Here is a 277,928-nt window from a genome sequence, read left to right on the forward strand (position 1 = left end):
CCCCACAATGGGTCTCCCTAGCCTAAGGCACCCCAAGGCCCACCAGGGTGCCACAGATAGACTCCCCTACAGCATGGGGCCTTCGGGGCCCCCATAGTCCAAGGTGCAGAGCTCCAGCCCTGGCCAGGGCATCCTGGCCTGGCCTTGGCCTGCCATCCTGTGGGGTCTCATCAAGCCACCCAGCAGGTCCCCATAGTCCCCCTCTTGAGGCACCCCTGCCCATGGGCTTGGTGCTGGGCATGGCATGGCCTCCCTGCTGTACACCCCAGTGCCAGGGCCTGTCAGGGCTCCCCAAAACCCCTGCCAGCCATACAGGGCCATGGCACTGGGGCCAAGGGGCTCCACATGGCTCAGGTACACACAGGGATGTGTGCCCCAGCCCTGCCAGCCCTAACTGGAGATGGGGAGCAGCACCCCTGTGCTGCAGGGCCCTGCTCTGCTCTGGAGCTCACACACCACACCATGCCTGCTGCCTCGTCAGCTCTCCACTCACAAGAGTACAGGGAAGATGCAAGCCAGCCCTTTAGCCAGGGACAGACTTCCCAGGGATGAGCCCCACTGCCAGGTCATACTGCTCCAGGCGATGGTAGAACATTTTTGGGGCCTGCTCAGATCCTGAGAGCTGCAAGGGCTGCAGCCTGCCCCAGAGCTGCGGGGAGGTTCAGCCATCCTGCTGGGAACACTGCCCATGGTGTGGCTGGCACATGGCCAAAGCCACAGTAAGTATCACCCACAGGGAGAGGCTAAGGGGTGAGCCCTGGATGTGCCCACCACAGCTGTGGGTGCCTCTGGAGAAGGTTCCACATGCATAGAACTCTGGAGCCATGCGAGAGCACTGGGAGAGCCAGGCACACGGGCTGTCCCTGGGGCTGGCTGAATGGTCTCATCCCAGCCACCCTCACGTTACACACATGGACAGCCATAGGAGCCTGGTGTGCCACACAGAGCCTGCAGCCCTGGGGCATGACCTGTGGTAGGAGCGCCCATCCCTGCTGGGGAGGCATAGGAAAGTGCTGGCAGAGGTTCTCATGAGACATGATGCTTCAGTCCCAGGGGCAGCAGAGCCACTCCATCAGTGGAAGCTTACTAACAAAAGGACTAACACAGGGTTAATATGGGCATGCAACAGCACGGGGACTTCCCAGACTTATCCACTTTGCTCCACAGGGGGAATGGAGTTGCTGGAAATTACTAGGAAGGGAGCAGAGAACAGAATACCATCTCCTGAGATGTTCATTGTCCCATCTCATTGTCCCATCTTGTGAGGACTCAGAGAAGCATAAGAATGATGAACCATAGGGAAGGAAAGAGGAAGGACTGAGTAGACTCCACAGATGGAGAGATGACCGAGGTGGATGACATAGTAGTTGGCAGTGGGGAGATGTGTTCACCATCTTTTCCAACTCAAGGATTGAGGGTTATTGCAGAATCCAGCATACCAGTTCAGGTTGAAGGAAGTAATTCTGCATACTCTGGGTAGCTGAGCTGAGGAACTCCCTGCTGCAGGACATTCTGGGTGCTAAAAGTGTCTATGGATTCAAAAAGCATTTGGAGTAACCCATGGAGGAAAATCCATCAAGGGCTACTAAATAACAAGAGAGATCGTTGTTTCAGTAGCTCCCAGAGACACAAACCCCTGGGGCCTGTGAGGACATACCAGAGAAGTGCTGGTATACGCTCGCCTTGTTCTCACACTGCTTCCTACACCCTTGCTGTTGGCTCGTGCCAGGTTACAGAGCTGGACAGGCCATGCAGATAGACCCCCCCTCTGTGTTCTTGCATCTTGCAGGGAATTGGCAGCAGCTTGTGTCACTGGCTCTGGGGTGGACTGAAGGGCCTGGATTGTGTAAGCAAGCAGAGGATGGTGGGCAGGAGGACTCAAGCAGCCAGGGTGGTGCGGCTTCTGAAAGGACTCGGTGCCAGCTCCAGCCTGCCTGGGGATCCGAGGCTGGGAGGGTTCCAGATGGCTCCTCAGGACTCAGATTGCACTCCCACAGGAAGTGCTGAATTTCCAAAAAAGCAGCTGAAAGAAAACAGGACATTGTGTAAGGGAAAGGCTGCATACATTTGCATAGTTATAAGCTGGTTGCATAACTGAATGCATCTGAATAGTATCTGAATACTCTTTGGAGGCATGGGGGCAACAGGGGAAAAGAAAGGGTCAGGCAGTCCGAGTGTCTGCTGCCCAGTCCCCGCGGGAACATCGCACCGCAGTGGATGCGCTGTGTAACTTCTCAGTTTCATGGGAGAAGATGGGTTGAGAGCAAAAGCCCCGGGACCTGACCTGCTGGAAAAGGAATGGGAAACCAGCAAACCCATTGCTGTGCCCACAGGCCAGGCGAAGCCACAGCCATGAGTGGGAAAGCAGGTAGAGTGCCCGCAGCACAGCAGCTTTCCCTGCTGAGTGATCGTGTTCCCCACCCATGGGGGCCATAGACCTCCATGACAGTGCCCTCAAGTGTGGGACACAGAACCAGCCGGGCCCATTACCCCAGCTGGACCACATCAACCCACCCGAACAAAGCAAACGTGGCTGGCAGGGCGCTCCTGGGTCAGCATGCCTGCTCCCTGCTGGGCAGCAGCTTCCCATAGAAATCTTTCTGCAAAATGGGCAGGCTCCCTATACCTCTGCTCTGGGAGCTCGTTCCAGTCTGCCACCTCCAGCAGCTAGAAATGTTCTCCTAGTTTTCAGTCAGCTCAGACCAATTTCCTCTTATGCAAAACCCATCCATCAGTTCAAGCAGATCTCCTCCTGCTCTAGTGTTTTTCACTGATAAAGCTACCCTGGGCAATCTTATCTCCCCATAACGTCTGTTTTGACAAGCTATCAAGCTGGGCTGCTCTCATGTCCTTTCTGCATTCCCTCAGCCATCTCAGTTGCTCTTCTCTGCACCTTTTCTACAATGAATTCATGTTTCTTAGCATGGCTGGTGCATGGTCTGTAAATAATGCTCTGTACAACAGCACTGGCACTATCTGCCTCTTCTGGAAATACATCCCAACAGAGTTAAGAATGCACCAAGTCTTTGTGGTTGCATTACATGACAGCCTACATTCATCCTGAAGTTGCTGAACGCATGCAGGCCTTTTCCTCTTTAATCACTTCCAAATCAGGGGCCTAATTTATGGCATAAATGTTTGTTCAGTGACTCCAGGGCATGACTTTGCATTTTGTACCATTTAATTTCCTCCCATGACTATTAGTTCAGCCTTCAATGTCACCCATTGTCCCTGAACGCTACTCCAGCCCTCTGCTCTACCATTTCACTACTTCACCTGTTAGCTAAGCTCACTGACCTGCACCTGATATTTTATGACAAAGTCATTGATAAAAATATTAATTTGGCTCTTAGAGCCCATATTCTCACTTATAATTCCCCTTTCAGCACAATCCAATCTCCTAGTGGCAGATAGGATATGGGATGTGTCTACATCTATGCAGCCGCAAGGCTGCTGCAGGAGACAGAAGTTACTTTTTTGTCTTCACTACAGTTGTGATCTGCTGTTGTGTGCAATTGTCTTGGTTTTGTCTTAACAGCACAAAGAGGGGGGTTTAGCAACAGACCTCCAGGGTGTCTCCACTAACTTTTTTCCCCAAACCCCAAAGATGACAGCTAACATCATCTTTATGCTCAGCTGAAAGTCTGTTAGTTTCTCCTAATGCAAGTTTTTAACTCAAAGAGGAAAAGGAACAAAAGATACTGTTATGATGGAAGCCTTGCTTAATTTTCCACTTAACTGGTTCTACTTCTTTCTCTTAATAAAAGATCAAAAAAGTGTTTAAAGGCTGTTGGAACAGGAAACTCCTCAGCTATAATGTGAGACCCCAAGCTACACTTAACTCCTTACTGCTATAACAGCAAAGATAGGGTTATTTACCTCAAAGCCCCCTGGGCTGGAGCCACCCAGGCAGCAGCAGGCACCCTTCCTCCTCGCCCCGCGCAGGCTGCAGGGCTGCATGTGGGCAGGGTGGGGATTCAAACTGGCTGCAGGGCCCCAGCAGCTGAAGCATTTCATTGCACTGTTCACATTGCCTACACACCACACTGCTGCGCAGCCACTGAAACTGCCTGTCCCTGCTCACCTGCATCTGCCAGCATCCTCCAGGGCCAGCATCTGAGAACAGGGGCAGGGGAAGGGCCTGGAGCTGGCCAGCTCTGCCCAGGGAGAAGGGGCTCCTTCATGAGGTTCTGGGGAGGCCATGTGTCCTGGGGAGCAGCGGGGCTGCAGATGGAGGCAAAGCAGGAAGGGACCTAAAGGAACTGGCTGAGATTTACAAAAGGAAACCATGGCCTGAAGAGCAGGAAATACCCTGGCAGCTGAACACAGGAGGCCGGGACATGGAAACACTGGGGTCGGGGCCACCTCAGCTGTGCACAGCACAGGGTGTGCTGCTGCGCTGAGCATGCTGTCCTCCGCTGAGAGCACTACCTGCAGCCAGGCTTCCCTCTTTGCAGAAAAGGCCAGGAGTCAGGAAACTCTGATCAAGTCACCTGCCAGGGCTGCGGAGCAGCACCGAGCCCTTCCAGCTGCCTGCAGGAGCCTGCCAAGAAAGGGAGAGCAGGCAATGAGGACTGACATAAACCAGGAGCCCTTTGTGCATGACCAACTACAAGCAATGAACAAAATAAAATCAGTCTTCTCTGGTGGGAGTACCAGTCAGAGCAGCAGCCTCACCTGCTCTGACAGCTGGCTCTTGCAGGGCAATTACTTATAGTGCTCCCAGGGCTTTGACCCCCACCTCCCTCTGTCATCCCTGCCCTTCACCCTGCTCCCCTTCACCCCTTGCTGCCCCTCTGTGCCACAGCGCCGGGGTCCCTCCTTCCACCCCTCTGGTCAGACAGGGACGCCTTCCTCCCTCCCAGCGATGCCCCTCTGCCTCTGACCACCAGGTCCAGCTCCTCCATCACCCAGAGCCTGTCCTGCAGCCCAAGGCCGTGCTCTCACATCTGCAGATGGTCACACAGCCACTGCCTCCATCCACTGCAAGCACCCTCTCCCTCTGCTTTGCCCCGCACATCAGCCTGGCTGCTGTCCCCTGCATCCCCCTGCTCCCTCGCAGACGGATGAGCCTTCCCAAGCAGATTCAAACCATCCCATTTTTAGCATTGAGCTGTGACCAGTTACAGCAAATGCCCTCATCCCAACACACACCCACACACTGTGCCCTGTTCTGTGGTCGGCTTCACCTCTGTTTATGCGGTGCACTGTTACACACGCTGGCTTTCTTTCCACTTAAGGAAGCACTTACGGAAGAGCTGGATACATGTTTCCTGCACTGTGTGGGAGCTGCCAGTGGGAACATAGGCAGAGCTTGAATGAGCAGGGCTTAGACAGTATAAAAGTCTGCAGCCCCTCACCAAGCTCTCTGGCCTGACCTTTGCCCTGAGATGTTTGCAGAAGTATGCACCATCCCAGGGGTGACAGTGAAGATGCTTTCAGCAGCAATAGCTGTAAGTAGTTTCAGGAAACTGCCTTATTCCCAGGAAAGCTCTGATTCTGCAGCATTAAATGCATGCTGGCCTGCCCTCCTGTGAATTCACACATCTGAATTACATGCTGACACCAACAGGTTACACACTTGTGTAGGTTATGTGTTTGTGAAGGACATATGTGGGGAGCTGCAGAACAGGAGAGGTTAGAGCTGGATGTATTAACTCAGTAAACACAAACAGATTCCTGAGAAGCTATGTGCTGGCCACATGTTTACCCTGCAGAAACCTCTAACAAATGTGCTGAAAGAAGACAAATCAGCAGGGAAGATGTTTGTAGGTTTCACAGAGTCAGTTTGGCACCTAGACTGAACCTTAAACCATAACAAAGTGCAAGTTGCGCAAAAACATGTGACGTCATTACATCCCAGCCCTATCCATCAAATGTGGATAAAAATAGACGGCAAGTCAAGAGGGGCCTCCTAGCAGGGAAGGGAGGAAGGGAGACATGGAGCTTCAGCCCAGACCTTGGTGCCATAAACACCAGCGCCCTGCAGGAGCCAATGCTCCCCTGGCCCTGGAGCAGGCTTGCTGGGCAGCACAATGTGGGTGCCCTGCTCCTGCAGGGAGGGATGGTCCCAGCTGCACGGCATCACCTGGGCTTTCCTGCAAAACCTAGATCCTGCAGAGCATTCTGGAAAGGAATAAAGGCAAACTAACTCTGAAAGGAGTTCAAAAATCCCCTCGGACTCCGGCAATTTAAAGTCAGAGCACACTCAAAATGATACATACCTGGGACCCACATTAACTAAAACAAGGAGCTCCTGGCTAGCTGCATGTCACTGCAAGACAAACCCCTCAGGACTGCCACGCTGTAAAGCAGCTTTCAGATCCTCTGCGCTCTTCCAGTCATACTGTGGCTAAAAGCATAGCAGTGCAGTTCAAGCCACAGTCCTTGAGGTAGCAGTGCCCAGGTCACCTGGTGAAACTGGATAAGACCAGAAAGGACCCCCAGTTCCACATCTCTGAGTGCCTCCTTGCTCAGGGACTGCTGAGCAGAACTGGTCCGTTTGCCCTTCCAGACAGTGGAAAAGGAGAACTCATCCCAAGCAGCAAATCCTTCCTGCCTCACCTCCCACATGCAGAAATCCTGAGTGGAAACCAAAGCCTGTACCTTTAGACCCATTATCTCACTGCCTGAGATCCCTAACCTCCTCAGCCAAGAGCCCCAGCCCAAATGGAGGCACTCCAGAGGTGTGCCTTTGCTCAGGACAATCAAAGAGGAGTTCAAGGAAAGAGGGGTTAAAGGCAGCAGCAAGCCACATGAGCCGTCCTGCCAGCAGCACTCCCTCCATGGCACTGTGCTGCAGGATGCATGCAGACCTTCCCCAGGGTCCATGACTGCAAACTGGTGGTAGGATGAGGTGAGACAAAGCAGAGGACCAACCTGAGAGAGGCCTGGCAGATGGACAGGACAAAGACTGTGACAAAAGGTCTCTGCAGCATGCCATACACCAGGGGATCTCCAATGGAAACTGCCTCTAAGGGGCTGGTGAAGGAAATGGGAGCCAGCTCTTAGGGCAGGAGAAGGGCAGGGTTATGCTGCAGAGCACCAAGCTCCAGGCAGGCAGAGACCTGGGCTCCAAATGCATGCATAGAGCAGAGCCCTGCCTGGTCTGGTGGAGACGAGGGCCTCTGTGTTACACTTCAACAGCATCCCATGGGCAGTGTTCGGCAGCAGGTCTGGGCCCCTGCTTTACCACAGCCTGCTTGGCTGAGCCTGAGTGGGACAGAAAAGCTCTGTTCTCACTGCAGAAAAGAAGAATTAGAGGCACAAGCCTGCTGTTTCCTGGGCACAGGCAGGCTGGGAGCTGCAGCAGCGTGTCATGTTGAATCTCCCCAGGACAGCTGCCTCGGGGAAGGGGTCCGAGCGCGATGCAGGGTGTCTGCACTGCCCTGCCCACTGGTGAGTGTTGGACTTCACAGCTAAATGGCTAACAGCTTGAACCCTGGAGCATAGCTGAGGGCAGACAGCTGCTTCAGGAGGTCACGTTCAGTACAAAAGCATGGAGGCCACCAGGATGGACCAGGTTTCTCCTGCTCGTTGGTTGTGTGACAGTTGGGACAACCAGCAAATGAAAAACCATATGACTTATGCCTGCAAATGAACAGGCAAGACAAATATGCTCTATTATGTATTATCCAGTAAAGAAAAATTAAGTCATAGAAGGAAGATAAAGAAGTTTACTCTGATAGGACAAGAGGAAATGGCCTCAAGTTGTGCCAGGGGAGGTTTAGATTGGATATTAGGAAAAATTTCTTCACCGAAAAGGTTGTCGAGCACTGGAAGAGGCTGCCCAGGGAAGTGGTTGAGTCACCATCCCTGGAGGTATTTAAAAAACGTGTGGACATGGCACTTAGAGACATGGTTTAGTGGTGGACTTGGCAGTGTTAGGTTTACGGTTGGACTCGATGATTTTAAAGGTTTTTTCCAACCTAAATGATTCTATGATTCTATGTGGATGAGGCATTGAGGATGAGGGGGTGAGGGAAGAGGTAGTGGGATATAGGGGCATTGTCCAGATGGGGATGAGGGGGCAGTGATGATACAGAGGACGATCGCTGCTGTGGGAACATCCACTGATCCTGCATCACCTCTGCCTCCTGTCATTCCTGTAATGTGTCCAAAGAAGTCAAGGGTATCACATGCTGAGAACACTGCGCTCAGAGTGACTGAGTTTGAACAGAGATCTAGGACCTAGCCAATTCATGCTGCTGGATGCAATTTATATGCCTCAAAGGACCTTAAGGATTTGTGTATGAGCTGCCTATGCACAGAGCATGGCCAGTCCAGGGACACAACAACATCCAGCTAAGGACACATCCAGTGTGAAATGAAAACAGCAGAGGTCCACAAAGAACATGTGAAGACCAAGTGTTTCCTCCGCAGAAAGCATGGAGCCGCAGAGAGCGTGAGAGCAACTCCTCTAGGTCAGATCTAAGCCCTGCATATCCCTGCATCCTATTTTTGCAAGTTGGTATAATAGTGGATCCCAAGAGGAAAAGCACAGGAACCAGAGCTGGGACCGAGCAGTATTTCATCTGTTGCAGACTCACAGCTTCTGACAATCCGCAGCTTAGAGCCCTCTTGAGCCAGAGGCTGCATCTGCATCTCTGTGTTTAATAGCCCTCAATCAATTTTTCTCCCACAAATTTGCCTAATGGCTTTTAAAATCCTTTTCTACTTTGGCCGCTGTAAGCACCCGATGGCAATGAATTCCACAACATGTCACCCATGAACATTTTACCCCAAGAAACACTCAAGTAAAAAATTACTCCCATTCACATGTTTTACAGCTCTTGCCTAGCCTTTTCATCGGGCATCCCAACTACCATTTTGTGTGAAATGGTGAGTAACCATTCCTACGTGCTCTCTCCATGCCATTCATGGTGCTCTTAGTCTGCGTATCCCCAGCTCAGCTGTTGCTTTCCAAGCTGAGTAGTTAGTTTCATGTGAAAGCTTGTCCACACTTTTGATACCCCTTCCTGTGTCGCAAGAGTCTCTGCAGCTCTTCACAGCCAGCTTTAGAGCTGACTGTCCTGAATAGCTTGGTGTCATCAGCAAACTCTGCCAACTCATTGTTCATCCCTTTTCTGGATTGTTTATGAACGTGTTGAAAAGCAGTGCCTGGTACTGAGCCTGCCTTAGGTACCACAGTACATTCTCTGGCCATTTAACATTTGCATTCCTCCAAACCTCTCAGGCAAATATCTCAGCCTGGCAATTTGTCACCATTCATATTATTGATTTGTTATATAATCTGATCTTTTGTCACCTCATTTTGAGACAATTCCTCTGACTGTCCTGTAAAGAAAGGCTTCCTACAGAGTAAATGCTACAGCAGAGAACGAACTTTGCTTTTTTACTATAGCCCTGTCTCTCCAGTGACCCCATTTACACCCTCATCATCCTTGAGCTCTACGTATCTTCTGCTCAGGTTCTTGCCTTCAGTGTTTTTGAGCACTGCTTTTTACCTTTTGGCCAGTTATTTGTCAAAATCTCTTTTGGTGTACATTTGGCCTACCTTCCTTGTTTGGACAGAGCTTTTACTTGCAGAGGATGTCTGTTAAAACTGGCAGATCACTCCCAGTGCAGGCTGTCCCCGCATCAGGTACAGCTAAACTGGCAGACAATTGGCAGAGCTGCAACAGGGAATCAAAGTCCACAGAAGATGGGAGGCTGTCACAAGAGTGCCACGGGGGCTTGTGGAGGCACAGGCAGACAGGAAGGGCACCTGGGGTGTGCTGTGTATTTTATGTTTGGTTCCAACCTTTTTATTCCCTGTCCTTGTTCTTATTCCCAGCTGAACTTTTGCCTTCCACTTTGATAAGAACCAGTGGTTTACTTTCCTACAAGTCCTGTCTGGTAGGCACAGGACAAGGTCACCATGGGAGCTTGTGGTGCTTGGCTTACAGACTGGTAGCAGGGTGGTGTAACAGGTGTGTGTGCCTGGAGGTGGCCCGGGACATGCTTTCGCAGTCCAGGAGGTGGTGACAGGGTCTGCCAGGGTCAGCACAGGGCTCACACTGACAACCAACAGCCTTCCAGCAGGGATTTACCCAGGTGGGCTCAGACAAGGGTATGCCACAGGGAGCTGGCAGCAGCAGCTCAGGCCCTGTCAGAGTGTCCACGGCAGTGCCACAGGGCTGTAGCTGGTGGCATCAGGGTAACTGGTAACTGTCAGAGCAGGACCTGGTGGTGGCCCACACAAGGCAACGCCTCCTGTTCGTTTATACGGTGGTTCAGGGAACGGGATTTTGTGCACGATACCTGGTGTGCACCATCAGTGCCTTCTTGTCCAATAGCTGCCCTCGCTGTCGTTCGTCCCTTTTGGTTAACCACACTGGATAAAAGGAGTAACGGTCTGGAGGAAGAGAATGTCTCCCAAAACAGCAAGCAGGCACCCGTGCTTATACAGAAGCAGGGTGGAACAAATAATGAACATGCTAAAAGAAACCAGAGATGGCCACAAAGAGAAGAAAAACATCAACGAGCCAGAAACTTTCCAGAGGAATGAAAACATCTGTAAGACTTCTTGCTGGGAGCTGGTGAAGTGGTTTCTGGGTGCACAGTGCCTGGGCGGGCACGGGAGCCCAGCCAGCTGCTCCCGCCTGGGGTGCAGCCCCCAGCATCCAGCACGGAGCAGCGGCTGTTCAGGGAAGATGGCGAGGTGGCAGTGTTCAGGCACTACGGGAAGAAAGGGAAGGGCTGCTGCGAGGAACACGGGAACACGGAGGCCCCACCGAGAGAGGACTGGAAGGGTGGCAGATGCCTGGACGGAGGCCGGGACGAGGAGACGGCCAGCCGGCGGGTGGCCGGCATAGGCCAGGCACTGAGACGGATGGGTCAGGCCTGGGAACCGGGGCTCTGAGGCGGGTGGGACAAGCCCCGGGGCCTCCCCGGGCAGGGGTACCTGCGGGGAGCAGCTGGCGGGTGCGGGGTGGCGGCGCCGGGTCCTGCGGGAAGCGGGGCTGCGAGGGCGCCGGCCGGCCCCGACGGCGGTGCGGGACGGCCGGGAGCAGCGGGGCGGCCGCGGGGCGGGGCGCGGTGTCCCGGCGGCGCATCCCCGGGCCGGGGTTGCGCGGGGCCCCTCCCGGCGGGGCGGGCCGTGCGCGGCCGCACGTCCGGAGCGGGGCGGGCTGAGCCCGGGGCGGCCCCGCGCGGCGCTGTCAGCCCGCGGCTCGGCTCGGCTCGGCGCGGCGCGGCGCGGCTCGGCTCGGCTCGGCTCGGCTCGGCTCGGCTCGGCGCGGCTCGGCGCGGCGCGGCTCGGCTCGGCTCGGCGCGGCTCGGCTCGGCGCGGCTCGGCGCGGCGCGGCTCGGCTCGGCTCGGCGCGGCTCGGCGCGGCGCGGCTCAGGTCGGCGCGGCTCGGCTCGGCGCGGCTCGGCTCGGCGCGGGGATGGCGGTGCCGGAGCCGGACGCGCGGCTGGCGCAGGAGAAGGAGGAGGAGAGCGAGGAGGAGAGCGAGATCCTGGAGGAGAGCCCCTGCGGGCGCTGGCAGAAGCGCCGCGAGCAGGTGGGCGCAGGGCGCTGCGGGACGGATGCTGCCGCCACCGCCGCGGCCGGGCCCTGCGGGGCCCCGGGCTGTGCGGGGCACCGAGCGCTGCCCCTCGCCCGCGGCCGCCCCGCGGGCGCCCGCTCGGGGGCAGACGGCGCCTCCAGACCGTGTCCCGCCGGCCGGGGCCGGGACCGTGGCGGCCGCATCACCCGGACACGGGCAACCCTGCCGAGACCCGGTCGGCTCCCGCAGGTGCCCAGGGCAAGGGTGATGGCCGCGGCCGGAGGCCGATGCGGAGAGCTGTCCCGGAGGCGCGGGGTGTCCCGGTGCGAGGAGCTGGGCTCATCGTGCCCCGGTGCGGAGAGCCGGGCTCGCCGTGTTCCGGTGCGGTGTGTCTCGGTGCGGGGAGCCGGGCTCATTGTGCCCCGGTGCGGGGTGTCCCGGTGCGGGGAGCCGGGCCGTGCCCCGAGGGAGCAGGGCAGTCCCGGGTGTGCAGCCCGCAGCGGAGGACACCGGTGCCGTGCTGGGCCGCCCGCTCACAGCCAGCTCGTGGGCCCTGTCGGAAGGAGACCGAGCGCTGTGGGAGCCAGCGCTGAGCCCGGTCCTGGAGGTTGGGCTCGGTCTTTGAGGTGTGCCTGGTGGCAGCGGTGCGGGTGGCAGGTCGGTAACCACGGGTCGCTGGCCGGGCAGCTCCTGCGGGAATGAGGACTTGCATGTCCTCATTCGTGGACAATCGTGCCCCCAATCATGGGGCATGGCGGTGACGGGTGCTGGCCCCTGCACCACTGCCTCCAGGGCTGGAGAACACAGTTCCTCCTCTCCAGATGAGGGATTTGGACCATTTCAGCTTATCTTCCCGGCCCAGGGGCTCAGCACAGCCATCCTGCAGCGTGTCCACCAGGGTTTTGCAGTGCTCCCATCATCACCCCCTGCCCTCTCTTTTCCAGATGTGTAATGATCATCTCCCCTGAAAGTGGAGCCTGAGCCTCCCTGCCTCCGTCAGGGCACCCAGGAACAGGGACCAAAGTCAGTGGGCGAATCCTGACCCCAGGCAGGGGTGGGACAGCACTGAGAGGCAGACATCACAGGCACTGTCAGCTTCTGAAAGGCAAAAGGGCCCATCCAAGACCAATCCTGTTCTTTATCTTCCCACCATCACCTGTTAACGACCTGTCAGTAGTCCATAGTGCTCTAGTCTGGATGCAGGCTGCCCGTGTTTTAGGCTGTTTTCCCAGTCTGGGCTTTGCTGAGGTCTTGATAACCTGCTAATGTCGATGCCATCAGCACCTGCCCTTCTCGTGTCCCTCTGTGCTTTCAGGTGCTTCTACACCCACACGTCACCCTTCCATCTGTTCCTACTACCTTACCACCTCTGCCCACATCTCCTCTACATCAGGGCCTTGCATCAGGGCTGGTGCCTGAGCCTTGTCCCACAGTTTGCATGCCACGTGGTGAGTGCCAGGACCTGACACCACATTCAAAATCCCATGGCTCCTCCCCCTGCTTGTCCTTGGTGCTCCCGGAGTATCAGAACGCACCCATGTGGCACATCTGAGGTGTCGGAACCATCTTTGTCTTGTGTTGTTTCATTTATCTTTTTTGGGACGGGCTTTGCTGGCGCCCATCATCAGCCGTCCCTCTATCCGTGCCCTGCATCTGAATGAGCTTCAACTGCTGGTGCAGGCGTTGCAGTGTGCCCTCCGTGCCACAGATGAGGTGTGGGGTAATGGTACAGGCACAGCTGACAGAAAGACCCCTGCCTCTCCTGTGGTATTTCTGCCAGGATGGCTCTGCGGGACAGCTGAAGAGGTGAGGAAAGCTGTGCAGAAACTAGTTTTTTACCCTGATGCTCCTGTAATTAGATCTACAGACTTAAAATGACCTCCACTGTATGTTGGAAACAAGCATTAGGGTGGAAACATTTGGTGTAGGTACTGGATAAGGTCCTGTAATTTAATCACATCTAACCTGTAGTTGCATTATGTTTTTTCACACAGTTCTTGAATGACGTGTGTTAATCTGTGACCCACCAAAACAGCCTGAAACCCCTAGTTGTCCTTCATGAAGAAATGACTTGGAGGTCATTTCTCATTTGAACAATCTCCATCTATTTTGACCTATTGGTGACACTTAATGATATGTATTTTAACACTTAATTTTGACAAGGGAGCTTTCTGGAGTGGTGTTGCAGTGGCTGGAACTGGCCCCTGGGGGGTTGTGCAGCGCGTGGGAGAAGTGGAATCAAATCTGAAGCGCAATCCCATCAGTGACATTTCCACACAGATGTTTTGGTAATTGGTCATTGTGCCGTGCTATCCATCTGCAGGGTTTTTTTCTTGCTGGAGAGGTGGGACGGGTGGATTGGCCTTTCCTGGGTGTTGCAGGACAGCAGACAGTGGCAGGAAGGCTTGTGAGTCTCGGTGGTTTGTGATACGGTCACACATCACAGTGATGAGTTGCAGTGCTACAATCACTTCTGTGGCAACACAAGAGGCCTGCTGGCTGCTCACCAGGTCCATGTTGCTGTGCCGTGGCAGGGTTGCGTGCCCTTGGGGAAGCAAGCGTTCAGGTGACGGACCCAAAGGAGAGCGGCCTGTTTAGCAAGTGGATGTTTCAGGGTCTGGGATCTGGAAAGCTGCCGTGACAAAACGCACATGAACTTGAATGGGGAAGTGGTAGCACTGCCTAAATTGCAAATGTAAGTGAAGGAAGTTTTGTGTAAGAGACTAGTTTGTTGCAAATCCATAGATGCTTAGTTACGTACCAGGAAGAAAAAAACATCGTTGGCTGTCTGTAAGCTGTCGATATGGTATCTTCTAACATCGATGAACAGCCATTCTCTTTAACATACGTTCTGATTGCCATAAGCACTTCAAGTATTTTTACCACTAGGGATTTTCCCTCACTATCCTGATGTTTCATTATAATTATTTATTCTCCTTAATTTGCTTTTACCAGAACAGTCGAGTCCTTTGTGGAATCCACAGTGCTGTGCTTGATCTAAGGTCTTGCTGTTTCGAGAATGGGTCCAGAGAGGTGGGAGAGCTGCCTGTGACCTCCCGTCTCTGCAGCAGGCAGAGAGAGCCCGGGCACGTGGCTTGGAGCAGTGTCTGGAGCCTGGAGAGTTGAAGTGAGCAGAGGCAAGCACCCCATACAGTATTTTAATGCTTTAACCGTGATGCTCAGTAGTATGGGCTGAGAAGCAGCTTATGATAAATTGCTAGTGTGTATGTATTAATTACAGGTACACAAGGACTACACCTTTGGTTTTACGCATGGCCATTGTAGCCGTACTCCACTGGGAGAATGCAGAGCAGCAGCTCACAACCCTACTGTGCATCATTACACCACATTTCAGGTACAGACGCAACAGCTAAAATGTGTCGTGGCCCCGGTGCCAGATCTTATTGCTGTGCTGTGTCTGGCCAGACCCACCAAAGAAGAAAACATTTCTCTTCACAGCTTCCCTTGCCTATTTATGATGCATATATTCATGATGGATGTGAAGTCACAGATTTCCATGAGCAGTTCAGGAAATAAAAGCACTTACAGTATCTCTGCAACTTAAGTGGAGAAACAGTCATGTGAATCCTTCGGTGACTTCATGTTCAGTGTCAGCACAACCCGTGTTCTGCCTCTTTCATTTCTCTCCCTGCTATTAGTGTGAAAGTGCAGCAAAGGAATGCTGCTGTTGTAGACTTTTCCATTTAGGAAGATATGTTCTTTTCAGCGTTGGTTTGATGACTTCATTTACTTTTTCCATCCACCCTGTGGAGTAAGAGTAGCAAGGAAGAAGAAACTTGGTTTACTGCTTACGTTAAACGTTTTGCAACTTTCCTTGTCTGAATAGTTTCCTGAATGAGCCCTAGCACCTTGTTACTAAGAACAAACTGGTTTTATCCATGCTGCTTTGCTCTTGCAAAACCTTTATCCATTTGGAAAAGGGACTATTACAACCAGTAGATATTTGTTGACTCTGCTGTTCACGAGCACTGGTACCACTGCATTAATCTGTAACATAGACCAGGTTCAGGCTATTATTTAAACAACCTCTCCAGCATCATTCCCATCCGTCTCTGGGTGTCCCCGCCTGTCAGTTCTGCCCGTTGTGCTCCCTGCAGGAATGTCCTGGACTGAGCATGCTCTGGGTTGCCTTTGGTATTCCTCAGGGCCCTTCCCCTTTGGATGAGAGCATGTGCTTGCTGTGGCAAAGCTCAGCTGTGGTTCACGGGACCGAATCTTAGAGTTGCTTCTCTGCTTGTAACTCTGCCATTGCTTCTGACACGGCGTTCTGCTTCACGGTGCTGGCAGCTCCGGCACAGCTGCTGATGGCTAAAACAGGGCTGGTCGCATTTTCGCTTGAAATAGTCCATTGCTCCCTCCCCTTTTGGTCACCTTGTTTAGTAAAAGGGTTAATGACTGAAAGTATAGTGATACAAAGCCCTTGAACTATGACCTTTAACTTCTAAAACCAGCAGGATGAAAGAAAGGAAAAAGGGAAACAATAATAGAAAGAAAGAGAAAAAATGCTGAAGCAGAGTTTAAAGAAAATAAAGTGGTTTTAAAAAATCTGCAAGAGGGGGAGATTTTGAAGTGTTGCTATAGGTTCCCACAGATCAGAAAATGAAAACAAAATATGGAAAAATAATCTAAGCATTTGAATACTGAGGTGCAAGGGGGTTGCCTTTTTTTAGGTATTAATTATGTTTGCAGTTTGCAGTGAGGATAACCAGTTCTGTGATAGATTATTTGGAAAGCATCCAACTATTTAATATTTGCCACCAGAGTTATTTTTAAAAGCTGCTTTGTTGCCAGCCCTCCCAGGAGACTAGGACTTGAAGTGTGTTCTTGTGAAGTGCTTTTCCAGAGCAGAGGGGATCAGCTGAAGGACTTAGCTCTTTCTTTTCATGCCATCTATTTTTTTCTACCCCTTACTGGTTTTACGGCTTTTGTTTGCTGTTGTTTAACTTTCCAGGATGAGTTTACTTGTGAACCTGCTGGTCTCAGCTGATCAGACAGGTTAATATCGGAAGGCTTTGCTCTGTGCTCCAAATAGGAGGTGGGGCACCCCAGATGGTTTTAATTGAGGATATTTGTGAAAGCAAGATGCAATTGTTTGAACTAAGGTGGCATAACTCACTGATAGATAAACTTTGCTGGAAGCAGATAGTGAAGTCCTCTTCTCAGCATGTATTCTGTGGGTCTGGCAACAAACAAGACTTTGCATGCTAGATTTAGTGTCCTTCTCATTACCCTTCTAGTTTGTGTGGGTGATGTGCGGGAACTGTTTTGCCTTTTGCTTCAGGTCTGCTTTCCCTGTGCTGCTTTCTCCATTTCAAGGATCCTTTAATCCTTTATGATCTTACCCAGTCATAACAATCCTCTGCCTTGTTCTCACTGCTGGGGAGGGAGGTGACGTTAGCCGAGTGGTAAAGGTTAGTGCAGAAACTTGTCCTTTTTCATGCAATAACATGCTCTTTTATTCCCATTCATATTCTCCCCAAGAATGCCTTTCTGTTTGTAGCTTGTTGCTCCTGAGCTACTTGGTGTGCTCCTAAGGCACTACCTGTCTGCTCTAGCTTCTCCACCATGTCCCGAATGCACGCAGCTCAGCAGTTCCCAGGCTGCTCCTTCTGTGCTCCCTCCAAACTAGACACGAAAGAGAAGTATTACAATTACCAGCGTTCTCTATGTTTTGTTCCCTTTCCTGTTTTTAACCAAGCTTTTTTTGCCCTTTCATTGGTTTTCCCATGCAGGTATTTTTGTTTACAGTGGCCAGACATTGTATATGAGTCTTGCAGGCTTGTACACCTTTTGTGTCCCTTGTCTTCTTTCTCCTTTTTCTCTGATGTAACCAGAGAACACACACAGTCCCAGAGGCTTTTATATTTTACTTCTGGGACAAGGGAGGTGTCCCATGGTCATGTTACAAAATGGATTAAAAGATGATCAAATGCTTATTGGTTGGCTCTTCCAAGTTAGCATTTGACAGTAAACACACGAAAGGCAGTGTTTTAGCATTTCCCCGTAGCAATCAGATACTGGTCAACAAGGTGTTTTTGTTAGCTTTCATTGAAACTGCACTGCTGACAGCTTAGCTGTTCAGCTTGGGTTTGCTCTGTGCCAACGCAGCAGGAGGGCAAATCCCCCTCCCGGTGCAGTCAACGGGATAAATCACACCAAATTCCTGTTAACTGGGCTAATTCATACTGGTCACTGGTCTCCTGCCTGACTCATAAAGGGTTGCTGTTTGTTGTTTTCCAATTGGGCTTGGATGACCAGCCAACACAGTCCATTGCTTTCTGGACAAGCACTGCAAAGCCCATCCCTGGGAGTTTGTCCCCAGTTCAGACTGGCGGGCACTGGGGACCTGCAGCAGCGGGATGGGGTACTGCACGCCCAGCCTGTCCTTGGGCACCTCCTGCTCCCACCTCCCACCCCAACCCGTCCAGGCTCTGCTTGCCTGCCTGGTGCCCAGGTGCAGGCTGGTGGTGGGGATCCTTTCCCTTTCCTACTGTATTCTGCAGAGCCTTCTCTAACGCCCGCTGCAAACCTCCTAGGCTGCTGGCCATATGTCCTGGGTTTCAGCAACACTGCCAGTGAATTTCCGAGATGCAGTTTAGCCAGGGAGCAAAGCTGCCTGGGCTGGGCAGTGCTCAGCTTCTGCTGACCACAGGCTTGCGTCTCCTTCCCAGGGGTGTGCAGTGCCCTGGGGGTAAAGCAAACAGCTCCCTGGGGTCTGGCTTCCTGCCAGGCCATTTCCTGAGCAGCCCCCATCTGCAGGCCAGGTGTGTGTGCAATGGTACGTCTTCTGCCCAGGAAATAACACCACTTGTATTCCCTTCAGAGTGCAGGATCTCTCCCGGCTTTTATCTGGGCAGTGGAAAAATACTCTTCTGCCCCTTTTTCTCAGCAGTGGAAGGGGAACAGGGATCACAGTGTTTGCTCCGGCAGCTGCTGGGCAAGAGGGAAGGGCAACCATGGGTATGGAGAGAAAGGAAAGACTTCTAGCCCTCCCTCCTACAGGCAGAGGGGACAGGCTGGCAGGTGGCTGCGTTTCTGAGGAGGCCTGCTCCAGATCCTGCTGGGAGGGGCTTCCTCTCCCTGTCTACAGGTATTAAACAACGACCTCCCTGCTGTTGCTGACAGTCAGGGGATCTCCTGGGGATGGATAGGGAGAGTTAATGGAAAAGGGCTGGATGAAGTGGGTGCCCCTCATGCCCTGGGATGGGAGAGCTCTGCCACTACACATCCTGCTGTGTTGGCCGCGAATCTGTTTCCCTCCCTCGGTCTCCCCTGCCTGCAGCTGGGCACCTGGTTATTTTTCCTGGTTGATTGGCTGAATGCCACTTCTGCTTTCTGCCCATAGTGCTGCTCCTTCTCTCTGAGGTTCACCGCTCCTCCAGCGTTGTCCAGGACAAGTGCCGTTCACCTGTACCTCCCTCACTTCTGTCCGATTGCACTGATGTTAAACCGCAGCAGAGCTCGCCCTGACCCATGCCGCTGCCTCCCAGCTCTGTAAGCAGCATGCCACCATCTCTGTTCAGCTAGGTCTCTGCAGTTGGTAGTGTATTAGCCCTGTATCCACGCTGGTCTGAATTAGTGCTGAGACTATGTTTTTGTGAGAGGTAGGATCAAATGCTTCACTGGAATCAAAATATTTTCCGTCTCATGTGTTCCCTTCACCTACTAATTGTGTAACACGATCACACAGAGAGAACAGGTTTATCTGGCACCACAGATCTCTCATCCTGCTCCTGCAGAGTCACAGGACATTGTAGGCTTGATCTGTTGTTTTGCTGTGGACTGCAGATAGCAGTATGGGTGGATGTCACCCAGCTAGCTCTTCTGTCACAGCCTTTGACATACCTGCCACAAGGTGAAATCTAGCCAGCAGCCCAGCCAGGCTCAGAAGCAGATTGCTCCGTAATTGCTTGGGGCTGTTGCTGGTCCCAGCCTCCTCCCTGGGGACAAAGGGGCTGTTAGTGGCAGGTCTGGTGTTTGAAATGGGGCCCTGGAAGCAGAGACCTCGGAGCCATGCCGCTGAGTCTCAGACCCTGGGCAGAGTGCTCCCAGCTCAGGAGAGTGGGATGTATCGGCTCTTCACCCAGAGAATCACACGTGCACAGCGGGACCATGGATAAGCCCCCCTCGCCCCCTGGGTGCCCACTGCCCGCACACTGCTGCTCCTGCGGGACCTGCTCCAGCTTCTGCTCCTCAGCACAGCGGTGATCAGGCAGGCTCTGCCTGCCACTGCTGTTTGTTGTCCCTGTCCCTTGGTAAGTTGAAGGAAGCAGCACAGGTGTCAGAGTGGGGCCTCAGCCCTCTTAGCTAATTTTTTTTCCTTTTACATGTTTTAAAAAATTATTTCCATGTTGCAACAGTCACCCCTGCCCTGCATGTTGCATAGCATGGGGTGGTAGAGAGAGGAGTGCAGCCTCTGTCTGGGTCAGGGAACACGTGGTTTGGAGAAGGCAGGGGGAGGCCAGCTTCAGGCAGTGGGCTGGAAAGGGAGTCCCTGCAGAGACACAGTCCTCTGTCTCTGCTGCTTGCACACATTGCCCTGAGAGGATGGTCTCTGCTGCCTAAGGTGTATCCCCATGCCTTAGCAGCACCTCCTTGCTAACTGTAACCCGAACAGAAGTCCCTTGAGAAGCCCAGACACAGCCTTTACTGTCGCCCAGGCTTATGTGATACTGGAGCGGAGTGCCAGGCTGGGATTTACTCCGCAAAAGTGCTCTCCCAGGCACATTGTGTTTCCTGCTCAGCCTTGTGGCCCCAGTGAATCCTGCCAGTTCCCAGCGCCAAAAGGGGTAATGTTGCGGTGTCACGAGGAGTCAGGTAAACTGTGCATGCAGTGAGCATCACCATCGTCATGTCCTGCTAGCCCTCCTCTTGTTACCAGCAACCAGGGGTTTCTGCTCTGTGGCAGATCAGTGCTGGCACTGTTCCCCTGACAGAGGCGCACGGGGGTTGTGACCTGTAGCATCAACACATGTCTGCTGTCACCGTATGACCAGGTGGGTCCTGGTGCTCTTGCCAGCATGGCACTGCTGATCTCAGTGAGCCTGGAGAGCCTGGGGCCCTGTAATCTGGGTAACTACTCCTCCTTCTTGCTTGGCTCTCCCTTTGGGTGTCTCTTTGGCTTTGCCCTGTGTCCTCCAGACGGTGCCGTTTCTTACGTCCTGGCCTTCTGTCCCCAGGGCCATCTGCAGCACCCAGAGTGGTGGCTGCTGCACCAGGGACAACTCCACAGCTGACAGGCAGGTGGTGGGGCCATAGGTGCTTGCAGGGCTGCTGCCAGCCTGCAGAGGATGGGGAAGGGCTCCATCCCGCATGGGCTGCATGCCCTTCTGTGCCGCAGGCAGGCGGGACCTGGGCAGCAGCTCAGGAAGCAAACTCATCTCGGCTCCGGTATGGACAGGGCAAGTGTACAGAATGCTGGCAGCTGCCTTGCTCTCGTGCCCATTCATGGGCCTTTGATTCCCAACACTTCATCTTTCCCTTGGTGTCTGGCTCAGCACCAGTCCAGAAAATCCCTGAAGAGGTTTGGTCCTCTTCCTTCCAGCCTCAGGATGCACGGAGGCTGTGGGTCAGACTCCTGGTGTATCTTCCAGCCTGGTCGGGTGTCTCCTGGTGGCCTCTTTAATGGCCACTCTGTGTTTCTGTTGGTACAGTTTTTTTCAGGATGGTTATGCGATGGCGATGCCTGGGCTCCGGGTGTGAGAAGGAAACATGCTGTTTCCCTCCCCTTCCTCACTGCTGCTTTGCATCTCACCGTCCGCCCTGGCACCGACAGCACTGTGGGTGCAAAGGGACTCTGCAGGAATGGGGGGTAAGGGTCACTGTCCTACCGCTCACCCCAGCAACCTCCTGCCTGGCACACCCTTCCCAGCCTGCCTGCCCTGCCTGCACCTTTGCTCTGGCCCTTCCTGCAGTGCCTCAGGCAGCTGCCCTCCCTCACGGTGTTCACTCTGGCCGATGGCACAGCCTGCACTTATGTTTCCCCAGCAGCCCCTTCCAAGCCAGGGAGAGGGAGCTTTTTCAGTGCCTTTGCTTCATTTCTGAGCAACCTTCAGATTATCCTTCCTCTGCACAGTAAGGCACCCAATCCAAACCCAGGTTTCCATGTAGGGTCTGCTGTGTGCTCTTCAGTGGCGCTAATGGTCCCGGGGAGCCAGGGCTGGTAACGTGACCCTGCCGCTGCTCAGCTTTAATCGGGGCTGAGGGCTGAGGCTTTGCCTGCTCGACTGCCTTGGAGACAGAGCAGTAAACTTATGCAAAACTTTGGAAATTATTTGGGTAAAGTACCTGCAGACAGGAACTGGCCTGCCTCGCAGAGGGGCTGCCTGTTGGGTTGAAGCTGCGCTGGGTGCTTCTCCTGCCTCTGACAGGCAGGAGGGCAGAGGGGAGATTGGGTGTGGGAGAAACACATCTGTGCTAGGGGCTGAGGATGCGAGATGGCTGCTTGGGCACAGGATAGTGCCCGGGTCCAGTGGTCAGTCCCCACGGCTGTGCTGGGGGCTTGACCGCTTCCTGTGCCCAGAAGCTGTCTGCCCTGGTCCTGCTCCTGTGCTGAGGTCCTGGGAGCAGGGCCACCAGCAGAGGAGGCCTCTGGGACTGCTCTGTCTTCAGTGTCCCACGGGTGGCTGGGGTGTGCTGGTCCAGATGGCATGGAGGCATGCTCTGGGGGGCACAGGAGGGCAGTGGGATGTCCCTGCTAAGAGATGGGGCCAGCACGTGCTTGTCCTGAGGACGCAAGTGCGGGTGTCTGGGGAGAAGCAGAGGACCGGCAGAGTGCCCTCTCCTCCAGGCGCCATGGCCATGCCTTTTCCCCAGTCGCTCCCCAGAGCGACCCAAGAAAGGTAACAACTGACCTTGTCCTTATTTTCTTCTCCAAATCGGGTCTAAATGCCAGTGGCAGCAGAAATGCCTGTCCATTGCTCTCCAGCCCCATGCCTTCCTTGTTTAACAGCTGCTCTCCCAAGGCCCCAGAACTGTATCACTAAGCCTTTTTCTGTGGACTGTTTCAGTCCTTGCTGACGTGAAAAGCTCAAAAGGGAGTGATTTATTGTAAGATGCAATCTGATCTTTTGTAAACCTTCGCTTACTTGTCCCCAGTGATCTCTCCAGGCTGGCCTCAGCTCCTGCCCAGGGCTTTCTGGAAGCAGCCTGAGCAGGGAGTTTGCCCAGTCCAGCTCTGGAGTTTTGCCTGTTCCACGTGGTGTCCACCATTAGCAGCACACGGAGCTGCCAGGAACCCCTGAAAGGCATGGTGTGAGATAATCAAGGTGACCTGTGGCTGCTTCCTTTTGTTCCCAGTCACCTCTGTGATTATAATGCAGCATTTATTTATTTATGCAATCTTGGAGCTCGGTGCGCAAGACAGCTGTTCAGTATCAGTTTTATTGTTATTCAGCACAAGACTGAGCACATTTGCGTCTGCACGGAACAGGGAACATTTCCTCCCCTGTAGGCCTGTCTGATGCTGCTCACCGTGTACCAGAGCCTCCCAGATACCAACAGATCTACTGTCTGGAGCCTTAAGCACCAGGATACCACTTCAGGCTCAGAGAGCAGATTGTTCAAAGCTGGGAGGCTGCGGTGGAGGGACGACCCCGGACTTCTACTGTGGGTCACTCTCAGACAGGCGGCCAGTCTGATTCAGCCCAGCTGTTCTTACGTCAAGCTCAGAGCAAGCAGGAGGCAGCATTGCCTGCCCAGGGATGGGAGGGGGCTGGCAGGCACCTGGTTCATCCAGGTGTGGGGACAGGAGGCATGGGGTGCTGTGGCCCTGCAGGTTGGGTCCCACTGTAGGCTCGGTATCTGCACACAGGAACATTGTGGCCCTGCGACGAGGCAGATGAGGAGGAGGCACCTGAGGTTTTCAGACCCGGCTGTGCCTTTGAGACGGGCATCAGCAACCTCTGTGCAGACCTCTGTTGCTCCCGTGTGTCCTTGTGGCAACCGAAAGACTGTTTGGGTCTGTGCTCTGCATCTGACTCCTTGTTCCTGGCCTTGTGGCCACTTACTGGTTTCAGGACAGGATTTTTCTCAAGACCGTGAGCTGATTTTCCAGTGGCATTTTTGGGGAGAGGCGGAAGAGCAGCTTCACGGAGTGCTCTGTGACCAGCGGACCCTCATGGTGCATGGGCAGTTGCCCCCAGCTGCCCTCCCTCCAGGCACAGCCTCCACTGAGACCTGCCTCAGCCTGGCACTGGCTGCCGAGAGCTCCTGCAGAGGCTGTTTGATCCCCCTTGGCCAGGCAGTCCCTCCTGTCGCAGCCCACCCTTGCTTTCCACCAGCAGCATCAGCCTCTCCAGAAGGACCACGGCTCGGGGTTCACAGCAGCTGGTGTGACGGCCCCGCTGTGGGGGCATCCGGGTGAGGGCTGAGCCATCTCCCCACTTCCCCCTGGCAGTGGCTCCCCCAGCAATGCCCTTGCTGGGCGCACCTGTGCTGGCTGTGTTTGCACTGGGAGCCCCAGCAGGCTGCTGGGACTTGCTGGGAAGGCTGTGGTCAGTGAGGCCAGCTGGCCGCATCGCTGGCTGTCCGTGCTGGGCTTTGTGCAAAGCACGTGAAGCCTGTGAGCAGAGAGAACAAGTAACAGAGGTGCTTTGTGTGGCCGCAGCAGGAACTGGGCCATGAGCTGCCTGTCTGTCCCCTGCTAATGAGCTGGGGGTGCTGCGTGCCCGCGCCTGCGCCCACAGCTGCCCCGTGCCATGGCAGGCCAAGCCCCGGTGGTGGGACGCTGCGTACCGGCCCCTGGAAGCAGCAGAACAATCCCCCTTTTCATCTGGCTGCCAGCAGCTCCGCGCTGCCCCTGCTGCATGGCAGACAGGAGCGGGCAGCACTGCCTCTGCTCAAGCTGCTGGGGCTGAAGCGGGGGATGGCCCTGGCCCCGGCCCCAGCCCTGGGCTGCCCCCAGGCCCTCTGGAGGAGGGAAGGGGCAGGTTGGGGGCTGCAGGCCTGCTCCTATGCAGTGATGCTTTTGCAAGGGGAGAGCAAGGGCAGCGACTGCACAGAGTCCAGTGCAGACGGCGGTTCGGAATGCAAGCAGGCGCCGCTCCTGGGAGGCAGGACCCCCTGGTCCTGGGGCAGGGGTGTCTCTGTGCTGTTGAGCCCCTGTCAGAACCAGGTGCCTTTTGAGCAGGTTTTGCCTGGGCTGGAGCTGGGACCTGGTGGTCCTGGCTGGCCTGGGGACCGGCGATCTGGTGCTGCCCTCAAGGCAGGATCGGCAGAGACCCAGCACAGGGACAGGGCTGCCACGGCTGGGTCCATGCTGGACGTGGCCTGCAGAGGTGATGTCTGCAGAGCTGCTCTCCGTGGGGTCCTGGAAAGCAGCTCTGTGACCTCTGGGGCTGGGAACTCATCAGACAGACCTCGGGGCATGGGAGATTGCCCCCAGTCTCCTCGGGATGTTAAAAGAGGTGATGTTATGGCTTTGGTTTGTCTGGACCTTCTAATTTGCCCTGCCCAACATGAGTATGACCATCAGCCATGGGTGTGGGTTGCTCCCCCACGGCTGCTGGGAAGTGGGGTCCACGTGGGGGTCCCCGTCCCTGTGCAGGAGTGGGGCCAGCAGGTGACTGCCAGCTTCTCACTGGGCTAGAAGAGTCGAGAGGGGCTGGCATGGGAACTGCTCCAAATCGCTGGCTCTCTCCTGTGCCCTCGCGTTCTAGAGAAACGGTGCCGGCTGCTGCAATGCCTGAGCTCCCAAGCAGGCAGGTCCTGAGGGCAGGGCAGAACAGGCAGCGGGCTGGGGGTTTGCTCTACTCACTGTGTCCTGGCCAGAGACTCCTGCGGGCTGGAGTCCTCCGCAGGAGCAGTAGCAGAGACTGTCCACGCAGCATGTTTGTCCGCGTGGGCTGCCAGTGGGGCTGGGAGCCATGGGCAGGGCTGCAGCCGGGCTGTTTCACACCTTCCTGTGCCTCGCAGGTGAATCAGGGGAATATGCCGGGCATCCAGAGCACCTTCCTTGCCATGGACACAGAGGAGGGCGTGGAGGTGGTGTGGAATGAGCTGCTCTTCACTGACAAGAAGGCCTTTAAAGCACACGAGGTGAGCCATCCCTCCCTGGCAGGACCGTGCCCACCTCCCCTGAGACTGCTCACTGCACCTTCCTGGCCAGCAGCGCCGGTCCCTGCTGTTTGTGGGTAGCAGCACACCTTGGTCAGCAGTGCTAATCACAGCCTGTCGTGCTGTGCTCCTGTCTGTGTGGCATTGTGCTTTCCCTTGGCTTCTCTCTCAAAGATAGCTCCATGTGTCCTCTGTACCCTGAAAACAGCTTTTCCTGTAACCGGGGGCACAGCCTGCTCCCCAGCCCCAGGCTCCCTTGCTCTCAGAGGTGTCCTGCCACATCCCAGGACATGCCACCTCACCTGTCCTCTCTCTGCCCGCAGGAGAAGATCAAGACCATGTTTGAGCAGCTGGTGCTTGTGGATCACCCCAACATCGTAAAGCTTCACAAATACTGGCTGGATGTGAAAGACTCGAAGGCGCGGGTAGGGAGGACTCAGAGACACAAAGTGTCTGGGGGGTCCCCAGGCTGGGGGAGGGATGCCAGTGGGAGCCAGGTGGGGATCCCAGCTCTGCTCCTCACTCCTTTCCCTGGGACTCCCTTTCCTTCCCCAGGACACTGCTGCCAGCAGCCCGCTCTCAGCCATGTGTGGGACTGGCACTGGCTGCGTGCTGCTGGCTGGTGCAGCTCACAGGCTGTGCACGGTGCTGGCTGGGCAGGGAGGCTGGGATGCTGACACCTTTCTTCTCTCCCAGGTCATCTTCATCACAGAATATGTGTCCTCAGGGAGCCTGAAACAGTTCCTGAAGAAAACCAAGAAAAACCACAAGGCCATGAATGCCAGGGTAGGTTCCCTAGGAGCAGCACAGGGTATCCCAGATGAAGTGGGTAGCTCTGTGCCTGCTGACACAGGGGGGGGTCTCTGGTCTCTTATAAGGCACAGCAAGTATGTACGGTTGCTCCTTGAGTTACCTAGGGACTCTCCGCTGTAGGGAGATGGCATCTTGGTGAGGGCCGGAGCAAGAGCAGAACTTCCCCAGGATGGCCCAGAAATGGATCCTGCTGTCAGGATCTGACCCCGAGGGTGGGGAACCTGCTGGAAGCTGCTGCAGTGAGGTTCAGCTGCATGATGCTGACTGCTCTCATCTGCATCATGCTTTGGGAGGCCTGCGTCTCCACCACCCTCAACGAGGGATGGTGGGCTTGTGACTAGGTTACTACTTGGGTTGAAGGCACCAGTTTCACCTGCAAACCCACTCAGTATGGATCTGACTAATGGTTTTTCAGGCAGGTCTCAGCTGTCTGTGACTAAGGAGCTGGGTGACCGTTCTGGGGGCCCTGTGCTTAACCTTGCAAGCCCTCCCATGAAGTTTGAGTTCAGTATCACACCAGTGCATTTAGGCACTCCTAGAATTGAGACTCACTGTTGGTGTGTACAGAGAAAACCATATGCATGGACCCCACAACCATAGCTAGCTTTGGCCCCCTCTGTGATGTGCCTCTCCATGCTTCCAGCAGGGTTTTGGGGCTCAGGAGAGCTCTGTCGGCCAGTAAGGATGAGTTCTCAGCTTTGATGATGTTCTTTGAACAGCGGTTGGAAAGGACACTGTTGTGGCTGGGACAGCATGTGGCTCATCCTTGAGTAACAGTCTCTGCAGGGCTAGTGGAGGGCTGATTTCCCCAGTCACTGGGTAATAGGTAGGAATGACCTGATCCAGCTCCTGGGCTCTGATGCATGTCTCATCTGACGGAGAGCTCTGGTCTCTGCTCTAGGCCTGGAAGCGCTGGTGCACTCAGATCCTGTCTGCTCTCAGGTAAGCTTGCCATTGCTTGCACTGTCAGCCGTCCTGCTTCTCACTGGGCTGGGCACAGGTAATGTGCTCAGGGCAGCTTTGTGCTTCCCCAGCTTCCTGCACTCCTGTGAGCCTCCCATCATCCACGGCAACCTCACCAGTGACACCATCTTCATCCAGCACAACGGGCTCATAAAGATTGGTTCAGGTAGGAAGCTGCCACTCTCGCATGCCCGTGGCTCCAAGTGCTGATGAGAAGAGTCAGCAGGAGGAAGCTGCCCGCCGAGGAACGTGGCAGGGTTGTACGGGGTGGTGTGCCAAGGGGGTTCCGGCTGGGCAGAAGAGGCGAGAGCTGCAGGGTCCCTCAGGGGATCACCTGTGCAAGGCTTGGAGTTACCTTCTCTTCTCTTTGTGTCCTCTGCTCCATGCCTTCTTACTCATCTGCTTCCGGATTGGCGCTGACTGGCAGTCTGGCACAGGGTGTTTGCAAATGGTGAGTGTCCTTCTGCCACCTCTCCCAGCACATCAGTCCTGTCCCTGGGTCGACCTTCTTCCCCTGTGGGCCCTGGGCGCCTCTCACCAGTGAGGCACTGCAGCATGGAGGAGCAGTCCTGGGCTCTGCAGGCAGGGCGGACCTTTGTCCCTCAGGGAATTGCTGCTCCTGTCGTGGGAGCAGAGGTGTCTCCCGGGGGAGCGAGTGCCCCACGGGTGGTCTGCATGGGCAGGAGCGCACACAGAAATCCCTGCTACCTCGGAGCACCCATCTGTGCTCACAGCCCTGGGGAAACAGCTTAGAAGAGCTGTGATGCAGAACATTTCTCGTTCCCTGACGCAGCCCTCCCAGACGACCTGCGAAGCCCCATCAGGATTGAGAGGGAAGAGCTACGCAACTTGCATTTCTTTCCCCCGGAGTATGGCCGTGAGTGCAGGGTCTGTCTGCCAGGGGGTGCAGGCAGCATGGGTGCCCAGAGGGATGTGGCGGGGGTTCCTGTGCGAGGCGTGGGCACAGTGTGTTTGCGGCAATACAGAATTATTCAGTGCATTCATAACTAAAGCTGTTGGCCATGAGTCACAGAAGATCTTGTGATAATGAATGACTGTGTGATAACATTGTAGCTAAAATTTAGTGTTGATTAGTGCAGAGCTATGCACGTGGGAAAAACAGCTGTGCCTACATGGGAATGGACTGTGCATTAGCAGTTACTGGTTAGGAACAAGATCTCAGCATGACCATGGATAGCTCTGAAAAGGTCAGCTTATGGCTCAGGAACACTCAAAAGCATGTAAAATGTTATGACGATTAGGAAAAAAGGAGTAAAGAATCTTTGCGCCATGTGAAAACTCATTATGTGATCCCCATTTTGAATATTTTGGCACAAATTTGAGGGGAATAAAGGGGAAATGCAGGGAACTGTGAGAAAATGTGTGCCAGGGTGGAGGAAGCAGGCATGAGCAGAGGCATGGGCAGAGGGAGGTCAGGCATGGGCAGGGGTGAGGGCAGGGTGTGTGGGGGCAGAGGCATCTGTAGGGATGAGGCAGGGTGCAGGGGACTGTTCCCAGAGTGAGCGGGTGGTGGCCTGTGCCTCTGGCCTGATATCGTTCTGGCTTGGTTTTGCAGAAAAGGCTGATGGGACTGCTGTGGACATCTTCTCCTTCGGGATGTGTGCGCTGGAGGTATGGAGCAGGACGGCTGCAGCACCTGGGAACCTGCAGTGACCCCTGGCTACAGGGCAGGATTGTTCTTGCTGAGCCTGCTGGGGATTGCAGTGACCTGGAGAGCTTCCCAAGGAGTCTCCTTGCCCTTTTCCAGACCTCACTGTGAGCTGTGGGGATCCCTTGCAGTGATGGAGACATCTCTGCTGGGTTCAGCAGAACATTTTCTGCTGCCATGGCCCACCCTGCCCTGGGTGCAGCAACAGGCTTAGCTCACCTCTTCTATGCTCGGCTGGTGCCTCTCGGCTGTCTCTGCCGATGCCTCCTCTTCCTCCTCGGGCTGTGACAGCCCTGGGAAGGAAGGGCACAGAGGGCAAGGACAGACTGTGCTGCTCCAAGAGGATGTGCACTGCCAAGCACAGCTTGCCCGGGCAGACTGTGGGGCTGTTGGTGCTGTCTGCATTGTCTCCCAGTCTGCACGGTGCTCAGGGAGCAGCCTCCTGTGTCTGCCCTGCGGGAAGCCCTCAAGGACTGACCCAAGGCTTGGCCACATGCAGACATGGCTGCACTCCTTCTTCCCCAGATGGCAGTGCTGGAGATCCAGACTAACGGGGACACGAGGGTCTCAGAGGAGGCAATAGTGCGGGCACGACATTCTCTGGACGATCCCAACATGCGGGTGAGTGCAGCTAGCCGAGCCTCGGGGACAGAGCCACTGGGCTGTAGCCTGCCCCACAGATGGGTCAGGCATCCCTCCTGGGGTGTAAATCTCCCCATAAGCATCCTTCCCCTTGGCTGGTATCTGGAACGTCAGAGCCAGCCTGGCATTCCTGCATGCTCCAGGTTACACCAGTGCTGGGAAAGGGGAACAGACAACAACCTACTGCAAACCTAAAGGCAGCCGAATCTGGTGGGCTGAAGGACATGGGGATTCCCCCCGTCCTGGGCTGGTCAAGATGAGAGGCTGGTCCTCACCCCTGTTTGCCAGTCCTACCAGTAGTAAGGCTGAGTGCGGATTCCCAATAGGTGCATGTGCGCACGCATGTGCACATGCTCTGTATAGACATGGCCAACCGCAAACAGTTCAGCGCAGACAGGGGAGTGCCATGTTCATGGGCACAGACAGCATGAACAGTCGGATCCTGCTTCTAAGTATTGATGCTCAGGGCAATCCCTTTGACAGGTCACTGTGGCATCTGGCCCTGTCCCACGGGCCTCCCTGTTATCGATCAGACCCATGGTCTGTCTGGTATCTACACCCCCTCCCCAAGCTTTCATCTCACTTACCAGCTAGTCCAGCTTGACATTTGCTAGAGGACCACACGTGCTCTAAGAGCAAACTTACACTGTAAATACTTAGGAATAGAGTTTAATAAGAAGATGGGATAGACTGAGGTGATCAGATGCAGGGCTCAGCCAGATAAGTGTACTGATCAGCAGTGTGCTTACAGGCAGCTGGCACCTTTTATCCCCCTCCCTTTTCCTCCCTGACCCGCCTCAACCCGTCCCTTGCTCTTCCTTTGGCCTATCTCCAAAACATCCCATAATAAGTTCGTACACTCCCCAAATTCTCTTGTTTGATCTCAGAATTTCCCCCAGGCATCCCATAGTAAATCCTACCCCCTTTGATGCAATAGTCCCCTTGTCTGCATGGCGTCCCAGAGAGTGTTTCTTCGGTTGAGCTTTTAGTACCCAGGGCAAACGGTGTCACTGTTCACCTCTGATGGTCTTTGGGGCAGCTGATTTGAAGGGGTTAGGTTGTGTGGGTGCCCACCCTGTCATCTTCCTTCTGATAATTTTTTGGTCTTTGCATCTATTCTGAATAGCCCTAGCCAGAGACCTGTACAGAAACTGCACAGAGCAGTTAAAGAGGACAGGCCCCAGACTGCAGCATGCAGAAGAGGCAGAGGATCTTGCTTTTCTGCCATCAATGAGCAGAAACAGGCAGATGCGTCCCTCCCATCCTGCTGCTGTCAGGAATCCCTTCCGCTGGCTCAGTCTGCCCTTTCTCCAGTCCTACCACCATCTATCCTGGTGGGTTGCTGCTCTCAGAGCTCACCCTGGCTGGCTGCCGGGATACACCCCTGCCTGTTCTTACAGCCTTTTGCTGGGTTTGCATTGCAGCCTCCTCCCTGGATGAGAGCAAGCAGGGAGCAGAGCTCCTGTGGCCAGGCTCTTGGTGGGTACCGAGCAGCATGCTGCCCGCCCAGAGCACTGCTGCCTCCCTCAGCTTGGGTGCTCTGTATACTGCCTGCCCTGCCCTGGGGCTGCCCGCTGGCGGAAACAGCCATTCAAATCTGCTTCCCTGGAAGTGCAAGTGCGAGAGGGATCCAGGGCTGGCAGCGGTGGGGATGAAGCAGGGGAATGTCCTGCTTTGCCTCCAGTTTATGCCTTTTCTTTGACCCTCAGGAGTTCATTCTGTCGTGCTTGACCCTCAACCCAGACAAGCGACCAACAGCTAATAACCTGCTCTTCCACCGGGTGCTCTTTGAGGTCCATTCCCTTAAGCTGCTGGCAGCACACTGCTTCATCAACAACCAGTGTGAGTAACCATGAGACCACCCTGCCCCATTTGAGCTTGTATTGCTGCCCCAGCAGAGCTGGGAATGTGGAAGAGCCTGGGGAGAAAGGCAGTGACTCATAGACCTTCCCTGGGGTCTGTGCTGCAGAATCCACATTACAGGACCTCCCAGCTGACAGCCCCTTTCTGCCTTTGCCTTAGATCTGATGCCTGAGAATGTGGTGGAGGAGAAGATAAAGGAACTGGACCTGAACATGGTGATGGCAGAGATCCGGAGAGAGGGTCAGCCTGGAGTACAGTGGAGGTGAGGATTAGTGGGGGAGATTTCAGAGCAGCCATAGCCAAAAAGCCCAGGACTTGTATCCAGCCCGGTGATCCTGGTGTCATGCCATAGCAGTCCTTCACACCGCTCTTCTCTCCTGTCTCCTCCAGTAATCTTCCTGTCCTGTTTCTCTCCCAGGTACTCAGAGGTCTCCTTCCTTGAACTTGACAAATTCTTAGAAGACGTCAGGTGGGTTGTGGGCATGTCCCCAGGATCCCTTCACTCACCTCATTCTTTGGGCTTGTGCTCCTGCTGAGAAGTTCACCTCTCCAGAACAGCACCTACATCTGAATTGCCTATTCCCTGCCCCCTACTAACTCCTGGGTGCTGTTTGGAAGGGTGGCAGCTGATCTGAGCCAGCCATGCCAGGGACCACACTAAGCCTTTGAAAGCACAGACAATTCAGTTGCAGCACTCCTGGCACTGCTTCAGCTCCAGGAAGAGAAATAGCCCTGACGGCATACATGAAGGTGGTGCTGGCTGACCTGTAATGTGTCCACCCAGCTCTGGTCCCCAGCATCGCACTGCCCTCAGCTCCCTGGAGCCAGGGTCAGGGGACTGTGCTGCAGCACACGTAGGGCATCCCATTTGTACAGCAGTACTCAGTCGTGTGTGATCCCCTCTCAGTCCTCCCCCCCGGGGAGAGCAGACCTGGGCTGCAGTGCCAGGGCAAGGGGAGCTCTGTGGCCTGCCACCTCCTCACTGTGCTGCCTGCCTGCCAGCACTGCCCCTCCATGGGTGCAGATTCCTGTTCTGGGCCATGGCCCTCCATAGCTGACCTTTGCCAGGGGTGTAAGAGGACAGGGCTCAGCTGTTTGTCCTCCCTCTGTGTCTGTACCAGGAATGGGATTTATCCCCTGATGAACTTCGCTGTTTCCAGACCCCACGCCCTCCCACGTGCACTCTCCCAGCCCCAAGAGGACCCTCAGAAAGCCAAGACTCCCACCCCAGAGCCCTTTGATGTGGAGACCAGGAAGGTAAGGTCAGATCCAGGTAGGGACAGATTCTCCATTGGGAGTAGGTGCATGGTCTCCATTCCTGACACCTTACTGCAGGAACGCCTCTCCCTTTAGCCATGCACTGAACTCCAGCCCAGGTGAGAGCTGTTCTCCTTGCTGCATTGGCTGCCCCAGGACTGTCACAGTCCCTTTGGCTGAGCTAGTGAGGTCCGTTTCACCTGAGACCTTCTGGAGCAGCCCCATTGCCTCTGCTTCTTTGGCTCTGCCTTCCCTCCTCACACGTCCACAGGCAGCTCGGTGGCACGGTGTATTCTGTGCCTTGTTGCTGGGGTGTAGGTTTGAAATCCCATCATTGTTTGATATTGACACTACAGTGGCATGCTGAGACGCCAGCTGAGATCAGGCCCTGTTCTGCCTGGCACTGTACAGGCAAGACTGCACGCCCCGACACTGAAGTCACGGGCAGGAAGGTCATTGCAAGTGGGTTTATGGACCCCTGAGGGGAGTGGAAGGGGTGCCAGGCAGGGAGGGCAGGGAAGTACCGACACAATGCAAGGGTATTTGAGCAGAAGTGAAGCCTTCCAAAACCATGGTATAATCCCTCACTGAACAGAGCAGTTCAACGCTGCAGCATAACCTCCTCATGGGTATAGGCAGGCTGCCATTGCATCCCCCAAAGCCTTCTCTTCTCCAGGCTGAACAAGCGCTGTTCCCTCAGCCTCTTCTCAGAGGGCAAGCACTCCAGCCCAGGATAATTTTGATGGCTCTCTATTGCTCCAGTTTATCAATGTCTTTCTTGTTTTGGGGGCCCAAAATTAGATGCAGTACCTGGATGTAGTTTAACAAGTGCTGAGGAGAATAATTATTTCCCTCAATATCCTGGCTGTGCCCCAGGATGCTGTTGGCCTTCCTTGCTGCCAAGGCACATTGCAGCTCATGTCCGGCCTGCTGCCCACCATGACCCCAGAGTCTTTCCAGCAGAGCCAGTAAAGCTTTTCTGCCAGCTAGGCAGTCCCAGCCTGTGTTCTTGCCAGGGATTATTCCTTCCCAGGGGCAAGAGTTGGCATTTGTCCTTTGCTGACATGCATATGGGGAGACAAGGTTGTTGGCCACCATCATCAGGGCATAGCTTAGGCATGGCACTTCTTACAGCGGTTTCTGTCTCCTGAACTGCTGGCCATCATTGAGAGCAGTCAGAGGAACTCATTGGTCTGTGTGCATCTCTCTTTCTTAAAAACCCATTTTGTACCGGGTATTTCCCTGTAATGACACTTCTAGTCATTCATCATTAATCACCTATGGCACTGTCATTGTGTTACTGTGGATGATATGAATGCAATTTCATACTTGCATTGAATTAATGTTAAAAATGCTCTGTAGGGCTAAACCTAATTCTTATTCTTGCAAGATCCTGTGTAATGCCTCCCTTTGAAAAGTACATCCGCAGTGGTTTCTTCATACCTGTCTGAGAATCAGCTTTCAGTGCACTTAACTTATGCTTTATTCATACTGCTCAGTGCTTATTTTTAGTGAGAGTGCTGTGGTGATCAATCGGATACGTTAGAGAAATGTAAACGTAAACCTACGCAGTTATGTCTTTTCCCCTCTTTGCATTTGTTATATGCTGCTTTTTCACCTAGTGCCCCAAGGTAAGTTCTGCAAGTGCGTTGTCTGTCTGACCAATGTGTTCAACCAATTAGTTTTTACCCAATTTGACAAAGGACTAGTAATCTCAGAGGCACTGAGTTTCTACAGATTTTGCGAAAACTTGCAGCTGGACAAACCTGCAAGTCCCAAATGAGCCTAGCTACAATGCAGACTCTCTGTCTATTCTGGGAGGCACCAGAACATGGATGCTGAATGGATCCAAGGAAATTTTTTTTCATGGTGAGGATGGTTAAACAGTGGACCAGGGGCCAAGAGAGGTTATGTGATCTCCTTGGAGGTTTTCAAAACCCAGTTGGGTAGAGCTCTAAACAGCCTGGTCTGAATTCACTGTTTGTCTTGTTTTGAGCAGGGGCTTGGACTAGAGACCTCCTGATGTCCCTTCCCACCTAAATGATACCTTGATCACGGGCATCAGGTAGAGAGGTGGGGAGCAGGTGGCAATGATGCACTCAGACATCATCAGCCTTCTCTTTGATGTTTGCAAGATGCTGCGCAGTTCAGTGTAATTCAGTATGTAAAGGAGCACATGGCCAGACAGTGTGTAAGGAAAGAGCACCCACCTTGGGCATACAGTCACACTGGTCAGCTCTTCTTAGAGAAATGGATGGCCTGGAGATGATAAAGGTCAGAAGACAGCAAGTTTCCTGACTGAGAGAGCTAAATGCCCAGGGATGTTTGTCATAGGGAGGAGCTGTAGTAGAGGGGTGCTGGGTCAGAGGAAGGAACATGCACATAACTCACCTCTGAGCATAAGCTTGAAATCGAGGAATATAAATGAAACCCTGTTAAACTCTGCGTGGAACAGGGATGTTGATTACTCGCTGGGTTTCCTGTCTTTTGGGTTGACCAATTGCACGCTCTCTCTGGCTTTCCTTTTCCCAGACAACACGACTTCTGGTGTGAACCATTTTCATGGGAACTTGAAGCTGACATATTGAAGCTTGAAGCTGACCCAGCTTGAAGCTGACCCAGTTCCTTCATAGGAACTTGAAGCTGACATATTAATAAAATGCCATTATTAATGGCATAATTAATAATATTTGAATGTTCTATGATGCAATGCAGGGTTTCCAGAAGAAAATCCATGTCATTTTAATAATATTCAAGATTTCAGTTTTGCTCTTTTGTCTGATTTAAGGATTGGTCATCCCATAAGGACATGAACGAGTACAATATTAAAACATAACCCAAGAGTTTGGGCAGAGCTTTAGGGGGAAGCCTACCCCTGGCAAATGGAGCAGAAGAATTCATCCTGGTTGTAAAGTTTTCCCAGAACTGCACCTTGCGCAGGGCTCCCTTACCCACCTCTCAATCAGCTGACGATGGCCATGGTTCGTAGCTGGATACTGGCTTAAATTAACCCTCAGCTGCTCCATCCAGACAATTCCTAGAAATGTGGGAAGAAGTGGAAGGTCAGGCTGGCAGCTGGAATTAAGGAGTTTAAGTAGGAATTTGAGTCATGCTTAGAGAGCAGAAGTAAAGCAGGCCTGGGGAGCCAGAGGGACTGTGTCCAAGCTGATGTTGATTTTGGCCTCTTCTAGGTGGTGCAAATGCAATGTAACATGGAGCTGAATGAAGACAAGACCCAGTGGCACGTAAGTATTCAGCTCCTATTCTACATGAGGCACTGGGGCAAGACCTGCTCTCTGTACCCATCTCTGGCATCTGACTGGGACAAAGTTTGGTCTCAGCCAGTTTGCTGCAGTACCCAAAGGACTTACTCTTGTCCCTTTATAATAAAAGAAGCCCGAAGAAGAATGAAGCCACCAGCCCCCTCTCACTGCAGGAAGACCTTGGTATCTTTGTCTGGACATCTTTTAACTCTACTTATGCCTAGTTTAACAGTTGCAAGTTAGTTGTAACTGTTGAGAGCAGATTCCTCTAAGACACTCAAACTACTCTGCCAAAGACATCCAGCATCTCGGCAGTTACCAACATCCTCCCTGTTCACCACTGCCAGCAGTTTCTAGTGCTGATGGAAGAGTCAGCATCTTTCTCTCTTATGGAGAAACTGGCATTTGTAAAGAGCACTCTCTTCTTTCTGCAGCTTACTCTTCTGCTGATCCTGGAGGACAAATTGCATCGACAGTTGAGCTACGACTTGCTGCCCAGTAGGTTTACTTGCAAGTAAATTTTTGTGCATGAATGCAGAAGTATTGCCTGGTGGCCCTGGTCAGGTTTAGGCTCAGATTGTGTTAGACACAGATTGTGTTTACAGCCAGCTTTTCTTTCCTTCTTGTACTGGGCGAGCAGACTAAACCCTAATATCCGTGTGGTACCAGTTCTTGTCCACTCAGACCCTAAGCTTATAGCCTCTGGCATGTGGTAGTAACCTGCACTCTAAAGTGAACTTTGGGAGTCCAGTGAGTGACCATCAAGAACATGCATTTCACCCTGGGACATGTGTGCAATTCTTGGGGTAACACTAGTGAATTTTTCCCTCATTCCCAACACTGGTGCAGTCTCTGCAATACCTTTCAAAGGGGAAGGTGGACTCTCCTCTGAGGAAGCCCCATGGCTCTGGGGAAGGGTGCTTCTCCTCAGAGTGGGTCCAGCACAGCAGGCTCCTTCCTAAAACATGCAGGAGCCTTCTGGAGGCCATGCAGCTGGCGTCCCTTGACTGACTTACAGCCAAAACTAAAGCATAAAGCTTGGAAATCAATGCTTGAGAGTTGCTGCTTCACGAGCTCCTTGTGTTTTTCTGCCTACAGGTAGTGGCCTGCCTGCTTTTCATGCTGAGCCAAAACAAGCAAAAAAATCTCGAAGTGACACATTGCCAAGACTATTGTGCTTTGTGTGATTTGGGACTGGAGCTCATTCCTGCCCAGTACCGTGTTCAACTCCCATTTACTGCCCACCTCTGTGCTCTGTTTGCCCCAGGATTACTTAGCAATTACTTAGCCAACAAAAAGTATACAGCATGTGCCCTTAGATCATAATGAAGCATAATGCAGGCGTGCTGCAGGTTGGGGTAGAGGCACTGGTAGAGGAAGAACTGAGATGTATGAACTTTAATGTTCTCACCATTCCTTGTCTCTGCAGCTGATAACTCCAAGGACTTGGCCACAGAGCTGGTGCATTATGGATTCATCCACGAGGTAAGCCTCCTGCCACTCCTCATCTCAGTCGTGCATGCACCGTGCTACCAAGTGCAGTCCCCAAATCCGTGTGACACCTCATGCCTCAGAGGAGTAAGAGCTCCTCCATTCCCCATCTAGCAGCCAGAAAGCAGCCACAGAGGCCAGCCTGCAGCGCTGTGTTCACTCCCCTTGCAGTGAGTGACAACACATCCTTTTTTTTTTGTTGTTTTTTTTTTTTTTTCTCCATACTTTGTTCATGCCTAACTCCAGGTTGCTGTTTTGAGGGGACAGCCGTATTGTGATGGCAGGGTTAATTACGTCAATCTCGCAGTGATTCTGAATGTGAGAACCAGAAGAGTGCCAAGGGAAGGAAGTTGATGCCACCTCCCATCTCCCAGAGGAATTGCCCCGATAGCCGGTGTTGCCTGGACAGCTGCTTTTAACTCACTTTGCAGATTTCTGTCTGCCAGAAGAGATGGCCTACCCCAGCATTGAACTTCTGGGCTCTTCCTTAGGTGTTTGCAGACAGTCCCAAGAAATAATTCAGAGCAGCCCCATCATTCAGATTACTCAGCAGCATAGCCTCCAGGAAAGGCAGCATGGAGAGAATTAAAAGTGTATTTATTTTTATTTTGTACAAGTTAGGAATTCTGGGGCTGTAGGCAAAATTTTGGAGAATTCCTCATTGTGGATGCTGACATTAGACAAGGAAGGGGTCAGCTTCACTGAGTGAAAAATTTATGCAAGTACACCTGGAAAAAAGTACACTTAGACTCTCTTCCTTTCTTCATCTGAGCATGGTGGCTGTGCAGTTTGGCACTGACACACTGGGGTGCTTTCTCCTGTGCTCTGGAAAATACGTGGCATTTGGGGCAACCTAGTACTGCAGAATATACCTCACACAGGTCCATGTTCCATGGACTGTAAATTACCTTTCTCTTTCTTTCTTCTAGGAGATAACCTCCTTTTAACACATCTTCCCCTCTCTAACATCTTTTCTGCTCCATGGGTACCGACTACCTTTTCTCTCAGATGGTATAACTGATTCATACCATGTTAAACTGAGCAAATGTCCTGAGCCTGTATTTAGCTTGGAAGTATGCTGCTTGTTTCTGACCTGAAGGACTTGTGTACCCAAATGCTCATCTGGTTTTTCAACTATAGTGGTTGCTCTAACAAAAGGTACCACCTATGCCGTACAAATCTTGTCTTAGCAGCAGTAGTGACAAAGGGGTGCATCTAAGCAACAAGAAAACAACTGGTTCTGCATTTTTCACTTGAGTGAGAATTTTGAGTTTGTTTCTGGCAATTCCAAAACCTCGCTATGGTACAAGGTGTGGGTGTTTTGCATCCTTTACATATCATTGTGTATTTCATTAATTTCTTTCTTAAGGAATAAACATTCTAATTATGTTAGAAACCACCTACTCCTGAATGTGTCAGAAAAGAGATTTCTGTACAAAATAGTTGCCAGACCAACAAAAAGTGACATTAATTTTTATTTTTGTTAGCAGTGAGGATATTGTAAAACAGATGGCCATAGAAAATAACTTTAGATCCAGTGGTCAGCTAATTAAGTTGAAATTAAACTAAACAAAAGAAGCTGGACCTGTTTTGTTCCTTCAGATTGGAAGCTCTAAAGAACTGTCTGCTCTTTTGCCTTTGTATTGCACCTGACACAAAAAGGTTCCATTCTTGATTGGTCATTTGGCATTATTCAGTAAATATGATAACTCTTAGTAGTATGTTCCAGATGTGTGTGTGAGTTGTTCTCTTCCCATATCAAAACTCAGGTGTGAAATCGGTGGCTTGGAATGGAATCATGTAAGGAAGGAGATGCCCGAGGTAGCCAAGCCAAACCGACCTGTTGGCATGTTTTTTTTTATTTTAGGACGACTGTGAAAAGCTGGCTAACTTCCTGGAAAATGCCTTCCACAAATACCGGTCTCCTCCCTTGTGAGCCACCTCACTGCAGTCTGGGACAGAGTGGTCCCCCTGTACCACAGGGGACGGGAAGTGTACCAGACTAGAAGAAACTGCAGGGCTCCTGATCAAACTTCCTCCAGCAGGACTGACCGGGCACTCACTCCTGACTGAACCTTTGCAGTCCATGAGAGGTGTATGCCTGGGCTGTGGTGTGAAAAGACAACAGCAAGTGGAGGAGTAATCGGCAAACACGCGAAATTACATGTGCATCAAGAGAAGTCAGGACCAAGCAGGAGTACATGTTCTGGTCCCCACTCCTGAAGCAGCAAGCCAAAGGGAGTTGTGAGGTGTGGGGGAGTGGAGTAGCACCCCCTTCCTGATGGTGATTGTGAAGATGCAAAGCTGCTGCAAGAATCCCCCAGACTGACAAATTTCCTTCTGGGAATGATAAGCTTTTTTCACTGCAGGTCCCAAAGCTTTTTTTTTTTCCTCTTTGCCAGCTGATAATACTTGCAGAAGGGAGGAAAGGAGCAGGCTTGAAAAGCTCTGGCGCAGTTTCCAATATCTGCCACACTCCATTCTTTACACCCTGTTTTGTTAAGGTTTCCCCAGCACAGATGAACCACTTTGATGCCTTGTAATTAGAATTGCACATCTTGGTGTAAGCTGAAGAGAGGACTTTGTGAGTTGGACTTGATATGGCATGAGACAAAATTCCGGAAATCCAAACCCACCAGCTGGATCCAAACATGTGGACCAGCAGAAACCTCACTGGTGCTGAACAGAACCTTTGTCATTCCCCAGTTTGTCTTACGGCCTTCCAAAATCTCATGGCATCTTAAGGGGAAAAACCCTGATGTCTCTTCCTTCCCTGTTTCTCCTATGGTGTTTAGAACTTCAATCATTAGCCTGGAGAAAGGGGCAATCATCTTAGCTGCTGCGCACGTCAGGTTCAGTTGGTGAAAAGTGCAAATAGGAATTATTTGTGTTGCAAAAGCCATGCAGTGCTGCTCCATGCTGTTCACGTTGTGCCGTGTGGAACCAGCTGTATCATGCTGCGCTGTGCTGGTGTTCTGCGCTGTGCCAGGTCCTCCATGTGGTCCTGCCTGCATTACGCTGCCTGCGCTTTGTGGTGTTGCACCAATTGTATCACGCCGGGCTGGGTTTGCCATGCTAGGATGCTATGCTGAGCTGCCAACTTGTGCTGTATTTCCCAGTTGTGCTATGCTGTGCCGACTTTACAAACTGACAAATCAATAAAGCCACTGAAAGCAGCTTATCTCATCAGAGCACTCCACTCAGCAAACCGCTCAATAATTTCTTAGTCACTCTTACAGTTAAACTAAGAAGATGTGAAATAGCTTCCCTGAGTTCAACAGACTTATCCACAAAGTCAGGCAAATTGGGTGGAGAAGGAATTCAGTGGAGAAACATCATACAGCTGCTTGACTCAGAAATCACTTTCTCCAGAACAAGCTTGCACTCGCCTCTGCAAACTGAGAAATTCCTTCATTATACCAACTGCTTCATTTCCCTGATGAGCTAGTTAGCTCTTCTTTAACACATTTCACCTGACTGATTTCTTTGTTTTATTTGACATTGTCACAGCTCAGTTTGACCAATGGATTTCCCTGCTACTGGCTGTGCTGCACTCAGCAATGATGAATTCATTAACCAGCTACTGCAGGGTGTTTCCAATACACGACAGGCTGTTCTCACAGAATCACAGAAGAGTTGAAGTTGGACGGGACCACTCTAGATCTCAAGAGGGGTCCCTTCCAGCCTCTGTGATCATCTAGTCCAACCCCCCTGCATAAGTAGGGTCAGCTAAAGCAGGTTGTCCAGGACCATGTCCAGTCAGGTTTGAGTATCTCCACAGATGGGGTCTCTCTGGGCACAACCTGTTCCCATGTTGAACCACTCTCACAGAAAAAAAAAAAACATTTTCTTACGTTCAAATGGAATTTCCCATTTTTCAATTTGTGCCAATTGCCTCTTGTCCTGTCACTGGGTACCACTGAGGACAGCCTGGCTCCATCTTCTTTACGCTCTCATCAGATATTTGTACACATTGATGAGATCCCCCCGAGCCTTCTCTTCTCCAGGCTGAACAACCCCAGCTCACTCAGCCTCTCCTACGACAGATGCTCCAATCCCTTCAGCATCTTGGTGGCCCTTCACTGTACTCACTCCAGTGAGTCCATGTCTTTCTTGTCCTGGGGAGCCCAGCTCTGGATCCAGCACTCCAGATGTGGCCTCACCAGTGCTGAGCAGAGGAAGGATCAGTCCCCTCAACCAGCTGGCAAGGTTTTGTCTGGTGCAGCCCAGGATGCCGTTGACCTTCTTTGCCGCGAGGGCGCATTGCTGGCTCACAGTCAGCTTGGTGTCCAGCAGGACACTTATCCTTTTTTGCATAACTGGCACCAGCACAAGAATGGAAATCCTGCACTCACGCTTGGAAGTCGTACAGGAAAGGGGATGTGTCCTCAGACACTGATAGTCAAGTCTGATCAGCTAATTATAGAATCATAGAATCATTGAGGTTGGAAAAGACCTCCAAGATCATCGAGTCCAACCATCGACCCAACACCACCATGCCCACTAAACCATGTCCCTAACTGCTGCATCTACATGTCTTTTAAATACTTCCAGGGATGGGGACTCAACCGCTTCCCTGGGCAGCCTGTTCCAATGTTTAACCACTCTTTCAGTAAAGAAATTTTTCCTCACGTCCAATCTAAACCTCCCCTGGCGCAACTTGAGGCCATTTCCTCTCATCCTATCGCTAGTTACTTGGGAGAAGAATTATAGAATCATAGACTAGCTTGGGTCGGAAGGGACCTCTAAAGGTCATCTAGTCCAACCCCCCTGCCGTGGGCAGGGACATCTTCAACTAGATCAGCCCTATCCAACCTGACCTTGAACGTTTCCAGGGATGGGGCATCCACCACCTCTCTGGGCAACCTGGTCCAGTGTTTCACCACCCTCAGCGTAAAAACTGTCTTCCTTATATCTAGTCTAAATCCAGCCCCCTTTAGTTAACAGCCATTCCCCCTTGTCCTGTCGCAACAGGCCCTGCCAAAAAGTTTGCCGCCATCTTTTTTAGAAGCCCCCTTTAAGTACTGACAGGCTGCAAGAAGGTCTCCCCGAAGCCTTCTCTTCTCCAGGCTGAACAACCCCAACTCTCTCAGCCTTTCTTCATAGGAGGGGTGTTCCATCCCCCTGATCACTTTTGTGGCCCTCTTCTGGACCCGCTCCAACAGGTCCGTGTCTTTCTTATGCTGAGGGCTCCAGAGCTGGACACAGTACTCCAGGTGGGGTCTCACCAGGGCAGAGTAGAGGGGCAGAATCACCTCCCTCGACCTGCTGGCCACGCTTCTTTTGATGCAGCCCAGGATACGCTTGGCCTTCTGGGCTGCAAGCGCACATTGCTGGCTCAGGCCCAGCTTTTCATCCACCAGTACCCCCAAGTCCTCCTCGGCAGGGCTGCTCTCAATCCCTTCATCCCCCAGCCTGTATTGATACCGGGGGTTGCCCCGACACAGGTGCAGGGCCTTGCACTTGGCCTTGGTAAACCTCATAAGGTTCACACGGGCCCACTTCTGGAGCTTGTCCAGGTCCCTCTGGATGGCATCCCGTCCCTCTGGCGTGTCAACCGCACCGCTCAGCTTGGTGTCATCTGCAAACTTGCTGAGGGTGCACTCAATCCCACTGTCTATGGCATTGATGAAGATATTAAACAGTACCGGTCCCAATACGGACCCCTGCGGGACACCACTTGTCACCAACCTCCATCTGGACATTGAGCCGTTGACGGTCACACCCCTGGATGTGACCATCTAACCAATTCCTCACCCACCGGACAGTCCACCCATCAAATCCATACCTCTCCAGTTTAGAGAGAAGGATGTTTGATCACGGGGAGGTTTACACGGCACCGGGCCTGCTGGCAGCAGATGGAGTCCAGCTGTCTCACAGGGGGAAAAGGATCATGGCTCATGAATTGGCAGGGCTCATTGAGAGGGCTTTAAACTAGGTTCGAAGGGGGAAGGGGATAAAACCAGGCTCACTAGAGATGAGCCTAGGGGTGGCATGCCGATGCTGGGGGCGAAATCGATAGCCCAGCTCAAGTGCATCTACACCAATGCACGCAGCATGGGCAGCAAACAGCAGGAGCTGGAAGCCATTGTGCAGCGGGAGAGATATGACTTAGTCACCATCACAGAAACATGGTGGGGTGACTCTCATGATTGGAGTGCTGCAATGGATGGCTATAGACTCTTCAGAAGGGACAGGCGAGGAAGGAGAGGCGGTGGGGTGGCCCTGTACGTTAGGGAGTGTTTCGATTGTCTAGAGTTCAACGATTGTGATGATGATACGGTTGACTGTTTATGGGTAAGGATGAGGGGGAAGGCCAACGAGGCAGATATCCTGCTGGGAGTCTGTTATAGACCACCCAACCAGGATGAAGAGGCGGATGAAGCGTTCTACAAGCGGCTGGCAGAAGTCTCTCAATCGCTAGCCCTTGTTCTCGTGGGGGACTTCAACTTACCAGACGTCTGCTGGAAATACAACACAGCAGAGAGGAAACAGTCTAGGAGGTTCCTGGAGTGTGTGGAAGACAACTTCCTGACACAGCTGGTAAGTGAGCCTACCAGAGGAGGTGCCTCGCTCAACCTGCTGTTTACAAACAGAGAAGGACTGGTGGGAGATGTGGTGGTCGGAGGCCGTCTTGGGCTTAGCGACCATGAAATGGTAGAATTCTCGATTCTTGGTGAAGTAAGGAGGGGGGGCAGCAAAACCACAACCATGGACTTCCGGAGGGCGGACTTTGGCCTGTTCAGGACGCTGGTTGAGAAAGTCCCTTGGGAGACAGTCCTGAAGGGCAAAGGGGCCCAGGAAGGCTGGACGTTCTTCAAGAAGGAAGTCTTAAAGGCGCAGGAGCAGGCTGTCCCCATACACCGTAAGAAGAATGGGTGGGGAAGACGACCGGCCTGGCTGAACAGGGAGCTTTTGCTGGGACTCAGGAAAAAAAGAAGAGTTTACCGCTTGTGGAGGAAGGGGCAGGCGACTCAAGAAGAGTACAGGGATCTTGTTGGGTCGTGCAGAGAGGAAATGAGAAAGGCAAAAGCCCAGCTAGAACGCAATCTGGTCGCTGTCATTAAAGACAACAAAAGAAGTTTTTACAAATATATTAATGACAAAAAGAGAGCCAGGGAGAATCTCCATCCTTTATTGGATGCGGGGGGGAACATTGTCACCGAGGATGAGGAAAAGGCTGAGATACTCAATGCCTTCTTTGCCTCAGTCTTTAACAGTCAGACCAGTTATCCTCAGGGTACTCGGCCCCCTGAGCTGGAAGACAGGGACGGCGAGCAGGATGAACCCCCCATAATCCAAGAGGAAGCAGTCAATGACCTGCTACGCCACCTGGATGCTCACAAGTCTATGGGGGCGGATGGGATCCACCCGAGGGTGCTGAGAGAGCTGGCAGAGGTGCTCGCCAAGCCACTCTCCATCATTTATCAGCAGTCCTGGTTAACGGGGGAGGTCCCGGACGACTGGAGGCTTGCCAATGTGACACCCATCTACAAGAAGGGCCGGAAGGAGGATCCGGGGAACTACAGGCCTGTCAGCCTGACCTCGGTGCCAGGGAAGGTTATGGAGCGGTTCATCTTGAGGGCACTCACAAGGCATGAGTGGGACAACCAGGGGATCAGGCCCAGCCAGCATGGGTTCATGAAAGGCAGGTCCTGCTTGACCAACCTGATCTCCTTCTATGACCAGGTGACCCGCCTAGTGGATGAGGGAAAGGCTGTGGATGTGGTCTACCTGGACTTCAGTAAGGCCTTTGACACCATCTCCCACAGCATTCTCCTAGAGAAGCTGGCGGCTCACGGCTTAGACAGGTGGACTCTTTGCTGGGTAAAAAACTGGCTGGACAGCCGGGCCCAGAGAGTTGTGGTGAAAGGAGTTAAATCCAGTTGGTGGCCGGTCACGAGCGGTGTTCCCCAGGGCTCAGTTTTGGGGCCGGTCTTGTTCAATATCTTTATCAATGATCTGGATGAGGGGATCGAGTGCTCCCTCAGTAAGTTTGCAGACGACACCAAGTTGGGCGGGAGTGCTGATCTGCTCGAGGGAAGGAAGGCTCTGCAGAGGGACCTGGACAGGCTGGATCGATGGATGGGCTGAGGCCAACTGGATGAGATTCAACAAGGCCAAGTGCCGGGTCCTGCACTTCGGCCACAACAACCCCATGCAGCGCTACAGGCTTGGGGAAGAGTGGCTGGAAAGCTGCCTGTCAGAAAAGGACCCGGGGGTGTTGGTCGACAGCCGGCTGAACATGAGCCGGCAGTGTGCCCAGGCGGCCAAGAAGGCCAATGGCATCCTGGCCTGTATCAGAAACAGTGTGGCCAGCAGGAGTAGGGAAGTGATCGTGCCCCTGTACTCGGCCCTGGTGAGGCCGCACCTCGACTACTGTGTTCAGTTTTGGGCCCCTCACTACAAGAAGGATGTTGAGGTGCTGGAGCATGTCCAGAGAAGGGCAACAAGGCTGGTGAGGGGTCTGGAGAACAAGTCTTATGAGGAGCGGCTGAGGGAACTGGGACTGTTTAGCCTGGAGAAAAGGAGGCTGAGGGGAGACCTTATCACTCTCTACAACTACCTGAAAGGAGGTTGTAGCGAGGTGGGCAAGTAACTAGTGATAGGACAAGAGGAAATGGCCTCAAGTTGCGCCAGGGGAAGTTTAGATTGGATGTGAGGAAAAATTTCTTTACTGAAAGAGTGGTGAAACATTGGAACAGGCTGCCCAGGGAAGTGGTTGAGTCACCATCCCTGGACATATTTAAAAGATGTGTAGATAAGGCGCTTAGGGACATGGTTTAGTGGGCATGGTGGTGTTGGGTTGACGGTTGGACTCGATCTTAGAGGTCTCTTCCAACCTTAATGATTCTATGATTCTATGATGTTGTGGGGGACCATGTCAAAGGCCTTACAGAGGTCCAGATAGACGACATCTGTAGCCCTTCCCGTGTCCACTGATGTAGTCACTCCATCATAGGCGGCCACTAGGTTAGTCAGGCAGGACTTGCCCTTGCTGAAGCCATGCTGGCTGTCTCGAATCACCTCCCTGTCCTCCACGTGCCTTAGCATAGCTTCCAGGAGGATCTGTTCCATGATCTTCCCAGGCACTGAGGTGACACCGACTGGCCTGTAGTTCCCTGGGTCTTCCTTTTTTCCCTTTTTTAAAAATGGGGGTTATGTTGCCCCTTTTCCAGTCAGTGGGAACTTCACCGGACTGCCACGACTTCTCAAATACGATGGATAGTGGCTTAGCAACCTCATCTGCCAGTTCCTTCAGGACCCGCGGATGGATCTCATCAGGTCCCATGGACTTGTGCACCTTCAGGTGCCTTAGATGGTCTCGAACCTGGTGTTCTCCCACAGCGGGCAGCTCTTCATTCTCCCAGTCCCCGCCTTTGCCTTCTGCGGCTTGGGCGGTGAGGCTTGAGCACTTGCCGGTGAAGACCGAGGCAAAAAAGTCATTGAGTACCTCCACCTTCTCCGTGTCCCGGGTAACCAAGTCTCCTGTTTTGTTCCGGAGAGGGCCCACATTTTCCCTAGTCTTCCTTTTATCCCCAACATACCTATAGAACCTTTTCTTGTTGCCCTTGACATCCCTGGACAGATTTAATTCCATCAGGGCTTTAGCTTTCCTAACCTGATCCCCGGCTGCTCAGACAATTTCTCTGTATTCCTCCCAGGCTACCTGTCCTTGCTTCCACCCTCTGTAGGCTTCCTTTCTGTGTTTGAGTTTGTCCAGGAGCTCCTTGTTCATCCATGCAGGCCTCCTGGTGTTTTTGCCTGACTTCTTCAATTAGGATTGTAATTTCTGCCCATATATTATAGTTGTGGTGTGCACACCTTTTAGTAGAGTATCTAGTCTTACTTGAAAGATTGCATAATGTAGGAATCCACTATGTCTCAATAATAATGTTTTCCAGGGGTTAACTGCTGTCACTTAAATTTAGGCTAGAAATAAGGCACACTGTTTTATGTTCCAATAAATAATTATGTTCAGATATTGTACCTTTATCTCCTAGATGAAGAGAACTTTTGCAATGCAAGACTTTCTCATCATAATGGTAATTAGATGTTAAGTCATCTTTTAACTGCTTTTGATAAGCTTTATTGGCCTGAACTTTCTAAATCTTTTATAAGATAGGCTTTCAGAATCTCTAAACTTATCATAGATTTTCCTTAGTCTTGCATCTCTTCTGTAGCGGGGGCCAAGAGGCCACAAGAGTCTCATGCCAGTTTAACTAATTAAGTGCAAGGTGTAACAGCACATCTCTCTGTCACTTGCCAACAGCATTTTCACTTTAAAGCGGAACCACCACCTTGGGAAGTGATGTCTTTTGGGGGCCCTTCCTATTTCAGAGTAGCACTTCCATCCCCTGTGACAGAGATCACTTGTGCCAAGCTGTTTGACCTTGCCTTTGCATTTAAGGGACCCACCTGAAAAGAATAAAGAGCAAAAGGGACAGGCTGGGGACAAATTCAGATACCAGGGTGACGTTTCACTACAGCAGTTCTCAGCAGATGGGTCCTGGATCTGCTCTCAAATTGCATATTCAGCAGCTACTGATCTCCCACAACAGGTAACTGGGGCTCTTAACTGTGGATGCCCACGTAGCGACCAAGGACCACCCTGTGACAGTCAGGGCCCTCTGTTTTTAGCGCCTCTAGCACGTTACAGCACAGTCTTTGCCCGCAGGACGGGCCACTCTGGCAGCTAGCAACAGCTTCTGGACCGCCGCCCCCCGAGGACCCCGGTGCCCGGAAGGATTCTGGCCGCGGCAGCAGCAGCGCTGCAGGCTCCGACTCCCCAGTCCCGCGCTTGCTGCCGACGGGGTGGATGACCGCGCCGTACAGGCCTGTACAACCACGGCCCGGCCCCGCCCGGCCTGGTACGGCCGGAAACCCCCGGGGCTCACGCCGCGTCCCGGCGCTAGGGCAGACTGAAGGCCGCAGCTAGCGAGCCGGGCTGGGCTGGGCTGGGCTGGGCTGGGCTGAAGTCCTCCGCCTTCCCGTAGGCTCCTGGGCCCCGCCCGCGGCCGCCCGGCCCCATACCCGGCACGGCGCCGGTGCCAGCGGGGCGAGGCTGGCGCCAGCCTGGCCGCCCCGCCCCAGTCACGTGACTCCCCATAGTTCTCGCGAGACGGTCTCCCCGCTGCCGCGGGAGCGCTCGCGAGAGTTTCCCGTTTCGCGCGCACCGCAGAGCTCTCACGAGAGTCCCACGCCGACTGCTGACTGGGTGGACAAGATGGCGGCTACAACGACCATTTCCCTGGTGAGCAGGGCGGCCGCCGACCCCCGCGGGCGAGCCGGGGCGGCCGGCTCAGGCCGACCCGCTCTGCGCAGCGTCGGTCAGGCCGGAGGTGGGGGGACGGCTCGCCTCGGCCGCGAGGTGTCGTGTGCGTTTGGCCCCGCTGGGCCCGCCTGCGGCCCCGCTGGGGACCGGTGGGGCGGGCTGGTGGCGCGGGGGGGTGCGGCAGGCTGGGGTCCCGTCGCGCCTGGCCGCTGGTCGGGGCCTCTGCTCCGCTGGGCGTGGGTGGGGTGACTGCGGGCCCTCCGTCGTCCGCGGGCGGCCTTTCCGCCTGTGCCGGCCTGTTTCCGGGGCCCGCGAGTAAGTGGCATCGCGGCTTTCCGCCCCCGGCGGCCGAGGCGCTGAAGGTCCCGCTGCTGCAGCGAATGGGGCTTCTGCCTCGCCTTAGCGGTGGCTTCCCGGCCGGGAAGGCGCCCCGTTTCCCCTCCGCGCCGCCGGCTGGGCTGTCCTGGGCGGCCACCCCGGCGGAGCTCGCCGGGGACTGGCTGAAGTGGGCTGGAGCCGGGGAGCCCCGGCGGCGGGTCCGGCTTATCCGTCGTAGGTCATGTGCTTTCCAGGTACCGTCGGTACCTACCATGTGCTTTATACCAGCACTGGTGCTGAGGAAATAGCTTTTCACTGTGCTAGGATACACACACGTTACTTTCTTTGAGCTTGTTTGCTGGTTTCAAAAACTCACTTGTTTAAAAAGATCTAGTTAGGTGCTAGGGCTTTTTTAAAAAGTATTTAGCAGAGACTTTTCTCTCCCAGAGCCTTGTAGCCTGAGGTTAAAATGTGAGCTGCTGGTCATCTTTCCTGACAAAATGGGTTAGGTGCCCAATGGGTGGTGGTTATTTTTATATTTCCTATTGTTTCTTTTATGCATTCATGAAAGGATCCCAACAGTATTGATTTTTATAAGAGTTCTTTGTGTTTTCGGGAACATTCTTTAGAGCTTTCCTGAATGGACTGCTAATGTTGTAAGAAAGCAGAACGCTCTCATTTCAGAGGCTTGTTTGTTTGCTTTGTGAGTTAGCCTTAAATAGAAGAAATTAAAGTACTTCACTGGGGCACTCTTCAGCCTTCCTTGGACCAGTCCTTTTATTTTTGGCTAACTATGGAACTGTGTAAAATGGAAATACAAAACCTCTTAGGTGTCAAGCCTCCAGGGAAGGTAGTCTGTAATATAACTGTGGATGCTGGGGAACTACAAAAGGGGGTGGGCCAGGCTCATGAACACCTGGTGATATTTGGAGGGAGCACATGGAGTACTGGGTTGGATAGACCATTGGTGTGACACAGCAGGATATTTCTTAGTGTGTTTGTGTTTTCTGCCTTTCCCCCCCATCATTGTTTTAGTAGAAAATACTGGATTTCTCTCATTAATAGATCTAATTCTAAAGCGGCTCTATTTTTCTTTAAGGGTCTACCTTTGAACCCTGAAGGAGCTGTCTTTTACCGTATTCCTTTTTTGAATTCACAAATATTGGTGCTCATAATTGGGAACAAATGCGAATAACTGTCACTTTGTTTCCCATCTCATCTTTGCTTAATTAGGACTTCATTAGGTTAGGAGGTTTGCCAGGTTAACGCTGGGAATGAGTGTTCAAGTCTCGAGCATGTGAGGTTAAATACAATTCCAAAGATGATCGAAACCAAAGGAATGTTATATTGCTTAGTATGTGTGAGGACATCAGATTCTGTTTTTCCTCAAAGCTAAGGTAGTGTCTGTCCTTTATTTCACAGCACACTGCTTCAGCCAGTTCATTTGCTGTCACTGTTCAGTATACACATATTTTAAAATGATAATGCATACATTTCAAAACCAAAATAATTAGCTAACTTTATAACAACCAGCCACTGCACAGTTTTGCTGCATGGGAATGAAATGATGCGGTGGCTAGTCAAATAGAAGACTGTCAGAGTTGCAAGTCTGTTCACAGGAAATTATCAGGGCCTTACAACATAAACAGAAAAATAAAGACCTTGCTTCAGAGTTTCTGTTTATCTATGTAGATCTATGTATCTAAAATATATCTATTTTATTATAAACAAATTCAATCAACATTGTAAAAGAAACTATTGTGTTACTTTTCTACAAATCTGCCATTCAGATTGAGTATTAAGAGCTAAGCAGAGTACGGTAAGCATAAAGAGTTTGATTATTTTTGGTTGATTGACTTCAAACACCACGCATTCAAGCTTAAACCTGTTAGCTTACACTATCATGTTAAAATGGACATTCGCATTAGAGAGTTATACTCCTGTTCGAGATCAAGCATTGCATCGAGTCCAAGCGAGTCTTGATCATAGAATGGTTTGGGTTGGAAGGGACCTTAAAGATCATCTAGTTCCAACCCCCCTGCCACAGGCAGGGACACCTTCCACTAGACCAGGTTGCTCAAAGCCCCATCCAACCTGGCCTTGAACACTTCCAGGGGTGGGGCATCCACAACTTCTCTGGGCAACCTGTGCCAGTGCCTCACTGCCCTCATAGTGAAGAAGTTCTTCCTTATATCTAATCTAAATCTACCCTCTTTCAGTTTAAAGCCGTTACCCCTTGTCCTATCACTACATGCCTTTGTAAAAAGTCCCTCTCCAGCTTTCTTGTAGGCCCCTTCAGGTACTGGAAGGCTGCTATAAGGTCTCCCCGGAGCCTTCTCTTCTCCAGGCTGAACAACCCCAACTCTCTCAGCCTGCCTTCACAGCAGAGGTGCTCCAGCCCTTTGATCATCTTTGTGGCCCTCCTCTGGACTGCTGGAACAGGCCCATGTCCTTCTTATGTTGGGGGCCTCAAAGCTGAACGCAGTACTCCAGGTGGGGTCTCACAAGAGCAGAGTAGTGGGGGAGAATCACCTCTGTTGACCTCCTGGTCATGCTTCTTTTGATGCAGCCCAGGATACGGTTGGCTTTGTGGGCTGCGAGCGTACATTGCCAGCTCATGTTGAGCTTCTCATTGACCAACACCCCCAAGTCCTTCTCCTTGGGGTTGCTCGCAATCCATTCTCCACCCAGCCTGTATTTGTGCTTGGGATTGCCCCGACCCAGGTGCAGGACGTTGCACTTGGCCTTGTTGAACTTCGTGAGGTTTGCATGGGCCCACCTCTCAAGCCTGTCAAGGTTCCTCTGGATGGCATCCCTTCCCTCCAGCATGTCAACCACACCACACAGCTTGATGTCATTGGCAAACTTGCTGAGGGTGCTTTCAGTCCCACTGTCCATGTTGCCAACAAAGATCTTAACAGTGCTGGTCCCAATACCACCCCCTGAGGAATGCCACTCGTCACTGGTCTCCACTTGGACATTGAGCTGTTGACTGCAACTCCTTGAGTGTCACCATTCAGCCAATTCCTTATCCACCGAGTGGTCCATCCATCAAATCTGTGTCTCTCCAATTTAGAGACAGTGGCGGGACAATGTCAAATGCTTTGCACAAGTCCAGGTAGATGATGTCAGCTGCTCTTCCCTTATCCAGCAACGCTGTAACCCCATCGTAGAAGGCAACCAGATTTGTCAGGCAGGACTTGCCCTTGCTGAAGCCATGCTGGCTGTCACCAATCACCTCCTTATATTCCACGTGCCTTAGCATAGCTTCCAGGAGAATCTGCTCCATGATCAGAGAGGTGACACCGACTGGCCTGTAGTTCCCTGGGTCTTCCTTTTTTCCCTTTTTAAAAATGGGGGTTATGTTGCCCCTTTTCCAGTCAGTGGGAACTTCACTGGACTGCCACGACTTCTCAAATACGATGGATAGTGGCTTAGCAACCTCATCCGCCAGTTCCCTTAGGACCCGTGGATGGATCTCATCAGGTCCCATGGACTTGTGCACCTTCAGGTGCCTTAGATGGTCTCAAACCTGGTGTTCTCCCACAGCGGGCAGTTCTTCATTCTCCCAGTCTCTGCCTTTGTCTTCTGCAACTTGGGCAGTGTGGCTTGAGCACTTGCCGGTGAAGACTGAGGCAAAAAAGTTGTTGAGTATCTCAGCCTTCTCCATATATCCTGGGTAACCAGGTCTCTCCTTTCCTTTGGGAGAGGGCCCACATTTTCTCTTGTCTTCCTTTTTATCACCGACGTACCTATAGAAGCTTCCTTTGAAGGAAGGGATGTGCCCTTGACGTCCCTGGCCAGATTTAATTGTTCTCCAGGTACCCAGCCCCCTGAGCTGGAAGGCAGGATGGGGAGCAGAATGAAGCCTCCATAATCCAAGGGGAAATGGTTAGTGACCTGCTACACCACTGAGACACACACAAGTCTGTGGGGCCGGATGGGATCCACCCAAGGGTACTGAGGGACTGGTGGAAGTGCTCACCAAGCCACTTTCCATCATTTATCAGCAGTCCTGCCTAACTGGAGAGGTTTCAGTTGACTGGAAGTTACCAAATGTGATGCCCATCTACAAGAAGGGCCAGAAGGAGGATCTGGGGAACTATAGGCCTGTCAGTCTGAGCATGGTGCTGGGGAAGGTTATGGAGCAGATCGTCTTGAGTGCCATCATGCGGCACGTACAGGACAACCAGGTGATCAGGCCCAGTCAGCATGGGTTTATGAAAGGCAGGTCCTGCTTAACTAACCTGATCTCCTTCTGTGACAAGGTGACCTGCTTAGTGGATGAGGGAAAGGCTGTGGATGTTGTCTACCTAGACTTTAGGAAAGCCTTTGACACCATTTCCCACAGCATTCTCCTGGAGAAGCTGGCTGCCCATGGCTTGGACAGGTGTACTCTTCGCTGGGTAAAAAAACTGGCTGGATGGCTGGGCCCAAAGTGTTGTGGTGAAAGGAGTTAAATCCAGTTGGCGGCTGGTCACAAGTGGTGATCCCCAGGGCTCAGTATTTCGGCCAGTTCTGTTTTAATATCTTTATCAATGATCTGGATGAGGGGATCGAGTGCACCCTCAGTAAGTTTGCAGATGACACCAAGTTGGGCGGGAGTGTTGATCTGCTTGAGGGTAGGAAGGCTCTACAGAGGGATCTGGACAGGCTGGATCGATGAGCCGAGGCCAATTGTATGAGGTTCAGCAAGGCTCAGTGCCAGGTCCTGCATTTGGGTCACAACAACCCCATGCAGCGCTACAGGCTTGGGGAAGAGTGGCTGGAAAGCTGCCTGTCAGAAAAGGACCTGGGGGTGTTGGTTGACAGCCGGCTGAACGTGAGCCAGCAGTGTGCCCAGGCGGCCAAGAAGGCCAATGGCATCCTGGCCTGTATCAGAAACAGTGTGGCCAGCAGGAGTAGGGAAGTGATCGTGCCCCTGTACTCGGCCCTGGTGAGGCCGCACCTTGAATACTGTGTTCAGTTTTGGGCCCCTCACTACAAGAAGGATGTTGAGGTGCTGGAGCGTGTCCAGAGAAGGGCAACGAGGCTGGTGAGGGGTCTGGAGAACAAGTCTTCTGAGGAGCGGCTGAGGGAACTGGGACTGTTCAGCCTGGAGAAAAGGAGGCTGAGGGGAGACCTCATTGCTCTCTACAACTACCTGAAAGGAGGTTGTAGCGAGGTGGGGGTCAGTCTCTTCTCCCTAGTAACAGGTGATAGGATGAGGGGAAATGGCCTCCAGTTGCGCGAGGGGAGGTTTAGATGGGATATTAGGAAAAATTTCTTCACCGAAAGGGTTGTCAAGCATTGGAACAGGCTGCCCAGGGAAGTGGTTGACTTGTCATCCCTGGAGGTATTTAAAAGACATGTGGATGTGGTGCTTAGGGACACGGTTTAGTGGTGGACTTGGCAGTGCTAGGTTAATGGTTGGACTTGATGATCTTAAAGGTCTTTTCCAACCTAAATGATTCTATGATTAATTCCATCAGGGCTTTAGCTTTCCTAACCTGATCCCCGGCTGCTCAGACAATTTCTCTGTATTCCTCCCAGGCTACCTGTCCTTGCTTCCACCCTCTGTAGGCTTCCTTTTTGTGTTTGAGTTTGTCCAGGAGCTCCTTGTTCATCCATGCAGGCCTCCTGGTGTTTTTGCCTGACTTCCTCTTTGTTGGGATGCATCGCTCCTGAGCTTGGAGGAGGTGATCCTTGAATATTACCCAGCTTTCTTGGGCCCCTCTTCCCTCCAGGGCTTTGTCCCATGGCACTCTACCAAGCAGATCCCTCAAGAGGCCAAAGTCTGCTCTCCTGAAGTCCAGGGTAGTGAGCTTGCTGTGTGCCCTCCACGGTGCCCTCAGGATCTTGAACTCCACCATTTCATGGTCACTGCAGCCCAGGCTGCCTTTGAGCTTCACATTCCCCACCAGCCCCTCCTTGTTGGTGAGAACAAGGTCCAGCATAGCACCTCTCCTTGTTGACCTCTCTACCACTTGGAGAAAGAGTTATCATCGGCGCATTCCAGGAACCTCCCAGATTGCTTATGTCCTGCCATGTTGTCCCTCCAACAGATGTTGGGGTGGTTGAAGTCCCCCATGAGGACCAGGGCTTGTGAGCGTGAGGCTGCTCCTATCTGTCTATAGAGGGCCTCATCCGCTCGGTCTTCCTGATCAGGTGGCCTGTAGCAGACCCCCACCGTAATGTCACCTGTCCCTGCCTTCCCTTTAATCCTGACCCATAAGCTCTTGGTTGGCTCCTCATCCATCCCCAGGCAGAGCTCCATGCACTCCAGCTGGTCACTGGCATAGAGGGTGACACCCCCTCCTCGTCTCCCCTGCCTGTCCTTCCTAAAGCACCTGTATCCCTCCATCCCAACACTCCAATCATAGGAGCCATCCCACCATGGCCCCGTGATGCCAATAAGGTCATAGCCCTCCAGGCGTGCGCATGTCTCTAGCTCCTCTTGTTTATTCCCCATGCTATGTGCATTTGCATAGAGGCATTGAAGTTGGGCCCCCGATGAAACTGTCTTACTGGCTGGAGTTCTTTTGTGCTGCTCTTCAGGTGCTCTCCTGCTGACCTGTGTTCCTCCTCCAGGCTCTGGGCATCTATTGCTGGCCCTGGCATCAAACTGGTAGGAGTGGGATGGATTGAGGTTCCCCTCCCCTGGCATGTCTAGTTTAAAGCCCTCTTCACCAGCTTGGCAAGCCTATGACTGAAGATGCTCTTCCCCTTCTCTGACAGATGGACCCCGTCAGTCCCCGGTATACCAGGTTTCTCAAAGCAAGTCCCATGGTCTAAGTAGCCGATCCCCTGTCTGTGGCACCAGTCCTGTAACCATTTGTTGACTCGCCAGATTCGACTGGCACTTTCAAACCCCTTCCCTTTGACCGGCAGGATTGATGAAAAAACTGCCTGCGCTCCCGAGTCCCTTACCGCTGCTTCCAGGGCTGTGTAATCCTTCTTGATAGTCCTCAGACTGCTCCTGGCTGTGTCACTGGTGCCTACGTGAAACAACAGCAGTGGATAATAGTGGACTGTACGAGGCTTGGTAGCCTCTCGGTGACATCCCTGGTATGAGCCCCCAGTAAGCAGCACATCTCTCTAGAGAGTGCGTCAGGTCGGCAAATGGGTGCCTCCGTACCTCTCAGAAGAGAGTTGCCTACTACTACCACCCATTGCCTTTTCTTAGTTGCGCTGGTTGTTACACAGAGGGCAGATCGGGCTGCATTACTCAGCTCCAGCATCTCTCCTGGTGTGACAGGGCTTTCCTCTTCAGTCTGCAGAGTGGCGAAGCAGTTCTGCAAGGGCACCTCAGGCTTTGGGGGAAGTCTCTTCCTCCTGCTGGTCCTTGCCGTTGCAACCGTCCATTCTTCTGCATTATTGGCCCCCCTCCCTTCTGTGTGTGCCGGTGGGGGAGTTTTTGGCTGTTTGGCCATGGACTGTGGGTTCACTGCACACTGTGCTTGGAACCAGCTGTCTGACTCCTTCTCTGCCTCCCTGATGTTACACAGCCTTCTCACTGCCTCCTGCAGCTCAGCTACCCGCTGCAGGAGGTCTTCCACCTGGGCACATCTTTTGCAGGCAGGTCTGCCGCCTGTCCCTACCCCGGGAGAAAGGTCTAGGCACATCCTGCAGCCTGAGGTCTGTACTGCAGCCTCTCCCTTCAGCAGTTCTGTCTGTGTGGAGGCATTGGCCACTGCTGGGGTAGATGGTGCAGATCCCCCAGCCAGAGCCGTGGCCTTTGCTCTCAGATGAGTACCCACCATTCTACCTTGAGGGTCAGGTAGGATGAGTGCCGTGGACCTGTGCAGATGGTCACAAAACGGTGTCCAGTTGCTGGGTTATGTGTACTTCAAGTCTCCCACTCAGCTAGTGGAATGCCCATCCTTCGAAGAGGCGCCCTGCCACACAAACTGCCGTGCCCACGCCTTGTTTGCCCATCCTGTTCGTGGTGCTCCTGGTCGCTGGTGCTCCCTGGGGCTGCCTTCTGTGGAACTGGGGGGTGGCTGCCGTGACTCCTGTCCCCGCCCACGCCTCATTAGCCGCTCTCAAGCTGCTGGCTCCTGGTGGGTCTCTGCGCTCCCCTGGGGTTTCCCTGGCTCAGGAAACCCCCCTGTACACCGTGATCCCCTGCTCCGCTGCGGAATGCACCTGCACTGGAGCTGATTGCCTCTGCGAGTGGCCTGTGATTATTCTTGGGGCTAGGAGCAAGAGTCATACAGGCCCCAGGAACTTAAAATTTAGTTTCAGAGCTGGTGCTGCTGTAGTGGGTGGCTGTATCAGCAGCAGCAAGGAGGTAGCGATGGCCTCTAGATGAGTGCAAGAAATTGGCAGCAGCAGTCCCATGACTGAAAGAAGTGTGCAAGTACTGTGACAGGTACAGGAAGTGAGGAACAAGATGCATATTTTGAATATGCTGATGTTATTCAGCAGTGTTTGGCTACAGAAGAATTCAGAATAGTCAATGTAAACTGTGCCTCTGTTGGTACATCTGTCACTTCCAGCATGTTTTGACAAGAGGTAGTAGGTATCATGAGTGAAGAAGAAAATTCATGAGTGAATGAAGAAAATTAAAAGGATTAGTTAGACAAAAGATTGTGTTAGAATGCAAGCCATGAGATGGAAGGAAGTAGCTTTTTTTATTTCACTTGCTCCCAGACTAGGTGGTAAATGACATAGTGTAAGAGACAGCCTTCCAGGAACAAGAATTCCAGCTTGACTGAGTATTGCATGCTTTTATTCTGTATGGGCTTTTGTAGTATGACTGGAAGATGTTTATTTTAAACTTCAGGGCTGTTAAACATCTTAAATAGAGCATTCATTTTTGCCAGCTTCACACAATGAGTTAAAACACTTGTTTTTCAAGTAGGATCTTTCATAAACTGTATGTTCTTTATGTGAGTTTAGTTCTCATCTTGCTGGAAATAAGGTGAATCTCACCATCCAATATCATGTGTTAATTCATCAGCATTTTTGCCACTATGTGTTTTACCTTGCTGTGCTTGAAAACTGACACATGGTCGTAGTGTTAATGGCCCTTAAAATGAAGACCCAATTCAAGTGTCCCCACAAGCACCTTTTGCGTGATCCCTGGGTTCTTTCTTTCAAGTTCATGTTGTGGTTTAACTGCAGTCGGCAACTGAGTACCACACAGCCGCTCACTCACTCCTTCCCCCCCCTCAACCCCGATGGGATGGGGGAGAGAATTGGAAGAGCATAAGTGAGAAAAACTTGTGGGTTGAGATAAAAGCAGTTTAATAATTGAAATACAATGATAATAATAATACACAAAGCAAGTGATGCACGGTGCAATTGCTCACCACCCGCTGACCAATGCCCAGCCAGTCCCCGAGCAGCGGCCCCCCCAGCCAGCTTTCCCCAGTTTATGTACTGAGCATGATGTCCATGGTATGGAATGTCCCTTTGGCCAGTTTGGCTGTGCCCCCCTCCCAGCTTCTTGTGCACGTCCAGCCTTCTCAGTTGGTAGAGCGGTGTGTTATCAACATTGTTCTCCTCCTGAATCCAAAACACAGCACTGTACCAGCTACTAGGAAGGAAATTATCCCTGGATAGGAAACTATCCCTGCTGAAACCAGGACAATTCAACACAGGTGCCTCTATCTGTTTTAAATGTCCTTTCCATGCTGGAAAGGAAATTGGCTGCTCTATGATGTGACCAGGAAATTGGCCTAGAGAAAGTCCAGTACTTCTGCAGTCTTATCAGAACAGCTGCAACATTTACTTTGTTCTGGGACAATTTAAATCATGAAGGCTGGCTAGAAAAGCTTGAGAATTAAGGACAAAGTAACCTCAATTAAGAGGAACCCAGTTCTGGAATTTGGTAGACTTAGATTTTGCTTTCAGCTAACTTTCTGAAAATAGATTCGCAGTACAGGCTCTGCTGTTGTGATGGAAACAGTTAAATGGGAAAAACAATTAAAATAGAAAGCAGAGGGCTTTTGTTTGTCAAAAGGAGTGCATCTTGTAAGGAGACTGAGTTGGGTCTTATGAATTATAAGTCAGAGTTCCAAAATGTTTGATGCTTTTCAAGTGTAGTGTATGCTTATCAGATGTCATAAATCTACCTTACATTGAGCCCATCAGTAAACATTTATTGAATGCATCTTATAGGAAGGCCATGCAGTTTGATTAGAATATAAGATGGGAATCATCACTTCTTTACCTAGCCTGTTCTTTTTCTAGTCCTCCTGCTACTGAGAAAAAGCATCCCTATTTCTTGTTTGAATTTTAGGTAGAATTAGACTTTATACTGAAGTAATTTTGCAACTATAATTTTAGTTGGTGTCAAATGCTATTGATTACAGTAACAGGTCTGTACTACTGTGTTTTGTTACCCAGAATACTACTGTTGTGGCACGCTGCATTGCTGTCCTGGATTATCTCTATTGGCTATATCTGTTCTTTCACCGGCATATTTTTTGTCAACACTTGTTTTTGAATCCGTTATCCCCACACTGTTGCCATAGGCCGTGCCCCTCAGCTTGCAATACAGGCAGATTTCCCATATGGCAAGCTCTCTTCCTCCTGATATCAGAGCTGTAACAATTTTTTTCCTCTCTGCATGTGTGCCCAGTCAGTCAGCCTGAGCAGTATATGTGCATGTAAGATGAAGGTGTGCAATGCACAATACCTCCCATCCCTGTCCCACGTATTCCTTAAAACCTGGACAAGCTCAGATGCATCTGATGCAGCATTCAGTGGTTTGGTTTACTTAAGGATAGGAGGAAGAGAAACAAGTTGCTGAGCTATTTCATGATACTAGCTCCCTACTGGGCCTACAGCTACCTCTCATGAAAAATCTATGGGATGTGCTGCTTTGTGTTGGTATCTCGTGTCCCCAGCATCCAAGTAATCATCAGCCATGTGTGTATTTGTGGAAGGTGCCAGGCCATACAGAGGTAGGGCCAAGAACCTGGAGTGGCACTCTCAGCAGCCTTCTTTTTTTCCCAGCAGGATCCTAAGTGGCACTTAAACTGTGATCATGATGATAAAGTTTACCTTTTGGGGACCCATTCAGTAATTCCAAGGGGTCTTTTTCTTTATTTCATTTCATGGGGTATTTTTTTGTTTCTAATTTACAGCCACTCACTCATGACTGCCCAGTTGTCAGTGGGAGTATGTAGATTAATTCACGGAGCAAAGGAAGTACTCTCCCGTATCCCTGTGAGGGATGTAGTTAAGGAAAGGACTGCCATATGCTACTCCTGGTGCAAACTTTATCTTCCCAACAAATAAGAATTTCATCTGCTTCTCATCAGTAACTGTGGGAATCAGTTAAAATGGTATTGTACTTCTAGGACAAACCTAGCAGCACAAAGGAACTCCAACCAGTAAGACAGCTTCATCGGAGGCCCAACTTCAATGCCTCTATGCAAATGCACATAGCATGGGGAATAAACAGGAGAAGTTAGAGATGTGCACACGCCTGCAGGGCTACGATCTTATTGGCATCACGGAGATGTGGTGGGATGGCTCCTATGATTGGAGTGTTGGGATGGAGGGATACAGGTGCTTTAGGAAGGACAGGCAGGGGAGACGAGGAGGGGGTGTCGCCCTCTATGCCAGTGACCAGCTGGAGTGCATGGAGCTCTGCCTGGGGATGGATGAGGAGCCAACCAAGAGCTTATGGGTCAGGATTAAAGGGAAGGCAGGGACAGGTGACATTACGGTGGGGGTCTGCTACAGGCCACCTGATCAGGAAGACCGAGCGGATGAGGCCCTCTATAGACAGATAGGAGCAGCCTCACGCTCACAAGCCCTGGTCCTCATGGGGGACTTCAACCACCCCAACATCTGTTGGAGGGACAACATGGCAGGACATAAGCAATCTGGGAGGTTCCTGGAATGCGTCGATGATAACTCTTTCTCCAAGTGGTAGAGAGGTCAACGAGGAGAGGTGCTATGCTGGACCTTGTTCTCACCAACAAGGAGGGGCTGGTGGGGAATGTGAAGCTCAAGGGCAGCCTGGGCTGCAGTGACCATGAAATGGTGGAGTTCAAGATCCTGAGGGCACCGTGGAGGGCACACAGCAAGCTCACTACCCTGGACTTCAGGAGAGCAGACTTTGGCCTCTTGAGGGATCTGCTTGGTAGAGTGCCATGGGACAAAGCCCTGGAGGGAAGAGGGGCCCAAGAAAGCTGGGTAATATTCAAGGATCACCTCCTCCAAGCTCAGGAGCGATGCATCCCAACAAAGAGGAAGTCAGGCAAAAACACCAGGAGGCCTGCATGGATGAACAAGGAGCTCCTGGACAAACTCAAACACAAAAAGGAAGCCTACAGAGGGTGGAAGCAAGGACAGGTAGCCTGGGAGGAATACAGAGAAATTGTCTGAGCAGCCGGGGATCAGGTTAGGAAAGCTAAAGCCCTGATGGAATTAAATCTGTCCAGGGACGTCAAGGGCAACAAGAAAAGATTCTATAGGTACGCTGGGGATAAAAGGAAGACGAGGGGAAATGTGGGCCGTCTCCGGAACAAAACAGAAGACCTGGTTACCCGGGACACGGAGAAGGTGGAGGTACTCAATGACTTTTTTGCCTCGGTTTTCACCAGCAAGTGCTCAAGCCTCACCGCCCAAGCCGCAGAAGGCAAAGGCGGGGACTGGGAGAATGAAGAGCCACCCGCTGTGGGAGAACACCAGGTTCGAGACCATCTAAGGCACCTGAAGGTGCACAAGTCCATGGGACCTGATGAGATCCATCCGCGGGTCCTGAAGGAACTGGCAGATGAGGTTGCTAAGCCACTATCCATCGTATTTGAGAAGTGGTGGCAGTCCAGTGGAGTTCCCACTGACTGGAAAAGGGGCAACATAACCCCCATTTTTAAAAAGGGAAAAAAGGAAGACCCGGGGAACTACAGGCCAGTCGGTGTCACCTCAGTGCCTGGGAAGATCATGGAACAGATCCTCCTGGAAGCTATGCTAAGGCACGTGGAGGACAGGGAGGTGATTCGAGACAGCCAGCATGGCTTCAGCAAGGGCAAGTCCTGCCTGACTAACCTAGTGGCCGCCTATGATGGAGTGACTACATCAGTGGACACGGGAAGGGCTACAGATGTCGTCTATCTGGACCTCTGTAAGGCCTTTGACGCGGCCCCCCACAACATCCTTCTCTCTAAACTGGAGAGGTATGGACTTGATGGGTGGACTGTCCGGTGGGTGAGGAATTGGTTAGATGGTCGCATCCAGAGGGTAGCGGTCAACGGCTCAATGTCCAGATGGAGGTTGGTGACGAGTGGCGTCCCGCAGGGGTCTGTATTGGGACCGGTACTGTTTAATATCTTCATCAATGCCATAGACAGTGGGATCGAGTGCACCCTCAGCAAGTTTGCAGATGACACCAAGCTGAGCGGTGTGGTTGACACGCCAGAGGGACGGGATGCCATCCAGAGGGACCTGGACAAGCTCCAGAAGTGGGCCCGTGTGAACCTCATGAGGTTTACCAAGGCCAAGTGCAAGGCCCTGCACCTGTGTCGGGGCAACCCCCGGTATCAATACAGGCTGGGGGATGAAGGGATTGAGAGCAGCCCTGCCGAGGAGGACTTGGGGGTACTGGTGGATGAAAAGCTGGGCCTGAGCCAGCAATGTGCGCTCGCAGCCCAGAAGGCCAAGCGTATCCTGGGCTGCATCAAAAGAAGCGTGGCCAGCAGGTCGAGGGAGGTGATTCTGCCCCTCTACTCTGCCCTGGTGAGACCCCACCTGGAGTACTGTGTCCAGCTCTGGAGCCCTCAGCATAAGAAAGACACGGACCTGTTGGAGCGGGTCCAGAAGAGGGCCACAAAAGTGATCAGGGGGATGGAACACCCCTCCTATGAAGAAAGGCTGAGAGAGTTGGGGTTGTTCAGCCTAGAGAAGAGAAGGCTTCGGGGAGACCTTATTGCAGCCTGTCAGTACTTAAAGGGGGCTTCTAAAAAAGATGGCGGCAAACTTTTTGGCAGGGCCTGTTGCGACAGGACAAGAGGGAATGGCTTTAAACTAAAGGGGGGTGGATTTAGACTAGATATAAGGAAGACAGTTTTTACGCTGAGGGTGGTGAAACACTGGACCAGGTTGCCCAGAGAGGTGGTGGATGCCCCATCCCTGGAAACATTCCAGGTCAGGTTGGACGGGGCTCTGAGCAACCTGATCTAGTTGAAGATGTCCCTGCCCACGGCAGGGGGGTTGGACTAGATGACCTTTAGAGGTCCCTTCCAACCCAAACTATTCTATGATTCTAGCAGACATTTAATTTAGTTGCTGAGGGACTCTTTAAGAAAAGGTAGAGCATGTCTGGGAAAAGATTTGACTGGGGGAGAGTTAAACTTCAGCTTTTTTTCCTTCTCCTAACATTACTGAAATTACTTCACCTTTGCACTGTTAGATTGCTCATGCAATATGCCTTTGGTATAAGGAACATGCAGTCTGCAGGCAACGGAAGTAATTTATTGAAACATCTGCAGGATTGTTTTCTGTAGTAAGTCCACCGTATTGAGAGTGATCAGAATCACTGCTGGGCAGTCCTGCACAGATATTTCCAGTACTTAACATTTTGCAGATTAACAGATTTGCAGCTTACTAATTGCATGTGAATTTGGAGGGTTTTTTTGAAGAACATCAACAATGCACATGTTCAGCAGGAAGGCAATTAGCAGCAGCAAGCAGCTACAACAAAGATGTTAGTAGCAATAGGTCCTCCTCAAATACTTTTAACTGTAAAAGTTAAACTAACCATTCTTAATTTTGACTGTAAAGTCATGTGTTATTGGAAGTAGTTGTGTATCACATTTGAGATCTAAAATTCAACTATGGTATTTATGGGATAAATTTTTTTAGCCTGGAACAGGTAATTAAGTTCCCTGTGAAGCTTATGAGGACCAGTACAAATTACTTCAAGACTGCATATATTTGTTCTTTTCTTTTGACCTGAAGTAGTTCTTAAATCTTTTTTGCATGTTTGAAATAGTTCATAGTTTCTGTACTACTGCCACAAACAAGATATGCTTGTGATGTGCAGTGGACTATTTATGTATGCTGCTTGTGGTGACAAGAGTGGACAACAATACAAATTTCTTATAAAAGTATAGTTAATTACTAATATAATTCCAATGAAATTTCTCAATAACTTGATTGGTATCTTTTAGTGTTAGAAATGGGATCATGTGTTATAACTGATTAAATTGTTAATGCCTTGCTAAAGAAACTTATATTTTCAAACAAATTAAATAGTCTGAGACATTTGGTGCCACTGCTTTTGATATCAGTACTGTGAAAGTAGTTGTATATCACAGCTTGAGGCACTGGTCCTTGATATACTTCCATTGTAAATGCTCCTATAGTGCATGGTAGCCCCCTCACCCTCAGTGATGGTACTTCAGAATGATGTGCAACGCTTCTCATTTTGGTATTTACCGGATTTCTTGGTCTTGTGAACTTTTTTGCATCACTTCTGTGTTTTTCCTACGCTCTTTCCTGACTTTTGAGATTCTTTAAAATATATATACACACACACACCAAAAATGGATACAGTATGTCTCTATTTGTCTCATCAGTTCCATTTATAAGGATAAAAACACTACAGTGTTATTTCTGTGCATTCAGTAATATTAATAGCCCTTTTTGCCATCACGTAATATTACTCATGTGCGATTGCCTGTCTGTCTTTTTGCATTCTTAAAATCCCAGCTGAGTTAGATAATTTGTCCTTTCTCGCAGGAGGGATGCATGTTCTCTGTTGGTGACTTCAGTGACAGTAAGTTTTATCAGCAAAAATTAAGTTCACTTAGATGTTTTGTGCAGTTCCGGAATACTAATGTAACTGCAAGATTCTCTTTTAACTGATTTGGGAAAAGAGATCTGTCTACTGAATGTGTTTGTATTTTGATGAGGCTAAGATGAAATTACTGTGAATAGTCCTTATCAGGATGGTTAATTTTTAAACAGAGCTGAGAAGTAATTATGGGGGGAAATTGTGTATGTATGAAGTGCCTGCTGGCTCAGTTTGGTGCTACAGACGGCTGGAGCTTTCACTTGGAGGGCGAGCAGGAGAGAGGAGCAGCCTGCAGTCTGCCTGAGGAGTTTCTTGCTTTGCATGTTCAGGCCTCCACCTTGCCCTCACCTCCCGGGGGGTTCTGCCATTGCTTGTGGCGCGTTCTGGACCAGCTGTTTGTGAGGCTTTAACTTAGCACCATTTACAAGGTTCTCGCCCTAAAAGGATTAATTGTGGAAATGGTTACTGGATACTGCTTAACAGGCTTTTTGCATACAGCATCACAGGTACTGTGGCAGTCCTGAGCGTTATTTAAACAATCCAGTTCCCTCAGCCTCTCCTTACAAGGCAAGTGCTTCAGCCCCTCCACAGTCTTGGTGGCCCTTTGCTGGACTTGCTCCAATTGATCAGTATTTTGTCTTGGGGACTCCAAAAGTGATGCGGTATCTATGTGTGGTCTAAGGAGTGCTGAGTGGAAGGGGGGATCACTACTGCCTCTATCTGTGGGCTCCCTTCCTGTTGATGCAGCCCAGGGTGCTGTTGTTAGTGCACTCTGGCAGCAAGGAGTTGGCTTGTGTTTAGCCGACTGACCACTGGGACCCTAGTTCCTTCTCCACAGAGCTACTCCTTGGCCTGGACTATTGCAGGGGGTTAGTCTGTCCCAGGTGCAGGATGTAGCATTTGTCCTCCTTGGATTTCATTAGCTTTTTATTGGCAGTAGACTTTTTATATGTATGACATAAGCTGTGTTGGGAATCTCAAGAGTTTCAATCATGTTTCACATTGGCAAAAGTAATTTTGGAGTCTGACAGTGTCAAATAAGAACATGAGAGCTATCTTCTGCTAAGAGCAAGTAGTGGAGAGAACTTGTGGTTTAGAGGAACCCAGCATGGACATTGAAATTATATGCAAGCTCTCTCGCTGTGCTTACTGTGTTGTCTACAGCTGCATTAAATGGAGAAGGGTTAGCTGAAGGATTTGTCAGTAAGAAGGTGAGATGATGGTCAGGGAAAGTGGTGATTTTGGGAGGGATGAATATGTTTCCTTGTGTTCTACTTTCCTGTTTGTAATCAAGAGAAGGAGCATCATGTGCATCTTGATTTATTTTAGCACTGTATTGTAGTTTGTCAGGAACAGTATTTTTCTTCCTTTGAGAGTTGAAAATTGAGGTGCAGGTGATTTCTGGGTTCCATGACAGATAAGTGATAATGCAGAGCGTACTGCATATAAAAGTAACATCTAGAAGATTTTTTTTTTTTAATTTATTTCTCAGTGCTGATCCAGCAGGGAGGAATTCTATCAAATGTGGTGAAAAGGCATCACAAGGAATTGTTTCAAGGGTACATAGATCACTTGTGTGCATGTATTTAAGACTTTTCATGTTTTCAGATGTTGGGTTTGCATAGAATTTGGTGCTCTGAAAGAACTACGTTATGGTACTGGACAACATTAGTGAATTTTGTCATAGAATCTCCTTGTTCATTTAAATAGAAGAGATGCTACTGGCCAAATATGCAGTCATGAGTTTGGTCATGAGATGCTAGAAAAACAACACATTTTGAAAGGTTTTAATCCCTGCCCGTTCTCTATAGAACACATCTGGTAGGATGGTGGAAAAAACTTGGACATGCCCCATGCTCTAGGTTTTGGCAGTACGTTAGTTGCACACGCTAATAGTAACAGAAGAAATAACTCACTAGCACTGCTGTTCCTATTTGAAAAAAAAAAAAGTATTCTATAGGGGGTGGAAAGGAGTAGTTGCTAAAGAAATTCATGAATAGTAAAAGGTCATTGTGCACAGAAAGGCTTGCAAAGTTACAGAGTTTACAGCTGAATCCACGAAGATTTAGATAGTAAATAGGGGCAAAATAGTTCAATATATTTATATACGTGAAGAAGGAGCTTTTCTGAAAAATAACCTATTGTGCAAGTAAAAACATTGCCTTTGACCAGGCACTCAGGTGATGCTTCTTCCAGCTTCACTACTGGTGTGGGGTGTTGTAGCATGAAAATATTCAGATGAATACAGGTTCCCAAGCACTGATGCAAGTGGTAGAGCAAGGATTAAACCGAGTATACTGGCCAGGTACTTCATCAGTCCTTTTTCCACCTCCGTTTATTTAATATTCGTGTTGTTTGCTTGTTACGGTTGCTAAAATAAACAAGATTCTGTGTTTTTCTTTCTCTTGTGTGTGTTTATACTTCAGAGAAATTCTCAGCCATGTAATAAATTTCCAACGAATGTGCCTGAACTCTTGGAGTTCAAACCACCCTAAAGGGCCAAGCAGCGCTCAGAAGCAATGTTCATAGCAACAGGTATACAGTTTCTATTTATTTCTCTTTTAAAAGAAACTCCTATTCTCCTGCTTCTGTTGTCAACTTCTCTCCCATTTTTCTTGTTCCCTCCTGTTACAGTGCATTTAAATAAGGCAGTTTTCATGGTGGCCAGCCAATTAGTATAGTATAAAGCACTGCTTTTCAGCAGTTACTGTTACATTACTGCCTAGCAGACTCAAATTAATTGCACTGAGCCTTTTCTTGGTAGTGGTATTACCCTGAGGTGCCAGGAAAGAGAGAAGCAATAGTCTCGGTTCTCTGTGAATGGTGATAGAGATTGGGATTATTTTACACAATCTGTTGCTTTTCAAATAGACTGGAGTAACAGAGGGTGGTAGTCTTCCTTGAAGAAACTCTCAGTGTTAAAGGGTACATGATGATAAATTTTTGTTACAGCTGTATCATTGATCAGCAAAGGCATGTATCTTTGGTTTCTTTCCAGACGGATGTGTGGTGGCAAAGAGCTTGGAACCAGTAGTGCCTGAGTCTGGCTTCTTGGATACTCTTTGTCACTTGTAGATCACTCCATCATCCTTAGTTTCGATTTTACCCTCCATGCTGGAGCAATCTGGATGTTATCAACCAGTTTTCAGAAGCTATGCCATTTAATGAGCTCAAATGTCTAAATTACATTAAATGTAGATATGTAGTAGTCTTTATTTTTAAAGAATCATAACAAATTATAATCGAGTAGCTTTTTTTTTATTGTGGATGGTTAAATTTGATAGCCCTTCCACTATGTTTTTCTTCTCCCAAGTCTCATAGCTCCTAAATTGCAATAATTCAATTTTTAAAAGCTGAGAGGAAATGGAAGTAGCAATAGAAAAAGGTGTGGGCTTTTTAAATTGTCTGCAGAAAACTAAGGAAGTCTCTGGAATTAACTGTATGATAGCATATATGTAAGATGTAAACAAATGGGAAGGGTAGCCAGGAGAGCTGGGTATAAAACATTTTTTTCAGCCAGTTGGTTAAAAACAAGAATGACTTTTTTTTTTTTTATTATTATTTTTCGAATGTTCCACAATCAAAATGAATCTTGGAGATGATGTAGCCTTCCTGGACTGTCGTGGTTTAACCTCAGTCGCCTGAGGTTACTGTACCACTGTACCAAACAGATTGCCATTACTATATTGCTTTGCTGATACTTGTTTTCAGTTTGCATGTGGACTATGCAGTAGTATCTTTTGATCGGTAGTGTGCACTGAGTGTCCCAATTTGTAGCCATTAAATGGTTCCAACTATCTCTGTTCTTATCCACGTGTCAGCTTTCTTTTGTTGCACTTCTATTCCACTTAGGTCCTTGTGTGTTATTCAGCGTAGCTATGAACTTCCATCTGAAGGGACCAGTGAAGTAACTGCAGCTCTAGAACATTGTATTCGGATACTTGTAGAATACGTTTTTATGTTAGGAGAGTTTATTTTGCATCTGCTCTGTGTTAAGTGATCCTAGAAAATGCTCACAAACCCCTTATGGTGAACTTGAGACTGAATGCACAAAACCAGAAGTCTCAACTGTTGCTATAAAATAGAGTAAGAATGATCTAGGACATACCTCTCTGAACATCAGCAAACTCATCCTGTGGCTTTCTTTACTTTCAAGGTAGGTGAGCTCCTAGCACTTAATAGTCTGGCTAAAGAACAAAGGAAGTGGTGTAGCCTGGTAGGAGGCAGCATGCAGGTTGCAGCCGCTGGTAGACTGAGACAAGTAGGCTAATCTGGGAGAAACTTTGCAGTTGGTAAAGGAATTGCTTAAAAAAAATCTTGTTTTCTGCTATTAACTTAGGTTTTTTCCCACGATAATTTTTATACTGAAACCAGTAGTGTTCACAGACACAAGTCTAATCAGCCTAATCTGTGTCTACTACTGAACAGATTAGGATATTTGTCCATTCTGGTATTTTAAGGGGCTGATGGTGAACATTGAGTTGAGAGAAGAAATTAGTCCTGCTTTTGATGGATGATACAGACAGAACTTAATGTGAACAGCAAAGGCAGGTCCAGATCCTGCTGCTTGAAGCTGAGAAGGCGGTGAGGTTGTGAAATGGATGGTTCCAACAATGGGACCATCGTGCTATAGTCACACTCTCACTTCTTCGTCTGTTGCACTGATTCAGTAGGAAAATAAGAGCTCCCCCATGGTGCAGTGTGTGAATTGGTCAGACCCAGCCCTGCTCTGCATCCTCACAAGAAATGGACAAGATTCTGTTGGGAAAATGAACACAGTTTACCTCCTGAGAAGAAGTTTCTAGTCCAATAGTCACTGCCACCTAGGTAAATGAATTGCCAGAGGATCTCGAGATAAAGAAAGATTGGGCAATGTGATGGCAAATGTTGCATTTAATATGTTAGAACATATAAAGTAATGTGTGTATGGTGGGGAAAATAAACTGATTATGTGTGCATTGTGACAGATTGTACAATAGCCTTTTTTTTCCTGCATACACTAATTAGGGTTTATCTGCTTAAAAGGAATGTGACCCTACTTTATACCCAGTGAGTAAAATAAAAAAAATTGGTTAATGAGCTGACTAAGCAGCATTTAGCATCAATCCCCCCCGATCAGTTGGGGGAAAGGATTCGTGGAAGCCCTGCCTCGAGGGAAAAGTAGGTGCAGAGTCCCTCTGTAACAGCTTGGAGGGGTGTCATCTGGGGAGGTTTATTGTGCAAAACTCCATAATGTCACAGTCCTGTGTCCAGTGTATGGGCAACAAGAGCAAATGGGCCAGCAGATACAGCTGGGGATTGCAGCCTACATGGTAGATACTTAACGGTCTTGGTGTTGAAGGGATGTCACATTGAAGCTTCTGTTCTTACAGCTAGAACTTGCAATTACTATAGATAAAGCAGACACTTAGGAGGCCTTGAGTTTTGGGACTCTTGTGCTCTGCGTTTCATTCCTTTTTAGTGGTAGGACATGAGCGATTGTTACCTTGGGCCTGTGCCTGTGCCAAGGTGCCTTCTGAGAAGCTGCTGCTTTTCTCCTCTGCTGCTGTTTACTTCTTGAACTTGGCAATTTCTGTTACTTCCATAGTAATTTTTAAAATCTAAATTATTACCCTAATTTGAGAATACCATGTGAATGTGCTTGAGCTTCATTTATACTTAGGTGGTGTCTGTCCTTTACTGTGAAAAGAATTCATGTGGTTAAAGTATCTTAATTATTTTGCACTTTTCCTCCCCGTCACAAACGGAACATTCTACATATCAATATATAGAAAAAATATGAAAATACTGTAAGTGAAAAATTGGACAGTCAGGGAACTTGTGATTCTGGAAGAAATGGGTGACTGATCTGTTGTCTACTGAGTATTATCGCAGTAAGACACAGTGCAGGAACTGGGCTGGTGTTCTCTTGAGCAGTCAGATGTACAGTGTATGGCTCTCCTCATGGAAATGTGTGTGTACTTTTTGCCTGAATCACTCTGCTATCACTAAGTGTATCTGATAGTTCTGTTACGTCTTGTTGAGAGTTGTAGCAGCAGCCCGTCTCTTTATCAGTGTGTGTTCCCCTTTGCCTTGTGGTAGGATAAAGAGGATGCAATGAAACATGCAGTTTGTGTGCAGCCATGATGCAGGATCTTTTGCTTCTGAAAGACATGTTTTTCTCTCTGAGGCTTCAGATGTAGCCAAAAAATAGCTTTTTGCTGTTCTGCATTTCGGTATTACGTTCGTAAGATCATGATGTACCTGTAAGATTATTATTTTTTCTGGAGGAGGAGATCAATAGTCTTTCAGAGACATTTGTGCCCACAGGAAACGTCTAAGTTGTTAGCCAATACCACCGGTGCCATGAGCAAGTGACTGTTCTGAATGAATGGGAACCAAATTAGCGGGAATACTCACTGTTCCTTCTGCTAAAATGCCAATTACTTTGATATTATATCTTTTCCAAGTGACAGCTTTGTTCCTATGCCGGGAGAGCTGGTTTTGTTTTGCCATCTGAATGGGTCTGTTCCTTTTTTCTCTACTGTGCTTGTTACAGAGTGCTTACTTTTTTTTTTTTTTTTTTTTTAAACTGGAGAACTGAGACATCTGTTAATAGGCTTTTAGTGATGAACCTTATTTTGATTGGAAATAATGTGATGGCACTTTTTGGATGCCAAAGAATAATACCCTGAGGATACAAGTTGGTGGATGCTTACCAGAGAGACGTAAGCTGCTGAGTCACTTTAACCAAAACCAGGTTGATAGGTATATGTTAGAGAAACCTACTGTTACTTAACATGGTAGGAATAATTGACCAGTTGTTTCACAGGAATGGACTTCAGTGTAAAACATGAGCATGAGGTAGAGAACTCGGTAGAATACCTAAAACACAAAGAGGGCTAACATTTGTTAGCTACACGTATATCTGAAATAATGAAAAGTCAGTTCAGTGGCCCGGAAGCTTCTTTCTAGACCTATTCTGATGTTGGGTTTGGGAATCTGCATGAGCAGGTAGTACGCATCTCATACTAAGTATGAGAATAGTGCTTCTTTGTTACTCGGTACCTGGAACAGTATGCAAGATTTGGAAAAGTTTCAGAGAAGATTTTAAAAAGAGAATTGAGAAACAAAGGGTGACAAACCAGTATAGGAAGAGATGGAAGGAGAAAATAGATGGGTACATTTGACAGAGTTTAACTGTTGAGAGGTAGGATAGAGATGATGTGAGTGAAGACTGGGGATTATTTCATTGTCTTTTAACTGAAAATCTGGTGGTTAGGGAACTCTCTAAGTATCCAACATGTTCATCAGTTTGCACAATTGATGGGATAGCTCTCCCATAGAGAGTGGCTAGAATATTAACAGATTTTCATGAATTGCTAATAAGTTTGGGAAGACTTTTTAGCCAACTATGACATTCTGACATTAAGTGCTTTGGGTTTCTGAGAATGAAGAAATTGGTCACTTTTGTGAGAACAGTTTTTTTCATGAGTATTTTCTGTTTTCTCAGGGTACAGAGTCCATTAAGATGGAAAATGGACAAAGCACGGCAGCTAAGCTGGGGCTTCCTCCCCTCACACCAGAACAGCAGGAAGCTCTCCAGAAAGTGAGTAAACTTGATGTGAATTTGCTTCTTAGCACTCTTGTTTGTTTGTTTGGGGTTTTTTTGGTTTGGTGTTTGTTTTTTTTTCCCCCCCCCAAATGAGCATCCGTTACTGATGTTATAAAAGGGAACTTGCCTACCAAGAATATGTATGATATAATGGCCATGCTGTGTGTGGATTCACACTTTCAAATTTGTGCCCAAGAATTATTTGTTTTGGTTTAGAGTTTATAGATGCTTTTTGGGGAGCATGATGTGGAATTTTCTGTTGGGATGGGGAGAGTGTTTTTAATTAAAAAAAAAAAAAATCAAAATCATAAGTAAATAACATCTTAAGATCACATTGTAATTCTAAGACAATATGCAATTGCCACAAAGTTACTGCGAGGAGCAGCCTGTACTCCACAAGGAATAGCTTTCTGATATGCTCCAGCTGGTCTTTTATTCTATACTCACAAGAACACATCACAAAATATTTCTATTTTTCCCTTATGCTCTTTCCCATGTTGTTGTAAAGAGACCCAGTAGCAAGTATTTTCAACCCATTTGAGCCAACCTGTTTTAATCTAGATAAAATTTCAGTCCAGCTCTGACTTCTGGTTGTTGGTCCTGTTTTATACAGCTGGTGGGGAGGTTACTGCTGACTTCTGGCCCACTTTCCTGATGGGAGTGAGTGATGCCTGGCTTACTGAGAGGAGAGCAGAGTTGGGAAAAGAGGGGAAAGAAAACAAAACCAGGGAATGTGGGAACTGTGGGCTAGGTGTCTTCTGTACTCTGGTGAGGCAAGTATAGTATTGTTCTAGGTAGGCTTCGTGTGAATGTTCCCGTAATGTTGAAGTTGCTTGTGTGTGTGTTGTTTGGCTCACAGTGTGAAACGGCCTCGTTTCCTCTGGCTTCTCCGTAGCTGACAGATGTAAATCCCCTTGTCCGTTTCCAGGTTTCCGAAGCACACGTCTCAAATCCACGGTTTAGAGCCTACCGTTCCCTGGCACCTCCCAAACACGTACAGCCATGGAAAGCAGGTGCCTGAGGGGTTGGCTGAATGTGTTTGTACCGTCCCCTGGGAATAGGCACATATGTGGGTATTAGGTTTCCCTTGACAAAGAGCCTCCATGTCAACACCACTGGGTGTAAAGCTCAGGCTTTGTCAAATTTGTAGAAGACTGAAAGAAAAAGACAAATCAGTCTTGTGTCTGCAGGCTAGGAACCAGAGAAGGAGAGCTGGAGCATTTTAGTGAGCAAAAGCAGTGAGTGGGTTCTCCAAACTAGAATAGGCCAAATGTGATAAGAAAAGAGAGGGGGAGTGCCCAGTCAAGAGACTGGACATGGGGATTTGGAGCCCCCTTCCCTTTTGTAGAACCTCTTTGTCCAGATGTTCTCTGAGTGGAAAGGACTTGAAGGAGGCTATCTGTCCTGCCCTCATCCCAGCAGGTAAGGTGCTATGGTGGGATCTAAGGGGCAGAGGGCGGAAGAGGGGAAATGCTAAGTGTGTAGTGCATGCTGCTTTCCTAACATTGCGCCTGCTGCAGATTGAGTCCATCCAATTCTCTGCTCAAGCATTATGCTGTATTTCAGGGCTCATGACTCTGAGATGCAGACCAAGATGTTAGTAAGCTGTTGGCCGCTGGCTAATGTACAGTGCCTTAGTGCTTAGGGCTGGAGCGCCGAAAAGTTCCATTGGCAGCCAGTTGTGTGGTTCTGGGGAACTGTGGTGTAAAATCAAACATCGTTCCCCACTCTGTGGTATTGTCCTGTGACTACAGAGTCTGTATTTCTTTCTAGGCAAAGAAGTATGCGATGGAGCAGAGTATCAAGAGTGTGCTGGTGAAGCAAACCATCGCCCACCAGCAACAGCAGCTCACCAACCTTCAGGTGAGAGACCCTCTGAGATGTTCCTTCTGTGTCTTACTCTCCCCAACAAGGTGGAGTTCTTTTTGCACTTAGAACCAGAGCACAGCCCTGAGGCCTGCCCGGAGCCAGGTACATGCGCTTGTGTTGCCACAGTGAAATTGAAGTATACTGTCTTCAGCCCACTAAAGAAATCCCCTTTACGCACCTGCACAAATTGCCCCCAAATTTCACTCATTCGAAGAGTAAATTTTTAAGAGTTTCTCTCCTGCTGGCTGGGCAAGTGCTTCTTGAAATGTCAGAAGTCAAAGAATTTGCTGTGGGTTTCACTTTCAACTTACATTTAAGGTGGTGTCTAGGGTTACTGGGAACAGTATCCTTTCACCATCTCTTCTGCTTGAGGGGAGGGTACCTGTCTCTCCTGTGTTATTGACAGTGCTTCCCCATTTCCCTCCCCTTCACCCAGGTGCTCTGTCAATTTCAGAGAAGTTCCATTGGTTATTCCTGCTAATGCTGGAATGCCTATGTACTGGGGGAACCCTTAACTGGTATTTAAATCTCCTGTCCTTCGGAGGTTTCTTGAACACATCTCACTGCCTTCTACTCAAAGTTAGGAAGCCCAAAATAATGGCTTTGGGATGTTGGATTTTTTTAATGAAGAATCACTGTGGATGTGCTTGCCACATTAGGCAGCTCTGGCCTTTCAGGGCTGTGCATGTTTCTGAGTGTCTGATCTAGTTGAGGGGCTCCTTTTTAAATGCTGGGGGTGAATCAACGACAGTGGTTGCAGAGGTTACTATTGCCTTGAGTCCCCCCTGGGAGAAGACCCTGCTTCCTGAGGCAGTGGCAGCAGCACAACTCCACCCTGACCTGGTGGGACTGGAATCTGCAGGGTCCCAGCGCTGGACAGTCCTTGGGACCAGGCAGTGAGGGGCAAGGAAGGAGAGGCCTCTCTCGCAGGTTCCCTGTGCCGCCGCTCTGCTTGAGTTTTTACAAACAGCCGTAGTATGCTCAGCTCCAACAGACTGAACTCTGTCTTTACTGTCTTTCAGATGGCAGCAGTGACAATGGGCTTTGGAGATCCTCTCTCACCTTTACAATCGGTCAATAGACATATTCACTTCTTCTTGGGCACTTTGTCTTAGTCAGGGCCTAGAGTGGGGAAGTATGTAGTGGTAATACAATGCTCTTAATTCAACCCAGCACAACCCTCCCACATACCCACCTGTTATGGACAAGCACAACAAGCAGAGGCAAAGTATAAACTCCCCAGAGGAAGACCCTAGGCTGGGTGCAGTCTGCTGTGACACTGGCAGTCGGGGTCCTGGAGTCAGTTGGCAAAGAAAGCTTTAGATTTCGAACAGTTCTGAACACACCTGTGAAATTGTGGGAGCTGCATTTCTAGGGATGCTACAGTTCTGAGGTCCTGACCTAAAACTAACTGCCAAGGTAACTCACACATGGGCAATTTCTTATGAAGCAAACTCAGCACCGGAGACCTGGCAGCTAAGGTGCTGGGGAGGACTGGGGCACTATAGGTTTGCAGAACATATTTGTAGCCCAGATGTAAGACTGTTCTTACTGTGCATGTTTCCAGACTAGGTGAATATGGCATGTTTCAAGTAAAGTAAAAGCAGGATGGAAGTAACAGAACTGCAGGACTATTCAGAGAACCTGTGCAGTCCTTTAGTGCTGGAATTTCTAATCAGATACCACAAAGAGCTTAATTACCTGGGATTATCCATCCCCTCCTTTTTCCTAGACATGTTGGACAATGGCCACTGCAGAAACTGTCCTATAAGCTCCACTCTGCATGCAAACGTTCATTTTGTAAATTCATTTGTAAATTTGTAAATATTTTTCCATCATGCTGGAATATAATATTTCTGCTTGGTGTAAAATGCAACCAGAGGCTTGTACTCCAAAATGAAAGAGGCACTAAAACTAAAATCACCTGTTTTCCCTCCTTTAACACTGCCACAGTACGTAGTGTGTCAGCAGGGGAGCAAAAATAAATTTTATGAGGGTGTGTAAGTTTGGAATGGAATAGAAGCATACATGTCCCTGTGAATTTGACATAGCTGGTTTCTGAACCCTCATGCCCAAGAAACTTCTACCAATTAATGTAGATGCTTACTTGATAGCATAACTCCATCAATTTTGCTTAAAAAAATTTTTTTGGCTCGTTATTCACAGCTGGGCAACAGATGAAAAGCATATACTGATAATGTAACAGGAACTGTTTAATTTCTCATTAGCCTCAAGGGCATAGTCAGTATTGTGAATCCTTTTCCTAAGACATTCCTCCCTCTCTAGGGAGTCCGAGACTACTGCTGATGGGACAGAACCTAGAAGCAGGAATTTGCTCTGAATCATTCGGCTGTGGTACAGTTCAGTGTAGTTAGGATACCCTGTCCTCAGCAAATGCTTTATCCCAAAGCCCATCAGGAATGTAGAAAATGCAAACAGACCTCTCTCCAACACTTTTTCCTGTTGACAAGATTCATCAATTCCTACATGAAGGAAGTGCAGTCTGAACTTCCTATTGCATTATCTTAGTGCCTGAGATTAAAGCTTCCAGTCTACTTAATCCTCCAAGTATTACAGCTCAAAATTTCCATGTTACTTCAGCAAGTGAAGCACAACTTCCTGGTGGTGGTGTATTAAAATTGAAGCTAGTGATTATGTTTTTGCAACACCTCCTTTGTTTAAAGAAGTACTCCAAGATGATGTTTTGGCCTGTCCTTAAAATAACCTTCATAAGCACTTAACAGCAACATTACATAGGTACAACTATCAGCTGCTGCCTTTATGAAGGTTGCGGATACTTTAAACTCCATTTTATACGTGGAGAAAGAGGACCAGTGGCCAGTAAAATCTACTTAGTGTAGCTAGTGAAAACAATGAGATTTCTAGTCACAAGTTTCTGACACTGTCATGTGCTTAGTTCACAGGTGTACATTGCATCATTCCCCTAACTTGATGCTACCGATTCCTGTTAGTGATCCACATATGCCTGTAGGCATCATGGTCCACCTCGGTTCTGCATTTTGTAGGTCCAAATTTCTAATATGTTGCTGATGTAACAGAGTCCTCCTAACTCCACCCCACCTATTTTGTTAGGAACTCTTCAGCAGGGTAAGATGTGGATTTCTTCCTGTAAAGGTTGCTGCCATGGGAGAGAACAAATGCCATTTTTCTTGCACCTGTTGCATTGATAACTGAAAAGAAGGGAATGTCCTCTTTGTATATACAGACCCTTCAGAAGGTGAAAAAAAACCTCCACCTGGTGCAAGCCTGCAGTGTCTTGTCAAGAAGCACTCCTAGTAAAACACTAGATTTTTATCACAGTCTGTGGCACCATGGGTGAGGCAGTTCACTCAGACACTTGGGGTTAGAATGGTGATGGCTCTGAACCCATAAATGGACACACTACACAGACTGAGGGGCTACTGATCACTGGCTTTCCTGCACCAAAGCTGGGAATGTGTTGGAGAACCTGGGAGACAACACGTCAGCTGTCCTGCGTGTACACGTGCCATAGTCCTCCTAGTCACAGCATTGCAGAGTAAATTGAAAAACAGCTTATTTTTAACTGTGTGAAATACTTAAACCCAGTCAAGAGACAAGCTTAATATCACTTCAGGAGCAGCAGTATGGGGTGAGAACCATTCCTGTTTATAGTATCCCTGCTGTATTGAATAATAGGAGTTGAACCTTTACAGTTTGTTTCCTCCTATGGTCAATGTCACTCACATATGGGTACTATGAGGGAGAAGGATTTCTTCAGGTACAGTTTATGTCCACGCTTCTGTGACTATCACAGATAAAATGCTGTCCTTTCTATTTTGCCATTTGAGTTGCAGCATCCCCAGACACGTCAGAGCTCATTGTGCTCATGCTTGTTAAGCATTCTGAAAGTAGGCCTCTCGTAAAGGCCTTGATTAAAGACCCTCTTAAACAGTGTTGGTGGGGAAGAGGTGGTTGTTCAGAGCTCCCTGCTTTGGTGCCTAGCACTGTGGTGCTGGGAAGGGAGAGAGGCATCAAGCTTAATGCTGCATTTGCCTACTCTGCAACAGTCCGTAGCCCTTACTGCTTTACATTTGTTCCATCTGTTCCACGCAGAACAGGAATGAAGCCCTGTGCATATCTCCAACGCACTGTAATTCAGTCTTGCTGATCATAGGGAGCTGCCTCTACAGACACCTAATTTCTGCCTTGGTCCCAAGACGTGCTGCTAGGATATGCTGGCCTGGCCAAACCTGTGATTTTTTCATAGGCAGCATCTTCCTAGAATAATGTTCATTAGTAGTAGCAATTCTAGAATTGCAATAAGGGTGAAAAATAATTGAAGGATACTGCTTTTTTGGATACCTGCTGTAAGAAATTTCTGGATTTGTCTTGCAAACAGGTTTTCAGGCATACTTAGGAGAAAATAGCACAGAGACCTTCTCTGCACCGAAACTGATAAGGGCGGAGTCTTTGGGGGCTGCACCACTATCTGAGCCAGTAACAACAGGCAGTGATAAGTACTAGCACCACACACTTAACTAAGAAGTTTCATTTAACCATTTAATTTCTTTTGCTTTGCTTTTGAACTGCGGTGGAAGTGGTGCCTAGTACTGGATCTCATACTGCCTGGGGTGGGGGGGGAGGAGGTGGTGTGTGATGCTTGAGGGAGTGGGGAGGAGGTACCCAATTCCAGATCCTTTGCTGCCTGGGAGGATGGGGTGGGGGGAGGGAGTGACTAGGTGGTGCCCAGTATTGGATCTCTTGCTGCCCCTTGCGGGAGGGAATGGGAGGGATTGCTAATAGTGTCTAGAATTGAGACCTTTGCTGCCTAGAGGGGGAAGCTGTCCTAGAATGAAGTTATTTCCTCCTCCTGCAAGTGTTGCTGGAGATGTGATCAGGCTGGGGAGGGTTAGACCTTATCAGTGGGGTTGGAGTTAAGGCTCCTGAGGTGGCAGACCCCATCAAAGATTTGACTGCCCCTGGGAGTGAGCTGTACTGCTTATCCGCTCCAGCAGTCTGTGCATTGAGCAGGAAAATACTTCTTTATTACTACGTGTGCCAGGCTGTGCTGCAGCCCAGTGAGGAGCTACCTGCTGTTGGGCCATAGCTCCTGGGAGGGAAGGAGGAAGGGAAAGAGGTCCTGACATCCATGACCACCCCCTGATCTAACCAGCCAGTTCTTCTTTCCAATACAGATGGCAGCTCAGAGGCAGCGCGCCCTGGCCATCATGTGTCGTGTGTATGTGGGCTCCATATACTATGAACTGGGAGAAGATACCATTCGCCAGGCCTTTGCCCCATTTGGACCTATAAAAAGCATTGATATGTCCTGGGACTCTGTTACGATGAAACACAAGGTTGGTTAACAGCCCTTGAGTGATGTGTTTTTCTTCTCTTCAAGGCCTTCCTGAATATATCCAGAAGAAGAAGGAGCCTTTATCCTCATAGAGAGCAGGCTGCTTTTAGCACTTTGAGATAAACGTTTGTAGCTGCGTGCTCTACTTAGCTTTGCGGGATTCTGTGGTGGGAACCAGATGTGCATGGGGGGCAGTGTACACAAAAGATGCCGAAAAGCTAGCAGTCCTGTATGCAGTGGCCTTTTGCTATCAGGCCTCCAAGTATGAGAGGCTCTGGAAGCAGGTAGCCTTGTGTCAGTGCTTCTGCATGCAATTTTCTGCTTTAATAAAAAGCTTCTTTAAGGAAACATCTTCTCAGGCCACGGTAGTAAGAATCTGGTATGTGGGAAGTCTTGGCTGCATTAGCTTGGCACTAGATTCGAGACAAGATATGGCTGGTATGATTCAACAAGCGTATCCTTCTGTCCTAGGGTTTTGCTTTTGTGGAATATGAGGTACCAGAAGCCGCTCAGCTGGCCTTGGAGCAGATGAATTCTGTCATGCTGGGGGGAAGAAATATAAAGGTGAGTAGCAGGCATGCTCTGAAAATTCTTAGTTCTCTTTACTGTGAATAATGATTTTATGCCTAGAAATGCTTCCCACAGCACTGTAATGTGAAAGATAACCTAAAGTCTGTTCCCTGATAGACCTTGATATTCAACCCATTGAGTACATAGTGGCTCGGGGTCCCTTTCTGCCTGAGGAGAAACCCCCAGCATGCTAACCTAGAAACTTGTTCTGGTAAGCTAGCTCAGTTTTTTCCACCCACACAGAATGTAAGTCTCTTGAGGACAAAACAAGGGTGATTCCTGATGTTTTAACGCTTTCTTCTTGTATTGTACCTGTGTGGATGGTAGATTAGTAGCATCGGACTCTTGTGCCTGTAGGTAGTGCAAGGGACTTCAAATAGAGGTCCACCCTTGCCATACAAAAAGGAGGCACTCAGCACAAACAGAAAGGAACAAAGGACTGTAGCTGTGTTTCTTCAAGCAGTAGGAGGGGATGTTGCAAAGGTCAAACTTTGGGGAATGAAATTGGGGGGGGAAACTAGCATTTTCATAGAATCATAGAATAGTTTGGGTCGGAAGGGACCTCTAAAGGTCACCTCGTCCAACCCCCTTGCCGTGGGCAGGGACATCTTCAACTAGATCAGGTTGCTCAGAGCCCCGTCCAACCTGACCTTGAACGTTTCCAGGGACGGGGCATCCACCACCTCTCTGGGCAGCCTGGTCCAGTGTTTCACCACCCTCAGCGTAAAAACTGTCTTCTTTATATCTAGTCTAAATCCACCCCCCTTTAGTTTAAAGCCATTCCCCCTTGTCCTGTCACAACAGGCCCTGCTAAAAAGTTTGCCACCATCTTTTTTAGAAGCCCCCTTTAAGTACTGATAGGCTGCAATAAGGTCTCCCCGAGAGACCTTATTTTCTGCGAAGTGTTTTATATCTTACATTTATATCTCTGATACACTCTGAAAATCTGCAGTGTCTGATTTCTAAGGGGGTTCTAGGAGCCTTCGAAAGAAGGATATAGAAGCATTGTGTTTTGCTTTCAGAATTGTTTTCAATTCCTGGAAGTTGATCTTTGGCAGGTCGGGGAACGTAAATAGGGGAAATACAGTGGAGGAGAGAGCGGAGTCTGTCCAGGCTCTCAGTACTTCTAGAATCCCCTGTAGTTGTATCCCAGAGCCAAGCCAACTGTTGCCCTTTGCTAATTATGGCCTTATGAGGTGTTATTTGGTTTGAAAAGGCACTCAGGTGGCTGAATGCTTGTCTGCTGTAACTCTTGGTGAGTCATGCTGCTGCTCTTCAGTATGCTTAATGGACATTTGCTGTGTTCTCTGCAGGTTGGGAGACCTAGTAATATAGGTCAGGCGCAACCAATTATAGACCAGCTAGCAGAAGAGGCACGGGCTTTCAATCGCATCTATGTGGCATCTGTTCATCAGGACCTTTCAGATGATGACATCAAGAGTGTGTTTGAGGCCTTTGGGAAGATTAAATCCTGCACACTAGCCAGGGATCCCACGACAGGAAAACACAAAGGCTATGGTTTCATTGGTAAAATGGCTGTCTGGTATTTGATGTGGGGTAGGGAGAGTGGTTAGGAGCATCCTCATCTTTCCTCCCCTGCCCTAGTGAAAGAATTGCATTAAGCAATGGGATAGAAATAAATTTGGAGCAGATCTGTACCTGAACTTAGAAATATAATTAATAGCCAGATATTTTTACTCACTTTTATGTAGGTTGAGAGATCTTGCTATGCTGACTGTTCTCAGGAATGCTTGTGTGATTAGAGGGGTGAGATGAGTGAGCAAAGCACTGAGGGTCTTCTCACTGGAACTCTAAGCAGCCGTTTTTTGCAAATACAAATCACAATTGTGTGATGAGAGTGTGGCTGAGTTTAGGAGTAAAAAGGATCATTTGAAAATATTCCTCTTTCTCACTGCAGAATATGAGAAAGCACAGTCTTCTCAAGATGCTGTTTCCTCCATGAACCTCTTTGACCTTGGGGGTCAGTATCTCCGAGTTGGTAAAGCTGTGACTCCTCCAATGCCTCTCCTGACACCTGCTACGCCAGGAGGACTACCTCCAGCAGCAGCTGTCGCTGCAGCAGCTGCTACAGCAAAGATCACAGCACAGGTAAGGCATAGGGTGGTATGACTCAAGCAAGTGGATGGTTGTTGTGACCCTGCTAGAAACAAGTATGCAAACTGTTCCAGCCAGCTGTATTCACTAGTTTGAATGAAAGCGCTTGGCCTAGATCATACTTTGTTCCCAGGACTTCACATGTAGAAGCTTGCCTCTGACATTTGTGAGGATCTGATACACCAGCATTTTGGAATGGAGTCTGGCATAGCTGATCAGAACTTTATTTAAAGAAATGGTGGGGGAAGATTGGAGGGAATTCCTTGTCTGGATAGGCAAACCAATGATTAGGGAAATGGTTATAGTAGAGGCTAAAAGAATGCGTGAAAGTACATGAAAGGGGGCAGACTAATGAGGGCAGTAATAGTCGCATGAGCAACACTGTTGTTGAAAAGACTGCCTGTGTAGTAAAGTGGAAGACAACTGTAATGGCTTTAGGCTGTTCAGAAACAAGGAAATGCAGTGACGGAGCAGAATTGGATGTTGATGCAGGAGTCTAGGGGTTCTCAAATTTAGTTTGCCTGAAGTAGCTGAAGCTCCTGGCTATAACCAATAGGCACTGATGGAGGAGGATTGCCTTTCAAAGCAAACCCCCATATCTGTGTCCATCGTCCTTGCCTTGGGCAGCAGAATCTCCCCCTGCGTCGCCATAGCCCGTGAAAGAAGCAAGTTCCAGCACTGTTGGGTTCTTGGATTCTCTCAAGCAAAAAAATTGCTGAGGTGTGCAGCCTATATGTGCTGCTAATCAGCTGACTGGACTTAATTTTGTAAACAGCTCTTTTTTTGAAAATATTTTTCTGAATCACACAGTAAAGGCAGAAGTGGGAGGAGCTGCCTCTGATGTGAAACTCTCAGGTGGTTTGCATGTCCCCAGTAAAAAGTCCACAAGTCTGGGAACCTCTGCAGTCAACTGAGGAAGGAAGTTGAGGCATGGCTAGAAGAATTATTTGGATCAAAATCACTTTGGGAAAGAACTGTTAACTCTTCTCTTAAGTGATATGGTAGAGTTCTGTTACAGATATGGATAAATCCTACTGTTTCTTTCTGCAAAATAATGTGGGATTTGTTACTGTGAGGAAAATTTAAAATTCCATATATAGAAAAAAGGTTCTGAAAGACCTCAGAGATACTTGGCAGTCTTGTTGCCTTTACTTAGACATGGTACAGATCTAGGTAACCTGTCTGATTTGCCATGTGGGTAATTGTAGATGACTAGGGAAAAGAGTAAGAACAGTTACAGAAGGCAATATCTCTTACTTATACTCCTAGCATAGTTCTTGTATGGAACAGCTTATTTTAAATAAGAACATACGCAGTCATGGTCTGTAAGGGCTTTAATATCACAATTTTTTTTAAACACAAGCTGATCAGCAAACTCAGCAGAGCTAAAGAAATCATGGACATGAGAGAGAAACTTAAGTCAGAGATAAAATTTTGGATCTGCAATCAGAACTGCAACTTTAGTCTGGAATTAGCATGCCAGCCAAGGAAGGAGGAAGTGTCTCCGCACTTAAATGAAACTATGAAGAGAGGGGTATTGAGTAGCAAAGATAGTTAATGTCTTGACAATGACAGTAAAAAAGTCAGTCTTGCAAAAGAAGTTAAAGAATTAAAGCTATTAGGAAAAGTTTCTTTAGCCATTTAAGTAAAAAGTGGGGGCAGCTAGTGACCAGTGTAGTCAAAAATTATGATGGTCTTGTTACAGCACTGAATGCTTACATAAGTATTTTTCCCCTTCATTAGAAGCATAAGGCAGACTGGCTAACGATGCACCTGGGATTATTGCATCCTAGGTGGGTGTAAAGCTTGGAATTTGTCATGTGCAGATGTACACTTAATAGTTTGTTGGGGTTTTTTTTGTAGTAAGTCTGTCATGTCAGGGCTATTGCCATATAGCTGAAGAATAGCAAACATGATACTTGCATTTAAGGTAGCATGGAAGTCTGGTATCTGCAGACATTGTTCTCACCCCAATGGTAGAGAAAAATTGAAAACAAGCTTTAAAGGAAGGATAAAATTTTCAAAAGAAACAGATATGCAAAATGTTTCGGTGTTTTAGGGAAATGCCCCTGCTAGATGAACGTAACTTTCTTTAAGTCTACTGTTACACTTCGTTAGGAAAAAAAAAATAAAGCATATACTATCAACAATTCAAGAGTTGGTGGAGACCCCTATGAGAAACTGTTAGACAAGACCAACACTATTACAATGAATTTTGAGATGCGTAGGCAAGTGAGAAGAAGAGACGGAAAATGACCTGTGCTGGAAATTGCTGACCTTACACTCTGCTGGTGAAATTACTTACAGATAGGTCTTGCTTCATCTCCAATAAAAATATTAGTGGCCTTATTCTAGGCATTAGGAGAAGAGTACTAACAGAATTAGTTGGCAACACAGAGATAAGATGCATTATTAATGTAGAGGAGAATTGGAATATCGCAGCAGATTGGAGTAAGAAATATATGCAGCATTTAGTAGTAGAGTACAAGATACTGCATTTAAGGAACAAAACCTTTAAGAATTTTTTGTTCCATGGTGTCAGGGCTTATAGGAGCCCCATGAAAACAAGGAGGAGAAGGATCTGGGTAAATAAATCATAATAGCCTGGAAAGCAACAGCAACAACAAAAAAAATTGAGATCCTAGGGTATATTTTAGGCACGTTATTTTCAGTAGTTTTATGGAAGTGTTCTATCACTTAACTAGGTGTTCATCTCGAATCTTGTTTGAATTCTAGTCATCTAGAGTCAGGATGTTTATTTGGATTATAGAAGGTATAGAGGAGTACTGCAGTTATTGGGAGAATTGGAAAACCTGATATGCAGGTGAAGAAACTAGAAAAGTTTGGCTTGGTATAACTGTAGAAAAATGTTGAAAGGTGCATCAGACTTTTGCTCAAGTATGGTCTGTATGGAGGCAAGTAGGTGACGGGATGGGAGAAGAGGTGCAGACAACATGGACAAAAGGAAGTGGTTATAAAATGTTTAAATTATCAAGGCTGGAAGTTTGAAGAAAGTTTCCAGTCATCGAAAGCGGTAAAGTTCAGTAGGGTCTTACCAGTAAAAACGGTGGTGGCAAAAGTTAGTTCTATGATTGTCTCATTGAGAAATTTACTAATGTGATAATTGTTTGCAGTTGCTATGATCATGAAGGCCAATCTCAGTGCTGTGTTGCTGTCTGCACCTAAAGGATGAAGACTAGAGAGATGAGATTTTTGGTTTAAACTGATCTAAAAGTGTGTGGCTTTTGAAAATAGCAGCATTGTGCTCCCCCTTGCCCTGTCCCTTGTGCTTGCAATAGTGTTTTTGACTACAGTGTTCCTTGAATCAGACAAGGATTAACCTTCCACCAGATCACTTAGGAAAAACTTAAGCTGTAAGAGTTCCCTCACCTGGTTTGTCACATGGCTCCAGAGCCCTGGTGCTGTCATCAGAGGGGGTGGGATGGGAGGTCCCATCCATCTTTTTAAATGGATCACATTCCTCAGCATCAGTAAAAAGCTTTATTTGTGTAGAAGGTGGAAACAAGTAGATTCCTCTTGCTCTGGAATTGCCTGCATCTTTCAAACCATGTATTGAATTCCTTGGTGTCTCTCATTCAGTAACGGACCTAGCAGCTTGAGAGGATGGGTGAAATTTGAGTTGCAAGAGAACGTTTTCCAAGGCTTGGTGTCTTGTAGTTTTTACATTTCTCTGGTGGGCTGGGTGGCATACTTTTTTTCTTTTACAGTAGCAGTGGAGAGCTGTCATCCTCAGAATCTATATATCTGGTATTTCTTAGGTGTGAAAAAAGCTGAGCTTCAGCTGCATGCACCCACAGTATGACTTCTTGATGCAGAATTAACACTTGGGGGGTTTTCTGTTGGTTTTTTTGTCTTGCAGGAAGCAGTGGCAGGAGCTGCGGTTCTTGGCACTTTGGCAACCCCTGGGCTGGTATCTCCAGCACTGACTCTGGCCCAGCCGTTAGGGGCATTGCCACAGGCTGTAATGGCAGCACAAGCACCGGGAGTCATTACAGGTATGCTTACTCTTCATTTTGTCACTTGTGTACCTGTTACAAAGCATGGTTCTCTATAGCTAGGATCACAACTAAGGAGAATTCGAAGCTGAAATCCTCCTGCCTGCCCTGCTTTGTCAAGAACTTTTATTTTTTTATTTATGCAGCATAGCAGGAATTGATTTTGGTATATAATAGATACGACAGGGACATGAACTTCACAGCAGGAATGCATGGCACTCTGAGTGAAAATCTGGATAATTGTTAGTCCATGCAAAATCCTGCACTCTCTCCCTTCTGGGCAAGTATATGATGCATGTATTGAGTGCCTATGTCCTTTGCGCTAAGTTGGTGCTTATGTCTCCCTGGTCGTTGTTGGTGCAGGGCAAATAAAACCATCTAGATTCTGTGATCCTCTTTTATCACTGGCTGGTGTGTACCCAAATGTTGCAGAACATCAGTTCTTTTCTTCATACTACAGAGTTTGTACTCTTACAGGTGTAACCCCTGCCCGGCCTCCTATTCCTGTCACTATTCCACAAGTGGGAGTTGTGAATCCTATCCTGGCTAGTCCCCCAGCATTGGGCCTGATGGAGGTGAAAAAGGAGAAGGAAGAAGAGGAGGTATTCCAGGAGTCAGAGAGGCCAGAGATGCTGAGTGAACAGGAACACATGAGCATTTCTGGCAGCAGCGCCCGTCATATGGTGATGCAAAAATTGCTTCGTAAACAGGAGGTGAGTGCAATGTAACTGCCCTGAGCTGGTTCCAGTTGTCAGCAAATGAGACTACTAGGTTTATATCTGTCTTAATGTGGTATAGCAGTGCAGTTTTGTATGTGGTACAGGCTTCCTGCAGCACACATTGTAGGTACCCCACAGAGTTCATGTGGGACTACAAAGGCTACCTGCTTTGTGTGCTGCTTGTGTGTGCTGCTTGTGATGGTTCTTATTCTGCCTTTAGGATCTTCTCAGAGTTTCTCTGAGGGTTAAGACCAGTCACTAGGGCAGAAGAGGCTTGGCTAGAAGGTGTCTCTGATTAAACTGTGTGTTTACTTAGCATCATTAAAGCAAACCGTGATGGCCTTTTAGCTTATAATTAAAGAAGTGAGACTGGCACGCGGTCAGGGGCAATCTGTTCCAAACTATTGAGTCCACCTTTTCCCCACAACCTTTTACTGTAGGATGAAACTCTGTGAAATTTTGTTTTATAAACACCTCAGAAGTTACAATGAGAAAGAGGACAAGAATGAATGATAGAAAAAGTCAGAACATTAAACAGAACAATAGATCCATAGATTTTGGGGGGGGGGTCTTGGAAGGGTCTGTACTGATAATCTCATCAGGCTTCTTGTTTGGGCATGACCAGAGGTTTGTTCCCATGCATGATTGAGTTTTCTATCTGACATGCAGATTTCCTGAGCTTTGATACTGAATCGACAATGTTTCTTCTCTGTTTGCTAAATAGGGATAATGCTGATATGCATTTCATAATGGAGGACACATGAGTTAGCTAGTGAGTGTTCTCCTTTACTTTCAAAGGGTACATAATTTTAAATACATCTCTGAGCTTCTGACTTAGCAGCCAATTTTCCCATTGCAAGTACCTTTCCCAAAGAATCCAATTCATTTGGCGTACTTGCTTGAAAAACGTTTAGCAGTGTCGAGAAAGTCTTAAACTACACCATTCTCAAAGCTGCTTAGCATTTTCAACCTATGCGTACCCTTCTGTTTTTGCTGTTCTTTTAATAGACCCTTAAAGGCAGTTACACAGATGTGAATAAGAACTGGAACAAGTATTTTAAAATTATACTGAGCCTGAAATGCCATGTCTGCTAGCCTATGATGTTGGGCAGGGCCAGAGCTGGGAGGAAGGGATGTGGTAGAGCTGGGTGTAATGCACAAAACCAGCGGCTGCCCAGAGAGGTTGTGGAGTCTCTATCCTTGGAGATGTTTAGAAGTCATCTGGACATGGTCCTGGGCAACTCTAGGTGGCCCTGCCTGAGCAGGGGAGCTTGGGCCAGGTGACCTCCAGAGGTGCCTTCCAACCTCAACCATTCTGTGAAACAGAGAGGTGCTCAGTCACAAAAGGGCTTGATGGGGGGGATGCATATGAGAGGTATGTTGCAGGCACTCTGACGGACTCATAATGTCGTTATCCCCTGTAATGAAAGTACCTGGTCAACGGTCAGTTGTCAGAGGTATAAAAGACCTGGTTAATCCTTCTACTTTATTTAGAGATGAGGAAAATTTTTCAAAAAAAAATACACGATGGTGGTGTTGAAGATAAGAAAGCAAAACATAACTGGATAGGAACAGCACGAGAAAAATTATAGAGGTCTGCAGGTCACTTGCGCTTCAAAGATGTGTCTAAGAAAAGCCCAAGAAATGACACACAGCTTTCCTGACTGAGGCCAGCCACAACACAGCTGTCAGTGAATGAGATTTGTTCGTGCTTCTGATGCCTGGGAAGAAAATTTACAAATTTATCCTTGAGAACTTGGGACATTATTGGTTTCATGGAATATGCTTGTAATGACATAGCACTGGAATATCTGGTGGTGCTCAGGCAATGCTGCATAGTCTGATGTGGCTTTGCAAATTTAATCTCAGTATCTCTCAGGTGTATTAATTCATTTGTCTTGGCCTTCTCTCTGCAGTCCACTGTGATGGTGCTTCGCAACATGGTCGATCCAAAGGACATTGATGATGACCTAGAAGGAGAAGTGACAGAAGAATGTGGCAAATTTGGGGCTGTAAACAGGGTCATCATCTACCAGGAGAAGCAAGGAGAAGAGGAGGATGCTGAGATCATTGTCAAGATCTTTGTGGAGTTCTCCATGGCGTCAGAGACTCACAAAGCCATTCAGGCTCTGAATGGGCGCTGGTTTGCAGGAAGAAAGGTGGTAGCAGAGGTGTATGACCAGGAGAGATTTGATAACAGTGACCTGTCAGCATGAACTCTACTTGAAAGACTTCGCCCCTGCCCCCTCTGCCTGTCTGGTTGTTTTTTTTTAGCCATGTGTAAAGAACGCTCCAGGGTGGGCACAGATCTCTGTGATGTACTTGTAGTTTGGATAAAAGCGCAAAGAAAGCTAGCGTGCATCTGTGTGTGTGTTAAAGGGGCTGACATCTCGTCAGCTGAGCCTGGCATGGGTCTGGCCTCAACCACCTAGAAGAGTGGGGCCAGAGCCTGAAGAGGGGTTGCTGCTTGTGCTCCTGCCTTACACTGTGGTCACTTCAGAAACACTCAGGTCAAGATCCTACTGCACCTTTTAGGGGCTGGAATAGCGGTTTTCTTCAGAGATGGGCCATAAATGGTTGGAATGGAGGAGGGAGTCTCTTCATGTAGTATTTCAGCAGCAACCTTGAGTGCTGCTGTATTAACAACAAGGAGGGTAGCTTGGGTGGTGCTGGGAGGGAGCTTTCCTGCTGAGGACCTGCATGTTGAGCTTGGACTCAGGAGCCCAAACATGGGTCAGAGCCCAGAATGGAACCAGCTGGCCCTTTTTGGAGTGTTCACATCATGTTTGTTCCGATACCGTAGTTTGGACCTCACAGTTTTATTGATGGGTCAGAGTTACCCTTACTGATCCTTCCTTAATGTGCCAAAATATGAATAGCAAGTCAGGCTGCAGGCATCACAGCTGGGTTGAGAGTGAGAGTAGTGTTGATTTGCAGCACCTAAAGTGCATTTATGAAATAAACATCTAGCCCTTGTGCTATGGACAGTGATATGGAACACATGCCTTGCCTGAAAGGAAAGTTTGGGGTTTTTTTTTTGTTGAGGACTCAGAGCTTTAGCAATATTTACAAAGCTTAAATGCACTTATTTTGGTAATCTTTCTTTTGGTAATGAGTAGGAACAGAATTAGCTCATGTTAATTATCTTAAATATTTTAAGTATCTAAGGGGCTACTATATTGCTTGTTATGCATAACTGGTACACAGCACAGATCTGAAGAAAATAATTTTAGTTTAGAAATTCAAATAAAGGAAGAATGATCTCAAAGGAACTTCAGTAGGGAATTCTGAGTTGAGCCTGCAGCTGTGGGTTGCTTCTAAGCTTGGAGATGTTTTTAAAATTAAATTTTTGTATTTTGTTTCAAACACTCAAAAGAACCCTTCTTCTATTGTAAGTTAGAAATTTGTGTTTGCAGTTTAACTTTATTTATGATTAATCTATGTTTACTACTTTTTGTACAAATATTGCCTGTTAGCTTAAATAACCTTTCTTCTTCCCTGATTTTGTACCCATTCCAAGTTAATAGCAAGCCTGTCATTTTCAACTTGTGTTTTGGTAGCTGAATTCTCTTGGGATCGGCTTGCTCTTTCCCTGGTCATCTGCCTTAGCAGCCCTTTTTTGCATCAGGAGTGGGCTGATGCAAAGCTTGAATTTCCTTTTCTTGAAAGTAGTTGATGAGACCTGCTGAATATATTGTATAGTGGCATTCGTCCTTTCTTATCTGTGCTGCAAATGCATCATCCCATGCCATCTGTGATCCTATTGACCTCTCTCACAGCCACAGCATACTGGTAGCTCACAGTTGCCCCAGTTTTGCAGTGCAGCACAGGTTCTTTGCTGCTTTTGTTTATGATGCAGGAAAAAATTCACTATTTTTAATTGTTCCAGAGTTTTAGTATTCCTACTAAAGAAAACCAAAACACCTCTCCCATGACTTAGTTGGTCTGTCTAGCTTCCATTTTCTGCTATTTGCTCCTGTTCTGTTGGCTGGATTTAGGAGTATAAAGACTGCACTAGACGTTTCCTTGTGGTGTTGATGGTTTAAAAAAACAAAGTGGATAAAAGTTGATGTAAGGGGAGAGCATAGATTAAGGAATGACAGTCTAAGTGTTAATCAACAAGTTTTTGTGCACAATCAATCTTACTTGGCTGACAAGATATTTTACAAAAGTAACTTCATAAATATCTTGACAAGTCAAATGTCTGACAAAAGATCATCTGTCTTGACTTCTATGTGGCCTTTGACACAGTCCTCCACAACATCCTTGTAACTAAATTGGAGAGATACAGGTTTGGTGGATGAACTGTTAGATGGATAAGGAATTGACTGGATGGCCGCATCCAAAGAGTTGCAGTCAACAGCTCCATGTCAAAATGGAGACCAGTAACGAGTAGTGTCCCTCAGGGGTCCATACTGGGACTGATACTGTACAATATTTTTATTAATGACATAGAGAGTGGGATTGAGCACACCAGCAGCAAGTTTGCAGATCACACGAAGCTGAGTGGTGCAGTTGATATACTAGAGGGGCGGGATGCCATCCAGAGGGACCCTGACAGGCTTGAGGTGGGCCCATGCAAACCTCACGAAGTTCAACAAGGCCAAGTGCAACGTCCTGCACCTGGGTCAGGGCAATCCCTACTATCAGTACAGACTGGGGAGATTAAGGGATTGAGAGCAGCCCTGTGGAGGAGGACTTGGGGGTACTGGTGGATGAAAAACTAGACATGAGCTGGCAATGTGCACTTGCAGCCCAGAAAGCCAAGCGCATCCTGGGCTGCATCCAAAGCAGTGTGGCCATCTGGTTGAGGAAGGTGATTCTCCCCCTCTACTCTGCTCTCATGAGACCCCACCTGGAGCACTGCATCCAGCTCTGGGGTCCTCAGTACAAGAAAGACCTGGACCAGTTAGAGCAGGTCCAGAGGAGGGACACGAAAATGGTCAGGGGGATGGAACACCTCTGCTGTGAAGAAAGGCTGAGAGACTTGGGGTGGTTCAGCCTGGAGAAGAGAAGGCTCTGGGGAGACCTTATTGTGGCCTTCCAATACATAAAGGGAGCTTACAAGAAAGACAGGGAAAGACTTTTTACCAAGGCCTGTAGTGACAGGACAAGGGGCAATGGGTTTTAAACTGAAAGAGGGTAGGTTTAGACTGGACATAAGGAAGAAATTTTTTACGATGAGGGTGGTGATACACTGGAACAGGTTGCACAGAGAAGTTTTGGATGCCCCATCATTGGAAGTGTTCAAGGTCAGGTTGGATGGGGCTCTGAGCAACCTGATCTAGTGGAAGATGTCCCTGCCCAAGGCAGGAGGGTTGGACTGGATGATCTCTAAAGGTCCCTTCCAATCCAAACCATTCTGTGATTCTATGAATCTAAGATCAGGTGTTGTACAACATTGTAATTAAAATGCTATAGTGTGAGCTAAGCACAAATTGATTAGGAATAACTGACAAACAAAATATAATCCTAAATTAAAAAAAAAAAACATTGAATGAGGAAGGGCTTTTTTTTCCCTGGGATCATAGAATCATAGAATAGTTCAGGTTCGAAGGGACCTTTAAAGGTCATCTAGTCCAACCCCTAAATATCTTAATAGATCTTAATAGAAATCTGCTTTAGGCCAAATGTAGATGTTTCTAATGATTTAGGATTTTGAAGCAGGTATAGAAATATGCACTTAACAAGCTAGCATAGCAGGTCAGTAGCATGTTAGGCTTGGCATAAGTGGATATAGTCTGCTTTGTTTTGTTTAAATTTAAAATGGTTTATGCATCAGTGGGGGATTCTGACTTGGAAAGCTGCAACTTGGAAAAGGATGAGAAGGTTATGGGGATAATCGGTGGGTGTGCTATGTGGTGTTGGATGTTGTGGTGTTCCTCTCGGGGCAAGTTCTGGGGGGTTCACCATCCATATAGTTAGCCTTCTAGGTGACTGTACAAGCCTGACACTGTCAGTCACTAAAAGGATGACACATGTGACCAGAGGAGCACAAAGTTGCACCATGAGAGCCTCCCTTTGGAGAAACTGGCCAGCTGCTGCCATAGGCTGGTGAGCCAGTCTGTTGGTCCCCGGGAACACTGGTTATGTTGGACCCTTCCCTGAATTTATTGATGGCCTCTCACCATTCCCTCCCCATTCCCTCATATACGATGCTTCAGAGATGTCTGTGCAATCACCAATTCTCATTTAATCATGTATTCTTCCAATTACTGTATTTTGTGTCGTGCTTTCTCAGCAAACTGGAAAAAGTTGTAGATGTCTTCAGGTGCAGCATGGATCTAGTAGGAGTACAGACAAAAGAATGGGTTCCTCTACATTAGCCTATTAGTCAGGCTTCAGTCTTTCTTGATACTCCTTAAATGGTTGTAGTCTGAACAGTATTCTGATAGGGTGAAAAAATAACAAGGTGTCTTCAAGTTACTTCACCTTCAGGCTTTTTCAGACTTTTCCTGTTGACAGAATACACCACTCTGCAGAGTAACAGTTTTCAGCTAGTTTTATCTGTGTAGGGCTTTCTCAGTTGATCCTTTGACAGCATTGGTCTTCAGGGTGAATTGTTTGAAAAATGTGGGCAATTCAGAATGGCCTTTTGCAGAAGCAACCTCAACATCTGGAAACCTTGCCACATGACTCCACACCAATGGACTTTCCTAGATTTGCAACCTAAATTAGGACAGAACTGTGCCGATTTCTTTAAGATTCAGGCACAGGTCTGCAGTAATTGCCTGAAAGACAAAAGGCGGCTAAACCTGTCCAAATTTGTCTTCCTGTAGTTCCTGGAGTGCGTATGTTTAGGTATGCCAATACTGAATGATAATCATACTGGCAGCTGTGGTGTGTCACAGAGGCCCATATATATCTTGAAGCAGAGTGTATGTAACTTGGGTAGTACCAGAATTGATCGAACAGAAGCAGAACTGAGCAGCTGGGATGCTTTGTTGCCTTATTTATGGCAGCAAGCTGTTTGGGTGCAGCTGCACAAACTATTGAATAGCTCTCTCTGGTGGCAACTGTCAGAGGAGGATCTGGGTTTTAATGAAAACATCCCAAAAATGTTTGGGGTAAGGATGAAACCTTTTTGCCTGAGTGCTGTAGCTTACAGACTGGGCCTGACCAGTAGAGAGTTCAACTTTTCTAATCCCTAAAGGAAACAGCATTGGTGGAAAGTAGAGGCCAATAGGCTGCTCTAGATGGGCCTTCATGTCTTGACTCTGCATCACTGGTTCCTTACCAGCAGAGGGGTCAGAAACTTTAGCTCTCGTAAGACTGTGGGCCTTCCCTGTAGGCCCAAAGGCACTGTTTTAAAGAGGATACAGCTTAAGTGGAGGTGAGAAAAATACTGCACCACAGAAGCCTGGTACCAGCCGTGCAGGATTGGTTCTCAAGTTTAATTGGATCATTTCAGTGTAACAGGGAGAAGGGAGCTTGTGAGCTCCCACACCTATGCTCTGCTGAGAGTCCTCTCCTACCCTACAGGATTGCTTCCCTGAAAAACAAGGCTTGAGGTCTCACCCCAATGGATACGGGTGCTTCAGTAAGCTCAATCAGGTATTTCATGATTCCAGGAGACTTTCATCTGAATTCATCTTAAACTGGTTCCAGCCATTCCTGTATCTGTCGCTCCTGTTTCTCCCCACCCTGCCTACCCCAGCTTTAAAACACTTTTTCCTGAGTCCCTTGCCTTAGATTTGAATGCTTGGGCAAAAGGGATAACTAATCCCCAGCTTAAATCCTGCATATATATACCTAATTATAGACCTGCATACCACTGATGTTTTCTTTGGCCCAGGACCTCAAGTTTCAGAGCCTTAACCCGTGCAACACTGTTCTTTGTCTAGTTCCTGCTGTTGACTTGTGTACAAGTTTAAAGTCTGTAAATCCTGTGGATTACTGTTGTATTCCTGCATAGCAGATGAGCAGGAAGAGACAAAATAATTTGGGAAGTAGCAGTCTGAAGCAAAATAGGTACACAAGAAGGCTTTTTGGTATCTCATTGGTACTTGGACAGATTACCTGTCCACACCATCTTCATTCCAGGTAAATGGTTCAACTTTTAGTATGAATAAGGTAAAATCCTGGTTTGTCAACATTTTCCTGTATGTGCTGCCTTTTGTGTAGATCTTAATTTTTATGGCTATTGGGCTCCCAGAGAGACAGCCAGAATGACAGGACTGTATATTGCTAACACAGGCATGAGTGTCCCGTCCTTCTAAAAGAGCATACCTAACAAGAGGACTTAGTAGTACTGTAGAAGGCTAGTTAGTTAGTATGCATGCTTCTAAGACAATAGTCCTTTATCTCTAGCTAAACACAAAGGTAGTTGAAATAACCTGAATTTACAGCCAAGGATTGATTGTTTGTTTGTTCGTTTGTTTGTTTGTTGTTTTGTTTTTTGTATGAGCTAATTACCAGACTTCACTGGCAAGCCTGTGGAGAGTTACTACCAAAGCAGTCTGTCAGTCTTTCCTGATCTCTCTCACACAGATCCTGAAGCAGAGCTTCAGCTTCATCCCTTCTGTTCCCATTGACATTAGACCTCTCAGTGATGATACTTCTTTCCTGCAAAGACCTGGTGCAGCTGCTGCTGGCAACGATACCTCTCTCGCACATGTATATTGCAATGGGGGTACCCATACTTCCTCTTAGATCTAACCTATAATTCCTGGGGACTGGTGCAGAAGAGCTTGAGCCTTGAAGCTGTGGGTTTTCCTATTCTCTTTGACCCAGCTTCTTTCACCTTGACAGTCTTTTCCCCATAGTTCATAAAACTGCCTTGGCAATTGGTTAGTTTTCTGTAAGTGGGACTGTATCACATGAGGTTTTCATCTGTTCTTTCAATGCCCAGTCCTTGCTTTCTACAGAATAAACTAAGTGGACTTGCAATAAGTGACAGCTCTGCTGTTCAGACAAAGGGCCCATCCTGCCCAAGGCAGCGGCCTGTGCAGGTTCCTACACGAAAGTGTAGAACAGGGCAAGCATGGAATGAATATGCTTCAGATGCCAACAACTTACAGGTAAGGGTTTTCCTAAATTAGAGGCTGTGTCAATCCATGCACCACTAGCTAAATCCTCAGTTTCTGGGGCATCATGCAGCACTGGACTTGGTGAATTTCTCATCCCTTCTGGGATGCAAGTTCCACTGAAGCAGTCAAGAGTGGCTGTCATCAGAGCCCTCTGTACACAGCTTGGCTTCTCCCACTTTCTTTGACTCTCCTCCAGTTGGCTAGGAAGCTGAAGTACTCGGGGCTTCTTAGAAAAGAGTTTTTTCCTCTGGGCTTGTTGCAGTGAACTTCCTGCTGAAGCTGTTCCAGGTGCCTCCATGGGTGATAGATCTAGCAACATTCTACGGGGGTTCTGAGGCTGAAGAAAGAGAGTACCAGTAAAACCAGCTGATACAGGGCAGCAGTCTGCAACAGAAAGAGCTGTTTGGCTATTTTTCAGGATGTGCTCTAGGTCCAAGCTTCCCAATTAACCTGTCATTTAATGAAACTGCGTAGCAAATAGGGTGCAGTTTTCCAGTGAAAACAGAAAACCAAGTGGCTTGAATTTTCAAGCACTGCAGGGCAGAGGAACAGTGTTCTTATACACAGTGTCTGCTCTGCAGCAGCCAAGCATTCAAGTATAATGAAGTATGGTCATAGAAAACTGGTTGTCTCAGAAACTTAGTCCTGCAAATTAAGACAGCACCACACAGAGATGGGGATGAGGCTGTGATGGGACTTTTCTAGTAATCTTTGATAAACTTTATCCTCAGTTTGGTTTGCAAGTTGGTGTGTGTGTTAGCACTGATTCAGCATCAGATCCTTCCTGTGGTGGGATGATAAAACCCTGACAGCAGTTCAGCATGTGGGAGGCAGAGCTGGCTTAGTGCTGTACCTGTAACAGCTGGATAGAGCAAGAGAAGCTTAAACAGGAAATATAGTTTCCTTCTTGACCAATTAGGGAAGATAGGCTTCCCGAGAAAAGCACATCAAATCCCTGATTTGTTGAGAATCAATCAGGTTCAGCAGCATCTCCTCTCTCAATGGTTTGGAAGATGAACAATGTTCAGAGCTTCTGTAACTGGGTTTACAAATGCTATCCTCTTGGGGTAGCTGCTATTAAATGGCTTCCATTGCTCAAAGGCGTTACAGAATTTTTGTTCTACCTTGAAGATTTTAAGTCTTTAGTAAAACCATTTTCTTCCCACTTACAGAGCCCTCCAGAATAGTATCAAAATGAAGTTAGCACTGGGAAGATGTGCAGAGTTCATTATCTTAAATGCTGAGGTTTACAGATAGATTTTTCCCAACTTGCTGAAGTTGGAAACCTAACATTAGCAACGAGTTTCATACCTGCTCTTGTATTAACATCTTCATTTAGCTTAGATGGGTCTTTTTTTGTTTTTACCCTTATTTGTGTACTTTCATAGAGTATGATTTCTTGCTATTATTAGTGTTTTAGTAGGCTAAATTTATAAAATCTCCTTCCTTAAGAGTTTTCAATTATTCTGATGGTTCTAGAAGCTAGTCTGAACAGGGATACAATTTGTAAGCTCATTTTTTCTTGAACTACAAGTGACCAGAACCTAGTCAGATGTCTACAAGTACCTGTGTGATCTGTTGCTTACCTGTCTACTATCATTGGATACGTCCAAACAGTCCTTGTAGTTTCAGCTCCCTCACAGGCACCCTTTTTGGGTTGCTTTCTATTCTGGGTGAATTGTTTCTGTTTCTCCTACATCATGTCTAACCTGTGAGCTTATGCATAATGGAAATTCTTGTTCTTTGTCTCTGACATAACCTTGCACTTGTGCTGAAATCTAGGCAGACCTATTAATGAAACCATCTTCAAAATATCACAGTTTTTGCTTTGTTGTGCTGCCCCTCCGTTTTCTACATAGCTGGGACATTCCTACATTTGGTACAAATGCTAAGAGCTGGTCCTAAAATTTAAATCTCTTCTATTTCCTGATGGCTGATTCATCATAGAATCATAGAATCATTAAGGTTGGAAAAGACCTCTAAGATCATCGAGTCCAACCATCGACCCAACACCACCATGTCCACTAAACCATGTCCCTAAGCGCCTCATCTACACGTCTTTTAAATACCTCCAGGGATGGGGACTCAACCACTTCCCCGGGCAGCCTGTTCCAATGTTTAACCACTCTTTCAGTAAAGAAATTTTTCCTCATGTCCAATCTAAACCTCCCCTGGCGCAACTTGAGGCCATTTCCTCTCGTCCTATCGCCTGTTACTTGGGAGAAGAGACCAACACCCACCTCGCTACAACCTCCTTTCAGGGAGTTGTAGAGAGCGATGAGGTCTCCCCTCAGCCTCCTTTTCTCCAGGCTAAACAAGTCATCTATCTTACAGTTCCTGTAGTCCCCCACATTTTTTTCCTAGCTACCTTTGTGATTTCTTATGGGGTACTACACTAACTGATGCGTTACACTAGTTAGTACTTTTGCCCAGAAAAAAAAAAAAAAAAGTGTTAAGTTATACGTTAATGTGGCATGATTTCTCTATTACAGAATACACTGCAATTGAGGCAAACGAAAGATTAATAAACCCAAATGTTTTAAAATTCCTTCCTTCAGAATTTCACAGCCGTTGCCCATGACTAATGGTGAGGCTGAAAGGCCCTGCAGTTGCTTGGGTAACTCTCGCTTCCTTCTGCTTTTCACAAGTGCCAGTGCCTCACTCTTCCATTTGTTGCAGAAATATTTCTGACCCTTTGCAGTATGAGGAAAGCAGAGTATATAGAAGGAGCCTGTGTACTGCCTTGGGTTGGTTGGTGTTCGAGGCTGTTCTTGGGGTGCTGGGCTCTGCCCAGTGTCGCACAAGTACATGTGTGAAGAGATGCTACATTCAAACAGTGAGGAATGAACAATTTATCTTTAAAGGTTTTACTGTGAGATAAATGTCCACTCTAAGAACTGGTGTGGAAGTGGAGACCTGTGCGCAAAGCAAAAATAGCTGGGGCAAAGAATCTTGTTTGGAGAGGAGATGAGTGTAATGACCGGATGACACAGCTGGGCTGGAGGTGGGAAATTAAAAGGTGATAAACTTAAATGAGAAGAAATAACTGGGCAAGAAAGATAAAGAGACCAGGAAACTGTGAAAGCAATACAGGATGAGAACAAGGAGGACCGCATTGTTCTGTGGACAACTTAGAGGTAACAACCTGTTAGAGGTAACAACTTTGGACTTTACGCTTTTGTCGCAAAGCAACATCTTGGGCAACGTGTCCCAGAAGTGAATGCACATGTAGATTTTAAACCTACTCTGTCGTGATTGTGCCTTGCTGTGCGTGTGTGGAGGTGGAGATGGAAATTGCTGTTCTTTATTTCTCCTTTCATGGTACTTGTTTTACAAGCCTCTGTTGTGTCCCCCTTGACTCATGTCCTTCTGTGTGTAGGCATTGTTCAAGCTCTCGTCATAGAGAACCTATTTCATACTTATGATTGCCTTCGTATACTATCTTTAAAAGACTAGTTAGACTAAAAGAGAAATGTTGATGCCTCACAGAATTTACATAGTGGCATTGGCTTTTTTCGAAGTATTTTCCTAATAATGTCTCACATGATAAACTTGATATCCAGCAGGTGCAACTTAAGAGTGTGTCTATACATAAATTTAGGAAACCATCACAGCTCTCACTTTCCCTTTGGATGTTATTTCTCATGGATGAAGACTAAGAGCTTTTGGGGCAGAGGTTGACTGCACCGATCCTCGGTGTCGCTGGGCTGGCTTTCAGCGTAAGGTGCGGCACCACGGAGGTAAGACACTGCCATCAGCAAAGCTGGCTACTGCTTTCAAAGCCGGCTCCGGTTTATTCCCCAGGCACCCAGGGGTGCCGGCGCGGCCCCTGCCCCCCGGTCCAGGCCCTGCCGCCCTGCAGCCGCCGCCCTGCAGCCACCGCCCCTCCCTGGGCCGGGCCTGCCCCGGCCTCTCGCCCCGCTCGGGCCTGGCGGGCCCGGCCTGCGGCGGCGCCGGCTCCCCTCCGCCCTAGCGGCGGGCGGGTCCCTGAGCTCTGGCCCGTGCTCTCCGGCGCTGCCCGGCCCGAGGGCGGCGGGGGTGGCAGGGCGGGCGCGGGGCAGGGCGGGAGCGGACTCCGTTTCCCAGGGACGCTCGCGAGGGGCGGTGCGGCCCCAGGAGCCGACCGGGCCCGGGCGGGAGCGGCGGGTCCCGAGCGCGGCGGCCAGGCCCGAGGGGCGGCGCGGAGCCGGGGCTCAGCCGGAGAGCGGAACCGTGGCCGCCGCTCGGCCCGGCGCGGCACTGCCGGAGCGCCCGCCCCCCCGACATCTGGGCCCTCCCTCGGGCAGGCCCCTTACCGGCGCGGCGGCTCCTACCCGGGCCCGCCCCTGCGCGCCCGGAGCCGATCGCGGCCGAGCCCCGGCGCGATGCTGCGGTGCATGCCGCCGCTCTGGCGCTGCAACCGGCACGTGGAGGCGCTGGACCGGCGGCACTGCTCGCTGCAGGCCGTGCCCGAGGAGATCTACCGCTACAGCCGTTCGTTGGAGGAGCTGCTGCTGGACGCCAACCAGCTCCGGGAGCTGCCCAAGGTGAGGCCGCGGCCCGCCGCGGGCCTCCCGCGCCCCGACGCTGGCCCGGCCCGGCCCGGCTGGAGCGTGCGGCCGCGGGCCGTCGGTGGAGGCCTCGGGCCGCTGCGGCCCGGGGAGCGCGGCCGCCGCCCGGCCCCGCGGTCCCGGCCCTGCCTGGCGGGGCTGGAGGCCGGCGGAGCCCGGTCGGGCCTCGCGGGAGGCCGCCTCTTTCCGCCGTTCTGCCGGGGCTGCCCGAGGCTGCCGGCGCCTTCTCCCGTCAGCCGCCTTTCGGTGGCCCGTGAGCGGAGCAGGCGGGCGCTGCCCCGGCCTACCCGGCCCCGCTCCCGGGAGCGGCCTCCTCCCGGCTGCGCCGCTTTCCTTCCCCCGTGCCCTCGGTGGGGAGCGAGACTTCGGTCTGTCCGAGCCCCGGCCGACTTCCCCGTGCTTCTCGCCCAGCCCGGGGCCGGGCAGCGGAGCAGAGAGGCTGCCGAAACCGGCGGGGCCAAGTGCCTCCGCTGTGGGAGCGGGAGTCCCGGGTGGGTTTTGCCCTCCCCACGGGGACCGGCGGCCGTAGATGCTCGGCTGGCTTGTTGCGCCTTGCCACGGGAAGGAGCCCCTCGCTTCGGGAGCGCCCACTGCCTTGCGGGTTGGTGGGTGCTGTGAAGGTGAGCTCGTCTGCCTGATAAAGGGGTCTCCTGCCCACAAAGGAGAAGCGCTTTACCTAAATCAGCAGTCCTGTGAGTTACGCTTACCACTAAGCAAAGCACAACGTGAATTTAAAAACTCCGGTTTAATCCATAAACCACAAAAGGTATCAAATAAGTTTATTAAAAGTGATAGAGGTGCTTTATACTTATTATCTGGGTCTTCAGCCTGCCCTTGCAAATTTTTCCACAATTCTCTTTAGCTGCAGAGCTCTCTGCACAGGTAACACTGATGATAAATCCCCAGTGTGCTGCCACGCACCATGCTGACATGATTTCTCTGTAGAAGCAGAGGACTGGAGATCTGCTCAGCAGAGAGCTGCCGGCTCAGCCCAGACATCTCTGACCCCCAAAGGGTTTGCTTTCACAAGGCCGAGCTCTTGTGTTGGAGCCCTAAAGTATCATTCAGCAGGAACCGAAATGATGATGTTCCTATTCTGCTGGGTAATCTGGAGCATAGGACACTGCAAACAAGAACTGGAATTTGAACCTGCCTCAGGAAGGAGAAGGCCTTAAGACATTACTGGGCTATAGGATATTCTAGAGGAATTTTTACCGCTTATCCCCTGTGGAAATTGTACCATTTTTAAAAAGTTAGTTAAGTATTACTTGTGCCAGAGAGAGAAAGTATTTGACTGTAGCTTGTTTGAATAGATGCTCGTCAGTGAATATAGACTATGTCACCTTTTTATTAAAAAAATTGAGAAATAGGTCATTATTTTTTGTTTTGAAGTTTCTTCTGAATTACTGACATATTATGAAATTTGCCATGAAATCTGGAAAAAAACCCCATGCAAACCAAAAACTTGTTTTTGATTCAGGCCAAAATAATTTGGTTCAGTTTTGTTAAACTGTGCAGTTTATGCATCCCTACCTAAACAGCTTCTCTTGTATAGAAATGGCAGATTCTTGTTCTCCTGATGTCTCTAATATTTTTGCGTTCTGTCTGTCTTTCCTGCTTGTCTTCCTTTGAATTACTGTGAGCCAGGCTGCTTGTGGGATTCAGTTGTGAGGGCGTTCAGGTATGGAGACACTAGTATGATACTTTATCAGCTCTTTTCCATCATGTAGCTTGGGATCTTGTATACTTTAGGCAGGGATGTTTCTCAAACTACTGGAAAATGTATGTTATAGGCAGGTTAGGACTTATGAATGAGTCTAAGTCTTTTCTGCAGAGGAGGCTAATTGCGACATATCTGCAGTGAACTTGCCGATCCTTGTGCTGCTCAATTCCTTCATATCCTGCTGAATAGTCATAGTCCTATCTTGTGTTTACATTGAACCCATTTGGACTGAGATATTACTGGGTTTTGGTTAGCTTTTGAAGAGCATCTTTTTGGATTATAAATGCAAATTTTACACTGACGTTTTATTTAGTCTGTGATCAGATAGATGTAATCCTGCCTGCGAAAGCAGGTGCTGTGTATCTGTCCTAGGCACCGTGTCTCCTCCCTGTTGTCACCCAAAGAGCTTGTATTTGTGAACACTGTTGTTTAACTCCAGCTGTTATGTCTGTTTGGCTTTGGAGCATCAGAACTCTTGCCATGACCTGTCTGGGGATCATGGGTTCCTCTCTGGTGTTTGACTTCCCCCAAATTTTTAGACTTTTCTGGCAAAGAATTATTAGAAAAACAATAGAGAACAGACAGATAAGATTCTGGTCCTCTAGTCTCAAAAGAGATGTAGTAAAGTCAGAAGAGGTACAGAGAATGGGGAGCAGAAAATGGTGTGATCAGACCCAATACACAACAGCTTTTGCACAAGGAAAATAAACATTTACATGATTTCTTCAGTCTGTCTGAAAAAGATAGTGCCATTCCTCCATCAGATGACAGAGGTCTGGAGTATCACAAATGGCCTGGAGAGAATGAACAGGGAGCAAATGACCGCTGTTTCTTCCTGCATGAGGACTGGAGGGCATTAAATGAAACCAAAAAGGGCTCAGCATATGGAAGCATAAACAAAATAATTTTTCATGCAAAATATAGTTAAGCTGAAGTGTGTTACTACTTGCTGTATGATGTAATGGATACTCAAAGTTTGCATGAGCTCAGGAAAGAAGCGGACCAGTTCATGGAAGAGAAAACGACCAAAAGTGAGTATATACGAAGACACCATCTTGCTTGTGCTGCATATCCCAGGAGAGACTTAGAGGAAGTATTGTTCTGGACTTGCTGTACTCACACTCTTCCGTATCAAGTACTGTCTGCAGATGTTATGGGCTTTCTCCAGTCATGATGGGTATCAGCCCATCCCTAGCAAAACCTAAATGCTCTCTCCCTCACAAGCAAGGTGAGTGTCAAATACTTGCAGCTGGGGAACAGGAGGGGAAACAAGCAGAGCACCCCTGAGTGCTAACTGCTCCTGAAAAAAGCCAAGGAGCTGGTGGATGCTGTGCCCTGGAGACACGTCAGGAAGAGTGAGCAGAAGTAGGGCCCACAGTCTTTCCCCTTTCCAGCCCCCCACCAGGTTTCCTCCAGCTGGTGCCACAGGTGGTCCAGAGGCAGTTGATAAAGAAGTCCTGCAGTTTGGTGGAACAAGGATGCAAGGTTAGATCCACCTGAGGTTTGACCTAATATGTGTCCTAATGGTTTGTGCTAATACAACTTACTTGAGCAGTGAAGAGGTGCACTTTTTAGTCCCAGGCACACAAATCACATCCAGGAAGGGCATTATTTAAGGATATTACTGTTGGGGGCCATGTGGGTAGGACGGATACCTAACGTATGAGTAAGAATCTGCATGTTATACAAGGTGGATATGGGATGAAAATTGAAAATAAATTGCCCTTCCACCAGGGAAAGAGGACAGCAATACTCGATTTGGGCACATATTTTCCTTGAGGGAGGGCAATGGGAGAGGTCTTTGACTGGGGTAGGGAGGATGCTTTCCAGTTGAGGAGCACTTCATGGAAACATGCCTTTTGTGTGACAGAGAGACTGGGAGGAGGATTTGTGCGTACCACAAGAAGATGGGGGGGAAAGGGAAGTGTGCTTGTTTCCAGAATAGGGCTGCGTGTACCCATTCCTTGGGAGAAGAGTTTAAAGGACTACTGAGATGTGTGTGTAGGGGTGGGAGAGGAGAGCTGCAAATGGAGATCACTTAGAAAAACATGAATGAGGGAGTATATACAGTCTTCGGTAGCAAGTTTGACCAGAGCAAGTTTGTTTTTAAGGGCTCAAGCAGGATTTTTGGGGAAGGCTTCCATGTGGAGGTGATTTTTGAAGCAAAAGAATGGAGGGGTGGCTGGCTTTTGGAAAGGTCATCTTGTTTTACAGTTAGCAAAGAACTTCTTTTGAAAATGTTTGAATTTATCCGACTCTTCTTCTGTGGGTTTTCTTACCTAGCGCCCACTACCAGGCCAACTCTGTCTGACATGCTTTTATTTGTCTTTATTCTGCTTGTTCCAGAGTCCAGAAACACTGGCAATCTTTTGCTCTTTCTGTGGCACCATTTTCTTCTGTACCAGAGCTTCCCATGTCCCCTTCCTGCTGCTGCTTTGCTGTTGATCTGATTAGATGGTCTGCCTGCCTCCTGGCATTTCTGAATGACACCACCACACTTTCCTGAACTCTCTCTTCCAAGCTGTAGAAGTGAATGCTTGTTTCTCTCTGTCCTGCAGTGCTGAATACTCTTCTGGCTGCTCTTGCTTCTTTTTTATTTGTCCCATGTGGAATCTTGCCTGTTGTGAGTCCAGATTTTTCATTATGGTGGCTATACTCTGGTTGTTTGAAGCGATAGATTAAATCCACGTTGGGAGCATCTGCTGCCTTGTTGCAGGGATTTGCTGCCAGGGTGATACAGCATGATTTAATGGAAAATGATAAATTCCACTTGATAAGTTCCCCGTGCTTTTCACGAGGGTGTCTGAATTCTGGAGGAGGAAATGCCTTGCTCTGTGCTGACTTCTGCTCTACCTAGCTTGCATAAAGTGATTTGTGCAGGACTGTGAGCATGTAGCACACTACAGCAGTAGGATAAATAGCAGGTCCTTCAGCTAGGGGTATAGGTTTCAAGGATACAGCCTGCTAAATCATTACATTAGAGCTACAAAAACCACCTGACTCATTTAGTCCACTCTCTGTGAGCACTTCAGAGGTGCAGGTCTCACCAGAAAGGAATGAACGCAGTCTGGTATTCAGAGGAAGAATTTGGAGGTGGCGGATGGAGCTGGTCACAGCCCAGGAGCAGAGTGTGATCAACAGGGATTCAGAGGCTCTTGGTGTGTTTTCAGAGGAGTGCTCAGGTTTGGAGTATGGGAAGGCAAAAACCTGGGTGGAGCTGAGCTCATAGGACCTGGTGTAGGAGGAAGGGAGGGTGGAGCTGAGTAGGGACTGAAAATTATGAACAAGTCAATACAGAGGAGGGAGGAGACCTCTCTTCTGTGTCAGCAGGAGTATGCAGAGGGATGGGCTGCTGGAGAGCTTCTGCTGGAAGAATACCTGTGCAGGAAGTGTTGTGAGGTTGGGGAGGCAGGCTTGAGGGATCATGCAGAGAGGAGAAAAAGGAGGAAATTAAAGAGCTAGCTTTGATACCAAGTTTTTGAATAGTGGTGGTGCTGAAGAAGCAAGCCCTAGGGATGTCTAATGGAGGGGTTGCAGTTTCTCTGTTTTGCTTTTTCCTTACTAAAGCTCCCATGACAAATTGGGCCCAGTGCAGAAAATTTTTTTTTCTACTGCCCGGTGAGGTGTTACTAGCTTGCACTGAAAATTATGAGAGCTGGACACCTGGCTAGAGCACCAGGGAGAGCAGGCCTTTTGGGTCCAGTGCAGATTCCTTCCTGTTCTGCCTTGTTGCTATTTGCATCTTGGCAAGGCCATTTCTAGGCTGGTAGAAACAGTCCTGGTTTCAGCAGTTCCTCCTGTTTGGTTGCCATTGGCCTGGGGCAAGAGCATCGATGTCCTTTGTCCAGAGCCTGGGATCCTGCTGCACTGAGCAGGGTGAAACCCGAGAGCGGTGTTTGTCACTTTCCCAAGACAAGGTGGGGCCTTGCAAAGCTAATTAAGAGCAGCTTTTAATTTCCTGGCATCTGGGGCCTGCAAGGAGGATCTTGGGTTTTATTTACTTCCACGGAGGAGTAAAGCTGCTCCTTTTAATCTCTCCATGCTAATAGCCCTTCCCTGAGAAAGTCAGGGAACCACGAATCATCAGTGACTGGACTCCTCAGCGGTTCACCATGCTGAGACTGAGCTCTTTGGTGCCCATTAAGGCTTGAGTGTGCTGTGGGCACCTTCTCTTGTTCCGCATGTGAATTCTTTGCATCATAGGCTTTGTCAAAACTGCAAGCTGCATTTGTTTAACAAAACCAGTCAAGAAACTGGTTTCACTTGATCGTTATGAAACCTGTGCACAGAGTTGGCATGCCTCTCTATTCCAGGAGTCCAGGAACCATATGAGTTAATGTGTACAAATGGATGTGGTTTTGTTTCTCCAAAAGCCAGGTATTCTAGATGTGCTGCTGCCCAGAAATCGAAATAAGTGCAGGCCATTTCACCCTCATCCTTTTCTCTCTGTGCAGTAACTGTCTGTCTTATAAATCCTGGGTGGTGACTAGGGGGATTTAGGATTTGTGCTGGAGTGGTGATAGCTGAGTATAGGCTCAGTTGTGGAAAAAAGAGCTAATAAAACTCTTGGACATAAAATTCTTGGACATACAAACAAGGGAACAGGAAAGAGGATCACGGAAGTGATTTTATGCTTTAAGGTCTACAAATAAGAATTGACTATTAATATTCACTTCTCTGTGAGCTCCAAGGTGTGTAGTCAGCTTCGTTGTTGGACAGCGTGTGGGTGTGCTGCCCTATGTGTATCTCAGAAGGAGCTCAGTTCTCGGAGAAAGTTCAAATGAGTGTAACAGTGAGGTAAAAAGGCATACAGGGCGGCAAAAAGGTTCAGTGAAGCAAATAGTTCATGAAGATTTAGGTGATTATGGCCTAAATGGTGCTGCCTCTCACCAAATCTTCCTTTGCACTGGTTTTATACAATGTAGGGAGGTCATCAATGAAAGCACCTACTCAGTCTTTCCCCTGGGTTCAGCTGACCCAGTTATTGTAAACCTCTAGATATGTCTCTGTCATGTGGTTAATAACATCTTCCATATCTTTGGGTGCATCGGCTGTTAAGTTGGCTGCTTGGAATGAGCTTGCACCTTTGGGATTCCTCCTGTTCCTTGGTGACACCTTCCCTTGCTCGTGTTCCAGGACGCTGTCTCTAGAGTGTAAACACAATATCACAGTGGCCCTACAGAGCATTTGCTCATTACCCGATCCGCTTGCACCTCTAAGATCTCTCCTTATTCCCTTTGGCTATTGTCTGAATATCTGCCAGGAATGATTTAGGTGGTGTTTCATTGATGGTTAGAGGTAGAGGCAGGACTAGGTTAACCTTTATAGGTCTCTTCTGACCTGTTATGTATGTTCCCCTGAATATTCCTGGATTTCATAACCTTGTTTCACCATCTCCCTGATAGAAACTCGGATGAGGCAGGGAACAGTGGTGAAAGAGTGTGGTGGATGCTAAGACACACTGCGTGCTGAGGCAGAGGGATGTGACGGCCCGCAGAGCTCTTGCATTGCAAGGTTCTCTGTGGTTTCTGACTCCTCCTTTTTCCATTTCTAGTTCAGGGTATTTAATGGTGTATGTCTGAGCTGTTCCCCTGAGAGCTGCTTTGGCACCTTCCTATTCTTTGTACTCTTCCTGTTCAGAGGAGTTGTTTGTGCCTTTTGTGTCTGACAATGTCCTGCTGTCTCCTTCCACACAGGGACACTTAACTCTTCTTTAAGACTTTTCCACTCCCCCAAGTGTGCTTCCATGAACCCTGAGTGTACAGTCTGCTGTAGCCTGAATACCCTGCTCTGTACCAATTAATAAACTTGATCTCGTCTGCCTTGTTTCAGTTTCCCAGTTTCAGGGTTAGAGCTTATTTGTTGGGGTTTTTTTGTTTGTTTGTTTTATGGTGCCTCTCAGTGCTGGAGATGCATCTGTTGTATAAACTTACAGGGTGATATGATTTCTGCCTCAAGAAAATACAATCCTATTTGAAACAATTGGAACAGGTTATTGTATAATTCTTGGCATTTTTCCCTGTTGCTAATATTTTTGGCATTACAGATAAGTAAATTACTTTTTTGTAATTGCTAGTTGACCATTCTTTGGTCAGAAGATGGTTTAGAAGACGACTAGATTGGTAGATCAGGTCCCTTTGTTATACTCCAGAAGGCCATTCCTGAGGTGCTGGTATGCCAGGGAGGGGGCTGGGTGGGAAGAGATAAATGGTAGAATAGATAAGAAAGGGGAGAGGTCTTTGGATAGTACTTGGGCTATATTAGGTTTTGCTTCTTCACCAGTAGCCAGAACGCTGTCCCATGAAATGATCTCAACAGGTCTCTCCAGATTAATGCTTTTGCAGTATTTTAATGGAAAATGCCACTGGATGTTTTGTGTCTGCTGCAGGGAGTGCTGATGTGTTGGTGGCACTCATCCTTTGGATTCCTCCTAGCCCACTGTACAGGACTGAGGTGGAGGTCGCTTGTGCTCTGGTTTCAGTAGGGGGGCCCTCTGTTTATGCAGTTGTACGCTGCTGCTTTCATGTTTAAGATGCAGTCTGAGACCATGAATTGCTCCTGTCAGTAACACCCCCCCCCCCCCCCCCCCCCCCACCCCCCCCCCCCCCCCCGGCCCAGCTCTTCGCAAGAGCAAGGTGTTAATTGTGGTGTCATGATCTAATTCTGGCTTGGGGATTTCCTTTCTGTGGCCCTGAATTGATTTGTCACTTAATTTGGACCAGAGATTCCACTCTGCTCCTGTGTGCGGTCCTCACGCAGCATGCTGTCTGCAGGGGAACAGTTGCTGCCTCCGGCCCCAGAGGGGACTGCATTCCTCAGTCCCCACTTAAATGCCTGGGAAGAAGCAGCTGGTGAGCCTTTGGCTTGGAGACAATTTGCTTTGTCTTAGCTGGAATGTATTCCTGACGCTTAAGTACTTTTATATATTTGAAATACGTTCCTCAGGGCCTGCTACGTGGGGTTAAATAGTCGGAAATCCGGCCAGCCTGTGTTAGGGAGGGCTCTGTCCCGGCAGCCAGGGAGCAGCCTGCGTGTGTGTAAGGTCGGTTTCCTCCCCAGCCCTGAGCTCCGGTGTGTGTGGGGGCATGCGGAGCCGCTCATGTTCAGTGCGCTCAGCGCTCCTGCCTTGCCCTGCCCTGCCCTGCCCTGCCAGGAGGTGCTCTGCCTCGCCAGGCCTGTCCGTGCATCTCCTTCTTGTCGTGGGTCTGCCTGGGGTGGGCAGGCGAGGAGCGTCCCCTGCTGTGCTGTGTCAGGGCTGATGGGGAGGAGAGCCCCCCTTTGCTGTCCCTGCTGAAGCACAGGGAACATGGCCTGCCATGGTGGTCTGGCTGCAAACCCAAGCTTGGCCAAAGGCTGCTGTGCCTGGTGTTTGGCTGCTGCAGAGTATCAGCTGTTTGTCTTTGGGACTCTGCTGAGTTACTGCCTTTCAGGTGTTTGTGTTTATGTGCTTGTGGACAGAAAAGGCTTGAAGCCAGTTTAGTATCTGTGGCAAATGCTGTGAGGAGTGGAGAATGAAACACTGCTATAGTTGGAGTCAGTTATTTGGGAAGATCCCTTTTTTGGGACGGCAAGTGGTCTGTATCCACTGCCTGTGGTCTTGTCCCACACCTGCTCAGATGGGTCAGACTGAGTCTCTGGGTAACTGGCACAAGGATCTCTGAGGAATGTCCAGGTGCGAGGGTCTACCTGGATAGTGGTAGTGGTGCTCTCCCCGTGGCACCAGGGCTGCCCCGTGGGGGCTGAGGTGCGGCCTCTCCGCTGGAACTCCAAACTGATGTTCTCATCTCTCAGCAGGGGTGATCACTTTTTTGACCTCTGCTACCATTAACTCTGTTACCCTCACTAGATTTCAGGTGGAGTGATTATTCTTCTTGAATCTAGCTATTCTGGGAATATATATTGCTTGCGTCATTTCTCCCAATATAGGGGAAGATATATCTTGGGTTCACTGCTCTGGTGATGCAACCTAGTGCTAACTGGAGGCGCTTGGCTCTGCTGGAAGTGGACTGACTCCTGCTCTGCTAAGGGCACTGTACAGCCTCTGGGACTGGCGTCCTGCCCGAGCTATCCAGCTGTGGGATAGAAGTCTTTCTGGTTCTGTGGCCTCACCTGTAAGGTGTTGGCTTTGAGTACAGTGACTTGGAAGGACTGAGTTGAACCTTAGAGCTGATCAACTCCCAAGTGTTTTGCTTTGCAGTTTTTGCTTCCAGCTCCGCTTGAATGTCTGTCATGCATCTGGCTTTCCCCAAAGGCAATACCACTGGCACAGTCGTCAAAGATCAGCTCTTGCTTTCATTGCAGATGTAGAAGGAGGGACCCCCAGTTCTGTTCACACTTCTCCTACCTGTAGGTCTCTGAGACTGGAAAGGCAGACATGCGTGCTCCTGCGTCCTGACACCTTGGCTGCGGAGCATGCAGCAGAGTCTTTGCTTCCTCCGTGGGCAATTCTTAAGATGTCAAGCCTGCGTTTAACCAGGAAAATGTGAATGAAACACAAGGCTCAAATACGTGATCTGGTTTTGCTGTGAGCATTTCAAGGAGCTGCCTGAGCTGCTGCATTTCACTGCTGACGGACACCTCCTGCCCATGGTGGCAGAGTCCTGTGCATTTGTTCTGGTTGGGGACAAACATGGAGCTCTGCTGCATGCTGCTGTGAGCCCAGCCTGTGGTGGCATGGGAAACCAGGCCCTCTTCTTGCTCGTGAATCACCAGGAGAATTGTAATTATTTTCCTGCTACACAGTCTGATCCTGCCTTTAATTAAATATGTGCTGTCCTGCTGAAGGCAGTGGGACTGTACCAGCAGGGTTTGACAGTTGGACTTGAAATTCTCTTAAGAGTAATGAGATGTAAGGAGGACCTGTCCTTATCACTGGCACTTCCAGGATCAGAAAGGTTAGCAAAACCTCTGCCTTGGATCCCCTTAGCCTGTGTTTCCCTGCAGCAAAATCACCTGGTCCAAACACCTCTGGCTCTGGGCCTTTGTCTCAGAGGCAGCCTGGGTTGTCACAGGTTGTTTTTGAGGAAAAGGAGGCATCTGAGACCTGCTGTTTGGCTAGCAGAGCTTGGGAACACCTTGATAGTTCTGGCTGCAGAAGCAAGAAGGTTTTGTGCAATTCCAGTGTGAAGACCATGTTTACAGTGTAGACCCAGTTCCTGGTCTCCAGATGTATAAATTGTCACTGCCTTATTTCAAAGACGTTGGCCTATGTGTAAGATCATTGTGGCTCTATGGTTGTGTAAGTTGGGTGTCTGACTCCTCTTCCTCTGGCACACGTCCTGCTCCCCTTCAGCAGTGCTTCAGCCGTCTCACCTTGAGAAATGCCCCATCTTTATGAGGCGTTTCATTGAGGCCTGCTTAAAGCGTGCTTGGTTGAGGGGAGAAATGTCCCTACAGCCTGATGGCGCTTGACAGCCACCCCCCTCCTGTCTGCTGTTTGCAGCAGGGGTCCTGGCACCAAGGCAGCCCCCGTGAGCTGTCTGTGCTGCAGAACAGCGTGGCTCCTTCTCTGGAGAAACTGGTAGAGGAGCCCAGGCGTCCATTTGCTCTCCTCCCTCCCTCTTGGCCACCATGGAGATGGCTCTCCTCCAGGTACAGGCGGAAGCGTGGGGACTGTCTGTCAGAGGAGAGCAGCAAGCTGATGCTGGGGAACAAAGACCCCCGTGTCCTAGTCACCTTCCCTGGGATTAGGCATGGTGCCTTTGGCGGGACAGGTGTTTGGGGTGTGAAGCGGGACAAATGCCTCTGCCCAGACACGTGGGACTGCTTCACACGTATCTCAGTGTTGTGCATTAGCGTGGGGAGTGTGGAGGGGATCTCCTTGCCTAAGCAGCGGCAGGTGAGGGGAGAGCGCTGGAGTTCAGTCTCAGGTAGGCCAGAAGCCCTTTTGCTATAGCCTCAAGAAAACAAAGATTCAGAAGAGAGTCATGAAACTAACCTGGGCCTGGGGCTGACCTGGAAGTGGGGAGCAGTCTGCATGCAGAAGCAGTCAGTGTTTTCCAAGTCCCAGGCTTCAGCACCCAAATGGCTTTTTCTGCTTACTTGGCTGTGAAGATGCGTCTTTCTGCAGGTGGGATGGGAGCTGAAGGACATACGGGCTTGTGTTGCCATCATGTGAATTGTGGATGGGCACAGGGCTCCGGCCTTGTTGCAGGACCTCTGTGGCCGTGATTGCCGCAGGCTGGATGCCAGCATCACGGGCACTGGCAGTGTGCACGGGAAGCTCGGTGGGCCTGGTAGATCTGTGTCCCTGACCCTGCCATGCATCATGAGACTGCTTGGGTTGTTCCAAGACTGAAGCCCTTTCCCTCCCTCCTGCCAGAGCAGCGGGGCCAGCTCCACCGTGCCTCTTCCGAACAGCCAGCAGTGGCAGTTGTCGTGGTTTAATTTCAGTCGGCAACTAAGCACCACGCAGCCGCTCGCTCACTCCCCCCCACCCGGTGGGATGGGGGAGAGAATTGGAAGAGCACAAGTTAGAAAAACTCGTGGGTTGAGATAAAAGCAGTTTAATAATTGAAATAAAATGATAATAATAATAATATGATAATAATAATAATAATACACAAAACAAGTGATGCACAGTACAATTGCTCACCACCCGCCGACCGATGCCCAGCCAGTCCCCGAGCAGCGGCCCCCCCGGCCAGCTTTCCCAGTTTATGTACTGAGCATGACGTCACATGGTATGGAATGTCCCTTTGGCCAGTTTGGCTGTGCCCCCTCCCAGCTTCTTGTGCACCTCCAGCCTTCTCAGTCAGTAGAGCATGGGAAGCTGAAAAGTCCTTGGCTAGTGTAAGCATTACCTAGCAACAAATAAAACATCGGTGCGTTATCAACTTTGTTCTCATCCTAAATCCAAAACACTGTACCAGCTACTAGGAAGGAAATTAACTCTATCCCTGCCGAAACCAGGACAATATCCACCCCTTATTCTATACCATCTGCGTCATGCTCAAGTCTCACATTTTCCAGTACATTTTCATTAATCACCACCCCCTTTTATATATATATATATACACACATACACAGATATCATTCCCTTAGTCTGTGGGCCATCCCTCTAGATGTTTGGTGAGTTCATTTAGTCCATGACTTCGGGCTCCATCTGTCATAATAATCTTTCAGGGCAGGAAAAATGGAGATGGTATGTGGTGTTGGATTGTTTCATGTTGAAGTCAGTTCTGGTACTATCATCACTGTGCTTTGCTTGGTTTCACTGAAGTTATTCTTCATTAGTCTGGGTGATTCTTATTATAATAGCATTAGTATGGCATATAATATTATTAGTATTATTAGTATATCTGTGTATTATTAGTATAACTATTATAACTATAATTAGTACTTAACATCACATAATTCAGATCATTGGCTATTCTCACCCAAAATCAAACCCCCTTGAGGTACACATCGGACTTCCCCATCCTTCTGCATTATCCACCAAGTGCACCCAGGTCCCTGAGCAAAAGCAATCCCACGGATGGGTCTGCCTCTGCCTGAGGCAGGAATAACCCAGACTGTCTTCCCCAGCATATTTTTTATGTGCACTACAGGGACTTTATTCCCATCTACAGTACGTAAAAGTTCTGACTGGGCAGGGCCTGCTCGATTGGCAGATCCCCGAGTGTTGACTAACCAGGTGGCCTTTGCTAAATGCGTATCCCAATGTTTAAACGTCCCACCACCCATTGCTCTCAGCGTAGTCTTTAACAGTCCATTGTATCGTTCAATTTTCCCAGAAGCTGGTGCATGATAGGGGATGTGATACACCCACTCAATGCCGTGCTCTTTGGCCCAGGTGTCTATGAGGTTGTTTCGGAAATGAGTCCCATTGTCTGACTCAATTCTTTCTGGGGTGCCATGTCGCCATAGGACTTGCTTTTCAAGGCCCAGGATAGTGTTGCGGGCAGTGGCATGGGGCACGGGATATGTTTCCAGCCATCTGGTGGTTGCCTCCACCATTGTAAGCACGTGGCGCTTGCCTTGGCGGGTTTGTGGGAGTGTGATATAATCGATCTGCCAGGCCTCCCCATATTTATATTTCAACCATCGTCCTCCATACCAAAGAGGCTTTAACCGCTTGGCTTGCTTGATTGCAGCACATGTTTCGCATTCATGGATAACCTGCGCAATAGTGTCCATGGTCAAGTCCACCCCTCGATCACGAGCCCATCTGTATGTTGCATCTCTTCCTTGGTGGCCTGAGGTGTCATGGGCCCACCGAGCTAGAAATAATTCACCCTTATGTTGCCAGTCCAGATCCACCTGAGCCACTTCAATCTTAGCAGCCTGATCCACCTGCTGGTTGTTTTGATGTTCTTCAGTGGCCCGACTCTTGGGTACGTGAGCATCTACGTGACGGACTTTTACAACCAGGTTCTCCACCCGGGCAGCAATATCTTGCCACAATGCGGCAGCCCAGATGGGTTTGCCTCTGCGCTGCCAGTTGCTCTGCTTCCATTGCTGCAACCACCCCCACAGGGCATTTGCCACCATCCATGAGTCAGTATAGAGATAGAGCACTGGCCACTTTTCTCGGTCAGCAATGTCTAAAGCCAGCTGGATGGCCTTTACTTCTGCAAATTGGCTCGATTCACCTTCTCCTTCAGCCGTTTCTACAACTTGTCGCATAGGACTCCATACAGCAGCTTTCCACCTCCGATGCTTTCCCACAAGACGACAGGACCCATCAGTGAACAGGGCATATTGCTTCTCATTTTCTGGTAGTTCATTATACATTGGGGCCTCCTCAGCACGCATTACCTCCTCCTCTGGCAATATTCCAAAATCTTTGCCCTCTGGCCAATCCATGATCACTTCCAGAATTCCTGGGCGACTGGGGTTTCCTATTCGAGCCCGTTGTGTGATCAGTGCGACCCACTTACTCCATGTAGCATCAGTTGCATGATGTGTACAGGGGACCCTCCCTCTGAACATCCAGCCTAGCACCAGCAGTCGGGGTGCCAGGAGGAGCTGTGCTTCAGTGCCGATCACTTCTGAAGCAGCTCGAACCCCTTCATATGCTGCCAATATCTCTTTTTCAGTTGGAGTATAGCGGGCCTCGGATCCTCTGTATCCCCGACTCCAAAACCCTAGGGGTCGACCTCGAGTCTCCCCTGGTGCTTTCTGCCAGAGGCTCCAGATAGGGCCATTCTCCCCGGCTGCGGTATAGAGCACATTTTTTACCTCTTGCCCTGCCCGGACTGGCCCCAGGGCTACTGCATGAACTATCTCCCGTTTAATTTGTTCAAAAGCTTGTTGTTGCTCAGGGCCCCATTTGAAATCGTTCTTCTTTCGGGTCACTTGATAGAGAGGGTTTACAATCAGACTGTAATTTGGAATATGCATTCTCCAAAAACCCACGACGCCTAAGAAAGCTTGTGTTTCCTTTTTGCTAGTTGGTGGAGACATGGCTGTTATTCTGTTGATCACATCCATTGGGATCTGACGACGTCCATCTTGCCATTTTATTCCTAAAAAGTGGATCTCCTGTGCAGGTCCCTTGACCTTACTTTGTTTTATGGCAAAACCGGCCTTCAGCAGGATTTGGACTATTTCCTTCCCTTTTTCAAAAACTTCTCCTGCTGTGTTGCCCCACACGATGATATCATCAATGTATTGCAGGTGTTCTGGAGCTTCACCCTGTTCCAGTGCAGTCTGGATCAGTCCATGGCAAATGGTGGGGCTGTGTTTCCACCCCTGGGGCAGTCAGTTCCAGGTGTACTGAACGCCCCTCCAAGTGAAAGCAAATTGTGGCCTGCACTCTGCTGCCAAAGGGATTGAGAAAAACGCATTAGCAATATCTACTGTGGCATACCACTTGGCTGCCTTTGATTCCAATTCGTATTGAAGTTCTAGCATGTCTGGCATGGCAGCACATGGCGTGTGGCGTGACTTCATTTAGGCCACGACAGTCTACTGTTAGTCTCCACTCTCCATTAGACTTCCGTACTGGCCATATGGGACTGTTAAAGGGTGAGCGGGTCTTGCTGATCACTCCTTGGCTCTCCAGTCGACGAATCAGCTCATGAATGGGAATCAGGGAGTCTCGGTTGGTGCGATATTGCCGCCGGTGCACTGTGGTGGTAGCGATTGGCACTTGTTGGTCTTCGACCTTCAGCAACCCCACAACAGAAGGGTCCTCCGAGAGACCAGGCAAGGTGGACAGCTGTTTAATTCCCTCCATCTCCAAGGCAGCTATACCAAAAGCCCACCGGTACCCTTTTGGGTCCTTGAACTACCCTCTCCTGAGGTAGTCTATGCCAAGGATGCACGGAGCATCTGGGCCAGTCACAATGGGGTGCTTCTGCCACCCATTCCCAGTTAGACTCACTTCGGCTTCCAATACAGATAGCTGTTGGGATCCCCCCGTCACCCCAGAAATATAGATGGGTTCTGTTCCTGTATATCTTGATGGCATTAGGGTACACTGTGCACCGGTGTCTACCAGAGCCTTATACTTCTGTGGGTCTGATGTGCCAGGCCACCGAATCCACACAGTCCAGTAAACCCGGTTGTCCCTTTCCTCCCCCTGGCTGGAGGCAGGGCCCCTCTAATCCTCATCACAGTACTCATTTCTCATTTCTTGTACGTACGAGTCAGAAGTTTCTTCATTAAGATCAAGAGTAAGATCAGCCCTTCTACTCTGTCTGGGGAACTGCCCGCTGGAAACTGGAGCAGCAATTTTCCTGGAAGAACCTCTTTCTGTGATTGTTTTCCCTTGCAATTCGCGTACCCGTGCCCCTAGGGCTGCGGTAGGTTTCCCATCCCACTTCCTCATGTCCTCTCCGTGGTCACGCAGGTAAAACCATAGGGTGCCCCGTGGTGTGTACCCTTTATATTCTCTGTCTTGGGCAAAAGAACGCTTACTTCTAATAGCCGAGATACTGGTCCATACAGGTGAGGAGTAGGACCTATCCTCTCTGAGTTGCTGAATCTCCCAGGACAGTTTTTCGGACAGTTTCTTCACAGCCGAGACGAGGGAGGAAGAAAGACTTTCCTCGTATTGCCGGAGTTGGCCGGCCAATTCATCCACTGTTTGTTCCTCTCCATCTTTCCAGGTCATCACTGCCAATGAATTGGCGTATGACGATGGTGAGCTCCTTATAAACTTCCGCCACATGGGTTGTGTGCACTTGACTTCGTCTGGATCTTTAGATAGTTGTTCATTGTTCAGGTCATCATAAATCACCTCCAGCACAGCTAATTCTCTCAGAAACTGGATACCCTTCTCCATGGTGGCCCATTTGCTTGGGCGACATATGACATCTTCCTTAAAGGGATACCTTTCCTTCACGCTTGACAAGAGTCGCCTCCAAAGGCTGAGGATACGTGTCCCTTTTCCAATTGCTTTGTCAATGCCCCCTTCCCTAGAAAGGGATCCCAGCTGCTTGGCTTCCCTACCCTCTAATTCCAGGCTACTGGCCCCATTATCCCAGCATCGGAGCAGCCAGGTGACAATATGCTCACCTGGACGACGGCTGAAATCTTTTCGTATATCTCGCAGCTCACTCAGGGATAGAGATCGGGTGGTCACTGCCTCGTTTATGAGTTCTTCCTCTTCCTCCTCCCCGATCAGCGGCCGGCTTTCCTCCTCCCGTTCTCGTGATGGTCCTTCTCTAGGGTCATCTGTCTCGTATACTTCTTCCTCCGGTTCCCTTTTAGAAGAAGCTTCTTCTTCCCTTACTAAACGAGCTGACTTCCGCTTCCAAAATTTCTTCTTGTGTACAGGGGCGACTGATACCGGCACAGGCTCGTTCTTTGGTTCAGCCACAGGGCGTGTTGCTGGGGTTGGAGTGGCCGCAGTGCAAGTGCATGTCACCGGAGTCCGAGTAGCCGCAGGGCCTGTTGCCGGGGTTGGAGTGGCCGCAGTGCATGTCGCCGGGGTTGGAGTGGCCGCAGTGCAAGTGCATGTCACCGGAGTCTGAGTGGCCGCAGTGCATGTCGCCGGGGTTGGAGTGGCCGCAGTGCATGTCACCGGGGTTGGAGTGGCCGCAGTACATGTCGCCGGGGTTGGAGCGGCCGCAGTACATGTCACCGGGGTCGGAGTGGCTGCAGGGCCTGTCGCCGGGGTTGGAGTGGCCGTAGTGCGTGTTGCCCGGGTTTGAGTGGCCGCAGGGCCTGTTGCCCGGGTCTGAGTGGCCGCAGTGCGTGTCGTTTTACTGTCAGAGCCAGAGACCTTCTCTTCCCTTTGAGGGCACTGAATGGTGTTGAACAGGGCTCGGTAGGCATGGGCCAGGCCCCAGCACGTTGCAATGATCTGCATCTCTCTGGAGTTGCCAGGGTGACAGCATACTTTTTCCAAATATTCTACTAACTTTTCAGGATTCTGCATTTGCTCAGGGGTGAAGTTCCAAAACACTGGGGGTGCCCATTGGCCTAGGTACTTGCCCATCTTGTCCCACGCACCCTGCCACTCATAATTATTCAGCCTTGGGGCAGATCTCTGGATGATATTCTTAAATTGCTTACCAACTTTAGACAAAACCGAAACAGTATTCCCAAGAAGTACCAATAGAAGTATCTTAACTGCCCAAGGATGTTCAAAATACTGAAAAGTTACTGTAATGAAGGAGGAAACATCATAGAAGAAGGTAGTGACACTGCCATTCTGTATTTCCTCTGTAAAAAAACTCTCAGAAAAGTTACTGCAATTGCTAGTTGTCTCCACGAAATGGTCTCCGTGGTACAGTAACGGCTTCATTACGAAGTTTACATACCACAGAAACGTCAAGGTCAATGTTCTAAAAACAAACCTCACAAGTGAGACATTACTATTCACTGCAGACCACAGGAAACTGCAAAACCCAACACCAATCTTTAACATGTACAGCAGGAAAAAGAGCGTGATGCAGATTATACAAATTAAAATCGAGAACAGAGAAACCAACATTGTGACCCACAACTACTAACAGATATAAGTTCCTTAATACACTCCGGTTAATCTGTTATTATCTCAAACCCTTCGAGCCCCACGTTGGGCGCCAAAAAGGACTGTCATGGTTTAATTTCAGTCGGCAACTAAGCACCACGCAGCCGCTTGCTCACTCCCCCCCACCCGGTGGGATGGGGGAGAGAATTGGAAGAGCACAAGTTAGAAAAACTCGTGGGTTGAGATAAAAACAGTTTAATAATTGAAATAAAATGATAATAATAATAATATGATAATAATAATGCTAATACACAAAGCAAGTGATGCACAGTACAATTGCTCACCACCCGCCGACCGATGCCCAGCCAGTCCCCGAGCAGCGGCCCCCCCGGCCAGCTTTCCCCAGTTTATGTACTGAGCATGACGTCACATGGTATGGAATGTCCCTTTGGCCAGTTTGGCTGTGCCCCCTCCCAGCTTCTTGTGCACCTCCAGCCTTCTCAGTCAGTAGAGCATGGGAAGCTGAAAAGTCCTTGGCTAGTGTAAGCATTAGCTAGCAACAACTAAAACATCGGTGCGTTATCAACTTTGTTCTCATCCTAAATCCAAAACACTGTACCAGCTACTAGAAAGGAAATTAACTCTATCCCTGCCGAAACCAGGACAGCAGTGCAGGGCTGGCTGGAGTTACCCGGTGCTGTCTGCTCCACTGAGCTGGGCTGGCTCTTTGGCCGTTAATCCCATTTGGGGAATGGTTGGCTTTCCAGGCCTGCCCTCAGGATTTTGTTATTTCTGGGAAACGGCGTAGTTGAGTGGTAGCTCAGAGGGTTTGTTCTGATCCTTTTATCCATTGTCCTTTCTTCTTTTTTCATTTTCCACCTCTTGATCTGACTGAATAAGTGAGCAGGGGGAGGAGGCAAGGCTCTGCTAAGCATTACTCTGCAGCAGAAAGGAAGCCCTTGGGGGTGGTGTCCAAATTCCTGGCATCACTATCTGAATACTGTGGTTCTCTAGGCTAACCTAATAGCTCCATTAACCTTGTTTTCATGTCCTGGGGCTTTGCTGCAGCCTCAGAACTAATGGTGGGAGCTTCACAGATATGAACATCGACAGTCAAAGAGGCAGGATTGAGGTTTGGAGAAAGTACGTCACGTCAGCAAGCTGAAGAAATACAACTTAGTTGGAGGCATGCTAATTGCAGAGAGGAGGCTGGAACCTCCTTCAGATGTTTTCTAGGGCCTCTTACAGACAAGAGACTGGGCTTACAAGGGCCCTTTATGACTTTGCTGTGTATATACATTCTGTGTGTGACTTCGGATGTACCAGCTTGTTGTGCTGCTGTTCAGAGGGGCCTTGACAGGCTGGAAAAATGGGCCAATAGGAGTCTCATGGAGTTCAACAATGGGAAATGCCAATTTCTGCACCTGGGGAGGAGTAACCTCATGCAGCAGTACAAGCAGGGGACTGACCACCCGAAAAGCAGCTTTGCAGAAACACTGGGGGTACTGGTGGACCACAAGTTGACCAGCAATTAGGAAAAGCATTGCCAGCAGGTCAAGGAAGGTGATCCTTCCCCTCTGTTCTGCTCTGGTGAAACCACATCTGGAGGACTGTGTCCCGTGCTGGGCTCCCCAGTGCAGGGAAGACATGGACATACAGGAGGGTGTCCAGTGAAGGGCCACAAAAATGATGAAGAGACTGGGGCATCTGTGATATGCGGGGAGGCTGAAAGAGTTGGGACCATTCAGCCTGGAGAAGAGAAGGCTTAGGGGGATTTTACCAATGTGTATATGATGTCAGGGAGCAAAGGAGATGGAGCCAGACTCTTCTCAGTAGTGTCCAATGGCAGGACAAGAGGTAATGGGCACAGAGTGAAATAGAGGAAATGCTGTTTAAACATAAGGAAACACTTTTTTTTTTTTCCACTGGAGAGGTGGTTGAACGCTGGAACGTGTTGCCCAGTGAGGTTGCAGAATGTCCATCCTTGGAGATATTCAAAACCCAAGTGGACACAGCCCTGGGTAACCTGCTATAGCTGACCCTGCTTTGAGCAGAGGTTGGATTAGCTGATCTTGAGAGGTCCTTTCCAACCTCTGTCCCTTCCATAGAATGCTGTGGTTCTGCTGGACCTGCCTTCATGATGCAAGTTGCCTTTCTGAGTGAACTGCTGTATTTGGAAATCTGCATCCTTCACTCACTGTCCTGCTACATACTCCCTTGCAGTTTTGCAGGCATTGGCTTTCTAGAAACTTACCCTGCTTTCTTAATTTAGCTGGAAGCTCTGTGCTAGTGTCCATAGGCAGTGAGATGCCTGCCTCATGCTGATCGAGGCTGTGTATGAAGGCTGTGGTGGCTGGCTCCATTCTCTCTTGCAGAACAGGAGGTGGCTGATGCAGCCAGTTTTGGAGTTGGACAGTCAGAGTTCCTCATGTAATGAATGAGGAAGGGATACAGGGGACTGTCAGACTTCTGTCTCTACTCAGGAGTTAGGCATCTCTCTTAATTTTGGCCAGCACTACCTCTAGTGCCACCCATCTGCATCGCTGAGGAGCAGTCATGACATGTTGAGGATATGAGGCCAGAAGCTCATTTCTAAATCGGGTGGATGTTTCCTCCTTCCTGAGTTCACTCTGCTTTCCCATGTAAGAGTTCACCATTGACCAAAGCTGGAGCCGTGGGCTAACCTGTCTTATAAATTAAGTACAGGCAAAACACTTCATGTATACTGAACTCCATGGGATCGGGGACTTTTGTGCTTTGGCGTCTCACTGGGTGAGAAGCTCTATAAAGTGGGGTGTCAGGCATCCTTGCATTATCAGTAAGAAATGTGTCCTAGATCAGTGGGCCCCGACATCAGTACCTGAGGCTTAGGACTTTCTCAATACACAGGTATTTCAGTTCTTCAGCAGAAGCCAAAGGTGAATCTGCCAAATGGAGCCTGTATTTGCTGCTACCAGTGTTTCTTGTTTTCATAAACTGGCTGAGCCTGTTATTGTTTCTCTGGATAACCTCAAATAAAACCACAGTGTGCTGTTTGGAAATGTTCCTTGAGTAGGACTGACCTAACCATTGAAGATGAGTGCTATATGGTCAAGACGGCTCTCTGCTTGGCTGGTTGTAATATTTCAATTTGAAGCTGACGTTTCTTTCCCTTTGCAATGACGATAGTTTTTGACTGTCATAGCAGTGATTCTGCTTTATTAGCCTGATATTTTTCTTTTATAAAATTACTCCAAAGGCAGTGGTCTTGAATCAAGAGGTTCATTAATAATTGCACTGGGGTTTCATCCTTTCTCACTTCTGCATATATCATCATATTTCAGTGTTGAAGTGGGTCTTCCGTAGTTTCTGAGGCATCAGTCGTTAAGACAGAAGTAAAGTCTTTTCAGTTTAATTGTGGTTAGCTGGACCTAGCTGACAAGCGAGTGTCGTGTACTCTAACAGGAGTAGCTCAGGGTGATCCATTAGCTTACCTGGAGTTTCTTGGAAACCCAACCCATTTATAGCAGGTAGCTGTGTAACTCGCGTAAGCGTAGCTTCCAAGTGACTGGTGTGGTTTGATTGTGAAAGGTTTGTCACAGTCAGGGGTCTCCTAAAGTTTTGATAGTTCTCTTCCATTGTTTATATTGGTTGCACATGTCAATATTTGCTTGGCAACAGCAAAAAGGGACATTTGAGGCTTTTTATTTGGTTATGCAAACGGCCCTGTGGGTTTGACTTCATGTTGCATGTTACTATTGTTGGCAACATTCTCTGTGTATTGTACATGGCCACCTCCTCTCCACTCTTCCTGTTGGACGTTGTGCTAAAGGTGCTCGGCTTTCACCCTTGTTCTGTGTATTCAGGATTCAGCTCCTCGTAGGGTCTAGCGGGGTGCCCTGGCATCACAGAAGGCCAACAGCATACTGGATGTACAGATAGGAGCATACCCAGAGAGTGGGGGAGTGATTATTCCCCTCTACTCAGCACTCCGTAGACCACACCTCGATACTGCATCCATTGTGGGGCCCACAATATAGGAATGGCATTGCCGAACTGGTGTGAGTTGAGGAGAGAGTCCATAGGGTGGATGGGGGCTGAAGCACTTGCCCTGACAGGACAGGCCACAGGAACGGGAATTCTTCGGCCTGGAGAAGACACTGCTTCAGAGGGATTTCGCAGCAGCCTGCTAGTGTGTACAGGGAGGTTATCAAGGAGACAGAGCCCGGTGGTGCGTGGGGGAGGATGAGAGGCACAGGGGCGTCATTGAACTAGGTGGTTCCGTCTGGGCACAAGGAAGCTTTTTTCACTGTGAGGATAATTAAGGTGGGGAAGGGCCAGGGGCCCAGAGGATTTTTGGATCTTCCATCGTTGGAGGTTTTGAAAGACTTGACTAGACAAAGGCCTGAGCAATCTGGTCCGACTTCATAGCTGACCCTGCTTTGAGCAAGAGGTTGGACTAGAGATCTCTCAAGGATCCTTCCTACCTTAATTATTTCATGATTCTGTGATAAAGGTCTGTGATATACAAAGGATTAGAAGGATATTACTTCATTGTCCCTTTTGACTGAAAAATCCATGGATCTAGGTTGCCTTTTTTTTTTTAAAGAGATTGAAGTAATTGAATTTTATTTCAGAAATCATAGATAACTCTTGAATGACTTCTCATAGGTTTTCCTGCTTTTGTCTTTAGAGGGGCTGCTGAATGAGGATGTTGCATTTGAAAACATGCTGCAGAGCCTGTATTTCACATTTTTTTGTCTTTTTTGCAATGTTATAATTTTGTGGAGTATTTCTTACCTTTTGGCTTATAGTGCTTGACAGGCTTTTTATACCTTTCACTAATTTTCATCTAGTCAGTACATTAATGAGAGCAATGGCCTATGTATTTCCAATCTGTTATATTGCAGTTGCTCTGCTCTGGATATTGTAAGAATTTATGCCCCCTGAATCTTATTTGCAAGACAACTTTGTGGTTGTTTTCCATCTTAGCCATCCTGTAACCATTCACATACTGCAACAGTAGAATATCTTTCTAATATATTCTAATTTACAAAGGCTTTTTCCCCCTAGTTACCCAACTATTCTGTTAATAATTAGTACACCCCCCGATCTTTGTCTTGAGCCTTTTTTATTTTTTTTTGTGATAACTTCCATCATACCCTGAGCGGGCTGAATTCCTGTGCACTGGAGTCCTTTTGTACTAATCCATGTTCACTCTGTGTGGTCTTTAGGCTTCTGGTATGCCAGGAAACAGTGAAAGATTGCTGCTTATTTTTTTTCTTCAAACTTCTATTTTTTATCTTATATCAGCCTAGTTTGGACACTGGAAGATCTAGGTCATGCAGATTTGGTGATTTTTTTTTTTTTAACATTCAGAAAGTCTTGAAGTTGTGTATGTTTCATCTTAATAGAGACATTCAGTATAGTGCTAAATTCGTGACTTTTTTTTTGCCAGCTGTATGAAACAGGGTTAACATTGATTAGAAAAAGGGATAATTGTCAGTCTCCAAAGAGACATTTGCTTAAGTTTTCACTCTTAGTTCCAGTAGCAATTTTAAAATTAATTTGTTCTCCATTTCCAGTGTCACAAATGAATCTCTTGTGCAGTCTTGCTTTGTAAATTTGGCTGTTGGACTTACAAGTGGAAGTACCCACTCCACAAAATACTGAACTGAAAATTATATGCATCGTGTTAGATACAGTGTTTTCAGTCTTACCAGTTCTTGATTACATCATGTTGCCATATTTTACATCATACTAACTGTAGTCCTAGCAGAGATAAGAGCAAACTTGGACTGCTCACTAGTTTTCTAAAAGCTTTGCTAGCATAAGTGGGAAGTGCATCTGTTCTGCGCTTTTAGGTGCTTGTTCCTGAAGACAGCCTCATCTCTGAACAGCAGCTGAACAACCAGTGTCTGTCTATTTGCTTCAGCAATGCGGGTCTACCTTTGCATTTCAGTGATGTAATGGCAGTTAAGTCTACTAGACTGGTTATGGAAACACCGGTATTCTCTGCTGGCAAAACTGTTTGTGCTACTATAGTAAAGACATTCATGAGCAATGCAGTCTGTCAAGGGAAAATACAGACTTGTTGGTGTATCTGTCCTTCAGCTAGCAGTATTTCATTGACACAATGAAATGTGTCAATGGTAAGGGGTTAATGATGAGGAGTAAGTGGCTGTTACCTAACAATTAACAAGGTGTTGCTAGTCAGAGTAGACATGGTGGCTTACTTGGATTCTGCTTGTTTCTTTTTTTTTGCAAATATAAAACCTTAATTCTTGCATGGGAATACTGTAATTCTGCATCTGTTTTTTGTGACCTCCACTGATGACTTTTGACTAGTTTGAATTTCACATCAAAATATTTTATTCAAGTCCAGCTTAACTGAATCTTAAGAAGTAGGATGTACTACTCTTGTTGTCTTGCTATTTGCTGAATGGAAATTTGTGCACAGATCTGATAATAGTCTGTCAGCACTGTGAGGCTTTGGAGTTTTTTGGTTACCTTTTTTTTTAAAAAAAGAAAAAGCTGGGGGACAAAAAATGCTGTTTAACTGATATAAAAAAGTAGCATACAAAGCAAGGTATTTTGGAACATTATATTTAGTAGATGTCTCCCTGAAGCAAAGTTAATTGGATGGGAAGAATTGTGAGATTGTCACGACAGCCTAATTCTGAGACTTGGTCTGCACTTGGCTTCACTGGCATGCCTGTGTGCGTGTAGGTTCTGATTATTTTCAGTAAGGTAGTTACGCTAGTAAAAGGCCTGTTATGCAGTTTGTTCTGTTAAATTGCGATAAACTGCATGGATACAACTACTGTGCCAAAGAAGTGTTATGTTGTTTTGATTTTGATGGCCTAGCTAAGAAAGTAAAACTTAACTGTAGGTGAAACTGAAGTCAATGTTCACAGCTACCAGTTTGCCCCACAGATAGTTATCTTTTAAATCTCCGTTGTGTCAATAAACACTTCCCATATAGATTGCAGTGCAACATATAGCATGATTTTATTCTAGTTTATTTATTCTAAAAACTTAATTTTTTTTTTTAAAGTGTGCACATCTATTTTGAGACTGCCTGAAATATGTAGGCAGAAGTGCTAAAAGTTTGGACTATAGATGTTCTGTTCCCTTTGTTATTTTCCAACTTGTAGACTCTAGTAGGTCAACACAATGTCTTGCCTGGAATTTCCTTGCATTCTAAAATTAGGAGAAGGATCTAGGAAACAATAGCAAATGAAGTCTCTAAACCTCCTGCTCTGGCTTGAACCTTTGTTGTCATTTAGACTTTCACCTACTTCCTTTCTTATTAAACTGATTTGCATTAGAAAGAAATTAAAAAGAACTTATGCTGTTCAGTGTCAAGAGGACTTTTTTTTTTCCCTTCTTTTTTTACTTATTACGGTCTCCTGTACTACTTTAGACATCAAGAGTATGAATTTCATATCACTGCTGTTCATCCCAGAGCACTTCTCCTTTTCAGTATGGCGAGTGATGTGGAAGTACGACAACCTCAGTGTAGCAAAGGCCGTGCCGTGTTTTGCAGTCCCTCAAACATGCATTTGCACCCAGCAGCGCTTCCTGACTGAGACATCTCTATGGGAAATTGCAGAAGTTTTGATCTACAGCAGAGAAACTTCTCAAGTTATATTATTAGACCTCATCATCATCCCTTCTAGTGGGGCGAGCAGCTCTCTTTATGGTCTGCGTATTTTTTCATGGTTATGTTGTGCATCACCTTTTCCTTACCCCTCCCTTGTCTAGTCTGTATTACTGTTCTTTGCAATGTTATGAGTGACAGTTGTGGGTGTCCCACCACCCCAAACCTGAACAAATCTCAATACCCCACAACTACTCCTGGGGAGGTCTGTTTCAGCAACCTTTTATGCAGATGGATTACTGGAAAGGCAACTGAGAAAGAAGGTTCAGACCTCAAATTCTTGTTTGATCCTTCTCAGTGTGGTCTGTGTAAGCAGCCCTGACTCTCTGGACGTGTTTTCTGATCTGTAAGTAATCCTGCGATTACATCTTCTGTTGCTTACTGTAACTCTCTCTCTGCCTCTGGAGTAGGACAGACAGGATGGATTAGAAGTGGCTTCTGCGTGTTACTTCATAGACCTGAGTTTGTTCCTAGCTTCATTGCTACTTTCTTTTGCATCATGGATTGAGTTATTAGCTTCTTAAGGTTTGGCCATCTAAAACTCATAAATTGTTAGAGGTGACTTAGAGCACTTGTCTGTACTGTGGCAGAACCCAAACACATAATCAGAGACACAGTGTTACTATGTGTGTGTGCAACAGTCTCTGCCTTTATCTATTTGTGGGTTATGGGTAAACTTCTTTTCTTTACTGAAAAATTTCTTTACTGAAAGAGTGGTTAAACATTGGAAGAGGCTGCCCAGGGAAGGGGTTGAGTCCCCATCCCTGGAGGTATTTAGAAGACGAGTAGATGAGGCGCTTAGCGACATGGTTTAGTGGGCATGGTGGTGTTGGGTCGATGGTTGGACTCGATGATCTTAGAGGTCTTTTCCAACCTCAATGATTCTATGATTCTTAAAACTGTCTGTTTTCTGCCGTGGCCCAATATTGTTTGATTGTTATTCCCAGGCACTCTGAAATGATCCAGGAAATGCAGCAACCACCACAGTCCAGTATCCTATGTCCGACAATAGTTAGAAGCAGCTGCAAGATTTGTTCCGTTCATAATTATAGTATGCTGTGCTTAGTAAACTTACTGAGAGGCTGTTGATGTCTAGGAAGAGTATGATTGATGAATCTTGTAATTTACCATTTATAGCTAATTGACTTCTGAGAACAAGAGTAGGTGTGAAGAAGTTGGATGTTGTTAGACTAGGAGAACTCTAGAGGTCCCTTCCAGTCAACATTTCTATGACTGTGGTGTTTCTAGAAAGGAATTCTTTCCTTCTCTAATTCTTTGTTACTTGGGCCCTACAGATAGTTTGCCTGCTCCTTTTCTTTTCTGGTACAAGTGGCACAAACGCTTTCCCTGTTGGTGTAGGGACCTGTCACTGATGTCCTGACAAAATGTACTGTACAGCAGATGTGTATGACAGCAGGGACAGAACTTTGGTCTGGAAGTCCCCTTATGTTTCTCCTTTGTTGGCTTCTCTGGACCAGATTCATAAACACTGTCGTGTCTGCTGGCAAGCTGCTTTATAGTGACTTCCTCATCACGCTAGTATTTGAATGCCTAAGATGAACTGTTATCTTAGGAAACAAGGAACAGCCATTTTGTATCCTACAAGGGAGGGAGAAGAGCAGTGGGATGATAGAGATGTTAAATGAATCATGAAGCTAAACTCATTAAATGCCTTTCTTCTTTCACCCTCGCCTCTTGTAGACCTTAATCGGTGTTCTTATTTGTGTAGCGACTGCACTTTGAGGACCTCACCAGGACAGAGGTTATGAGAAAAGGCAGTTGTCTTCAGAGATGGATGCTCAGGTTTGCCCTGAGGTGAGAAGACAGGTTTCCCACAGAACTGCTGCTGACCCAGTTTTGTTCTCTCCTGTCATAGCCTTTCTTTAGGCTTCTGAATCTGCGCAAGCTGGGTCTGAGTGACAATGAAATCCAGAGACTTCCCCCTGAGGTTGCCAACTTCATGCAACTGGTGGAACTGGACATCTCCCGTAACGGTAAGGTCAAAGCTAAATGGGGAGTGGGTGCCCCACAGCCCTGCTTCTCTCAGTGTAGTAGTACTACCCTGTGCACTCATGTTCTGGAAGAGGCAGTACCCTTTCACAGTCCTGCAGAGTGATCTCTTGTGGGTCCTGAGCTATGAAAATATGGTTGTCTTACTGTGTCTTAGGCTGTTACCAGTACCTGGTGTCCCATTTTCCATGATAGGCTCTTCTCAAGCCTCTTTTTTTTCTTTCACATATTTTTTCCAGACATTCCAGAAATTCCTGAAAGCATCAAATTCTGCAAATCCTTGGAAATCGCAGACTTCAGTGGGAATCCTCTCTCCAGGTAGGAAGGCATATGCAACCCTTTTGTCCAGCTGAGAATGAGAGTTGAAGTTCCTCATTCTCCCTAGCTTTCTCTGGTCTTCATCTTGTAATTGTCTTCCCTTGAAGTCAAGGCATAGGATCACCCTGCCTTTGCCAAGACCTGCAGATGTCTGCTCTCCTAGCAGGTGGAACACTCAGCATAGGGAGGAGCTGGTGTGTGCTCCCTCTTCTGTGGGGCCTATGGCTTGGATTGATGAGCCTTTAGTCATACTGTTGCCACTGGTGTGAATGGTGAGGCCTTTTGTCCTTTTGGAATAAGTTTGTTACTCTCTCCCCATCCCTTCACCCTGGTGCAGAAACCGGAATGGGTGTGGACTCGTTGTAGTAGAGGGGTAGAGAAAGGCCTGCATGCTATCTTCTGCTCTCTGTCAGTCCTTTTTGCTCTCTGTCAGTCCTTTTTGCTCTCTGTCTTCTTATTTATAACTTAGGATGGCTGTCCTTTGAACTCTGTGTTCCGTCGGTTTCCCCGATATCTCAGTGCCCAGAGCTATGTCCAAGAACAGGGCTCTCTGCCTTGTCTCTTCAGTCTTCTGTCTCTACAGCTCTTAATCCATGATGTTTTGGCAATTTAAGTATGGGTCCTCTGCCTTGGTGAACCATGCTTTGAGGCAGTGGTGTCTTGATGCATTGTCTGCCAGGGTCCCTGTAGATGCCAGTTTGACTCCAGATGCCTGCTGCCCTTTGTGCTCCTGGGCAAGTGCTGCCCAAGTCGCCCTTTAAATAGATTTAACTCTCTGGTTCCCTCTTGTGGTGCCAGACACTGCCAGAGTGGGACAAGCTTTTCAGTCGGTGAGAATCCCTGTACCACAGGAATGACCAGGACTTCTACACTAGAAGTTATTTGTCAGTGTCTTTTTGTGGCCCAGAGTTGTAAATGTGTGTCGTGAGCAGTGGGGCACAGAAGCTCCAGGAACTGCCTGTGAACAGCAAAGGATTTCTCCTTTTCACGGGTCTTTCCCTGTTCTGTTGCACCTTAGAGCTGTTATGATGATACTACTTGGTCCTGGGGAATGCTGCAGTGTCATCTGCAGAAATATCCTTAGGTGGGCATTTGGATTACGTGGTAACCCTCCCTACTTCCAAATTTAAATGATCGCATGGCATATGCTTGAGTACTGCAGAGCCAAGTTTGCACACTTGGACACATAGTGACTTTGGTGCAAGGGGGTATTGTTGTCTTGAAAATGGGGCATATTCTGGATCAGGAGCCAGGGTCAGAGTTGGTTCCTGCTCTTCTCCTTTCTACATGTTGATACCAATTGGGATAAGACTGGCTTTTTGGAGATTTAAGTGAGGAATTTAGGGCTTGTTTTGTGCACAGAATTAATGGTGTTTTGTTCTGTCGTGCTTTCACAGGCTTCCAGAGGGCTTCACACAGCTTCGGAGCCTGGGCCATTTGGCTTTGAATGATGTGTCCCTGCAGAGCCTCCCCAGTGACATTGGGAAGTGAGTATGCCCCCGTTCCTCATAACGGGGAGGAGGGTTGGGGTGGGGACACCATGCTATTGGGGTGGCGACACTAGCAGGACTTGGAGGGGAAGAGCGTGCCATCCCAGTTACAGCTTGCCACTGTACTGAACATACTGTGTGAGCACGTCTAAGTATTCTTGTTAAAAGACAACCTTTTTAAAAAGGTTCCTTTCCTGGTCTCAGCTGCTTGTCCTCCTGTGTGGTCTGTGGCACAGGCAAGGAGTGCATCCAGGCTTCTCAAATCCTCTATCTTTCCTTACTTTATGAGTGCCCGTTTGCCCCTCTCCAAACAGGTGTGGTCTGTCTGATGATGTTGAAATGATTTATGCTGCTAGCAAATGGCCAAGGCAAAGCCCATGGGGCTTTGCCTGTGGGGTGCAGTGCCCCTCCCATGGGATTTGGCTTTCTACACGTGAGGGATTTTATTTTTTTGGGCAGACAGTCCTGTATGTGATACCATGTTTTCTTGTCCTGAGTTTGGGTGCAGTGTTGTTCCCCCATGATTTTGCAATAAGCAGTCACCTTCATCAGTAGTCATTTAAGATCCTCTTTGTTTTTTGTTTTCCCCTGTCATCTCCATGCATGGGTACACACTCATGTGCATGCATTTGTGCAGGTCATGAGGGGTGGTCCCAAGGGAAGGGATATGAGCATCTCCTTTTATCCCTGAAGCTCTATTCAGTGAATCTGGCTTTCTTGCTCCCTTTTCTCTTGCAGTTTGGCAAACCTGGTGACTTTGGAGCTACGTGAGAACCTGCTAAAGACTCTCCCCACGTGAGTGTCTGTCTGGTGGCTTCAGGAGTTTCCTGCCCGATTGTTCTTACTGATTCCTCAGGGACTTGCTGTTTCTGTAGTACAGGTTCTAGCACTTTGCTTGGGAGGGCTCAAGGCTTTGCATAAATTAGCTGCATCTTGCTGGATTTCTGTAAATTGGGGTGAGGAGGGAGAGAGATGGTACAGGTCTTAAGAGCAGGGAAGGATGTTCAGAATCTGTACTCAGCCTCTGTGTCAGGATTGATTTGTAATAGACGGGGTTCCACAAGAAAGCTGTTGGAAATGGTGAGAACCATTTTTCCTGAAGAGGTGGAGCAGATGACAGATTCTTTTGGAAAAAGAGAGAAAAATGTACTGATGTGGGTATAGGAAGAACTCTGTATACAGTGAAGTTCATCATTTGAAGAGCAGCAGAATACAGCTGAAGACACATTTTGCTTCTGACATCTCTGTTTTCTTGGGTATCCCTTCTGATTGTTCTGGTTGAGCAGTTTGTGGGAATGGGTGGGATAACTGGCTTTCCTGCAGCAGACAAAAAATAAGCCAGCAAGGGAGAAGAGGTAAGTCTTGTTAAATGTTTCAGAGAGTTAGGGACAGAGATGAATTCCTGGTAGAGGATCTGGTTGGTACAGCTGATGCTATCAGGTAGATAGGATGTGGAGTACTAATGAGTCTCTACGTTAATCTCTGGTTTGGAGCCCATGAGAGTTGTTTGTTGAGTTTTCTAACCTACGTTAGCTCTGTCAGCTTGTTTTCTGCCTGCTTATCCATCCAACTGATGATTCCCTCAGTCTTCCTTGAACATACGTTGGAAGGGATTCTACTTGACTTCTTTTTGAATAGCAGTGTGTTTTGGCACCACACAAACTCCGCAGTGAATGTGTGAAGCATGCAACTATTGTCACTTTTCCTCAGTGCCCTCTTACTATTCATGGCAAGTATTCAATTTGACTACCCGTACTTTCCCTCTTGCTCCTCTGCTTTATTTAAAAAAGAGGGCAAAGGAGGCATCTCATGATACAATGTTCAGGCAAGGCTTTGAGTCTCTAAGCAGTTAGGGCTTTAGTCTTGCTTCTTCTGTGATGGCCATGCCTCCCTCACTGTGAGACGTTGCTTTGACTCAGGCGCATGCTCTTCCTGATGGTTATTTTCCTCTGGGACCTGCAAGTACAGGCTTTGTATGACATCAGTTATATCTGCTTGTAGAATTCATGTGTCAGCTTTGACCCAGAGGACAAGACACTTCTAAAAAGGAGCTGAAAGAGTCTGCACTGGTCAGCTCCCAGGCTTCATGTCTGGTGATTACACAATGTAGAAGCATAATTCAAATTAACACTGTCATCTTGTCTCTGATGCCAAAGTCACTGGATCTTTTCTGCACAGAAGTTGTCAGCATTAACACCCTGTCACAGAAAGGCCCCACATGGAATATAGCCACAAGGGAGAACATGAGAGCCAAAGCTCCTTGTGCCAGGCTGAGAACAGGCAAGCAGGAGAAATTTGGGTCCTGGTGCTGGGACCCAAATGTCTGTTCCATGTGTTCTTTGTGTTCATACAGACAGGTACCACCACTGTGATACATCATATAAACGAAGAGGTGCAATAGCTACATCCAAAGCTGGGCTTTCAAACTGCAGTGAAGAATGGTCCCAATGACTTTTCACCATCTAGGAACCAGCAAGTATCTGGAGTTTGAGAATTCAGTCTGTGACCAAACCCATATGGTTTCTGGGGAGATCTCTCATGCCCAGTGCTCCCTTGTTTCCCTATGTTAGATTTGTATGCTATCCAGCAAGATACTTGTAGCATGCTATGAGTTTTTGGGGTTTTTCTCTGAAAGATAAGTCCAGGCTTGATATTCATTCTGCAGTGCAATTCCAGCTTCCTTTGATCTTTCCTCAATTTCCCAAATTCTACTTTTGGATGACTTCCAAAAGTAGAAGGAGGATCTTGAAGGCCAAGGCAATTTTCGTCAGATCTGTCAATCAAATATGAGATCGAAATCAATGGCCAAAGAAATTTCAGTGGTACTGTCAGGTACTCTACCCAGGTCCGAAGCTCTCTTGTACTTAGTCTGGTTGCAAATTGTGCCCAAGAATGGCTCTAAACAAGTCCAAGTGATCTTGCCAAAGAGTAGAATGACTTATTGAAATGATTGATGCTTTTAGTTTTCAAGGTTACTGAGCCCAGTAGGTAGATGGGCTTCAATACTGTGAATTTGTGACTGCATAATGCATCAGTGTCCTTTTGATTTTTGTTGTTGTTGTTGAGCTCCTTAAAAGATCCAGTTTGCAATGACCTTTACTTGTCAAAATTTAATTTCATTGGTTAGTCTTCTGCTGTCGACTGAGTTCTGAAACAGTTCGTCTTGTACAGTTGATTATCACTCCTCATGTCTCCCACACAGATGGGACACAGCTTGCCAATAATTTGGAAAGGGTAGCTCTTGTTGATGTATTCTCATGGAATAGTGGAGGGTGATCTATACTGAGGCATTTTGCAAGACCTTGTATATCAACATGGATTCCACAGCTCACTTGTCCCTATTTTGGGAATTCAAACTGTGAAGGTGCGAAGGGACAGTCAAGGCTGCTTCACCCTTCAGAGAAGTCAAAGAGCAAATGTACAGTCATAATGAGAGACTGCTATACAGCAGAATCCTTTTGATGATCCTGTTGATAAACCTTTGCTTGAGTTAATATCTCAAAATCCACCACTGCATAAGGTAAGAACTTGCTTTTCCTGTGTAGCCCAAATATTTTTTATAGCCTGGCCCAGGCAAGACATATCTCTTTTATCACTTTCTCACAGATTTGCAGCCCCCAACTTCCTTAGCTTGGATGGCATTGAGATGTATAGCTCTATTTCCAGAGAAATGTAGTGATTTCTGTATTAGGACAATTCCTTATGAAAAGAATAAAAAGAACTGAAGACCCTCCCTACTGGGGAAGCGGGCAGTGCTGAGATGGCGGTTCTGCCCTAGTGTAAAGTGAGAGGCAGCAACCCCTGTTTGGGGAAGTGGGAGTTGGAGTTGATGGGGTAGGACTGAGAGCCGAGGACACATGAACACCTGGGCCATGTCAGAAGAACTGAATCCTGGTTTTGTGGGGTTGCAGACTGCAGCCTTTTATATCACCAGGTCGTAATGTGTTTGGATACTCAGGGCACATCCTTGGACTACCAGTGTTGACAGGCTTTGGTTCCCGTGCAGGCTTCTCGTAGTATCTTGCCTAGTGCACTTCTTGTCTGTATGTCTTGACCTCTTCTGAGACATCGTGCCAGTGTTGTCCTTCCCTTTCTCTTAAGCAGCATGGGCATCCCATTTGGGGAAACTGAGACTGTTGAATTTGTCATTCCTGCCTCTCCCTGCAGCTATGGTCCCCTTGCCCCCCAAATATGTATTGTCCTCTGCTGACTCTCTCCCGTTACCTGTTAGTCTGTGCCCAGGTCCCTATCCTTGCTGCAGAAATGGGCAGCAATATTAAGGCGTGGCTTGTCATCTGTCATGTTTTTGGTCACAGAGTATTTTATGGTGGGAGGGGGAGACGGCAAATTGGTGACAGAGTGGAAACTGGCTGCTTTGGGACTGCTGGTGCTACTGAACCCAATTCCCTGGTGCAGATGGTCTGGCTTGGGGAAGGGTACCAACTCCCCTAAACTGCTTGGCTTAGAGGGACTATGAAAAAGGTCAGGATTGCCCCACCTGTTTTAGGAGTTATTAAAAATTATGTAATTTGTGAGATGTGTGTCCCAGATGCTAACCTTCTGTTCGTTCTTTCTTTCTTTCTTTTTTTTTTTTTCTTCTCTCTTCCCCTCTCTACTCCCTGTATCTTGCAGTTCACTCTCCTTCCTTGTCAAGTTAGAACAGTTGGATCTTGGTGGCAATGATCTGGAAGTACTGGTAGGTGAGGGATGGTGGGGAGGGAATATGGGTGGTTGGTAGGGGCAGAACCCTGTACCTCTGTGGAAGCAAGTGGTTTTTCATCTGAAATGCAAAGAAATAGACCCGCAGGTTGTTTGGGAAGATTCTCATCTGCCCACCATGACCTAGTCATTGTTCCCAGCATAATGTTCTCTTCATGTGTTGGCCCTTGTGTCTTGCTTCCTACTGTCCTCATGCACAACTTGCTCTGCTCTTTCGAATCACTTTTGCTCTGGGATGTTAATTCTTGCTATCTAGCTGCCTAAGGATCTTTTCTTTCCAATGAGACTCTCTAGTACTTCCTTTCTCTTCTGTGTTGCACTGCCCCCAGTTGTTGCTTTTCTCTTCTGCTAGGCCAACTTTCTGCCTTTCTCTTTTCGGATTTGATTTCTCTACTGCAAAGTGCAGGACTATTCCGTGTTGTTCCTGGCAGTGAAGTCAGCCAAGCATGGGGTGTGTGCCCTCTGGATTGGGGTGCCTCCATGGAGGGCTCTGAGCGTAAGCGTGCTGAGAGCCAGTGCAGAGTCTTGAAATTCAGCTTGTCTTGACATTCAGGGACATCCAATGATATTCTTTAATTTTGCAGCTATGGATTAAGCTGTTACTGAATCCTGCTCTTAATGTTCTGGAATGCTTTTTGGCAGAAACCTATCTAAATTGGGAGGCAAAGGAGTTCGTGCAGCTTGCTATGCACAAGGCTGCAGCTTACTTGTGAGAACAGTTGTCTGACACTTGAACCGCACTCCAGTGGTGCATTAACTCCAAACCCAAATGCTAATCAGTGTGTATGGTGTTTGTGGAGTGATGCTGTAAACGTATGTCTACCATTGCTGATGGTGCTGCTCTATCATGTTGAGTTGGCCAGTGTTACCCAAATGTTTGTTTTCATGCCTGAGAGGAGGAAGAGGAGAAAGACTCATTTCTTCCATTAAGCCAGAATTTCCAAAACCCTGTTTAGTTCTTGTCTTGCCTGCTACCAGACAGTCCTTGCTGTTGTCTTCTGTGTTTCCTGTTGGGACCTTCTGCAGCCAGTATGCCATCCCAGACATTTCCAAACATATGTGGTGCTATATTGTGGCACACCAACATGTTAGCTTCATAAACAATTTGGTGAATAGTTCTAGGAGGTGTAAAAGCAGTAACAATGTCTAGCTTTGCAGAGGTGTGGTGTGATTTGTAGCATCCTCGAGCAGCTTCTCCCCTGTGGAAGGGACTGATGCTATTACTGTCCTGCTCTGTTACAGCCAGATACTCTGGGAGCGCTACCCAACCTGCGTGAGCTTTGGTTAGACCGGAACCAGCTCTCAGCCCTGCCTCCGGTGAGTACCTGTTCAGGGCCATTGATTCACCACTTTGCTCCCTTCCTCAGCTGCTCCCTCGAGCTGTAGTGTCTCCTTTCTGATCCTAGGAGCTGGGCAATCTCCGCCGCTTGGTCTGTCTGGATGTGTCAGAGAACAAGCTGGAGCAGTTGCCCAACGAGGTCAGTGGGCTAGTAGCACTGACGGACTTGCTCCTGTCACAGAACCTGTTGGAATGCATTCCAGATGGGATTGGTGAGTATTGCGGGGTGGGGAGCAGTGCAGGATTTCACTGCCTTGGGCAGTGCTCCTGGCGGGGGGGCTTCAGGCAAGAGTGTATGTAACAAGGTATTAGGGCTTGATGGACATAGTCACAATCGTTGAGTGCAGAAGCAGTAGGTGATACTGGTGAGCAGAACTCTACAGGACAAGTTCAGGTTCTTGATCTGCAGACCTTATGGCAGCCTATCAGTACTTAAAGGGGGCTTATAAAAAAGATGGTGGCAAACTTTTTAGCAGGGCCTGTTGCGACAGGACAAGGGGGAATGGCTTTAAACTAAAGCCATTTAAATGTTTAAATGACTTTAAATGACTTTAAACTAATGTGTTGGTCGACAGCCGGCTGAATATGAGCCGGCAGTGTGCCCAGGCGGCCAAGAAGGCCTATGACATCCTGGCCTGTATCAGAAATAGTGTGGCCAGCAGGAGTAGGGATGTGATTGTGCCTCTGTACTCGGCACTGGTAAGGCCACACCTTGAATACTGTGTTCAGTTTTGGGCCCCTCACTACAAGAAGGATGTTGAGGTGCTGGAGCGTGTCCAGAGAAGGGCAACGAGGCTGGTGAGGGGTCTGGAGAACAAGTGTGATGAGGAGCGGCTGAGGGAACTGGGGTTGTTTAGCCTGGAGAAGAGGAGGCTCAGGGGAGACCTCATTGCTCTCTACAACCACCTGAAAGGAGGTTGTAGCGAGGTGGGTGTTGGTCTCTTCTCCCAAGTAACAGGCGATAGGATGAGAGGAAATGGCCTCAAGTTGCGCCAGGGGAGGTTTAGATTGGACGTGAGGAAAAATTTCTTTACTGAAAGAGTGGTTAAACATTGGAACAGGCTGCCCAGGGAAGTGGTTGAGTCCCCATCCCTGGAGGTATTTAAAAGATGAGTAGATGAGGCACTTAGGGACATGGTTTAGTGGGTGGTGGTGTTGGGTCGATGGTTGGACTCGATGATCTTAGAGGTCTTTTCCAACCTCAATGATTCTATGATTCTATATGATTCTAAAGGGGGGTGGATTTAGACTAGATATAAGGAAGACAGTTTTTACGCTGAGGGTGGTGAAACACTGGCACAGGTTGCCCAGAGAGGTGGTGGATGCCCCATCCCTGGAAACATTCCAGGTCAGGTTGGACGGGGCTCTGAGCAACCTGATCTAGTTGAAGATGTCCCTGCCCACGGCAGGGGGGTTGGACTAGATGACCTTTAAGAGGTCCCTTCCGACCCAAACTATTCTATGATTCTATGATCTGCATCATGCATGGGTGAAACCTGTGAACAAGCCTGGTGGGGAAGAAAGGTAGCGCCTGTATTGTTAGGTTACATAATCCCTGATGGGAGGCATTTCGGCCAGATGAACATAGAACAGTGTCATTATCTCTGGCATAGTTCACACCTAGCTTGTTGCCCTGGCCAGGTCAGCTGAAGCAGCTCTCCATCCTCAAGGTGGACCAGAATCGGCTGACAGAGGTGACAGAGTCAATTGGGGACTGCGAAAATCTGTCAGAACTCATCTTGACAGAGAACATGCTGACAGTAAGTACACCAGCAGCCATCCCGCCTCTCCTGCGCTGTTCAGTTTAGCCACATGCCAGGGATCTTTTCCCATCTTTTGGCCTCTGAGCCGGATTCCTGGGCATGCTCCATCTGCTCTCCCTTCAGCTGCTTTGATGCACGGAGTTTCACCTAGCTCACAGGCTCTTGAGAAGATCCTGGTGGAAGCTGCTTTTTCTCACTGTTTTTTTTTCTCTGAAAAATTCTCAAGGATAGGTAGGATGCTGGCTTTAGGATAGCCAATCCTGAAGCCCTTCCAATCTGATGAGAGCAGCACTACATCAAAAGCTGCATGTGGCGAGGGGCCATGGAGTAGTGTAATTTAAAATGGCCCTGCTCCAAACTGCTCGTGATTTGATTGTTAAAACTCCAGTATTGGGAATGGATAGATGAACAGGAGAAAGTTCTTGACCAGTAGTGTTCTGAGTGTGCTGTGCTGAGGTGAAGAGTTGGCATGTAACAGTCTGTGAACCTGGGGGAAAATCTGTCCCAAAGTTATAGTGAGAACTTTATAAAAAATGTGTCTGTTAGGGCAGAAGACAGCTTTTTTCCCCCAGATAAGAGGGCTTTATGCCTTTATACCTTTATTCTATTGCTCTTATCTTTTCCAACTACTGAATCATCTCCTTCCTAGGCCTTACCAAAGTCCCTCGGCAAGCTGGCCAAGCTGACGAACCTGAATGTGGATCGGAACCGGCTAACATCCCTTCCAGCTGAGATTGGAGGCTGTGCCAATCTGAATGTGCTGTCCTTGCGAGACAATCGCCTGGCCCTCCTGCCACCAGAGCTTGCCAACACCACTGAGCTTCATGTCCTGGATGTGGCCGGAAACAGGTCAGCAGCAGGAAGGGTAAACAGGCTTGTAAGCATATTCCTAAGGAGGCTGCTGTGAAGGAGCAGTATGGTCTGGGCCATGGTGTGTTTTGGAGACACTGGATCTGTGCTGATCCCAGGATCCGCGGTTTGGAGAAGCCCAGACTGGCTGCTTAGGGCTCGGGAAAGAGGGGGTGTGTGTGTCTCAAGCTTTGCCTGTTAAGCCCTTCTCCGTGTTACTTGAGTACAGGGTAGAACTAATGCAGAAGTGTGGGGGCATTTTGCCATGTGTGAAATAAAGATCAGGGGAAATCCTTGGTCCGCTGTCATCCTGCAGAATTTGTAGTTGTGTGTCATCAGTCCTCAGGTGATTGGTGCCAAAGCCTTGTTTATGATGTGCACAACTTCACAGTGTGCAAATATCTGTGATCTGTTCTGAAAGAGACTGCAGATTTTAGCTGTAGTTCCGTTAGTTGAGGCTGGTATTTTTTGTAGCAGTTGGAAGCTGACCAGAGCTTCAGTTTGGAACACTGTCTGTATACTGGTTCGTGAAAGCATAATTTTTCTGTCTTCAAACCCCTCTTCAAAGTTCACCATTTTCACATTGTTGATGGGAGTTGTCCTCTGCTAAAAACTGAGGAGGGTGGGTTACTGGAGTCCAGTCTGTGGTTGTGGCAGAGCCATATGCAGCACAAGCCAGCTGCTTCAGTGTGTATAAGAGTGAGGGATGCTGCAGTGGCTTGACTCTGTCCTTCTCCAGAGGTGAGAGCTGGAGGTGAGGCAGTCGAGCTGAGTTGAAGTTCCTTCATTACCAACTAAGTTTAACCAGCAGCTCTTCTTTTCTTTTGCAGACTGCAGAACTTGCCATTTGCTTTGACAAATCTTAACCTGAAAGCCCTGTGGCTGGCAGAAAATCAGTCCCAGCCCATGCTGAAATTCCAAACAGAGGATGATGAGAAGACAGGAGAAAAAGTTCTCACTTGTTACCTGCTTCCCCAGCAGCCCTCTCCTAGCCTAGGTAAGAGACTGCATTATGAACGCTGTCTGCAGCGCTGTGTACTTTGGAGAGTGCTGTAGGGGAGAGGCCTTGAACCTTCCTCTCTGCTTGGTTGGACTGTTCTTCGTTACAGTTGGGCCCCTCACTACAAGAAGGATGTTGAGGTGCTGGAGCGTGTCCAGAGAAGGGCAACGAGGCTGGTGAGGGGTCTGGAGAACAAGTCTGATGAGGAGCGGCTGAGGGAACTGGGGTTGTTTAGCCTGGAGAAGAGGAGGCTCAGGGGAGACCTCATTGCTCTCTACAACTCCCTGAAAGGAGGTTGTAGCGAGGTGGGGGTCGGTCTCTTCTCCCAAGTAACAGGCGATAGGATGAGAGGAAATGGCCTCAAGTTGCGCCAGGGGAGGTTTAGATTGGACGTGAGGAAAAATTTCTTTACTGAAAGAGTGGTTAAACATTGGACCAGGCTGCCCAGGGAAGCGGTTGAGTCCCCATCCCTGGAGGTATTTAAAAGACGTGTAGATGAGGCGCTTAGGGACATGGTTTAGTGGGCATGGTGGTGTTGGGTTGACAGTTGGACTTGATGATCTTAGAGGTCTCTTCCAACCTTAATGATTCTATGATTCTACTGTGATACCTGTAGCAGACCTAGGCTCCTGAATGGCTGGTGGCAACTTTCCAAGGCAGAGATTGTTAAAACTGAGAAATTGCTTCTTTGCTAGGTGGTAAAGAAGCTGCAGCCTAGTCTTCAAGTCTTCTGCTTTGATCTATTGACCAAGTAGTTCATTGTCTGTAAGGTTTGCTTCTGTCATGATATTCTTGTGTCAATACTTCTGATTCGTGCCTTAATCCTACCTTTTTCCTTAGTTCTTGGGTAAGGAGTGCTAGAGCTGAACCATTCAGGTCCTTTTGTAGAGGCTGCTGTAGATCTGGTGGGGGATGTACAAGAGGTGACAAGATCTGGAGGCTACATCCTTTGTCCTCAAGACCTCTGTGGTTTGATGCCATGGACAGATACAACGGAAGTGCCCTAATGCGTTGAGAACTGTCTTTCATCCAAGCCTACAACCCTGCTCGTTCAGTAGCTCCCACTGTGTTATCTTTCTCCCCAGAGAATCTTTTGCAGAACAGTGTGGATGAGAGCTGGACGGACACCAATTTAAACAGAGTCAGTGTGATTCAGTTCCTGGATGAACCCAAAGTAGATGATGAAGAGGAGTCTGGAGCTGAGAGACGGGTAAGAAGAAGAGTTTCTGAAGGCTTGTTAGCTCCCTATGGAAACATAGGCACAAGCTAAACTTTTTTCCTAAGATGGGGAGCCATTATGGTGTTCATGTTTCACCCTGTAATACTGCTGCAGACATGTACCATGTTTTTGCAGTCCGAAGGGCATTTGGTGCCCTGAGGAGACAAGCAGGTATAAAAGAATTCCCTGAGAGCCTTTGTGCAGATTTACATTTTGATGGCTGTCCCATGGGAGTTGAGCTGTGACTGCTGACCTGCCCATGCAGCATTTGGGTAGTCTGGAGGTCGTAATAGTCAGAGCACTGTCAGGACTGGATTTTAGTTGACCCCTCATGGGAAAGAGCTGCACAGCCAAACTTGAGCCAGGCAATCTCACCCCTCCAAGCATGGAGCCAGATGCAAGCCCATGCTGTGGAGTATCCTGTTACTAAAGTAGCTAAACACTGTAGACAGCCAGCCTCAAAAACTATGGAAGATCATTCTGCTTTAATTGCAGATGCAAAGGGCAGGTTAAAAGTCTCAGTTTTCAGCAAGTACTCTGGTTTAAATCTCCTGCAGGATTTTTTTTCCCTTTTTATCTTGTGGAGAGAGAGTCTCTTGAGATCTGAATCCTTCTAATAAATTGTATTTGCATCTGTTCTTGCAGCATGTATATGCTGCTGGTGTTTGGAGGTTTTGTTGGGGTTTTTTGATTGTTTTTAACATTGTTACTAATTTTAGAATACTGTGTTTCTTGACTCTTAGCTGGGATGGAACTAGCTAAGCATCACAAATTCTGGTAGCATATGGGCTTGTCAGACATGTTACAAAACACCAGAGGCATTAAGAAGATATTCCACCTGTGTGTTTCTTTAGGGGTTTCTGTGTTGACAGTTTCACATTTATTAACCATGAAGCACAATTTAAAACTTCCTGTCTCTATAATTCCTCCCAATCCCTCTATCAGGTGGAGAGCAGGATAATGTCTGAGAGCGAGCTCTGAAAAGTGTTATCTGCCTCCATTTCTTTCCTCTTCACAGCTGCAGGCTATCGTAGTGGAGAGGCCCAGATCAGATCCTGCAATATGACATTTAGGTCATGTCCAGCTGGGGCTCTAGCACTCTGATAAAACATGTTACTTGGAGTGGTTCAGTCTTGAGGCATGGCACATGCTGCTCTGACTGTTGAATCTCCTGTTCTGAGTGTTTTCCTTTGGTAGGGCTTACAGCGCAGAGCAACCCCTCATCCCAGTGAACTGAAGGTTATGAAGAAAGTGATTGAAGTTCGGCGCAATGAGGTATATGCTGCAAAGCCTGACACGGACCTGAATTCTCCTAACTCAGAAGTGAGTGCTGTTCACTAAGAAATGGATAACCATAGAGAACATGGAGCAGACTTCGGGAATGGGGAGGCAGTTTATGTAAGCTGGGTAGAAAGAACTTACTTTTGGGAAAGATTGGAAGGGACTGAGCATGGATTGCCTGGATTCCAAAGACTGGAATCTGCCTTGTGGTGTCAGCTGGGGCCACTCAGATAGAGCAAGAGATGCAACCAGGAGACAGAGAATGGGGTAAGGGGAATTGTGTACATTGGTACCACTTTTGTTATAACATAGGGAGAGGAAGAGAAGGCTCTGATATTCCCAGTAAAGAGTGATGGGAACGGAGTGCTTGGAGGAGGCATCTTGCTGCCCAGGTGTGATACTAAGAATAAATGCCTACACAGATGGTGGAACAGGGGTGGACCTAGCTGAGATGCAGCAGGCTTGGCAGGGAAAGCAGCGGGCAGCCTGAAGAAAAAGCTGGTTCTGTTGGTACTGGGTCATACCCCACCTTGCACCAGTCACACTATGTTGCTCCATCTGCTGCTTTGGTTTCCATCTTGTCTTTTACAATCATCTTCTCAGGAGAAGAGGCTGAGCGCCACGTCAAATCGCAGTGAGGACTCCCACCTTTCCAACAGCACTGGCTCTGCTGACTTTAGGGGAGAGGAGGAGGAGGGAGAGAGGAGCTGGCCAAATGGGAAAGTGCCCGAGATGCAGGAGCTGGAGAAGGAGGCAAAGCCCAGAGCTGAAGAGGAGCATAAGGAAGCTGTTGACCAAGAGGAGGAGGATGTGGAAGTGGAATACAATGAGGTAGGAGCCTAGGAACTGCAGCAGGGTCATGATAAAAAGTGGAAGGACTTGAAAGTTTCAGAGAAAATGGTAAATGGATGTACAGAGTGTGATTTGGGCATCACTGGAGGCAAATACAGGCCATGGAAGCCGAGTGAAAGTAGAGATTCAGGCAGCCTGTGGGAGCTGGGTCCATGGGAAACTAGGAAGGACAGTGTGGGTGCCAGACAGGGACTATGGGAAAATCAGGGTTACAGGTTTGAGTGCCCTCAATCTCTGGAGCTGACAGAAGATGGTTCTGGGTGAAGCAGTTGATATGGAAAAAGGCAAGTATGGTGAAATTTTAACATATATTCCTGCATCTTCTTTAGCACAAAAGCAGCAACACTGGCTTTGCCTGTGTTGGTAGTGGGGGGACAGCAGGTTTCTGCACTGCCTCCAGATATGGCTGTTACCTGAGGTTCACAACCTTTCTGGGGCTTTGCCATTGTAGCCCACTGTACACTTTGCTGAGGACACACTAATACGGAGCGAGGATGAAGATGAAGATGAAGAGCGACCATTCCCAGTGGAAAAACAGAGGCTTATCCGCAAGGACACACCCCATTATAAGAAACACTTTAAGATAACTAAACTGCCCAAGCCAGAGGCAGTGGTGGCACTCCTGCAGGGGCTGAACAGTGATGGAGTCCCCAAAGAGGAAGAGGAGTTAGGAGGCTGCAATAACAACACAGAGCCTGAGGATCAGGAGGAAGCGTGGGATGAGGATGACAGAAAGAATGGAGCATTATCTGCTCAGCCATCAGTGAAGGTAAGGTCTTGTGGGGAGGGGGGAAGGTCAGAGGGGTGCCAGACCTCCCTTCTGCTACTTTGAACTACCAACCAGGTTGATGTGGTACCAATGAAAATGTTGGGAAGAGGCTCCAGCACTTCAGGAGAGACATGCTGAGGGTGGGAGAGCTGAAGTTCATTCTGGGGCTCATATGATTGTCCAAGAGCTGTGCCATGTTGCTTATGTCTGACTCCTTGCGCTGTATCCAGATTCTTGCACCCTCCCCATTATGTGTGATGTTGTGTTCTGTGCTGTAAGAACAGGTCTTTTGTCCCATCACTGACAGGTTCTTCCTTTCAGTCGCCTCCTCACTTTCTTCTTGTTGCACCTCATTTGCAACAGGATAAGCTTTATCCCTGGATGGATCTAGGCTTGTGTTCAGGCTGCTTACACTTGTCTGTCTGCCACAGTGCTTCCTGGAGAGGAGTGGGTAGTGAGAGCAGACAGGAGCATGCCCTTCCCGTTGGTTCCACCCTGTGCTTGCCCCAGCACAGGTACAGTCTGATGAAGTGTGCACTGGGATTTAGCGGAACTTGTGCTCTGGAGTTTTGCCATTACCATGGGCCATGGGGCTGCGACGGGCCTTTCTGTTTATGCTGGGGGCTGATGAGATAGGAGGTCCTTGGCTATACTCAGCTGAATCACCATGTTTGGTTAGGGGGACACAGAGATTCTTGCTTGAGGAAGATCCTCACAGTGGAATAGAAATATGCTGATGAGGGACGCTGCATGAGGTTAGACCAGTTCTAACTGAAGTTGGTGTGATGATTTTGTGAGGTGTATTTGACAGGCAGGTATTAGGATGTGGCTGAATTTCCATCATAGTCTGACACCAACAAATCTCATGCGTGAGATGTGGGTCTCTGAGCTGGTGGAAGATGCTGGAGTAAAATCTGTTCTTGCTGTTACCACACACACTCCAGACTGTTGGGATCATTTCCACCCCACACTGGAGTTCAGATTGCTCAGGGATGGGTTCTTGCACTCAAGTTTGCTTTGGAGCCTTTCTCTCAGTGGATGCTTGCCTTGCTGTATCTGAGCTGATACAGCTTGTCCCTTTCTCCCTAGGGATGAGGCATGTAATTTCCTTACTGTTTGTGAAGTTCTTCAGAATGAAAAGGAGTTGCTGCTGCTTGTAAGAATGTGTGAAGCCATCCTGAGTCCCCTTCATCCAAGACCTGCCATACTTGGGAAAAGCCCTCACCCAAAAAGCTTATTTTAGTCAGGGACTCAAAGCTGAGGATGCACTGACCCATTGGCAAAACCTGTGAAGTCTACATAGGCATTGAGACCACAGCTTTGGTGTATCTATCAGAAAGTTATCTTTGTTATCGGCTAAGCCTTCTGCCTGGAAATCACAGTTTTCCTTTTTGTGGGGCTGGGTTGGCTGCCTGCTCCATGAAGGCAGATTTATTAGCTTGCCTCCTGAGCTGTCTTCCAGAAGTGGGAATGTGGGGAGCAGTGTCGCTGTGCAGTGGAGTTTCAGGTAAGAGGTGCCGCATACATGCATTGAAGAAGGAAGTAGAACAGGGTGTGCAGGAGTCCTTAAACCAGAGGGTTTTTTGCAAAGACAGTTGGTTTTCAAGAGAAATTCTAAGGTTTCCTGCATTTGGGAGCAGGATCCCTGGGTGTCTGGCAGGATGCACTGTTCCACTGGAGGCTCTTCCCTGTGCAGGAGGGACCAATGCAGTTTGATTTGGGATCGCTTCATTCCTGTGTAGCAGCTGGGTGGCACCAGAGGTCCCTTTGTGCTTTTCTCCTGTGTTGTTTAATTGTTCCTTCTTCACTGAATGACTTGGTACGGAGGGGGTAAAATCAGCTAATAGCGTTCAGCTTGTGAGCTTGCTGGTCACGGCCTCAGAGTGCCAACACAGACAAAATATGGCCTTAAAGATGCATCTTCCAGTTAGCTGGGTCAAAGAGCGCTGACACTCTGCATGTTGTGAGCCCCAGGAGCAGCCCTGTCGCTGGTACTCGCTGGTAGGTGGTAATCAGGAGTGGTGTGAGTGGGGTCTGCTCTGGTGCTGTGTGGCCAGACCTATCAGAGTGGTGTGCATTTGTGTGTTGGGTGGTGGTGGTAGTGGTGGCGGGTTTGGTTTATGCTCCACTAATCCGCATGCCTCTTTGCTGGTTCCTGTCCTAACAGGGGGTGTCGTTTGATCAAGCCAATAATCTGCTGATTGAACCTGCTCGCATTGAGGAGGAAGAGGTCTGTACCACTCCTACTGTTCTCTCTCTGCCAGAAATCATTCAGTCTGCTTGATTTGCTTCCCAGGCTCATCCATTGTTGTAGGGGAAACTCTGAGCTCTCTGGGTCAAGTGGCTTCTGGACCTGACTGATCACAAACACACAATGATTGTTTCCTCCCCTGCTTTCACCTCCTTTCCCTACTTTTCCATACCTGAGGTGAGAATGGCTGCTGCAGATCAGGAGTGAGATGGAAGAAATGTAAAAAAACCAAAGTGGGCTGAGGTGGAAAGTTCAGTTCCTATTTGCTGTGCACTGAGGAGAAAGAAAAGGTGGAAGAAAATAAATGCATACTTCTGGGAGTGCTTCTGGGTAACCCTGAAGGAGTAGAGGCCTCAGGAATCTGCTGAGTGCTGTGTATGACCCTTTGGGAGAGGGAGGAGGATCTAACTCAGGACACTGCCACTCCATGAGAAAGGTGGACTGGAGCTAATGATTCATGCATCTCATGCAGCCCCCCCTATAGAATCCCCTCAAGTCTTCATATGCAGCACTTTATGATGTCAGAAAGGGGCAGGTGGCACTAGAGGGTCCATAAAGCCCCTGGCACATGTAGGTTGTTCTGTGCCAAAGTCCTGTGTCTTGCTGCCTTAGCTCATCCTCTGACTATGATTAACTTCCTGAATTTGTTTCCAAGTTTTTAGTAGGCTTGCCTGATCCTTTGGGTCAGTGGGCTTTCTGCAGGCAGTGTTTCCAAGGAACTGTTGGAAGCAGAGTGCTACTGCCACTGGCAAGAGGCAGAAACTGTCGTCAGTACTAGCGGCTTGCATGAAGGTTTCTTCCCTTAGGACACTACAATGGTACCAGACCCATGTATTACATGAGAGTGCTGGCCTGGTTGTCTCTCTGAACTTGGCTCTTTGCTACTCCCTCAGGTGTAAAATGGAGGCTTTTCTTTCTTGGTTTTGGAGTAAGACTTTCTGGGAGGGAGATGACAAATCCAGGTGAAACATGAGCTGGCTCAGATGTGCTCCACTGTTAGTGTGTCCTGAAGATTTGTGCATCTTATCTCTAGATCACTGAAAAATGTATTGATATTTCTTGTGTTTCTCTTTTGCGTAGCTCTTCTGTTACTCAGAGGCAAAACTGAGTATAGCCAGGTGCTTCCTGATCCCTCGTTCGGGAAATCTCTGCTCTTGCTCCTTCTTTCCAGCTGTTAGGCATCATGTTCCATTTGCAGAGTTTTCTTGCTCCTCAAGGTGCAGTGGCCCAGGAAACCTCAGTCTTGTATCAGGAAACAATGCCACTTCCTTGGCTCCTGCCGGTGCTCCATCTGCATCTGATGGAAGTGCCTAGAACTTCTCTGTGGTGGCTGGAGAGGGTAGCTAGTTAGAGGCCCCAGGTTTGCTCTGGTGTCCCTGCAGTGCAGTCTCCTTTGTGCAGATATGTTCCCTCACTGTAAAGAGCAACATGGTAGTGCAGCTCCCAAGGACAAGCATACTAGAGATTCACCAGATGGGTGGTGGTAGCTGAAGTCGCCCCAGAGCAGACCAGCGTTGGGAAGCAGCTGATTGTCCTACAGCTCTGGGGGAGTGCATAGCTCAGTGGATAGTTGCTGACCTCTCCAGTCAGTGATACTCTGTCATTTTAGTGGAATCATGCTGGGCACCTACCAGGACTGCAGCTCATGTGGAAGATTCAGTCTCCAGAAACATCAGTGAAAGCAAACTGTGACTCAGGCTGAGAGTGCTGTGAGAGCTGAACTTGGGCACTGTGCTGTTGGGACACCTCATTCATGCCATCTTTCCTAGCACATCGGCTGTGAAAAACATGTGCCTCTTGGTGAATAGGTGGAGGACAACAGGAGAAATATTCAGGGCCTTAAAGACTACTTAGCATCTGAGTAGAGAATTAGCTTGGAAATTGACCGATCCCAGAAATAGCATCTACCTGCTGTTTCCAGGGATGATTTCATGTCCTTGAGAAGAGCCTGTTATAGCTATACCAATGGGCTGATGAAACTGAGCAAGACCATTGCAAAGTGGAGAGCCTGGTGCCCCTTGAGCAGCACAGTTTAAGTTCATAATGCTGCTATCACATTCCTTGTATAATTTTACACAGCTCTTAGAGAGAAGAAACTACTGATTGTGTGTTCTTTAAGCCTAAACCATAATCCTGAGCTGAAGACTAACCTTGCCAGAGTAGAGCTGGAGGCATCTGCCTGACTTCTGTCAGCACCCCAGCATCAGGGTGTAAGGAGCCTGGTGCTATGTATGCAGCTGGTACTTCCAGAGCTCCTTTAGCTGTTAGTTGCAATGGGACTCTACTGCAGTGAAAGAAATAATTTTGTTAAAGCACATGATATCTGATGGTGGATATCTGGATTCCCCTGCTGAGATTGTTTCTAATGTTTTGTCTCAGTCTCCATCTGCACTGCAGAAATGGCTGTATCTGGGTTGTAGGGAGGCTTTTGGAGGAGAAAAGAAGTGTATTGAGCTGCTATTTGAAGGCACGAGGTTGCGCCTGAAGTCTGTTTTCAGATATTTTTTTAAGAAATAGTCCAGAAAGAGCTGCTGTCCAGATTGAAGATAATAGTGGAAGGAGGGTCCCAAATTCTGTTTAAGTGACTGATGCTTCTTTGCCTGCAATAATGGCTGATGTCATCCTTCTGTGTTTGCCCAGGCTTAACCCATCTTCTGCAGAGCACCTGAAAATATAGGAATCATGAAGGGCTCTGCACTGGCAAAACTTGTGCTGACTGAGGAGCTTTGTAGGTTTTTGCTTCTCCCATGATGCTTTCTCCCAGCTGCACAAGGCTATCTAGAAAGGATGTGCAGCTAATTTCCCTCCGTAGGAAAAAGCTAGGCTGATAGATGTTCAAAGCACCTTGACTTCCTTGCTGGAGGATGGAAAAGATCCTGTCAGCTGCTTCTGCTCAGATGTCATATCCTGTCGCTCTGGAGTCAGAAGCGAGTCAAGTCTTCTCCTTAAAGGAGTCTTGTCCTGTGGAAATTGCTCAGAAATACTACCGTTTGTGTTTGAATGCAGGCCTCATGCTTGGCACCACAATTACTGTTTGCCAGAGGCAGACCGTGACAGCACAGCTTGGTCCTGAAGCATCCAGTGTTAAGGAGGTTCAACTTTGTAAAGGTTGGCCCACTTAGTGCATAGCATTCGGGTGCCCTGCCATCATGAGCAGTCCTGTTCATCTCAGTGATGCTGCTGCAATGCTGCCTTTACACTTGGACCTCTGCACCTTGGTCTGTTTTTATTGTTTACTGGGTGAGACCGCATACTCAACAGGACATTGTCAGGCTTAGAATTCTTCTGTAGCAAATTTGATTTTCCCGCAATGTGACCTGTAAATTTTAAACCCTGAAAAGATTAATAAACCTCTCTTGTATAGTGCAAGAAAGATCATGTCGCCTGTATTTGGTCATCTGGCTTGACTAGAACATACTTTCTGACAGAGCAGCGTCCTCTCAAAGTTATGAAAAGATACAACACTCTGCTTTCTCTCATTTAATTTTTTAAATGACTGAAGTTCCCATTGAGCAAGGAAAAATATGCCATATTTTCTGTTTGAATTTGTCTGGCTTTTAATTTATTGCCATAGGAATGTTTTTATGACCTTTTCCTGCTGGGTTGAAGGGCCCTTAGTATTCTTTCTTATGCTGCGACCCTCCAACAGTTTGGAGGTAGGGATTGTAATCTCTTCTTGCAGATGCACAACTTCGCATTCAGGTCTATTAAGGAACAGTTTGAATATGATTCACCTACAAAGAAGCAGCAATTACTTGTGTGATTGCTGCTTATTCATCATAATATATCACTCTGTGTCAACTGCAAATTGTAGCTGATCTGGAGCTTTCTTAAGGACCAAGTAGCAAACTGTGGAATGATTTCTCACACAAATGCAGAACTATCTGTAGAGTTTCCTTTTCCTGCTCTAAGTGTGGCGCAATCATCTGGTTTGCTTTCTCAAATAGAAAGAACAGAAAGCAATAGAGGAATGTTTTTAACAGAGAGAGAGAGAAGATACCGTGTTTAAACAAAACACTCCACTGTGAATCTGATTTTCACTTTTGAAATAGGAAAACACAGTGTATATAGCAGATATGGGTCTGGCTGCTTAGGACGAGGATTATACAAAAAAATTAGGCATTAAAATAACTCCTGTAGAAATTAATGGGGCTTAAGCATTTGCATGCCTTTAAAAACTGGTCCCTATTTGCAAGCTCAATAGTATTTTCTGACTGTGTCAATAGAGGAGAAAGATAACTCCTAGAATAGTTTTGAGACTTTGTGGTGGAAGACAATCACCAGCTTGGATCTGGGAACTGAAACGAGGCAAGACTGGGATAGGTTGCCGTTTCTGGAAGGTATGCTTTAGCTAAAAAAGCACTATGCTCAGTTCAGGAGCAACAAGCTAAATTTACGACGAAGATAACATGGATTATTTGGAATAAATCCTGAAGTCAAGTCTCCTACCACCACTAGCAACCAGATACTATACTCTATTCCGTAAGTCAGTCAAAATTCTTATTAAATATAGATTGTTTCCTCCTGTTACTTGACAAGTGTGCACACACTCAGGTTTCTCCTACTGGGAGAGACCAAAAACTTCTCCATATTTCTACTTCTTGAATGATTAGAAAATTTACTTTCAAGCTGAACTTGCATTTGTTAATTCATTGTTTTCATTATATTTTATCTTGAAAAATCTCTTCCCTGCTGTCTGACCCTTTGTCTGCTTGTCCTTGGTATATTTGTATGGACATCAGTCACAACTCCTAGCCTTCATTTGGCTAGATTAAAGAAACCAAATTCTTCTAGTGTTCTCTCGTAAGATAGATTTCCATTCCCAGTCTTTCTCACTGCCTTTTCATTCACCTGTTTTACTTGAATTCAGGTTTGTTGACTGTGGATAACATGACAGAGTTTATTAAGACTTTAGTTCACTAAATTCCATAGTTTTTCTTCCACTTCAAATGTGGTAGTTTCTGTTCGTGGATGGGAATTCTCTTTAGCTACCTAGCTTTTGTTCCTGCATTCAACATCAAGGCCCTCAGTGAGTTTTGTCCTCCAGACTGTTGGTGTACTTAAAGATGTCTCTGCTTGTATGTTTTAAAATGAGTGATGCCAGGTTTAGTGCAAGAATTTTCCATTTATCTCACTGTCACCGTGGACAAACGCTCTCCTACTGTGCTGTCTGCCCTTAGCAGAACAAAGTTGAAACAGATTTTAGAAGAGAGTTGTAAATTCTCCAGTCCTTTCAGTCTTTTAATTGTATATTAAATGATGGGCTAAAATGGACCTTTAGAACAGTAAGAAATTATTGGGCTGAGAGGAGCTTCTAAGTGAAATTTTGTAGTCAGAATGATGCAAAATAGATGACTGTACCAACGATTTTACCACACAAAAAGAATCAATAAGAATAGGAATAAAAATTCTTTACTGCTGAAGAGAGGAAGAAATATAATGTGTTTCAGTGTCACTCATTCCAGCCGAATCCACAGGACTTCCATGTCTAGGTTTTTGTCGTATTTCCATTTCTGGGAATGGTTCAAGGCTCGGTAGCTTTGTCCAATACTCATTTTGTTTCTCTTTATCTAAGAAGTTGAATGTTTTCATTTCCACAGGGACTCTGTCCTTTTGCATTTCATAGTTTAGCCAGCCCAGTTCCTTTCAGGATCCCGTCTTTTGCTGTTGGTGTTTCCATGTCTGTGGCAAACCTGGGTGCCCATCGTGATGAGGAGGAAGTACTAGCTTCTTAAATCCCTATTGCTGGAATTCATTAATGAAAGAACTAATCATAGAATCATAAAACAGCCCAGGTTGGAAGGGACCTTGAAAGGTCCAACCTTTTGTGGGAAAGGGAGCCTAGATGAGATTATCTAGCACTCTGGCCAATCGCATCTTGAAAACCTCCACTGATGGGGACTCTACCATGTCCCTGGGGAGTTTGTTCCAGTGAATGATTGTTCTCACTGTAAACATTTTTTCTTATATCAAGGTGAAATCATAGCTCTATATAGACACACATATATAGGTATGAATATTCATATATATATATATCATGATATAGGTTTAATATCTATATGATAGCTATGTATTCATATCTATATTCACATCAAGATTAATCATCTATATGAACCTAGTTTTTTATTTATGGTTCAAAAGTCATCATATTTAATATTTTAAAAAATGCATCCTTTCTTCATCCTCACTTAATGAAATGTTGTTCACTGTCTTGGAATCTCTTTGGGGAAGGGGATCTGCAGGAGTACACCAGAGCATTTAGCATTGCAGGTTGCCTGTCCTGTCTGCTCTTAATGCTGCTGTCAGTCACTGGGGCTTGCAAACTTCTCTTATTTGGCGCGCTCTCTGGTGAGTACTAAACTGGGTCGAGAGGTGTTTAGTAAGAAGGCAGTAAAGTGCTTGACTCCTCTGATCTGTACCCTACCATCTCTGTCTTGCAAGTATCCATTCCCTTGGTAACTAAAAAACCATCTGAACGGAGGAAAAAATAACATCAGAGCCAGAAAATCTTCAGCTCATACCCAGCAGGCTGCTCCTCTGCCAGGGCAGGATCTTTCCTTCATGTTCCTTTTTCCGTTGCTTGGTTTTAATTTAGTTCTCAACAGCTCACGCAGTAATCTCCCACCTTCCATTTGGTCACTGATATTTGGTCACTCATCCTCACGAGTTATTGCTTACTGAAGCCAGACAGATTTAGCTCTTCTAATCTTTCCTGGTGAGTCAGTGCTGCTGGCTCCTGAACTCCTATGTGTCTCTTACATTTATGTGCTATGTAAGTACCCTCTCTTTTGTTGAGGTGTTCCTGGACACACACAGTTGAATGTGATGTCTGCGTAAAGATGTCTAATGGTGGGTGCGAGGGGGATTAGGAAGCACAGACCTTAGCGAGACATTGTGATCCTTTAATGGTATTTCCCCCGGTCCTTGCAATCTGTAGTTTAGGATTTCTGGACTGTTCATATCGTTGTACTAGACATAGTGGAGCTGCTGTCTATGAAATTGTCTGATCTCTCCAGTGCCTTTTATACATTTTAGTTCCACAGGATTTAGTGGTAATAAATTATGTAATTTACTTGTGCTTTATATTAAAAAGCATTTTTTTAAGCCTGCTGCTGAAATTTCATTGGCTATCCCTAATTCCTTTGTTGTTACAAACATGGAATAATCATTTCCTATAAAGTTATTAATGGCATGAAAAGATAAAAAGATGGCTATCCATCCCCCTCCCGTATTTGAAGGCTCCTAGCCTCCCCTCATATGGAACTATTAACGTTTCTACTCTCAGTGATTTGGAATACGATCAGGCCTGATGCAGTTCTCGGCAGAACCCTACTTCTTGGTTCTTCACTGCTGACTAGTACTTGACCTCTGCTACTTCTTAGCTTGTATAATATACACCTAAAACCAGCATCATATGATGTCAGTAAGAATGCCTTGTGATAACAAGTTTCATATTTTACGAAAGTCTGCTTATTAAATCTTTACTATTACTTTATCAGCCAAGTTTGGAGTCTTGTCAAAGAATGAAATAGAGGTGTGTTTGTTTTTTGAGAGACCTAATTTTCATAAAATTCAGCTGTTTGGCATGAGTGCTATTTCTGTGTGCCTGGTAAGAGGCAGGCATGTTCTTCAGTTACTTTTCTGGAATTGGTGCTAGGATGATGAGCTGATAGTTAACAGGCATCACCCTGTGTAATCTCTTAGTCTAACAGCACAATGTAAATGCTATTTCAGGGTATCAAGATTCCAGAATTTTATAAATGCTCTATAAGCATATCAGAGATCTCAGTCGGTTGTTAGGACTCTTGGGTACAAGTTACCCAGTCCTTTTGACTTTTAAAATGGTTATTCCTTATTGATGATATTAAGTGGATTCTTCAGCTGCTGTTGGAGTGAAGTGTGATTCATCAACTTCATGTGATGCGTGTACATCATCATGCTTCTGTCCAAATACAAATCAGAAGTATTTATCGCATGTTTGCTTTTGCTGTGTCATTGTTGACAATCCAGTCTCATTTAACGTTTCAAGTGATGTAAATGCAGGGATTAGACACTTACATACCTCCAGATGTATAGCAAGTTATAAAAAGATGCCTGTGCATGCAGAAACTCCCTGCCTTCTGGAAATAAAGCCCTTAAAGCCCCACTCCCTTGGGTATATCTGGAGGAACAACTTGGTCTTTCAGCAGGTTCTGAAGTACAACAGCTCCATGCTTTGGCAGTTGAATCCTGTGAATGTCTAGTTTGCTGCCTCTGTGTCTGCTGTGCTCCTGCCAAGAGCAAGTTGCAAAAATCCTTAGCTGGCAGTTGCAAGGCACAGCGTTGAACACTGTTTCAAGTCTGTTGGGCAATACTCAGATATCTCTGACTGCTTCTGAGAAGTAAGCCTGTTCATGTGTGCAACATTTCTAGTTTCTCCAGAATAGTATACATTTACTCACTGCAAGTTGGAAAATCTTGCAGGATCAAGTGAATCTGTTAAAAGATAGCTATATTAAAAATGTATGAAAAATAGGTTGAGATGGAATCAGTCCTTGTTTGAGTGTGTTCCCCAGAGATGTACCGGCAGAAACACAGGTGGGACTGAGGGGGATAGAGGAGGGGGGGGAAGATATAACTGCTTCCTTGGCTTTGGTGCTTTGGTGCCATTGATGATAAATAGGTTTTCCCCCCATCTCCAGTGGGAGTTCAGGGACATGACAACTCTAGGCTGAAGTGGCAGCTTTTTCAATTTTCCCACTTTTCTCCTTCCCCAGTAGCATTTTTTTGTGGAGGGCATGGATGCTTGTCTGTCTGGGAGGAACTAGGAAGAAACTCTGGATATGTTGCCAACTTAATGCAGGTTTGCCCTTTCTGCAAAGGAAGGAGCCAGAATCAGTTGAGCAGCACGTTTTTAGGTGGGGAGTATCACAGATCAGTTGTTACATCTGAGATGAGCTATTGCTGGGCTGGATCCCTGGTTCTAGGGGAAAAAAATGCAAGAAGAGAAAAGTACCCAGGAAAGTCACTGGTAAGAGTGATAGCAGGTGGTGGAAGCTGTGCTGTCCCTGCTGTTAGCGCAGCTGTTTGCTGTGTTTCCAGAGTATCAGTCTAGACATCATGGAAGTCAAGGCAGCTTTGAAGTAGCCTTAGGACAGGTGCGCTTTTGGGAAGAAATAACTTACTGGTTTAGTGCGAAAAGCAGTGTCAGTGTCTGGGCTGTAATGTGAAATATTGAATATAAAACTGAAAGGCCGTTATAGGCTACTGGATCCAGTTTCTTCTTTCTCAGGTTCATATTCATTTCTGTTATTCTTTTCATAGACTTCAAACAAACATTCACCAGTTCAGTTTCCTACCACACTGTTTTTATGGGAGAACTAATTTGTTTTAGGGGTTTGAAATCTTCTTTCCAGCCTAAATATACTTATGTCCAATTCAAGCCCATTTGCTGTTGTTCTAGCAGTGTCTTTAAGTTTAACTAGGTCTGGTTCCTTCTTGGTGTTTTGCTTTTTCAATATATGTTGATAGACATAAGGTTCTTAACCTTCAGTCCAGTTGACTTTTCTGGCAAATTTCCCCATATTTTCAGTCTGGTTTCTATGAATTTGTGAAGTGCATGGGTTTTGTTGTTTATCTTTCAGTTAGTTTACACAATCAACTTACTGTGCAACTGAAAGTGACTTTCTGTAACCAGTGACATTTGCATATTCCTCGTTTATTGTCAAAAATAGCAATCCTGTCCTATTGATTCAGGCACTGAGCAAAACCATCAGCTATCTTACTTGGAAATACCTGGATCCTGTTATTAAAATACTCTCTAGTCCTTGTCTGGAGACCTAGTTTTCCATCGTCTTTAGGAGTTTTTGTGTTGAATATAGATATAAGTCTTTAGAGCATTACTAAAATCCAGTGAGACTGGAAGAAAAAAAGTGGTATTTGTCATTAGGTCCTAATAGACTTCTTCACACAAGAAGCGTTAGTCTAATCTATAACTGGTTTTAAAGTGTGCTATCAATGACATGCAATGCTATCTCATGACAACCACATTTCTCTGTCTTACCTGAATAATCCTTGTCTTTCAGTACTTGAATTTACTCAATCTCTAGGTCTTGCACCGGAGACGATGTACTTGTGGTCTGTCTAGAATCAGGGATTTCCTTGTGAAGATCCCAGCAGCTTTGTGCTACGCTGTTGTCTGGGCACCAAAGGAAATGACAAGGAACCTCATTTTAGTTCTGCATTTCCTGTGGTGTTTTTTCGGTTTTGTTTTTGTTTGAAACTTAACAGAATGTGAAGCCCCACAGGCTGTTGCTTCTGTCATTGTAGAAAGTGAAGAAGGATTTGAAGGGAGGGGTTAAGGAAAGCAAGTCTCCTGCTTCTTTTGCTGCCCACACTGTGGCCTGACCTAGGCCAGGTGGGCCTGATGTTGAAGCTAGACACCTCTGCAGCAGCCGCTCTCCGTTCTGGACTTTGTTTCCAGAGAAGTGACATCTGGAGGACAGCAAATTTGGTTCTCTCCAGGAGTCTATGTTCATTTCTGTCACTTAACCTCACCAGCTCCTTGGCCCTGACAGATCCCTGAGAGAGTCCTATCCATTCCTTTCCCTGTATCCTACCACATGCTCCCTGTCTTCCTTCTCATGACTGGGGCAATGTGAAGAGTTTATGCTGGTGTCCTGAATATAAGCAATTTCAGTTCAAGTTTGACCAAAAGTTTTGCTATTGGAAGTGGGCATAATTTGGTATGTAGAGGTGGGAGATAGGAAGGAGAAGAGACTTCTGGATTGCACAGCTACAATCCTGAGCCTGCCTGTGCAGAGGAGAGAAGAGGAAGGAGCCAGCTGGACAAAGCAGATGGCTTTTCTGGAATCACGCATTGATTTCCATCAATAGAGCAAAGCCAAGTATCTGTCCAGGGTATTCTGGAAGAGGTGCCATTCTTGTAATTGCACACTATGTTGGGGTGACCCTTAATCTCCCAGTAGTTGTATGGAATTACACCCCAAAGGGAGCCATGTGGTAGAGCTGGGCTGTGATGTGAACACTATCCCTGTTTCTTTATCCAGTCCCATCCCAGTGCTGCTCAGTTTACTTTGTGGTGGACATCTCATTCTGATGTGTTCATTACAGGCAAACTGACACTTGCTCTTGAGATATGGTTCAGGACTCAACTGCGAAAAAAGATTTGTTTGTTTAAATGTATTGTGACTTTGGTGCATTTGAGGCATGGATATCACAGCTTACACAAATATGTGAGCAGATGCATGCAGATGAAGTTTATGCTCTTGTGCTTATTCTTTAAATAGTCATCCCTTGCTCTTCAAGATGTTTTGGGCATTCTCCTGGTCTGCACTGACCTGTAACCTGTGTCCATTCTGCTTCCAGTTGACACTGACTATCGTGCGGCAGACAGGGGGGCTGGGCATCAGCATCGCAGGGGGCAAGGGCTCCACCCCCTATAAGGGTGATGATGAGGTAAGACCCTGGTCTGTATAATTATTGAAGCACCTGCTTTCAGGGACTAGTTCTCTGTAGCTGGAGGTTGGATGTCTGTATGTATCAGCTTTGTGGCTGGGCCGGGCTTTCAGAGCAAGGTGGCAGGGCTGAGCAGGCTCTTGCCTCTGGAGCACAACTTGTTGTACCTTCCTGCTACTGACCGCAGAGAGCAGCAATGAGAACAGCTGTTTCTTTCCTATCTGTGCCCTGATGTATAGGACTCACAAGGCAAAGAGTGTGGGTTTGTCTTCCATACATGTGGTGGCATCAGCTGTGTCACGTTCTTGTCCCACTGGAAAAGGATTAAAGTGTCATTCCCTTTTCCCCTTTGTCACCTGTGGGGTAGCCCTGCAATGGGATTTCTTTCCCCTTTCTACTAACTCCTGAATGGGGTGATGCAGCTGTCCTGTCCCCATATCCAGGGTACGGGATTGGTGAGGGATTTCCCCTTTCCCTTAAGTTGAACGGGGTGGAGTGGTCTCTCTACACTTCAGAGGGTTGAGGAATGGGCTCCACCTCTTCTAACAAGTAGTTTTGTTTCCAGGGCATCTTTATTTCCCGCGTGTCAGAAGAGGGTCCTGCAGCTCGTGCAGGGGTTCGTGTTGGGGACAAGCTTCTGGAGGTAAGAACCTAGCTACTGTGAAGAAATAAATGCTTCTAATGACTTGAAAGTGGAGGGAGAAGTATGGTTTGGTATTTGTTTGCATCGCGCTAGTTTGTAGGCCAAATTAAGCATCAGGAGCTGTGCAAGAGCAAAACAAAATTCCCCTGGCTCAAAGAGTTAGCTGTTTAATTAACATTACTGTTAATCTTTTGCTGCTTTATAAGGACAGAAATTGCTCCTGCGTTCATTCTCCCCCAACTCTGAACTGTTGTGTAACTCAGGTGGGAAGAAATACTCAGCAGTGTGTGCCCACGTCCCCAACAGGCTGACCAGCTGGCCTCTACACATCTGCTTTCCTGTATGGGGCAAAAGTGGACCTTGTAAGATAACTTCTTAACCAGGGAGCCAGCCATATACTGTACTTGCCTGTCTTCAAATTATTTAAAAACATGATTAATCATACAGGATTGAGATGCACTTGAGGAAGGATTGATTGCATTATAGAGGGAATAGTTGTCACTACAGTGCTGGACAGAGATCAGAGGAATAAGTGGCCTGTGTTTGTGCGATCTGGTGTGGTGTCTCTAGGTATCTCATGTACTCCTACTCACTGCAGCCTGCATATTAGCAGTGGAGACCTGGACATTTGCCTGAGTAGATGTTCCAGTCTTTCTCACCACTTACCTGGCTTTGACCATGGTAGAAGTCAAATAAAGTGCTATATGGTTCTGTAAGTAGAAGTTTTTGTATTGCTTCATGAGAAAAATTTGATTCTGGAGTTTCAGAAGTTACCTTGTTCACTTCTGTATTTATCGTAGGATTGTCTTGATAATTCCATGAAGTTGTCCAAAAAGGGACATGCACTTGATCTAGCCTCGTCTTTTGTATGTTTTAGGGCCTTAAGTGTCACCGAGCATCCTTGTGCTGCATGCATCATACTGCATTTTGCTGCAGAATTTCTTCCAAAAGGGAGTCAGATCTTGAAGATTTTGAGAGATGAATGATTATTCCCTTTCCCAACAGTTAAATTCATGGCACCCTACTATTTCATATAAAGTAGATCCCTCTTCAGTTACAGCTTTGGGAAAAGACTATTTTTTTTCACTTCTGATTCACTTCCTTGATGCCCATTCATCTATGCCTTCTGTAAAAGTGGATGTACCCTTACAACATAACTCAGAGATCTGTCGTATTCCTTCTAAAAGACTGTGTTATGTCCACAAGTAAGATGTGGGTGAGGCACATCAGACTTGGGTTCTGTTCTCATTGGTTATGAATTGTAAGGAATACCTCTTTACCCCTGGAGTAGGGATACAGAGCGTTGCTCAGTAATGAAGGCCATGATGGGAAGAAACCCTAAATGCCATGAAGTGGAGGAAATAGATTTGAACACCTAGTTTTCAGGCTGAGTGCCAGATAATCTTTCCTGTAAGTGTGTGTTAATATGAAATGAGGTAGCTGCTATGAAAAGAAGATTCTTCAGCTTCATGGGCCCCCACTTTGCATTTCCTCAGTCTTCTGATGTGGTAGGACTTTTTTTCTGAAATCAAGGAAGTAAGGGTGGAAGGAATGAGGTTCCTTCCCTGAGAGCTGCAGAACGTGGTGTCCTCCCTGCAAGTACTTTACTAGTTTTGCATGGGGGGGGAACAAAATGGGTGTTTCAGGGTATGAGGAGGTAGATGTCCTTCCTGAAGGTGAACAAGAAGTTGTGTCGACCTGAGTTGTACTGGGATTTGTTAGGGGAGGTAGTTCTGGGTGAGCGGTCATCTGTCTGGGAGTTTGTTGCTTGCAGGGGTGATACAGGTGATAGGGAAGTTGGAGCTCCCTGTGGGGAGAGAATTCCTCTGAAAGGGCCTTTACTGTGCTTGGCAGGGGCTGCCCTGGCCTGGGACAGGCAGCACATGTTGTGGGAGCCTCCTGTGCTGTGTGAGTGCAGGGAAGCTCCCTTGCAGGCAGCAGGTGAGGTCTGAGTACCCCTGTGGGAACAAGGTGTTGACCCAGCTCTGCAGGGGATGAGCTGTGCTTCCATTGGGCAGCAGTTGCTAAGGCTGGAGCTGTCTGTGCAGCTGTTGTAAGAACTCACCACGGAGGTAAGGGTTGTGCCTGGCTCTGTCTGTCCCCAGGTGAATGGCGTGTCCCTGCACTGCGCTGAGCATCACGTGGCAGTGGAAGCTCTGCGTGGATCAGGAAGCTCCGTCTCCATGACAGTTCTGCGGGAGCGGATGGTGGAGCCAGAGAATGCCATCACTGTCACACCGCTGCGCCCTGAGGATGACTACAGCCCTCGTGAGAGGCGAGGTGGTCTACGCTTCCCAGAGCGACCTGAGGGAGCACCTCCCACAGAGAGATATTCCACCTGCCTTATGCGCAATGAGAAGGGCCTGGGCTTCAGCATTGCTGGTGGCAAAGGCTCCACACCCTACCGGGCTGGTGACACGGTCAGTAATGATTCCCTGGGAAGGAAGGTGCTTGATCCCCAAGTCTCGGCGCGACTTGTGGGAGCAGCACAAGGTCTTCCTCACTCATGGGTATGCAGCAGTGCAGCATCGCCCTGGGCTGGTGGGCCAGGCGGGCTCTGAGAGCCAGAATCTACTCTTAAGCTGGGGAAGGAGAGAAGTTCAGAAGGAGGTGGGGCTGGGGCTCACAATCCCTGCCAGTGACATTTAATCTTGCTGCTGTCCTCTTGACATATGTTCTGGGCTCTCGGCCACATGAAGGCTTTGCTGCAGCTGGAGGTTTTGCAGGTGGCTCTAGAAGCAGAAGAGGGTTTGTGTGGAGTGAGGTACAAATGGGAAGTGCCAGGGCAGGGGAGGGGTCTGCAAAGGAGAAAGGGCTGAGACCTGCCTGGTGTCCAGGAACAATTCTGGAAAGCCAAGCCCTGGTGAGGGGAAGCACAGGCTGCTCTGACCCTTCTGACTGTGTTTCAGGGGATCTTTATCTCACGGATTGCAGAGGGTGGTGCAGCCCATCGGGACGGGATCCTGCACGTAGGAGATCGGGTCATCTCGGTAAGTATGGGTGTGCAGGGAAGGGGTCTGACTCAGCTCCCTGCCTTTCCTCATACAGGGGCTGTTTTTCTGTCATTGAAGCTGGATTTTGGGGGTCCTTTTTTCAGCTCCTGAGCCTTCTGGGAGAGCATTTAATCTTGGTGGTTCTACCCCTGCCCGTGGCTGGTGGTGGGTGCAGTTAATGCCTCCCCTTTCCCCAAGCGCTGCATGTGAGCACTTCCCCACAGGAATGGCGTGTGGCAGTCTGGGCTGTACTGGAGAGAGATGATACGACAGCACTTCCCTAGCCTGGTATCCCTCCAGAGCCTTGTAGGACAGCCTTGGAGGGCTCTGCCGCAGCACAGTGTGTGGGGAGGGAAGCCCTTTGGGGCACAGCTGACCGGCTCCCTGTGGAGAGCAGGGTGGCAGGAGTCAGCATAGGCTGAAGTGGAGGGAGGCTGCCTGAGGGTGGTGTGGAGCTGGGCAGGGCATACTGCAGTGCTTCCCCCTGCTTTAATTTGAAACTCCGGCCCCAGTTTCCCTTCCTGTTTGTGCCAGTAGTATGGATCTCACTGCTGCCTCTAACCTCAAGTCTCTCTGCCTAATGTGTCACTTGCTCCCCCTCCTGCGGGGAGAGTCTGCTGAGTCTCCTGACCCTCTTCCCAAGCTCGCATGCTGCCTCTGAGTGAAAGCTCCTGCATCCTGGTGCTGGTGGTGGGTTTCTGATCCAGCTGTTGTGGTAAGAGCACGTGTTACCACATAGCTGGCGTGAGTAAACACTGATACAGCCTTGTCAGTGCTGGCTTCTGTCTGCTCTATCCCTAGGCTGGGGGCTGTGTTGTATTTGCACAAAATTTTAGTGGAGCTCTGGCCCAGGTCTGACATTTGTATCTTGGCAGGAGACTTGAACTGGTACAGCATCTCTCCCTCCTTGCTAGTGCTCCCCCCTCCTCCCAAAATCAAGCCCTGACCCTGATTGTTGCCAGATAGCCTAAATTATTTTGGTTTTGCTCATCTTTTGATGCTCCACTGGTACAGAGGCATGACTGAGAGGCGTAATTGCAGGTACACAGCCTATCATGTGATGTTGATTTCCTCTACCTGTGGCAAGAAGGAAACACAAGATCTCAGAATAGAGTCAGAACTCAAACCTGTCTCCACCCCATATTAGCAGCTCTATTTATATCTCTGGGCAGCTTCGTAGGAAAAGCAGATCTAATTTCCTAGTAATAGCTTGCAGTGTCTTCAGACTGCAATAAGCTCAGGGCTTGCAGAACTCAGGGCTTTTGTTAGATTTTAATGTGGATGAAGGCCTTGCTGTCATTAGTCCTCTGACACACCCCACTGCAATGGTGAGTGTGGTGTTATTGCATAGGTAGGAAATACGTCCATGCTTGAGAGCATGGTCCTCTGCTTTCAAGGACGTTACCTGTGCTGAAGTGTGTGTAGTCATAAAAGGTTTGGTGCTGAGCATCAGCTGCAGCTCAAATCTTGTGCTCAGTTATGATGAAAGCGGGAACAAATTATTATCTTCTAGGAGAACACTTACCTAGTCTGGACTATTCGCATAACTTCTGTGCCTTCCAGCAAGTGTCTGACTGTCGCTTCTCCAGCAGCCATGCCTCCAGGCAGCAGTTGCCATTCTGCCTTTCCTGCTTGTGGGGTTCACTGCGAAGTATGATATCCATGTAGTGGTAGTGTTACATCCTGAGGCCTCTCATATCTTCTTGGTGATATTTGTCCTCGAGAATATCTGCTTGCTGTAAGAGATGCATAAGCAGCTGTGTGAGTTTTGCTCGGTCTCTTCCGAAATCTGGTGCTAGGTTAGAGCTGTGGGGCTGCCCTGGCTCAGTGATACTGGATGTTGAGAGAGTGTCTGTTCACTTCAAAGCAGTGCCCACATAGCATTGTGTAAATTTCTTGTTTACCACAACTCTTTTGAAGCAGTGGTTGCCCATTTTTATTGGAAGGCTTTTCAGGATGTGATGATTCCTGGGATGTGCAGTGCAGGTTGCATGTATTCCCCTGTATCTGCACGGGGAAAGCAGGAAGGCCCTCGTTAGGATACAGGCGGTTTCACAGGTCCAATAGGCAGAGGCCCATTTCCAAAGCCATAGTCTCCTAGTCATGCCTCAGTTCTCACTTTGCCAAAGAATTTTTGTTTTCTTAGGAAAAGAAATACAGCACAGCTTCATACTCTTCACCTGTGCTCTAAATCATCCTGGACTTCTCTGCAGGGGAAGGACTGGGATAGCTCCTTTTACTTTCTTAAGGGAGCTTTGAGTACATGGATTGAAGAACCCAGCCTAGATCTCTCTTCAAAGTTAACGCCCCACAAAACTCACCAGTGATTGACTACTAACTCTCCAGCTTTCCCCATATTCTAGTGTGTCTTGAAAGTCATCACAGGTATCTTGAGAGTCATTTTGGTAGTGGAAGACATGGGGCAGGGACCTGCAAGGGGGGAATGTTGGAGAGTTTGAATCGTGGGATGGGAATCTAGCAGGGAGGGTGCAGGATTGGGAGCAGTGGCTAAGGTCAGCTAGTTTTTTGGGATAGGACCGGCAGTAGACTGAAGAAAACTGATTCTGGGGGAGATTTAGGACAGTAGTAGCACCAGGTGACACATGGGGGTCCTAATGAGAGCAGTCTGATCGCTAAGAAATTTGCCAGAATAATATAACTCCCTGGCACACAGAAAAACGTGTGGAGCTGGAAAAGGACAGATGACACTCTTTTCCTTCCTCTGGGCACTTAGATAGCCGAACTGCACTGGTTGGCCTTGTTCTCTTGCTAAGCAGAGACGGCAATAAAGGCCACTGAAAACTAGCTGTCCAAAAGCTGGGAAGGCATCATGATTGCCAGGTAATGGAGAGGTTAATGAGTAAAATGCTATCAAGGGCTGTTATATATGATATACCTCCGGCTCAGGGAGTTCCTGTGTTCCTGTTCAGTAGTCTGGGGGAGTACCACTGTGTACTTTTGGTCTGACCAAGTCTGACCATTCTCATCTTCTTGTCAGTAGCAGAAAAATAACAGAGGGGAATGTGTGAAGTCAAGAGTGCATGCTGCTACAGCAGGTCTGTCTGTGGAGTATGTTGGGCCTTGATCTGGTGATAAGAACCTAAGGGCCAAGTCTCTTCTGCATGTCATCTTTGTTAAAAATTGGTGTATCTGGCAGACGGGAGGACCCAAGGGGATCCTCCCTTCCCAGTCCACTGGACACAAGGCTGCCGCTTTACCCCATTCCCAGGTCCAGCCATCAGGAAGGCTAAGTGCAGATTCCAAAGATGAAATACACTGCAGGCATGGCTGGCCACAGATTTACACAGACAAAAAGGGGGGGCAGTATCTTTGCAGGCGCACACATAAACACAAACAGTCCTCATAGGGCATGAACATCACAGACAACTTAACCCTGTTCCTACCCTCTGGCTAATCAGGTTTAAGGTTTGCTCGTGGAACATGCATATGTACTCCCTCACTCAGCTCACATAAATATTTATGTTTGCAGGTCTCTTCAGTCTCTGGCCCAAGCGCCAAGTTCTTCAGGGCTCTTTGGTCAGACCCTGAGCCTTTTATCCAGTTTCTGGGCCAGCTGTTCGGTCTTTCCACATTTTGGATTCCTACTTGCTGGCTAGTCCAACCTGAATTTTACTAGTAGATCTTACGCGCAGACCCAGAGTAGAGAGCAAACTCGCACAGTAAATACAAACAGAGTTTGATAAAAACATAGAGCAGACTATGGTGATCAGGGACAGGGCTTGGCCAGGCAAGCATACTGACCAGCAGCCTGCTTGCGTGTGATCAGCCTCTTTTATTCTCCACCCTCTCCATTTTCCCATGCTTGTTCCTCCCCTCTCCTCCTTGGCCACTCCCCTTTCCCACCTGTGATCCTTCTGCTAAACATCCCATAATAAGTTTTGCACATTCCCACAGTCCCCCTTAAAACTTCCTATAGCAAGTTTACTCTTTCCTGTGAGAGTTGTTCTGATAACCCATGATAATCTTGATTTCCTCTGCATATTGATTACCAAGCTTTTGGTCGCACTTTTTTAATGTTACCATTTGAGTGATTCCTTTAATGATCCATCCATGAGTGTCTTGAGTCTTGTCTCTGTTATCTGCATTTCATTAAGGTTTGTGCACCTGTGTGTTTAATTCATTATCTTTCCTGCTTATTGCCTTGTCTCTTATGCTCAGCAGCCATTACCCAGGTACCTTTACATTCTTCCTCTTCCTGAATGCATGTGCAGGCTGGCATGCCTTCACATCCTTCTGTTTGTCCTCTATGGTTGGTGCCAAAGGTATCCCTTTGGGGATGATCCTCTGAGTAGAGGAGATGCTGTGGGGCTGAGAGTTGCCTGTTTTTGTCCAACACAGCACAGGGCTGTCTTGCCTGTCTTCTTCCATGTCGTAAGGGGAGTAGCATGCTTGACTGTGGATGGGATGGGGCAGGTCGGGTGAGGGGGGTGGTGGTGGTGTTTATGGAGGTTCTGGACAAAGCCTTGTCAGACTGTGTGCAGTCAGCTTTGTCCAGAAACTGCTTTCTTGGAAGGAGCTGGGGAGTAACTATAATATTTCTAGGAATCAGACAATGAGGTATCGGGCTACAACATCCAGTTGCTGTGGCTGTTACAAAGTCACGTTATTATTTCATAAGCTGATCAGACTCCATCTTAACAGCTGTTATTTTTGTGTCCTCATTGTTCATTCTGGAAAGCTTTTCCAGAACCTAAGGACTAGAAACCTTTTAATTCAACTTTTTCATGACGAGTTTCATCCTTTTGGCAGCGTTTTTCTAGCTTAGCTCTCCTCTCAGTATTCTGTCCCTCATATATTTATGGAGAACAGTTGCATCCTTTCTGGTCCTTTGAGTTTCTAGGCAAGCTGTTTTAAATCTTAGTTTTGTAGGTAAGGCTCTCTGTTCCCCTGCCTTTCGTAGCAATTTTTCTCTGCATGTCTTGTTAACTTATGTTAGATAATTTTTTTCTGTGTGAAGGATGAGAATAGTATATAGTTTTTCAGATGAGTTTTCTTCAATGCTTTGTATGAATGACATTGCTGCTTCCTTGTACGTACTGGAAGTACCTCTTTGTCTGAAGCATTATATCTTTCACTGATATCACAAGACGACTGTAGTTGTATTCTTGAAATTATTTGGCATAGCATATTGGATAATATTTTCTTGTCCAAAAGAATTCTAGTTTTCCTTTTGTGTCAGCCAGTCAGTCACTGTGGACTAGCAGAGTCTCTTTCTCAGTGCTTCCAAGTCTTTTTATACCTGGGGTACACTTTTTGTGGCTTAAAACTGACATCTTCCCCAGACTGCCATGACCTTGCCCAGCACGGGCAGACAGCAGGCCAGTGGCCAGTGACAAGTCCTGTCACACATCAGATCGTGCTCTTCAGTGCCTGTGTCTGGGCTTTGAGAGTGATTGATAAAGGCAAATGGCCTAGTGCAAAGGCAGCTGATGCTGTGGCACACTAGTGTGCTGTGGCATCACTTCTGGGAATCACTGTTTTGTCTTCTTCCCATATTGAGATCTTTGGGTCCATTCCTTTAAAGCAACCTCTTGGGCTTCTTTTGTCATGACCCAGTAGGAAAGCTGGAATGTAAAGCCAAGGAGGAGTGATGGGTATTCTCCTGGTTATGAGTGAGCCACAGCATAGTCCAGGCAATAGCTAGGTTTGTAGTGCTCCAGGAGGTAGAGCATCGTACTTGGTCTTCATGGTCCCCTGGAGCATCACTGATGCTGGAGTGTGTACAGGGAAGATAGGAAAGGGGCTGGTAAGCTATCTAGAAAGAGGATTGTGGTCAGGTGGGAATGAGCAGGTGTCTGTGTCCCTTTGCCAGATAGGAAGGAGTGGGGTAAGTTACAAAGTGCTTTGGGGAACAGGCTTTTCAGAAGGGGCAATGTTCCAGCAGAATGGGGTCCTGTAGGGTGCTTGGCTAAGTGCTTAAAATGACAGGGTGTACTCAGGTGATGGTCTGACACTGAGTTTGCGGGTTGTTCTAGATCAATGGGGTAGACATGACAGAAGCCAGGCATGATCAGGCAGTAGCGCTGCTTACTGCATCCTCCCCCACCATCGTGCTGCTGGTAGAGAGAGAGGGTGCAGAGCAGCTCAGCGAGGGAGACTCACCAGGCGTGCCACGAGTGCGCATGCACTCCCCACCACCGCCTCCCAGCCATGGGGAGAGCCCACCGGAGGAGGCGCCTTCGCTGCAAAGGAACCATCTGTCTAAAGGCCTGGAGGATCAATATCCCATTGAGGTGAGTCTGTCTGTTGGAATATGGGATAGTGTAATCTTGGGTATTTTTCATTTGGAAAATTGGTAGTCTGATGAGGGCTGGCCCACTCTGTTATTAGGGCGTTGAGAAGTAATGGGGAACCCCGTTGTCCTGTGGGTGCTTACCTTGTGCTCACTCATGCAAAACATCCCTGACTCCATGTTTTTCAGTGTCTGTGGTCCTTATGTGGTATCCCTTATTCCCTTTGACTCTGCTTCTTGTTCCCTCAAGGAAATTCACCTTGTAAAAGCAGGTGGTCCCCTGGGACTCAGCATTGTAGGAGGCAGTGACCATTCAAGCCATCCATTTGGGATTCATGAACCAGGTGTCTTCATTTCAAAGGTAGAGTCCTGTGTGAGCAGCCTAGCAGCGGACATTCCTGAGCTGTTTAATTATTGGGGTTAAGATGAAGGATTTTGATGCAAGAGTCTTGAGAAGTACAGTATAGATTTAAAAAAAAAAAAAGGGATGGGGGAGGGATGTGTGCATATGTAAAGAGTTAGCTTATGCTAGACATACTGCTGCTGTTGTAGAAATCTAAATGGCATGTAAAAGCCTGCAAAGCTGTATAATTCATGCTGAACTGTTTGGGGAGACTTAGCTTTTGAAATTGCTGGGCTTATGTTAGCTTTTAATGAATCCTGGAAAGATGCAGGCATTTCAGAAAACCAGTCATTACTCAGAAAGTGTTAGTGGGATAAATGTGTAACTGCAAGGAAAAATAGAAGTGCTCTTTCGCATTCAGGCCAGTGTCCTTCAACCCGACATTCTCTTTCTAGTGGTGGCATTAGCTGATGCTATTTAGAGACAGCACACAAGCCAGCCACTTGCTGCAGCTCATTCCCTTCGCTGTCCCGCACATCCACACTCGTTGGATTAGGGATGTTAGCGAGGACATCCCTGCCCAGCCCTTTCTGCATCCATACGTCTCTTGTCCCTTGGACATGCTGAATCTGTCTCCTCTAACACCCATGGCTACAAGTCCCAGAACATCATTACCTGAGACTGAAAAAGCACTCTGATCTGCTCTAAACCAATGTCCCACTGGTTACATTGAGTGCTCCTCCATTCTTGTATTGCCAGTTTGGTAAACAGAAGTCCTGTATTCAGCTTATTCAGCACCTTCAGTGATGTAAACTTCATTCATTCTTCTTCCTCAGCTTTCTCTCCAAACCCAACTTGTGGTCTTCATTTCTCCTTGCAAGGTGCTGCTCCATCCCCTCATTATTTTAGTTGCCTTTCTATGGACCTCTAACCCCACTATGTCCTTCTCAAGATGTGGCATCATAGGATCATTCAAGTTGGAAGGGACCTGCAGAGGTGATTTGATCTCACTGAAAGCACAGGGTCAGCCTAGACCAGCTTGCTGAGGGCCTTGTCTAGTCAAGTTCTGAGTATCGCCAAAGATGGAGATCTCACAGCCTCTCTGGGCTCCTCTTCCAATGTTTAACTACTATTATGGTGAACCTTTTCTTCCTAATATCTAGTCAGAATTTTCCTTGTTCCAACTTGGATCCCTTGCCTCTCTCCCTATACCACTGTGTACCTTTGAGAAGAGCCTGGCCTCTGTTTTCTCCGTACCATTGTGTTAGGTAGTTGAAGACAGCAGCAACATCCCCTTCAGCTTTCTGTTCTCAAGAATGAAAAAACCCAGGTCTCTCTGCCTCTCTTTGTAGAATGTATTCTCTACACCCCTGTTCATCTTCTTGGCCCTCTGCTGCACTCATTCCAGTTTATCAGTGTCTGTCTTGTACTCCAGATGCAATGTCACAAGCACTCATTAGTGGGGAGTGATCACTTCCCTCAACTCGCTGGTTAACACCCTCCACTATTGCAAGGGCACACTGCTGATTTAGCTGCCTTTCACAGTATACTGGATCCAAGCCTCTGGCTAGAATAGAATCATTAAGGTTGGAAAAGACCTCTAAGATCATCGAGACCAACCGTCGACCCAACACCACCATGCCCACTAAACCATGTCCCTAACTGCTGCATCTACATGTCTTTTAAATACTTCCAGGGATGGGGACTCAACCGCTTCCCTGGGCAGCCTGTTCCAATGTTTAACCACTCTTTCAGTAAAGAAATTTTTCCTCACGTCCAATCTAAACCTCCCCTGGCGCAACTTGAGGCCATTTCCCCTCATCCTATCGCTTGTTACTTGGGAGAAGAGACCAACACCCACCTCGCTACAACCTCCTTTCAGGTGGTTGTAGAGAGCGATGAGGTCTCCCCTCAGCCTCCTCTTCTCCAGGCTAAACAACCCCAGTTCCCTCAGCCGCTCCTCATCAGACTTGTTCTCCAGACCCCTCACCAGCCTCGTTGCCCTTCTCTGGACACGCTCCAGCACCTCAACGTCCTTCTTGTAGTGAGGGGCCCAAAACTGAACACAGTAGTCGAGGTGTGACCTTACCAGTGCCGAGTACAGGGGCACGATCACTTCCCTGCTCCTGCTGGCCACACTATTTCTGATACAGGCCAGGATGCCATTGGCCTTCTTGGCCGCCTGGGCACACTGCCGGCTCACGTTCAGCCGGCTGTCGACCAACACCCCCGGGTCCTTTTCTGACAGGCAGCTTTCCAGCCCCTCTTCCCCAAGCCTGTAGCGCTGCATGGGGTTGTTGTGGCCGAAGTGCAGGACCCGGCACTTGGCCTTGTTGAATCTCATCCAGTTGGTCTCAGCCCATCCATCGATCCAGCCTGTCCAGGTCCCTCTGTAGAGCCTTCCTACCCTCGAGCAGATCAGCACTCCCGCCCAACTTGGTGTCGTCTGCAAACTGACTGAGGGTGCACTCGATCCCCTCATCCAGATCATTGATAAAGATATTGAACAAGACCGGCCCCAAAACTGAGCCCTGGGGAACACCGCTCGTGACCGGCCACCAACTGGATGTAACTCCATTCACCACAACTCTCTGGGCCCGGCTGTCCAGCCAGTTTTTTACCCAGCGCAGAGTCCACCTGTCTAAGCCGTGAGCCGCCAGCTTCTCTAGGAGAATGCTGTAGGAGACGGTGTCAAAGGCCTTACTGAAGTCCAGGTAGACCACATCCACAGCCTTTCCCTCATCCACTAGGCGGGTCACCTGGTCATAGAAGGAGATCAGGTTGGTCAAGCAGGACCTGCCTTTCATGAACCCATGCTGGCTGGGCCTGATCCCCTGGTTGTCCCACTCATGCCTTGTGAGTGCCCTCAAGATGAACCGCTCCATAACCTTCCCTGGCACCGAGGTCAGGCTGACAGGCCTGTAGTTCCCCGGATCCTCCTTCCGGCCCTTCAGGAGGCTAGCAACAGGCCTCCTGAAACAGCAAGTCTGTTTGACAGATGTGTGCCTCTGTCCTTTGCAGAAGGTTTCACCTGAAGCTCCCTATTGGTGCTGACACGTGGTTCATTCTGGGATGGCTCCAGTGCCTCCTTTTGTGTAGTTTGTTTCTCCTCATCTGCTACAACACACTATATCTATTTTTTAGATGCGTGTCAGTAGAGAGAAGGACTCTTCCCTCTGTTGCCAGCAATCTCGAGCTCCCAGCCTTCTCCAGCTTGGGAACCTCTGCTGTTTGTTTAAGCATAGCCCCTAGCTGACCCTTCTTCCATACAACATGGGATTTGGAGTCTTCTCTCTGCAGGGTTTCTGCAAAGAGCCTGTTGCGCTCCTGTTCATTTTGACTGACACTATGCAGTATGCTCATCTCATCCTGTAGCTTCTTCACCTGCCAGCTTGGCACCTTGATCAGAGCAAACCTTCCACTGATGTGGAAGGGGAGAGGTCCCAGGCACTCCCTGTAGCCCAAGACCCTGAAAGCTGTATCCTTCCTCTAAAGCACCAAGGATACTCCAGCTGGTACTGGGGACCTTACCCTGTGGCATATCACCATCATCCTTGCACAGTCCTCGGCGCAGTTTCTGGGTCCCCTTCTGCTCTGCCTTTTTGGGAGCAGAGAACTGAACAGTCATGGAGATGTAAGTGTTTCTTGGTCTCAGTACCCTTTCTGACGATGCCCAAAATTTTGTTGGCTTTTCTTTTGTCTCTTCCTGCATGTGGAGCCCATGATTTCAGAAAACATGCGACAATGGCTCTAGGAACTTTCCTGTTTTACAGTTTCCGAGTTCAGTATTCTGTGTGCATGGTTTAAGGTGTTTTTGCATAGACTCATTGTCTGTGCTGAAGCTCATGCCATGTCTTTTTGTCCAGTTTTCTTGACCCCTTTTGAAGTTCCCCACCACCAGAGTGGTTTTCAGCTGCTCAAAACAGCACAGTATCATCTGCAGACCTGGAGATTTCACTGTTCGCTACTTTTTTCAGGTCACAGATGGACATGCTGAATAACACCAGTTCCACACCAATCTCTCGGGCATCCCACCAGTGAATCTTTTGTGTCCTGAGCAGCAGCTGTCCAGCCCTGACCTTTGTTTCCTCTCCTTTAACCAGCTTTCAGACCATTAAGATGGCCTTTCCTCCCATCCAGTGGACACAGATTCTCTAATAGCCTTTAGGTTCAGACCTTGTCAAGAGCCATTTGGAAATCCAGAAGTTATGTCTACCAGATTGCTTCCTTCATGTGTTCGTTCTTTCTCTCACAGTGCTTCAGCAGGTCAATGAGGCAGGATTTGCTTTTACCAAAGCCAAATGAACTCTTTTTCCAACAAACCCTACTTATCTACATGCTCACAGATCTTAATCTTTCTTTTTTGATTCCGTTGTTTTACCAGGAATAGAAGTTAGGTTTCTTGGTTAGTAACTCTGTAGCTCTCAAGATCCCCTCTAGAGCACTTCTTGAGGACTGAAGTTGTACTGACACTGTCAGTCCTGGTACAGTGGCCATTTGTAATGGTAGATGATGTACTTCCGACAACAGCCCTGCAGTTTAACATTTGAGTTCCTTCAGAGTTCTTGTGAGAAATCTGTCTTCTGGTTACAGTCACAGACAAAATAATGGAAAAGCTGAAACAGGATTGGTTCAGATGAAAATGATAATATGAGAATATAAGAACATATTGAATGACACTTCAAAGCAAATCTTACTTCATTCTTTGCCAGTGTTCACAGATATGTTACCTCTTGGGGAGCTTTGGTTGCAGAGGGAGAAGTCAAAACAGGCCTCAGAGAACGTTGGAGGATGGCCTAGGGACACAATCAGTCTCTCTACAAGGGGAGATGGAATTTCCTTCTCTAGTTGTAATATTAATGATTCTCTGTAGGTCATTCCCCGTGGACTGGCATCTCGCAGTGGGCTCCGTGTAGGGGACAGGATCCTGGAGGTAAATACTATTGACCTGCGCCATGCTACCCACCAGGAAGCAGTGAATGCCCTGCTCTCCAACACCCAGGAGCTGACTATGTTAGTAAGGCGAGATCCGCCACCACCTGGTATGCAGGTAGGTACTGAGTAAGAGAACTGGGGGGAATCGCACTCTTCTTTATAGAACGATCACTTTTGAAGGCAACTTCTTACCTAGCTGGAAGTCTGGGACTAGGATACAACCAAACTTCTGGTTGAAATTTCCTTCTCTTGTGGCAGAATCCAGTCTCTTCTAAGTATATATCCAGTTGAGGACTGTGGAGGGTCTCTTGCCGTGTCCGTGGTGATACTGTGATCAGAGAATGATCAGATTTCATGAAGGCAAGACCTGAACAGGAGACAGAAATACAGAAAAGGGCAGAGCCTCATCAAAAGGAATAAACTGTGCCAAATGAGTGAAAGGTCTAATTCAGGTTCTTTTCAGGGTATTTAGAATATGGCCAGCTGCTAGGAGTGTTTCCTCAACAATTCCAGTCTGAATTTGACCCAGAAACAAGGAGACCTTTTCTGTGTTTACAGGAAATATGCATTGAAAAGGCTCCAGGAGAAAAGCTGGGCATCAGCATCCGGGGTGGAGCAAAAGGTCATGCTGGAAATCCATTTGATCCCACTGATGAAGGCATCTTCATTTCTAAGGTACCAGACCACTAACTCTGCAACTTGGTTGCATGCAAGGACTGCTAGGGAAAAGGGTGATCCCTGTGGAATTCATTCATGTCGTGGTTTAACCTCAGTTGGCAACTGAGCACCACGCAGCTGCTCACTCACTCCCCCACCTCCCCGGTGGGATGGGGGAGAGAATTGGAAGAGTAAAAGTGAGAAAACTCATGGGCTGAGATAAGAACAGTTTAATAGTTGAAATAAAATAAAGTAAAATAGTAATAGTAGTAGTAGTAATAATAGAATATACAAAGCAAGTGATGCATGATGCATTTGCTCACCACCTGCCAACCAATGCCCAGCCAGTCCCTGAGCAGCGGCCCCCCCGGCCAGCTTTCCCCCAGTTTATGTACTGAGCATGACGTCACATGGTATGGAATGTCCCTTTGGCCAGTTGGGGTCAGCTGTCCTGGCTGTGCCCCCTCCCAGCTTCTTGTGCACCTCCAGCCTTCTCAGTTGGTGGAGCATGGGAAGCTGTAAAGTCCTTGGCTAGCCTAAGCACTACTTAGCAACAACTAAAACATCGGTGTGTTATCACATTATTCTCCTCCTAAATCCAAAACACAGCACTGTACCAGCTACTAGGAAGGAAAATAACTCTATCCCTGCCAAAACGAGGACAGTCTGATATGCTGTCTCCACTTTTCACTGGGTACATCAATTCTCCTGGAGTATTGTCCATCCACTGAAGGAGGTGCATCTGTTTCCTTTCATATTTACTCCTCTACAACAGCTACAAAATTTCTTCTTTCATTTCCTATGTTTGCTTTTATTTTGTCTTGCATTTCTTCTCTTGCTTTTTTTTCTGTAACATGAACCCATACATATTTCCTTTTCCCCTCCATTTGTATTGCTTCCCCCAAGTGCTTGTGGCCTTCCTGCCCACTCAAACATGCATGCTCTTTCCTCCTTTCATCGAAAGCATTATGAATTGCTCACCTTTCCTCTTGTGCCACGCACCGTGTGTGTAATTTTGTTGCCTTTCCTTTGTAAATGACTGCTTGTGTGCGTATTTATTTGTCACGTCACTTTTCCCCAAGAAGTAACGCATATTTTCTTTTCAACAATATACTGTGTGTAAGCTTATGCTCCTCCCAACCCTTACCAAAAAGTATTGCCTCTTCTTTCTTGTTAGCAACAGGGCATAGTGATAAGTGGTGTAATTTTTGGTCTTGCTGCTGAGCAGAGGGGGACTCTGGATGTTCACGTATCTGTCACTGGTTCCCTCTTTAGGTGGTATGCTAGGGTAGAAACTCTGCTCTAGCTCTAGAGTTCTTAATAGTCCTTGCTGGATGGTGGACATTCCATAATTGCCAGTTAATCCTTTCTAATAATTGGCTACTTTCAAAGAAAGGGAATACTCAGCATTTGTTATTTCTTGGATATAACTTCTTTATCTGAGTTTTAAAGTTAAAAGAGTAAATTCACTCTATCAAAGTAATAGTTGCACATTCAACTGCAATGTTTGTAATAGCAGTAAAAGAAAACCTAAGATGATAATAAAAATAATTGTAACCTACAATTATTTTTAATGATTAGGTTAGTTTTTATCTCCTTCAGTGTTACAGCATTTAGGGGTTTGGAAGGCTTACAGTTTAGCCCTGTTGCAGGGTTAGTTTACACCACACCGCCCCCCCCCCCCCCCCCCTTTTTTTTTAAATAGTACTTGTTTTAGCCTGTGGAGAACCAAAGCACTGAACTTTTCTGCTCTCCCTTCAACTGTTACTTCAGCTTGATCTCTCTTATTTGTCGTAACCAGAGTGTTTTTCCTGCTTCTCTTATTTTGTCTGTATATTTCCAGTAACCGAGAGACAAAGTAGTGCCTTTTTTTCTTCCTCCTCTTCAGATATCTGATTACTACCTTCTTTCTCCTTCGTTTTTCTTAATTTGCATTTCCATTGAGTCCCTTAACTGTAATTTTTATTAAAAGTTGTAATCTGGTTCTTCCTTTTTAAAACCTTCTTGATGAAGTGTTACAAGTTGAATACCATGAGAAGTATAAATTATATCTACAGTTTGAAATTCATGATCTGTCTCAATGGGGATAGCTCAGTGTCCCTCAGTGACAATAATACAGATGACAGTTGGCATTAAGGACATTTTTCTACATTAACTTCACCTCCTCCCGTTATTTCTGGGTGTTCTACTGTCACACTTATGCACTTGCTCTCCCTGGAAAAGAAATTGTGAGTACTTGGTCTTTTTCCATTCAGCTGCATGTGACCATTTTTGTGCATGCACACGCACTCACACACACTTAAATATTTTCCTTTACAGCCCTGAAGAAATCATGTGTAGGCATGCATGACTGCTTTCCTTTCCCCCAAACCTAAAAAAAAAAAAAAAAAAAAAAAATGCATGCAGCATTTTTTCTCCTCATTTTACAGGTACTTTATTAAACATATCTGTTGTTTTTTCTCCAAAACAGCTCTCATTAAATCCAGTAAACACCCATGCCTTTGGTTTATTTTGGGATTTTTTTGCCTCTCTGATCCCAGTAATATTTGGTGTGCAGTAGTCCTTTCTTTCCTTCCTCTGATGCTACCTGTGCCTCCATCCTACCTTGACAACCAGTCATGCATGTCCTTGCATTTCCCCCACCCAGCAACCAACTTTGTGTGCCCTTGTGCTCTCCTTATTCTCTTGTCATAGATCTACAGGCTTTGCTTGAGATCCCTGACATTGACATACTCTTTCTGTGAAGCCCTTGTGTAGCACTGGTCATAATTCTCTTTGCAAAGCTTAGTCATGTTGGTTCTTTGGCTTTGAGACTGGGCCTTTGAATTGAAGCCGTTCGTTTGTCTCTGGTGTTCCCAGTGAGGTCTGTCTGTAGACCAAATGTTCCAAGGTCTTCATTTGATCTAGCTTGACTGTGTGTACATCCCATTTTGATCCAGGCTTTTTGTTTTCCCATTAGAAAAAGTAATGCCCATTTGGTGATTCTGTTCGTCTCCCTAAGGCACTTTAAGTTGTATCCTGTATTTCTGTCTAGTTCCTGATAGTAGCTTCTCCTATCGCCATTGTTCAATTTTTTCTCGTTTCCTCAGCTTGCGTATTTCTCTTGAGCCTCGTGTTTGCATGTGTTTGGGTTTTGGGGTTTTTTTTGCTTTCACTGTGTACCCACAGCAAGTCCTGCAGTCTCTTTTCCCTGTTCCGAAGGGGAAAAAAATGAATAAAACTCCTTGCCTTTACTGCCTTTGTTCTGGTGGCAAAGCATGCACTTTCATTCTCTCCTCAAACATACGTGGATGCTTGCACTCTTTAAGACAAACTCTGGCTTTCGTGTGCCTTATCAATATGCTGCATGTAGTTGCTTCCCCTGGTGACAGCTTGTGTACATGAAGCGAGTATGAGTTCTTGTGACTTGCTGAGGAAAGAAAATAGGAGTTACACGTTATTTTTCTGAAAGAGAGGATGGAAAATGACAGACATGCATAATCTGTTATACCTGTCTCTACCATGAAGACAGTGAAAAGTCCTTATGCCTCATTTATCTTTATCCACAAAAATTATCCCTATGCTTGCATTTTCTGTCTCTCTCCCAACAAAAAATTATTACACTTTCCTTTCTGTGAAGATAAATCATAGATGCGAGAGCTTTCTTTCTCACCTGCTTCATTGACAAACCAAAAGCAGTTTCTTTCCTTGGGACAACACATTTCAAATACAGATTCTTTTTATCTCCCTAAGAAATTTCTTCCACACCTGTTTCCTCTACCAAACTGTACACGTTCTTCCTTTTCTACCCTCTCCGTAAGTATATATACATACTTCCAGATGCTTTCCCTGACATGTAGCCACAGCCTTTTCTCCCTGTTTCCTTTGTATGCTGTCCTCTCTCATTCCTTCTTCCTGATGGTCCCCATGCTCTCTAATCTTCTCTTACCTTCTTAGGTGATATCTTGATTCCCCCCATTTGTTATAGGTGAGCTCCTCTGGGGCTGCGGCCCGGGATGGCCGTCTGAAGGTGGGAATGCGGATCCTGGAGGTGAATCATCAGAGTTTGCTGGGAATGACGCATACAGAAGCAGTACAGATACTCCGAAGTGTGGGTGATGCGCTGCTTGTGCTAGTGTGTGATGGCTTTGATCCCAAGGCTGCAGCTGCCATTGAGGTGAGAACTGAAGTGCAGGGTGCCCTCATAGTGACTAGTACCACAAGGATCCCACCTCTTTCTTCACAGAAGATTGCTGGATTTTTCCAGCCTTTTGCTGTAGACTTTTTTTTTTTTTTTTTTTTTTTTGAGGTCCCAGATTTCAAAGTCTGGTCTCCTGCTATATGAACTGGAGGTGGTTGTCAGTTCATAAAAGCAATAGTCTCTAAAGACTGTCTCTCTTCTGTTGATTACAGAAGTGTTTCACAATATCACTGCAGTGGTTAGAAATGTAGTTTTCAAGCTAATTTTCTCCAGGCTATTTATGCCTGTTTTTTTCTTGGCTGATGTTATAGTCTGTCTGTTTATTGGTGTTTGCCTTTCCCCACAAGAAAACACTTACCCATAGCAATCCTGTGCCTTCTCAGCTTTCTTTTTTTCAGGGCTTAGCAAGTAAGCTTTTTTATTCTCCACTAGAATATATACCCAATCCCTGGTCACCTTATCCCCTTTCTGTACCTGTTTCAATTTAAATTCATCTTTCTTAGACCTCAAGTTCCTTGAGTAGTTGACAGCTGAAATAAGGTTTCAAGTTGTGAAAGAGTTCTGACTTGCCTAGGATCATCTTGGTACTCTGTATGTGGGAGCCCAGGATACGGAATTTTTTGTATGGCACAGTGTGGGCTTCCACCATGTTTTATTGCCTTTTTGCTTTGTAGATGTCCCCAGGAATTATTGCAAACCCTTTTGCTGCTGGTATTGGGCGCAAGAATAGCCTGGAAAGTATCTCTTCTATTGATCGGGATTTAAGCCCTGAAGAACTGGAGATCCTACAGAAGGTGGGTATTCTGGCTGCAACTGGGAGAATGTTATGGAGGGGAAAAAGTTTCTGAAAATCTCTAGTGTCTCCCTTGGTGTATGGAATCTGCAGCATAATGGGTAGTGGACTTCCCTTTTACGGGATCAGCAGGTCCCAGCACTTCCATCAGAAACGCGCTAGGATGGGACTCTGAAATCTTCATGAGGTTACAGGTGCTCCGAGTGGGGAGAGAGCACTGGGTGAAGTGGCTCTAACTTTGGTCTCTCCTAGGAGATGGAAATGGTGAGAGAAGCAACTCAATGGGAGAGAGAAGAAATGGAGAAAGTGGTGAGAGATTTTTCATGTAGCAGAATCTGTTCTTGACAGTGGTTCTGCCAAGCCTGTGAGCCCTAAGGAAAATGCTACAGATTATCTCTACCCAATTGTTAATGCTATGGGGGGGCTTTGGGCCTTCTCTCTTCGTAGTGTACCGCTCAGTTACTCTAGCTGCTTTTTGGCTTTGCCATACCTTCCTATGTACCTCTTTGGTGGTACTCCTCTGTTATTTACACAGTTCATCTTTGTTACCTACTGGTACTTTCTGGCCAAGCTGCAACTTTGAGAAAAATGGCCTATTAGCATGGAAATCCCACATTTAATCAGTTCTTTCGATACAGTACTCCATGAGCTGACAAGAGCTTTTATGAGCAAAGATGAGAATGCACAGCTCAAAGTTGCCCTGAATTGAAGAAGTGGCACTGTTAATCAATCACAAGTTTGTGCTCCTTAGTTTGCATGATCGTTTTTCTGATTTGTTATGAGAATTTTGTATTTCTGCCCACTATTTCAGCCTTTCACAGAAGTAGATTAGCAGAGTCAAGCTGCTCGAGGACTTGGGTTTTCTAGTTATATCCCTCTTAAAACTGATTTATTCAGTCAGATTCTTTTGGAAGATGAGGGAAAATTGAATTCTTCAGTATTGTCAATTTGGAATCTGCTCTTCTGGCAGATAAGTATGTGCACTTATGCAGGTGTTTCTTCAGGTTTCCAATTTAGATATACCTAATATTTCTCTAGGTTCTTTCTGTAGTTGTAGTAACTCAGCTTTTTTTTACATTTGCTACCCCACAAGAGTGTAGTTATGTTGGCAATTCTGGATGGAGGTGATCTTTATAATTTAGTTAACACTTGAGATTTTACTTGTTTTGGAAAAAACGGTCAAGGTTTTGAATAGACAATGGCACAGACTGTAAGAGGACAGAGCAATGAACAAGAAAATGGCCGTATGACCTTTCAGGCATTAATCATTAAATATACATATATATTTCATATTTATATAATCCTACTCTGCCTTCTGTCACTGACTGCAGTGGGCTTTTATGAAAGACTGGGGTAGAGAGACAAAAGAGGTTCAGTGTGTTTCAGACTCCTTTTGGAAACTTTGCTTTATATTTGCTGGCCTACAGCTTAGATTGATGTCAGCATGTGCAGGAATAAGACAAGGGATTTCTGTCCTAAGTATCTGCAAGGTGTTCTGACGGTGTTTGAGATCTATACTTAGATGGGAATTCTTCCAGTGGAATGACCTTATAGAATAATCTTCAACCTGATCTAGTTGAAGATGTCCCTACTCATTGCAGGGAGGATGGACTAGATGACCTTTAAAGGTCCCTTCCAACCCAAACTATTCTATGAATAATTTGGGTAGGAAGGGACCTCTACAGGTCACTTGGTTCAGCTCAGAGCAGAGCCAATTTAGATCAGATTTAGGTTTTTCCTATAAAATGTCTTGTTCCTTGCCTAGGAAGGAACTGAGTGTGGTTTGTTGTGGTTTCAGAAAACCTGATTTTGTAGTGTTACTGTTACAGCAAAGGGTATTCCTACCAGTTTTATGTTGGTAGCATATGGATCTGAATACTCTCTCAGAGACTTCAGGTGCTATGAGTCATTATCAGCATTTCTAACACCTCTGGATAAACCAAGAGCAAGTCTGGCCCCAAAACCATGCTGCTGTGCCTGAGCAGGTTGCATTAGTTCAGTCTTAGGTAGATAAAGGCTTTTCCAAAATTTATGCTGAGATTACTTAAAAATACTCCAGAGACTTTGTAAAAAAACCAGAAAAACCTTTATGATTGGTGATGTAGCCTTGGCCATATCTCATTTTAAAAAGTGCTGATGGTATTATGATAGCTTTTTATGGAAAACTTGAACTTGAAATTTTATTAAAATGGTTAATTTAAAAGAAAAAAACTTAGCAATAACTAGTCGCTCAGCCATCAGCAATATTTCAAAACAATTGTGGGCATCTTAAAGCAAATACCATTATTCCTTCTGGAGGCTGAACAATACACAGTAATTGTGGTCCATCTTTCTTGGATGTTTTACTTTTGACAGATTTTTAAAGCAATATTCTGAGGTTGCAGTGACGTGTATTTAAGGACTTCTAAGGTCTATATTCCCATATACTGCCTTTTCTCTCACTATAGTGTGGCTTAGTATAATTACAATGTTGTCTGTCCCAACCTCTGAAGAGCTGAGAAGTATGCCTGTAGCCTGGTGATCAGCAGAGACCAAGACTTCCCTCCAGAACTGCCTGTGTCTTTAAAAGATTTCATATGTTTTGGTGCCACTTCCATTAGGGTACTAGGAGGAGGTAGCAATGGATGCTACAGACTCCTCTGACGTCTCGGGATCCATGGCCTGAGACCCAAGAGCAAAGACATGTTTTTCTGCTATTGCCTTTTAGCGTGACCTTGAAACTGGGGTTCTGTCTCTAATACCGGTTTCGATGATTAAATTTATGCCAGTGATGGAGCCAGCACTGTATGGTAGCCATTGTAATGCCGTAGGAAGTTCCCACCTCAGTGCCAGATCCTCAGTAGTACTATTCATGTCACCATTTTTGGACCTTTCCTCTAATACTTCAGTGTTTCATGTTCAGTTTTGCACAAGAGTGATAGAGATCAAATGTGTCTCCTTACAGTAAGGTTGTGAACTGAAGAAATGGGAAGAATTTTGGCTTTGCTATACTCACCGTTAGTCCTGTAGAGGTTTTCAAATACCACTGTTGCACTTGCTGCATACATATCTCAAGTTCAGTTCTTTGATAATTCAGTTTCTAATAGCAATATTAGTAACTCCAAATCTCCATGGACTGATTCATGGTGCATTTCTCTATCCCAACTCTGTAGCCGTAGTTATTTTTCTAGTCTTAATCCAGAGCTTCCCCAGGCTCCCCAGATGTTGTCAGAGATGAACTTTGAACATTCCACAGCTCCGTCTGGGCTGGCTGGCAACTCTTGTCTCTCTTCAGCTTAAGACCTCAGAGAAGGATCACATACAAGATTACTGTCAGCTTCAACACTCACCTTACAGATAACACTTGTCCAAAATAAGCGTAACCAGATTCAGAATAGACTCTGGCTTAAATATCCCTAAATATCCCTTTGGGTCCTGTGATCCTCCAGAGCGTTAGTGTCTTCTCGTGTTGCTCATTATTGTCTGGAGATCGGGGGTGTGATAGGGGACACTGATTATTTGCTAGTGGTAGTGCATAGAAGCTTTTGAAGAGAAAGGCCTAGGTGCTTATCAGAATTTTCAGTTAGCTCCCTCTGTATTTCTCAGATGCCTTCCACCTCCCATCCTTCCAGCCTTGGGACTTCTGGACCATCTGGTTGCTGCTGTTTGGGAGGAGCAGTCAGGAGGGTTGCAATACGCAATAGAACGGAAGAATGATGCTGCTTTTGTCCACAGCCCTCACTCTGCAGCATAGATGCTGGGCAAAAAGTCACAAAAGTATAAATGCACAGAAATCATTCTTTAAGACAAGTAACCCATTATTACCTTCCTCTTGCAGCTTGGAAGCAAGCCCGTAGCTGGGGCTTGTGAGATTAGTCACTGGTCACTGTTACAATATTCCTGTGCTGCACTGAATGACTGAGAGCTGACCAGCTGATTTTAAGCCCTGCCTTATGCTTATACAATTTCTGTCTCTATATATAGCCTTTTGGCTGTGATGCTATTAACAAGCATGTGATTTTTTTAGGTCTTTTTCCTTAGTGACAACTAGGCCTGTGCTCTGTAGATTTGTTTTTCCATTCCCTTCCAGCCTCTCCAGTCCGTGCTCTGTCAAGATGTCTCTTCTAGCAATAAGCAATCTTCTCTTTTCCCTTGGTGATGGCATAGCTTGTGCTTGGGGGGGTGGGGCGCTTTAGCTCCCTTCACTTTTCCCCAGGATTGACTCTGCTGAGGATCTTGGAGATATCTGTTCTCTTCCCTTCATCTGGTGACACCCTGGCTTGTGTTGTATGGGGTGTCTGTTCCTGTCCATTTTACTGGCGATAACTGAGCTCATGCAGAATTCCAGCTCCTCTTTCCCCGGGTCCAACATATGTGCTGGGTTTCTGCTCGCCCTCTCCTGGCACCAGTGCTGTTCGTGCTCCTCTGTCCCCCCTCTGGAGTTACTGCCCAGCATGGTGCTGACTTCTTTTCCTCTCTCTTTGCCTGTGCTGCTTGGATGCTGCTCTGACTCTGTCCTGTCTCATGGAAGGAGTGGATGCGTAGGGAGCGGGAGGCAGCCACACAGCAACTTGAGGAGGAGGCAGAGGTGAGGAGCACGGTGGGAGGATTGGAGAGTCGCAGAAAAGGGCCGCAAGTGGACTTGAAGGCCGGAGAAATCTCTAAAAGTGCTCATTCCCTCTAACTTCTGTTCTCCGCTCCCCCCTGCAAAAAGACTTGACTTTTGGGTATAAGAGAAGATATCAGAAATTAAGAAATCTGTAATGTGATTGAGGAAGGAATGGTGAAAAACAATGGCTAGAATTAGAAAGGCAGACAAATACAAATGGGAAGCGAAATCAAATGAAATGATACAATGAGTGTGAGTTAAGGTTAAGAAAAGATACTGCAGAGGAATTGTAGATTTGCACTATCACGTCTCCAAATCCAGACTGGAAGCCTTTCTGGATGCTATTTGGAGAAAACTGGTATGTATGTCACGTTCTCCTCTCCCCCTATAAGGGAGTGGACATGTGCATGTTGGGGGCAGGAGGAACGGTGGGGGTCTGTGCACCAGTGGGTGACCAAGGGCCCAGAGCGACATGTTCTCTGCAGTATTTCTCAAGCCCGGCCTCTGTCATGGGTCCCCATGATTGTATTTGGAACAATTCCAGGTTCATTTCCAGGTAGTGGGAAATTTCTGCAGAGTTTGGAGATAAGGCCTTGGTTATTACTAGGGGTGGTTTCCTTTTAATTGCTCTTTCTAGTTGATTTAGTTGACTTCTGGCCTGATCTCTTCCTGGTGTTTGTGTTTTTTTGCTCCCCTCCTTGCCTCTCTCCAGAATATCACCAGTGAACCTTTGAGACTGGACTATCGGACCCTGGCTGCTTTGCCCAGCAGTGGCTTACAGAGAGTCAATCGCACTGTAAGTGAGGGGCTGTTGAGATGTGGGGTCCCTGCGTGGGGGAAGCCGTGGTCGTTCTGTTACCTGCCCTCTCATTGTGCCCTGGTGTGAGAGATGACAGTACTCTCTGTAGAGGAAAACTGGGAAGCAGAACTGTGGTAGACTTTGACACTGAAACAGGAGGTAGCAACAAAAGAAAGATTAGAATAAGAAAATGAGGAGAGCAGAGAGCCAGGTCACTTTCCATTTTGGAAAGGGAAGTGGCCTGTGTAATTGCTGAGACGCAAAAGGAAGTGTCTCAAACAAGGCAGAAGGAACAGCCCAGCAGGAGAGAAGGATACATGTGAATGGGAGAGTGCAGGGGATTTATCATGGAAGGAAGCAACTACTGAAAGCTACAGAGGAGGGAGGGGAAGATTCTTCCTGACACAGAAGACGATAATGTTGGGTGCACAGCTTAGCTGTAAATTCATTATGAGATGGTGTTTAGAAAGGAGGAGGGATGCAGGGTGCTGATACCAAAAGTATTAAAAGAAAGGCAAGATCCATCTAGGACTGCAGAAGGCAAAGTGGCAGTGACTGCATATCATGACTTAGCCCTGATACAGCCTTTGGATACTCCTGCCCCTGTGACCTGCATTTCAGTCCCCATATGTAGTGGCAGAGAATATCCAGATTTCACAAACTTCATAGATTACTAAGTCATCTGTCTCGCCTGTGTTGTTTAAAATCTCACCTCACCTCTGCATCTTTGCTTCCTTTGGTCATGTTTTATCTTCCCTGCATCACACCTATTCCACTGGGTATCTGCCTGCTCCTTCACATACATCCTCAGTCTTCACCTCCATTCCTTTCCTCCTATTGCAGCAAGACCACCCTTTGCTGTCATCATCAGATTCTGCATTCCCATTCCATTGTTTCAGGATCATATCTTTTACCTTTACTGTCTCCATCTCATTCCATCCAGACAGGTCTCCTCTCCTATTCGTCTATCCTCTCGTTGACTTCAGGCCCTCTTGCTTTTCTGCTTTCACACTGATTAGAGCCCTGTTTTGTCTCCAGCTTTGTCTCATTTTGTTCCTCCCCATACTCCCCAGCTTTTGGGTCTTCTCTCCTGGCTGTTCACACAGAAAAGTATTATCAGGAAAAGGTTTAACGTATTTTTAGCACCTCTTAGTGTAACTTAGTAGCTGGAAACAAGGGGAGAGCCAGCCCCATGCAAGCATCTGCCTCTTTGCTGGACAGCCCTAGTGTCATCCAAAGCAGAGCAGCATTTGGGAACTTGTGCCTTAGCAGTTCATGTCAGCCCAGGAACGCCTGGCACTGGAATGTGGGGCCAAACACACTGGAATGCCGGGTTGTATGGGCGGCATCTATAAATGTCCCATTTCAGGGGAAGGGCCGATTGGTGCCCATGTTTATCTTTTTCCAGCTGTCATTTGCCCAGCCCTGTCTTTGCTCTGATGAAAAAATATGTCTGCCTAGATTGTGACTACAGGGAGATATGGGCTTCAAGGACAGCAAGGTTCTGGCATTCCTTCAGGAGCTGCACCTAGCCTATTTGACGACTGCCTGGAAGACTCAGACACGGATCAGTCTGGCCAGCAGAAAAGCATGCGGTTCAATTAACAGGTTGTCTATCTCCAGGCAGTATGACTGGATTAAGATGACTAATGCTATTGCCCAGTTCCCATAGTATTTTTCTCTTTCTTCCTGTCTCTAGGCCAACTTTCTCACCACGTACATTCTCCTCTAAACAGCATCTACGTATCTTTTGTTGCCATATAGTTCCCTGCAAGGGAGTTGCAGGGCCTGCTGTTCTTCACACTGTTGAACAGGAGGAGGTGCAGACCTCTGTCGTGACTGCTATAGATTGCAGGTGGAATTTGTCATGAGGATTCCCCAAGAACTGCCCCTAAAGAAGGGGGAAGATGGTTGTCTATCTTGGATTAATCTGTATTGCTGTGTGTTGGTCCTTTTGTGAGCAAGATTTAACAAAGGCTTACTGAGATGCAAGCCTGTTTTGTTTGTATACTTTTAAAACCCCAGCTGAAAAATTCCAGTTGAAAGCTGTATGAGAATGCTCATCTCAGTGATGCCCTCCGGCTGTGCCAGCTTCTCAGTAACTTGATGTCTGCAGAGTACCCAGTGCACTACAATGTCTGGATACTGCCATCACAGTAATAAAAGAGCTATTACAGTCTCTGTCTTCTGCATAGTACAGGCTTGAAAACCATACCCATGAATGACTACATCTAGCCACAGCAAAACGTTTAAAATCTCCTTTTGCTTTCTGGACTCTAAGAAATGGAGATGACTTTACATCTCTCAGTAGTGTGTCACCATGGTTAGTTGATTAACAATCTGTACTTTCTAGTCTGAGTCTATTTCTGTTCAATTTCTAGCCATTGTTTCTTTCTCTGTACTTGTTCATTAAATTTAAAATTAGATTTGTTTCAGTGTCTGGGGCAAAGTGATGAATCAGAACTGCAAATGCATTTCTTCTGTATTTGCCTTAGAGGATTCAGGGTAAAACATGATTGTCCTGTCTGCTAGACTGGGGAGTGACAGAGGCAAGGCTGGGAAAAGCACGCTGCATTACCAAAATCTTTGCCTACCCAAAATAGAAATTGTTGCTTGTCTGATAAAAATAGCCCACTGTGAAGTAGAGGGAGCGAGGCATCTTGCACTGGAATACACTGCTCCAGGAGAAGCATTGGAGATTAAAGGGAGGGGTAGATGAAACTCGGTTCCAGTCATGTCCATGAACAAAACAGGGATTGAGGCTCCCCATGGACTATCAGACTTCATGCAGTCTTGGTGAGATGCCCATCTCCACAGTGCCCTAAAAGTGTTGTTTACTTTTTCACTTTGTGCAAAGCAAAGTAGGCTTTGGTGGTGGGATTCACCTGGAACCCAGGTTGGTCAGTGTTTGTGCTCTTCTGCTTGGCAAGGGAAAGCAGCAGTGGTGTCAGAGGGGCCAGGCTGTAGGACCAACAAACCCACTTTGCGGTGGTGGATTGCTGGCAGTGTTTTCATTACAGCATCCCCAATGAACAAATAATGTTCCTGAAAGTACTTTTTGCCTGGCATAACTTTATGTGCACTAGAGCTCTTGCTAGTGTAGTTTATGGCACTCTGGGAAAAGAAGGTTGGAATTTGGGGGGGGTTTGTTTGGGTTTTTTTGGTAGGGTTTTTTTACATTGGAAAGTCACATAGCTACAATAGCAAAATTTCTAAGGGTAGCACAGGCTTCAACTGTCTGCAGAAATATTATATGAGCCAGGGCTCTGCCAACCACTGCTTTAGGTTGGGTTGGGGTTGAGAAGGGTTAGGGGAGGGCCTCAGAAATTCCTGAGCCTCTCAGCTGCCATTGTAGTCACCAGCCCACCCAGCCCTTGAGAGCTATTTTTGTGAATGCTGCCATGACACAGGAGTTGGAGAATGTGTTCTGAGCAGAAGAGGTCTTTCTGCTCCCCAGCAGGCACTTGGATAGAAGGAGATTTGATCATTGCTCTCTGATTATCTCTGCTTCCCTGAAGAAGGCTTTGGCTGGGGTAACAAACTCTCTTTTATAGTATTAAAAGAGGAAAGGTCAGTGTTTCATCTTGGATGGGTACAGCTGAGCCTAGGCAGAACTGGAGCTCTGTTTCAGTCCTGCCTTCAGTAAGGGTGCTCAAAGAGATCTGTACTCTGTTAGCTGTTGTTTAGCTCTCTGTTACTTGTTGGTGTGTATTTTGATGAAGTGGGGCCATAAAAGCATGTTTGCCCATGCAGGTGTGATGGAAATGCACAGGGTAGACAATATGGTGATAACTGTGTAACTGTATGGAAATGCATTGGAGTGAGGTGAGAGCTGTTATTCTGTGTGACAGTGCTGGAACTACTTGAAAGTATGCTGGGGTGAGACAGTTGATGTTTGGCCAAGTGATGGTGGAGTTGAATTGAGGATGTGCTGAAGTGAGATGGGAGAGGATGTGTGCTTGTGCAGGTTTTGGCAATCAATTTTGCTAGAGAGCAGCAGTGTTACTGGTGAGCTGCTGAAGTGCAGGCTGGAATGTGTACGAGAGCTGGAAAAGTGGAGGGAGTGTGCTTGTGCCTGTCAACTACTTGGTGTATGTATTGCATGCTGACAGCAAGGTCCTCTCTTGGAAGTAGCATTCGGGATCACAAGATTGGTGGTAGAGTAGAAGAGAGGGAAGGGATGGTCGTGTGGGCATCAGTACTGGAATTCTTCTCTCCCCTGTCCTTCAACATCAGTAGCTGCTCTGTATTTTCTCCCTCCTCTCCTTTACTCTGTTCTCCTTATTTCTTTCTGATCCTTTTGTTTTCCTCTCAGCTTGTTCAGTATAATAAGGCCAGCTCCAGAATGGAGGGTGACTGCACTATGCTGTCTCTGCCAGTGGCACAGGACAGCCGGGATTCATACCCAGAAACAGCTGCAGGCCCGATCATCAGAAGCATGGCTGGCCTTCCTCAGGACCCTGCATCACCTGACAAGTGCACGAGCGGGGCAGAAAAGCCCCAACTAGACAAGCAGGATCTCACGGGTTGCCCCTTGTCCCAGGACCAGATGCCAAAGACACCAGAGCAAGAGTGTATGATCGACTCTCAGCCGATCCTCTTCAGTGAGAACCCCTTTGTGGTGGCTAACCGCAAGGGGAAGGCAGCAGGCAAGGCTTGCCTGGGGGGCCCGCCCCTGGGCTATGGCAGGGGGGGAGTGCTGAAGACCAACCTTTACTCCAAGGCAAGCAGTCCCACGGCATGCTGTGTGTGGCATGCAATCACGCAGTTAAGGCCATCTGCATTCTACTAAACCCCTGCGCATGCACTGGACCCCAGATGCCAGGCAGCACGAAGCCTGTGCGGGGGCTGGTCCCACCTAACACATGTGCTTCTCCAGTGTTGTGTGCAGAGGCTGTCAGTTGCTGACAGTCAGTGAATTGTCTTCCAGCCACTAATGTACCCCAGTTATTGCCAAGTGTGCATGCTGCTGAGCCCCTCTTTGAGGGGAGGCAGTGATGTCAGGTGACTTCCCCAATGTCTCTATGGGTGGGCAAGAGTCAGGCTAGGAGCAGCGGTGTTCCCTGTCTGCTGTGGTTGTGAGGAGGGAGTTGGCAGGGCTTGTAGAAGAATGGTGGTGGCGTCACGCTTATGTATCTGGGCTTGAACAAACGCAGCTGTTTTTAGACTTCTGAAAACTAAGAGGCAGTGCAGCTGACATAGTTAATCTACAGCCCAGGAGCATGCTGTTCCTTGAAGTGACACATTTCAGTATATCTAGGCTTTCAGATTTCAAGGGAGAACTTTGCTTTCTGCTCTGGGAAATCTGTGTTTAACTTTCTCACTGTTGCACAGGAAACCTGTGGCAGAGCAAGGACTAGACGCAAAGATACTATGTTCCAGATTAGCACCACACCACTCTCACCTTCTTCCTTTCTCAGCCTTTTGGGAGGTCTGAAAAGCAAGAGAAGCAAAACAACTGCAAACAAACAGCCCCCCCACTCAGAAGAAAAAAACAAACAAACAAAACAACACCCAGCTGTAGTTCTCTTAGATGTTTTTAGCCTAGTTCCTTGGTGAGAATTTGTTTTTCACAGATGTGTAGGCAGATAAGCATAGAGCAAAGCATGTAGTTGAATCTCTGTAACCTCTTTGTGACCTGTAAAAGTCAAAGGCTGTGGTTTGGACATTACAGACATCCAGCTTTAGAGTTCAAAAGATCAAAAAAGCAGTGGTCACAAAGCACTGACCCTTTTTCAAAGTAGACTTTATGCCAGATCAGCTATCATCAGTCTAGAGGTGCATGTCACAGTTAGCTGGAGCTAATCTAATTCCATATTGCTGTCAAGAGGGATCAGTCCCCCCTGTCTGCATGTTCTCCTCCTGAACTGAAGCAGTCATATGTCAGCTGGGTTAGGCAGCTGAAGTCCCTGAAAAACAGTATTGTAGAACAGCTCCTTCCTTGGGGATTGGTAAGCTGCATGTGCTGGCACACAGGAAGACTTGGATAGCAGTAGCCGGAAGCAGGGTGAGCAAGACCACTCTTTGCAGTGGAGGCATGGAAGTAGATCAGTTGATACTGCCACATTCTCTGACATTACAGTGCTAAGAAGGCTCAGATGATTTCTGTGCTCCAATATAAACTTCAGATCATGTCTCCTGGCTTGGTCAGTAGAAATACTATTGCCCAAGGCTGACTTGAATCGAATTAACATGATTCACTAGTGCATGGGTATGGTATTAATTATTGCAGAACCCTAGATTTGCTTAAACAGTTCTCTAAATCCCAAATGACCTGTTTCCATCTTTAGGTATCTAAAATACTTTTTAAATCGTGCTCCTTAATCCTGTGGACAGACTGCAGGTAATTATTGGGACTCTGCTCTCTTGTGGTAGCTGTTGGGGCTGGCTGTAGGCTGGCTCAGCCTGAGCATTGGGCTGATGGGGTCCATCTGTCAGAGAAGGGGAAGAGCATCTTCAGTCATAGGCTTGCCAAGCTGGTGAAGAGGGCTTTAAACTAGACATGCCAGGGGAGGGGAACCTCAATCCATCCCACTCCTACCAGTTTGATGCCAGGGCCAGCAATAGATGCCCAGAGCCTGGAGAAGGATCACAGGTCAGCAGGAGAGCACCTGAAGAGCACCACAAAGGAATTCCGGCCACTCCAGCCAGTAAGTCAGCTTCATCGGGGGCCCAACTTCAATGCCTCTATGCAAATGCACGTAGCATGGGGAATAAACAAGAGGAGCTAGAGACGTGCGCACGCCTGGAGGGCTACGACCTTATTGGCATCACGGAGACATGGTGGGATGGCTCCTATGATTGGAGTGTTGGGATGGAGGGATACAGGCTCTTTAGGAAGGACAGGCAGGGGAGACGAGGAGGGGGTGTCACCCTCTATGCCAGTGACCAGCTGGAGTGCATGGAGCTCTGCCTGGGGATGGATGAGGAGCCAACCAAGAGCTTATGGGTCAGGATTAAAGGGAAGGCAGGGACAGGTGACATTACGGTGGGGGTCTGCTACAGGCCACCTGATCAGGAAGACCGAGTGGATGAGGCCCTCTATAGACAGATAGGAGCAGCCTCACGCTCACAAGCCCTGGTCCTCATGGGGGACTTCAACCACCCCAACATCTGTTGGAGGGACAACATGGCAGGACATAAGCAATCCGGGAGGTTCCTGGAATGCATTGATGATGTGTTCTCCAAGTGGTAGAGAGGTCAACGAGGAGAGGTGCTATGCTGGACCTTGTTCTCACCAACAAGGAGGGGCTGGTGGGGAATGTGAAGCTCAAAGGCAGCCTGGGCTGCAGTGACCATGAAATGGTGGAGTTCAAGATCCTGAGGGCACCGAGGAGGGCGCACAGCAAGCTCACTACCCGGGACTTCAGGAGAGCAGACTTTGGCCTCTTGAGGGATCTGCTTGGTAGAGTGCCATGGGACAAAGCCCTGGAGGGAAGAGGGGCCCAAGAAAGCTGGGTAATATTCAAGGATCACCTCCTCCAAGCTCAGGAGCGATGCATCCCAACAAAGAGGAAGTCAGGCAAAAACACCAGGAGGCCTGCATGGATGAACAAGGAGCTCCTGGACAAACTCAAACACAGAAAGGAAGCCTACAGAGGGTGGAAGCACGGATAGGTAGCCTGGGAGGAATACAGAGAAATTGTCCGAGCAGCCAGGGATGAGGTTAGGAAAGCTTTGGCTTTGTTTTTAATAGAATTAAATCTGTCCAGGGACATCAAGGGCAACAGGAAAAGATTCTATAGGTACGCTGGGGATAAAAGGAAGACGAGGGAAAATGTGAGCCCTCTCCCAAAGGAAACAGGAGACCTGGTTACCCAGGAAATATGGAGAAGGCTGAAGTACTCAACAACTTTTTTGCCTCAGTCTTCACCGGCAAGTGCTCAAGCCACACTGCCCAAGCCGCAGAAGGCAAAGGCAGAGACTGGGAGAATGAAGAACTGCCCACTGTAGGAGAACATCAGGTTCGAGACCATCTAAGGCACCTGAAGGTGCACAGGTCCATGGGACCTGATGAGATTCATCCGCGGGTCCTGAAGGAACTGGCGGATGAGGTTGCTAAGCCACTATCCATCGTATTTGAGAAGTGGTGGCAGTCCAGTGAAGTTCCCACTGACTGGAAAAGGGGCAACATAACCCCCATTTTTAAAAAGGGAAAAAAGGAAGACCCGGGGAACTACAGGCCAGTCGGTGTCACCTCTGTGCCTGGGGAAGATCATGGAGCAGATTCTCCTGGAAGCTATGCTAAGGCACGTGGAATATAAGGAGGTGACTGGTGACAGCCAGCATGGCTTCAGCAAGGGCAAGTCCTGCCTGACAAATTTGGTTGCCTTCTACGACGGGGTTACAGCGTTGCTGGATAAGGGAAGAGCAGCTGACGTCATCTACCTGGACTTGTGCAAAGCATTTGACACTGTCCCGCACGACATCCTTGTCTCTAAATTGGAGAGATATAGATTTGATGGATGGACCACTCGGTGCATAAGGAATTGGCTGGATGGTCACACTCAAAGAGTTGCAGTGAACGGCTCGATGTCCAAGTGGAGACCAGCGATGAGTAGCGTTCCTCAGGGGGTGGTATTGGGACCAGCACTGTTTCACATCTTTGTCAGTGACATGGACAGTGGGATTGAGAGCACTCTTGGCAATTTTGCCGATGAGACAAAGTTGTGTGGTGCGGTTGACATGCTGGAGGGAAGGGATGCCATCCAGAGGAACCTTGACAGGCTTGAGAGGTGGGCCCATGCAAACCTCACGAAGTTCAACAAGGCCAAGTGCAACGTCCTGCACCTGGGTCGGGGCAATCCCAAGCACAAATACAGGCTGGGTGGAGAATGGATTGCGAGCAGCCCCAAGGAGAAGGACTTGGGGGTGTTGGTCAATGAGAAGCTCAACATGAGCTGGCAATGTACGCTCGCAGCCCACAAAGCCAACCGTATCCTGGGCTGCATCAAAAGAAGCATGACCAGGAGGTCAACAGAGGTGATTCTCCCCCACTACTCTGCTCTTGTGAGACCCCACCTGGAGTACTGCGTTCAGCTTTGAGGCCCCCAACATAAGAAGGACATGGGCCTGTTCCAGCAGTCCAGAGGAGGGCCACAAAGATGATCAAAGGGCTGGAGCACCTCTGCTGTGAAGGCAGGCTAAGAGAGTTGGGGTTGTTCAGCCTGGAGAAGAGAAGGCTCCGGGGAGACCTTATAGCAGCCTTCCAGTACCTGAAGGGGCCTACAAGAAAGCTGGAGAGGGACTTTTTACAAAGGCATGTAGTGATAGGACAAGGGGTAACGGCTTTAAACTGAAAGAGGGTAGATTTAGATTAGATATAAGGAAGAACTTCTTCACTATGAGGGCAGTGAGGCACTGGCACAGGTTGCCCAGAGAAGTTGTGGATGCCCCACCCCTGGAAGTGTTCAAGGCCAGGTTGGATGGGGCTTTGAGCAACCTGGTCTAGTGGAAGGTGTCCCTGCCTGTGGCAGGGGGGTTGGAACTAGATGATCTTTAAGGTCCCTTCCAACCCAAACCATTCTATGATTCTGTAGGTCCCTTTGGAAGGCTCTGTCTTTCCTATGCTCTGGGCTATTTATAAAGGTCTTACCAGTAGGTCAACAGCAATGGATGTGGCTGGGCATGAATCTTGTCTCCTTTCACTTGGGAGTGGCTTTTTTTGCTCAGTGTCTATACAACAGGAGGTTTGCTTAGACTGTGGCCCAGTCTGTTGAGGGCTAAAGAGAAGTTAGGGGGAAAGGATTCCTGGGGATGTCTTACAAGGCAGAAGGCTTTAACCTGATTCAGTTGGCCTTGCAGGGCGTTTGGATATGATCTCAGTTCCAATGTTTAATGTCATTCCCTTGCTGTTTCTAGCACTTTTTGCAAGTTTCTGCCATGTGACAGCTGCTGTTGGGCCCAATGCTAACTCTGCTCTCTCATGGTGAAGTGGCCCATAGTTGGCCTCGGGCTGGATGTCAGTGGTCTCCCTTGCCTCCTGGTCTCACTGCTAAGGGAGAGGCATGGAAGTTGCTGCTGTATGGTAACTATCTAGCTTTGTCTTCTTTCTTTCAGGCTCCTGCAGGCGAGTCTGGGACAGGAAATTCGAGACGTGAAACCCCCTATTCTCCTAATAATCAACAGGTGAGACTGTCCCCAGGACAGGCAATACGGGGAAAGGCAGGGAGGCATGCTTCCAGGGCAAGATGGCACCAGGGCAGAAGGACAGAGGAAGCTGAGTATGATTTCCATCCTTGAGAGTGATACCTTTGAGGTGGAGGGGTAACCATCACAGGAGGCAACTAGAGAACTAGGGGAATAACTCTGCTCTTTCAAAATGTCTCAGACACCCAGGAGTATAACTAGTTAGTCATAAACTCAGTGGAAAGTTATTACTCTGAGGGGTAACTTAATTCACAGGGTCATGAGCAGGGGAGTACTTAGAATGACTACAAAATGGTAGTTGTCTCTCTTTTTTGAGAATGGCCTCACCAATGCCTTATGCAGAGACTATTTAATTCTGGCAATTGGTATGTCAGAAGAAATGGAAAAGTCAGGATTTGGAGAATCATCTTAGGTCTGTAAACCAGTGCTACTCTGTCTCCCAGAGAGATCCCTAGTTCTGTTTGTGATGCTGCCAGCAACCCACATCAGCTGTTCGGAAGAAAATTGAAGGATCCTGCAGCAGACAATTATAGGTTAGCCTACCCTTAGGGAATGATTTTCTAAAACTCTGGTTAGAGGCCAACTTTCACTCTGAAATAGGAAGTTTCTTTCTTTCTTGTAACTTTTGATTTTTTTTTTTTTTGGTAAGCATTACCTATTCTCACTAGCTGTTCTTATTTCTCATATCAACTCTGATCTTTTCTTTTAAATCTTGCTAAGTCTTTGATTTCACTTTTCATCCCGTGGCAGTAGGTTTCACAAGTTAGTTGAGCCTTTTGAAGTTAAATACTCTTAAATGGATTTTTTTAAATTTTCCCTTCACAGTCATTACATGTTACTGTTTTTTATATTGGGGGGCTGGAATGAACTGAAAATTATACTTTGTACTCTATCCTTAGTCATTTTGTGTCTGTTGTGTTCCTTTTGGAGTGCAACTGTGCTCCAACTATTTGGTCCTACTAGCTCTGGTACTTACCTGATCTCTAGCTGAGTCATTTCAGTTCTCTAAGCTGGACAAAAGCTGTCTGCTTTTTTGCTAGGTTAGTTCAGCTCAGTGAGATAAATTGCATCATCTTGGGGTGAGGTGACAATTAACACTGGCTCAGGAGAAGGGTCAGGACCATGTGGCTGGGAGCAGTGAATAGGACAGTGGAGCTGTAGTGAGCAACAGTTCATTCCATCTTCTATTGCCTATCTTGCATCTCCCTCAGTTCTTAGATCCTTTGAAATTGAGTGACCAGCAGGGACACAGTAAGATTAGAAGAAGATACTATTCATTTTAGTAATACTGTTTCAATGCTTTCTGTTCCAGCTGCGTATGTTTACTTACTTGCTTTTCTGACAGCAGTTGCATACTGATTGGAGGTTTATTTTGGGCTGTTTGTAAGTTTTCCTTTTACCACAAGTGCAAATTTTCTTTTAAGATTGGGTTCTTTCTATCTAGAAGGAATGAGGTGGGGGTGATGCTCCTCATTCTACAATAGAAAGAGATCTATATATTAATTTGCTCTGTCTTTAAAGATCCTCAGCTCTCAGTTGAAAAAGAAGCCCAAATCCCAAAGGGTGGCCATGTAGCTGCTCATAGAATGATTTAGGATGGAAGATCTGGTCTAAGATCACACTCTGAGCGCGTCCAATTAGATCAGGTTACTCAAGGCCATGTCCAGTTAAATTTTGAACACCTCTAGAGATGGAAAGTCTGCATCTTTCTAGATGCCAGCTCCAGTATTTGACTACTGTCGTTGTGATTTTTTTTTTTTTTTTAAAAACTTGTATTTGGATGGAATGTCCCTTTTCCAATTTGTCATAGACAATTTTCATAGTACCCCTGATGTTTTTGTTTATCAGTGTTTTGGCATTGGAGGCTCAGTGCCAATGTCCTTGCCACTAGCAACCCTCTGGCTATAATGCCATCTGCTCTTCTAACTCAGGATGAGCTTGCTCAATGATAAATTGTTTGTCTTTAGAGTCCAGTGGTTTGTCATTGTCTAATTCCTGTGGCAACAATGACCGCTTCGTCTTCTCATAGCAGTCACTGCTCTGACAGTGGAAACTTTCCAGGTGAAACTGTTCACTCTCTCCTCTGTGGGCTCTGAGAAGAATAAACAAGGTCTCGCTAATGCATTCTATGGAGTTAAGAGCACCCCAGATGCAGGCATCTGCCTTTCCAATTTTAAGTTGGATGTCTCAAATTCCCTGTTATGTAGCACTTGCTGTAATTTGTAGTCTAGTCTATCACTTCAGGTTTTTTTATCATGAATTCTGTGTAGCTTGAGCAACATATTGAATAATCTATGCAGCTTTTTTCTTGTTTTTCTCTTTTATCTCTCTGTTCAGAGATGGGTATGCCATGAGAGATTCTATTAATTTCTTAAAGCATTTATAGCCAATTTCATGACTTTGTCCTTTATTTTAGCCTTTTAAGGTCTTCAGCAGGTTTGCTCACTGCTTTCATTTCTGAGATCTAGTCTGTGTATCATTTTGGTAGCCTTTTTTCCTTACTTGGTCTATGGCTGTTATGAATTAGTGACTCTGGCAGTTGTTCTTGAAGATGTCTTGGTGTCGCAATGCTGAGCCATTAGTCTTACTAGTGGCGTTCTCAACCTTGCATTCTGTACATGAGCTTTCTGTCATATTTACATGATTTAATACTTTTTGGATCAGAGCCTTCCGCAGCAGTCTCCTGCATGTCAGGTAAGGCTGTATCTGGTAGATTTAGTTCTCTCTGGATAATGAATGTTATACAAAATGGAACAGGTCCAACAGGTAATACTGAAGGACACAGGGCAATCACTAGCCTTGTGGCTTGTACATTTTCTGGGGATTCAGAAGACTTGACCTTCAGGTTGTTGCTCTGGAGTAGGAGTTTCAAGGAATTGCATCTCTAATTCTCTGCCACCATGTATTTTTAATGTAAATTCTTTGGTTTTGAAATCTTTTAGTCCAGCCAGAATTTATAGGCTTATTTCAGAGCTCTCGGAGAATTACTGAGGGGAGTTGAATCCTTTGTCCTGAGGCTGGCATCATGATGGTCTTGCCTGGCCTTGAGTTCTGCAAGCTTCTGGTGGGGGAGGAAGGAGGTGTTTGTGGTGGGTCTGTGTGTGCGTGCCAAGGAGGGCAGAGGGGCTTTCTCCATGGCAGGCAGCAAGGAGCTGCATGGGGACACTGACAGTTCTGGGTAACTGCAGTCTGTGCTGGGAAAGGTGCTTGTCTCAGTCTCTCATGCGGAAAACCCGGTCTCTTCATTTTCTCTCCCATTCTCTCCCCTGATGATCCTCCCTGGCGTTGCCCCTCTCCAGATGCCTGCAGCCCCTCGGCCTGCTCACCTCTCAGGCAGGGAGACCCGCTTTGTAAGTGCCTGTTGGTGTGCAGTGTGCGCTGCTGCTCCGTGCTGCTCTCACCTGGCACCGCTGCTCTTCGCCCCTTCCTCCGGCTCTGCGTTCCCCAGCTCTTGGGCTTGGTGCACACTGAGGGCTTGCTGCAGAGAGCAGTGCCCAGGGCAGCAGGCCAAGTCACAAGAGGCTGTTCCCTGCTAGCCACTGCTGAAATGGCATCTGTGAACGCTTCCTGGCAGTGAAGCTGTGGTGCTGATGGCTTTGCTCAAGCTCAGTAGCAAGTGCAGAGGGCAGGGGATGTAAACAAGGGCCAGGACCAGCTGAGCTGGAGTGGAGAGGGGGAGGGTGGGGATCAGTGCCTGGAGATGTGCAGAGAGTGTTGTGAGTGCCTTCTCACATAGCAGAGGAACTGGGAGAAGCTCTTGTGGGTGGGCTGTGGACTGCTCCCCACATGAAGAAGAAGGTATGGTGGGGGTTAGTATGGGATCTGGGGGCTTTTCCCTGTACAGAGCAGGTAGCTGGGCAGGGCAAGGGTTGAGGTTGGGAGTTTTGTATTTCTTTTTGTATGGAGCCGGGTAAACTAAAGGTTTCCTGTATGGCCTCCAAATTTACACCTGTATTTCTGTTTTCAGGCTTCCATTAACTTCATTACATCACAGGATGACAGTAAATCAGTAAGTACATCTGCCATGAGGCCTTATTGTAATGTCCCTATGCATTCTCCAGCACGTAGAGCTTGCCTCTTCCCTTCATGTGTGCTCACTTCCAGCCCTGCAAGTCTCACTGTTGGCTCTTATTCTGTCTTCTTCAGTCCTCCACTATACCTCAAGTTTGTACAAATGCACTAAGTCTTAAATATTGTCAATTTGAAAACTTGATGCAAGTGTTTTTGCAGCTTTTATTCCTGTTTACCCTTGCAACTTTCACTCATATAGTTTTTGCTGGTTTACTCAATCCCTGCTTCTACTCTATTTAGTGTTAGATGTTTTGTTCACTTCCACACAGCATCCAATGGTGATGACATCTAGATCAAATCTCAGACTCTTGTCTCTGCTCTTATGTCTGCATGCCTAATTGGAGCCCTAGCTGGGTCTCAGTTCATTTTCAATTCCCAGCTTTTGCCAATGCCCATTCCTGGCTGATGTTTCCCTACTGCATCTTCCATTCGTGATGCTTCCATTCTCCAAGCTTTAAGATACTCATGCCATACCCTTCTGACCCTTGCAGCTGCTACTTGTATGGCAGATTCTTCCTTGTGTCCTGGCCTTCTCTGTAACCCACTGGTCCTGTCATGACCCTGACTTGTCTGAATCTCTTTGCCTGTCCAAAATACTCGCACCAGAGGCATTGTCTGTTGTTTGCTTCGGTAGCTCTCCCTCCCAGTCTGGCAGCTGGAGTCAGCAGCACAGCTGAGGAATTGAGCTCAGGGGCATGGATTTGTCTTATTCACTTGCATGGCAGAGATGTCTTGCTGCCCTAACTGCTCATTTCTCTTCTCTCTCTCTCTCTCTCTCTCTCTGTCTCCCCCCCGCCCCTTCCTCTGCCTCTCCCCCTGTTGTGTGGTATTGATGTAAGCAGACCAAGCCAGGCGTCATTCAGCCTCTTTCCCGAGTGCGACAAAATGCTGCCTCACATAATTCGGAGGACGGGGACAGCCCTAACCCCTTCCAGCAACCTGAGCTGTGCTTCAATATCCAGAACTCTGTAAGTGGCCTGCAGTTCCTTCTTGCTAAGCTGTGTCTATCTGCCCTAGGTTGCTATAGTGCCACTTTTTCTGGTGGGTAGGCTGAACACACCCTCCCAGTGGTGGTTTTGTAGTTTAAAGATCACATGCCATAGCTAAGGCTGGTCTTGTTTATGCGTCAGTCTGGATGCCCTGGGTAAGAACCCATACTCTTCGCAAGTAGAGTCACGGTCAGTGCATCCCGTTCATTTTTCTAACATAGGTGAGCCTCACCAGCCTGCCTGGTGTCTTCACTTACCCATTCAAGAAGTTAGCATTGTTGAAACTGTATTGCAGCTGAAATCCCCAGAGCAGTTACAGTTTTAGATCCTTATTTATGAGGTGTTGCATTCTGTTGAGGCATAAATCTTTCAGAACCTTTGTCTATCAATGTCTTGCATCTTGGGGTAAGAACCAATACCATCTTGCTGATAATAAGTTTTATGATTTGCAAAATGATTGTTTTTGAAAAATTCATATTTCCTGGGCTGTATGTTGATGTGAGAGAAAGATTTGAGGTATTTTGGTCCTTGTCATGACAGAAGACTTGTATACCTGCAATATAGCACTTCTCTTTTTATTGACGCTTGTATGACATGATACCAAATTAGAGACCTGATTTGCAGAAAACCAGCTATATATAATCCATGTAACTGGCCAAGATTCACATATTTTACAATCACTTCTGATCTTGATGTGCTGTTCTTTAGCCTATGCAGAAGGGAACATCATCAAACAACATAATTTAGCCTCAGTCCAGGACAAAGAAAAACGACAAACACCTGAAACTGAGTTAGTGCAGCTAGAGGGATTGAAGGAATGAAGCAGTTAAAGGGGATTTGCTCTCTAGTGGAAAGGAAGGTGGTGGTGTCATTTCCCCCCTACTCCCATTCATTTCTGTGATGCTTTGAGCAGGTCATCCCAACTCTTCTTCCCTGAATGTGATAGGAGGGGTCACGGGGAAGACAGGTGAGGAAAAGACCAGCAAAGACAAGTGACAAGCAGTAGGAGGGTCCTCTTGGACCTTATCAGGTGTTTCTGAGTAAGTAGAATTCTGTGAAGGGAAAATTTGAGATCAAAGGCAAGTCTTCTCCAGACTATAGATCCCTCAATGGGTTGCAACTCTGGTTTAGGAGACTGTGACCATTACCCTTGAAGTACGTAGAAGTACACACTGGTCATTTTATAAACAGAAGTACAATAACCACTGCAAAAAACAAATGAGACTAATAGATCCCTTCCCATGAAGAAGGCTCCTTTAGTCAGAAATGCCAGATAAGGCCAGGACTTATCTTTAATTTTCTAATAAATAAATGTGGCTTGTTCAGTCCTAAGTAGGGGTAAGACTCAACTGTATAGCTGTCTTATTCCAGGCCCAAAAGCCCCCTGATTCAAGTAGGCACATGCTAGTTGAATTGGGTGGAAATCCTTAAGGACTGTGACAGCAATATGGCCCCTTGGCCAAGAGATCAGTCACAAAATTCTGGTCAAGTCAGTGAGGATCTGTACTACCAGAAGTATCATTCCTCCACCGTCCAAGAAATAAAACGGGGCTGTGATACATGTGCTGCTATATATAGCATGTATACAATACACTGCTCATGTTTCTGCCCAAGGCTGCAGGAGCTGTCCCTTATATATTCCACTCTTCAGGCTTTGCAGGCTGAGTTGTGCTGTGTTTCCCCCATGTTTGTTTTTTTTATAACATCTGTGGTTATCTTTACCTTCTGTCTTCGTCCCTGCAGCAAAAGCCGCCTTCACCACCATCTCCTGATGAGATCCCCATCAATGTCAAGCAAGCATACAAGACCTTTGCAGCAGTGCCCTTGTCACACCCTCTGCTTGAGACACAGGTAACTAGTGCTGGCTGGGGGGGATGTTACACAAACAGTGGTACAAACAGAAGATGGAGCATTGCAGGTGAGCAAGGGAAGTGTGAGAATAGGAAGGAGGTAGTGATTTGTTTCCTCCAAAGAAAGCTGTCGTGAAGGAGGGCCATGTTGAGGTCCCCTTGGAAGCTGGAGTCTATTCATGTTGCGGACGGTCACCCTGCAGAGTCCTGTCCGTAAACATATCAAGTCCTGAAAGCTCATTGAATTTCATGTCACTGTTATTCTCCCCAGACATTAGGATGCTGTTGTATAACCGTGCTGTTCTGATACAAAGAAACTCACTGAACTTCCAGAGTCCAGGGCCAGGCTAAACCATTTCTGAGGAATTTTGTTATTAGATTTTGATCTTCAACTTAATTGGAACTATTCCTTCTCCCCTCCATGTATTTGAAGCATGGAACCATTCAGGCTAGAATGGTTCCAGATGAGGCGTCTGGAGGTCATCTGCCTCGGTCCTCCATGCAAAACAGGGCAACCTTTGAAGTTGTATGAGGTTGCTCAGGCCCAGTCCACTTGAGTTCTGAATTCCCAAAAATGGAGATTTGGAGGTCACTGTGGGGAATCTCTTCCAGTGTATGACCATCTCTGCTGTGAAGAGTTTTTTTCTATATGTTTTATCAGAATTTCTTTTACCGCACCTTGTGTCTGTGCCTCTCATCCTTTTGCTGTGCACTTTTGAGAAGTCTGACCTTGTGCTCTGTAACCCTCCTCTAGGAAGTTGAATACAGGAATTAGATCCCCCTCTCCTGAGCCTCCACTTTTCCAGGCTGAACAAGCACAGCCTTCTGAGCCTGTTCTCAAATGTCATGTCCTGCAGCCCCTAAATCATTTTGATGGTCTTCCACTTGACATGCTGCAGTTTGTTACTGGCATTCTTGTACTGGGGAGCCCCAAACTAGGCACACTGCTCTTGTAAGTGCTGAATAGAGAGGAAGGATTGCTTCTTTGGACCAGCGCACTCCAGCAGCCCAGTATGTGGCCAGCTCTTACTCTGCAAAGGCATGGTCCTGACCTATGTTCAGTGTGCTGTTGAGGCATCACCCATGCTGTCTTCCCTGCCTGTCCTTCCTGAAAAGCTTGTATCCATGCATGGCAGCACTCCAGTTATGCAAGATCTCTGGAGCTGTCAGTTTATAGACAATAATACTGTCACTTCATTTACTAAACTAAAGAAGCAAAACACTGTCCCCTTTGATACCTCATTTGGAAAGACCCTCTGTTCTCTTAATCGTCTTACTGCTTTCCTTTTTGCCTGTTCCTATCTGAATTCTTGCTGGCACATCTTTGATGCAAATGAGATACCCTATTTTACCGATTTCTTTCTACTGTGATATTGTTTGTTTATTTCATTCTTTTTCTTTCTTTTTTTTTTTTTTCTTTCTTTCTGAATCTTAATTGACAATACCTTTCCTTACATGTCAATAGATCATGCTCACCTTTTTCATAATCATGCTATATTGGGAGCTATGGCTATTCTGCAGTGACTTGTGACAGCAACTTTGAGAAGCTAATCCTGTCCTCCCACTGTCTCCCTTGTCCTGCACTGGTGCTCATTTGGCCTCATATTGATCTGGTTTGGTAAATTAATATGGGTCACAAGTCTTTCTTTACTATTGGTAGGGTTGATTTTTGGCCATTTTAGCTTTATAGACTGATTTACACGGAGTTAGATGACTGTCAGTAGAAGCTCAGGGAAAATGTTAGCTAAGCCCAGGATGAAAAGGAAGTAGAACTTGTCTCTGTTGTCATTCTTGACCCACCGGATGACCTAAGTTCATGAGTCAGATTGTATCTTGTACACAGATGATTTCTCCAGCTTCATAGTCTCTAGCTGATGTATCGTGGTTTAAGAAACAATTAGTGATCCTGAAGTAGATCATCTTGTATTTTGCACTATTAAATTAAATTATTCTCATCCTCCTCAAATCATCCTGTCATTCCAGGATGATATTCCAAATTATTTTGAATTTTGACAATGCTTGTCCCCATTCAGTGGAGTGGGACGAATGAAATAATTTGCAGAGGTCTCAGAAAACTCTACGTTTCTGTGAATCTGTATTCTGGTCTTTGCCATTCACAAATTTTATTCACACCTTCCTGGTTTTTGAGTCAAATTTGGCAATGAAAATGTTAAGCAAGGTTGGTCACAAAACTGATCTTTGAAGTCTCAGACAAATCTATGCAGTTCCTTTGTTTCAAAAATTATTTATATTATCAAAGGAGGGTATTAGATTAATCTTCATTGCACCTGTTCCATTTTAATCTTTTCTATTTATTTTTAATTATATTCATCTGTGAATATTTGTCCCGTTGAAATTGAACAGACTGATAGCTCTGCTGCTCAAATTATTTTTGCCTGCTTCTTGATTTTTAAGAATGTTAGCTATTGTTTAGACATGAACTGCCACCCAATGAAACAAGTCAATTAAAAATCCATGCTTGTCAGACTTGCAGTTTCATAAGTCATTTCGTTCAGAATTGTTGAACAGGGATTATCTTGTCCCTGCAGGTGAGTGTATTGAGCTCCTAGGTTTTCTTCTGTGTTAGCAGCAATAATTTCTATTTCCAGACATTTGCTTCTTAGCTAGAAGCTTTTTTTTTCTTTTTTTTTTCCTTCCCTTCTCTGTTGTTGTGCTCCTTATTTATACAAAATTTAAACTTTCTGTTAGTTTTTGGAGTGCATTTGAATGAAGTTGAAGGTAGTCTACTTGCTCTCTTCTTGTGGTTCCTTTTCATTTGTATAATTAAAAAACTTTCATATTTTGAATAACTTTTTGGCAGTTCTCATCTTACCCTTACTGATTTCTGGTTCACAGATGGATTTTGTGGATCAATTTCTTCTTCTGCCCCCTGTAGTTCTACTCAATATTCTCTTATTTATTCTGGTAAATACGGATTTCTTTCTTTCCTGACGGTGTTTCCATTTCTTAGAAGTAAATTTTCAATAGTTGCGTCTTTGATTTAAAGAAAGTCTCAGCCTCCTCCATCTTAAGCTAAGCTCTCTGCTCCTGTTCTTCACCTATTTCCCCATGTTTTTCCGTTTCTGCCCTTTTAAAAGTTGTCACCATCTGTTTCTGTTTAGCCCTCAATTTAACGTAAGTCCTTATTACTCACAATTGCTAAGCCTAAAGTGGCATTGTCTTATGTTAATTCTGGGACTGTTTTGTGAACCAGTCCACCAGCTAATGTCCGGGACTGCTGCTGTTTATGTGGCATTGGTGACACTTGGCTGGAGGGCAGGAGTGGTGGTAGAAAACTTTCTTTTTAGAACGTGCATGTTTCTCTGTATTCTTAGGAATTGCCTGGTCAGACCAGCACAGAGAATCCCAAAACTGCCCTGGAGGTGAGTTCTGGTGGCTGGAGCTGGAAGTAGGATGGGGACTCACAAAGGATTCAGGCTTTTGGGGCTGTGGATGTGGAGACAGGATCAGTGTGGGCACTGTGGGAGGGGAGGAGGAAGGGGGTGTGGAGCATGTGGCTGGGGTGGGCAGGTGCGGGGCATGCGCTGGGGGCAATGTGGGGAGGGAGGTTTGGCTTGGTTGCTCTGTGGGCAGTGCCGGGTGTGGCTCTTGCAGGTGGCCACGCACAGCCCCAGTGGACTGCACAGCCCTGAGCAGAGATCCTTCCGCGAGAGGCAGAAGTATTTTGAAATTGAGGTGAAGCAACAGCAGATGGATAAGCCTCCCAAGCGTGTCTCCTTGGTAGGAGAGGATGACCTGAAGAAAATGAAAGAGGAGGAAGGTATGTTGGAATCTGTGCAAGGAAATTTGGCCTGTTAAGTGAATCCTTTCTCCATGGGAAGCATGAGAGAGCACACACACCAGAAATCCAGCACTTCCAAAAGCCTATGGGTGGTTATTCATAAGGCCTGGTAATAGCTTGAAGTAAGTGAATGTTAAGGAGTTTTGTGGATGCTCCACTGTTACTATGTGGACTGGTGGAAGTGCTGTGGTGTCAGGGTTTCCTGTAGTTGGTAAACACTTCAATAAAATTTTAAAAAGCTACTACAAATGATGATGATTCTTTGTAAGCTGCCCAGGCTGATATGCAGCAACATGGGGTTGCCCATGGCATCCTTACATAATATCCTACAGCAGAGCTTTTATTGCTCAGTATGCTGCTCTGATTTTGCACAGGGCTTGCAACAGGAGGGAAAATTATTGCTATAGTTTTTGATGTAGTTTCCTCCTGCTTGAGACTTGTTTTAAAAGGTGATGAGGAATGATGTTAAGCGGAAAAAAGGGCTTCTGCTGAAATCCTGTCCTGTTCCATAAGAAAATACAGCTGGAATTGGACTCCTGGGTTTGGGAGCTGTGACTCTGTTGCTTGCAAAGATTATCGTAGAATTTCTTTTGTAAATTGTTGGGTTTTGGTTTTGAGCTTGTTTTTTTTTTCTTCATTTTATAAATACCTAGTCTTCTCTTTCCCACCTTCCCTCTATATTCCTGTTCAGGGGCTGTTTGTGAATTTGTCCAGAGCATTAGAAACCTTCTCTTTTTTATTTAGTAGTTCATTTTCACTTAGTAGTTCAGGAACATGAATACATTTTAAGACAAGTGTAAGCTCATAAAAGGTAGAAAGGAAGGTAAGACAAAGAAATTGCAACTTGTCATTTCGGGTTTCTTCAATGCGATGTGGCCAAAAGAATCACAGGTCCAACATAAGAAGTTATCTGGGTATGTCAGACTCTTACTGTTGGCTAGAAGAGAGATGTAGGAGACTCAAAGATCAAGATATAAAGTATGGAAGGAGAAACTGTAGAGTAATGACGAGTTTCAGGCTTGCATTTCAGCTTGTTTGGAGATTTGTTAAGCAGGGTAGATGAGGAGAAACATCACCTCTAATCAGGATATCTCTGAGTACTAGAATTAAAAAAAAATACAATAAAAAAAAAAATCCCTCTGGGGAAGAGAGATCCCATGGTGAAGATTGTCCAGACAATAAATTAAGTTTTAGCTTACTCAGGATGAAACATCCTAATCAAATATCTCAAAGTGTTAAGTTACATCCTCTGGATCTTTGCAACTCCAGCATTTACACAAAGATTTCTGCTGCTTTGGGCTACCACTGCTAGCAAACTGCAGCATTAGAAATTTCAGCATATGGGCACACCTGCTTGCACAAGTGTTCTGTTTGCATTTGTTTATTTTAAAAACATTTAATAAAAGAGGCGAAGCAGCGTTATTACTTTGCAGCTATGCTAGACAGGTCAGAATAGAATAGAATGTTTCAACTGGAAGGGTCCTACAACAATCATCTAGTCCAACTGCCTGACCGCTTCAGGGCTGACCAAAGGTTAAAACATACTGTTAAGGACATTGTCCAAATGCCTCTTAAACACTCACAGGCATGGGACATCGACCACCTCTCTAGGAAGCCTGTTCCAGTGTTTGACCACCCTGTTGGTAAAGAAATGTTTCCTAATGTCAAGTCTGAACCTTCCCTGATGCAGCTTTGAACCATTTCCAGGCATACTGTCCCTGGATCCCAGGGAGAAGAGATCAGCACCTCCCTTTCTACGTCCCCTCCTCAGGAAGCTGTAGAGAGCAATGAGGTTGCCCCTCAGCCTCCTTTTCTCCAAACTAGACAAACCCAGAGTTCTTAGTTGCTCCTCATAGGACATGCCTTCCAGTCCTGTCACCAGCTTTGTTGCCCTCCTCTGGACACATTTGAGTACCTTCACATCCTTCTTAAATGGTGGGGCCTAGATCTGCACACAGTACTCAGGGTGAGGCTGCACCAATGCTGAATACAGCAGGATAATCCCCTCTTTTGACCGGCCGGTTATACTGTATTTGATTCACCCCAGGATGTGGTTTGCCCTCTTGGCTGCCAGGGCACACTGCTGACTCCTGTTGAGCCTGCTGCCAACCAGCACCTCCAGATCCCTTTCTGCAGGGCTGCTCTCCAGCCACTCCTCTCCCAGTTTGTACTTGTGCCTGGCATTACCCTGTCCCACGTGCAGAACCTGCGTCAACAGCACCTCCCAGTTTAGTATCATCAGCAAACTTGCTAATGGTGCATTCAGCTCCTGCATCCAGATCACTGATAAAAATATCGAACAGAACTGGCCCTAGAATTGAGCCCTGAGGAACACCGCTCGTGACTGGTCGCCTGCAGAATAGCTGCCTGCAGAGAGCAGCCTGCTCTCTGGCCCCTTTTGTCCCTGATCCTTTTGTGACCTGTATGTCTGACTGCCTAATGGTTCCCCTGGTCCACTGCCATGTGTGGAGGCCGGTCACCAGCACTCCAGGCTTTGATCCCTCCAGGAGGTGAGTGGGAAGATCGGACTCAACGTGTGTATGCAGATTCCTAGGGCTGTCCACTCTGGGGAAGGGGGCAGAAGAGTCTGCACACAACTTCCAGTTTGAGGATGAGTACACTCAAATGATGAACTGTTGGAAATCTGTTCTATAGAGTGTCCAGAAATGGAAGTTTAGTGAATAAGGAAGGAGGGACTGAGAGAATGGTGTAGAGTTTGTTACATCTGAAGCATTAGTGGAGTGGAGGAGAAACAAAGGCATCCATGGAGAGGGTATGGACTTAAAACAGCACAAACGTGCAGGGATGATGAGCATAAGGACCTGCCCAGAGGTTGCATCCTTGTGGGGGTTTAGCAAGTGCTTTCTGGTGTGAGTCTGTCTTTATTTTGGCAGCTCGAAAACTGCAGCAGAAACGTACCCTTCTGTTGGAGGAAGAGGCAGAAGAGGATGAGATGGTAAAACAGGTGCCTGAGATGAGCATGCAGTCCAGTGTCATCATTGAAGGAGTTGAGTACAAGATTGAGAGACTAAATGGAAGGAGCATCCAGGCTCCAGCAACTCGGTAAGACAAGACTGCTAGCTCAGTACCACCCACATGTGTCAGAGGCGTCAGTATCAATAATTTTCAGGGAAGAGGGCTGGGCAGTATTTCTTCTTCAGCATAGAAATGGGCAGGTTTTTCCAGCTCTTTCTTTTCAGAAGAATAGCTCATTCAGCTGTGCACTTGGGTATGTAGAGATGTTGATTTTTAGAGATAGCTAATTCAGGATAAGCCCTGATGCTGAACCTAGGTTTGGAGTTTTTAGGCTTTTGTTTCCTGGTTCTCCTGGACTTGTCCTCCAGGTTGCCTTGATGTTGTTTTTCTAATTCTTGGGCATAGAACTGGGGAATGAGAAAAGGCTTCTCATAAGACTTCAGATAAAAATAAGGTTGCACTAGAATAAAGCTGAAGCTGTCCTTACTGACTCTCTCTTCTGAGTCTTTGGTACATTCTTCTCTTCACAAACACTTTTATTGTCAGTCTTACAGTGGCTGAAAACACTTACCCTGTCATTTTGAATCTCATTTCTCTCCATTGTTTCTGTCCAGTGTCTGTTGAGGAACTTCTCACATAATGAATGCACTGAGACCTTCCACCTCCTGTCCTGACAGGGTAACTCTAAGGAAGGACAGCAGCCAAATGCAAACCAGCTTCTTGGTTTGATGTGAAGGCCTACTTATCCCTACTGTTTTCCTATTGAAATGTGGGAGGTTAGAGAACAATAAGGCAGGATCCATCAGATGACTTTCAGTTGCTTATTATTTATGCTTGAACAAAGGCAAGGCAGTGAAATAGACTGAATTTGTGTTTCTTGAAATATTTTTTGTCATGCTAGAACAGAAACTGAAATTTAATCAAAATAAACTTGAGCAGTAAAAATAAGAGCTCAGAGTCATGATAAACTTTCTCACTGCCAACTGAGCCACAGTAACTGTGTGCATGTTCTTAACCTGTGGAAAACAAGCTTGTGTGACCTCCTTTCATTACCGATCAAACTGAGTAGTATCTGCATGTGCACAACTTAAGAGTGCAGATGGTAACTACAACTCAGCTGATCTGAAGTTTGCAGTAATTTGGTTATGAGCATAAAGCCTCAGTGTGTCAAGCAGTTGTGCATAGAGTGGCCACATTGAGAATCACTGTTCTGAGACCACTCAGGATTCATCCCTCGCCCAGATGTGCATTCACTTACAACCCAGGAGGGTCATCCTTTTTGAACATTCATCCATATCTGACATCAGCAAAGGAAAAAGCTGGAAGCAGCCAGGCTGCCCATCACGTAATGGCAGCTGGAAAGAGCCAGGCTAGAACTATGCAAGAACTTGTCAGCAAACACGGTGCGTTGCATTTGAAGAGTGTGTGTGTGTGTTAGTGGATGGTTGACTTCTAAATGAAGAAAATGAGTTCTGATGTTAGAGAGCGTGAACATTTATGAAATCGACAAGGAAATGCTTGCAGCCATGAAGAAGGAGCTGTTGAGCAAAATCATTAAGGGTTGTGTCTTCAGACTGAACTAGTTACTGCTTTCTGGGCCTTGGATCTGTTCCAAACCTTTCTCAGGTATGCCAGCCTGTGGTACTGTCAGCTGACATGCTTGTTTTGCTCTAGGCCCTCTGAGGTCAATGAGAACAGCAGCTCACAGAGGAATTCACTGGAAGAGGGAATCAAGCCTGAGCAGAGAACCAACTCTATGTCTGGGTAGGTGGATCAGCAATGTCCTTTGCCTAGGAGCTGCCAGATGATGGTGCAGATGGTGCCTCCTTTTTAGCAGACATACGGTGTAAAAGGAAGGATTTTGTGGAGAAAGGGAAACTGTGATCGGAACCAACTTCTTAAAAGAAACTCACCTCTGTTATGTGTCCTTCCATCTCCCAAGGTGATGTCCTTGGATGTGGTAGTAAACAGTTGATTGGGGGTGTCAGTCATCACCTTTTATCTTGAAAACAGGCAGATAAGAGTTGTGGTGGACCAGGACAGCCTACCTCTCACTATTGCTCTCTCTGCCCAGGTTGAGTCCATTATATTTTGGAGCAGGGGATCCAGTGGCACCTGTGCGGACAGCCAAAGCTGAACGGCGGCACCAGGAGCGATTGCGAATGCAGAGTCCTGAGCTTCTGAGTGGTCAAGAGAAGGAGCTTTCTCCAGCAGAACGTCGTGCCCTGGAGGCAGAGAAACGAGCAATGTGGAGGGCAGCACGGTGAGACAGAAGAACCTTCACTGTTCTCTTCACTAGGCTAGTTCAGGAAAAGGGGACCTGCTCCATGTCTTTTGGATTGCATGGTATTAAAAACAGGGAATAAACAAGCCTTCCTAAGTAAGATGTTAGGGGAAGTTATATAGTATCTGTTCAAACAGTGCAAAGCACCCACCGCTTGGCTGAGCTCATCTGCTTCTGACAGCCTCATGGGTGAGATGTCTCTTATATTTCAACAGTGCTTGCACAATCATGAAGACAGTGGAGTTTTGTAAAAAAACATAACTTAAACACCTTTATGTGATGGTGAATGTATTCCTTCCCTCTCAGCACAGAGCTTCCCACCTCCTTTGTAAAACATGAAAAAGGTGGTATTTGTTGAAGCTGCAAGGTGACATATTCAAAATGAAAAATGGAAAGAGCATTTCATATACCCAGTGTTGCTAGACTGAAAAACTTGCTGAAGCCAAGAAATTAGCAAGACGAGGGCATTCTTATCCACACAAGCTATGTCATCAGCTATGAAAGAGTGATTAAAAATTGTTTTGGAAGAAAGAGAACTTTCTAGCTCAGAACTTAAGACTTGAAGCTAGTCCAGGCATTTACTGTGTCATATAATTCCTTTCAAAAATTAGTCAAGCTGCTTCTATAACTAATTATAGTTTTCTTCCTATAATGTTCTGTAGGAGGCATTCAAAGAACAATCCGAAATAGTCTCTTTTGGGGTTTGAATGAGAGCTTTTAGAGGAACAGGGCTGCTAGTGACTCATCCTTGCCAGCCTGCCAGATAAGACGCTGGAGGGTTTACTGTGAGTTGTGATATTACTTGGCAATTCCAGTGTTTGTGCTTAGACATGGATGATAATGGTGCTGTCGTCTTCTGGGGAGGCTCTGAGGATGAAGAAATATATAGTGGAATCCTCAGTGAGAGCTGGCTAATTATCTAGGGCTTTGAGGGTACAAAGCTTCCCATTGTTACTTGATCATGTAACAGATCTGCTTGTGATTTATTTAGAGCTGGACTAATATTCCTAGTACCAGGGCTTTTGCCCTTCAAGAAAAATTTTCTTGATATCCTCCAACTCTTTGCTTTGGATGAGTCCTTTGCCCGGTCTGTCTCAGCTGGAAATTTTTTTCTGAAGTACTGCCTTAGTTTCACTGCGCTGCCCCATAATGTTAGAAAGCTGAACAGGTTACTGGAAAGCCTGTTTGTTATATGGAGCCTTGATTTGGAAGAGATTGATTTCTGTCATCTTGTAAGCATGTTTGTTAGACCTTTGAAGCTGTCCCTGCTTTGAGCAGCTTTTGGATCACATGACCTCCAGAGGTCCCTTCCAACTGGAATTACTCTGTGAGTGTATACTTAGTAATCTCTCCTTCCCCGGCTCCCCACTAATGGGGATGCCTGCATACAGGCACAGTGATGAGTCAGGATGTCAACAGTGTGCTCTGGCAGGATTGTTTCCGCCCTGTGATATTGTTTCGTGCTCCAAATACTGTGGGATTCTGTCTGCTGCTCTGATTTGCTGAATGTTCTGCTGTATTTGGCATCTCACGCCTGTTCTAGTTGATGCTGTTCCCACGGTTTCTGTGTCACAACTTTTCAGGTGGCATCACTTGCAAATGGAAGTTCTGTATTTTCACATTAAGCCAGGAACAACCCTTTTACAAAAATACAAGTGGAAGAGAATTTGTAAACAGTGCCTACCAACACAGACCCATTGCCCTTGTGTTATAGGGCTAGAAGCTGCATAGGTGTTGTGGAGCCAAGTGTGCGCTTACAAACCTACAGCTCAGAAGAGGCTGGCTGGGACTGAGATGACCAGATCCCAATTCTTGCTCTGGCATATACTTCCTTATGATGTTGGACGGATCACCGAGTCCCTCTGTACTGCAGATGCACAGAGAGAGGACTCTAATAGCACTTCTCTGTCTCACAGGAAGGCTATGAGCGTTGAATACATTAAAAATTGACTATCAGTATGATGCTGTGTAATAAGCACCACAGTGTCATCAGGAGTAGGCATGTTGCACAGAGTTGCTGCTCAGTCTTTGCACCTAAAAAAAAAAGAGCTCCACTGTTGTATTTGATCCAACAAAACAGAAGTTGTCTGTCAGGCTTCTCCTCCTGAAAATCAACATCACTGTGCTTGGAGAGCCGGTAGAGACTGATCTGTCATTCCTTCCCAATTAGATACACAGGATTTTCTCCCCCTCATGCTTCCACTTCCCATGCATATTTCCTCATACGATGGGGCAGGCTTTATGAGGTAATGTCAGCTCTAATTCCTCCTAAGCCTAAGCATTAACATATCCAAGGAATGCTGTAATAAAAGCTTTGTTTAAGATGGGTGTAGAAAGGAGAAACATGACATTGCCTGCTCAAACCTTTGAAAGCAAAGCCATTACAAGGACATTGCTCATGTCACAGAATGTGCACCACTTGCCTCAGGACTCTCTGGTCTTCCATGAACTTGTTGCTGTTGTCAGCAGATAAATCTGAAAAATGCTGGGTGGGGAGGGCGGCAGGGTTTTTTTAGGTGATCACATGATTTGCTCCTGTAACATTACTGTACATCTGACTATGCTTCTGGGTTAGCTAGGATTTTGTTGACATTGCTTAGGGCACAGTAAAAGTTCTACAATACACTGTAGAAGGGTTAGTGAGTGTTGAGTATAGTGGTTTTGTCCACTATGAGCAGGAGAGAGATCCCTGCATTCCAAACCTTCAGTCTCTTCTCTTCTAAGCGTGTTTTGTTCATGGAAAATGAACTAGTGAAGGGAGAGCCTTTTAGAGGTAAGAATACATGACAAGGAGAAGCTACTTGCAGCTGTCTTGCTTTTCAGTTATCAGATCCAGTGTTACTGTTTTTAAGTTCTGCAGACCAGGTCCTCAGCTCCACTTTGCTTCTGATACCAAGGTGTAGCTTTTTATTCAGTTCTTAGAGAAGTGCCTGGCTGATTCCTTGGGTAGGGTTAAGGCCTTGCTTATTTTGGCATTGGCAGGAATCAGTCAGTCACCATAATATGCTCCTTTTTATAAGGCAAGGATAGACTGTTCCCTGCTACCACTGATCTCCCAGGATGATCTGGTCTTCTTAGGATCCCTCTTCTATAACTGCTAGAGCAGGCACAGTGACATGATAACAGCCAGGGCTCAGGTCTTATTTCCAGAGGCCCCCAGGCAGCACTACATGTGCTGTGTGGGAGGGAGGACTGTATTGCCCTGCACATGGTGCTGCAGCCTCACTAACCTGTTTTTTCTTTAAGTGCATGCCACTGATTTTATTACTTTCTTTCTAATCTTCTATCTTCTGCTTCTTTCCAGTTCTCTGGTCTGTGTGCTGTCACTTGTGACCCCATCAGTTTGCACCTTCTTGGGCTTTCCTTTTTCTCCCTGTGTCATCAGTGCTCTTCCAGGACATGTGATGCGCCCCCCCTTCCCCCCCCCCCCCACCCAGCACACACCCCTGTGCTCTCTTGGGACAAACACACTGGGACCCATGCTACATAAGTGTTCTGGGCACACACAACCGCTGGCGTTCATGCCATAGGAAGAGTGTGATTAAGAAGGTACAGGCACATATCGAGGGAGGCAGGTTTCCAGCAAGGGCTATATGCATCTTGGCAGTTTTCCTACCATGCACATGCTATTTTATGGATGCACTCACCTCTTCAATTGCATGTGTTCCAAGGCCTGTGGCAAATAGACCTTTTGTAATGTGCTTGTCCATTCTGCTTCCCCTTTTCTCGTGGTCAAACAAAGGTGCATGCTAACAGGTGGTCAGATATATGTATGCAAATCTACACTAAGAGACTATCAACTGTGTGCCCGCACACTCACTCATGCCCTGTATTCCCTCAGTCTGCTACACACATACCCACTTCTTTGTAACTACCTCCTGGGCCTTTTCCATTGGTCTGCTGGGTGTTTCTAGTCCTCTCCTAGCCCGTGAGGAGGGCAGTCTCTAGATGCTGAGGCTCTGAAGGCTAATGCTTCTGGGCCCATCATCCCAGATTGCCCTCTGGAGGTTCCTGCTTCTTCTGCAGCAGTTGGTATTGGACAGGATCAGATATAGGAGCCTGTTTTAATCAAGGCTACCCCTATATCAGACCCATATTTCTCCTTGCCAGGGTATGTTCCTGTATCTGTTTCTTTCCCTGCGCTTGTCTGCTGCAATGTTCATCACCATCATCTCCTCTTCCTCCTCTTCCTCCTCTTCCTCCTCTTCCTCCTCTTCCTCCTCTTCCTCCTCTTCCTCCTCCTCCTCCTCCTCCTCCTCCTCCTCCTCCTCCTCCTCCTCCTCCTCCTCCTCCTCCTCCTCCTCCTCCTCCTCCTCCTCCTCCTCCTCCTCCTCCTCCTCCTCCTCCTCCTCCTCCTCCTCCTCCTCCTCCTCCTCCTCTTCCTCCTCTTCCTCCTCCTCCTCAGATCCTCAGCTCTTGAAGACAGTATTAAACAGTACGAGCAGGATCTGGCCAGGAAGCTGTACCAGTCCCGACAGTGGGCACCTGCTCCCGGGGCCAGGCCAGCTCAGATGTCTAGTCCAATGCAGAGTCACGCCTCAAGAATCCCTGGGTCAGGAAGCCAATCCAGGTGTGCACAGCCCCCTCCCTGCCAGCTGCATGCTCAACAGTCCTGTCTGTATCCCTACATCCTAACGCAGTGCTCCCAGCTGTGGCCTGCTAGGGGTAGGGAGAAAATTTTAGTGGTTGCTGGTGTTCATTTCCCTGAGGTCCCACAGACTACCGGCAGTTGTCTCAATGAGAATGAAGGGGGATGCTGGGTCTGTTTGATTGGGAGAAGAGAGCAGACATTTCTGAGGGCTGAGCCCACTTTTTCTTAGTTATTTCATAATCTCCTGATGGCTGAAGAGGGTTAAGATGCAACACACTGAGAACACAGAGGAGAGTAAAGCCCTGAGAATTAATCCTACTCATTCGAGCCCCTGCAGTTCCTTTCCCAGCTTGGGTTGCTCTCCCATCGTATATGGCACCTCTGGGAAGGCCTGCAGCTTCTCAGTGCGTTGATGCTTAGCTCTAGGCTCTGTCTGTTCAACACATATGATGGCATGTGTGTTTCAGGATGACAGCAAACCAAGCTGTTCTCCTCTCCTGCTTTGAAAGTCTGTCTGCCTCAGGGAACCAAGGGTCCTTAATGCCACCTTTCTGCACTCAGCCTGTTGACCGTGGTGCTAGGTGCAGAAGGAGGCATTATCTCTTATCAAGAAGGCAATGTCTGATGTCTTTTTCTCCCTCCCTCATTTCTGAGGCAGGATGAAATCCCTTGAACAGGATGCTCTTAAAGCCCAAATGGTTATTGCCAAGTCCAAGGAGGGGAAAAAACGCAGCACACTGGAGCAGCTGGCAGAGTCACCTTCACCTGTTCCTACCCCATCACCAACACCACTGGAAGGTACTGTATAGCTATCTCTATCTCTGAGAAAAAAAGTTAATGCTGCTTTAGCTTAACTTGCTTGAAAGCAGACCTGTTGAAAGCAATTTCCTCCTTCAGCCTAGATTGGAAGGTCCTTTGGGGCATATGACATCTCTCAGCATAGGGGATGGGCCTGATCTATAGAAAACGTGAGAGAACATCTGAGGTATGGTTCCAAGGAACCAGAGCAGAAATAAAACAAGCATCATGACTTTTTAAAAAAACAGGAAAGAGGCATTTGTTCTGAGAAGGCAGTGTCTTTCCTGAGCATAGTCTTTTATCACACTTAAAAGCTGCTAAATGGAAGGGGCAGATTCAGGGAAGTGTTGCACATAATACAGCCATTCACTAAATAGTGCTTTTCTGTCATCTTTTGCAGATTGCAGTCCCAGAAACATCACTTCACCGGGAAGGCTGGTATGACATACTTCTGCTTGCTTTTGTTATCTTGCCTATAATCCTGGGATTTCTTGGTTACCCAGCTTGGGTGTGAACTGTGCATCTGGGCCATGGGATCCCTACTTAAATACTTAAACCAGGTCTGGCTGCATGAATTGTGAAGAGGGCACAGTGGATGGAGCTCTGCCATACCCATTGCTAGAGGCATCCCCCCCTTTTTTACAGCTACGATGTAACATCTGTTTTCTGTTTCCCTGTTTTATTATTTCATCCTTTTCTTGGTTCTTCATCTCTGTGTTCAGAAAGCCTTTCACTTCAGAGACTCTGTCCCCTTGTTTCCTCAACAGCATAAAACTGAGAACTTCAGCCGAAATCAGCATTTTCCTTTTTCTGAGCACTGCATAAATGCAACCGGACATTGTTGCAGAGAATTGTCAAAATTAGTAAGACAGACAAACAGAAGAGTGGGAGCAGCTGCACTGAGAGGGGACCTGGTTTTGCCAACTCTGGATTGAAAACCTGACTGTGCTACAGCTATCAGGAATCTTGCCATGAATTTTCCCATGAAAATAGGTTTCCTACCTAACTTGGTGTGCATGTGCATTTTACTGGAGCACATAATGTTTTCTCTGCAACTTGGAACCCCTGTTCTGACACCAGAACAGCTAATAAGACAATGTCCCAGAGATGCCTCATTTTCAGAGGCTGTATCCAGGGACTCTTCTAACTGAGAATGATGCTCTGCTTCTGCTTTTATCTCTGCATAGATTGCTCAGCTTGCTGCTGGTTTTCTATCCATTTTTCTCCCCTTACTCTCTCTTCTCTGTTTCTTCTCTTTTGCTGTCCCTTCTAGTCCATGTCTGAAAAGAAGTTTGACTACCGGGAATTTGCTGCTATTCCTTCCTCCAAACCTGTTTACGAAATCCAGGTATAAACTGCATGCTGAACCGTCTGTTAGATTGGTTAGGGCTTGATTTGGTGGAAGTGCCTGCACATGAAGTGATGACCTTCAGAGCAGAGGTTGAATGATTTGAGGAAGTCCTCTTCAAAGGCCCTGTCTGTGTGGGATGCAATGACAACCAGCCATGCTGTATAACTGAGGGTTTATTGGAGACTTCAGTCAAGTGGAATTGTGAAAAAGTTGGTCCAGATGGTTTTAAAATTAATGACAAAAGCTTTGCAAATATAAAGCAGCTACATCTTCACCTTAATTGATCCTGAAATATTTTTAAGTTAAAGATGAGAACTAAAAGGGAAGAAAAAACTATAGAAATGATTGCCAACAAATTGCAAATTGGAGCAAATGTTAACTTCAAACTGGAAGGTATCCAGCATCCTGCCCAAGAAGCAGCTGTGGTGACAACTCTCATATGTTGTAACTCTGGTGTAGATGAACTGTGAAGTAATCATGTGGTAAGAGAACACCAAGTTTCAAGGGTGAGCGCCATGGCGAGGTTATTCTCCTTCCTAAATGAACCTAATTTCATTTAAGCTGCTTTGTCATAGAATCACAGAACAGTTGAGGTTGGAAGGGACCTCTGCAGGTCATCTTGTCCAACCCTCCTGCTCAAGCAGGGCCGCCTAGAGCCACTTGCCCCAGGATTGTGAACTGCCTGTCTCTTATTGTCTGGGTTAGTCATTAACTGATTGTGTTTGTGACAGCTGATTTGATTAGATACTGTATGTCTGTAATTATTTTTTTTTTTTTAGGTTTGGGGTTTTTTTTAGTTTTATGTAAAGACAATAAAGCAGATACCTGCAGTTACGTTTGTATTGTGTGTGGAGAGCTAGCAAGTACTGACATGTTGGACTTTAACTTGCTGTCATGACACAAAGATCCCAGGTCCAAGGTGTCATCCCCAAAGCCAGGCTGACTTTAGCAGAGTTGCAGTTTGAGGATTCTCAGGCAATTATTCATTATTTGATGCGTATTCTTGGCTGACTCCTTTCACTGGTGGTATTGCTTAGCCCTTGGTAGTCACTCATCTTTTTCTCTAAGAATCCCTCCCCTTTTGGGGTGTGCACCTGTCCAGGTTCTGTACCAAGTGAGTCAGAGGGCTGGCCACTCAAGCCCCAGTGGCAGCTCTGGATTACCCGAGTTTCCCCAAGCTTCTGCTGAGGCCACAGTGCAGCCCTGGGTCTTCATGCAGCTGAGAAGGTGCCTCCAAAGGAGGCTACACCTCCAAATCATCAGGCAGTTCCTCTGGACCTCTCTCAGCAGTGCAGTAATTAAGAGACTGTATTTTTTCCTGGCCATAGTCGCACAACTATGTCACTTACTTTGGATCAGTGCAGTGCTATTTGATGGGGCTGTGTTCCTCAGCAATGCATGCCAGTCATCACAGCCCCCTGTGCTCTGCTCTCTGCTGTTCATGAAGAGCATGACTTCTACCATACATTTGCTTTATTTCTAAAGCACTAAATGGGCTGAGATCATCTCCCCCTCTTTCCTGCCTCCTCCAATTTTGCTGTTTGCACAAAATAGGCAAGTTTATATGGAAATAAGGGCTTCTTGCACTCTTACAGCTGTGAAAGTTCCCTAATGCTTTCCATATGTGTATAGAGCCACCATCCTTTATCCTACAACTAAAGAAAAATTAAGCTACTCCTCACTTGTGCTCGAGCTGAGCAAGAAGACCCCTAAAAGATAGATTTTGATCAATAGTGGCCCGAACTTTCAGACAAGTTTGGCATTATTAAACTTGCTGAATACTGAGCTCTTCTGAAACCCTATCCCTACATTTGTATAGCTCAGAGAAGTGTTGAGCTCAGTATAAGTATTGTGTACAAACTTAGAAAGAATAGTAGAAGAAACAAGTGCAGCCACTTTTGAAGTAAACAGAATACCTCAACAGAATACTTTGACCTTTCTATCCTTGAAGCACTATATACAGCTAGATTAAATTCTCTATTTCAGTAAAATAAGTAGGGCTTGGGACATTTATGCCTGTCCCCAGCGTAGTGCTGATTTTCAAGCCACATTAACTTCATGACCATGAGCAAAGTTGTTTTCTTGTGGTGTTGTCACTCTGGTCTGATGAGCTACAGACAGCTGTGGTTGTTGGAATGGTCTTAACTTTGTGAAGGCTTTAAAATTAGCAGGAACTGGTGGAGTTCCATGATTATCACTTAGCCATTTCTCCAAAGCTGTCTCTGCCGTCTGTTGGGATGTAACTGCTTCCTATCCCACATCAGTTCTCTATACACACCTGAATATAAAGAAGAAAGTTGATTTTGCATAAGAAGGTAGGCCTGGGAAGAGTGCAGATGCAGAATTAGGATCCAGGACTCTCAAGGAAATGTAGCTCATGTCTTTGCACTCCTCCCATGTTTCTACTCATTTTCAGTAGTCTCTTCGCTTTCTGCCTTTCACGTTGCTTCCTATCCTCTCCTCCCTACACGCACAAAGTAGAAGGAGGAGAGCTCTGATGGGCAGACACACACCTCATCCTACAATTCAGGCAATGGGCTACTTGACTTTAGCACAAAGGATCAATGTTGTAATCATGTGCATTCACTGAGGGTCATGCCCCAGCTGCTGTATTACCAGCGCCTTTGAGGACAAAAGGTTCCCTGTAGTGTGTTGGAAGGCTGGAGGTGGGGAATTACCTGGCACTAGTGTTACAGAGGTGGATGCTCATGTCTTTTGTTCTCTTCCAGTCACCTGATGCAGCTGATGACCTCAGATTCACAGATGACAGAAATAACTCAGGTAAGCTCTTGGCCAAAGGAGTCGTCTTTGTACTACTTGCTTCCCACCACGGTTCTAGAGGGTTCCCCTTTGCCTGCTTGTGGAATCAACCCTGAGGACTTCAACTTCATGCTGCTTGAAGCAATGTCCTATTTTGTCTATTCTAGAATGAAACCTCCAAACTCGCCACGTTCAGTTTTGGGTAGGATATTTGCATTGTGCTTTAGTGATGGCTAATTTGCTGAGAATGGTGTGTAACAAGCATGCCTAGTTTTCTTCTGGTTTTGTGTTCTGGAGTAAAGAGTGGTAGTAGAATGTGGGTGGGAAGTTTTGGCCTTTGTCACCTGCTGTAAGTGGATAACGTCCATTGTTCAGGGTCTGCCTTGTGCCCCTTTTGCTAGAGCAAAGAGTCTTGCTGCCTGCAGGGGGCAGCTGCAGATAAATTCATCCTGGTTTGGGTGCTTGAGTACCCAGGTGACTCTCCAAGTCTACACTTGTGGATCTGTGTGCACGGTCACCTAGATAAACAGTAATTAAAGCTTTGACTGCTGTATCTCTTCAGGCTGTCCTAGCTATGGTATGTCTTTCTGTCCCCAACTATAATAGATAGGCTCAGACTATCTCCCGCTTCATTCTAGGTGGCTGCAGTAGTACTGTAGAGCTCAGCAGGGCCTGCCTGCTCCGTAGTAGTACTTCTGTTTCCTTCAGCAGTTGATGCTGGTTTTCTTCTACCTGTTTTGCAGCTATTTTCCCCCCCTTTATTTTACATGAGGAACAGTTTCTCTCTCAATTTTATCTTGGCAAATCTCTCTGAATAAAGGCTGCACTCCAAACAGCTGATCCATGTATGGGCCATTTCCAGAAGGAGGTTCTGCTGCAGAGATACTGAAGAAAAACTTACTTTCCTGAGAACAACATCTGTTCTTCATCCCTTGGAGTAAACCTCTCAACCCTGGGTTACTCTCTTGAGGTAGTCCATTCAGTCAGTGTACATAACTAGGAGGTCACTGAAGGGTCGGGAAATAATCAACAATTGCTTAGGGGCTTCAGACCTCACTATTGCCTGTCATTGGTCTGTTGGACCCTCAAATAGAATAAAAGCCATAAAGAAGAGAGTGTGGTGCTCTATCAAGAGTTTTTTAACCCAGTCCTTAATCCTTAAGTAATCCTTAAGTCACTACTGTATGAGGCTGTGATGTGTGTGAGGCACCAAAAAAATGCAGGTTTTCCAAAATCAGTTTGGAAGGCTAGCAGATGAAGATGCAACTAAGCTCTTCTGGTATGGGACAAAGCTGTCAAGGTTTTTTTACATCCCCCCCCCCAATCTCATTCTTCCAGGCCATGTAGCATTCCAGCCAACATATAGATTTTTATTTTTACATAGATTTTGGCAAGTTATAACATCTGAATGAGGAATTTTAAAAAATCCTCCTTTTCTGCATCAGTTCCAGCCTCCTGCTAGCCCTGCTTTTGTCTCTTTTCAGATATCCTTCTCAGAACATGTGGAGAAAATACTTGGAATAAAATATTTCTCTGGGAAAATACGTGAGAATTGGAGTGATTTTTACTTGCATTTTTCTTTACCATAAAAGGAAAAGAAAAGAAAACCAGTTACCAAAGATCAAAGAAGTATATGCTGAACCAGTTCAAAACAACACTATGTGTGTGCATTCTGCTTCCCCCCCCAGCTTCATTTGCAACTCCCAGCATTTCAGGCACCAATTTGACATATCCTATCAGGCCTTTCACTTCTGTGTGTATTAATACAGCTTTAGAGAGATCTAATTGCTACATTTAGTGACACCTTTTCTCTGTACACCTCCACACACACTGGGATTTTAATCAGAATTATCCTTGATCATGGAATTATGGCTTTTTGATCATATGGTAAACTCATAAGCGATTCCTAAACTTTATTACAACAGAAACTCCAAGGATATCTTACTGCTGACTGTAGGAAAGCATTAGCATATCTCTCTTCTGAACATCTTTCAAAGCACACCATTTTCTTGTCCATTGCAGATGGGCTCTAAGAAATAGTTCTTTCCATTCTCAGGTCTGACTTCATGGTCATCGTCTTTTAAATGTGTTTAAAAACATTTATTCCAAGGTGTTAAAGAGGCCATGAAGTTATTGAACTACATAATAGCATTTTTAGGGTGGAACCATGCTATGTGTTTGCTTTATGATGTAACTTTCCCAGTTCACTTAGAGCCAGAGTCTTTCGCTTTCCAATCCTACAACCATCAGGTTTCAGAAATACACCCTTGATAACTTTGTATTGCACTTATTACTGGATACCTACTTATGGTATGTAAGAAACTACTTTTGCCCTCATGGTCTTTGTCTGCTTGGGATGTCTAATGTCTACAGCAACTTATACAGGAAAGGTATCTTTTTATCCTACACTGGACTAATCACTACTGTATTATTAGTTTTGTCTAGGACTCAGCTCAGCAGCTCATACACGCATAGGAATGAAAGATGATCTCTCCACCTTCTTGTATTGTTAATTTATCCCCATCCAGCCTTTTTAGCCACATCCCTACTCCAAAGACTTGCATCCACCCTTTTGTTCTCCAGACTTCCATTTTACAGATTCTTTCCCACCAAAATGCCAAAATTTCACAAAACGAGAATCTAGATTCATGCTAGTTGCAATGCCTGTGCTCTCCTCCAGTATTTTCTGATTTCTCTCATAGGATAGGAAGCATGTAAGGGAGGCTTGTACTGGTTCAAAATATGCCAGTACCCTGTTTGGCTGGAAGTAAGTTCTTAGGGAAAGAAACAGAGAAAATGAGCTTGCGTAGATGCATATTCTCAATTTTCTGTAATCATCTATTAAGTAGGGATGTCTTGAGCCAGGTATTGTATCTAGATCATCAATGGAATGATCCTCTATAAAATCGTCTAGGTTTTTTTTTTTAATCTTTCATGACGCTTTGTGGCATTGAGTTCCATAATTAGGCATTTTGTTTACTTTAATTCTGCTTCTTTATAATTTCCTTGGGTCTTCTGGGATGCAGTGAATAACTATGCATTATTCACTCTTTCCGTACCACTCATGTAGGCCAGTATCATATCAGTTATCTTTCTTCCAGGCTGAAGAATCCTAGCTCTTCTTTGTGGGAATCATTCCCACACCCCTCTGGACCTCTTTTATTTCATCTGTGCCATTTTTAAGGTAGAGGAGGAGAACAGGGCTGCATGCAGTATTGCAAATGTAGGTATATGATGGGTTTATGCAGTGGCAGAAGGTGTTCTGTATGTTCTCCCATTTTTTCTGATGTCTAATCCTCAAAAATGAAATGGTATGGCTGAGAAGTGTGCCAGTGTTTTCAGAAAGCTCCCCCTAATGACTAGAGAATCATAATCTCATTTTAAGGATTTTGCATTTTATATGCGATCAGGATTATATTACTTTTATTGAGTTTAAACATCATCCGATAGCATAAAAATAAACTTACTAAGTCAGCACAAGGTTCTGGCTAGTCCGATATTGTGTCTGATGCAAGCCACTGGTGAATGCCAAGAAAAGAGCATAAAAGAAGAAAAGCATAAAGTGATTCCTTCCAGATTACTACTCCAGGCTACAACAATCTGTGTTTTAGCACTTTCTAAGCCAGAGGCCTTTAATTTTAGAGCTGTTTATTTCTTTCTTGAATCTATTCACATTTGCAGTAAATTTCACCTTTCACATCATTGCCCAGTCAACTCTGTAAAATCCTAATACCTTTTTTGTAGTTGAGTTTCATTTGACTACCCTGATACACAGCTTGGTATCATCAGCAGTTTCTCTCAATACAGTCTTCATCACTTCTACTCCTCATTAGTTACCAAATATTGACCCTAATACAGATAGCTGCTCTATGTTGTGATAGCAGGTATTATCTTCCTGCACTTTTTCTGTGTTTTAACTACTTACTTACCCCCTAAAGTACGTGCCTTCTTATCCCATGGCAGCTTGTTTTTGTTAAGAGCTTTAGCTGAGGAACAATCAAAAGTTTTTTTAAAAGTTCAGTATGCTGTGTTGAGATCACTTAACTTGCATGTTTGATGGCTCCTTTGGCAAATTCTATTCTAAGAGGGTCTAAAAGGAATGACTTCCCTCTAAGCCACATTGATTTCCTCTCCCACCCCCTCATCTGGATTTTTATCTGCATGTGCCCATGCCTTTCTTTTATACCTGTGTGCCTTGTTTGGAAGTCAGTCATCTGCTCACCAATCCCAGTATCCTTTCAAGATGTCAGATTTGTTGCCTACATTCATTTGGTTCTGAGGCCTTTTCAAACAACAGGTTAATGCTACGGTTAATAGTTCAGGAAGGATTCTGAATTATAACAGCTACTCATACTCGGGTACTGTAACAAGGCAGATACTGCATCTTGGAGTCTGGCTCTGGAGCAGAGGGCAGGCCACTGGGTACAGCTTAGCAGACTGTGCACCTTTGATCTGATATATCTTCATAGATTTCTGTATTTGAGGTTCTCTGCTACATTCAAAGGCTTTAGAGAGGCTTTCCAGGAGCCAGTTTGCACTTGAAGGGAAAAATCTGTGGTTTTGTGGAACTTTTTACACAAGTATCTCACAGTAGTTGTTCAAGCCAAATTATCGCAAAGGGCAGATGTTCTAGGTGTATGTCAAAGCACATCAGATAAGCTCTACCAGCTCCTTTCAGGAGGGTAAGGAGCTACTGTAACAGCAGTGTACTTTAGATGCAGAACACATCCTAAAAGGCTTGAGAGCAAGTTAACTGAGAGTCTGCTCTACCGGAGTATCATTCCTGGTGAGTTCCTTTGGTGAGGGACCCAAGTCACAGTCTAAATTTACAGAAAGGACTTAGTCATGTAACTTCAATATTAAGCAAGGCCAAAATGCTCACCTCTCTCATTAGCTACAGCATACCATACTGGCGGTCACACTGCTCTTTAGTGCATGCTACACTATTGAAACTAGTGAAATGCTTGGAGCACTAGCATACACCTGAGTCTTTTCAGTATACTTGATTTTTCGTAAGGCTTGGCACTTCCAATAATTTTCAGTGAATCACAGGTGTTAGGGGCAGGTGTCTTCTCACGCATGTGACTTCCTTCCCAGAATCCACAGTAGCCAGTACATGAGCTACAGATCACCTAAAAGTTCTGGGCACGGGATTACTGTAAATCACTAAGACTTCAGTGCTGTCTCAAATTCAGCACCTGGGTATACCCTTATGTCTATGTTAACTGTATCAGCTATACACTTAATCTTGCACTTTCTCTTAAAACTAACTTTTCTTGTCTACACAGTTCCCCAGGAGCAGGATGGGCAGCCAGAGGAAGAGGAAATGTTAGTAACACGTGATTCATCAACACCTACTTCATCAGCACTTGAAGAAATGGCCTTGTACAGCAGCAAACGCAAACTCCGACACAGCCGGCGCAGTTTGGAGGCTGCTGTCCCTACGTAGAAGATCTGATGCACCTGGGCGATGGAATAGCCCAGCACAGGGCTTTTGAGCTTCCTGTGCTCCAGGGACAGCACTGGACTGCCCACACTGCTGCCTCCTGGACTCTGGATGGGAACTGAGCACCCCAGGGAGCATTGTGGTCAACTAACTTCCTTTAAGGCTGTGAACCGCCCTCTTTTCTCACCCAATAATGCACTGGGGCATGTCCTAAACAAAATGGGACAACACTAGACTTATTGATGGCAAATTGAGAGGAGGTGTGGGTAGGACAGTGGGCAGCTGCAGCTTGTTAGCCTGTAAATATTGTGTGTGGGGGAAGGGTAGGACAGGGAGAACATATGAGTGTGAGACTGCGTTGGGCTCCAGCTGTTATTTCCTCAACTTGGATTTTTTAGTGGTTAATATGGGAGCTTCTACTCTGGTATGAATTAGAAGGAAGGTCCAGCCTGCCTTTGCTCCTATTTAATTTCCAGTCTTTTGCCAAAAAGCATCTCCTTCCACCTCCCGCACCGCGTCACCTCACTTTCTTTTGGGAGTATGTGGAAATGGGTAGCTTGGAGGCAAAAAAAGAAAAAAAGAAAAAAAAAAGAAAAGAAAAATAAAGGAATTTCAGTGAAGTGCCTCCCTCTGACACTGACACCTATGTGCTCAAGCAAAGACAACTGAATAAGCAGGAGCCTGTGCCAGCTCTGTGCCACTTGCCTCTGTGAGCGCAGCAATCTATCCTGTGTAGGAAACTGCTCCTGCCAGTGTTTTGTGCTATTCTGGGAGACAGGTACCTACCTAGATGTACACGTAATTGTGTGTATCTCGTGCATGCAGTGTGAACCACTCTACAAGCACGCTGTACTGAGTGTCAGAGGAGGCCAGGTATCTGTCTTCTGTCAGCACCATGACTGAATTGGTGAACTGGGTCAGAAATGAGAAAGGAGCCAAACAGCTGTAGCAAGAGTATAGCAGTGTGCATGTGTGACAGCAATAGAGAGCAGAATAGTTGGGGATTAGCATACGGTGGCAGAGATAGGAGGTGTAAACAGCAGATAAGATAGGGGGTTAGGATTCAGGAAATGGGGAAGGGTAGGAAGTGGCGTTGCTGGGGTCAGGTTAGGAGTAATGGGGTCTTACAGGTAGGAGGATACTAGTGGGTCAGTCCACTATGTTGCCTGCAGCTGTGAAATGAAATGTGATGTTATGGGGGTGCCCAGTGTGGGGCTCTCAAGGAGCACCTGCCAGGCAGGGAGCACAATGAAGTAGGATGGGTCTGGCCTATGCCTTGCAATAACTACACAATTCTACTTTTTGCCAACTTGTTGGCTTCAGGCCCCTTTCCATGTAGAACAGGGAAAATACATGCTTGCCCATGCAAGAGGAAAAAAATGAAAAAGGAGCAGGGGTGTGATTCCTGGTTTCCATGAGTGGAACAAGGGCTGTGAACAGATTCTGTATCAAGTGAGCTCTGCAGCTGTGGAGGAGACAGATGCTGCTTATAGCTCTGAAATCAGCCTCTGCTGTCCACTGCTGAAGTAAAACGTCCCTTTTTTTTTTTTTTTTTTTTTTTTTAAAATGCCTCTAATAGGGAGAAAGGCATCTGAGCTTGGCAGTAATCTGATCTGTACCCTGATACATTGGTGCTCTCTGCTGAACCCCTCCAGCAGTAAGACCAGAGTTGGACCTTAAGCCTTTCAGTGACTCGAAGTGGCTTGGGAGTGACAGGCACTTCTGCTTGTATATTTGCTGAATGAAAGAACTGGATGCAGTTTCTTTTAGTCAAGAATCTCCCTTCATGCCAAAATTCAGTGGATCATTTTAACTGACTTCGTATGTTTTAATTTTACAGAGCTTTGAAGGGGGAACTCTGATAATATCAAACTGCAGCTATGGCTGCTTCCATCATCAGCAATTTGAGCTTTTCCTTTTTAAATCTAATTTTAGCATTTGCTTTTTAACAAGAGCAATTTTGGAAACTATCCTGGATTGGTTTTGGTGACTAACTTGTGATTCTTTTTTTCTTTCCCTTTGCGGTACCTGGTGCCAGGCTCTGGGTTCTCTCCCATTCTCTCCTGAGAGACTCTGAGGGAAAATTAGCGCATCAAGACTGTAACTAGTGAAATTTGTACAACCAAAGAAATCTATTTTGTGGTTCAAGGATAATAAAGTTTACTTTACATTTTAGAAGCTTTAGTTAATGTGGTTTGCCCTGCGTGAAGTCTGCAATTTCTACATTAACACTTTGGTTCTTATTATTAGTCACCCTATAATCTAGCAAACATACTACTGATTTTCCTGCTTTTGTGTGCAGAAATTAATGATCACCTAAATCAATGCCAACTGCAGGAATATCAAGATGAGCACATGCTACTCATGTAAATTTGGTAGAAAACTGGCATCTATGCTGAAAGGGGAGGAAGAGAACCTAAACCAGCAACTATCAGCTCCATCTTTATGTAGTTTGAAAGGCACTCCTTATTTTGGAAGTAGCAGATTCACTCTTGGCGGGGTGGGAGGGGAGTAGAGGTTTCTGCTCCAGAGAAGCTGTAGTAGTGGGGAAAGGAACTGGGGACAAACAGGTGAGATGATACGTGTAGGATACAGTGGTTTAGTTATCACATTCATCACTGACACAGCATCCTGCTTAATGGCATACAAGAAGGAGGTAAATTCAGGAATAAGAAAAAAAGCTATAATGTGTTGTTCGGTGTTACAACCTTTAAGACAAGTATCAATGCTAACTGCAGAGAGACTCTAATTCCATCCATACAAGGGGTTGATTAGGCACAAAATGTACCTATGTGTTGTGGTGCCTGCGCACTTTGTGCCTGGGTCTCTGTCAGTGTGGTTTAATCCAGCAGGCAGCTAAACACCACACAGCTGTTTGCTTACTCCCCCTCCCCAGTGGGATGGGGGAGAGAATCAGGGGGAAAAAAAAAAAGTAAAATTCATGCGTTGAGATAAAGACAGTTTAATAGGACAGAAAAGGAAGGGAAAATAATAACAATAATGATAAAAGAATATACAAAATAAGTGATGCACAATGCAATTGCTTACCACCCGCAGACCGATGCCCAGCCAGTTCCTGAGCAGTGCTCACTGCCCCCTGGCTACCTCCCCCCAGTTTATATACTGAGCATGATGTCACATCGTATGGAATATCCCTTTGGCCAGTTTGGGTCAGCTGTCCTGGCTGTGCCCCCTTCCCAGCTTCTTGCTGGCAGGGCATGAGAAGCTGAAAAGTCCTTGACTAGTGTAAGCACTGCTTAGCAACAACTAAAACATCAGTGTGTTATCGACATTATTCTCATACTGAATCCAAAACACAGCACTATACCAGCCACTAGGAAGAAAATTAACTCTATCCCAGCCGAAACCAGGACAAGTCAGTAAAGGCTGCCCGATCTGATGCTGCTGTCTGCGGCAGTGAGGACCAGTCCTTTCTGCCACTGCTGAGCTCTGCAGTGCTTGCTTCTCCAGCCCGTTGCCTCATGCATGTGAGTGAGTTCATGGAGCACCAACCCTAAGGCTTTGGCTCCATTTGACTAACTGCCAGGGTTGTGTGGGGGAGTGTGTTTGTGTCTCTGTGTGTGTGTATGAAGGAAGACCTGGACACATAAGTCAGTAGGTGGCTGTTACAGTAGTAGCCTGGAAGCGATGCACAGCCTGAGCCCTGCTTGTCAGCTGATGTAATATGAAACAGTGATATCAGCAAGATCTTAAGCCTCTTGGCTTTCTTTACTTGGCTCTGCCTAAAAAAAAAAAAAAAGCTATTTTGTTTACATGATTAAAGTTTTTAAAAATATAGTTTAACTGGTAAAAAAACCTAACACACTTCATGTAACCCAAACAAGTTTTCCGTAGACTGGATCAATGGATGGCCACCAAGATGTGCCAGCACAGAGGAAGAAAAGCAGCCTCAGTGGGAAGAGGGCTGAATTCCTTTTTCTAGAGACAGTGTCATGCTAGACCTTGGCCTCATTCTCCATCCTTTGCAACTGTTGACTTGCTGGTACAGATGGAAAAGGGACCTTGGCATGTCACATGGTACCACAGGAACAGTCTTTTCTTAGTTCAGGTTGAAGGGTTCAAGAGTGTAAAGTGTAGACGTACACAGACTCAAAACAATATATTTCACAGGTCCTCTCCTATAAAATAAATTTTTGAAAAAATCTTGTTTTAATGTATTTTTTTTCTCCCCACTTAGACTGTAGTTTTCTTGGGCCAGGTTTACTACTTTGTGCTTATATGTTACCTAACACAACTGAGCCATGATTAGGACATATGCAATAGTTACCACTTGAGATAAAAGTAAACACATTCTCATAAACATCATCAGCATCCTTGTAAGAATTGAAGCAGGTCATTAGCATAATTTTTCTCAGATAAAAGCACATAGTAACATACAGATCTCATAAAAATGCCAGCCTGAAAGCCTCCCATAACATACCCAGCCATTGCATATACCTTGCAGGGGGGGGAATCTACACCCATTTATCTGCAATTGAGATTTCCCCAAAGGGTCCATGTTAGAGGCCCCATTTCCAGTTAGGGTATGGACAGGAGGATAGAGATGATTGCTGTGATGGAAGGTGGCCCAGAAGTCTTAACAGCAAGCATATTCAGAAGAGTTTCAGAACTAGAAAATCTGTCTAGCTGCTTCGCTTCTTATATGACGAACCTGCTGATGAGAAGCAAGGGAGTAGGGCCTAATTCCAAATGCTCTACTAGATGAAGGTCTGGAAAAGGTGTTCATGCAAGAGTGTCTGATTTATGATAGCTACTCAAGGTATCCACAGAGCTAGCACACAACCATCTCTGGTAAGATGTTGCTATTGGAATAAAGACTGAGTAAGACAACCAAAGAATATTTTTCAGAACTTTGTATCTTCCCTTGGTTTTTAGGTGTGCTGGGAGGATGCTCTTATGTCTTCATTAACTTAGGAAATTTATCTAGTTTGGAGATTTTACTATAAATAGGAACAAAAAAAACCAGTTCAATTTTATAGGGACAATGCAAAGATCTTCAAGGCTGCACAAATACAGAATAGAATACAACTGGCTAGGTAGAAGGTTTGCAAGAAAGAAGCTTGCAGCTAAATGCATTGTGTAGCAACAGTGAATCAAAGACATGCTACTGGGAGTGTAGAGGGGAAGTTAATGTCATATTGGGACATAGCTCTAGGTGCAAACTTGCAAGACATGAAGTAAAACCTGCTCTACATAATACTGATTTTTGTGCACTGTAGTTTTACTGGAGATTACTGCAGAGCTGACCACCATATCTTGTTAAAAGCAAATGGAAAGGAGCAAATTATATTGAAATATAGAAGACAGCAACGGGAAGGAACTACAGCAAGCTAAATAAAAAACACAGCGATGCATATAAAAAATTTTAAAAAGCAACTTGTTTAATGTGGCACAGGTATGTAGAGTGGGATGCTATCTGGTTTGTGACACTATCTGGTTAAGGGCATGTTTCAGCATGAAAGACTAGGACATGAAGTAAGGTAATAAACACCCAGATACACAGAGGAAGAAGAAGGAGGAGGAGGAGATGACAATGATGATTATACTTGAGAAGCATTGTAGGACTATGTAAAACTTATCATGGACTGTCTGGGGAAGGGTCAAAGGTGGAGAAAGGGAGGGCTCAAGGTATATCAAGCAAGAATGGGAAAATGGAAAGCGGGGACAGGGGGGATAAAAAGGGCTGGTCTTGTGTGAACAGGCCATTTGTATTGTTCTTGCCTATGTGGCTATTGCTTATGAGTATGTGATGCCTGGAAAGGTACTCCTATCTGTGTTTCTCTGCTGGTGTTTGGCTGTGTGTACACTGAGGATACGCTTTCAGCCTTGCTGCTGTCTGGAGACAGGCTCAGAGGACCACAGAACAAGCTGGTTCTAGCAGAATGGGCACTCAAGCCCACAGAATTCAGCTTCCCTTTAACAAATGGTCCTACGGGTAGTACAGCTTTTATAACACATTAGAAACAGAAAGCCTAATAGAAAGCTACTGAGACGAAGAACTAATCCAAGTTTAAAAGGGACTCTGTTCTTAAGAGACAGTAATCACGGAAAATCTATGCAACAATTTAAGCCCAGCAAGATCAAGATCAGACAGTATGGGGAAGAGCTACTGTCCTAAACCTGTCCAAACAAAGCAGAGCATTACTACTCTGGACTGATCTGATGAAATCTACAGTATTATCTAATTGAATAACATGTTACAGAGACCTTCTATAGAAAGCTGGTAATGAATCAGACTGTAAGTCAACAGCAGTAAAGATAACAGCGCCCTTCTACAAAGGGTAGTCCCAGCAAGAGTAATTTATGGCATTTATGTAGACCATATATTCAAACTAATTTTCCCCAGAAACGGGGAAAAAAAACCCAAACCACAACCCTACAATTATGCAAGGCATAGTAATGAAATCTTAGCCATCAAGAGCCTAGCTCTAAAATCTAACTTTCAAATAAGTATACATAAGTAGAGATGGAGACAAGTAATTTGGAACTTTAAAGCCACTTGAAATTTGGGATAACTACAAATCCTGAATCCTCACCTCTAACGAGCAGGGGGAAAAAAGAAGAAATTCTACACAAGGGATAACTCGAGCAGATGGGAAGGAATCTTAGTGCTAAGCATGGACTAAGGCTGCATTTTTTTTTTATTCATGAGATACTTTGTGCCCAATCTCTTACCCAGAAGCCTGTCCCTCAGGTCTTGCTAAATGCAAGCTTTCTTGGTTTCAGGATTAAGTCCTGTCTGGTATTGGTAAACAAGGTGAGGGATGGAATTCTTGTGCTCCTTCCCTGTATTTCCCTCCATATATAATGGTAGACAGGTGTCTTGAATACCTACAGGATTCTCTTCAAGGACTATCTACTAACAGATATAAGGTGCTATCATGGAAGCTGCAGATCACAACAAATTTACCCATGTGTAATCAGCTCTGAGAAACCTGCAACTTGGAAATACTTAGGATAACCAGAGGATGGAGAATGCTGTTTTTCAGTCTTGCCTACCTGCCACCAGCTGCTTCTGGAGACAACATGCCGGACTAGACGAATCTGTAGTTTTAACTCAGTACCACTTTCGCTACTGCTACTTGTGTTTTTAGTTGACTCTATGTTTACAGATGACATTAGTGACATACGTCGTAGATGAAGTAGTGAAAGATCCTGAAGATAGAGCATTGTAAGACCTCCACTGTGCTATAGCAGGCACTGCCACTCTACCACTGTAGTTTAGCTTGCCCATCTCAGGGCCCTAGGCAAAGCCACTTTACTGGCTTCCAGGTCAATGCTCTTTGAATATAGTGTGTTCCGGTAAATTGTGTCTTGACACCACAGGAAAGCTGCAGCTTGTCCAAATGGATAATAATCAATGGCCGACTGCATGTGGACAAAAAGCAGATATTGTCTTGCTAAGAAAAAATGAACTACCCACCTAACCAGAAATAAAGTGTCCTGTACCAAAGTCTGTAACAGGCCCCAAACAGCCTTCCTGACTAATGGAGACCTGGCATCATAAAGATGCAGCCCTTTCTGGTAAGAGCAAGTAAATGTCCCCTTCTCCACCATAAAGGGCCAATTCCTTATTTTCTGCAGTCAGACAACACCTGCCCCCACCCCAAGCTCATTCCCCATCTTTTTTTCCTCTACTTTTCTTTTTAGGCTGCATGGTAACAAAAGCACAACCTAATTTTGCATCTTGTACCAAAACCAAGCAAGGCTATAATAAGGCTATAAGTAAAGCATTAGTTTAAATCAACCTATTTCACTTTGAACTGAAAGCTGTCTATAAATAAGTGTTCATATCATTAGTATCTGTATCTTATCTGAGATAGCACTAGCAAAACATCAGACTGTAATAATATACTGCTATAGGATGGAGCCTCTAAAACAGCCTATAGCTGTTTCATACATGAACATGTAATCTTATCTCAAATTTCATACATATAAGAAATCAATAATAGAACAATTACTCTTATAAATGATAGATCTTTTCCCCCACCTCGTCTACTATGGTACACAAAACGTCTTCCTTATCGTGGCTGCTTGGAAGGTAGGCTGTCAGAGATTGTTGTTTTGGGTTTGTTTTTTTTTTTTTGGTCCATCCCAGAGGTCTCTTATTTTCTATATTAGTAGTATTGCGACCTTTCTGCTTGATGCAAGCTTGATGGGAGTTCTCACCATATACGGATATAATGACTTCAAACTCACTGTCTACTCAAATGGATTTTGTCTCCAACATCTTCAGTAGCACATCATCCACCTCCTGATTACATCACTCCATGCAGAAACTAGAATTCTGTATTCCATACAAAACAGTAACAATCAGGCTAAACTATGAACAATATTGCAACACCATATTGCACTCGGGCTCTTGCAGCTGCCCCTCTCTCTCCCTCTCCACACCAGGATGTGGCAGAAGGCACATGGTAATGTTAGTGCTGCCTTTTTTGGGCAGATGAATTCTGCAGGCAACAGAGCTTGAAGAACTATGGACTATAACCCAACATGAGTATGAAATAGCATGCTGGCAGACAGAATTTTACAAATATAAATGCAAGATAATGCTCACCAAAAGAAACAATTTAAGTTTTCACTGTGTTTATTCAGGAAAACTCGGACCTAAAAGCAGAAAGAATCATTATGCTCAATGAAAAAAAAATCTGTTAAAGTCCGGCATCGGTAGGTATCACTGGTATTTATGATACCAAGCACTACACTCCAATGACAGAATAGTTAGTTTTGGGATACTATTTCTATGACATTTCATCCTGGTGGGGTTTTTCTAAGGAAGTTAGGAAGATGTTAATGTCATCTAGTCCTAGAATGAGCACGGACATGGTGGTACCAGCATGCTTGATCCATCCATCCATCCCAGGTGTTCCCTTGCTAGCCAAGTTATACACTACCCGCTCTCCCTAGTCTTCCTGATTACAAAAGCAGATTTGACACGTGGTCAGAAAAACAGGTTTGGTCTATTGTCCTGCTGCAGTGACCAAATGCAGGGCTGCCTGATGGGTACCCCTGAATGGCCTTGATTACATTATTTGCATATCTTATGATCCTCTTCACCATTTCTTGACCATCCTTTTCTCTGCCCATCCCTCCTTTTCTTCATTTTGGTCTCCTCCCAGAAGAACAACCAGCCTCTAATTACTTCTCCTTTGGTCCCAGTTTTGCTACATTCATATCTAGATCTGGTACTTCTGGTAAGATTACCTACTTACCATACCTTTATATGGTATTACTGATATGGTGACCTAAGGACTTTTGGCCTAGCAAGACTCCAAAAGGTGCTCCAGTTATTTGCAGCATTCCTCTGTTCCTCACATAATTTTCCCTTAACTACCTGTGAAGTCCAGCTACCCCTCCCAGCACTATTTGCAACTTTTGTCAGCTTCTCACATTGTTATCTGTTATGTCCAGCAATTTCTCACATCATGTCCAGTACTGTCTCATGTCCTGTTCAAGTTAGCGCAGTCTCTGGCCAGTGGCCTAGGCAGCTGTTTGCAGATGAAACACTTCCCAGCAGAGGCGGTGTAAATACAATCTTGTTTTCTTTTAGTTTATTGCACCGCTGTATGAGACAGGTGTTTGATTAATTACTGCATTTTCTTCTAAGACAGAGATATTTGTCTATATAATTTATCTAAATTTGCAATGAAATTTCTACTTCCAGGTCTATGTTAAAGTGTTTTTTTGTATGGTTGGTTGTTTTTAAAGCAGAATGTGTCCTATGGTTCTGTGACAGCATGTATTGTATACTTCAATGACAGTGCAAAAGGGACGGTGGCTAAAATGTGAACTTGCTGGTAGACACAGAGTGTTTGAATTGCATATGTATCTTCCAGGAGATTAGTCTTACTTTGCAGTATTTCAGCATAGAGTGTCCCTGAAAATAGCACTGGCATCACAAAATAATGATCAATCCCAACAGACAATACTAATAAAAACCCATGAAAGTTATTATCATAAGAAACAAAGTCAGAAATAGTGCAAAGACTGGTGAACTGTGCAATGGCAACAGCCCTTGGTCATGTTTAATGTGAAAGAATGTAACGTAAGTTCAGTATACCATAACAACAAATCATATTAAAAAACATGTGTAAAACCCAAATGATCTATCCTTGAAGATAACTGGCCACATATGGAATCCTTTGAAAAATGCTCTCAGAGAGCACAAAAAGCTGAATTCCATGCATTAAGTTCCAGTATTACCTTGCAAAAAAACAATGAAAATTTATAAATATCTATTTCAAGAATAAGGTGAATATTCAACAGTCAAGGATTTTCAAACCAATCAAGGATGGCTATGAAAATTAAAAACCAAAAACCCAATCTCTTTATAAGGGAGTTTACGGAGGAATGAGTATTGATCATAAGGCTGCAGATGCTTTGCCAAGCAGGTCAAAGAGGTGTCAGAGGCAACGCATTGCAACATGTGTTCAGAATGGAAGATACACAACTCAGAAAACACATACCATCAAAAGCTACTGCTCTGGAGAAGCAAGCTCCCAAATCTGAGGTCATGAAAAACCATCCCATTTTAATATTATGTGGCAATTTATGTGGCAACTTCAAATGTAAACCCCTACTAGTTTACCACTCAAGAAACCTGATGGTGCTGAAACATTTAACCCTACTTATGTTACCTGGTCACTAGTGTTCAGATAAAAAAGCATGAGTAACATCCAGTATTACAGAAGATTGGTTACTGAATTGCTCTAGTCACCCAGATAATCTCGCACTTACGACCTTGCTGATTCTCAGTAAACCAGCTCACCTCTGTGATTTGCCTCTGAACATTTAAGTTGTGCTTACCACCAAATGCTAACTCAGTTTTAGAACCACTCAAAAGTGCTAATTTCAGAATCTTTTATTTATGACAAACACATTATTTGAAAGAAATGACAAATCAAATGAATCAGTAGTGTGTGAAGTTTTGAAAAGTCACAACATGCCTTGAAAAAAATTCTTGCTTCATGAGACTTAATAAGTAGCAAGACAATGAATGATTCTTGGAAGGCACTATGGAAAGACTATACTCATGATTTTTAAAGATTTGAGAAATGAGAGGATGATGTAGTTCAAAGAGTAAATGTTGCACAAAATGTTGAGTTTGACGAGAGAGATATTCAAGAACTTACAGAACTGAATGAAGAAGAGTTACAGGAAAATTAATCAGAGCAACTTGCTAAAGAGCAGCAAATATAAAAATAGAAGACTGAAAAGCATCAATAATGGAAATATGGACTCAAGTATGTATGCGAGCAGTAGAAGTTTGGTGAAGGAAGCTGGAAAACATACTCATTTTCCATTCAAAGAGTTCCCAAATTTAATTTATGTGAATTTACAAACAGAACACGTCTGTCAGTTGGAAAGGGGAACTACTGTAGTAACATTTTAATGAGAAGGGTTAAATGATCATGAATGGAAATATTCAGAAGGTTTCAGGACTTGAAAAATGTACATTAAAAAAATATGGCTCAGAATGACCTCTACTGACAGAAAGATGAACTGCCACGTACAGTTCAATGGATGGAATTCAGCAGAGGCTGAGTTAAGGAAAGCTATAGTAAAAATGGAATATCACCTACCTTGGCCAAGGTGTGCTCCAGCTGTCAAGACTTAGTTTAGCATAGAAATATAGCTTGGACAGACACACGGTTTAGTCCAAACATTTTCAGATGAAAGGCTCATACTAGTTCAGAAAGGTTTTACACAACACATACAAAACTTTAATCACTAGGAAAAAATTTCTTTAGGGGAGAAACTTTTTGTCATGAACACTTAAAAAAAAAAAAACCACCTGAGGAAAAGCATACATAAAGAAAAAAAGAGAAAGGTAATGGTGAGTTGTTTAGAATAATTTATTGGATGCCTTAAAATGTATTAGAGAAAAACTACTGGATTAGTATCACACCAAATCAAAACAAAAATAAAACTTGCGTGAGAGAAGGCATGGAAGAAATCACAAAAATCTCTCTGTATACTCATGTAAAATGATAGGTATTATTAGCTAGTATCGTCAGGAGGCAGGAAATTAATAACGGTTATAAAGCAATAATGAAAATTTACAAATCAGTAGTCTTCCAAAAAAAAAAAGGCAAAAAAGAAGCTAAAGCTAAAAAAATCAGGAGCAGGGAGCTCGCTCAGCCTTTCCTCGTATGTGAAGTGCTCCAGTCCCTTTATCATCCTTGTGGTCCTTCACTGCACTCTCTCCAGCATGTCCATATCTTTCCCATACTGAGGGGCCCAGAACTGGACACAGCACCCCAGGTGTGGCCTCACCAGCGCTGAGTAGAGGGGAAGGATCACCTCCCTCAACCTGCCGGCAACACTCCTCCTAATGCAGCCAAGGATACCATTCACCTTCTTTGTAGCAAGGGCATGTTGCTGCCTCACATTAACTTGGTGTCCACCAGTAGCTCAAGGTCCTTTTCTGCAAAGCTGCTTTCCAGCTGGTTGCTCTCCAGCACATACTGGTGCATGAGGTTATTCCTTCCCAGGTGCAGGACTTTACAGTTCCCCTTGTTGAACTGCAAGGGGTTCCTGTTGGCCCATTTCTCCAGCCTGTTGAGGTCCCTCTGGATGGCAGCATGACAGTCTGGTGTACCAGCCACTCCTCTCAGTTTGCTGTTGTCTTCAAGCTTGCAGATCATCAATGAAGATGTTGAACAGGACTGGGCCCAGTACTGGCCCCTGGGGTACACCACTAGTTACTGGCCTCCAACTGGATTTCGTTCCACTCTGGGCCTGGCCATTCAGCCAGTTTTCAATCCACCTCACTCTATATGCCTCTAGCCTATACTTCATCAGCTTTGCCATGAGGATCTTGTGGGAGACTGTGTCAAAGGCCTTACTGAAGTCCAGGTAGACAATATAATACAAATGTCCTATGACAGTTAACTAAGGCATCATACTTATTAAAGCAACTGGCTAAAGAAAAGCAAAAATGTAGGGCAAGTGTGCTTAGGCCGTATTAATAGAAGTAACAGAAGTCTGAGCATAATTCAGTTAATTATGACACCAAAAATTGATCTCTGATTCACTGATTGTAAATTGCTCTAGACTATAGTAGGAGACATGCATCTCACATGGTGATACCTGAATTTGTGTGTCTTAAGCTGAAACCACTTATACATCATATAGCTTCAAGAAAAAAAGATACATAAATTCAAAAAGGAAGGCAGAAGGGTAGTACATTACCCAATGTCAGTGGACATTGTAACAGCAACAATTACTACCAGTTACTGACTCGGGCACAGCAACAGTCCCAGTGCTTCTGTCAGAAGCAATTTCTTAAGCTTTATTAACAAAGTGGTCTCTCACTATCACCACAATCAGTGGTAATCTAAATAAATTAGATATACAAGCTCCTTTGATATTGTAGCCAAGTCTTTCCCATTGAGGTTTCTTAGAGCAATGCTGTAATACAGCAACAGATCTACACTTTATTTTTTAAAAATCTTGGTAACAAATCCCCTCCTTAGCATACATATTAGAACAACAGTTCTGGATCTTAGAGACTCTGAGCTGCTTTGTCCCCTTAGGTTTTGCTTTATGAGCAATTCTTGCACTCCATGATATCCAGCTGAGAACGATTTATTTCTTGGTATAGCAAAAGTGATTTTCAGAGCCCCTGCATGAGGCCAGTAGAAACAAGTGTGGTCTGGCACAACTTTGCATTCTTTTTTTCATATTAACCATTTTTCCACTCTCTGAGAGGACAGGCAGAAGCAAGCAAACATGCCTCTGGCCATTTCCCAGAGAAGAAACAACATTTACAAGAGTCAAAGTTATTTAATTTCACTTGTTTTGGAAGAAAAAAACCAACAACCAACCACAAACGAGTTTTAGATGGTCTTTAGTGGATACTGATGTTCCCAGGGCACAAGCAAGGTAACCAATAGACTTTCCCACGTAGAAGCTTGCCTGTATTGGCTTCCTCATCTAAGCAACTATCAAGTATTATGAATTCATCCACATCATAACCATGGGAAAGTAACATCTCATTAATTTTGCAAAAACTGAAGTAAATGACAGGGTAATCGTTATCTGGCCAAAGCAGTCTGAGAACTACAGAACCTTCTTTTGGGAGAAATGGGACAGGAGTGGATGATAATATTCCCCTTTCTCTGCTCCTTCCAATACCTCTCAGAGGGAGACTGTGTAACAGAGTGTTCACAGAGACAGGGGTTAGGAAATTGCAGCAGGCTCTCATAAAGAAATAAGGAAAGAAAGACAAAAAACAGAGGTAAAAGTAATGCTTTAAGGATCATTAATTTCATTCTTTCAGTCACATTTCTTCTAACATTTTGTTTAATTAACAAATGATTAAATAAATTGTCACGTTTTCTAGCAAACCTTTATCTGGGTTAGCTCCACCCTGATGTAGCAAATTTTTCTTTTTAACTTCCCAATGATGCTAAAACAGAAACCACAGCAATAAACAAAGAGAAACAGGATAGAAAGAGGTGGGGACGGGGAGAAGAGGAGATTTGCAACTCAACTTCATGGAAAAAACAGTTTCCTTTCTCTGCTACATCTACCACAGTCAAGTAGGCATTAAATTTTGGATATACACAACAAGAATCTCAAGGACAAAGGTCTGAGTTCATCCATCCTAATGTAGGGTGGGAAGCTAAAAGTATAGTAAGTGTTTCAAAGCTCCTTAAATGTTTAAAGTTACCCTTTCTATTAATTTGTCTAATAAATGGTAGGACCTCTACCTACAAACCTATATAATTTCTCATATGTAAATTCTAGTTATTATAAATCAAATCACTCAATATAAATTAAATGAAAGAATAAATTTTTAAAAAAATCTATAAATAAGCCTCTAAGGAAATTAGGCACTTTGTCTCTGAGTTCTTCAGTCCAGCTGACTTGAATAGCAAAGAAGCTCTTCTTCAAAACAGAAATGCTAAAACTACCACAAATCTGTACCCCAATCAAACACGAAAACTGTACAAACTTAATTTCTAAATGTAACTTGTCGTGGTTTAACCTCAGCCGGCAACTAAGCACCACGCAGCCGCTCGCTCACTCCCCCCCCGGTGGGATGGGGGAGAGAATCGGAAGGGTAAAAGTGAGAAAACTCATGGGTTGAGATAAAGGCAGTTTAATAGGTAAAGCAAAAGCCACACACGCAAGCAAAGCAAAACAAGGAATTCATTCACTACTTCCCGTCGGCAGGCAGGTGTTCAGCCATCTCCAGGAAAGCAGGGCTCCATCACGCGTAACGGTTACTTGGGAAGACAAACGCCATCATTCCAAACGTCCCCCCCTTCCTTCTTCTTCCCCCAGCTTTATATGCTGAGCATGACGTCACATGGTATGGAATATCCCTTTGGCCAGTTTCGGTCAGCTGTCCTGGCTGTGCCCCCTCCCAGCTTCTTGTGCACCTCCAGCCTTCTCAGTCGGTAGAGCATGGGAAGCTGAAAAGTCCTTGACTAGTGTAAGCACTACCTAGCAACAACTAAAACATTGGTGTGTTATCAACATTGTTCTCACCCTAAATCCAAAACACAGCACTGTACCAGCTACTAGGAAGGAAATTAACTCTATCCCTGCTGAAACCAGGACAAACTGTATGAATATTTCTCAGGAAAGCTATTGGGAAATAGCAGAATTTACAAGAAATTAAAAAGAAACTGCTCAAAGCAAGCTATGCATATAGAAGGTCAAAAAGAGCAAACACAAAGTGAAAACTTCCCTCAAAATCAAACTTACTATACATTGCAAACTGTAACTCAAGAAATAAACTCTTTGCCTCAGCTTTTCAAAAGAGGATAAAAAAAGAAAGACAGCTAATGGGAATGAGTAATAGGAAATGGAATTACCTTGCTGGAGGTATAGAAAAATTCAAGAATCCTATTATCCCCAAGAAGATTCTGCATAATTTCTACCCCAGAATTTGGAAGGGATGGCACACTAAATCGCAAATCCAAATATAAAAAAATATTTTAAGAAAACTTTCCAGTGTAGTGTTACAACATAAGTTACTTAAAGCTGCTTGCTCACCCCTAGTCTTCTTCTGAAATATCACGTTTTTTCCCCTTACAGTTCTGGAATTTTATCATAGTACCTCTTGAGTGGCACAATAATCACTTGACCCTGGCCCCTGTTTAAGTTGTATGACCCCATTCCCCCACTCTGAAGAACTCCCCTCTTCCCTAGAACAGTTCCCTGCTTTTCCTTCAAGCAACCCAATAAATTCCTTCCTCCCCTTCACCATGTGGTTATCACCCTTTGGTATCTTGCTGCACTGTGCTACTCAATACCAGTCCTATCAGTTCCAACAAAGAAAGAGACACTAGGCTGACAGCCAAGCAGCCTGGCTTATATTGCCAGTTTTAACCATATTCCTTTATGATTATCTCATCATCTCTTTGGTGGACTTGGCAGTGCTAGGTTAACAGTCGGACTTGATGATCTTAAAGGTCTTTTCCAACCTAAACAATTCTATGATTCTATGATTCTATATCCAACAATTTTATCTGAAGCACTCACTGCAATATTTAATTACTGCAGAATGCTGATCTCATTTTACTCCTTTATTTCATCTTGCAGACAAAGTTCAGTTAAAGTGAAGAAAAAGAAAGTACAGAAATTTCCTCCTCTAACTATAAGACACCCAATGCTTCATTTGCCATTTAAACAATCAGTTTTTCTTTTGACTGTTACTGCTTTCAGGAAGGATGCTAAACAAGGCCATCTGACCTGGTTTATATAAAGAAAACAACTGTAGTGCAGAAAACTGGCTGATGGAGCAGTACCAAAGTAGGAACAGAGTTGCTAAAATTCCATACTAGCTCCTATATCTAATCTTCCTTCATTTAAATTTATAATATCCCTTTTTATTCTCCATCAAGTGCTGAATTTTCTGTGCTAAAAAAAAAATTAGAGCTTCTATTCAAAATACAATGCATCTTTTAGAAGCTTTCCTGAGTAACAATTTAGCAGCCTGCTGACACAACCAGAAATGTCAGAGTTTTCAGAGAAATGACTGTCTCCAAACTGAAAAAGTACAAAAGCCTATAATTCTAATAGTATTTGAGGATTTCTATTCTATGCCTGATGCGTTCTGCCCCTCACATTATAGTCCAAGTCATACTTGTGTTCCCACAGAATCCAGTCAGTCTATGAAACTGTGAAAATGTAGTCTTGCACTCTGTATTTCACTTCACCTTGTTAACTGTACTTAGAACCAAATGACCTGCAAGCTTTTGCATTCTCCAGGTACTACACCCCCAGATGCCTCAAGCAGAGAACAAGACCCATGTGTTGTCAACAGAGGAGAATTAATTAGGTGAAATATATTCACAGAATCCTAGGGGTAAAGCTATACTCTAGCCTAGAGAGGAAAGTAAAAAGCTGCCAAGGTCCCCACTCTAAGAAAAACTCCTTTCAAGTCCCAAACCTAGTGATCAGTTTAAGAGTGAGCGTTTTAGCAATATGTACTATCCAAGCCTCTGAGAACATTGCTTCCTTATACCACTTCAGAGGTGTATGTTCATATATGACCAGTCTTTGAGGTCTGGAAATGCAAAAGCAAAACAACCCAAGGCAACATCTATCTCATCATGCATCAGGGGAAAAATGGTCTGAAAGACTTTCAACAGTTTAAGTAACTTACACAAATCAGGTAAGAATTCATAGCTTTAATTTACCTGGTACACCACCTGAGCAGAGACAAGGCCTAAACAAAAAAAAACGCCCCTTCCCACTGTAAGTGGAACCCTGAGCATAGAGCCAGAAATAAAGATCAGGGGACAAGAGGTCACAGTACAGACTGCCGAGTCAGATGAAAACGGATAGCATACATATTTAACCATATTCATACATAATCTACATTTTTAAGAATCATAGAATAGTTTGGGTGGGAAGGGACCTCTAAAGGTCATCTAGTCCAACCCCCCTGCCGTGGGCAGGGACATCTTCAACTAGATCAGGTTGCTCAGAGCCCCGTCCAACCTGACCTGGAATGTTTCCAGGGATGGGGCATCCACCACCTCTCTGGGCAACCTGGTCCAGTGTTTCACCACCCTCAGCGTAAAAACTGTCTTCCTTATATCTAGTCTAAATCCAGCCCCCTTTAGTTTAAAGCCATTCCCTCTTGTCCTGTCACAACAGGCCCTGCTAAAAAGTCTGTCCCCATCTTTTTTATAAGCCCCCTTTAAGTACTGATAGGCTGCAATAAGGTCTCCCCGAAGCCTTCTCTTCTCTAGGCTCGAACAACCCCAACTCTCTCAGCCTTTCTTCATAGGAGGGGTGTTCCATCCCCCTGATCATTTTTGTGACCCTCCTCTGGACCCGCTCCAACAGGTCCGTGTCTTCCTTATGCTGAGGGCTCCAGAGCTGGACACAGTACTCCAGGTGGGGTCTCACCAGAGGAGAGTAGAGGGGCAGAATCACCTCCCTCGACCTGCTGGCCACGCTTCTTTGGATGCAGCCCAGGATACGCTTGGCCTTCTGGGCTGCGAGTGCACATTGCTGGCTCATGTCCAGCTTTTCATCCACCAGTACCCCCAAGTCCTCCTCGGCAGGGCTGCTCTCAATCCCTTCATCCCCCAGCCTGTATTGATACCGGGGGTTGCCCCGACACAGGTGCAGGACCTTGCACTTGGCCTTGGTAAACCTCATGAGGTTCACACGGGCCCACTTCTGGAGCTTGTCCAGGTCCCTCTGGATGGCATCCCGTCCCTCTGGCGTGTCAACCACACCGCTCAGCTTGGTGTCATCTGCAAACTTGCTGAGGGTGCACTCGATCCCACTGTCTATGGCATTGATGAAGATATTAAACAGTACCGGTCCCAATACAGACCCCTGCGGGACGCCACTCGTCACCAACCTCCATCTGGACATTGAGCCGTTGACCGCTACCCTCTGGATGCGACCATCTAACCAATTCCTCACCCACCGGACAGTCCACCCATCAAGTCCATACCTCTCCAGTTTAGAGAGAAGGATGTTGTGGGGGGCCGCGTCAAAGGCCTTACAGAGGTCCAGATAGACGACATCTGTAGCCCTTCCCGTGTCCACTGATGTAGTCACTCCATCATAGGCGGCCACTAGGTTAGTCAGGCAGGACTTGCCCTTGCTGAAGCCATGCTGGCTGTCTCGAATCACCTCCCTGTCCTCCACGTGCCTTAGCATAGCTTCCAGGAGGATCTGTTCCATGATCTTCCCAGGCACTCAGGTGAGACTGACTGGCCTGTAGTTCCCCGGGTCTTCCTTTTTTCCCTTTTTAAAAATGGGGGTTATGTTGCCCCTTTTCCAGTCAGTGGGAACTTCACCGGACTGCCACAACTTCTCAAATATGATGGATAGTGGCTTAGCAACCTCATCCGCCAGTTCCTTCAGGACCCGCGGATGGATCTCATCAGGTCCCACGGACTTGTGCACCTTCAGGTGCCTTAGATGGTCTCGAACCTGTTGTTCTCCTACAGTGGGCGGCTCTTCATTCTCCCAGTCCCCGCCTTTGCCTTCTGCGGCTTGGGTGGTGAGGCTCGAGCACTTGCCGGTGAAGACCAAGGCAAAAAAGTCATTGAGTACCTCTGCCTTCTCCGTGTCCCGGGTAACCAGGTCTCGTTTCATTCCGGAGACGGCCCACATTTTCCCTCGTCTTCCTTTTATCCCCAACGAACCTATAGAATCTTTTCCTGTTGCCCTTGATGTCCCTGGACAGATTTAATTCTATTAAAAACAAAGCCAAAGCTTTCCTAACCTCATCCCTGGCTGCTCGGACAATTTCTCTGTATTCCTCCCAGGCTACCTATCCGTGCTTCCACCCTCTGTAGGCTTCCTTTCTGTGTTTGAGTTTGTCCAGGAGCTCCTTGTTCATCCATGCAGGCCTCCTGGTGTTTTTGCCTGACTTCCTCTTTGTTGGGATGCATCGCTCCTGAGCTTGGAGGAGGTGATCCTTGAATATTACCCAGCTTTCTTGGGCCCCTCTTCCCTCCAGGGCTTTGTCCCATGGCACTCTACCAAGCAGATCCCTCAAGAGGCCAAAGTCTGCTCTCCTGAAGTCCCGGGTAGTGAGCTTGCTGTGCGCCCTCCTCGGTGCCCTCAGGATCTTGAACTCCACCATTTCATGGTCACTGCAGCCCAGGCTGCCCTTGAGCTTCACATTCCCCACCAGCCCCTCCTTGTTGGTGAGAACAAGGTCCAGCATAGCACCTCTCCTCGTTGACCTCTCTACCACTTGGAGAACACATCATCAATGCATTCCAGGAACCTCCCGGATTGCTTATGTCCTGCCATGTTGTCCCTCCAACAGATGTTGGGGTGGTTGAAGTCCCCCATGAGGACCAGGGCTTGTGAGCGTGAGGCTGCTCCTATCTGTCTATAGAGGGCCTCATCCGCTCGGTCTTCCTGGTTGGGTGGCCTGTAGCAGACCCCCACCGTAATGTCACCTGTCCCTGCCTTCCCTTTAATTCTGACCCATAAGCTCTTGGTTGGCTCCTCATCCATCCCCAGGCAGAGCTCCATGCACTCCAGCTGGTCACTGGCATAGAGGGTGACACCCCCTCCTCGTCTCCCCTGCCTGTCCTTCCTAAAGAGCCTGTATCCCTCCATCCCAACACTCCAATCATAGGAGCCATCCCACCACGTCTCCATGATGCCAATAAGGTCGTAGCCCTCCAGGCGTGTGCACGTCTCTAGCTCCTCTTGTTTATTCCCCATGCTACCTGCGTTTGCATAGAGGCATTGAAGTTGGGCCCCCAATGAAGCTGTCTTACTGGCTGGAGTTCCTTTGTGCTGCTCTTCAGGTGCTCTCCTGCTGACCTGTGATCCTTCTCCAGGCTCTGGGCATCTATTGCTGGCCCTGGCATCAAACTGGTAGGAGTGGGATGGATTGAGGTTCCCCTCCCCTGGCATGTCTAGTTTAAAGCCCTCTTCACCAGCTTGGCAAGCCTATGACTGAAGATGCTCTTCCCCTTCTCTGACAGATGGACCCCGTCAGCCCCTGGTAGACCAGGTTTCTCAAAGCGAGTCCCATGGTCTAAGTAGCCGAACCCCTGTCTGTGGCACCAGTCCTGTAACCATTTGTTGACTTGCCAGATTCGACTGGCACTTTCAAACCCCTTCCCTTTGACCGGCAGGATTGATGAAAAAACTGCCTGCGCTCCCGAGTCCCTTACCGCTGCTCCCAGGGCTGTGTAATCCTTCTTGATAGTCCTCAGACTGCTCCTGGCTGTGTCACTGGTGCCCATGTGAAACAGCAGCAGTGGATAATAGTCAGTCGACTGTACGAGGCTTGATAGCCTCTTGGTGACATCCCTGATGTGAGCCCCCCAGTAAGCAGCACAGCCCCCGGTAAGCAGCACAAGAAGTTGCAACATATTTGCATTCTTAGCATTGTCTCATCATATTAACTGAACATCATTTTATTTTCGCTAAGACATCTTCAGCTCAGAAGATGGGGTCACCTGCTCTCTTATTCTGGCAGTACAGTGTTCCTACATTGCCCTCCCAAAGGAATGCAGCCTAATACTACATGAAAACAGAGCCTGTAGTTTTACACCAGCCACACAGCTAATCTCTAGTAGTTTGGGTTTTGCTTCCTTTTATTTATAGGATTTTAAGAATGAATTTCATTTTAGAAATGAAATAAAGTCGTTTGGAGTTCTTTTACTTCAACCTTCTTGGGGATGGAAGAATAGTTAAAGTAAGGGCCTATAAGTTAGGAAGCTTGTGTTCAAGTTTCTGCTCCATTGCAGATTTACTGGGCAAAATTTCAGATGAATCACTTCTCATTAGCAAGTTTTCTGAGACACGGGAAAATTCCCTTTTTTTAGAGAGATGTTCTGGGAGAATTCTATTCTATTACGAAGTACTCAGCTATGCTGCTAATACTGCCCTACTAAATTCACTGACAATCCTTTTGACTATGGAATCATTGACAACTCCTGTTTGCCTTTACAGGAAAGCTGAAAAGTCTTTTTTGTATGTCTTACTAATGCTCAAATTAATGTTTTCAATTGCTCTGCAATTACCTCACTGAATAGTAAAAAAGAATTCAGCACTTCCACGATGCTTAGTACATCTTAGTTCTCTTTTCCCTATTAAGCACAAATTACTAATACTTTTTAGCTTCTACTGTTATTTGTCAGCACCAATACCCTTGTGACATTTGCTCCAATTAATTTTAAAACTGTTTTTCCAAACATTTTTCATTACTCCTGATGATAACCAGCATTGGCATTCGCAACACAAATCTCCAAGACAGCTACAAAATTGCACCACTTGCACATGCATATTCTTTCTCTTTAGGAAAAAAAAGGAAACAACTGATGTGTATTGCCAAAAGTTAAAATGACTGGCTACTGACCTTATCCGCTGTAGCACCACTCCTGAAGAAAGGAAATCCTATTCTCCATCTTACTCCCAAAGCAGGCCTAGACATAGAAGCAAGTCATTGAAAAACATTCTCTACCAACACATCTTACAGCTATCCCACCTCAGCACTATCTATTTTAGTGATTTTTTCAGCTGGGTTGGGGTTTTTTTTCCAGATTTTTTTTTTTCATTATTAAAGCTAGTTTTCAGCTTTATGAGTAGCAGCTTTTCTGATGCTTTCCTGACATTCATTTTCCTGAAAGTAAGTACAGGTCAACAGCTTTATTATTGGTTGTAAAATGACAACATGCTCTTTTCTTTGTAAGCCACATGTAGCACCTGCCTTAAAGACCTCACGGTCCAATGGCATAGCTCTGCAAATGTGTGCAGTCACAGTGAGGACAGCAACTGTATTCATGTACACTGCTTAATAAGGCCTTAAATGAGCAATTCAAGCAAGACTACATTATCCAGAGCTAAGACTGAGAACAAAAATTAGAGACCAATTTAAAGGAACATCACAAAAAGGAAAGAAGCAGAGGTAAAATGTCACAACTTTAATTCAGAACTTAAAATCAGGTACTAATCTGTATAGGGACACACACTGAGGAATTTAACTTAAGAGTGCAGGAGCAGGCAATTCCAAAGTGTCAGAAGTCAAGCAAGTGGGGCAGAAGGCTGGCTTGGCTGAGCAGGGATCTTCTTCTAGAACTTAGGCAGAAAAGGAAAGTGTATGGACGTTGGAAGCAAGGACAGGCGACATGGGAGGACTACAGAGAAGCTGTTCACCACTGCAGGGAGAAAATTCGTGCGGCCAAAGCTCGACTAGACTTCAAGCTGGCAAGTACTGTGAAGGACAACAAAAAGGGGTTTTTTTAAATATGTTAACAGCAAAAGGAGGATCAGAGATAACATTGGTCTGTTACTTGATAAGGCCGGTCACCTCCCAAATAGGGACGCAGACAAAGCGGAGATGTTCAATGCCTTCTTCACCTCTGTCTTCAACATCGATGATGGGCCCTGGGACGCCCCGAGCCCCATGTTGGAAGACCGTGACTGGGGGAATGATAAACTCCCAGCCGCCCCTGAACTTGTTTGAGACTTTGTGCTCCAGCTGGATGTGCATAAGTCTATGGGGCCCAATGGGATTCATCCCAGGGTACTGAAAGAGCTGGCTGATGTTATTGCGGGACCTCTCTCCATTATTTTTCAACAGTCTTGGGAGTCTGGAGAGAAAATTGTCCCAGTTTTCAAGAAGGGTAAGAAGGAAGACCCTGGTAATTACAGATCTGTCAGTCTCAATTCAGTGCCTGCTAAAATTATGGAGAAGGCTATTCTGGGAGTTACTGAAAAACACTTGAGAGACAATGCAGCCAATTTCCTTTCATGACAAGGTCACCCATCTAGTTGACCAAGAGAAGCTAGCAGATGTGGGTTTTTCTGGATTTTAGCAAAGCTTTTGATACTGTCTCTCACAGTATCCTTCTGTGCAACATGTCCACCGTACAGCTAGACAAGTCCATAATACATCGGGTGAACAATTAGCTGATGGGTTAGGCTCAAAGAGTTGCAGTAAATGGGATTACATCAGGCTGGCGGCCAGTCACCAGTGAGGTTCCCCAGGGCTCAATTTTAGGGCCAGTGCTCTTTAATGTCTTTATGATCTGGACACGGGAATCAAATGTACATTAAGTTTGCTGATGATACTACACTAGGAGGAGCTGTGGACTCCCTCAAGGGTAGAGAGGCCTTACAGAGAGATCTGGAAAGACTAGAGAGCTGGGCAATCGCCAACCATATGCAATTTAACAAGAGCAAGTGCCGCATTCTGAACCTGGGATGGGGTAATCCTGGTTATACATGGAAATTGGGGGACAAGAGGCTGGAGAGCAGCCCAGTGGAAAGAGATCTGGGTGTTTGGGTTGATGGCAAGTTGAATATGAGTCAACAGTGTTCCCTGGCAGCCAGAAAGGCCAACTGTGCCCTGGGGTGCATCAAGCATAGCATAGCTAGCCCGTCGAGGAAGGTGACCGTCCCACTCTATACTGCACTGGTGTGGCCACACCTCGAGTACTGTGTGCAGTTTCGGGTGCCTCAATAGAAGGACTATTAGAGTGTGTCCAGAGGAGGGTGACCAAGATGGTGAAAGGCCTCAAGGGCAAGACTTACGAGGAGCAGCTGAGGTCACTTGGTTTGTTCAGCTTGGAGAAAAGGCGGTTGAGGGGTGATCTCATCGCAGTCCACAACTTCCTCAAGGGGGGCAGCGGAGGGGGAGATGCTTATCGCCTCTCTCTGGTGACCAGTGATAGGACACGAGGAAATGGAATGAAGCTGTGTCAGGGGAAGTTCAGATTGGGTATTAGGGAAAGGTTCTTCACTCAGAGGGTGACCTGTCAAGGGAACTGGGTCCCCAGGGAAGTGGTCACAGCACCAAGCCTGTCAGAGTTCAAGGAGCATCTGGACAACGCTCTTTAGTCATAGAATCATAGAATCATTAAGGTTGGAAAAGACCTCTAAGATCATCGAGTCCAACCATCAACCCAACACCACCACCCACTAAACCATGTCCCTAAGGCCTCATCTACATGTCTTTTAAATACTTCCAGGGATGGGGACTCAACCGCTTCCCTGGGCAGCCTCTTCCAATGTTTAACCACTCTTTCAGTAAAGAAATTTTTCCTCACGTCCAATCTAAACCTCCCCTGGCGCAACTTGAGGCCATTTCCTCTCATCCTATCACTTGTTACTTGGGAGAAGAGACCGACCCCCACCTCGCTACAACCTCCTTTCAGGTGGTTGTAGAGAGCAATGAGGTCTCCCCTCAGCCTCCTCTTCTCCAGGCTAAACAACCCCAGTTCCCTCAGCCGCTCCTCATCACACTTGTTCTCCAGACCCCTCACCAGCCTCGTTGCCCTTCTCTGGACACGCTCCAGCACCTCAACATCCTTCTTGTAGTGAGGGGCCCAAAACTGAACACAGTAGTCGAGGTGCGGCCTCACCAGGGCCAAGTAGAGGGGCACGATCACTTCCCTGCTCCTGCTGGCCACACTATTTCTGATACAGGCCAGGATGCCATTGGCCTTCTTGGCCACCTGGGCACACTGCCGGCTCATGTTCAGCCGGCTGTCGACCAACACCCCCAGGTCCTTTTCCGACAGGGAGCTTTCCAGCCACTCTTCCCCAAGCCTGTAGCATTGCATGGGGTTGTTGTGGTTGAGTCATATGGTTTAGTTTTAGGTAGTCCTGCAAGGAGCAGGGAGTTGGACTTGATCCTTAATGGGTCCCTTCCAACTTGAGATATTCCATGATTCTGTGAACTGACTGCCCTCCTGATACAGCGAGTACCATACTGCTGATTCAGCTTTTTCAAAAGATCCCAAAGTCCTTGACTGCAGAAGGGCACGAAGCTATTCATATGCTGAAGTCATAAAGTCTTCAACTGGAGGCTTAAGCTGCCTGCACGCAGCATCCCACTTCTCACCGCTAACGCCGAACTGGGGAGGGCGGGAGGGGCACAGGGCGGCATCGTGTTGCCGGCAGGTCTGGCAGCGGAGACCAGCCAGCCGCGGGCCGCCGCGACGGAGTCACCCGCCCGGCCGGGCACTGCCGTTCCGTCGCGGGTCATCGGCTCCACATCACAAACCCGCTCCCGGCTGCCACAGACAGGCTGGGACACGCGGGCCGGCCGGCCGGCGGACTCGGGAGCGGGCAGGAGACGTCGGAGCTGGACCACGAACGGCCCCAACGGCGAGGGACGGGGCCGAGCCGCGGCAGCACGCTCCGACCGCCCCCCCCCCCCCCCGGCGCCCGGTACCTCTGCCCTGCTACGCAACCAAAACCCAGAAGCGCCCGCCGCGCGGGTAACGGCTGCGGCGCGGCGCCGTCAGGTGACGCGACGGTGACGCAGCAGGGCCGCCCCCGCCCCGCCCTGCCCGCCGCGTCCCCGCCCCCGGCGCTGAGCTGGGCCCCGCGCCTCGGCCGGGGGCCCCGGGAGCGGGCGGGTCTCGGCTGCGCTACTCCTCCCCGCCTGCGGGGCCGGGAGTCCTTGCTGTGTAAGGCAGTGTTTGCTTTCAGCGAATTTAAACTTGCTCGTAGCAGATCTGAACGGAGCAAAACTGAGGGAGGAGGAAGGGCTGCGAGCGTGGCACGTTCGTGCTCAGCCGTCCGAGTCCCGATAGCGTCAGCGTGTCAGAACAAAAGTGTTTCAATAAACCTAAATGCAAGTTACGTCTCTATGAAGGACAAAGGCACATCTGCAATAAAGGTACAGTATTCCTTAAAGCTTACTGAAAAATCTGGGGGGAGTGTTCATAGAAGAAAAGGGAGCTTGAGTTAGTAAGATCACGGGATGTAGAACTGAGTGTTTATATGCACCAAGACTCCTAGTAACAGGTCTGCAACAGACCTGATGAGCTACACAGTTGGAAGCTGAAGTGAGATAATTTCAGACAATAAAAAGGTGCAGTTCTTCAACTACAGAAACTATTTACCTCCGGTTCTGCTGAATTCTCAATTTTTTAATTACTTTAAACCAACATTCTTCTAAAACATGTCCACTGCTAAGTGATGCTGTTTCTCTCATCTCTTCAGGGAGGACAGAAAAGACTCTTAGTACATCTTCTGACTTTAAAATCTGTTCGTCTTCTCTACATGCTACAATATTGGTTTGTATAAATAAAGTCTAGATTAGAAATTAAAATGCGACTTTTGTAACTGAAGATAGAGACTCTGCCAAATGGAGTGATGAGCTCTGGGCACCCGAGATCTGTTCCTCCTGCCTTTTTCGTGTGGGGAGACTTTAACTGGCCAGGCCAAGCAGATGGGTGTTTTCTCTTAATCAGATCATACTGGATGTTCAGCCACACTGAACTTGAACGCCACCCTGTCTGCACTGAGGATTTACCAGTCTAGTCGCAGGTTAAGGCCAAGTTACCTGATCACAGGCACCTTCATTCCTTAGGTCACCTCCTGCATTTTTCCCCAGAAGGAAAGGATGGCAGTAGTAGCTGAACACTCTGGTAAGAAAAAAAAAAGCACAACAAAAAAAAAACCCATGCTGGTACATGAAAAGTGCTGCTATACAAAAGATACTGACAATAGTGATTCTTCCTCTTTTATTCCCCATCTAGCCCATTAATTTAAGGCAGTTTTCATTAAAAAAAACAAACCACTTATAAGCATAATAGTGAAACTATACAAGACTACATTCATGTTCCCACTCCCATAATTTCGTTCAGATGTTGGTCCTGCTCATGATAATAATGTTTGATTTCTCCACAGTCACAGTTGGGGGAAAAAAGTTCTTTACAATAAAAAATTACTGTGAAGAACTGGGAGGGGAATGAAACAGGCAAGCATCTGAAGACACTTCTTCAATATCTGTCAGCAAAGCAAAGTTGAGAAATCAAAGACTGGAGACCTATGAATTCTTCAGTGATACACAAAGCATGCGTTCACTGCATAAAAAATAAGTTCAATGCTGAGTGCCAGTTAGTACCTGTGACTTCTTGATACTGAGTTGGAATAAAAACAGGAAGATCTTGCTAAACAACTTCAGACTAGATAGATAGAAGGGAGAAAGTGAAGCTGCACTTAACCCAGATAACCTAATATATACAAATAAAGTCCCTGGAACAGATCAAAACCAGAAGTGGCAGACATGATTAGTCACAGATGTTAAGTCAAAAGGAGCATTCACCATCTTCTCTTCCATTGTAACAGAGTCCAGGGAATCTGCAATGCTAAAGTAAGCGACTCAAAGAACAAGATGAGTTACTATTCTCCAGGTCCCAGGTCGCCTTGGCTTGTCTCTGTTTATGGTGGTTTTGAGGCAGATAATGTATCTGTTCTTTGTATACTGCCAGTGATCATAGAGGGCCAACTGCTTTTTAATGGTTGGAGAGCCAGGGGCCAAGCATGATAATATGGTCTCATCAGCCAGGGTAGGGGTGTCACCAGCCAGGGCTCAGTCCCACAACGCCCAGGCAATGGGAGCAGGGCAGGCCCAGTGACAATGGCAGACAGGGTCAGCTGAGAGTCCAGACCACCAGACAAGCTTGTGGTGACAAGGCAGGTCTGAGGTCAAACCGGGAATTCAATCCACTGGTCAGGGTCAGGTCCAGTGACAGTGACCAGGGTCAGACACAGCTGATACCTGGGCAGGTTGATAATGACAAGGCAGGTGTGAGATCAAACTGGGTAGTCAGCCATGGGTTGGGGCCCAGATCTGTGGGGGCCATACCCAGGCATGGGCATGACTGTTGCTGGGCTGGACACCAGTATTCCTATGATGTAGCTCAAGCAGGACAGAAGGCCCAGGTTTGAGCCGAAATGGAGATCCTGGGCCCGTGGGCGGAAGGTATGGGTAAAGGCCATAGGAGAGGCTGATGAGGGCCATTAAGGCCTACCCGTACACTCAGGAGCCTGATATTTACACTGGATGTTCATGCTTAGTCCCCTCTCTTCCCATGTTTCTCCTCTGGATTTTTTATGAAAATGTCCTTCCCATCTGAGAATTATTCCATTGTCACTGCTCTCCATTTATAAAATGATGAGATTTGTAAGGTTCAGATTCTAACTTGGATATGGATATGCTTAAATAGTTTTAGGGAACGGAAGAAGATATGAAGGAAGGCAACCAAGCATGATGCAACATGTACAGCAGGATCGCACACCATCTAGAAATACAAACTAGTGAATGCACTTTGTTCGGGGCAAAACACAAGTCCCTTCTGCAGGTCACCTTCAGTCAGTGTTTCAGAAAACAAAGACCAGTCTTCTCAGCTAGTCCAAAATAAGAAAACAGTAGGGCCTATTCCATCCTACCTTCTAAAACACTGACAATCTCCAAACTTTCCTTCTTTCCAGTTTCTCTTCTAGGAAAACTGTTAATTCCCCACAGATAGAAACATCCTACTAGCCAGCATATTGCTGTAGAAGGCCAGTGGCAACTGTCTTTTCTAAAGAACGAACACTAACCTCTTGGCTGATCTGAGCAATGGCACAGATAATACCTTCAAACAAGAACAAAGACAATTCAATTACAAAGAAAAAAAGAAGTGAAATGACTGGATAAGTTAATGACAACAGTGCTGTGAATAAAACTAATGCCTTTCTGGTTTCTACTTCCCTTCTAACTTGCTAACAACAGTTTTCGGTCAGGACAGGCAGTGGACAAAATAAAAAGAGAACTGCTAGGTCCCTGAAGCCTGAGAGGCATACTAAGGGAGTGAGGACACGATAAAAGACAAGCTCCTATCAGGCCAGATTTTCATAATGCAATCCAGCCTCAATAAATCACTGACGAGCATGGTTCTGAACAACTGGCTTCCTGGCCACAGATTTCACCTTGATCAGTTAGAGGCAGTAGTCCTTCCAAGCACAGGCTGTCATTTTTCTTCCAGTCCATTGTGATTTCCAAAGGAGAAGGATGAATACTAATACCCTGGAGGCAGGTGTCGATGTCTTTCTCATGTATTTTGGCCAGGTTCATCTATGTGTTATGCCAACAAAAATCTAGAATTGGGCCGAGGACAAGACAGCCTTGGACACGCATTCCCATGTTATACTGTGTTTCTCTCCTTTCCTGCCAGTTGTGCCAATGCACTAGTTTGCAGAGCCATTACGTGAACTGGATCAGAAAACAATTCAAATTTTAAAAAGTTTAAAACCAAAATTTTATTTAACAAGTTTTAAGGTGAAGTGGCAGATGTATAAGCACAGGTGTTAGAAACAAAAAAATTCCAATGAAATACAAGATGCAATCCGGTACACAACAATACAGCGCATCCTTATTATTGTGGACCACACAAGCAAAACCAGTAACATTTTTCATGGAATAATCATACTTTAAGCAGCTTCCTCAAATTCTGGATGAATTCTTTCTGTCTCTCAACCAATTATTCTCGTCTGGGTTTCCTGCATTGATTTACAGCTTATACATAATGTTGGTATCTCAGCTATTCAAATTCTTATTTGTTTTCAGTATTCTCCCCATCTCTGGTAAGCCTATGTATGTGCTGCAGCGATAACCAGAAATGGAAGTCTTGTGGCTTCATGGACTCTTTAATTGTATGGCTCATTTGCGTAAGATAGTGGAGTGTTTTTATATACATTAATTTTACAACAGAAGTAACTTAATGTAACTTCACCAAAATGACTTGATGCCACAGCATCAGTTTTGTTCATGCATCTGCCACTGCTGCTGTTATTTAACTCATGGAAGTGTATGTATGTGCAATTTACTATGCATACTTATTTCTTTGCAGATCAGAAGCCTGAATGTCTCTAAGCAAAGAGAAAAAAAGAGTCACTTTGCCAAATGAGCACAAACTTTTAAGATCCAAGTGTCAATTTTGTGGGACTTCACAAATTTGTGCAATACCCTCCTAAATGCTGCTGGGATCCCTAATAGTAGTTCTGTTCAGGCTATTGCCAAAAATGGAGTTCACAGAAATACTCTAGCATTCACCTGATCAACAACTTTGTGTGCTGTGTTGCTTCCTTAAAAGAGCAATGCAGCAAAGCTCTCCCAGCTGTTGCACAGCGTTTTTTACCCCTTCTTAAATTTGTTACCACAGAGGTGCTACCTACGTTGCTGATGGGCTCAGCTTTGGCCAGCGGTGGGTCTGTCTTGGAGCTGTCTGGAACTGGCTCTATCTGACATGGGGCCAGCGTCTGGTGTCTTCCCACAAAAGCCAACCCTGCAGCCCCCCAGCTGCCAAAATCTTGCCACGTAAACACAACATACCATTACTGATCACACACACGTCTGTGCTATATGTTGGGTTCAGCCCAGTGTATCACCAAGTTGCAATACAGATTGAGACAAAATTCTCTAGATAGGATAGAGTAGCAAGCTCTCTTGGACTGGTGTGAGCAGAATGCAGTGGCCTGCCCACCTTTTCAAGGTGTTCACTGTTAGTGTCATTTGCTGCTTACTCCTGCAGTGCTGAAGTCTAACAGCTGTAGCAACTCCTACAATCTGAAATTAGGTTCGCTCATTTCACACTCTTTGTTTTATCCCCATCGCATCATGTCATTAACCCAGATTATAAGCAATCTGGGGCAGCAAGTGTCTCTCTACTACTGGCTCTTTGTTTGAAGGCAGTTAGCATAAAAGAGCCCTAGTGAAGACATTAGTTACAAATAGTAATTATCTAGATGTGTTACTAAACTAATCCAGTGTAACAATGTATACATACATTATAATTAGTAAAAATAGTAAACAAAATTTACAAATGAATGCAATGGCTGAGGATTCTTTAAAAATAACCAGTATTATCTTGGAAATAATACAGAAAAATAAACACAACCAACCTTCAGAATAAAAAAGCAGCGAAACTTTATTACTAATTACCGATTGGAAAGATGCAGGTAATACTGTCATGTTACAGTGTGATGATGAAGGCCTTTTTAGACTATTAGGAATACCCTTCTTGAAATTAGCCATTCTAGGTAATTTTCACTCAAGAGTGCAACGGAAACTGGCTCAGGAGATGTCAAACCTGCTCAAATATAGTTTATAGACCTTGGAATAGCACTATAATTTTGGTGATGTATTTGTGTATACAGCAATAGTGAACCTGAAAGTAAAAGTAAGTGTCCAGTTTGATAATCAGATTTTTAAGTTAGTTTTGAAAAGCTGGAACAAAAAAAGTCCACAAATACCGTTTAAAGGATAGGAGGAAACAGAAAACAAGAGATTTTAAAATGTTCACTTTATTTAATAAAGAGAAGATTGAAAGGTGATGTGTTTATTTTAGTTACATTACTGAGAAATACTTTAGTCAAATATAGGTTGTAAGACTCAATGCAAAATTAACTAGATTAAATTCTATGTATGGTATGACATAGAAGGCTGAAACAGAAGAGTGATGGAATTTGTTTTGGCCATAAACTCTGTGACGGCAAATGCCATTACACTAGGATTTTCCTTAAGTAGCAAATATCCAAGAAGAATAATTCAAATAGGACCTTGCTTGCTGATAGAATCTAGAGCCAAAGTTCACATGGATTTTAAGTTCCTTTACAGATCATTTTAGACTCCATTACAAATCATTATTATTTAAGGAATAAAAGGTTTGTAAAGCCACACACTGAAACCTTGTAGAAAATTTTTGTCAGTCTAGATTTGACTTTCTGGGGAATTTCAGCAATTCATATTTCAGTATCATACAGGGAAAAGCCCCAAACTCATATTGAAACTTGCTTTCCTTACGGTCATGTTTGGTTCAACTCATTCTGAATCTCATCTTCAGACTAGGAGTGCTATTTATCCAATCTAAATTTAGGTGTCTATATCTAATAAAGATGGTTTGGCTCCCTCTGCACCCAGTGGGGTTTAGCCACAGTTCATCTTTCTGGTTTTGAAGGTCTGAATTGCATCCGGGGACATATTGACAAGCCCTCCAAAGACTATGAAATGAGCATGGGATGACTTGCCCTGATGTAGACGCCTATGTAGCAGTCACCAATGATAAATTGTGCCTTAAACATCCATATCATAACCAAGACATTGCCAGCAATCTCATCACTTTTTTGGGCCTCAGAAAAGATCCTTTGCAGTTTCCTGACAACAGAAAAGATACATTATCTCAAAGATTTAAATAATCAAATAAAATTCTACATTCTATTAGAGAGCAAAAATGCTCTGTCCACAGGAAAAGAAGCCAAGGAACTGATGAATCATTACCTCGATAGATCTGCCTCAGCCATGAATGTGTTAGCCTTCAGGTAACTTCTTCCTTCCCTACTGTCTATGTATCTCCATTTTCTAACATCCTGCAGCAGATCAACACAAAGGAGAATTTGAAGACACTAGCTGAATAAAACAAAATAAATCTATGCAGAAGCTGTATTGCAGGCCTGAAGCCTTCCAGTCTGCTTTCAAGTACTCTAAAGCCAGATTTGGACTCGAGTATCCCAAACTCAAGTGTGGAGTTACCTGTTTAGTCATCCAGGAGACCTAAGAACCACAAAAAATAGTCAACAGTCAAGCTTTAAGCACAAACCTCTGCATTGTAAGAATGACAAAAAAATATAATAATCATAACTGGAGCATGACTTTGAAAGATATTTTCTGCGTAGTAAAGACAGAAATGAAGGTAAATATCATAGGGCAGCAATTATATGTGCAAGCACATAATGTAAAGAAACCAAATAATGGATAAAGCGATCTCTTTAGGTGCATGTAAATTTGAGAAAGAAGTCTACCAGGAGTTTGTAAATAGCATCAAGAGGTTTATATCCATATGTACATTACCAGGAGGTATTAAAAGAGGAATAATGCTACTGAGAATTATGAAAATCCTTACCTTCCCAGACACAGATTGGAAAACAGATAGTAGTAACAATGGCTGGGTCTAAGCAGTCACACAGGTGATAACTAACAACTTCCTCACAGAATAATCCCAGAACCAGTAGAAAGAGATATACTTTAAAATTTTGTTTTGCTAAGTAAGGGAGATTTTATCATAACTCTGACCATAAAAAAACCCACTCCATTTGAATGTTGATTCAGTTTAAATTAAATGGAAGGACAAATAAAAACAGGCCTGTATCTAAGCTGCTCACTTATAAAAGGGAGAAATTCTGACAAATTAAGAGATTAGTGTAACTAGTCAGACTTACGAGTTGAATGTGAAAGGACCTTGAAATTTCTTTAAGACATAGGTGCTAAAACTGCTTTTTTAGCATTGGCAGCAGAGAACTGGGTAACTCAGGAAGTGTATCCTAGGCTGTGCTCCCGTCTGTGAGTCTGACATACATCCTTCTTCACTTGTTAAAGATGCTGCATCAGAACTGTAGTGCCAGTTATGACTGAACTGCTGATAACTTCAGTCAGGGAAGGAATCACATGCATCTCTGTAACAGACCTTTCACTTACAATGTCAGTTTTCTTCGTACTGAGGTAAAATGGTCAGATGACACAGACTCAAAGACAAGCAGCATGCAAGTGACACACACAGCCCTACTTGTCTTTTGCCACAACCTGCCTACATTATCAAGATAGCACAGAAGGTTCAGATCAACTCATGGGTGAAAACCAGTTAGTCAAAGCAGAACCTGAGCAAGAAAGTGGTTATAATGTTAGGTAAATTAAAGTATTTTGGAAAGCTTTCTATAACATGTACGCTTCTTTGGCTGAAGGTACACACAATTGGAGCAGTCAGCATGTAGTTTAGATGTATTATCAGACTCTTGGACATAAGCAGCTTTGAAGAAAACTCCCATAAATATTAGGAAAAAAAAAAAAAATCACTGTGAGGGTGTCAAGCACAGGAACAGGAGCCCACAGGGGTTGTGGGATCTCTGTCCTTGGATATACTCAAAAAACAAACAAGCAAGGCACTGAATCACTTGATCTAATGAGTTCTGCATGGAGTAGGGGTGTTGGATCCGATGACTCCCAAGAGATCCTTCCAGTCAAAATTATTCTGACTTTATTCTATTATTTCTTTCTTAAGCTGTACTCTCAGATAACAGCAACAATGAATAACACTTTCTCCTAGAGGATTCAATCCTATCCCACTGGATGATGACTTGAATTAACCAATCAGACCTTAACTTTACAGAATACTGCACAATACTTCCTCAGCAGTGTGTTAACCACAAGAACATCAAACTGACCAAGTACTCTTTGCACTGGCATCTTTTTGGATGAACACCCAAATTTTAAGTTAGTTCTTATTCTAATACAAAGATTACCTGATGTTCTAAATTGTGATAGAGACTGTCATAATCATCCCAATGGCACAACAGAACTTTGTCTATCAGAGTGCAAATTTGCTTACGCTTACTTGTATTTCAAAACACACTTCTTTGATCTTGCCTTTTCTAACACAGATGGCAACCTGCACATTAAAAAACAAGAACAGAACATAAAAGCCCTATCAAAGAAAAATATTCCAGGACATACACAATTATACCCAAGAGGAGAGGAAGAGAAAAGAACAAGGCAGACACATTAGTCACACAATAATGTGCTACTGGAAAGCAGGTACTTGAGGCTGAAATCATTGAAAAATTAAGAAATTACAGAATTAAGATTATCTTATGTGTATAGATGGCCATCCAACCTGCACTCCTTATATCCCTGACTGCTAGAGACCCTGAAAGGTGTGATTCTTGAAACCTTCAACTAATTACTCACAGAGAGTGGAGCATTTTAAATGTAATGTTCCTGCTCCAGTTCCTTTCCTCCAAAATGGGGATAATCACACCATCACAGCCCAATTGAGTACAGAGAAGTTAATTGATGTTTGTGAGGCATTCCAGTAGGATACTGATGAACAGCATGACGACACCTATGTGGAAATTAATAACTCCATTCACTGTGGTGTTTAAGTGGTATGTGGTGAATAATGCCCAGGGCAACACAGTGAAGGATGATTAAAAGCAATATTGACTGGTTACCTCCTCAGTTGGTACTCTCCATCCTTCATACTGAGTGAAGTTCCTATAGAAAAAATAGCCCACAAATATGTAATTGAAGTCTGTATCACCATTCTTATTTCCAAATTCTGAGGATACCCCCCCTCTCATCTTGGCACCTTAATATTAAATTATTTTTCATAATGCATACACTAAATTGTCATACAAGTACACGGCCTTACGGAAGGAAGCACGACCCGGCAGAGCACAGTACCGGATGTGCACGCACTAACTGCACTGTGCGTGCGTATCCACCACACGTTAACGCTACCGTGCGTGTGTCTGGCCTTGCTGTGGCCCTCAGCCACCAAATGCCCGGACTCCTTTCCCGCCCTCCCGTCGTAGGCCTCCGTCGGATGAGCTCTGCCAGCGCAGAGGGAGACAGGCCGCCTGCGGCCCGCCGAGCGGCACCGGTCCCCTCCCCGCCTCCATAACATGGCGCCCGTGTCGTCCCGGCCCTGGCCCCCGCCCGCCGCGCTGCCCGGGCCCGCCAGAACCGGGCTGCCAGGCCTGAGTCACCGCCGCCTCCTGCGGAGCAGCCTCCCGCCGCACCCTCGCAGCCGCCCGGGCACCGCCCGGCACACAGCAGCCGCGGCGGTTGCCAGGTTGAATAAGATAGAACATGAAAGGCGAAATAACAGGAGCTGCCACGCCCGGGGCTGCGGGGAATCTCGCTTAACCCTTCTCCGCCTGCGCCCGCAGTGGCCCCAGCTCCAGGAGAGGCTGCACAGCCAGCCAGGCTGCCCCTCCATCAGCGAGGCCGGGGTGCGAGTGACAGTTTATGGAGGGAAGCAGGGAGGCAGGGGGCCACCGGTACAGCCTCAGATTTACCCCTTTGCACGGCACCCCCAGGGAGACGGGGGGGGGGGGGGGGGGAGGGGCCCAGGTACGGCCTCAGATACCCTTTGCATGGCACCCCCAAGGAGATGGGGGGGGGGGGGCACAGGTACCCTTCACAGGCTCGCCAGCACATTGCTGTGTAAGAGGAAGGCACAGGGCCCTGCACCCTGATCACTCCTGCTGCAATGGTGCCATTGCCCAGGAGCTACTGCTGCAGCACACCGCTGTCTCCCCAAAACAGACCCCGGAGTATAAGAAGTTCCTGATGAGCCCAAACCCTTCTTCCCTGGGCAGCTGCTGGACTGAGGTGTGCCGGGCCGAGTGTGGGACCGGTGGCCAGGGTCCATGCCCGACTGCCAGCACTTAGCCTGCTCTGAAGCCAGGCCCGAGCTGGTCTGACAGGCTCGGGGCAGACGGGAAGGGAGAGGCCGCCTGCGGCTCAGGAATGTGCAGCCCTTATCTCTGGCTCCCCTGCAATCCTGGGGAGGGAATAACTCTCCGGAGTTTGCCTTTCTCTCGCTCTTACTCACCCTCTGTCCTGGGTGGAGCTTGATTCTCGCTGGCTCGGAGGTGCCCGTGAATACACGACCAGGGGACCAGAGAGCCCGAGAGCACGACCCACCACCTGCCCTGGCTCACCTGGGAAGGTAGGATAAGTGCAGGCACCTCCTGGGGTACCTGAAAACCGCGTGAGGTGGCGGGCCAGGCCTGGGGAGGTCCTGTCCTGCTGCTCTGCGCAGGACCGGGCGCTTGGGATCTGGGGCAGGGACTTCTGCAGGCAGTCTGTGGGCAGGAGATGGCTGCTTCAACGCAAAAAGGCTCCAGTAGCAGGAGCTCCCAGCCACGCCATGACTGCCCCTGTGGGAGAAAGGAGAGTCCCAGGGGGAGATGGGAGAGGCAAGGGGGGAGGGAGAATGTCCCAGCACAGACAGCAGGCATTGTGGCTAGTGTGGGAAGAGACCTGTCAGTCCTCTGGTAGCCTGATCAAAACAGCTTAGTGAACACTTCACTGAACTTGTGTCCCATCTCCTTTGAGAAAGCCCTAAGAAGTGGATATTTCCAAACTTATCCCTGTCTTCAGGAAGAGATCTTGCAGCCTGACTCAACTTCCCACAACAGAGCCTGAGCTGGCCTTCTCCTTGAATAGGAAACACTGCAGGGATGTGTGGTCAAGAGATTGGGACAAAGAGGACTTCACTGGTGGTAGTGCTGGAAAGGCCAAGGTCTGCAGTAGGCTAAGAGCCAAGAAACAGCCCCTGAGGCCCACTGTGCCTTTTCTTGCTTTGACCTCACTCCACACGCATGGGTGTGTAGCTGTCTGCCGACATGGCCTGCAAGCAGTGACACAGACATTCATGCACGTACATGCAAAAGCACAGACAGATGCATGTGGACACATGCGTGCACAGGCACACATGCATATACTCACTAATTTTTTCCACAGATGTGAGCCTGTCTGATAGACCTCAGGTTTTGTGTGTGAGCAGAGAGGAAGGGGAAGGTCTTGTGTTCCCATCACTCTAAATTGACTAAGGTCAATAGAGGTCAATTATGGCTTTTGTCTGGCCTGAGGACCAAGGTTCTCTATCTTTTAAAACAGTGAGAGGGGGAGGAGGCACTTGTAAAGGGACAGAAGTGTCTAAAGCATCCTTCTGCTGCTGAAAACATCTAATTCATGAAAGTTGCAAAAAGCTCAGCTGTGATAGAGGGCAAGCATACATGAGTAACAACTCTAGACAACAAACTAGCCCCAAAACAGAGCAGTGACAATTACAGCAGTGCAGAACACTGGTGGCCCGGGATCCCTTTGCACAGCCTACAGCAGCATGTGTTTTCACTGGATGAAGAGGCAAGCAGACAGAAAAAGCACAGCATGCCTTCACCCTATTAACAAGGCCACAGAAGGGCTGCAGTTTGGGGAGACAGGTTTTTTTCATTTTGGCCTAACTCCCATTTATCTGAGGGGCTTTAGAGTTGTATTTGAGGGACTAAGAGACAGTTGTATTTGCTGTTACCTGGCAGTGGAAATAGTAATATTCTGAGGGAAAAAAGTTACGCTCTTTGTGTGGTTGTAGGGAAAATTGCATGTCAAAGGATAAAGTGAAAATGTCACATACCACAGTCTGGTATGATTGTGCCAGAGCACTGTCATGGCTGAGGACAGAGACACCTGTGTTCTATACATCATTTTTCAGGCAATCACAACTTTCCAAGCAACTGAAATTCACCTCCAAACCTTGCAGGATTGGACTTCCTTGTATTTTATGGTTAAATGGAACACTTTTGGACTGCTTATCAGGCCCCATTTGGCTGGATTTTTGTAGCCCTGATGAGGAAGAGGAGTTTCATGAGTGCATTTCTAAAATCAGGGTGTGGGGGAAAGTAAAAGTCAAGGGCAGCATGCAGTTCTCCAAATTATACGTTACACTGTTGGATCTTTTCTTGAAGTTCTCTGTTTTAGAATTCCTTATACCTGCTACCTAGTATATAAAAATCCAAGGAAAGGGTTTGATTGAAAGACAGTAGGCTTGGCATGAGCATTGCTATCGTAGACATGGTGCTTAGGGACATGGTTTAGTGGAGGACTTGGCAGTGTTAGGTTAACAGTTGGACTTAATGATCTTAACAGTCTTTTCCAACCTAGATGATTCTACGATTCTGTCTCTTTGGGTAATCTGCTCTCTGTAAGAGGCCCCTTTTGCCCACAGGATCGCATTTCATTTTTCAGTAGCTGTAAACATCAGGTTTTGCCCTCATGACTCTCTACACGTTGGATTTACACATGCCACTCCATACCCTTTATTGCATAGGACAGTTAAGATTGACATGCTGACATGCTGTCTCAATAACTACTACACAAGGAAAATTACGACATGTAATTTTTCTGCTACTTTTCCCCTCCTCTGGCCTATAGGAAGATCCCCTGGACATTCTGAATGTCTGGCTAATTTCCTGATTCTCCAGCAAAGAATATTTTGTGGGATCCCTTGCACTGACTAATAAGCAGAGGTCAGTGGGAGTCCAGTAGATGTTCTGAGGTGCTGTCCAGGCTCCCAGTTCTACTCTGTTACATGCCTGTAGCATTCAGTACATTTACTACTCACCTTAGACACAGAAAGAGTTTGTTGTGCCAGTTTGTAGGGTCAGTTGACAAATGTATGTAATATGGAAGATAAAGTTGTAATCTCTGGAAGCTCAGTGAATGAATTGATTAAATTAATTGAAGCAATTTCTCATCTGATGACCATGACTTCAGATGAAGTGAAACTCCTAGACTACAGCAGGCAGACATATACCATTTTTTAAAAATGATGACTGAGATCCATATAAGACCATCTAGAGTAAAGAATGGGATCACATTCACTCAGATACTTTAACATAGGGTGATCAGTGGAGGCTGGTCAGATGACGAAAAGAAAAGGCCTGGGGGTTGTATACATGACATTGTAACAGGAATAACAAATTCCATATTTCATCTTCCAAACAGAAATTTTAATAGTAACCCAGGCTTTGAGCCTACAGTCTAAAACTGAGAGAACATTGAGAATGAGAACACAGAGAGACTTCAGCAGAAAACATAGAAAGGAAAATTGAAAGAGGAAAAACAATTGCTGTGAGGATTTAGCAGACACAGTTGTGGCTGAGAACGGGTCTAATTCAGACTATTACCCACATTTCACCATGCTGTTCTGGGGAACATATCTGAGCCTTGCTTGGTGAGAAGAGCAGTTAATAGGAAGGTATCCAGCATCCTTTGCCATAGCTCTTGTAAAATTTCCAAGGCAATGTGCTATGGCTAAACCAGGAAATTCTGGGGTACACTTGAAAACTAAAAGTGCTACAGGCACATCACTGTGAGATTGGCAAGTGAGAGGCCTTAAATTGAGAGATCCTTTCTCAGTAGAAGTCCAATCCTTAGTACAGAAAGCTGGCACATGTAGGAGTAGCTTCTGGAAAGGATGAGCATATCTGTCATTGTTAATGTAGGTTATTCAGTCTGCTGCAGCAGGATTAGAAGGCACTAGCTGTCCCTCCATCACACAATGCAGAATTAAAAAACCCCACACCTTAAACCATATTCCAGGAGACAGGTTCCTCCCCAAATAATTTACCTAGTACAACATTTTCTTGAGAGCAAACCAACATTTTCCATGTCTTATTGTCACAATGTCTGCTCAAGTAGTTTTACCTTAGGCATTACTGTCCTCTCCTAAAACTGACTGTTCCAGAATATGAGCAACCTGTTTTCATATGATGTTTTCTATTTATCAGGCCAAATAATGTTTTTTAAATAATTGATTTCTAAACTTCGGGGGTTCTAGACATTTTGGTAACCTGAAAATTTTTCACAGCCCACCATAGGAGATGTAAGTGATGTCATTGAACATGGCGCATGGGCCAGCTGTGGCCCACGCACTCCTGCCTGCTGGACCACCGTTTGGAAATCGCTGTTTTACATTTTTCTCTTGGATGTACCATTTGCTGCTTCTTTGTCTCTCAAAATTGCTTTGATTCATTTCTTGACCAGGGTTTGGAAGTCCTTCAGACGTTGATAGCACGGAGGGGTTTTGTGGTTGTCTGTGGAGTCCAGCAGGCTAAAGTAAATTCTTCTGTCTGTGTTGCCTTTCTCTTCTTGCTGGTATCCAGGGCAATGAAAAGACAAGGTGTTTAGGCCCAGCAAATTGTGCCTATATTTGCACATAAGAATGGGGTCTCAGGCAGAGATCATATCTTACTAGCCCTTTCCAGCCAGAGTGATACAGCCTTGCTTCCTCTCAGGCAGTTTCCTCTGCTGGTGCATACAGACCTACGAAGGCCTCAGCTTTTGGGAGTGTCTTGTAGCAGAGAAGCAGGTCCAGCCAGGGGAGTGATCATCTGAGAGAGGCAGTCTGCGAACTTGCTGTGCAGGCAAAACACGTAACAACAAGCAGTGGAGTCAGCATTGAGAAGGAAGATAGAGCCAGCCTGAGGTGCTGAGACATCAGCAGGGGTTGACATCAGGCAGCAGCAGCAGAGAGAGAAAGGAAACATTGAGCCAGTTTCCTTTTGCTTAGACTGGGTAAATACAGTCCATCACTCTTGATTCACACCTGGCACAAAGAATCAAGAAAAATGCAGGCCCTTTTTTTTTTTTTTTTTTTAATCTGTAGGGCTCTGTGGTGATCATCCACTCAGTATAGCTGAAATTAGAATTTCATGCTACTTTTTTAGAAAAAAAACAGTTAAAGTCCATTGAAATGGAACATAATATGGACAGTCAGCAAATGATGCACAAGCCAACAGGTCTATACTTTTTCCAGTTTCTGCTCTTAGTGTTAATCCAGAGGAGAATTTTTACATCTAGCTTCATCTGTTAGTTACTTTTCCCTGCTCTGCCTACATTAAACATTTCCTTATGGTTGAACATTTTTCTGTGCAGAGACAGCTGTAGATTGTGATCACATCACTGTTTACTCTTTCCAATATTAAGAGGGTCTGATAGCTTTTGTGGATCACAAAAGCCGAGTGCTTGTGATAAGTATCAAAGCTAGTAAAGTCACACCAATGTGAACAGAAGGCGGCCTCAGGCCAAGCCAAAGGGAAATTTCCATTGGAGACTCCCTCCTCAAAAAAAGCTCTTGATAATTGCCTACGGATAACTGCATGCTCCTTTCTCTCCTCCTGTTTCTCCCCTGCTAATGTTTTTTTGGCTGAGGAGGGGAGTGATTGCATTAGTACTCCCTGTGCAGAGGTGCATTGGCACAGTAGCAACCAACCCAGGTCTTTGGGAAAGCCCAGGCAGACGGGTGGAGAAGACCTTTGCCGCTGAGAGATTGTCTCATCAGCCCATTATATCAGCCTTCATCTCCCACTTGTTAAGTTTTCAACAAGCTCCTTCGTGCTCTCCTTTATCCACTGCCCCTAAGCATGGGAGGAGTTACTCATAAACAGCTACAAAGCCTACCTTCTTTTTCTGCTTTGGCTTCCTCCTGAAAAAAACCCAACAACTATCCCATATTAGCATGCTAAAAAGTAAGTTCTAAAGCACTAGTGTACTGAATACTTGTTTCTTTCTATAGCCTTCTCTGTACCTGTCTGTGTTCATCATTGTCCCATCTACTATACTTAGAGGAAGGATTTCTTGGGAAGGAACTAAAGTTTGCAGTTTTGGTTCACTCATTATCTAATACGGTAAGGTTCTGATCATGACTGGTGTTCTTGATACTTCTAAATTTATGAACATGATTTTATGAAATGATTGCTTAGGATAGCAGAGAACTGCATGAAATGCCAAATAATGATAACAGCCTTCTAGAATGCGTGGAGAGAAGACACTGTGGATCAATGCTTTTTTTCCTGACTTCATGAAATACCAATTCTGAGTGACTGCAAAATCAGAGGAACAGTAAATGCAAAGTACTGCAGGGCTTGTACGGAGAAGAGGGGAGCCAGTGTGGTGACTTCTCAAATGATAAATGAAGGCTAATCTGGAATCCCTGTAAAAATAAATTCACAAATGTTTCATCTAGGTCCATGTGCTCTTCATGGTGGAGCACATGGACCAAGCACATAGTTCCTTAACAGACTTTTTCTTTATCTGTCTGATGCCAGTTACTTTGCCTTTAGGCATTGTGATGATTCTCCCATGCTTCTCTTTATGTTAAGAAACTCCATCAAAAATTTCATAGAAGCTATCTGTAGTACAGTGCCTACAGCCCACTTAATTCCAAAACTGATTATATGTACAATACTAAATTTGCACATCTCCTAGTTGTTCCTTAGTACCTCTCAGCTCATTTTTCTCTTTCATCTGTTTACCATGTCTAATGGGGCCTAGATTATGAGACCATCTTAAGCAAGAACAAATTTAATAATTGCTGGTACTTCATCTAGTACAATGGGATTCTGACTCTTTGTCAGTCTTTTACTCTAACTGTATATTCAACCAAACCAGCAAGGCTGTTTGCCTGAAGCCTCTTGGGATTCAGGAAAATCAGTTTGTTGTCACTGGGGCAGTTCAGCAACAGCAGGACTAAAAGAAAAAAACACAAAGCATAGTAATCCTGTCCTATAAATCAGCAGGATGCTCATTGCTCCTTAGTTGTCAAAAAGCAAATGGCATATTAGGAAAGGAATGGAATGTAAACACTGGATATAAAGCCATATTTCACTTCCATCTTGCAGCCCCAGTCCCACCATCTCAAAAAAGAATACAGTAGAGTGAAACAAATTCAGAGAAGAGAATAGAGGATCATCAGAGGCACAGAATGGTTTCCATATAAGAAACAGTTGAATAAGTTAGGGTTCTCCATCTAGAAAGGTGATGAGTGGTGGGAGAGTTGACAGATGTATAAAATCAGAGTGGCATGTCAAGGGTCAATAGATGTTGATTTTCCTATCCAAAGCAAAAAAACAAAGTACAAGCAGCAGATTCGAAAGAGAAGGAGACTGGTCTTGACTGTATTGCTGAGCTGTAGAACTCCTTGCCTCTGGCTGTTGTACATGCTGAAGTTTTATATGGGTTTAGGGAAACTCTGTGTGAGTTTATGATAGCAAAATCCTTTGAGGCGATCTACAGTCATTAAAGCATATCTGGGTCAGGAGGTTCTTGAGCCTCAAGTAGCTAAAATTGGCTTAGAGAAGCTGGTGAAGCATCATAAATGCTTGGCCTGTCCCTATATGTTTTCCACATCATGAGCTCTTAGTTCCTGTCGGCAATGGATGGGGTACTAGGCTTGATGGACCTTTGATCTGATCCAGTACAGCTGATTTTATGTTCTGTTCTCCCAGAAACATGTGGTAAGGAGAGGGTTCAGACATAGTGAGAATGAAGCCTGGAGAGACTGAGAATTTGTGCACTCTTTATTTAGAGAAACCAGAAAGAAAATACAGAAATTTATATGAGTAAATGGCAGGTGAAATGCAAAGATGTTCAGAGGGGCTTTTACATTACAAACGTTTAGTATTAAAGAAGACAATACACAGGAGTACAGAGTACAGTATACTGCATGGAATGGGATTGGGAAAAACTATAATCTTTCTTGAGGATTATAATCTAAATCATCAGGATTTATGTGAGGAAAAGCCATCTCAGTAATTTACACAGAGAAAATTGATTGAAATACGTTATTTTGAATACAGTTTCAGATTAAGGATGTGGGTGCACACAAAAATGCTGTACATACAGGTATGTCATCACGGAGTAATGACTTCATAGCAGCTGTCTGTATGCATGTACCTTTACTGTACAATACCCTGTGGTAAATGCAAGGTATTACAGTTCACTTTCGTTGAAGAAGTAATTGCCTTTCATTCATGACAAGGAACATGTATGGTGGGTACTGTGGATCATTATGTTTGTGCAAACTTAGTTTACTTCACAGTAATTTGATCACAAATCCATACCCTAATGGCCAGTTGTTAGCTAGATAAATATGCTAAAATCATTTCAGGGACTAAAAGTGCATTACTTTCAAAAGACTGTTAATAAGATCTCCTATGAAGTTTACTTAAAGTAAGTGGCAATAAACACTGAAATTATTAAATCCAGAGGTAATTGCAGGGAACTTTGGGAAAAAACTAAGTGAGCTGAAAGGCCAGGATAATGCAAATGAAACCATGTGCTGCCAGTGCAAGGTAATTTGTACAAAGGAAAAAACCTGATCTAATTGTGTGTCCTCTGGGATTCAAGTAAATATACAGTTTTGGTTGGTGAAGGTGTAAGTATACCTGTTATAATAAGCTTGACTTCTCCAAATCATCTAAATAAATGCTTTCTGAAATGTGATTAAAATTCTACATTATGCTAAATTAACAGGTCTTACATTAGGTAGTTAATGAAATAGTAATTTATTAGTATCAATCATTAAAGAGAAGTTATTAATAATGTTCTTTTTTATCAGACTTACCAGCAATTGAGTCTTTCTCCAGTGCTGCTCAGGAGTTCAATAAAATGCTTACGTAAACAGTAAATAGTCTAGTAAAGTTCAAGGATAACATAAAGTTTGAGGAAATGGTAAATATATTTATAAATATCATATTTACTAAGTAACAGTAAAAATCACAGCACTACAATCTGATTAAATGTATTTTAATACAGATAGAAAACAATATACAGAAATCCAGAATGAAGGTTGCAATTGTAGAATAGAAGAGTCAGTGATGTGAAGATGAATTAAATTACCAGAAGAAGTTCAGAGAATTCTTAAAGAAAAGCCACAAACATTGTTCAGGGACAGGAGACAAGCCCTACCAACAGAAAGTCTGTTCAATTTATCATGGAGAAAGCTGAGAAGTGATTTACACTGCACTTTAACAGACAAAAGATCTGGTATTAGGTAATTTTTCAATTGTGCGAATAGAGGCATTATAATACAGTTAAAATCTGAAGTTAAAGATTACTTTGTGAAATAAGATGCATTTTCACTGCAATAAAAGTAAATGAATGCTGAAGTAGCTTGTTAAGAAAATGGTTGACTCACAGCTATTTGTTTGTTTTTTTTTTTTTAAATAATCTTTCTAATGTATATATTTAAATATAGTTACTGGAGAAATGTTATTGCCTGTGTGTACAAGTGACTAGGGTGTTCAGGCTGAAAGACTGTTTGGCTCTTTTTGGCCCTTTATATCTGCACTTTTCTACTCTACTCCGCTCTGCTTTTCTCTACTCTATCAGTCAGGCCTCTTGTAGAGCAGGACTGTGTGCTGCATGCTAATCGTGGCTACTGCTCTTCCATCTATACATTAAAATAGCAATGATAATCAAGTCTTACATTGTAGGACTTCTCAGAAGGAGTCAGGAAGTAGCTTTCCTCATTGCACAACTGGATAAATGTATTTAGGGCTCTTCATCTTCCTTTGACCCAGCTGTCCACAGGTACAGGTAGAATGGGATAGTGAAATGCTGAGTTGCAGTATGCAAGCCAGATATTCACTGACTTGCAATATTCAATGCTAAGCTAATGGTTTGCAGTAGTACATCAGATGATTTAATAGTCCCCCTTCATGTACTCTTAATCTTTTAAAAAGCAGTTGTGATATACACTAGACAACAGACAGTTCAAAATTAAAATAGGCACTTTAAATTATTAAGAAGTTTTGTTTCAAAAAATAGTCATCATTGGATAGGTTTTTAACAGATTTGCACAAAGTTCAGTGTTATGTTTTATCTCTTTAATATTTTGATCAATGAAGTAAAAACACTTGTGGTAAAGCTTTTAGGTACTTAATTATTGGGAAAGTCAATAAAAATAGAAGATAGGACAGGTATACAAAGCACCTTGGATCACTTGATAAACTGGTGCATCACCATTAGTTATTACACATACTAAGAATCCTTTTCATACTTATAAAAAGGGGACTGTATCCCAACAACCATTGGAAAAACTAATGGGTATCAGAGTAGCCAACGAGCTGAAGTGCAATGCCATGGCAACATCCACAGATGTATAAGCAGGAGTAGGGAGGCAGCTTTGTCTCAAATATAGCATTGGTAAGAGAACCATCGGAATATTGTGTTCAGCTGTGCTGGCTGCGTTTTAAAATGGACCTGGAACAGAGTACAAAAGAACTAGTAGTACAATTTGATGGCTCACAAAATGTTGTACAGTAATGGTAGGATTCATCAGCCTTGATGTGGGTGTCTACTTTAGTGTGAGACAACTACTCACTTTACTGTATTGACTACATTTTAGTGGTTGGTAATAGTAGTATGGACATCAGACATTCATGGAGATGTTCTGCAATGAAGATGCCTGAAGTTGGCTGAGACTGATCTGTCCTACTGTAGAAGTTATGTTTGAAAGTGCAACTGAAAAAGTAAAAAACCTGCTCCAATTACTTTACTCTGTTAGCCATTTAAAGACTGAAATTGTGGAACCACCACCTCCTAGGCAAGTTCTGGTATAAATTACTGAAAGTTTCAAGCTGGATCTTGGTAAAATGGCTTGTATGACAGGATAAAGGTAATCTTGGAGTTAAAAAAATTGAAGAATGAGCACTGAAGCTTTGGAAGACTGATTTGTTAATGTCTCTGGGAGAAAGATTAAGAGAAGACTTGGCCAAATGTAAGGCTTGGGGAAGAGTGGCTGGAAAGCTGCCTGTCGGAAAAGGACCTGGGGGTGCTGGTTGACAGCCGGCTGAACATGAGCCGGCAGTGTGCCCAGGCGGCCAAGAAGGCCAATGGCATCCTGGCCTGTATCAGAAATAGTGTGGCCAGTAGGAGTAGGGAAGTGATCGTGCCCCTCTACTCGGCCCTGGTGAGGCCGCACCTCAACTACTGTGTTCAGTTTTGGGCCCCTCACTACAAGAAGGATGTTGAGGTGCTGGAGCGTGTCCAGAGAAGGGCAACGAGGCTGGTGAGGGGTCTGGAGAACAAGTCTTATGAGGAGCGGCTGAGGGAACTGGGGTTGTTTAACCTGCAGAAAAGGAGGCTGAGGGGAGACCTCATCGCTCTCTACAACTACCTGAAAGGAGATTGTAGCGAGGTGGGTGTTGGTCTCTTCTCCCAAGTAACTAGCAATAGGACAAGAGGAAATGGCCTCAAGTTGCGCCAGGGGAGGTTTAGATTGGATGTAAGGAAAAATTTCTTTACTGAAAGAGTGGTGAAACATTGGAACAGGCTGCCCAGGGAAGTGGTTGAGTCCCCATCCCTGGAGGTATTTAAAAGACGAGTAGATGAGGCACTTAGGGACATGGTTTAGTGGACATGGTGGTGTTGGGTTGACGGTTGGACTCGATGATCTTAGAGGTCTTTTCCAACCTCAATGATTCTATGATTCTATCTATATTAGAAGATGAATCTCATCCCATACTCCTTTGATTTTTAGTCACCTATTCTCCATCAACTATAAAGGGGAACACAAGGCAATTAGCTTGCATGTAGGCATGTTATACACCTGCATTTAGTTAATGAATCTGACCCTTGAGGAGCAATCCTGGTTCCTAAGCTTAGGTGGTTAGTGTCATTTTAGGTGCCTTAGGGTATCTAAAACACAGCAGATGTGGCACAAGCCCTACAAGAGACTCACACCCTTCTTGACCAGCAGCTGGAGGCCACGCAAGATACCTTAGGGCATCCCAAGTGACATTAAACACCTGTGTGTAGACACTTGAATTGCTCCTCTGGTTATAGTTTGTTTGCACTTTATTTGTATTTAATTTACCCAAGGCTTAAGGGCTAGGTGCTGGGAAGAGGTTAGAATTTTTCCCCTTGCTACCTAATTTGGCTTCTGGAATTTTTCTTTCATCTTCCTCTAAAACAACAGGGACTGGACAGCAGGATAAGTAGTGGCATATGCCAGTATGCTTAGTGGTCTTAAAGAACTTCTCAGGTCCCATATTGGTGTGTTCTGTTCATAAAATCAAGTTTAAAACAATTGCTAGAATTTTTTCCCAGGTCATATTGGCAGGATATAATAGGAGTCTTTTGCTTTCTTGTACAATGTAGGGGCAGTACTCTTCCTGGGATGCTTTTCCTGATAAAGTTGCAGCTGCTGAAGGCGTGAAAGACTGGTGGTGTGCTTGAGCTTTCCTGTTCCCTTCTGGTAGTACATTGTACGTTTTATGGCTCTGGGTCTTTTGTACTAAGGGTCTTTAGGGTCTTACTTTTTTCAGTACTTGTCATGTAAATGGAAGGAGGGATGTTCAGTGGTTCCTTTTGGACTGATCATATGTCACATAGCTATTCACAATTGCAGGTGCTGGATTTATGTGATCTCCTCCTGTAACTATATACAATTCAGTTCTTGAACTATAACTGGACTACGGAATATCTTATTACCCTTTATGAAGACACTCAAGGGCATTGTGGAGGCGCCACACATTATTCTTTTTAACATCTTCATTTTTCACTAGATTCTCCATAGCTTGTGTCATAAAAATTTGTGAACTGTGACTAGCAATTAAAGTGAAATGAAATTCCTAATTAAATAAAATAAACAAGCATATAAATAAGTAAAATTCTCTATTAACCAGTAGTTACAGGCTTCCATATACATATGGTATATTTTCAGTTTGTGACTTAGTTTCTTTGACAGTTATAGTGGTTCAAATTTCCAAAAATATGACGTCTATCTTTTTCTGGGGTGAATGAAGCTGCAGAAAATAGATTTGCAGGTGAAGTTCAAGCAAGGAGGCAACCCCTTCTTGGAGTTCCTCTTTTGTTTTAGATGCCACCATAATCTAGGAAAATACAGCCATCATGCAGGAATACTAATAAATAATGTGTGCCCTAATCTTCTGTCACTCTGGATTGAGGAAATCTGACAAGGTGTTCAGTGAATTCCTGTTAAAGGAACCAAGGCATAAAAGCAAAGAATTGCTGTCTGACTTTAATGAGAACCTGGAACAATCAGTTCTAAGGAAGTAACAGCCCACATGGGCTATGCATTTCACAGAGCTCTCGTCCAAATTTTGCTGCTTCTGCTAAATATTTCCTTCATTTTGCTCTTCCAGGCCTCCTACCTGACAACTGCCAAAGGTTTAAGAGAGAATGAGAAAGTACTTGTACTCAGCTGCCCTTCCTGGCATTATACATCCTGAACACCCTACAAAAGAAACAGAATACACAGTTCTAGAGTCAAACAATAACAAAGCAACACTGCATACTTAGTAATATATCTCATCTTCTCTAAGGCATGAGAATTGGTACTCCCCAAAATCCAGCATTGCACTGTGATAACTGACACATTTGGAATGGATCAAAACTAGTTAACATAGATGTAAAGAGACAGTAGTTTAAAAAAAACAGTTATATCTTAGAAACCTCACTAGGGCAAACAAATATTAGCCATAAATGGTATGTTATCATTTTCAGCTAATTTGCAGGGGAATTACTTATCAAATAGTGGATTATAGAATCATAGAATCATAGAATCATTGAGGTTGGAAAAGACCTCTAAGATCATCGAGTCCAACCGTCGACCCAACACCACCATGTCCACTAAACCATGTCCCTAAGTGCCTCATCTACTTGTCTTTTAAACACCTCCAGGGATGGGGACTCAACCACTTCCCTGGGCAGCCTGGTCCAATGTTTAACCACTCTTTCAGTAAAGAAATTTTTCCTCACGTCCAATCTAAACCTCCCCTGGCGCAACTTGAGGCCATTTCCTCTCATCCTATCGCTAGTTACTAGGGAGAAGAGACCGACACCCACCTCACTACAACCTCCTTTCAGGTAGTTGTAGAGAGCGATGAGGTCTCCCCTCAGCCTCCTTTTCTGCAGGCTAAACAACCCCAGTTCCCTCAGCCGCTCCTCATAAGACTTGTTCTCCAGACCCCTCACCAGCCTCGTTGCCCTTCTCTGGACACGCTCCAGCACCTCAACATCCTTCTTGTAGTGAGGGGCCCAAAACTGAACACAGTAGTCGAGGTGCGGCCTCACCAGGGCCGAGTAGAGGGGCACGATCACTTCCCTACTCCTGCTGGCCACACTATTTCTGATACAGGCCAGGATGCCATTGGCCTTCTTGGCCGCCTGGGCACACTGCCGGCTCATGTTCAGCCGGCTGTCAACCAGCACCCCCAGGTCCTTTTCCGACAGGCAGCTTTCCAGCCACTCTTCCCCAAGCCTGTAGCGCTGCATGGGGTTGTTGTGGCCGAAGTGCAGGACCCGGCACTTGGCCTTGTTGAACCTCATACAATTGGCCTCGGCCCATCGATCCAGCCTGTCCAGGTCCCTCTGTAGAACCTTCCTTCCCTCGAGCAGATCAGCACTCCCGCCCAACTTGGTGTCGTCTGCAAACTTACTGAGGGTGCACTCGATCCCCTCATCCAGATCATTGATAAAGATATTGAACAAGACTGGCCCCAAAACTGAGCCCTGGGGAACACCGCTCGTGACTGGCCACCAACTGGATGTAACTCCATTCACCACAACTCTCTGGGCCCGGCTGTCCAGCCAGTTTTTTACCCAGCGCAGAGTCCACCTGTCTAAGCCGTGAGCCGCCAGCTTCTCTAGGAGAATGCTGTAGGAGACGGTGTCAAAGGCCTTACTGAAGTCCAGGTAGACCACATCCACAGCCTTTCCCTCATCCACTAGGCGGGTCACCATTTGACATAGAACTAGAGACACAGCCTTGCAGTTGACAGCTTAACAACATCAAATTTGAACCCGCATCTCAGAGTTCTGCCAGTTGCAGATAGCTCTTCCCAGGAGTTGTAACTTAGCAAAAAAAAAAAAAATTATCTAAATTCAGAATCTAGATTAATTCCTCAAGATGGACGGTAGCAGGAGTGTACTTGCAAAGACTGCAAGTGCATGGAATCCAAAAGCTCAGGTGACTCTGCTTCCTCATAGTGAATTAGCATTCCTAGCAGAGTTTCTGCCCAGGAGCTACCTAGATCACTTTTGTAAACTTTTATTTATTCATTAACGTGAGATCAGCTCACACTTACCATAGTGATGAAAAATAATAACCTTTGAGGTTCCAGTTAACTTCTACCATTCTGCTTAAATTGACAGGGACGTAGTTTGAAAGACTACTGAAAGAGTATCAATCATTTTGTGCATCTCTTGTCACGCAAAGCATGGACTACATTCATTGTAGATAGCAGCACATGAGAAGCTAGAGGGAGATTATTGGGATGATGCTAATGCCAAGTGTTCCTGAGATATTTCTTCACAGAAATTACCCATACTTTTTAGGGCTTACAAATGGTGTAATGCAAATACACCATATCGTTGATATATATATACACACACACATAAAAACCCCAGCATTATTCATGCAAGCTGAGAATTCATAAACCTAGTATAGTTCTTGTTGCAGGTCAGGGAATTAAAGCATGCAAACCAATTAATAGAATGATAGAATCATAGAATGGTTTGGGTTGGAAGGGACCTTCAAAGATCAT

General features: G+C 46.5%; 4 protein-coding genes across 34 annotated transcripts; 3 read left to right on the forward strand and 1 right to left on the reverse strand.

The window, feature by feature from the left end:
• The first annotated feature begins 10,654 nt into the window (after nt 1–10,654).
• NRBP2 (nuclear receptor binding protein 2) lies at nt 10,655–40,705 on the forward strand. Of its 3 annotated transcripts, none has more exons than XM_076363645.1 (18): nt 10,655–10,838; nt 25,428–25,550; nt 25,892–25,993; nt 26,265–26,354; nt 27,283–27,323; nt 27,416–27,510; nt 27,772–27,795; nt 28,138–28,221; nt 28,921–28,976; nt 29,539–29,634; nt 31,365–31,497; nt 31,678–31,780; nt 31,937–31,987; nt 32,640–32,775; nt 35,967–36,020; nt 36,473–36,536; nt 37,468–37,523; nt 39,397–40,705. In XM_076363645.1, exons 2-18 carry the CDS (start codon nt 25,443–25,445, stop codon nt 39,463–39,465), a joined length of 1,362 nt encoding a protein of 453 aa, XP_076219760.1. In that variant the 5' UTR covers nt 10,655–10,838; nt 25,428–25,442; the 3' UTR covers nt 39,466–40,705. The 3 variants fall into 3 exon arrangements, with proteins under 3 accessions (XP_076219760.1, XP_076219758.1, XP_076219761.1); XM_076363643.1 differs by lacking the exon at nt 10,655–10,838 and adding an exon at nt 11,378–11,507; XM_076363646.1 differs by lacking the exon at nt 10,655–10,838 and adding an exon at nt 23,274–23,873.
• A 7,959-nt stretch (nt 40,706–48,664) lies between these two features.
• Nucleotides 48,665–89,436, forward strand: PUF60 (poly(U) binding splicing factor 60). Of its 6 annotated transcripts, XM_076363676.1 has the most exons (13): nt 48,723–48,783; nt 67,288–67,396; nt 72,354–72,449; nt 73,384–73,468; nt 74,229–74,318; nt 75,347–75,397; nt 79,502–79,663; nt 80,134–80,226; nt 81,546–81,759; nt 82,151–82,341; nt 86,228–86,363; nt 86,841–87,076; nt 88,999–89,436. In XM_076363676.1, the coding sequence occupies exons 3-13, from the start codon at nt 72,379–72,381 to the stop codon at nt 89,296–89,298; spliced, it is 1,629 nt and encodes a 542-aa protein (XP_076219791.1). In that variant the 5' UTR covers nt 48,723–48,783; nt 67,288–67,396; nt 72,354–72,378; the 3' UTR covers nt 89,299–89,436. The 6 variants fall into 6 exon arrangements, with proteins under 6 accessions (XP_076219796.1, XP_076219793.1, XP_076219795.1 ...); XM_076363681.1 differs by lacking the exons at nt 67,288–67,396; nt 73,384–73,468 and adding an exon at nt 64,807–64,843 and having other exon boundaries at nt 48,665–48,783; XM_076363679.1 differs by lacking the exon at nt 73,384–73,468.
• Nucleotides 89,437–100,350: 10,914 nt separating this feature from the next.
• On the forward strand, nt 100,351–227,639 carry SCRIB (scribble planar cell polarity protein). 24 transcript variants are annotated; one of them, XM_076363658.1, is made up of 47 exons: nt 100,353–100,637; nt 128,770–128,887; nt 129,143–129,221; nt 130,619–130,708; nt 131,450–131,506; nt 135,344–135,407; nt 136,673–136,747; nt 136,837–136,981; nt 138,411–138,529; nt 139,182–139,381; nt 140,212–140,378; nt 141,467–141,591; nt 142,798–142,923; nt 143,485–143,712; nt 144,185–144,502; nt 146,670–146,732; nt 158,121–158,210; nt 158,776–158,853; nt 160,959–161,273; nt 161,763–161,843; nt 167,843–168,100; nt 168,350–168,460; nt 173,316–173,492; nt 173,936–174,052; nt 178,002–178,190; nt 178,889–179,008; nt 179,260–179,316; nt 183,518–183,574; nt 184,308–184,391; nt 188,710–189,117; nt 194,454–194,522; nt 197,843–197,893; nt 198,511–198,552; nt 199,454–199,582; nt 201,347–201,454; nt 204,789–204,836; nt 205,069–205,234; nt 208,150–208,318; nt 209,906–209,995; nt 210,306–210,494; nt 214,921–215,085; nt 215,765–215,904; nt 216,305–216,342; nt 217,178–217,252; nt 219,985–220,036; nt 220,183–220,217; nt 225,304–225,355. In XM_076363658.1, the coding sequence occupies exons 1-46, from the start codon at nt 100,476–100,478 to the stop codon at nt 220,185–220,187; spliced, it is 5,814 nt and encodes a 1,937-aa protein (XP_076219773.1). In that variant the 5' UTR covers nt 100,353–100,475; the 3' UTR covers nt 220,188–220,217; nt 225,304–225,355. The 24 variants fall into 24 exon arrangements, with proteins under 24 accessions (XP_076219784.1, XP_076219773.1, XP_076219762.1 ...); XM_076363647.1 differs by lacking the exon at nt 220,183–220,217 and having other exon boundaries at nt 225,304–227,639; XM_076363648.1 differs by lacking the exon at nt 220,183–220,217 and having other exon boundaries at nt 199,457–199,582; nt 225,304–227,639.
• Nucleotides 227,640–257,520: 29,881 nt separating this feature from the next.
• Nucleotides 257,521–261,427, reverse strand: LOC143173435 (uncharacterized). The gene is made up of 5 exons (XM_076363686.1): nt 261,371–261,427; nt 261,234–261,276; nt 260,618–260,671; nt 258,511–258,599; nt 257,521–258,387 (listed from the first exon to the last, which is right to left on the reverse strand). The coding sequence occupies exons 1-5, from the start codon at nt 261,391–261,393 to the stop codon at nt 258,234–258,236; spliced, it is 363 nt and encodes a 120-aa protein (XP_076219801.1). The 5' UTR covers nt 261,394–261,427; the 3' UTR covers nt 257,521–258,233.
• Between the last annotated feature and the right edge of the window lie 16,501 nt (nt 261,428–277,928).

The sequence above is a fragment of the Aptenodytes patagonicus genome, unplaced genomic scaffold (genome assembly GCF_965638725.1).
Source record: "Aptenodytes patagonicus unplaced genomic scaffold, bAptPat1.pri.cur scaffold_77, whole genome shotgun sequence".
In the NCBI taxonomy this organism is placed as follows: domain Eukaryota; kingdom Metazoa; phylum Chordata; class Aves; order Sphenisciformes; family Spheniscidae; genus Aptenodytes; species Aptenodytes patagonicus.

Excerpts from the sequence above, each read along its gene's own strand:
- NRBP2 (XM_076363643.1), top strand. The coding sequence starts at position 11,391 with ATGGCGGTGCCGGAGCCGGACGCGCGGCTGGCGCAGGAGAAGGAGGAG. Across the intron at positions 26,355-27,282 it reads ACAAGGCCATGAATGCCAGG|GCCTGGAAGCGCTGGTGCAC; the intron begins GTAGGTTCCCTA and ends TCTCTGCTCTAG. Across the intron at positions 31,498-31,677 it reads CTGCTTCATCAACAACCAGT|ATCTGATGCCTGAGAATGTG; the intron begins GTGAGTAACCAT and ends CCTTTGCCTTAG.
- PUF60 (XM_076363676.1), top strand. The coding sequence starts at position 72,379 with ATGGACAAAGCACGGCAGCTAAGCTGGGGCTTCCTCCCCTCACACCAG. Across the intron at positions 72,450-73,383 it reads AGCAGGAAGCTCTCCAGAAA|GTTTCCGAAGCACACGTCTC; the intron begins GTGAGTAAACTT and ends GTCCGTTTCCAG. Across the intron at positions 87,077-88,998 it reads AATTGCTTCGTAAACAGGAG|TCCACTGTGATGGTGCTTCG; the intron begins GTGAGTGCAATG and ends TTCTCTCTGCAG.
- SCRIB (XM_076363647.1), top strand. The coding sequence starts at position 100,476 with ATGCTGCGGTGCATGCCGCCGCTCTGGCGCTGCAACCGGCACGTGGAG. Across the intron at positions 216,343-217,177 it reads TCACTTCACCGGGAAGGCTG|TCCATGTCTGAAAAGAAGTT; the intron begins GTATGACATACT and ends TGTCCCTTCTAG. Across the intron at positions 217,253-219,984 it reads AACCTGTTTACGAAATCCAG|TCACCTGATGCAGCTGATGA; the intron begins GTATAAACTGCA and ends GTTCTCTTCCAG.
- LOC143173435 (XM_076363686.1), bottom strand. The coding sequence starts at position 261,393 with ATGAAAAATAATTTAATATTAAG. Across the intron at positions 261,277-261,370 it reads AAAAATAATTTAATATTAAG|GAACTTCACTCAGTATGAAG; the intron begins GTGCCAAGATGA and ends TTTTTTCTATAG. Across the intron at positions 260,672-261,233 it reads GGAGAGTACCAACTGAGGAG|GTTGCCATCTGTGTTAGAAA; the intron begins GTAACCAGTCAA and ends TTTAATGTGCAG.